At 59.3% G+C, this 258,546-nt stretch overlaps 16 protein-coding genes across 33 annotated transcripts; 11 read left to right on the top strand and 5 right to left on the bottom strand.

Moving 5' to 3' along the window:
- Positions 1–1,902: 1,902 nt before the first annotated feature.
- On the bottom strand, positions 1,903–7,615 carry CIMAP1D (CIMAP1 family member D). Its single transcript, XM_007176695.2, has 4 exons — positions 7,489–7,615; positions 6,477–6,584; positions 3,803–3,916; positions 1,903–2,387 (listed from the first exon to the last, which is right to left on the bottom strand). Exons 1-4 carry the CDS (start codon positions 7,613–7,615, stop codon positions 1,903–1,905), a joined length of 834 nt encoding a protein of 277 aa, XP_007176757.2.
- An 11,413-nt stretch (positions 7,616–19,028) lies between these two features.
- Positions 19,029–23,849, top strand: MADCAM1 (mucosal vascular addressin cell adhesion molecule 1). The gene is made up of 5 exons (XM_057541026.1): positions 19,029–19,151; positions 19,324–19,596; positions 19,955–20,275; positions 22,199–22,654; positions 23,523–23,849. Exons 1-5 carry the CDS (start codon positions 19,091–19,093, stop codon positions 23,630–23,632), a joined length of 1,221 nt encoding a protein of 406 aa, XP_057397009.1. The 5' UTR covers positions 19,029–19,090; the 3' UTR covers positions 23,633–23,849.
- A 990-nt stretch (positions 23,850–24,839) lies between these two features.
- TPGS1 (tubulin polyglutamylase complex subunit 1) lies at positions 24,840–31,717 on the top strand. The gene is made up of 2 exons (XM_007176655.2): positions 24,840–25,345; positions 30,948–31,717. The coding sequence occupies exons 1-2, from the start codon at positions 24,972–24,974 to the stop codon at positions 31,480–31,482; spliced, it is 909 nt and encodes a 302-aa protein (XP_007176717.2). The 5' UTR covers positions 24,840–24,971; the 3' UTR covers positions 31,483–31,717.
- A 4,908-nt stretch (positions 31,718–36,625) lies between these two features.
- On the top strand, positions 36,626–42,896 carry CDC34 (cell division cycle 34, ubiqiutin conjugating enzyme). Its single transcript, XM_007176654.2, has 5 exons — positions 36,626–37,010; positions 39,787–39,873; positions 39,970–40,067; positions 40,601–40,735; positions 42,390–42,896. Exons 1-5 carry the CDS (start codon positions 36,834–36,836, stop codon positions 42,601–42,603), a joined length of 711 nt encoding a protein of 236 aa, XP_007176716.1. The 5' UTR covers positions 36,626–36,833; the 3' UTR covers positions 42,604–42,896.
- Positions 42,897–43,723: 827 nt separating this feature from the next.
- GZMM (granzyme M) lies at positions 43,724–51,287 on the top strand. Of its 3 annotated transcripts, none has more exons than XM_007176650.2 (6): positions 43,724–43,828; positions 45,672–45,890; positions 48,812–48,971; positions 50,010–50,145; positions 50,341–50,604; positions 51,038–51,287. In XM_007176650.2, the coding sequence occupies exons 2-6, from the start codon at positions 45,830–45,832 to the stop codon at positions 51,188–51,190; spliced, it is 774 nt and encodes a 257-aa protein (XP_007176712.2). In that variant the 5' UTR covers positions 43,724–43,828; positions 45,672–45,829; the 3' UTR covers positions 51,191–51,287. The 3 variants fall into 3 exon arrangements, with proteins under 3 accessions (XP_007176712.2, XP_007176713.2, XP_007176714.2); XM_007176651.2 differs by lacking the exon at positions 43,724–43,828 and adding an exon at positions 46,003–46,084 and having other exon boundaries at positions 45,815–45,890; XM_007176652.2 differs by lacking the exons at positions 43,724–43,828; positions 45,672–45,890 and adding an exon at positions 45,902–46,084.
- Positions 51,288–62,409: 11,122 nt separating this feature from the next.
- Positions 62,410–69,996, top strand: BSG (basigin (Ok blood group)). 2 transcript variants are annotated; one of them, XM_007176649.3, is made up of 7 exons: positions 62,410–62,568; positions 67,284–67,440; positions 67,911–67,993; positions 68,106–68,519; positions 69,083–69,107; positions 69,195–69,261; positions 69,764–69,996. In XM_007176649.3, the coding sequence occupies exons 1-6, from the start codon at positions 62,502–62,504 to the stop codon at positions 69,256–69,258; spliced, it is 810 nt and encodes a 269-aa protein (XP_007176711.1). In that variant the 5' UTR covers positions 62,410–62,501; the 3' UTR covers positions 69,259–69,261; positions 69,764–69,996. The 2 variants fall into 2 exon arrangements, with proteins under 2 accessions (XP_007176711.1, XP_057397546.1); XM_057541563.1 differs by having other exon boundaries at positions 69,359–69,996.
- A 5,350-nt stretch (positions 69,997–75,346) lies between these two features.
- On the top strand, positions 75,347–96,508 carry HCN2 (hyperpolarization activated cyclic nucleotide gated potassium and sodium channel 2). Of its 2 annotated transcripts, none has more exons than XM_057540156.1 (8): positions 75,347–75,984; positions 84,967–85,390; positions 86,458–86,619; positions 87,680–87,856; positions 89,510–89,656; positions 93,179–93,419; positions 93,629–93,793; positions 95,145–96,508. In XM_057540156.1, the coding sequence occupies exons 1-8, from the start codon at positions 75,347–75,349 to the stop codon at positions 95,870–95,872; spliced, it is 2,682 nt and encodes an 893-aa protein (XP_057396139.1). In that variant the 3' UTR covers positions 95,873–96,508. The 2 variants fall into 2 exon arrangements, with proteins under 2 accessions (XP_057396139.1, XP_028020848.2); XM_028165047.2 differs by having other exon boundaries at positions 87,638–87,856.
- A 79-nt stretch (positions 96,509–96,587) lies between these two features.
- POLRMT (RNA polymerase mitochondrial) lies at positions 96,588–110,108 on the bottom strand. 6 transcript variants are annotated; one of them, XM_057540150.1, is made up of 21 exons: positions 109,976–110,108; positions 109,252–109,455; positions 106,617–107,236; positions 104,301–104,431; positions 104,008–104,200; positions 102,275–102,427; positions 101,909–102,073; positions 101,663–101,818; positions 101,212–101,436; positions 100,203–101,009; positions 99,731–99,853; positions 99,273–99,395; positions 98,849–99,028; positions 98,528–98,614; positions 98,330–98,443; positions 98,187–98,239; positions 97,971–98,069; positions 97,179–97,251; positions 96,931–97,022; positions 96,784–96,845; positions 96,588–96,690 (listed from the first exon to the last, which is right to left on the bottom strand). In XM_057540150.1, the coding sequence occupies exons 1-21, from the start codon at positions 110,061–110,063 to the stop codon at positions 96,641–96,643; spliced, it is 3,798 nt and encodes a 1,265-aa protein (XP_057396133.1). In that variant the 5' UTR covers positions 110,064–110,108; the 3' UTR covers positions 96,588–96,640. The 6 variants fall into 6 exon arrangements, 5 of the variants coding, with proteins under 5 accessions (XP_057396133.1, XP_057396134.1, XP_057396135.1 ...); XM_057540151.1 differs by having other exon boundaries at positions 102,275–102,424; XM_057540152.1 differs by having other exon boundaries at positions 109,357–109,455.
- A 4,771-nt stretch (positions 110,109–114,879) lies between these two features.
- Positions 114,880–119,387, top strand: FGF22 (fibroblast growth factor 22). Its single transcript, XM_057540481.1, is given in 6 exon segments — positions 114,880–114,904; positions 115,594–115,765; positions 116,606–116,901; positions 118,970–119,076; positions 119,176–119,304; positions 119,307–119,387. Coding segments are annotated over 6 exon segments (810 nt in total).
- Positions 119,388–120,821: 1,434 nt separating this feature from the next.
- On the bottom strand, positions 120,822–130,420 carry RNF126 (ring finger protein 126). Of its 4 annotated transcripts, none has more exons than XM_057541463.1 (9): positions 130,235–130,420; positions 123,775–123,833; positions 123,467–123,530; positions 123,220–123,383; positions 122,307–122,375; positions 122,163–122,232; positions 121,612–121,705; positions 121,370–121,485; positions 120,822–121,289 (listed from the first exon to the last, which is right to left on the bottom strand). In XM_057541463.1, exons 1-9 carry the CDS (start codon positions 130,307–130,309, stop codon positions 121,143–121,145), a joined length of 858 nt encoding a protein of 285 aa, XP_057397446.1. In that variant the 5' UTR covers positions 130,310–130,420; the 3' UTR covers positions 120,822–121,142. The 4 variants fall into 4 exon arrangements, with proteins under 4 accessions (XP_057397446.1, XP_057397445.1, XP_057397447.1 ...); XM_057541462.1 differs by having other exon boundaries at positions 123,139–123,350; positions 130,235–130,419; XM_057541464.1 differs by having other exon boundaries at positions 123,139–123,278; positions 130,235–130,419.
- Positions 130,421–139,031: 8,611 nt separating this feature from the next.
- On the top strand, positions 139,032–145,274 carry FSTL3 (follistatin like 3). Its single transcript, XM_057541572.1, has 5 exons — positions 139,032–139,243; positions 140,601–140,786; positions 142,967–143,182; positions 143,710–143,937; positions 144,028–145,274. The coding sequence occupies exons 1-5, from the start codon at positions 139,141–139,143 to the stop codon at positions 144,096–144,098; spliced, it is 804 nt and encodes a 267-aa protein (XP_057397555.1). The 5' UTR covers positions 139,032–139,140; the 3' UTR covers positions 144,099–145,274.
- Positions 145,275–146,098: 824 nt separating this feature from the next.
- PRSS57 (serine protease 57) lies at positions 146,099–150,630 on the bottom strand. The gene is made up of 5 exons (XM_007176689.3): positions 150,443–150,630; positions 149,955–150,108; positions 148,276–148,420; positions 147,632–147,886; positions 146,099–146,493 (listed from the first exon to the last, which is right to left on the bottom strand). The coding sequence occupies exons 1-5, from the start codon at positions 150,519–150,521 to the stop codon at positions 146,281–146,283; spliced, it is 846 nt and encodes a 281-aa protein (XP_007176751.3). The 5' UTR covers positions 150,522–150,630; the 3' UTR covers positions 146,099–146,280.
- A 7,271-nt stretch (positions 150,631–157,901) lies between these two features.
- On the top strand, positions 157,902–184,614 carry PALM (paralemmin). 2 transcript variants are annotated; one of them, XM_057541172.1, is made up of 9 exons: positions 157,902–158,284; positions 170,775–170,826; positions 171,298–171,378; positions 171,578–171,708; positions 173,268–173,436; positions 175,096–175,117; positions 176,547–176,606; positions 179,074–179,205; positions 182,504–184,614. In XM_057541172.1, the coding sequence occupies exons 1-9, from the start codon at positions 157,917–157,919 to the stop codon at positions 183,031–183,033; spliced, it is 1,545 nt and encodes a 514-aa protein (XP_057397155.1). In that variant the 5' UTR covers positions 157,902–157,916; the 3' UTR covers positions 183,034–184,614. The 2 variants fall into 2 exon arrangements, with proteins under 2 accessions (XP_057397155.1, XP_057397156.1); XM_057541173.1 differs by lacking the exon at positions 179,074–179,205.
- A 1,620-nt stretch (positions 184,615–186,234) lies between these two features.
- On the top strand, positions 186,235–194,302 carry MISP (mitotic spindle positioning). The gene is made up of 5 exons (XM_007176647.2): positions 186,235–186,248; positions 189,885–191,668; positions 192,228–192,358; positions 193,456–193,494; positions 194,066–194,302. Exons 2-5 carry the CDS (start codon positions 189,940–189,942, stop codon positions 194,153–194,155), a joined length of 1,989 nt encoding a protein of 662 aa, XP_007176709.2. The 5' UTR covers positions 186,235–186,248; positions 189,885–189,939; the 3' UTR covers positions 194,156–194,302.
- A 35,029-nt stretch (positions 194,303–229,331) lies between these two features.
- Positions 229,332–241,037, top strand: PTBP1 (polypyrimidine tract binding protein 1). 5 transcript variants are annotated; one of them, XM_007176645.3, is made up of 15 exons: positions 229,332–229,460; positions 231,770–231,800; positions 234,677–234,752; positions 234,991–235,163; positions 235,245–235,391; positions 235,476–235,646; positions 235,740–235,850; positions 235,924–236,098; positions 236,313–236,390; positions 237,076–237,224; positions 238,352–238,385; positions 238,780–238,872; positions 238,978–239,194; positions 239,461–239,538; positions 239,637–241,037. In XM_007176645.3, exons 1-15 carry the CDS (start codon positions 229,453–229,455, stop codon positions 239,767–239,769), a joined length of 1,674 nt encoding a protein of 557 aa, XP_007176707.2. In that variant the 5' UTR covers positions 229,332–229,452; the 3' UTR covers positions 239,770–241,037. The 5 variants fall into 5 exon arrangements, with proteins under 5 accessions (XP_007176707.2, XP_007176708.2, XP_057396703.1 ...); XM_057540719.1 differs by lacking the exon at positions 229,332–229,460 and adding an exon at positions 229,987–230,111; XM_057540721.1 differs by lacking the exon at positions 229,332–229,460 and adding an exon at positions 230,643–230,666.
- A 417-nt stretch (positions 241,038–241,454) lies between these two features.
- PLPPR3 (phospholipid phosphatase related 3) lies at positions 241,455–255,400 on the bottom strand. Its single transcript, XM_028165046.2, has 8 exons — positions 255,033–255,400; positions 254,587–254,707; positions 244,014–244,199; positions 243,795–243,936; positions 243,514–243,709; positions 243,364–243,421; positions 243,107–243,280; positions 241,455–242,822 (listed from the first exon to the last, which is right to left on the bottom strand). The coding sequence occupies exons 2-8, from the start codon at positions 254,659–254,661 to the stop codon at positions 241,455–241,457; spliced, it is 2,199 nt and encodes a 732-aa protein (XP_028020847.2). The 5' UTR covers positions 254,662–254,707; positions 255,033–255,400.
- Positions 255,401–258,546: the final 3,146 nt, after the last annotated feature.

Genomic DNA, 258,546 nt, shown 5'->3' with positions numbered 1-258,546 from the left:
CCGCCTCTGCACCGGGGAGCGGACTGTCTCGGTCACCCCAGGACCCAGCCTCCCTGCCCGGAGCTGGCCGATCCCCTCCCCTCCCCCTCCAACCCCGCCCCAGGCAGGGCCGGCTGCCGGGAAACAAAGGGAGGGGCCGGGGCCGGGGCAGGTGGGGATGGAAGGGAAGGAGGGGCGAGGCCGCTAGGGGCCGGATCGATAAATCAGAGCGGTGAGATCACCGCGCGGCCGCCTCCCGCGGGCCGGGGAGGAGGCGGCGATGGGGGCTGGCGAGAGGGGCGCGCGCGGCCGTGATTGGCCGGCGGGCTGGGCCGGGGGCTGTGATGCCCGAGGCCCGAGCCTCTCGCCTAGGGAGCCATTGTAAGGCTGCGGTCCGCGAGGAGAGGGCGCGGAGAGCGTGGCCATGTGTCGGGTGGGGGGGGGGACGTTTGGCGGGGTCTGGAGCCGCCACCTGGACTCTGTGCGCTCTGTGTCTCTGTTGTGGACTACAAACTTGTGGGCTGTGTGAGGGTTGGGTTGTGTGTATATTGTGTGCGGATGTGATTGTGTGTCCAGGTGTGGGGGACGGGGAGAGGGAGACAGAGGAGGGAGTCTGGGTTCCCGCCCAGGTGTGTGTTTAGGGCGTCCTGGTACGTGTCCACCTAGTTGGGTGAAGGGTGTGTGTTCAAGTGTGGCACCCCAGGCTGGGGGGAGAGGGACAGAGCAGGAGAGAGCTGACCCCCACCCCAGGAGCCCTATGGGTCCTGCCTACTATGCCTGCCGCCCCCCCCCCCCCCCCGTTCCGGGTCTTCTCCTCCAGGGAGTCGAGGTGCAGTCTGTCCCTCCCAAGCTCCTGGGTTAGGGTCTTTCTGGGCTGGGGTTTATAACGTGTCATCCCATGGAGGGCTCAGTTATAGGACTCCATCCACGTGTTTCCTTCCCGTCCCTGGGAGAGAGCGGCAGGAACAGAGCCCAAAGGGCAGGATTTACATCCTGGCATCAGAAGGACACACACTCTCAGTGCCCTCAGACAAGTGTCCAATCTCCCTGAAGCCCTGTTTCCCCTTGGTGAACATGACCTGCCTCCTGAGTCACTGTGAGATGATTTTATCAATATCTGGAACACGGTAGGAACCTACTGATGGCAAATGTTAGACTCCATCAAATTCCTATGCATCCTTCAAAGCCCAGCTTCAGTGTCCCTTCTTCCAAGAAGCCTACCTGGCTAGCTCCCCCCACTCAAAGCCCAGGCCCCACCTCTCGCTTCCTCTACCCCTGGATCCCGTCTCTGGTCCCATCCAGATCCCCAGGGGCTGCAGAGTTGGGGGTCTGGATCTCGAGAGCAGTGTTTGGGTTTCCCTCCTGTGACATGAACAGACAACGCGTGTGTGTTGCGGACAGCTCCTGGTGCCACGGGGATTTATTGGCAAGCAGCTAGAGGGTGGGGAAGGGCAGCAGGGCTGTTTCCAGCCTGATTCGGGGCTTGATTCAGTGCTTCCATGAGTAGCAGGAATGAGCCCAAGTTTGGCAGAAACCCAAGCTGTGCTGGGGACCCAGGCCCTAGCGGGCAGACGCTGAGTTCTAGGACACAGGAAGCCGTGCCTCCAGCCAGCAGCTCGAGAGGACCAGAGTGTCCCTTTTTCCACCTGGCCTGGCCTGGCCTGGCCTGGTGTGACCCGGAGAGAAGAAACTGGGACGCTGGAAGGAGGCTCTCCCTGTCGGGACCACGGGGTCACAGCCCCCGGGACTGGAGAAAGCAGGTGGCCTAGAAGGACCTCAGACAGTTCAGAGAACAGGAAGAAAGGAGGCACCTTCCCCCGACCCTGGCTTCTCCTAGGCACGCCCACCACCTGCCCACACCCCACTTCACAGCATGGGAAACTGAGGCTCAGCCCAGGCCAGGCGTCCTGTCCCCCAAGGGCATCAGGGTGCGGTGTCCGCGGCCATGGTGGTGGCCCGTTTGGAGTGGCGGATGCCCATGGTGAATGCCGGGGCCCTGGCCTTGGTCATGGTGACCTGCTCAGGGCTGTGGGTGCCGGGGCCAGGCGTCTCATCCGGGGGGCGTGGGGCTCGGGGCCGCCCCAGCATGGTGAAGGCCGGCCGGCGCTGACGGTAGGCGTTGGGGTCCGGGCTATCATACTGGCCTGGACCCGGTATCTCAGTGGGGTCCTGCGGGGGTCGGGCGGGGGGCGTGCGGCCTGCCGCTGTGTAGCTTGGGCTGCTGGGCTTAGTGAAGATCTGGGAGCCCCAGAGGGAAGGCAGGGTGTAGGTGTTGGGGGCAGGGGCTGAGGTGTCCAGGGGCCGCAGGCGGAAGCGGGAGCCCAGGGTGAAAGCTGGGGGGGTCCGCTGGTGCATGGGGGCCACCTTCTCTGGGCTGTAGGCCCCAGGGCCGGGCGTCACCTCCAGATCTGTGAGAATGGGGCAGGAAGGTTGGCAATGGACAGGGTCCTCACCTCCTCAAGGACCTGGCGTGGCCCCCCATGGCCACATGCGTCGTGGAGCTCACAGAGCCCAACCTCCCTCTGTTCTCTTTCAAGCCTCTGGCCTTTGCCCAAGCTCAGCCCTCTGCCAGGAATGCCTCCCATTCCCCATTCCCACCTCCCAGGAGCTGCTTTTCCTCCTTCAAGACAGTGCCAAAGGCCCCTTCTCCCTGTTGCCTTCCCCACACCCTCCTAAGCAGAGCCCTCACAGCCCTTCCTGAGATCCCCCTGGGGTGGGTCTCTCCGCCTCTCCAGACATGGCCACACTGAGGTGAGATGGTCCCCACCTGGATCTAACCACACCAGGCTGGGGTCTCACAAAAAGCAAGGACGTGTCAAATCTACTTCAGCTCTCAGCAATTGGCTTAGTACATGTTGGAGTGGATGGGTGAGTAGAAGGATGGGTAGCGAGTGGGTGGATGAGGAGTGAATGAGTAGATGATGGATTCAGGGAGTTGTAGATGGATTGACAGATTGTGGATGGATGGGTGTGTGGATGGATGGGTGGGTGGATGGGTGGGTGGGTGGATGGATGGGTGGGTGGGTGGGTGGGTAGATGGATGAGTGGATCATGCATGGATGGGTGGATGGGTGGGTGGGTGGATGAGTGGATCGTGGATGGGTGTGTGGGTGGATGGATGGATGGGTGGATGGGTGGGTGCATGGATGGGTGGGTGGGTGGATGGGTGGGTGTGTAGATGGATGAGTGGATCGTGGATGGATGGGTGGATGGGTGGGTGGATGGATGAGTGGATCGTGGATGGATGGGTGGGTGGATGGGTGGGTGGGTGGGTGCGTGGATGGGTGGGTGGGTGGATGAGTGGATCGTGGATGGATGGGCGGGTGGGTGGGTGGGTGCGTGGATGGGTGGGTGGATTAGATGATGAATAGGTGGATGGGTGGGTAGGTTGGTGAGTAGATAGATGGGCAAATGTATGAATGGATGGATTGACAAGTAGCTGTGTGGTAGGTCAAAGATGAAAGGGTGGTTGGATGGGAGATGCGCTCTAGGTGAGAGGGAGCTGTCTGGAGCCCGCGAAGGGGATGGCTGCATTTGCCACAGTCCCCACTGCACCCTATTGTCTCCTGATGCCGAGGATGAGCTCCAGCTGCCCTTGTGGCACCACATGTGCCCAGGATCACATCACCCTGGGCCACTTCACCCATTCAGGTTCTCTCAGGGCCCCTGACCCCTCTTCTGAGTCCACCGGATTTTGTCGTTCCAAAGACACTGAAGGTCTAAGAACTCGGGGGCGGGAGGGGAGATGAGTACGGAGGCACGAGATTCGCTGAGAGCCTGAAGGGGCAGGGTCCTGGTAGGGCAGCACAGGTCAGATACTCACCCCGAGACTTGCCCCGGCCCTGCATGGAGTAGGCAGGGGTGCAGCTGCGGCCAAAGCGGGTGACTTTCGGGTCCAGGAAGTAGACCGGCCCGGGGCTGGTCTCCTGTGGAGATGCTGGGGAGAGGAGCCCAGGGTCCTAAGGGCGCCGCCAATGGCCCCACCGCCTACTCGGTGCCCTGCTGAACCCTGAGGCACTCCCACCCCCCGAGGCCCCTGGCCCCATCCTGGAGGGTAGGGACTCAGCCCACCGACGTATGGTTACCCTGACCTGGGGGCCCTGGGTCTTGACCGTCTGTGTCCCTGCAATCAAAGCTGTCCCGTTTGCTGTGCCCCACCCCTGACCTGTCCTCTGCCAGGGGCTAGGGGACCAGCTCCTGGACCAGTAGAATTCTGTGTAGAGTGAGAGAACCAGGCCCGAGTAAGGGTCCGAGGAGAGCCCTTCCAGAGCCTGGGCTTGCCTGCAGGTGGCCAGCCTGAGGGAGGGGCTTGTGTCGGGCTCTGAGAGCCAGGTCCTGGGGAAGCTCTCCGCCCAGGTCAGCCTCCTCTTCGCACTAGCAGGATGTGAAGATGGACGTTGAGATGATCCACGGAAGGGGGTGGTCCAGTGCCTGGCACTTAATAATTGGCACGGGACTTCCGTGGTCGTCCAGTGGCTAAGACTCCACGCTCCCAATGCAGGGGGCCCGGGTTCCATCCTTGGTCAGGGAACTAGATCCCGCACGCCACAACTAAAGGATCCCGCATGCCACAACAGAGATCCCAAGTGCTGCAACTAAGACCCGGCACAGACAAATAAGTAATAAATAAATAAATAAATAAATAGATTTTTAAAAAAAGAAAGTGGAAAACATGCACCGATTTAAAAAAAAAAATTGGGACTTCCCTGGTGGTGCAGTGGTTAAGAATCCACCTGCCAATGCAGGGGACATGGATTCAATCCCTGGTCTGGGAAGATCCCACATGCCACAGAGCAACTAAGCCCATGTGCCACAACTACTCAGCCTGCGCTCTAGAGCTTGCGAGCCACAACTACTGAGCCCTCGTGCCACAACTACTGAAGCCTGTGCACCTAGATCACGTGCTCTGCAACAAGAGGAGCCACTGCAGTGAGAAGCCTGCACACTGCAATGAAGAGTAGCCCCCTCTCGCTGCAACTAGAGAAAGCCCACGCACAGCAACGAAGACCCAACGCGTTCAAAAAAAAAAGAAATTGGGGCCAGTTACTATGATTGCCATTGTTACTGTCTATAAGCCCACTCCAGGATAAATGACATGCATCTAAGTGTAGTAGGTCTGACAAGGATCAACTGGTTTAAGTACTATGCGTATGTGTGCACACATGACATGGTACACACACATGAAGCATGCTCATGACAAATGAGCACAGTCCAACTCATGGCATTTCCCACCTCGCCACCTTTGCCTATGCTGCAAGCTCTGCCTGGAGTCCCCTTTTTCTCCAGGGGACTCCACCAAACTCCTACTCATCCTACAAAGCCCAGATCCCATGCCTCCACCTCCAAGAAGTCTTCCCTGGGCACTCAGCAAAGTCTACAGTAACCACCACTACCCCCGACTCCCCAGTCTATTTGTCCCTGTGTCCCAGGATGGGTCCTGTGACTGGGATTAGAACCTGGCAACCCTGGTTGCTCTGGGCCATAGGCTCAGTTCTTGATCCTTCCTAGTGACAGATGTGGTGCTGACTCCCTCGTTTGCCTTCTGGGGCCACTCGCAGCTTCCTGAGTTTTCTCTCACTTTGGTTTGGGATTGTTGCTGATTCTGAAGGCTGAGAAGAGGCTGCTGGCGCCGCACCTCCCAACAAGCCTCTGTCCACACGAAGCAAAGTCCCCACAGAGCAAGGACCCTTCCAGCCCCCAGCCCAGCCCACTTGGGACCCCGAGCGCTCTAGAAAGTGGGTGAAGGAGCGTGTGGGCAACGCCATGAAGGCACAGGCTTGCGGGTACACGGCAGTGACACCATCCACACAATGGGCCGCTGGCTGTGGCTGGGGCCCCGTGTCCGCCCCATCACTGCATCCAATGCTCACTCACACCCTGTTGCACCCCTTCTGGCCAGGAGGAAAGTGGACATCACAGAGGCGGGGTCGCCCATGGACCAGGCCAGCCCCACAGCCTGCTGTCTCGCCAACATTTCCTGTCCAAACACGAAGGATTCTCCTTCCACCCTCCACACGCCCCGTGGGACATCACGGCCCAGGAGCCCCCATCCCGCTGACCAAGGACCTGAGGCGGCACTCACACCCACAGCCCTTCTTTGTGGAGCTCTGACTGGAGACCAGGCACTGCTGTAGCCACTTTGAAGGCATCCAATCCTCACTTAATGAACATCTCCAGACATCCAAGGTGTATTTAATCCTGACCGCAACTCAGTAAGGACTGTACCCTCATTGTTTACAGAGGGGGAAACAGACACAGCTTGCCCAAGTCAAGCAGCAAGGAATTTGCAAATGCCCTGCAAAACCACACACTACTCCCCTTCCATAAGGAAACAAGGGACCAGAGAGGCACAGCAGCTTCCCTAAGGTCACACAGCGGGGGTTACTTTGCACACTGTCCCGGCTTCCTGCCTGACTGAATGAGAGCTTGGATCTAAGGGGGTGAGGAAATACTCTGGGTGGGAGATTGGACGCCCACCTCTCCCACACCGGCCTTACCCTCGCTGGGCCTCCGGAAGAGCGAGTAGGCGGGACCAGCCACCCTGGTGCAGTCGTGGTTGATGTAGCCGACGGTGGACGGCAGGGCGTACAAGCCTGGCCCGGAGCCTGCGACCAAAGCCTGAGGGTCACGGCCTGGGGCCATGCACCCTGAGAGATGAGGGGAGACAGGGGACCAGCCCCTGAGCCCCCACCTGGCCTTCCAGCCAGTCTCCACGTCAGGGGTGCGGGAGTAGGAGCTGCCGGGGGTGGTGGGGGGAGTGGCAGGGGCTTTGTGAGTCACAGGAGTTACAGGAGGGAGGGGCTGCAGGGCTGGGGCACCCTGGGACCACTGAGGCCCAAACGCAGATACACAATCACAGGTGAGGAAACTGAGGCCCAGAGGCAGAGATACACAGTCACAGGTGGGAAACTGAGGCCCAGACGCAGAGATACACTGTCGCAGGTGGGAAACTGACACCTGGACACAGAGATACACTGTCACAGTTGCAACGTTTGGTGGCCTCTGCAAGAATGTCAGTGCTACATAGGCCACGGAATCTGACTCCAGCAACTTTGCTACAGATGGAGAAACTGTGGCAGGGCCGAGGCGGAGCCGAGATTCCAGGGTCAGTGTCAGAGTCAGGGAGGCTCAGCTACCCCACGGACCGCTGCACAGGCTCCCAGGTTCTGCTGCTCTCTCTGAGACAGTTACCGCCAGTGAATACACTGCAAAGGCTTCTTGCTTGTTTCTCCTCGTGTCCGTCCCCCCACAGGACCTCTGCTGCTCTCTTGACCACTGTACCCTCAGCGCCGGGAAAGGTGCCTGGCCTTTAAGACACTCAACTCACGGGCCCACAGGAACGCCACGTTCACACCCATACTGCGGGAAGGAAAACTGAGGTTTGGGGAAGCGCAGGGGCTTAGAGACTCCCTCTTCCAGCCAGGCTCCCACACTTTCCAGACACCCCAGCGGGGCGGGGGCATTGGAGCAGGGAAGGGTCCCACCACCACGGCCCCCTCGCCCACCTACCATTCTCCAAGGGGACTACCCCGCAGGACCTCCTCAGACCAGTCTCTGGGATCTGGCACTCGGTGGCCCGCCGGCCCAGGGCCACCGGGGTCAGCCGTGGAGCAGGGTCACAGGGGAGGGTCCCCATGGTGGGCAGGGGCCGGTCCGGGGCTCCTGGTGTCAGCTCCTTGGCCACGCAGCTCTGGGCTACAGGTGCCGGCACCTTCCCCGATCCTGGCGGCTTCTGCGGGGTTCGCAGAGCCCCGGGCAACCACACCCTCCAGACGGCACAGACGGCCCCTTGTCTGTCGGCAGGGAGTCTGGGGCCCTGGCCCGAGCAGGCTGGCCAGCGGTCACTGGCCTGGAAGTGGGGCCAGGATCGAGTGTCGGCCAGGCAGCTGGATGGTCCAGGAAAGAATCCGGTGTCAGCAGAGCCAGTCCCCCGGGAGCCAGCTGAGCTGGGCAGCCCAGGCCAGAGCAGGCCCTGGGGAGCCGGAGCTGCAAACAGGACACCCACAGCCTGGTGGCAGGAGGGACAGGTGAGGTCATGGGCGGCCTGGCCCCATTTCTACAGCTAGGGAAACTGAGGCACAGTCCAAGGTCGCCACTCTGGGAGCTGCTTCCTCCCCTCCTTCCTTCATCCAGGAAGGACTTATTGGGCACCTACTGTGTACTAGTTTCTATTTGGGTTGGTGGGACATGATGGGAACAGGCAGACGAGGAGTTGATGTTTTCGGGAGGGGAGAGAGGAAAGAAGCAATAAATGTATAAATGAGCACACCATATGTTAGAAGGTTAAATGTTCTGCAAACATACAGCAGAGCAGGGAGTCGGGGACAGCGGTGCAGGGGCAGGATGAGAGGTCACTGCAGTGAGAAGGTGAGGGAACATCATTTCAGGATAGGGAAGGGCTGTGCCGAGGCCCCGGGCAGGAGCTAGGACGGCAAGGAGGCGGCAGTGGTCCTCCAGGACAGGCCGCTGCCTTCCAGAAGCCAACAGGGATTTACTCCATCCCAATGCAGAGTTTATTTCCTTGACTGCACCGAAGGCTGCCACGGTGTCAGGCTCGAAGAAACCTGGCTGAACAGAATTCACATTCCTGTCTCTTCCTGGCATCCTGGTTTGTTGTTGTGTTGTCAGCCCCTTTTGCACTGCAATGTGTTACCAGTTGTATTGAGTTACAATTCACATACCATACAATTCATTCCACAATGTATTTTTCATGTATTCTGTAATTTTTTAACTTTTTAATCAAAAAGTCATAGTCTGTGTCAAAGGTCATAAAACTTATATTAGAAAAGAAGATCTTAAAATCAGTGACCTAGAAAACTGTAGAAAGAATTAACAAAGCCCCCCCCACCACCAAAAAAGCTGGCTCTTTAAAAGCATCAACAAATTTGATAAGGCTCCAGCTGGACTGATCAAGAAACCAGTGAGGTGAACCAGTCACAACATTGGGAACAGAGGACAGGCAGCAGTGCAGACCCGCAGGCTCAAGGGGTAACGCGGTCTGTGTGAAGCCAGAAAAAGACTTTTTGCTGAGCAGGAGCTGAGGCGCTTTCTGCGCCGGCATCATCGTGTTTAATTAACCCAGCATCTCGTAAGAGGTACTTATGCTGACCCCTCTGTGGTCACAGGTGGGGAGATGAGGCTCGGGGAGGGAGAGTGACAGGCACAGGACTCTTGACTCAGGTTTTAGAGCAAAGCTTAGGGTCAAGGGCTTCTCCCGGGTTCTAATTCTCGCTCAGCTTTCTGGGAGTGCTGAAATCCTCTGGATTCCCGTCGCCCTAAGGACAAAATCCAAGCCCTCCCTGTCACACAAGGCCCCGCACGGTCTCACCCCCACTTCCACCTGCCCCGGACTCCTACTCCTCAGCCCTGGTCCACACCCCTGCGGCCACATCAGCCGGCTTCCTGCTCCTTGGGTGGGAACCTCGGGGCCTTTACCTGCCCACCCTCCTCCTGGGATGCACGTTCTGCAGATCGGCCCACAGCCAGCTCCATCCTCATTCACCTGTGGGCCCCAACACTGGACAAGCTACGTGCTTCTTTCCAGAAGCGCACAAACTCCAGAGCCATGGACAGAAGTGGGCACTGAGGAGGGAGATGGGGGATAAATACCCCACCTCCCTCTCCTTCTGCCTGTTAGCGCCTCCCACTGACCCACACCGGCCAGACTTGCAGGAGCCCAGGGACACCCCACTGAGGTCAGCCTCCGGGGCCCAGGGCAGGCAGAGGAAGGACCCCAGCCCTCCCCATGCCTGGGGCCCCCAGCCCAGGCTCCATCAGCCAGCCCTGGAGTGAAGACAGCTAGAGACACTGGTTCCAGTTAGGATTCGGCCCCCACTGTTTCCTCTCTGTGTTACAGCCCCAGAGATGAGACCGTACATTCAGACTCCATTTCCCCTCTGTGCCCTAGGAAAGAACCAAGGGCTAACATGGAGTGCGGGGTGGGAAGGACAGACTAAACCAGCAGCCTGAGCTGGGAAGGGTGCTCTGGGGACCTCCAGGCCCAGCCCCCTCCCCGCTTGAACTCAGCACCCCCCAGCCTGCCGGCCCCCCCACTACTGGCTCACTTGTCTCTGCAACTCCAGCCCAGAAATCTTCACTCCACCAGGTGAGCTGAGATGCCAATTAGCTCAAAGCAGATGCAAACAGCCATGTTTTAATCCGAACTGACACAGGGGCAGCAGAGGGCAAATCAAAGAACTAGTAAAAGGAAGCCTAGCTGGGCGTGAGAGCAGGGCACAGGCCCAGCCACGAGGCCGAGGTGCGGGCAGTGTCTGGGGGAGACTGCAGAGCCGAGCCAATGCCTGGATACGCCGGTGCTCCACAAATTTCAGCCCTTATCACAGTTACTACTTCAACCAGGATTCAGCTGTGCATCAGGCACTTTCAGGTACTGGGGAAACAGGGGTGAACAAAACCCATAAACTCCTTTCCTCCTCTTTTTATGGAGAGAGGCAGGCAAGTGAGTCTGCAGGTGTTAAAGGCAAGTAGCAAGGAGGGGCCGGAGGTGTGGGGAGTGCAGCTGGGGAAGCCTCACTGAGCAGGTGTCACTGGAGGAGAGACCAGAGGGAGGTGAGGAGAGAGCGGGGGAGACCTGGGGAGAGGGCGCACCTGGCAGGGGCACCGCCGGAACAAAGGCCCCGGGACAGCATTGCGCCCGGTGTGTGGGAGGGTCCGCGCGGAGACCCGTGGCGGTTGGAGCGGAATGAGCGAGGGGGAGAGAGAGGAGGTGAGGGCAGGAGGGGACGGGGTGGGTTGGGTGGTGCAGGACCCGGGGTCGCAGAGGGCTCGGCTCTCACCCAGAGGGACGCGGGACCCCCCCCCCCCCCCCAGGGCGGCGGGCAGAGCAGGGACACGCTCGCTCACAGGCGCCCTCTGGCGGCTTCGGGGAGAACAGGCCGTGGGCGGAGGGGACAGCGGGGGTCTGGGAGGGGTAGGGTGGGGCAGATGCGGGGGAGGGATGGGGGGTGTCAGGGAGGATAGTGGGGAATTGCGGGCCGAGGAACTGTGGGGCCAGCTTAGCTGGGATGGAGCAGGAGGGAGCGAGAAGCAGGTGAGTTCTGGGTCTACTTTTTTTTTCTTTTTTTTTTCGTGGCCGCATTGGGTCCTCGCTGCTGCACCAGGGCTTTCTCTGGTTGCAGCGAGTGGAGGCTACTCTTTGTTGCGGTGCGCGGGCTTCTCATTGCGGTGGCTTCTCTTGTTGCAGAGCACAGGTTCTAGGCGCGAGGGCTTCAATAGTTGTGGTGCACGGGCTTAGTTGCTCCACAGCATGTGGGATCTTCCTGGACCAGGGCTCGAACCCGTGTCCCCTGCATTGGCAGGCAGATTCTTAACCACTGTGCCACCAGGGAAGCCCTGGGTCTACTTTAAAACTAGAACCAACAGGGTTTGCAGGCAGATTTGATGTAGGCAGGGAGGGAGCTACGAGCCTCCAGGATTTGGTCTGCTCACCTCAAAGAATGGAGCTGCAGGTAACGGGGAGGTAGCAGAGGCGGGAGGGGCAGCCTTTAGAAGATCATGAGTTCAGTCTTGGGACTGTGGGCTTGGGACTCCGTGGGACATGCACCTGGTCAGCCAGCTGTACAGGGTGGGTTGTTGGTTATCTATGGGCCCTGTGGGTTCAGAGACACCTTGGCTTTTACCCCGAGGGAGGTGGGAGCCCTGGAGGGTTTGAAGCAGAGGAGGCGAGTGGTCAGTATTAAGAGAAAGGGAGGTGTCAAGAATGGCTTTGATCTGAGTCTCCTGAAGGAAGTTGACCTCAACTGAGAAGAGGGGCCCAGTTGCTTTCCTTAGTTCTTTACTGTCCGATTCTGCCCTGCTCCTTCCTGACACACACACGCAGAGGAAGAGGCGGAGGCTGTGCGTGTCCTGTCCTGGGGTCCAGCACATCACCAGTCTAAAGCAGGTGCACAAATACCCTAAAAAGAAAGGGGTGAGGGGTTGTTGACACTGCTGCGCTGAGCCGAGGTCCCCCACCCGTCTCTAAAACCATCTGGGAGCTAAAAGTGAGTTTGCACCCCAGGAAGCTGGGTTACTGGATGGCCTGCTGTTCTGTCCCTGGCATGGGGGCACCGCAGGCCAGGTGTTTGCGGGGACACCACCCCATGCGGTGCCAGCTTTCCCCCTGCCCTCCTGGCCTGAGATCTGTCACCTCCCACCTCCCAGGGCCCTCGCAATTGTCCCTTATTCGGGCCTGACTCAGACTCACGTGCCTCGGTGGCCGCCTGCCCCTTTGTTCCGGGGGCGGGGACTAACAAGGAAGACTTGTTCTTCCAGGGATCAGGACTCAGAGAACCTGCCAGCTTCCCTCCTGCCTCCATCCGGGAAACAGCCGGCGGCGACTCTCCACGTGGGACCAAGCCAAGCAGGGAGGCAACAGCTCTCCTGTTCTGCTGGGTACCCCGCTGCATGCCCGCCGAGTCCCCATTATGAGGATGAGCACACGAGGTCCAGAGGAAGGAAGGGCTCAAATTGGGGGGGGGGGGGCTGGAGAGCGTCTCAGCAGCCTTTCCTGGAGCCCACAAAGTCCTACCCGACCACGACCAGGTCCTTTCTCCCCTCTCTGGCTTTATCCATCCCTCCAGGGCCGCCCCTCTGGCCTCCCAGATGCAGGGCCTTTGCACTCACTGTACCTTCTACCCGGTACACTCCTTCCCACATAGATGCTTCCTAATTCTCTTCACTTCCCCCAAATCTTTGCTCAAACCTCTGCCATCTGCCCAACTAACTTCATCCTACAACTTGCCCGATGTCCACACTGCCAATCCCCCGTCCATCTTTTTTTTTTTCCCCCACAGCATTTATCACCCACTAATATAGTATAGCATTTGTCTCCAGCACAGTGATGGGCTGGAGCTCATGAGAGCTGACTTAGCAAGTTGATGTCATGCTGGCAGCTCCCATCAGCCACGGTGGGAGTATTTACACCCAGGAATCAGCATTAAAAAAGCTACAGAGCACGGCTTTTGGCCCTAAAGTGCCAGCTGTTCAACATTTATAGGCACACTGCTGCCTGTTTATTATACTTAATGTTTACACCTCCTGGTTCCCGCCCCCGCCCCGCCTCCATAAGAATGGAAGCCCCTCGGGGCAGGGTCGGCCCACTTTGCTCTCTGCTGTCACCCGGGCACCTAGAACAGTATTTGGCAACGGGTGGGCGCTCAATAACTATTTGTGTCTTAATGAGTGACCTTCATCAGGGCCCTTGAGACAAAACCACCCTCAGCATGAGCCTGGTCATCCTCCAGCGCTAGAGAACACACTCAGGGCCCCAGCACCGTGACCCTGGGCCGGGCAACAGGACTCTGGCCGCCTGGCACGGACTCCATCACAACACACGACCCTCGTCACGACCCCACCCCAGCCGCTGAGACGCCCCCGCAGCCCCGACGCCACGGCCCAGCCGCGGCGGTGCAGGGGCGGCTCCAGGCCCGGCCACGCCCCTCTGTGCGTTCCTCGGGGCCGGCGCCCTCCGGTCGGGGTGGAGGACCCCCGGCCTCGCCGCTTCCCCGAACCCACCCCAAACCGCCTCAGGGGCTTCCGCCCCGTACCTCCCCGTCCAGGTCCCGGGAGATGCCAGCGCAGCAGGAGCACTGGGGGCGGGACGTTTAAGAGGCAAAACGCCGCTGTCATTCGCCCTAAGATACGCGCAGACGGACACCCCCTCCCCAGCCGTCGAGTCGGGCACGAGGGCCACGCCACCTCGTTGGCCAGTCGGGGCTAGAGAGCCCCTGCGCTGCGCGCGGCCTTGTGGGAAACGCGCCCCGGACCGCCACCCCGGCGCCCGGGGCATGCCCGGACTTGTAGTCCGGCAGCGCGTGGCGGCCGCAGAAGACGCCGGTACGCGCGGGTGGCGAGAGCCGGGACCCGGGCGCTCCTGCCTTAGTGGCTGAAGGATGCGGCGCCTCCCGGGGCCGAGCCGAGCTGAACCGCCGCGTCCTGCTGGCCGAGGAACTCGTCATCAAGGACGGCGGCGCAGTGGGTGCACCAGTCCGGCCCTACACTGACCCTTAACCCCGGCCCGACCCTGACCTTCAGCCCTGACCCGTAACCTTCGGCCCCGGCAGGACTACTCTGATCCTCAGCCCCGGAAGGACCCTGACCTTCAGCCCCGACCCCTGACCCTCAGCCCCGGCAGGACCCTGACCCCCGGCCCCAGCAGGACCTTGATCTCAGCCCTCACACTGACCCTCACCCTGCTGGGCACCCAGCTTACCTGGATCAGTCTCAGCCTTGGACGTTGGACCTTGGCCCCATTCCCTACCCAGCACCCACAGAGCCCTGCCCCAGACACCCGGGCGCAGCCCTGCCACCCCAGTTTCCCACCCTCCCTGCAGAACCACCCCCAGCCCCACCTTGACTGGGCTCTGAACTTGCACCACCCCCCCCCATCATCCAGACCTCAATGCCAGGCTCAGCCCCACCTTGACTGGGCTCTGAACTTGCACCACCCCCCCCATCATCCAGACCTCGCTGCGAGGCTCGGATCCTCCTGGTCCCACTCATGTCACAGGTACAGACCCTGCACTTGAAACAGGCCCCTTGGGCAGAGAACTTTCCTGAGGGGTCTGCTCTGGGCGCTGACGGTGACCCCAGCCCAACCCCTCTCCCTCTCCAGGCAGGGCGCCCCGAGGCTCCCACGTCGTCCACCAGCAGCCTCCCACCCAGGGTTTCCCAACCTCTGAGGTTCCCAGCACCGCTGGCACTGGGGCGCAATTGTTCTCCCGGCGCTGTGGGGGGTGGAGTGGCTCCCTGGCCCCAGCCCCTCAATGCGGGGAGCCTCCACAGTGTGACAACCACTGACCTAACCCCTCAGCACAGCGGGGGTCCCAGGGCTCAGCCTGGGGTCCGGTGGAGGACCCCAACATTTCCATTCTGTGCCCACAGACACAAAGCCAATGCAAGCCCCCCCACTGGAGAGAGTCCCAATGGCCACACAGAAAAAACGGAAAGAGAAACTGGTGCCATGAGTAAACAGAAAATCAGTTTTTAAAAGGTGCTTTAGGGCTTCCCTGGTGGCGCAGTGGTTAAGAATCCACCTGCCAATGCAGGGGACACGGGTTCGAGCCCTGGTCCGGGAGGATCCCACATGCCGCGGAGCAACTAAGCCCGTGCGCCACAGCTACTGAGTCTGCGCTCTAGAGCCCGCGAGCCACAACGACTGAGCCCACGTGCCACAACTACTGAAGCCCACGAGCCTGGAGCCCGTGCTCCACAACAAGAGAAGCCACGTCAATGAGAAGCCTGCGCACCGCAACGAAGAGTAGCCCCCACTCACGGCAACTAGAGAAAGCCCACGCGCAGCAACGAAGACCAAACACAGCCAAAAATCAATAAATTAAAAAAAAAAAAAAAAGGTGCTTTATTTAACCAGGCGTATCCAAAATATTATCATTTCAACATGAAATACTCAATAAATATTGAGATTTTTACATTCTTCACTCATAATAAATTCTCTAAGTCCAGGGTGTATTTTACTCTTACCTATATTTTCTGCTTAATTTTCGTTGGAAGTATTTCATCTGTATATAAGCTTTCCTAAAACTGTAGATGAGGGAATCCCCTGGCGTCCAGTAGTTACGACTCTGCGCTTACACTGCAGGGAGCACAGTTTCGATCCCTGGTCAGGGAACTAAGATCCTGCAAGCCACGCGGCACAGCCCAAAAAAATAAAAAATAATAAAATCGTAGATGAAAAAGGAGATTCATAAACCCAAATTGTTCCAAACATACTTAAAAGTTTTCCAATAAGTGGATCAAACGTCTGTTTTTAGGTTGATATTTAAATTAAAAATTACATTTCAGGTGGTGAGTAGCCGTGCCTGGCTGGCAGCTCTGCCCAGGCCTGAGTTTGTCCTGTGCCCCAACCTTGTCACCTCCCCAGCTGGGCCCTGGGATGGATCAGCTAGGCTACAGCCAGCTGGCCTAGGCAAGGTTGGAATTTCACACAGCTGGCCCAGCGCTGGCCCTGGTGACCCACAGTTCCTTGTCAACTGTTTGAATTCTCTGCAGCACTTCTGCCCTGGGGGTGGCCCTCCCGCTCCTCAGGGAACACCCACACCGCCATCACAGCACTGGGTCTGCTTCCTTGGTCAGGCAGAGCAGTGCCTTCCTCCTCAGACACAGCTGGTCCCCACACCAGGGCTGCCAAAGTGGATGCGTGGGGTGGTGTAGAGGGGGGAGGGTGTTCAGTTGGGGGTGGATGGGTACATGGTTGGGTGGACAGCTGCCTGACAAGTAGCCAGAGGGACAGGTGGGTGGGTGTTGGGCGAGCAGACCTCTGATCTGAGCTCCACCCTGGTCTGCCCACACCTGCTAAAGTCAGTCTGGGCCTGTCCTGAGGGGTCTGCTCTGGGCGCTGATGGTGACCCCAGCCCAACCCCTCCCCCTCTACAGGCAGGGCGCCCCGAGGCTCCCAAGTCGTCCACCAGTCAGCCATCCTCACCCCCTCAGCCCAGCTCTGCCAGGGGACTTCAGGGGCCAGCAGGGACGTCAAAGGCCTGATGCAACAGCTCCTGTCCAGCTCTAGAGCTGGCTAGGTAACAGGCGACTCCTCACAGCCTCCATCTCCTCCCCCAGCCTCCCTGAGACCACCGAGGCAGGGAGCCACCCAGGGAGGGGGCTCAGGCTAAAGTCTGGGGTGCTTCAGCACCAGATCTGGGTGGGGCACCTGACAGGGGCCGCAAATGACCCAGCCCTGCCCTCAGGGCTCCAGCTCACCCCAAAGAAAATCCGTGACGCTCCCAAGTGACCAGTGATGTTAGTGAGGGGAGCTGGCCAGCCGGGGTGCAGGGGTCCTGGGGGAACGGGAATCGCCCAAGGCTGGGGTGCTGGCCTCTCTGGACACCCTCCTTGGCCCCGAGTGCCCTGCAGAGCCCCGATGCCATCCTGGGAAGGTTGGGCTTGGGTGGGGGCCGGGACCTCCATGGGAAGGAGGCTTCCTACAGAGGCCACTGAGGACTTCCTCCGGGTGGGGCGGGGGGGCGATGCTGGGAAGGGGGGACAAAGAGCAGGAAGCCCAGGCTGGGGGGATACAGCCAGGACCTCAGCCCCCACCCAGGCGGCTCCCGTGGGCTCAGTCACCTAGGACAAGAGCAGATGTCCCTGGGGCAGGTGGGAAGTGCAGTTCAGTCCCCCCCCCGCACCCCCCCCCCCGCTGTTGCTGGCCCTACCCCTCCTGGGGTCCATCCAGACCCCCTCCAGTCACCTGCCCTGTCCCTCTCTTCTCCCCCCACCCCTCCGTCTGTCTGTCTGTCTCTGTCTCCCCACCCGCCTGCCCGGAATCTTCTTCCTCTGTTGAGCCCGCCTGTCCCTTCCTCAGGGTGGCCTCTGCTGATGCCGCGGTCATCGTGGTCCCCTTAGCGCTGTCCTCTTAAGCCGCGGGTGTCATTAACCCTCCTCGTTCACGCAAGCAGAGGCTTGGAGCTGGAGGGGCCAGCAATGGCGGGGGAGGGGCAAGTCCACACCCTGCAAGGGCCTCGGCTGCCAGGGTGCCAGGAAGCCGGGTCAGGGTCTCGGAAGAGACCCATTCACCAGGCCTGCTGACCCCCACCCGGGTTAAGGGCCCAGCTTCCCGAGAAGGGCCCACACCTCCGGCCTGGGGAGGGGCGGCACCTTGGAGCTGCCTTCCTGTGCGGCCTTTCCTGGCACCGAGGTAGGAGGGGGATGGGACCAAGGAAGTTAGACTCTGGGTTCGCACACTTGGGGCCCCCTGAGTCTCCGCTCCCCTCCCTTGCCCCCAGCAGCACCACACACCCCCGCTCAGCTCCCCTCCCCTGCCCACTGGCCCCTGCTCTTAGGCCCCAGTTTCTACCTCTGACAATTAAGATGTTGAGAAGACAGACGGGCAGGGCTGGTGGTGCTTAGAAACAACATGGCCTGGCGACTCCTCTCTTACACTGAAGTCAGGGAAACTGAGGCAGAAGTCACACCCTGAAGTCAGGCGGGGTTGGGGGGGGCAACCAGGACTCTCCATCTTTTTCCTCCTGCGTGCCTGCTGCACAGGGGGTCTGGGGTCACAGCGGACGAGATCCCCCCATTCCCAGTACAAGGGGGATGTGACATCAGCCACTTGACCTCGTTAAGGACTGCGAGGAAGTCAGGGGGCGGGGGGAAGCTGGCTGGGGAGCTTCCCACTCAGGAGGCGGCATCTGGGCAGAGACGGAGCAGGGGAGGCTCAGGCTAAGGTCCTGAGGCTGCCTGGTCCGGAGGCTGCCCAGTCTCATAGGCTCCAGCCACGGCCAGGAGTTGGGATTTTTCCCTCTGCCAGGGGAAGCCGTGGGGTGTCCACGTGCTGAGAGGGTGTTTCTAAATCCACTCTGGGTGCTGGGTGGTGAACGGCTGTGAAGGAAACTGGGGCCAGGCTGAGGGGCCCAGAGGAAAGAGTGGATGGATTCTAGCGTTGGGATGATGAGGTTCTCGGGCCTCGCCGATGCCTGCTGGGGGTCCCCTCCCCCAGGCTTCTCGTGGGGAGCCCAGACCCCAGTCGCTGTGTGGAACAGAGCACTGAGGCCCCGTGCCCGGTGTCCCAGGCTCCCATCACGCCTGCCCGTTTGGCGGACGGGAGACAGGCTCAGAGGCGGGTGGGCCTCGGCTCCACACCCTACACCGTCCTCATCCCTGACGGGACCCATCTTCCAAGCGGATTCCTCCTGCAGCGCGGCCGCCCAAGCTCGGGGAGGGCTGCTCCCCACCGCCCCCGCGCGGCCGCTCCGGGCAGCGAGGGCTGAGACTCCCGCGACTGGGCGAGCCCGGCGCCAGCCCTGGGCCTGGCTCCGATTTCCATTCAATTGACCTCGACAGTCAGCCCTCTCCCGCCTCCATCTTCCGATCTTCAGTCTCTAAAATTGAAACCTGGAATCGGCCCAGACCCTCCGCCCGCGGGTTCTGACTTCGGCCTCCCCCGCCCCCATCTCTGGCCCCCAGTCCCTGCCTCTCTGTCGCCTCCAGGGTCGGGGGTCAGGGTGGGAAACCCCCTCGGGAAACCCCCGGGGAGCAGCTGGAGGAGGGGGAGGGGAAGCGGGGTCGCGGGGCGGGGGGGTGGGGAGAAGGAGCCCGGGGCGCCAGTATTTAAGCCACCTCCCCCGCGGGCAGTGGACAGAGCCGGGGACCGAGCATGGAGCAGGGCCTCGCCCTCCTGCTTCCCCTCTTTCTGGGGCTGCTGCAGCTGGGCCGCGGTGAGCGGGGCAGGGGTCTCCGAGCCGAGAAGGGGTTGGGAGAGAGGAGGGGCTCGGAGAGGGGCAGTGCGGAGGTTTGGGGAGGCGAGGGAGGATCCCACATTGGAGGGCCTCGGAGGAGGGGGCTGGGGCTGGGGGCGCGGGGCGGGGCTGAGAGCGCCGTCGCCCGCAGGTGGGCCGCTGGAGGTGGAGCCCCCCGAGCCCGAGGTGGCGGTGGCCGTGGGCGAGTCGCTACAGTTCACCTGCCGCCTGGCCTGCGAGGACGGCAGGACGGCCTCGGTGCAGTGGCGGGGCCTGGACACCAGCCTGGGCGCCGTGCAGTCGGGCGCGGGTAGCAGCGTCCTCTCCGTGCTCAACGCCTCGCTGTCGGCTGCGGGGCCCCGCGTGTGCGTGGGCTCCTGCGGGGACGTCGCCTTCCAGCACATCGTGCGGCTCCTGGTGTTCGGTGAGCCCCCGCCCCTCCCGCCGCCGTGGCACACGCGGGGCCCAGCCAGCGGCCCTGCTTTCCCTCTATCCTTGTGCCACCTCTGCCTGGGAGGCTTCCGGGATTGCCCAGCCCGCCCCAGCTCAAAGCCGGCCTCGCAGGTCCTCCTGAGTCGATCTGCAGTCCGCTCCCTCCTCCCCGCATCCCCTCTCCCCCAATCCACCCCCAAACCTCCTGTACCTGACCCCCTTGCCCTTTCTGCGGGTGCGGCACTGGGTCTTCCCTGTCCCCGGGCACCAGCAGTCCCCACGCCCCCTCCTCAGGGCCCAGCCCTGACCCTCGGAGCTCTGCCCACCCCCTTCCTCCACTCCCTCCACAGCCTTCCCGGACCAACTGACTGTGGCCCCAGAGGCCCTGGTGGCCGGGCCGGACCAGGAGGTGGCCTGCACAGCCCACAACGTCACGCCTGCTGGCCCTGACACCCTCTCCATGTCCCTGCTCCTGGGAGATCAGGAACTGGAGGGGGCGGAGGCCCTCCGGGATGCGATGGAGGAGCCCCAGGAGGGCGAGGACCCGCTGTTCCAAGTGACACAGCGCTGGCTGCTGCCCTCCTTGGGGACACCCACCCCACCCTCCCTCCACTGCCAGGCGACCATGAGGCTGCCCGGCTTGGAGCTGAGCCACCGCCGGCCCATTCCAGGTGAGCCTGTGCCTCAGTGTCCCCCAGGAAGTGGGTGAGGTCACACCACCCAGCGCCTGTGAGCCTTGATGAGCGGTGCCCAGTGGTTCTTATGGAATCCTGGTTAAGCCCCTCCCCTGCTGTGTCGCCACCTGGGCAGGTCACAGTACCACAGCCGAGGAAAAATTGCATTCGATCTTTATTTTATTTTATTTTTTAATTAATTAATTTATTATTTATTTCTGGCTGTGTTAGGCCCTTGTTGCTGTGCGCGGGCTTTCTTTAGTTGCAGCGAGCGGGGGCTACTCCCGTTGTGGTGCGCAGGCTTCTCATTGCGGTGGCTTCTCTTCTTGAGGAGCACGGGTTCTAGGCGAGCGGGCTCAGTGGTTGTGGCGCACGGGCTTAGTTGCTCCGCGGCGTGTGGGATCCTCCTGGACCAGGGCTCGAACCCGTGTTCCCTGTGTTGGCAGGCAGATTCTTAACCTCTGCGCCACCAGGGAAGTCCCTGCATTCAATCTTTAGTCTGTCACTTCGTGGCAGCCAGGGGCTACTTCTCACTCGTTCATTCATTCAGCAGATTCGCTGAGCACCTACCCTGAGCCAGGCCCCATGAGGTGCTGCCCTTCCTCTGCCCACAGCCCTCCAGGGCTCCCACCCCCCTTTGGGTGAAAGCCCAAGCTCCCCGCGCCCACGGAGCCCTGCAGAGCCTGACCTGCTTGCCCCGTCTCCCACCCCCACCCCCTGCCTCACTTCCTCCCTCTCTCCCCCTCACTCAGTCTGCTGTTCCTCCGACACCCTAGGTGCAGTCCTGCCCCAGGGCCTTTGCACTGCTGTGCCCTCCACCGGGAATGCTCTTCCCCACATCTCCCTCACCTCCCTCGGGTCTCCTTCCCAGTGAGGCTTGTCCTGACCTCCCTGTCCAAGGGGTCAAACCCCACTCCCACCCCCCACCACACACACACACACATACACACACACACTCAGGCCCTTTCTCTTCTGTTGAATGTTTGTTGACACCTTTTATCAACATCTGACTCCTGTGTGCTCTCTTTATTTTTTTTCCCATTATCTGTCTCCCCTGCCATTGGTTTCATCGAGATAGGAATGTGTCACCCTCGTTCATGGCTGTCCCTCCAGTGGCTAAAACAGTGCTCAGCGCACAGTAGGTGTCCAATAGATACATCCTGAATGAATTAATCAATAACTGTTATCACGGAGCCTGGCGCATAGTAGGTGCACAAGAAATGCTTGCTGAATGAACTAACGATTGACAACATTTAACGTGGGGGCTGGCACACAGTAGGTGCTCAGTTCATGTCAGATGTTATTAATTTGTCTCATCTGAGACAGGCCCTGACCGCACCACCAAGCTTCTGGCAGCCTCTCACTAAGGAAGCACAGATTCGTTCTCTGAGAGGGCACCCCGATACTCATGTTAATGGCTGAGGCCTGGGGGCCGGGAAAGGTTTGGCTCAAGTGGAAGCAGGGGTGGTGGGGGAGGCAGGGGTGTGCTGGGAGGGTGTGCACAGAGTCCTCCGGATTTGAGAGCCGTCACACAGCGGAACGGACAGATCCCCTCTCGGGGCCTCAGTCTCTCATCTGCACCGCAAGGGGGAGGGGCACCCCCTTCCCTCTCCCCACCCCTCAGCCCCATAATAATAAGATCCAACATCTGTGTCACTCTCCACGCCAGCCCCTGGGGTGGGACCTCTCACCCAGCTTTCCAGTTGAGGAAAGTGAGACACGGAGATTTGGATGCTCGCTGGGGGAGGGGCATGACAGACCCCGAGCCGGCTCCTGCCCACTGGGATACCCTGCGATTCACGCAAGTGAATGGACGGGGCTTGGAGCGGTTCTGGTCCAACCACGTGGTCCCGGTGGAGAGAGGGAGGGAGGAGAAGGGGCTGGGCAGCAGCAAGAACAGATGGCTGCCGTGTTTTCCAGTCCTGCAGGGCCTGACCTCCCTGGAGCCCCCCGTCATGACCCCCCCAGAGCCCAGCACTACAGAGTCCCCAGAGCCCCCCGTCACGACATCCCTGAAGCCGCCCGTCACCACCTCCCCCGAGGCCACCCCAGAGCAGGCCTCCACCCACAGCCCCAGGAGTCCTGGCCCCGTGCCCCGGAACAGCTCCACCAGGCCCTGCCGCCCGGAGATCCGCCAGTTGTCAGCAGCAGGGGGCCTGGAGCTGCTGTGTGAGGTGGTCTGCGGCCCAGGTGTGGCCGTGCGCTGGACCCAGGCCCCCGGCGGGCTGGCAGCCTACGAGACGCGGGAGGTGGGGGCCCAGGCTTGGCTGAGCGGCGGGAGCGTGCTGTGGGCCAGATGCCACAGTGAGGGCTGGTTCCAGTGTTGCCTGGACCCAGGGGGCCAGACGGCCAACCTGTACGTGGCCTCAGAAATCTGTGAGTTCAGGGGCTGGGGCGGGCACTGGGGGAGCCTGAGAGGGAGGGGAACCTTGTGTCTGGCCTTAGACAAGGGGGGCCCTGCCAGCCTGTGTCCCCAGCTGTCCAGTGGACTTCTGTGACCCTATAAGATCACAACTGCCTGCATGGCGATAACTAAGTTTCAGGGACTGTGTAGGTGTCACAACACTTTGTAAACTCTAAACTCTATGGACTGAGACAGCCTGTGGAATAGAGACAGAAATAGAAGGGACTTCCATGGTGGTCCAGCAGTTAAGACTCCGTGCTTGCACTGCAGGGGGCGCAGGTTTGATCCCTGGTCTGGAAACTAAGATCTGTGTGGCGTGGCCAAAAAAGAAAAAAAAAAAAAAAAAATAGAATACAGCCACTTTGGTAATTTCCGTTTTTCTGGTAGCCACATTCAGGAATAAAAAGGTAAAAATAAGTTTGACAATATATTTCATCGACCCCAATATATCTCAAACGTTATCATTTCAACATGTAATCTATAAAGAAGCATGAATGAGATTTTTTTTTTCCAAACTAAGTCTTCAAAATGCAATGTGTGTTTTACAAAGACAGTGCTGTCCACTCAGACTGATCACATTTCAAATGCAGCTGTGGTGAGTGGTCCCTCAGTGGACAGCTCACTTCTGACTACAAGGTCCTATGTACCTTTCAAAAGACTCACTCTAAAGGACTTTGGATAGTCCAGCGATTTTTATACATTTCAGAAGGCGTTTTAAACCGTGAAGTCCTTTGTAAAATTTCAGGGAACTCGGTCAATCCGGGAGCCCTTAGCCGACTCTGCTGGGCTGCTCCCCAAACCTGCAGAGAGGTGCAAGACTCCGTATGCCTCTCTCTCCAGGCTCCCCGCTAATGTCTGCATCCCTGTGGACGGGCAGCTTGGTGCTGGGGCTGCTTCTCCTGGTGTTCCTGACCTACCGCCTGTGGAAACGCTGCCGGCCCACCAGATGATGACCTGGGCCCCCTGCCCCGCCTGGACCACACGGAGGGGGATTTTCCTTCCACTCAGTTGTGACTAGAGGATGTTTGCAGGGTTCTGGACAGCAGGGGGGCTGACCGTGGACCCCTTATCCTGATGGCCAGCACATCCAGGCTCCCCAGCTGGCTGGGCTTCCCCTCAGTGGGGACCCTGGGGAGCCGCCACCCCCCCCCCCCCCACGGTGCAGAGCTGGAGAATAAAGAGCATCTGGTCTGACCTCGGTGGTTCCTGTCGTGGTCTGAGGACACGGGGAATCCCCGGCACAGCTCCAACCATCCTCTGCTCTAGGTGACTCTCCAGAGAGACAAGGAAGGACAGGACACCCCAGCCCCACGTGGCCAGGGGTGGGGGGAAGAGGCGTGTGCTCTGTCTGGTGCCTTTCCCTGCATATGGGGACACTGGCGCTTAATGAGTAACTAGGAGTCCTCAAAAGAAGCGGAGAAAAGTATTTGTTGGAGGGAAGCACGGGCAAAGACACAGAAGAGAGGTGGCTTGATAAGGGAAATTGCATCTCTTTTGGGGTGGCTGGAGGCTAAAGCGTGGGGAGAGGCGAGAGAGAGGCTGGAAATGACACCGGCAGATGAAGGGCTGTAGATGCCAGGGTCGTCAGCCTTCTGGAACCGAGGAGCTATGGGAGAGTTTAGCGCGATAGAGGATGCGGTGTGAGAAAGTTCCCTCTAGTGGTAAGGAAAGGTAACAGCCTGGGACGGGGAACTGGGGACCGTGGGTGGTCCACTCGCTCTGTGAACCCGTACAGCGGACTAGGAGCCGCGGAAGCGCAGACCAGACCCCTAACCCAGCCTGGTGGGGAGACGGGGCCTTTCCCCACGAGGTGAGCTACAAACTCGCACGGAGATTGGGTTAGGCTGAAGGCCAGGCTGAGCACAAAGGCTCCGAGTTGAAAATCAGAAAAGGGGGCGGGAGCGGCGCTCAGTCCCGGAGTTGGGGTGGAACCATCCCGCCCACTCTCAGCAGGGCTTCCCTGGTAACCAATGACACCGGTTGCTAGGGGACCATGCTAATAAAGGACTCGCCCACTACCAAGATGGCAAGCAATCCGGCTTCATACCAGAAACCAAGCCCTTCCTAGGGATCCATTTCGGAGTCTGGCAAAATTTAAGTTCCGGGCCTAAGCCAGGAAAGCCAACCAGCACACCTAAAGAGGAAAACGGAGAGAGAGTGAGTGCCAATGAGAACCTAGAGAAAAGGGTGGCCTGCGCTGGTTATTTCCCAGAGTCTCCCCGCGGGATCCGGGCGCCCTCTGCCCTCAACCAAAATGGCCACCCCCGAGGTGACAGCGCACTGTGAAATATGGACGTCCTTCCGGTCCCGCTGCCCTCAGCAAAGATGGCGGCAGTGGAGAAGCGGCGGCTGGCTGTGGCCCAGGCGGCCAATTTCACAGGCAGCGGCCGGCCCGGGGTGTCCCGAGCAGCGGCGACGGCCGAGAGTGAGGAGGACTTCCTGCGGCAGGTCGGCGTGACGGAGATGCTGCGCGCGGCCCTGCTGAAGGTGCTGGAGGCGCGACCCGAGGAGCCCATCGCCTTCTTGGCGCACTACTTCGAGAACATGGGCCTGCGGTCTCCTGCAAACGGCGGCGCCGGGGAGCCCCCGGGCCAGCTCCTCCTGCAGCAGCAGCGCCTGGGCCGCGCGCTGTGGCACCTTCGCCTGGCTCACCACTCCCAGAGGTGCGGGGCTGGGCCGGGCCTGGGCGGGTAGGGGCCGTGGCCGGACTTCAACTCCCAGCGGGCTTCGCGCGGCTCCCCGCCCCCAGCGCCGGCTCTCGAGCGCGGGGCGTGGTGGGAACTGTAGTCCGCTCTGCCTGGAGCGGGAGGGGCGCGGATGGCGCCGGGCTGCAGGGCCCCGGAGGGGCCACCAGAGTGCTGGCGCCGGTAGCTCTGGCCGACTTGGGCTTGGTGATGCCTATTTGCAGGTGTTGAGGTCCCTCTTGCAGCCTACCTCACTTTTGAAAATCATGGAGCCCAGACAGGACTTGCCCAAGGTTGCAGAGCAAGTCCTCCGAGCCAGGTCTCTCCTAGCTGCCTCGTTCCCAGCGTGGTAGCATCCCCGTCCATTCAGCCAGAAAATGGATATTTACAGGGCTGGGCCGTGGAGATAGAGAGCAATCCAGGTCCCCTGCGGGCAGGAGAGACGTCCAGGAAGGGGCCTGCATGACACACAGGGAAAGGTGTTGCAGGCACGAGGCCACCGGGTGCACTGGCCTGGAGGCTGTGGGGCTGCAGTGTGCGACCCACGGGGGAGGGGAAGGCCGGGAGCCTTCGCAGGGCTGAAGCATGGAGGGGTGGAGGGGGTGGCGCCTGCCCCCCCCCACCCCTAGAAGCGGGTGAGGGAATGGTCCGTGTCAGGTGGATGGGGAGAAGCTGTTTGACTCGCAGCATCAGCCAGACAGGGTGGGCACTGGATGTGGGTGGGGTGGGTCTTGGATGGGGGTAGTCCCCAGAGAACCCAGGAAGGCGGAGGAAGCGAAGCAAGGGAGCGTTTCAGCCTGGCCCCAGCACCCGCCTCCCTGGGGGCAGCCCTCCCGAGAGAGTCAAGGTGTGGACCCCAAGCAAGGGAGCACAGAGAGGCTGGGAGGGAGCCGGATGTGGGAAGGGATGTGGAGAATGGGCATCCCATTCGGAGCACCCGGTCTCCACCACAGGGGAAGGGCAAGCGGGTTGTCCAAAGTGACAGCCAGAAAAGGGAATGGCCAGGGCCACCCCTGAGATGGGGACCTGGCGGGGAGCGGGCTGATGGGCATCCATGGGTTCTGCTGGGTCTGCAGGGGGTTGTTCAGGAACAGCCCCAGGTGGTCCATGAGATGGGAGGTCACTGGTTTGGGGGAAGTTTCCAGAGTGGCTTGGGGACCGTTAAGTTGGGAGCTGGGAAAACCTCGAAGCAGGAAGGGGGACAGTTGGGTCGGCAGCTGAGACGTGTGACGGGGCCGGGTGGTTGTCACCTGGTGGCGGGGGGGTGGTTGTGAAGGCTTAGGGGAGCTGAGAAGAGCCCAGGACCCGATTCTGAGGAGCTACAGCCTCAGCGAACCCACAGGAAAGCGTGAGAAGGCAGAACAGACATGAAGGAGGAAACCAGAAGACAGGGAACCAGGACATCTTCCAAGGCGGAGAAGAGTCAGCGGCAGGGTCACCACGTGCAGTCGTTCAGGTCAAGCACTGCACAAGCCGTTCACTCCATAGACGTCACAGACGAGGACCTTTATGTGAAGGCTTTTTGCAGAGCTTTGCCTAATTTATGCAAAGGCACCTTGTGGGCTGGCGGCGGCCCTGCGTCCAATGGCCCTAGAGATGAGGGCTGAGAAGCGTCTCTTGGATTTAGAACCAAGGGGGCCATTTGAGTGTCCTGGGGCTGCTGTAACCAATTACCACAAACTTGGTGACTTAAAGCAACAGAAATGTATTCTCCCACGGTTCTGGAGGCCAAAGTCCGAAGTCCGGGGGCAGCAGGGCTGTGCTGTCTCTGGAGGCTATAGAGGAAGGTCCTTCCTGCCTCTTCCAGCTTCTGGAAGCTCCAAGCATCCTTGGCTTGTGGCCACATCCTCGCAGCCTCTGCCTTGTCTTCCCATGGCTTCTCTTCTGTGTCACTCTCTCAAAAGGACACTTGGCATTGGATTTAAGGCTACCTCACCCCATCTCCAGATCCTGAACTAATTACATCTTTCAAAGACCCTATTTCCAAATCAGGTCACACTCACAGGTTCTGGGCGGAAGTGCACTTGGGGGGGCCCTATTCACCATACTGAAGGGGTGTTGGAGCGGTTCTCAGGAGGAGCAGAGGGAGAAGAGTGAGCAGGGTGAGCGGCCGGTGCTGGTGGTGCACCTGGTCTCCCCGAGGCGGGGCTGCTGCTGAACTCAGAGATCCGTTCCCAGTGAGGAGCCCCATAACCTCGGCTGCCGGGTCAGAAGCAGAAGCCAGGCCAGGCGGGTCCCCCCGAGGCTGGGCAGCCTCGTCCCTATGCTGAGGGGTGGGCCGGGGAATCCCGGGGCTGCTCTTGCCAGCGACCTGAGCACAAAAGATCTGGGGAGAACTCAACGAAAATCCCCTCTGCTGTTGTCTCGAAATCACACGTGCTGGCTGCTAGGACTGGTGACGGCGGCACTGAGATTCCACCGGCGCTCAGAGCACAAACACAGCAGACCCGGCATGGTGGCCCAGGGCCGCCTTCTAAGCTGCCACGTGCTAATAGGAACAGCAAGAGTGCCAACCGCTGCAGGTCCCCGTGGCCCCAGAGAACATGCAAAAGCACCAAAGGGTCTGAGCCAGTCTCCTCAGCTCCGAGCATGCTCTGTGGGGTGTGGAGCAGCCTCCCTGCCCCCACCCACTCGATACCAGGAGCCCTCCCCATTGTGACAAGCACAGACATCCTCAGACATCACCCAGTGTCCCCTAGGGGCAGAATCTCCTCAGACAAGACCCCCCAGATTATGGGATTCCACGGACCCCCCAGGAGACTACGTCCCATGACCATCTGACCTCTGAGGTCCTGGAATGCTGCACACATTTAAATACACACCTGAGTGGGAGGGAGGGGAGGTGACCCACAGACGCTGGGGGCCACCCTGGTTTACACCGCCTGATTCAGTGGGGATGTATGCAGGCATCTGGTGTGAGCAGGGAGAGGACCCAATTTCTTTCCAAACAATTAACCAGAGTCACTCCTCCTCAGCACTGCTAACACTGTGGGGGGGCGGGGGCGCGGTCACTATGTGCGGGGCCGTCCTGGGCCCTGCAAGTGTTGGGCAGCCTCCTGGGTCTCCACCCACCCAGTGGTGGCAACCATAACTGTCACCAGTGTCCCCTGGGGGCAGAGTCACCCCGTTGAGAGCCCCCGGTCTACCTCGGAAAGTCTCCATGTCTCTGTGACAAGACCCATAAATAGGTTCTTTTTTAACAAATGCCCACGTGCTTTGCAAACTGCTCCGTGTGGGAGCTGACACAGGCGGAGCCTGAGGACCAGAGCCCAGGACGGCAGACGGTGTGGGTGCTCCCTCATGGCTGGGAGCCCCCGGGAGGGCGGCCTCGAGATGGGGTGTGGCCTTCCTCTGGCTTCTTGCCTGACGCTCTCATCTCTCTGGACCGGAACTGCCCCCCTGTGCATCTTCCTGCCCGCGACGCCCATGGTACACAGAACCTGGACAGCGCTGAGTGGCAGCTGGTGACAGCTAATGACAGGCGCACGCGGGCCCCTGCCACACGCCAGGCACAAAATCTACCCTCTGTCCTCCCAAGAATCCTGAGACGCAAGGACTAGAACCCTTATTCTCCAGAGGAGGGAAGCAGAGCGCAGTGGCTAGATCCGGTGCAGGTCTGGGCCAGCCAGGAACAGCGCTGAGCGCACAGGGTGCTCAGGGGTCCCCGCACGCCGCCGCCTCCAGGGGGAGTGATTCAGCTCAAGACAACTAGTGGGTCGACCAGGTTCCTTGGGGAGGCATCAGGCAGAGCTGGGCGGATGGTGGACGCTCAGGCCCCATCAGGACGAGCCATCAGGCCACAGGGACACACCCGAAACCTCAGTGGCCTCACACGGCTGCTGCTGCTGGGTTAGCAGGGGCTCTGCTCACTCAGGCTTGCGGGGAGTGGACCCTCCACGGGAAGTGGGCCATGTTCTCGTGGGGGTGGGGCGGCCTGCCTTCAAGACGCCCCCGAGATGCACTCACCCCCCCCCCGTATTCACACCCTTGGGCAGCTGCCTGCGTTGCCACCCTGCTGGTCACTTGCTCCAGGGTCCAGCGCCGTGACCTTAGCACACTCACACTGCCCCGTGGGGAGAGGCCTCCGCAGGGAGCCTTCAGGGGACAGCAGCCCTGCCAGGGTCCTGGTTGCAGACTGAGCCGGGACCACCCAGCCAAGCTGCTCCCAGTTCCTGACTCAGGCTGCAACGTGATCTAGGTGTGGCGGTAACTGCCACGCGGCCACAGAGTTGACACGGGCATCATCACTGCCAGGTCCCCCGGACCCACTCGTCGTGGTGAAAGGAGTTGACAACAAAAGCTCCTGCAAGGGGTTATTGTGAGGCGGCAGCAGCTAACACGGTGCCAGTCCTGGGAACGGGAGCATGGCGCTGCGTCTGGTACCCCCAGCGCTTCACGGAGTGATCTCACTGACCCTAAAGCGCCAGCACATCCTAAGGACCCAAGAAGTGAGAAGTGAATCCCAGATAGGCAAGACCCCAGGTCCTCCCCCCTCCCCTCTGGCCCTCGGTTCCTCCTCTGTAAAGGGCCTTGACCCACGGAGCTCACTGGGTGAGCATGTCCATCCCTGGGCCCTGCCCTGGGCACCTGCCATGCTCCGGCCCAGCGTGGACCGGGCTCGCACCCACGCTGACCCGTACAGGTCCCACAGGTAAGAGTGGAGCTGGGCTCCCAGGAAAGGCCAATGTGAGCCCTGGGGTGCCCCTTCCTCTGTGGGACCCTTGGCCTGGCCGCTGCCCTGAGCCCCACTTCCCCTTTGCTTTAGTGGAGATGGAACTAGGCCTCGGCCGGCCGCCGGCTGTTGAGAGGAGGATGGGAATGAGACCCGGGTTATCTAGATGCCCAGGCTCACCCCAGCCCACTCACTTAACCACTTGTGAGGCTCCAGTGTGGCCAGGGCGCGTGGCGGGACCTCAGGGTCCTCATGGGGCAGGCGGTAAGTAGTGTCAGCGCCGTGGCTGGTCCCTGACGTGACCGTCGGGTCTGCTGTTGCAGCAGAAGGGCAGCATGTCTGGGTTGACGTGGCCACCTGTGGATAAATCTTTACCCACGAAGACAGGCGGCAGCGGGTTTGAGCCACAGTGTGGGTTACTGCCTCTGGGCCTGCAGGGGTGAAAAGAGGCAACCCAGGTTAAAAGGTAGGGATGTGTCCTGCCACAGTGACACCCCGTGGGCACACACATCATCGATGGGATGGAGAGTCCGTGGGCGGATGCCCATCGTCGGAGTCAGCAGACGTTTCTGGGGCTCCTGGGCAGTGTTCTGGGCGCTGGGGCTGTAACAGTGACCAACAGATAAACTCCCTGACATAGGCCCCTGGGCTGAGCTGGTGGGAGGGAGGGAACTCGTGAGGACACCACAAAGAGAAGTACAGGAAGGGGTTAGGGGGTCAAGGAGGGTCCCCCCCCATAAGGTGACATTGAGCAAAGCCTCAAAGCTGTGGGGAGATCTGGGGGAGGGCGCTCCAGGTCAGGGCGCAGCTGGTGCAAAGGCCCTGAGGCTGGACGGGCCGGCGCGTTGGAGGAGGGGCCGGGGGCAGGGGCGGGGCTCTGGCGCGGCCCGACGGCCCCTCCGCCCGCAGGACCGCCTTCAACAACAACGTCGGCGTGGCCTACGAGTGCCTGAGCGCCAGCGGGCGCAAGAAGAAGCCGGGGCTGGACGGGCGCACGTACAGCGAGCTGCTGAAGCGCATCTGCCGGGACGGGGAGGCCCCCGAGGAGGTGGTGGCGCCGCTGTTGCGCAAGATCCAGTGCCGGGACCACGAGGCAGTGCCGCTGGCCGTGTTCCGTGCGGGGATGCTCACCTGCTTCGTGCTGCTGGAGTTCGTGGCGCGCGCCGGCGCCCTTTACCGGCTGTTGGAGGACCCGGGCCTGGCCGTGGCTGACCGCCACGTGGGCCAGGCCGTGCTGGACACGCTGGAGGGGGCCCTGCAGGCCAGCGACGACACCGCGCCCGCACGCTACCTGGAGGCCAGCTCGCGCCTGGGGCCCGACAGCCTGGCGCTGGCCATGGACCGCGCGCTGGTGGCCCGGCGGCCCAGCGCCCCCATGACCCGGGAGGAGTTCCTGGAGAAGGCGGCCGCCCTCTTCATCGCCAAGGTCAAGCCCGTGGGCTGAGCCCCTCCCTCGGCCGCCGCTTCCTCCACCCGGATACCTGGGGCCCTCGGGGTCCGGCTCACCGGGGCCAGGACTGGGGTGTCCCTGCATGCCAGGGGTGCAGGGAGCCCCCCTCACCCAGCTTCCCACCTGGAATGATGCCCGAGCCCCCTTCGGGGGGAGGCCAAGGGTCCCTTCCCGCCCGCCTGCCAAGGCCCCTCTCCTCAGCAGAAATAAAATCTGTTCCCCAGGCTGACCCGGTGTGTGTGTGTGTGTGCGCCCGTGTCCAGCCCCCAGCACGCTTCCCTGGAAACGCTCTCCACTCGGGCGCACTCTGGCCAGCCCCAGCGGGTCCCACCACTGCCCAGAAACCCCAGGGAGCCCCTGGACTCAGCTTTATGAGAGCAGAGGGCATTGGGGCCTGGACGCACAGCCCTGAGACCTGGGAGGCATGGCTGGCCCCCAGCCTGCCCTCCACGAGCGCCCCGCCCCAGCAGTTCCTCCCTGGACCTCAGCTTCCCCAACCACCAAAGGGAGAGGTCAGCTGGGCAGGTAGTCATGATGGTGACGACAGAAACAGCTAACACGTCTGAGACCTGACAATGTCTTGACTCACCGCCGCCCTATACGTAAGGTAATCCACTGCCCGCATTTGGCAGATGGGGAAACCAAGCCTGGAGGCGTGAAGGTCGCAGCACCAGCAAGGGGCCAGCAGGGATCCGAACCCGGGCCCGCGCTCTGTAACCCAGAGCCACAGCGCCTTCACCACCGCCACGAGGCCCGTCCGGGATCCAGGCACACCCGTGAGAGTCACCAAGCACCCTGGGTGTCCCCCTTTCCGCCAGCAGGAGCACGTCCTGGACGGAGGATTCCGCCGGAAGCAGATTCCCAGCCCAGGACAGTTGCAGGCAGGTGACTTCACTCTCTTGGCCTCAGTTTCCTCCTCTGTTAAATGGGACCCAGGGCACCCCTATTTTGATTGAGGGAGATCACACGGGGACAGAATCTAAAGCCTTTTTCGAGCTACCAAAGGCAGGGGCCTCCCTAGCCTCCCATTTCCCAGCACCTGCCCTTGGCCAGTAATTGATACACCAGTGAGTTGCGTTGTGTTTTCCAAAAGCAGCCACGGCTTCCTTTCTGTTCCCATTTGCTCTTCCTGAATCTCCCACCCCGCCACTAAGGGGCAGGTAAGAGGTGGGATCTGCATCCCCTCTCCTTGCACTTGGTGGCTTTTGTGACAGTACTTGGCTTGCACGTCAGGGTCACAAAAGGCGGGTGCCGGCGGGGGACGCGGTGGCCTGAGGAAGCACAGGCCACACAGAGGTTCCCGACTAGAGACTCCTGCTTTGCAGGTAAATGAATGAATGTTACTATTTCAAGCCACGAAGTTTGGGGGTCATTTGTTACATAACCAGAAGCTTCACAAAGGTGCCCCCTCCGTCAGCATTAGCTGTTACTGACACCGCACACAGGAAATGGGCCGGCGTGTCAGCGGGCTGAGGCCCTTAGGGGGCTGGACGGCCTCGGGGAGCAAGCTGTGCTGAGGGCCCTGCGGCACGGAGCTCGCGGCCGGGCAGGGCATCCGCATGAAATGCGCAGTGCAGGTAGACTCATGGGCCCCAGCAGCCTCCGGTCAGCTCTGTGGTCCCCTGGGCTAGACGCTGTGTAGCAGGTGTCACTGGTGCCACCAGATCCCCTTCCCATCTGCCGAGGCTCACAGCTGCCCCACCAGAGACCAAGCCATGTGGCCCAGGAGGCCTCATCCCCCCATCTGGGGCAGGAGTGGCCAGTGACCACCAGGGGTCGTGGCCACTGAGTGACCACAGGGGGATCCAAGAGCTGGCCACTTGCCTCAGGGGACGCTAACTCACATTCCAGGGTCCCCCCCGGATCAGGCTGAGGCCAACTCCATCTGGGGTCACCTGCCCTGCCCCGCCACCTTCCCTCACTGCCACCCCTGAGTCACCATCACGCCTGGTCTTGGGTCCTGAAGTCCTGGTTTGACCTTTACAGGCACAGCGCGGGGAAGCTAAACTGTTCTGCTTATCTGACCTCACAGCAGTGTGGACACTCGGACTCCCTGCCTTCCAAACCCCCCGCCCCCATAGTGTTCACTCCACAGCAACCCGAAGGCTCCTCCTCTTCCCCAGCTTCTCTGGGGGAAGGCGTCCTCCTACTGTGTCAGGGATCTCTCCTCTCCTCTCCTCATGCTTCCTCCTCACTTGGCATCTCATCCTGGCCATGGCTTCCATTACTGCCTGGTCACCAAGGAGTCTCAAATTCACGTCTCAGGCCCAGCCCTGCGCTGCTCCAGCCCTGGAGAGCCAACCACTTGCTGGACGTCTCCTCAGGGACATCCCAAGGACATCCCAGGCCTGCCACATCCAGGACGGAGCCTCCGGTCAGCCCCCCTGACCCTGGGGCTCCTCTGGAGTCTGTGGTCTCCGAGGAAGCCCCCAGTCCACCCAGGACCAGGGCTCAGCCTGGATGCCTCCCCTGTCCCCTCAGCTGGCCCTTCTCTGCATCCTGTAGGTTGCACATCATAGCTTCATCCTGCCCGCGCCTCCCCACACTGGTCCAGCCCTCATCCTCACTGCCCTGGGTGACCCCACCAGCCAGTAGGAGTGCTCCAGGCAACCTGGCCTCAGTGCTTGGTTCAGGAACAGCATGTGACTCCCAGCTGGCCAATGAGATGCAGCCCTGGGACTTTTTCTGGGGTGGCTGAGCTGGGAGGACCTGGGCCTGGATCCTGGAGCCATCTGGTCACCACAAGGCCTGTGAACAAAGTGAGCACTCAGGAAAGCTGAGCAGAGAGACTCCCCAGCTTCTTTCCTTGACTCTGTCCCCTCACTATGCCCCAGGCACACCTCAGGCCTTTGCACGCGCTGTTCTCTTTCCCTGTAACACTGTTCCTCCAGACCCAAGGGGCTCACCCCATTCTGGTCCCCACTCAAATGTCACCTCCTGAGAGGCGCCTCCCCTGAGCCCCTATCCAAGATAACTCTCCTGCTCCACCCCCGTTGCTAATGCCTCACTATCCTTTATTTTTCTTCATGGCAATTATTGCTATCAGAAGTTGCTTACTTATTCAATAGCTTGCTTATGTCCTTTCTCCCTGTCTCCCCAAGGGGAGGGATTTTTACATATTTTATTCACTGCTGTACCCCCGGCACCTAGATTTGTCTGTGGAAGTCCATGAATTAATTAATCAATTTTCCAGAGGAAGACTCTGACGCTCATAGAAGCGAGGGTATTCAGTTCCTGTGGCTGTCATAACAAACCACCGCAAAAACAAAACAACACAAAACAAACAAACAAAAAAACCAAAAACCTCAGAAAACCCCATGACAACACAAGTTCATTATCTTACAATTCTACATTTGAGGACCATTTCCAAGTTCATGACAGACCTAGATTTGAATTGAGGGCTCTTCTGTTGCATGTGATGGAAGGCTCAACTCAAACTGGCTTAATAAGAAAAGAAGTAATTTATTGACTTGCACCATTGCAAGGGGAGGCCAGGCATGGCTGGATCCAGGAGCACAAACAGGGTCTTCAGCACTTTCTCATCAGTTGGCTCAGCTTTCCTGAGCACCAACTTTCTTCACAGGCCTCGTGGTGACGAGACGGTCCTATAGCTCCAGGTCCAGTTTCTCCCAGCTCAGACGTCTCAGCAGCATCGTGTCCCCAGAAAAAGGCCAACTCACATGCTGTTCCTGAACCAACCACTGCAGCCAGGGGGCCTAGGGTACTCTGATTGGAGGACCCATCCCTGCAGCCAGGGCTTGAGGATCAGTCCAACTGGAACCTTGCAGACTAAGAGTGGGAGACCCCATGGGAAAATGGAGGTGCTGTGGCCAGAAAATGGGCAGGTAGAAACCCCAGATGTCCACCACCTCAGGATATTTCAGAGCCTGAGGTGCAGGCTTTCCTGGGGGACAAGGCCTCATGTGGGACCAGCTGGAGGGGCCATAAACCTGGTACCTCTCTTTACATTTCCAGGGCCGCCCCCACTCACCCAATAACTCCTGCAATAACTCCTGTGGGGTGTACGCAGGGAGACATCTTGGGAAACGTCTCTGGAAGAATCATTATTAATTCTAATTATTATTCATCAACAAGCTGCCACATGCCGAGGCTATGACACTGGTGCTATGGGCAGAGAATGAGGGGCAGAGAATGAGGGACAGAGAACGCTTGGAACAGTGGACAAACAGGGGCGTGCAGCCCACTTTACAGATGACGGGCCCCTCCAGGTCCCTTGGGGTGCAGGGCAGAGCCCCCTTACTGATGAAGCTGCTGCTTTGCCCAAGGCTTTCTCAGACTCCTTCCATCCCCACAGATGACATCTTGTTTTCCTTCCCCAGACGGGTTTACCTGCCTGTCCTCAGCGGGGACCAGCACAGGGCCAGGGCCAGGTGTCGGGGCAGCCAGGGGAGGAAATTAGCTCAGCTCAGCCCGAGGTGTTGGTGCAACTGTTGGCTGCCCGGGTCACCTGCCAGCAAGGCCACCACAGGCCTCGAGTGCCACGCCCACCCTCGTGGGGCGCTGTCACCTACGGACGTGCAGGGATGGAGGCCAGGCCCCATCCCAACTCTCCGACCCAGAGCTGTGTGGGTGTCCGGGCCCGGGGCACAGCCAGGTCAGCGCTCTGGCAGGGTCGGGGTAAAGCCCAGGGTGGGGTCAAAGGTCGGCCTGAGACTAGGGCACAGCCAGGGAGGGTCAGGGCTCTGGTCTGGGGTTCGGCCCGGACGGGTGCCAAGTCCACGCTGCAGAGGTGTGCCAAGTGGGGAGGGGGCTGCAAGCGGCGGGACCCTCCCGGCTCCAGCGTCCGGGGGTGGGGGGCCCCGGCCCGGTCACAGGTGGGGAAACTGAGGCTCGGGACGGCTCCGCCCTGGCCCCGCCCTGCAACGGGACGTCACAAAAAGGCCCCAAAAGCGCGGCGGGCCGAGCCAGGCGGCGCAGCTCAGCCCTGCCCGCAGCCCCGCGCACAGGGGACCCGGGCACTCGTCCGAGCTAGGGCGGCAGCGGCGGCCTCCCCGGGTGTCGGAAGCGGCAAAGCGCCTGCGCGCGCGGCCCCCGGGTCTCGGCGGCGCGCTCGGCGGCAGTGGTAGGGGTCGCTTCCCGGCGTGCCCCGCGGGCGGGCGCGCAGGCGCGGTCAGGGCGGGCGCAGCGCAGGCGCGGGCGGCGGGGGCGGGGCGCGGAGGCTGAGGTGGGCGCCGGGCGGTGGTGCAGAGCTACTGGAGCGCCCGGCGGCTCCGGGTGGCGGTGGCGGCGCAGACGAAGAAGGCGGCCCCGGCCCCGGCCCGTCCCGCGCCCCCACGGCCCCGCGTCCCCAAGCGCCCCCGGCCCCGGGCCCGTCCGCCGCCGCCATGGCCCGGCCGCTGGTGCCCAGCTCGCAGAAGGCGCTACTTCTGGAGCTCAAGGGGCTGCAGGAGGAGCCGGTGGAGGGCTTCCGGGTGACCCTGGTGGACGAGGGCGACCTGTACAACTGGGAGGTGGCCATCTTCGGGCCCCCCAACACCTACTACGAGGGCGGCTACTTCAAGGTGAGCGGCGGGGTCAGGGGGCGGCGACCCCCTCTTCCGGCTCCTCGGGGCCCCTCCCCCGCCTCTGCCCCCTGCCCCTGCTCGCTCCCTTGGCGGGACCCGTTCTCACTGTCTCTCCTCCTCACGGGGTTCCTTCTCTCTCCCTCTCCTCATCGCGGGGCCCCCATCTTCTGTCCCTCCTCCTCTCGGGGCCCCCTCTCTCTACCCCGCTGCCTGACCGCCTCTGGCGAGCTACGGGCCCTCGGTCAACCCCTCTGGCCCTAGGAGTCCCCGAGAAGCGCCTGTTCCCTCTAAGGCCGCTTCATGTCCCCAGAGGGGAGGCCCGGGACCCTCCCTGTTTCTATGGGTGCGGGGCCCTTGCTTCCCCCAGCCCCTGGTGCCCGTCCCCCTCCTCCCGGCCCTGCCCGCTGCCCGGAGCGGACAAAGAGGCCTCCCCAGAACCAGCCAGCACTGTTGGGAGGGAGGGAGGCCCGCCGCCTGGGGGCTGGCTCGGCCACTGGCTCGGGTTCCAGCAAAGGCCCGGATGGGGTTGGCAGCTGGGACCTGCTTGGAAAGCGGCCACCCTGGCCGATAGCAGGGGGCCCGGCCCGCTGGGCTTTATCCTGAGCTTTACGTAACCTGTTCTCTCCGGCCGTCGCTCCCACCCTCCGCCCCTGTCCCCGGGAGCCACGCCACAGAGCCCACCCAGGTCCGGCCTCAGAAGCTTAGGCTCTTCTGCGCCCCGGCTGGCCTTTCTCAGGTTCCTCTGAGCAGGCGGCTTCTTGGGCCCCATGTCGCCCGCCCTGGGTCGCTTGTGGGCGCTCTGTGAGCGGGGAGGTCAGGGCTGTCCCCAGGACCGGGTGTGTTTCTGACAAGTGTGACGAGGGCTCAGGCCAGAACCTGGACAGGATATGAGTCCACATGTGGCCTTGGAAGGACCCTTCCCAGATCAAAGGACTTTGCTCCTCGAGCCAGACGGACAAGGCAGGGGGTCTCCTTGTGAGAGAAGCGGAGCCTGGGCCCTCAGCTGGAACACCCCCATTGCCGCCTGCCAAGAGCCCAGCAGCCAGGCTGGGAGGCCCGGGCGGGGGCGGGGTGGAGCTGGCACTGCCAGATGTCTGTGTTTGCACTTTTGGCTAACATTTTAGCCACGCCTGGTCAGTGGCCTGGACGGGGCAGGCTGGCCTGCTGGGGTGATTCTTGAGTTGAGATTCCCTCGTTACTAGGGTGGGATGGGGGGATGAGCACGGACAGTCCTGGGCTGAGTTCTGATGTGGAATCCGTCTTCCCCGTGCAGGACATGGGTTGGGGGCTGGTGACCAAATGGTTTAACCAGCCCTCCTCCCCCAGCCTCTTTTGTCTGCATCTGGGAGCAGCTGGCTGTGAGGATAAGGGCCCCACTCAGAGCTGGAGTAGCATGAGTCCCACCCTGAGGCCACGCCAGGGCTCTGAGCAAGGGTGCTGGACTGGAAAGAAAGGAAAAGACCTGGGTTTCTGGCTATTGCCCACTGTTTGCAAGGGATTGTGGGTAGGACCTTCCAGGCTGGCTTTGGGGGGGATGATCCTGTTATTCTAGAAACCTGGGCTAGGGAGGGGCGCTGCAAATCTGATCGCGTTCGTCGCGAGGGTCTGTCCTTGAGGAAGGCAGCGTGGGACCCACAGTGGTTCTGCCACCCTCAGATCCTCCTGTTCTCAGGTGGTTGGCTGGGGAGTGGGGGAAAGATGTGGAAATACAGGGGCTGGAAGTGTCCGGGGGGCACCATCGCTTTCCAGCACCTTCCTCTCAGCCCGCCCGGCCTCACCCACTCCTCCTAACAAGCCAGAGGGGCTCCGGGCAGCGTGTGCTGAGGAGTGCCCCAGAGACCTGGGTTGGGGAGCCCCTCCACAGCTGCATTCTGTGTGCCCTCAGGCAAGGCACTCTTCTTCTCTGAGCCTCAGTTGGCACAGCGGTAAAGGCATCTCTGGGACTTGATGGGTGTTCGGTGAGGGGAGGCCTGTCCCCCTACTCTGCTAAGGAGGCCGCAGCTGGTCTCTGCCTTCACTTAGAAACGCAGCCCTGGGCTTAGCGGGACCAAGGGGCAGGGTCTGAGGCCCGAGTTCCAGACTGACTTCAGGCCTCAGCACGTTCACTCCAGAACAGAGGGCCTTCCCCCGAGTGCCCCCAGCACCCCCTGCCCAAGAGGACGATTCTCTAAAGATGGGGGGGGCCTGCAGCAGAGGTGTCCCACGTTGGCCCCGAGAGCCTGAAGCACCATCAGGATCCCAGGACTGGGGCTTAAACAGGCGAGGCCGGGGCATAGCTCTCCCTCGCAGCCCCCCCCCCCCATCTGCCCGTGACCTTCCCGTTTGCCTTCCTGACCCCCCAGGGCTGATACCTGCGGGCAAAGAGCCTGTCCGCCTGGTGCTGACTCATCTCCGCCCCCGGCGCCTGCCCAGTGAACACCCGTCTATTTTAATCCTCCCCACAGGCTGGAGACTGAGGCTGGGAGCCCAGCGCGGTGCTTGGGCACCCGGCTCCTGGGGCTGGGCCCACCACGCTCCCTGGGGCCAGGGCTCTGGTCCCCCCAGAGGCCTGGGCTGGGACAGGCCTGGAGCTGCTCCCCGGCGAGTGCCCACCCCCCCACCCCCCGCCACCGACAGCAGGGCAGGGATCGGGGTCGTCAGCTCAGCTCGGTGACCCCGAAAAGCCCTCGGCCCGTGAAGGGCGCCGGAGGCAGACGAGTCCCAGGCTGACCGCTGTGTGTGGTCTTGGGCGGCCTGACCCGGCCCTGGCTGAGCCTCTGTTCTCCCCAACCAGGCGCGCCTCAAGTTCCCCATTGACTACCCCTACTCTCCGCCGGCCTTTCGCTTCCTGACCAAGATGTGGCACCCCAACATCTACGAGGTGAGCCTGCTCCTCCGGGGGGTGGGCTGGGGCGGGGGGCGTGTGGACGGGATCCTCGTGGGTGCTGACCGCCCCCCCCCCCCCCGTGCCGCGCAGACTGGGGACGTGTGCATCTCCATCCTCCACCCCCCCGTCGATGACCCCCAGAGCGGGGAGCTGCCCTCGGAGCGGTGGAACCCCACGCAGAACGTCAGGTGAGGCGGTCGGCGTCGGGCAGGCCAGCCCTGTGGATGTGGACACGGGAGGACGCAGCTCCCTGCTGGGTGGCAGCGTCTGTGGGAGCCACCTCCCGCCAGAGCCCCCATCCCTGCCGGCCTCTCCCCCATTTCCTGCCATCCCTGCCCCACCCACCTTCAGGAACGGTTTCTGGGACTCCTGTGGCCGTGTCTGCGTGCCCCTGGGGTCCCCCCTCCTTCCTCGAGCCCCAGGGAGCGCAGCCCTTCCATCCCCCGGTGCTGTGCTCACCCTGAGCGGTCCGGGCACTCTCCTCCTCTCCAGGCTGGAGTGAGAATGAGTGGCACAGGGGACCCACTCCAGGCAGGATGCCCCAGGGAGGGGACAGGCCTGCTCCAGCGGAGGGAAGATGGTCCTGGCCTTGGCTGTCCACCCACGTCCCGTCCCAGGAGCCCGGCACGCAGCAGAGGGCAGGTGGAGGGTGGCGGACCGGGTCGGGACATGAGGCTCCCGGGTGGACCGCCCCCACGCCGACTCCTGCTGCCTCCCCTAGGACCATCCTCCTGAGCGTCATCTCCCTCCTCAACGAACCCAACACCTTCTCACCGGCCAACGTGGACGCTTCCGTGATGTACAGGAAGTGGAAAGAAAGCAAAGGCAAGGACCGCGAATACACGGACATTATCCGGTGAGTGGGCCTGGGGCCTGGGGAGGCAGGGCGGCCCCTCCTGAGCCCTCCTCCTCTTGCCGGAAAAGCTGGGGTCTTTCTCTCGTGAAGCCTGTGGTCCACATGTGTACTGTCGTGTATGGACGTGCCGTGTGTGTGTGCATGTCTCAGTGTGCGTGGCGTGTGGGTGCATGCACCTCACACAGAGATAAACACCCTGGTGCCCGCCAGGATCTAGCAGGGTCTTGCCACATCCTTCTGCTTTGACGCTGAAAGGGCAGAGATCCCGCCGGTACCCCCCATCCCCCGTGTACGTGGACCCTGCGTGCTGGGCCGTGCGCGCGTGTGCGTGGCCACGTGCTTTTCCCCACGCGGTCTCCTCCGGGACCATGCTGTGCGGGGTGTTCCATCTTTTCACCTAACGGGAGTGAATTTCGCAATTTTGAAACTTGGAGTTATTCTCTAAAGGCAGCAAAGCCGTGTGGTATGAGCACGTTTAGGAAATAACTTCTTTTATGAAAAGTCAGTTTCTCTTGGTTATAAAAGCAGCGCATCACTTAGGAGTTTGCCAGGGTGAACTTCTCTCATTTCCGTTGTTTTCTGTTTTTCCCCGTGAACAGGCAGGTGCCCGGCCTCGCAGGGGAGTCTGTGCGAAACATTCCCCAAGGGCCTGCGCTCTCTGCTCTGTTCTGTTCGTTGTGTCCCATGAGCTGCTCTAGGAACCCCTGGGGTTTGTGACTTGTTTCATGACAAACTAAACACTTCACTAAGTCTCCTCCAAAGAGGTTTTTAGTCTGTCATTTGCCTCTTAGAAAAGGGAGTAGGTCAGACACGTGTCTCCATGACGACCCAGCCCCCCCCAGGCCCAGCGTTCACCCAGGGAAACAGGTCCTCGTCCTCACCCGCCTCCGGGCGCATGCTCACCCACCGTGTCCGCGCAGCTGTGGGGACCTGTGCCCGTGGGCCGGCCGCGCGACCCCATGGCGGGAGCTCCAGAAAGCCCACCGGCACTGTCGGGTGGTGGGACCCCAGGCGCAGCAGGTGCGGTCAGAGCTCCCGCCGGCTACCATCAGTTGGATAAAGCTCCGGACGGAAAGCACGTGCTGGAGACACGGTGCTGGTGACAGGAAGACGCTCAAGTACAGAGAGGAGAGGACCCGGGACCCCTGCCTGGTGGGGATGTGCCGAGCGTCCCGCCATGGGTGCCTCCCAGTGGCTGGCCCTTCCCCTGGGGCTGCTGAGCAGCCCCGCCCGCCCCACCCGCCACCCTGCACCCTCCACCCTGCCCCTCACCCACTGACCCAGCCCAGCGCCGTGGCTGCTCCCACTTCGCCTGACCTCAGCGGCCAGGGCCGACCTGCGCTTCTCTTCCTGATGAGCTGACACCCTCCCTGTGTCTGCACAGCCCTCGTCCTGGTTCGGAGCCCGCGTTCCACCCCCTCCCGCATGCGTGTGCTCGTGTCTGTGCGCGCGTGTGAGCAGAGGCCCGTGCACGCGCGGGGGCCGTGAGTGGTTGGGCCCGTCTGCTCTGCCCCGCCCCCCCGCCCCGGCCATCCTGTCGCTGGCCCCCGTAGCCCGGCCGTCGCCCCGGTTGTCCTACTCTGTTTCACGGGAGCGAGCGCGGGGGCCCCGGGGCTGCCGGCCGCAATGAGGCAGACCCCGCTTCTCCCCGCAGGAAGCAGGTCCTGGGGACCAAGGTGGACGCGGAGCGGGATGGCGTGAAGGTGCCCACCACGCTGGCTGAGTACTGCGTGAAGACCAAGGCCCCAGCGCCCGACGAGGGCTCAGACCTCTTCTACGACGACTACTACGAGGACGCCGAGGTCGAGGCCGAGGCCGACAGCTGCTTCGGGGACGACGAGGATGACTCGGGCACCGAGGAGTGCTGACACCGCGTCTCCGCAAATAAACTTACAGATTTTACCTCAGCCGCCCACTCTCTGCCGCCGCCACTACCTCCGGACACTGCGTCCGCCCTGTCCCCTCCGCCTCCGGGGAGGCCGCTGCGCTCGCGGCCCCGCGTGGGCCGGACGCCGCTTGGGGACCCTGGCCCACCTGCCCCACCCACCAGCTGGAGCCAGAGACTCGGGGTCCCGGCTTGAGAGCGGACAGATTGACTCGGGGTCACCTCTTCTCTCTGCTTGCGGTTGTTTGGAATCTAAATAAAGCGACTTTATGAGAAGCCCGAGGACCAACCTCTCCTTGGCCGTGAGGCCAACGGGGCCCAGGCGGGGACGCAGGCCCTGATGCCATGCATGTGACCCGAGACTGGCAGGCGGCAGCCGCCCCTCCGAGCCTGGAAGCTCCCCAGGGGTCTCCTGTCAGGTTTGTGGATTTGGGGGGAGGGGCCGCAGAGACCGGGGTCTGGCCAGGCGGGGGCCTGGGGTGCGTTCTTGGGGCTGAGGGGTGGCCCCGGGGGTCCGAAGCCCCAGCTCCTGGGCAAAAATAAAGTTTTATTGGAACAAAGCCACACCCATTTCTTCCCCTACATTTGGCTGCTTCTGAGCAGCAGCTTTAGAACTGAGTGATTGCAACCTAGCGTCTGGGCCGAAAGCCAGAAATACCGTCTGGGCGTTTACGGGAAAGTTTACCCCACCTGCCACCACCCTTGGGCCTGTTGGTCCAGCCCCTCTGCTCCCCTGGGACCCCTTCTCCCCGTCCCCAGGCTGCTGTAACAAACAGATCCAGACTCGGTGTTCACCCTTCCTCATGCTCGACTTGTGTGGGTCGGGGTCACATCGGTGTGGGGAGGGAGGGGTGCGTGTCCCTGCCCCACCGCCTAGATGACTGGAGCCTCAGGGCCGGGAGGATGAGGGCCCAGGAGCCAGGCCAGTGCCCACCAGCCTCAGGGTCACGCGGTGCCACTTGCCGTGCACAGGACAGATGGGAACAGGCGTGAGCCCCCAGACCCAAGGGGAGGGGTTGAGGACCCACCCTCTAGGGAGCGTCTGAGGCTGGAAGCCGGGGTGTAAATGCCCAGCTCTTGTCCCCAGATCCAAAGGAGCTTGTGCACACAGTTGCCACGCACCGGGGCCTCGGGATCCTGTACTCCCACCCGGGGGCCTCAGCATTGGGTTTGCCCAACGTTGGGTTTGGGTTCAACGTGGATTTCAGGTAAACAAATTGTTTTTACTCTAAGATCATCCCATGTAACGTTGGGGACGTAATCATACCAAAAAGTTACTTGTTGTGTATCTGAAATTCGTCTCTTCTTAGTTGCCAAAATATGACGCCCTCCCCTGCCCCCCAATACCAATGAAACCTACTTCCTGGGGTTATTAGAAAGATTAAACAAGGTAGGACACGTGAACACCCTATAAATACTCATTTTTCTTAAACTGAACCCTGGCCTCACAAGCCCTCCTGGGTGAAGACAGCTCTAGCCTCACGTGCCAGACGCAGTCAGAGGAGAGGTGGACAGTTTGCATCTGGCCTCAGAGCCCCAGCATCGGGGCGCTCTCATCCACCTCTGTGACCCAGTTTTCAGCCAAGTCTTCTTTATTTATCACAACCCTTTCAGTATCAGAGGGAAAAACGCTTGACTCATCACACTGACGAAAGCGCAGGAGAATTTCACTGTCTTCCGTGACTGACAGGGCGGGGGTTTCAGGCACAGCTGGAGCCAGGTGCGGGCTGTGCCCTGACTCTGTCTCCCCCTACCTGTGGTCAGCAGAATAACAGCTCTTGAAAACATCCATGCCCTAATCCCAGCATCTCTGTCACTAGATGCTGGAAAAGGCAGGAAATAATTCTCCCCTAGAGCCCCAGAGGAACCAGTCCAGCCCACACCTGGATTTTTGCCCCATGAAGCCCATTTCTTGCTTGCAGCCTCCAGAACTGTGAGAGAGTAAGTTTGTGTGGTTTCAGGCACTGAGCGTGTGATCAGCTTCCTCTGTGTGGGCCTCATTCTCATGTGGACGCCTCTCACCTTGGGCCCACCCATACCCAGGGTGACATCTTTCCAAGTCCAGCAGAGAGTGAGGGCTGTCTGAAAAGTTCCAGAAGAAATGCGGGCCACAGTCTTCACTGAGCTGGTTTAGGGCTTAGGGTGGCCCTCTGCCCTGAACCAAACCCTGTGGCCAGGGGTGTGCTCTGATTGGCTGGTCGGGGTCACGTGGTGTCGGGGAGCAGCCAGGAGAGGGGTGGAGTGAAGGAGGGAGGACCTAGCTGAGCCCGGCTAGGACCCTCGGATTTGCAGGAGCCCCCCAGGTACTCATAGCACACGAGTGTTCATACCATCTTTCTTCAAAATTGCCAAAATCTAGAAGACCCCAGATATCCATGGACAGATGATGGATAAACACAATGTGGTCCAGGGAATTCCCTGGCGGTCCAGTGGTTAGGACACTGAGCTTTCACTGCTGAGGGCCTGGGTTCAATCCCTGGTCAGGGAACTACGGTCCCGCAAGCCCCGTGGCATGGCCAAAAAAAACACAAAAAACAAAAAAACTAAACAATGTGGTCTAGCCAGACAGTGGAATATTATTGAGCCTTAAAAAGGAAGGAGATTCTGACACCTGCTACCACAGGGATGAACCTTGAGGACATGATGCTCAGTGAGAGAAGCCAGACACAGAAGGACAAGTGCTGTCTGATTCCACTCACGGAGGGTCCCTGGGGGAGTCAGATCCACAGAGACAGGAAGTAGATTGGGGGGGGGGGCAGGGGCTGGGGGAGGGGCTGGGGAGTCAGGGTTTCATGGGGACAGTTTCAGTTTGGGAAGTTGAGAAAGTTCTAGAGATGATGGTGGGGATGGCTGCACGACAGTGTGAAGGTGCTTAGTGCTGCTGAGCTGTGCACTTAAAAATGGTTAAGATGGTGAATGATGGTGTGTGTATTTTGCCACAATAAGACAACAGGGCAAGGAGATAATCCCACTAAAACCACAAAACACCATGTGTGAGATGGGAGCTTGAACATGATGGGACAGTAGATGCTAATGAGGGTTTCTTGTCAGTTTTTCAGGTGTGATCATGGTGACGGGGTTCTGTCTTCAGAGAGTCTGTATCTTTCAGAAGCACTTCGGAGTGAGGTGGAACCAGCCAGAGCTGTGAATGTCACCTCCCCCACAGGAAGGGTGGGTGTGGGTGGCACTGGGGGCCTGGGGCCAGCATCATGGAGGCCCCGCGATCCCCAATGCTGCCGCTGCTGGCGGTCCTGGGAGCCCTGTGGGCAGGTGAGCGCGGTGGGGAAACTGAGGCCCAGAGCTGTGGCACCCAGGGTCTGGGGGCGGGAGACAGGGCACGGGGCATCAGAACAGAGACTGGAAACGACTCCCCCGTCCTCAGAAGGGACCCCACTGAAGACATGTTGGCTGCCCAAAAGCACAAGACGGCTTTCCTTGAAACAGCCTTGAAAAGAGATTGTGGGGTAAGCAAAGAGCAAAAGGCCGAGGATGCCCGCCGTCCTGGGGGTTTCTTTTCTGACAGCATGTGAGAATCCATTCCCTTTTGCTGGAATATTTCTGGAAGGAGGCTCCAGAGCTGGGAGGCATGGAGGGAGGGAAGGAGTTTCACTTTCCCCCAACAGTTTTGTGCGGGGCACGTGGATGACCTAGTGAGAAGATGATAAAAAAAATTTTTTAAATGGGAGGGATGTGGGACTTCCCTGGCGGTCCACTGGTTCGGACTTGGCGCTGTCACTGCCGGGGCCTGGGTTCAATGCCTGGTCGGGGAACTAAGATCCCACAAGCCTCAAGGCGTGGGGAAAAAAAAAAAAAGGGGGGGGGGCCATAAATTAGGAGTTTGGGATTAACAGATACACAGTACTATATATAAAAGAGATGAACAACAAGGTCCCACTGTTTAGCACAGGGAACTATATCCAATATCTTATAACAACCTAAAATCGGAAAAGAAACTGAAAAAGAATATATATCTATAACTGAATGACTTTGCTGTACACCTGAAACTAACACAACATTGTAAATCAACTATACTTTAATTTTTTAAAAAGTGAGACCAAAAAAAAGCATTTAAAAAAAAGTGTGAAGAGGGCTGCTAACGGCGCGGGGTCCCTTCCTGAGGTGATCATCTCACAGCTCAGTGCAGTGGAGGCTTTGCAAGTTTAGCAGGTGGATTGAGGGTCTGTGAGTTTTATCTGCAATAGCTGTTAGGACTTCTTCTAAGTGAAGCCTGAGGGCGAGGCGAGGCCTTGGGGCAGAGGAGAGGCCCCATCAGGACAGATAGTTTACATTCTTTTCCTTTTGACTTAATTCTGCTCTTACAGAGAAGGCGAGGGAATCATGCAGATAACTTCCATCTTCTCTTCCCTAAATTCCTCGTCCAGTTGCTTTATCATCCCCTCCGCTCACATCCCGCCCCTGGGTGTGTGTGTGTAAAATATAAATAGGTATGTTTATCATTCTTTCTCTGAGCCCTTTGAGAGTGGGCTGCAGATGTGCTGCCCCTCACCCCTAAGCGCTCCAGCAAGTGTTCTGAGAACAAAGACATCCCCTTATGTGACTGGTAGATTCTCAGCATCTATCCACTCATCTACAGACCTTATTCCAACTGTCGCCACGGGGTCCTCTGTGGGTCACTGCGTCGTCCTGCTGTCCTCGGTCCCTGCGCTCTGGAAGCGTCTCCATGTCCCCCAGGTCCTCTGGCCAGTGCGGGCCTGTCAGCTGCGTCCCCAGACTGGGCTCCGGTGGTGCAGTTTCCACAGGAACCACGGAGGGGGCTGTGTTCGCCCTGTCCTGGTGGATCCCCTCGGCCGCTTGGAGAAGCTGAGGTTCACCGGGCTTCTCCAAAGTGAAATCAAGCCTTTCCCCTTGTAGTTGTCTTGAGGGGAGACTTCGGGGCTCTGAGGCTAGAGCGTGCTCCTCACCTCACCCTCGAGCTGGATTCACAGGACGTGGGGCAGATGCAGGCTGTTTGCCCCCCAGCAGCACGCAGGAGGCAGGGTGTGCTACGTATGCTTATACACAACTCCAGCTTGCAGGGGCAGGAGACCACAGCCCAGAGAGTGAGGCAGCCTAGCCAGGACTGCCCAGCAGGGAGTGACGGAGCTGGAATTTGAGCCCCAGCTGCCTGCCTCCGCAAATCATGAATGCTTGGCCAGAACCGGCACCTGGCGGCGTGAGATGGAAGGACGGCGGTGGTGGGCATCCTACTCTTCTGGCCTGGCTGGATGACAATAGTTCTGTGATCAGTTGGTGACCTAGCAGGATAGGGACCCAACCATCCACCCGTATCCTTTCTCCCTCCCTTCTTTCCTTCCTTTGTTCTATCCATCCATCATCCATCATCCATCCATCCATCCATCATCCATCCATCATCCATCATCTTCAATCATCCATCCGTCATCCATCCATCCATCATTCATCCATCCATCACCCATCACCCATCATCCATCTATCCATCCACTCATGCTTCCTTATTTGCTGAGCATATATTGTATTAGACCTGTTGTAAACAAGACTGGCACAGAGCCTGTCCTTGCATCGCTCATAGGCTAGTGGGAATAGACAGGCAATGAGCAAGTGTGTGGGATACAACACCAGGGTGGGGTGAGTGCTTGGAAGAGAACAGAGCTGAGTAAGGGGAGGAGGTCTCTGAGGAGAAGACTTTTGAGCCGATACCAGTGAGACAGACAGACTTGGGAATGTCTGGGGGAAATGCACTCCAGGCTTCCAGAACAGTACATGCAAAGGCCCTGAGGTGGGAACAAGGGCAGTGCCCTGGAGGAACAGCAGGGAGACCCAAGTGCTGCAGTGGGTGAGGGCGAGTGTGAAGGAAGCAGGGTCAGCTGATGTGTGTCTCGTGGGTCATGAGGAGTTTAGATGTTTAAAGCATGATGGGGAATCCCAGGAAGATTTTGAGCTGATTCACATTAGAGCACTTTTTATCCTTTTAATTCATGATTGGTTTTAGAACAATTTTTATAGCAGCTTTATTGAGATGTCATTCACATACTGTACAATTTGCCCATTTAAAGGATACAATTCAGAGAATTTCAGCGCATTCAGAGTCGTGCAACCAACCCCATAGTCTAATTCCAGAACATTCCATCCAGGGCTGCAGAGCTGGAGTTGCAGGGTCATGGCAGGGGTGGGGCACCCAGCCCTAACCTGGCTTTTTCTCTCCCCATCCCCAGGAGGCAACACGTTTGAGACCCACATCATTGGGGGTCGAGAGGCTGCCCCCAACTCACACCCATACATGGTCTCGCTGCAGAAATCCGGCTCCCACCTGTGTGGAGGGGTCCTCGTGCACCGGCAGTGGGTGTTGACAGCTGCCCACTGCCTGACCCATCCGTGAGTGACCCTGCCCTGCCCCACCCCCATCCCCCAGGTGTCCCCAAATCTATCCTGTCGTCCCCACTCTCACCTGAGAGATTTAAGCCAATTGTAGCATTGTAAGGGGGTCCCCTTCCCCTCTGCAGTGATTGCTGAGGCCTGTGTATGTGACATTGACCTTAGGCGTGTGTATGTGACATTAGGCTGTGAGGATTCCTGGGGATGGTTTATCTGCTACAACAAAGCACCTTCCAAGTGGACAGAGTCAGGCCCCTTGTGACACCCAGGAGTGTGTCTACCACCTGTGGCCATGTGGACAGAGCTGGTCTATGAGGGTGGCAGGGGCAACACAGAGAGGAACCTGGGTCCCTGATGCCATTGTGAAGCCACCAAATAAACCCATCCCAGAGCTGCCCTACCTCTGGTCTGGCCAGTAACAAAGACCACAGATCAAACTGGGTGAAATAACCAAAAGGGATCTGTTGGTTCATGTAACTGAAAACGCTAAGAGGAGGCAGCCTTCAGGCATGGCTTGATCCAGGTGCTCCCATGAGGCGCTCAAAAGCCTGCCTGTCTCTCAACTCTGCTGTCTTGCCCCTTGGCCACATTATCAGGCAGGCTCTCTCCCATGGTGGCAAGGATGGGCCCCCTTAAGTCCTGTAAAAAGAGCTTCTTCCTCTCTAGTTTGGGCAAGTTTATGAGGATAGGTGCTGATGGGCCCAGCTAGGTCACTGCCAGCCTCTGAACGAATCACTGATGTTGAGGCATAACATAAGCGCTGTCTGGAGCCCCAGGCTGATGGTGGGGGCAGGGAGGGTCAGCATTCTTAAGACACACACAGCACAATCCCCTGGCCGGGCCGAGTCTGGGGAGGGGTGGGAGCAGAGAAGGCTTCCTGGAGGAGGTGGGGAGAAGAACGGACTGAGCAGGAGCAGGGGAAGGACCGCAGAGAGAGGCCGGGTGAGGGGGTGAGAGAGGCCGGGTGAGGGGGTGCGGGACACCAAGTGCCCCTGAGGCTGCAGGGCTGCTGCCCACACCCTGATCCTGTGCCCCCAGGACACAGCTGCTGAGGCTGGTGCTGGGGCTCCACGTGCTCGGAGACCCTGGCCTTACCTGCCGCATCAGGGAAGTGGTCCTGCATCCCGAATACAAGCCAGCCCCCCATCTGGAGAATGACCTCGCGCTGGTTAAGGTGCTGCCAGTGGGAGAAATGGTAGTTCCAGGTCCCCTCCCTCAGTGTGGTGTTCCCCTCCCCCAGGGTCCCCTCCCCACTGTCCCTCCCCCAGGATCCCCTACCTCATCGCCCCTCCTCCAGTGTTCCCCTCCCCCAAGGTCCCCTCCCCCAGGATCCCCTCCCCCACTCACCTGCCCCTTTCTGTCCCTGTAGCTGGATGGGAAGGTGAAGCCCAGCAAGACCATCCGGCCCCTGGCCTTGCCCCGAGGATGCCAGGCAGTGGCCGCAGGAGCGCGGTGCAGCGTGGCTGGCTGGGGTCTGACCCACCAGGGTGGGCAGCTGGCCAGGGCACTGCAGGAGCTGGACATGCATGTGCTGGACGCCAAGATGTGCAACAACAGTCGGTTTTGGCACGGTGGCATCAGCCCCCGCATGATCTGCCTGGCGGCCCACTCCAAGAACCAGGCCCCCTGCAAGGTGAGGGCGCTGGGGTGGGGGGGCGCCTCATCGGCCAGCAGCTGGGCACCCAGGCAAGCCCCAACTCTCCCCGGGCCCTGCTCCCTCCATTCCCTGGGGGTCCTGAAGGTTGGCACGAGCGTGAGCCCATTTTTCAAGTGCAGAAACTGAGGCACAGAGAGGTTGCCCATGGTCACATAGCCGGCGGCAGAGCTGGGGTTTGAACTCCAGCACCCAGGAAGATCAGGGCATAGGTAGAGCATGTGCAAAGGCCCTGCGGTGGGAAGAAGGCACAAAGAGAGTTAAAAGGAAAGGAAGGGAGGAGGGAATGAAGGAGGTGGGGGGAGGGAGGGCACAGGGAGATGGGGGCAGGGGTCTCTGCCCTGGAATCAGCCTCCCACCCCCACCCGCCGCAGCGGGCAGCGAGGTGACCGGTGCTCTGTTGCATTGGCAGGGGGACTCGGGAGGACCCGTAATGTGCAGCAGAGGCCAAGTGGCTGGAATCCTGTCCTTCAGCTCTGAGGTCTGCACCGACATCTTCAGACCCCCCGTGGCCACCGCCGTGGCCCCCTATACGTCCTGGATCAAGAAGATCATCGGCCACTAGCGGCCCACCTCCCTAACCCGACCCTCCAGAGATGGCCCGACTCCCCTCCTGTGCGCCAGCAGGATTGCAGGGAGGGGCGGCCGGTGGCCTGCATGTGTCCAGGGGACCAATAAACTGTAATAAGGAAATGGCATGCGCCGGCCTGGATTCTGCCTCATGCGGCGGGGGCCGGGGGGGATGAGGATTCCCCATTTGCAAAACAGAGGTTGCAAGTTTGAGGCTTCCCAGGCAGCCCAGCAGCTGGCGAGGGCCCCAAGGGCGCTGGCAGGGGGCAGCACTGGCCACCGGGGTTCCGAAGCCAGATTCCCTCAGGCAGGGGGTGGGCTGGGCACTGGGGAGCCAGAGGGAGACACTGAGAAAGCAGCCAGGGATCTTCTTCCCCCTCTCTTTTTTATTTTGGTACCGCCTTTATTGAGATATAATTCACATGCCATACAATTCACCCTTTTGAAAAGTGTGTAATGCAGTGGTTTTTGGTACATTACCAGGGTTGTGCAACCAGCCCCTCTGTCCAGTTCCAGAACATTCCATCACCCCGAAAGCAACCCCGTCCCCTCCCCCAGCCCCTGACAACCACCAACCCACTCTCTGTGGATTTGCCTGTTCTGGATGTTTCCCATCAACGGAATCACACCCTGTGTGTCCGCGTCTGGCTTCTCTCACGGAGCATCGTGTTCTCAAGGTCCGTCCACGTTGTAGCGAGTGTCAGGGCTACTGAGTGACGTTCCCGGGTGTGGAGGGACATGTGTGTGTATCTGCTCACCTGTCCGTGGACACCTGGGCTGTTTCCACCCTGGCTGCTGTGGCCGTGGGTGCACAGGCGCGTGTGTGGACGTGTGTTTTCAGTTCTCCCGGGCGTGCACCGATGAGGGAGAGCTTGCTGGGCCATGTGGTGACTCTCTGTTGAACAGTTTGTGGAACTGCTGTTTTCCAGCAGAATCTTTTACTTTTACTATGAAAACCTCAAACACACAGCCACGTTGAAATAACTGCACACTGAACACCTAGGTGCCCACCATGCAGGTTCTGCCAGGAGCAGGTGATGTGCCCGCTTCTTGGTCCACTGTCCGTCCGTCCGTCCGTCCGTCTGGCTTTGTTGCATCTCACAGCAGACAGACACTGCCCTGTGGGGACACGGCCGGGATCGCAGGGCTTATGTAGCGCCCTGTCTCTCCCTCCTACGCGGCGAAATGCACAAGTCTCACTCAAGGATTTGCTGCTCCGACAGCAAGGACAGATGTGAGCGACCCAAGCCCTGCAGCATTCACATCCCTGACCCCAGAAGATCGCTCAGCCCCTCCCAGGCTTGTCTTGAATGGAGCTTTTGCATAGTTACTACAGCACACGGGCGAGAAGTTAAAGGGACAAAAAGCCGCCAAGGGAAAAAAGTGCCCCACGTCATCCGTCGATACCCTTTTTCCCAGGAAGTAACTGCCTCTGGTGCCTTCCGTCCTCATCGGAGGGTTTTCTAAGCAGGAAAGGCCACTGCTCAGGCAGCCAGCCCGGCACTGCCTCAGCCCAGGCCAGGGAGCAGCTCCCGGCCCCCACCTGCCGCCCGGATCTGCTTGTCTGGGCTATGGGCCCAGAAGTAGAGTTTGCCCATCAGAAGGCAAGGGCTTTTCCCCTTTGGTGATGGCAGCAGAATTTCTTGTCTACTGAGCACAGACTGAGTTCCAGGCCTCCTGCAAAGTGTTAAGTTGCTTTAGGAAACCCTTGCCATCTTTATTTCAGAGCCAGAGAGAAGGAAGGATGAAAAGGAGGAGGAGGAAGACAGAGACCACCTCTCTCTCTTCTTTTCCAAACTGCTAAAGCTTCTTTATCTTTTTTTTTAAAATAGACTTTATTTTTCAGAACAGTTTTATATTTACAGAAAAGCAATGAAGATAGCACAGAGTCCCCGGGTGTCCCTTCCCCTTTGGTAGACATGGTTATTATCATGATACGTGTCACAATGAACCAATCTTGATACATTATTCTCAACCGAAGCCCATAATTTATTCACATCTCCTCGGGTTCCCCTGAAGTCCTCTAGGCTCCAGGACCCCTCAGGGTACCCTGAGATGTTCAGGCCTCTCTGGGACCCCTCTGGGCTGTGATGGTTTCTCAGACGTGCCTCGTTTGATGCCCTGGGCAGTTGGGGGTGGGGACACAGGTCAGGGGTTTTGGAGAGCAGCCCTCTCTGGAGATTTTTTTTCTCTGATGTTTTTCTTATGATTGGATAACCCATCCCAAGATTGATGGGTCTGGGAGGGGCAAGTGCCTCGTTAACATTTAACTGTTTATGGAGGTGTCACCTGTGTACAGAATGCACCCAGGTCACAACAGCCCAATGACTTTCCTTCCAGAAACCAAACTGCGATATCCACTTTTGGCCCTCATCCAGTCCCAGCAAAGAGCTCCTAAAACCCTCGTAATGAGCCCTTTTCAACCACACCTGAGTTTATGTCAATGAGCCCCTTTCAACCACACCTTTCAACCTGAGGGACGGGGCTAGAAGCCACTTCCAACCCCACCTGCCAGCCTAGGGTAGGGAGGCAGGGAAAGGAGGGGGTGGTAGACCCAGCCCCAGGAAAACTCTGGAACAAAGAGATGTGAGGAACCCAGGCCACATGTGGGCCGAGAGGGGGCGCACCCCCCCCCCCTTGGTACTCTCTGGACCCACCCTCTATGCTTTTTCATCTGCTCATCTGTATCCTTGGTCATGCCCTTTACTATGGAATAAACTGGAAAACAGGGGTAGGTGCTTCCCTGAGTTCCGTGAGCTGCTCTAGCAAATTTTTTTTTTTTAATTTTTATTTTATAGTGGAGTAGAGTTGATTTATAATGTCGTGTTAGTTTCAGGTGTACTGCAAAGTGACTCAGTTATACATATACACATATCCATTCTTTTCTAAATTCTTTTCCCATATAGGTTATTACAGAATATTGAGCAGAGTTCTCTGTGCTATACAGTAGGTCCTTGTTGATTACCTGTTTTATATATAGTAGTGTGTATCTGTTAATCCAAACTCCTAATTTATCCCCCCCCACCATGCCCCTTTGGTAACCATAAGTTTGTTTTCTATGTCTGTGAGTCTGTTTCTGTTTTGTAAATAAGTTCATTTTGTATCATCTTTTTAGAGCCCACATATAAGTGATATCATATGGTATTTGTCTTTCTCTGTCTGCCTTACTTCCCTTAGTATGATCATCTCTAGTTGCATCCAAGTTGCTGCAAATGGCATTATTTCATTCTTTTTATGGCTGAGTAATATTCCACTGTGTATATGTACCACATCTTCTTTACCCATGCCTCTGTCAATGGACATTTAGGCTGCTTCCATGTCTCGGCTATTGTAAACAGTGCTGCTATGAACATAGGGGTACATGTTTCTTTTCGAATTAGAGTTTTGTCTGGACATATGCCCAGGAGTGGGATTGCTGGATCATATGGCAACTCTATTTTTAGTTTTTTAAGGAACCTCCATACTGTTCTCCATAGTGGCTGCACCAATTTACATTCCCACCAGCAGTGCAAGAGGGTTCCCTTCTCTCCACACCCTCTCCAGCATTTACTACTTATACACTTTTTGATGATGGCCATTCTGACTGGTGTGAGGTGACACCTCATTGTAGTTTTGATTTGCATTTCTCTAATAATTAGCAATGTTGAGCATCTTTTCATGTGCTTGTTGGCCATTTGTATGTCTTCTTTGGAGAAATGTCTATTTAGATCTTCTGCCCATTTTTCGATTGGGTTGTTTGTTTTTTTTATATTGAGCCACATGAGCTGATTGTATATTTTGGAGATTAATCACTTGTGGGTCGCTTCGTTTGCAAATATTTTCTCCCGTTCTGTGGGCTGTCTTTTCGTTTTGTTGATGGTTTCCTTTGCTGTGCAAAAGCTTTTAAGTTTAATCAGGTCCCATTTGTTTGCTCTAGCAAGTTAATCAAACCCGAGGAGATGGGTGGCAGGAACCCCAATAGCTGGTCAGGCAGAAGCTCAGGGGACATGGTGGACTTGGGATGGGTGTGTGGGGTGGGGGCAGACCTGTGGGGCTGGCCTGTAACCTGGGGGTCTGCACCGACTCTGGGCAGAGAGGGTCAGAACTGAGTTAAATCTTCAGGATGGCGTCCTCTGGGCATAGGAGGATTGCTGGGTGCTTGACAAACACCCCAGGCAAACAGCCCTGTGTAACCAGCGCCTAGGTCGACAAACAGAGCAGGAGCCCCCCAAGCCCCCTCCCCAGCAAGGTTCCCACCGCCGGATTCCCATCCCCGAGATGGGTCCTGCCTGCTGTGTGTCCCCGAGGAGGCTGCTCTGTGCCCGGGTCCTTCCCTCAACACCAAGTGTGACAGTCCTCCCGCCTGGCCATCCACACCATTCCCACAGGGTGTTCCATCGAGCACCCCGCTCACATCTCCACGCTCCTGTAGACCAGGGGTCTCACCTGGGGCAATTCTGTCCCAGGGACACGGGGCCACAACTGGGGACGTCTGTGGTCCCTCGGACTTGGGGGCTCCAGCGTTGAGAACATGGGGCCAGAGAGGCCGCTCCACACCCCACGGTGCCCGGGATACCCCACAGATGGTGAGCCCCCCATGGCAGCATGCGGGGTTGGGGAGCCCCGATGGAGGGGCCTCGGCTTGTCTCTGAAGGTCTGGGGCCTCACAAAGCCAGCGCCGCACTCACTGCACTCCCAGCAAAGGGAGAGGGCTGAGCATCTGACCCCACTGGACGCACCCCAGCCTTTCCTGTGTGCATCTTCCAGCCTGCAGAAAAGCTGAAGACCCTGCAGAGAGCAGCGGTATCCCCCACCTCTAGAGCCGGCACGGTTGGCACTTTGCACGTTCCCTGCCTGTTCTGGACGTTTCCCGTCAATGGAATCACACCCTGTGTGTCCTTCTGTGTCTGGCTTCTCTCACTGAGCATCGTGTTCTAAGGGTCCGTCCACGTGGTGGCGAGTGTCAGGGCTTCTCTCCTTTTCAGGCTGAGTGACGTTCCCATGTGTGGAGGGACCACATGGCATTTGTCCATTTATCCGTCGAGGGACACGTGGGCTGTCCCGGCGCCCTTGGCTGCTGTGGGTGCGCGGCTGCCCTCTCTGGCCGCCGCCTTCCCGCAGTTCAGCTGCGGAAGGATTTCGGCACCACACCGCCACCAGGGCCACCGGACGCTGCAGTTTTCAGGGATCTGCGCCATCCTCCAGTAAGTCCCTGATTGGGAGGGGGGAGGGCCGGCGGCAGGGACCTGGGGTGACTCCAGCTGGACGGAGATCAGTGGAGGCCAGGCGGTGTTTGGGGGCCCGGCGCCCTGGAGGGGGAAGCTTATCTTCCTCCACAGCTGTTGCCTCTCGCCCAGCTGAGCCCCACCCCACGCCCAGGTGAACAGGAGCCTGAGCGCCTTAAAGGGACAGAGTGAGGCACTGGCAGCAGGACATGCTGGGGGACTCAAGGCAGCAGGGCACCACCACAGGGGGTCAAAGGGCACGAGCGAGTGGCAGGGCTGGGCGGGGTCTCTGGTCTCTGCCGGTTTCAGCTGACCGGCTGGGGGTTGGGGGATGGTGGGAGAGGAACCCTGCAGGGAATGCGTTTCCCAAAACCAACCCTACACCTGGCCGCTCACAGCAACTGTGTTGTGTCCTGGAATAAGGGCCAGGAAAGCAACAGGACAGCTCAATGCAGAGTCCCCAGGGCCTGGGGAAAAATTGCCATAAGGGCTGAGGTCGGGGCCTTCAGGGAGACTGGACCGCAGGGAAGATCCAACATTAATTTACAGGGAGACCTCAGACGGGTCTTCGGATCCCAGCCTTCGTGCCGCGTCTTAGGGTGAAGGCGGTGGTGTCCTCACGCGCAAATGGTTCTGGAAAATGTGAGAGGGAAACACAGAGACAGAGACGGAGAGACAGAGAGAGAGGGACAGAGAGAGACAGAGACAGAGGAAGGGGTTGGGGCACGCACGTGGCCAAGGCCCCTGGCTGAGAATCCAGGTGCAGGGGGCTGCTGTCCCCAGGGTGCCTCTGTAGGTTTGAGGACTTCTCAAAATAAACTGCTGAGGAACAGAGAACCCTCCCCTTGTTCCACCAGGACAAAGACATCAGCAAACAGGGTGAGGAAACCTTGAAACGCCAGAACACCTTAAAGCTCAGCCCCCACGAGGCGCAGGGAGGGCTTCCGTTGAAAGCAGCGCCCCAGGTGTTCAGGACATTGTGCATCACAACTGTGCAGGGAAAGAATCTCTGAATTCTCCGCCATCTCGGCGGGGGAGGCTGAGGGGAGGCTGGATCATCTCTCACTTTCAGATGCTTTGTTCTGTTTTGTTTTGTCTTGTTTTTACCTATCGGACTTGTTCGCTAGGAAAGATCACCAGCCCCCAGCCACGTTCATCTGGGGGAACCGCCTGTCACTTTTCCAGGGAGAGCAGTAGTTAAGGAGGAGAAGCCAAAGGAGGTCAGAGGGCAGCAGCTTCTGTAAATCCCTCCCGGGCGTGTCTGCCATTGAAGCCGGGGCTGGACTGGCCCCAGCCTGCAGGGAGGCTCCCTGGCTCCCAGCTTGGCGTCCGCCCTGCCCAGCCCGCCGGCCATGTCAGTCAACCCCAGCGCTAAAGGAACCGACCACCCAACCCTCTGTACCATCTCCTGGGGCCGCTGCAGCAGAGCGCCACAAGCTAGGCTGCTTACATAGCAGAAATTATGTTCTCACGGTTCTGAAGGCCACAAGTCTGAGACGGGGTGTGGGCAGGGCTGTGCTTGCTCCGGGGAGCGGGGGGTGGGGGGTCCTTCCCGCCCCTCCCAGCTCCTGGTGTGGCCCACGGTCCTTGGTGTCCTGGGCCTGTGGTCCCATCACCCCAGCCTCTGTCTCCATCTTCACGTGGCTTCTCCTCTGAGTCTGTCTCCGATTTTTTATTTTATTTTTATTTTTTAAAGATTTTTTTTTTTTTGATGTGTACCATTTTTAAAGTCTTTGTTGAATTTGTTACAGTATTGCTTCTGTTTGATGTTTTGGTTTTTTGGCCCCGAGGCATGTGGGATCTTAGTGCCCCGACCAGGGATCAAACCCACACCCCCTGCATTGGAAGGCAGAGTCTCCACCACTGGACCACCAGGGAAATCCCTGTGTCTGTCTCTTATAAGGTCATTGGATTCAGGGCCATCCTCATCCAGCATGAGCTCATGTCAAGACCCTTAATTTAGTTACATCTGCAAAGACGTTTTTTCCAAATAAGGAAGGCCCCATTCTCAGGTCTGGAAGCAACCACTGCACCATCCTGTACCCCCAGTTCCACGCCTTCCCTGCCCAGGACCCTCTCCCCCCAGCCCCGGACCCGTCTACAACACAAGGAAGATAGAAGACTAAGACCCTCCCTCGCTCGGATCCCTCCCAGGGCTCCTCAGCATAAAATCCACACCCTCACCACCAGTCACCACCTGGGGAAGGGCTGGATTTCAAACTCCACCCTCTCAGAAAAATGCACTGAAAACCTTAAGCTGGGGACTTCCCTGGTGGCGCAGTGGTTAAGAATCTGCCTGCCAATGCAGGGCACACGGGTTCGAGCTGGCGCCCTGGTCCGGGAAGATCCCACATGCCGCGGAGCAACTAAGCCGGTGCACCACATCTACTGAGCCTGCGCTCTAGAGCCCGCGAGCCACAACTACTGAGCCCGCGTGCCACAACTACTGAAGCCCGTGCTCTGCAACAAAGAGAAGCCACCACCATGAGAAGCCCGCGCACCACAAGGAAGAGTAGCCCCCGCTCGCCACAACTAGAGAAAGCTGGCAGGCAGCAACAAAGACCCAACACAGCCAAAAATAAATAAATAAATAAATACATTATTTTTTTAAAAAAACAGAAACCTTAAGCTGGAACATTTTAGCAATGGACAGACGGGTGTGACAGAGAATAAAACCCTCATGTTTTCTCTCCCCTTGTCTTTGCGTTCAAAACCTTTCATAGGAAGAAGTAGGAAGCAAACAAACCAAAGCAGACATCCAGGGACGGGACGGTGGCTGGTGTCCTGAGTCTGAGGCCCGGAGAAAGGACGGCTCGGGGGCAGCCAGGGCCAGGTGGGAAGGGCCAGGCGCAGACCCGGGAAGGCGTGCCGGGTGACAGGCACAGCCAGGCAAAGGCTCGGGCCAGGGACAGTGCCAGCAAGGCTGGAGCCAAGCGCGGGGGAGGTGAGGGCGCTGAGGCCCGAGGGTCGGCGGGGCCGGGCCCCAGGGAGGAGTTTGGCTCTTCCTTCTTCCTGCCTGGCTAGAGCCAGCGGTGGCCCGTCTGTGCCAACAGCAGAGCTGGGAGGCGCTTTCCTTGCCCTTCTGTTTGTGGATCTCTGGACCGCTCCCAAGGCGCCCGCAGGCCTCAGAGGCCAGTGGGGGAGACCCAGGGAGGATCCTGGCTCTCCCATGGCCGATTAGGGGTGCCCGCAAGCCCAGGCCTTGCCGACTGTGCGTGTCCCTGCGCGCACGCACAGCCGGCAAGGAGCACGGGGTGTGCACGGGGTGCACACAAGGACAGAGAGTTGGGGGGGCGAAGAGGAGAGTTAAGGGTGACCGGATCGGCTGCTTTCGACAGGCAGGGTCAGAGGTGCCCCGTGGAACACAGGGCTGCAGGACAACCAGTGACATCTGAATTTCAGATAGACAACAGATCGTTTTTAGTGTAAGTATACAGCAGATAGTGTGTGGGATATATTATACTAAATAATTAGTGATTTTTTGCAAATCTGAAATTCAAATGTAACTGGGTGTCGTGTGTTTTTATTTGCTGAATCTGGCCACCCTTGCCTGGGCTGATCCTGAAAGGCCTCTTCTTAGAAGCAGAAGGGGACATGGGACCCTCCTGACCCGGCTGGAGCCAGGACCCAGCTGAGGAGGGAGGGGGCAGGGAGGCACCACTGTGTTCTGGCAACCCCACGATTTCCCACGAGATCCGCCCTCAGCCCGGCTCTGGGCCGACGGGGGCACGGAGATCCGCCCAGGCCCGGAGGTGCTTTGAGGCCAGCTGGCTGCTTGCCCCCCTCCTCCCGCACGTCCCTCTCGGCCCCGCTCCGTGCAGCCTTGCTGAGCCTGCCAGTGAATCTCCAGGAGGAGAGGCCTCTGTCCTGGCCCCTCTGCCACACCCTTCCAGCCTTTTCCTCCAGGATCCCGGGCCCTGAGCCGGCTCTGTCCAGGCTCCTCCTCCAGCTGCCTCCCGCTGCCCCCGACAGGCTGCTCCCAGACTCACAGCTCAGCCCTCCAGGGGCTGCTGCCCCTCCTCATACACGTGTCACCTCCAATGTCGTCACCTCCAAGAGGCCACCTGGCCCCTCATCTAAAGCGGTGCCCCCTGATCGACATCACCCCATTTTTTAATTGAGATGATTCACATACCATACAATTCACCCATGAAAGCGTAAACAGTTCTGGTACATTCACAGAGTTGAGCACTCAGCATCACAATCAGTTTTAGAACATTTCATCACCCTAAAAAGCAACGCCGTCCCCGTGAGCAGTCACCCCCTCCCCCTCCCCAGCCCCGACAACCACGAACCCACTGTCTGTCCCTGTGGATCTGCCTGTTCTGGACATTTCCCATCAATGGAATCACACACATCGTGTGTCCTTCTGTGTCTGGCTTCTCTCACTGAGCATCGTGTTCTCAGGGTCCATCCACGTGGTAGCGAGTGTCAGGGCTTCACCCCTTTTCCTGGCTGAGTGACATTCCAGTGTGTGGAGGGACCACATTTTCTTTATTCATTCACCCATTGATGGGCATTCGGGCTGTTCCACTTTTTGGCTGTTGTGCTGCTGTGAACACTGCAGTGGAAGTTTCTGTATGGACGTGAGTTTTCAGTTCTCTGCGGCACACACCTAGGACTGGCATTGTTGGGTCAGGTGGTCACTCCGTTTAACCTTTTGAGGAGCAGCTGCACCATTTCACCTCCTCACCAGCCCTGCCCAGGGTTCCACTTCCTCATCTTGTTATTTTCTACCCTTCTGATGAGGGCCATCGTGGTGGGTGTGAAGTGGTGTCTCACTGTGGTTTCTGCCTGCCTTCCCCTGAGCAAGTTCTCATGTGCTAATGTTATTTGCATGTCTTCTTTGGAGAAATGTGTTTTCAGATCCTTTGTCCATTTTTTAATTGGGTTATTTGTCCTTTTTAAGAGTTAAGGGACTTCCCTGGTGGTCCAGTGGTTAAGACTCTATGCTCCCAATGCAGGGGGGCCGGGTTCCATCCCTCGTCAGGGAACTAGATCCTGCATGCCACGACTAAGAGCACACATGCGACAATGAAGAGCCCACAAGCCGCAATAAAAAAAAAAAAAAGATCCTGCTCGCCGCAACGAAGACGTCACGCGCGGCAACGAAGATCCCCCATGCAGGAGCCAAAAAAATAAAATTTTTTTTTTAACTTGAGTTAAAAAAAAAGAGTTGAGTTGTAAGTGTTCTTTATATATTCTAGATACAAGTCCCTTATCAGATACATGATTTACCAGTATTTTCTCCCATTCCTTGGGTTGTCTTTTCACTTTCTTCTCTGAAGCACAAGTTTTAAATTTTGATGAATTCCAATTTATCTGATTTTTTGTTGCTGTTGCTTGTGCTTCTGGTGACATATGTAAGATACCATTGCCTAATCCAAGGTCACAAAGACTGCATACCCTGGTTTTGTTTGAAAGTATTTTGTCATTTTTAGAAGTATTTGTTGTAAAACACGGGGACCTCAGCGTAGGTGTTCCAGCCAAATACAGGACGGCCAGTTACATTTGAATCAGGTAAATGGTGATACTTTCCTTGCAAAACTGTGTTCAAACACCGCACGGGACACTTACACTAAGAAATTACTCATTCTCTGCTTGAAACTCAAACTTAACTGCTGTCCAGCTATTTTTATTTGCTAAATCTGGCAGCCTCACCCCAGGGGACACATCCCACCTGTTCACAGGGATCCCCATCGCCTCCCTCGATCCTCTTTAAATTTTTTGCACTATGGCAAAGTACACATAAGTTGAGCAATTTACACTTTGAGCGTAAAGTTAAGATCTTAAACTTGGAAAGAGAGCTGGCCCCCGCCCGGTCTCGCAGGCCCCGCCCCGTTTCCTAGCAACGTAGCCTCGCCCCTGGCCGCAGCGCGTGGCCCACCTGGGTGGTCACGTGGTGCCGCCCATTCGGCTTCCGTAGCGCGAGTCGGCCGGGTCCGCGCGTGCGTACATGCGTCCGCGCGCGTGCGCAGGTGGTGGCCGACTCACCGTGCGCGCCCCGCCCCGCGACGCCGCCTGCGTGCGCGCGACCGGCGGCTGTCCGGTTCTTATAGCGCCGCGGGCGGCGGTTGCGCGGGGACGGCGGGACGGCGGGACATGGAGGCTGTGAGGCTCGTGGTGCTGGGGCTTGTGCTGCTGAGCGCTCAGGGCGACTTCGGGGCAGGTAAGGACCTTGGGGAGGGGGCGCGAAGCCTGCTGGTGGTCTGGCCTGGCTGGGGGTGGCCCGCCCTCTGCTCCAGGGGAGACCCCAGGCCGGGCGAGAGGGAGGAGAACCCGGCCGGTGGAGGGAGACCCCGCCTGGGGGATGGGGAGGGAGACTCCGAGCTGAAACCGATCTGCGCGAGGCAGCTTAGGAGGGACTTTCCTGCTCGGAGTGCTTGGGCGGGGGCCGCAGGGGAGCCCCCGGGCACCCAGGCCCTGGCTGTCATCCGGGAGGTGGGCTATTGTCCTCACGGGGGCGCGGGCACACAGGCACGTGACGGCCCCTGAGCCGGGTCGGCTTTCCGGCCGGAGGGATTGTCCTTCTTCCCGGGATTTAGGTCCCGTGTCTCGCTCTGGCTCTGCACTTGTCCTTGGAGTCGCCCGAACACTTAAACCCTTGTGGGGAGGCATACACTATGCTTCTTTCGTTTTTGTCTGATTTCGGGGCCCAGAAGAAGGTGGAGGCTGGTCCACCTTCCTGTTTTTACAGGGATGGAAACGGAGGCCCCGGCCGGGAGGGGAGGTGTTCTAAGGTCACCGTGAGCCCCCCGGCTCAGAGCAGGAGCTGTGGGGGGGACTGTTTTTACAGACTCTCAAACGGAGCTCCTCACGGGAAGCGCAGCCTGCTGGGTGGGCAGACGTGGTTTAGAGAATGCTCACAGCAAAATGGGTTAAGGCGTGCTTTCCTGGGAGAAAGCAGGGCAGCTTCTCTTTTGCCTGAAAGAGATTTTTTTTCCTGTATGGAGCGCGACTTCCCGTTTGGTTCTGGGTTAACGATTTATAGTGACCAGCGTGTAGAGAACAAAGTGCAGACCAGCAGGGTCTGGGGCTCTTCCCACAAGGGAAGCAGGAGCAGGTGGGCTCTGAAGGGGGTGGCAGCTGCCCTAGGGCATGGGAGGGGCTGCCCCTTAGAGAAGCTTCACCGGCTTACTGCTGACCTACTTTTAGATCTCAGTTCGCCTCTTTCTTTTGCCTCATAATCAAAACGGCCATTTATTGACCGCCTTGTGGACGAGGCCCCTGGCAGGCAAGGTGAGTGCCTGGCAGCCTGAGCCCTTTAGACGCAGCCCTCGCCAGCCAGCGGGGAAGGAGGGCCCTCGGTGTTCTGGTGGGGGCACAGCTCCTCCGATCCATCACCCTTGTCTGTGGGGTTGCTCTTACACACTCACACCACGTGAGTGTGTGCAGTGGGCGGTCCTGGTTTATTTACGCCATCTGAATCCCCCTGGGACTGTATCTGTGCCTTGTCCTCCTTTTTCACTTTCCACCTTTCCCAGGGACTCTGGGAAAGACCTGAAAGTCTGGGTCACGCGTCCTTTTTCTGCCTGGGGTGAGTGAGTTCGTGGCAGTGTTTGCCTTTCCTGGCCAGGTCAGCTCTCCAGAAACCTGCCTCAGGGGACTCTGCTGGAGCAGGTGTCTTCGGTGCCCCCATCGCCTGAGGCCCCAGGTTGGTCCTCCTGCTGGGAGAGCCCTGCTCTCCAGGCTGTGCAGGGCCCTGTGGTCCTGGCGCGGCTGGTGGGCAGGCACGGACTTGCTAACTGGGTCCCTCTCTGAGCCTTGGGTGAGGGGCCGGAGCCCCGAGCCCGCAGGATTGGAGGGGTGAGCAGCCCGGGGCTGGCCTCCCAGAGGCGGTCTCTCCTGGCCACCGCCTCGTTCCGATAGCTCCCTCCAGGATGTGTACCCAAGGCCTGCCTGGCCCTGCGCCCCGCCCAGCCCGGCTGCCGAGTGGGCACAGAGGAGGGGTGGCTGTTTTTAGATGAAGGTGACTTTACTTGAAAACATGGGTTGCAGTCACATGGTTGGGAAGGAGGGTCAGGCGCTCTCGGGTTCCCAGGGCTCTGGGAGGGCCTGCCTGTGCACGGCCGGGGCCCTTGTGAGTTTTTGGGGTGCTGCCCCGGGCCTCCTGGGCGCTGGGCGTGGCTGGGGGTTGTGGAGGGTGGGCTTTTCACCCTTTTTCCGTCACCGCCCCCTGAGGAGCATTTTGAGGCATTCTTTCTAATGGCCCTGTCCCAGTGACCTGTCAGTGTCACAGATGTTACATCCCCAGTGGCAGCAGTCTCTGGGGTGGCTCTGGGGGCCACAACCCGGTACCCACCTTGGAGTGACCCGGCCTGTTGAGGATGGGTGACCGGCCTGTGGCAGATGACTGGGGCGGATGGGCTGGCTCCCTCGCTGCGTGTGTCCCTCTGGCCAGGACCGGGGTGTTGGCCTGCGGCCTGCGGGGCCTCAGGCAGGGAGGGCCCTCCCGGGCGAGGCTGGCCAGCCCGTTGGCCTCTGCAGACCCCTGGGAGGGGTGGAGTTGGGGCCCACCTCTGCCCCTCTCTGAGAGCTGAGGCCCCGCCCTGCTGCCACCTGGAGGAGACCTGCGGGCACTCCTCTCTCCTCCAGGAGGCAGGGTGGGGCCTGGGTGAGACCTGCCTGAGCACCCCTGTCCGAGGCTCTAGGGTGCAGAGGCAGGCCCTGTCTGGGCGAAGCGCCACCTCTGGCCTCACTTCCTGCCCTGACTCACCTCCCAGCTCTGTACGGAGCTGCTGGTTCTGCAGTCTTGGGAAATCTTGACGGAGAAATGCGGGTTTCCGGAGGCCTTTGGTGAAAGTGACGCAGAGGTCCAGCCTCACGCCCCTGTCTGCCTGTAACCGCCTGGCCTGAGGCCTGAGTTGCCAGTGGGCGGACGTGAAGGTCGGCCTGTCCCCGGGGCCTTGTGGCCAGCCAGGTGTGCTCTCCTACACGGCCGGTGCACACGCATGTGCCGCGTGTGCCTCTGCACCTACGTGTCCATGCACACGTGCGGGCACTGCTGCGGGTGTGCCCCCAGGAGCGGGGAGCACCTGGAGCTGCAGAGGGGCCTCCTTTGCTTCAGTCCCTGCTGGCCCGGACTTCTGAGACATCCTGTCCCCTTTTGAAGAAAGAGCCAGCAGGTGGCCGGAGGCGGGGCGGTGAGGGCTGGCGACTCAGGAAGAGGCCCCGCCAGGCCCTGCACGTGTTCTGTGCACGCGCTGGCCTCGGGTCCCGCCTCTACCACCCGAAGGAGGCTGGCGTCCCCCGGACCAGAATGCAGCCGGGGCGCTGGGGCCTGCGTGCGGCCAGCCCACCCAGGACCTAACACACAGGCCCAGGCGCGATCTCAGATGCCCAAGGAGATGTGTGCTCTGCCCGCAGTCGTTCCAGAAAGCGGCCCAGCTGTGAAGTCTGTCCTGGGATTTGAGCTTTAATTTTCTTAGCGACTAAGGAGTCCATGAGGACGGGGGAGCTCGAGCAGGCTCTGCTGTCCTGTGCGGCCGGACACCATCTTCTCGTGCTGTCAGGACATCTTGCCTCTGGGTTGGACTATTGGGCGTCAGCCGGAGGGTTCCTGGTGCCAAGTCCAGCCGGGGGTCGTGACCTGCGATCATTCTGCTTAGCTTCATGTGCTTTGTCTGTGCTCACACAGTTGTGTCGTCAGAAGTCACCGTGTGACCCCAGTGAGGAAGCGGGAGTCCGGGGTGGCGGCCTGCCCGGTGGGTGTTGGGGCCCGCAGCCTGGCTGCTTTCCTACTGGCTGAACTGTTCCAGTGCAGTCCTGGATTCTGCTTTCACCTCATTTTATGCCAGAGGCCTCTGGGCCGGCTCCCTCTGTGCCCAAGTCCTGTGGGCGTGGCCTTCTCCAAGGGTCGCCTCGGGTGACGGTTCTGGAGAAACAGGCGCTACCTGGTAGACACCACTGTGCCTTGGACCCGGCTTTATAAAGTCCCCACTGTCCCCAAGGACAGCGCGGGCAGCCCTGTGCTGCCCCGGGATCCCGGGTGGCTTGACAGGAGTATCCCCAGGACACCTGCTCCCAGCCCTGGGATAGGGCTCTGGTGTGGACGTTCACTGAAGGTCAGCATCTGGAGGTGCGGCCTGACCCCCAGCAAAGGGGTCCTCATTCTGGTCTGCCGTCCTGGCCCCCTCCCTGAACGCCCAGAGGTCTGGGGTCTCCTGCCCCTGGTCCCTGGAGAGGAGCCCTCCCCAGCTCAAGCCCAGTCTCCTGGCTCCAGAACTGTCAGCGTGCTTCTCACTGTCTGGTTCTAACTGGCTTTACATTTTGGTTCGTAAAGAGAAGGTCGTATTGAATGGGGAGGCTTGCCTGGTTGGAAATTGAGGGGAAGGGCTGCTGGGAGTCGCCCCAGTGTCCCAGGCAGGAGGACAGACTGTCATTTGTATGGAGGTTTGTGGCACATGCGGCCTTCTGGGAAGCAGGCACCTCCAGGACGGGGCCGCTGCAGCCCCCTGGCCCCCGTGGCCTGAGCACACCTGTCCCACCCACCCCGGGTGGCCTTGCCTTGGTTGTGGGAGAGAGGGGGAACATGCAAGACTACCCAGAGCGGGGGTGGTGACCTGGGCGGTGATGGACTTCAACTTTCCGAAAAGGCCTTTTGGGGCTGCGGGGCTGGACCCAGCAGTCGCTGCCCTGGTCCTTGTTCTGGGACCAGGGTGGGCGCTGCTGCTGTTCCCACGCCCAAGGCCCAGCCAGTTAGGACAATTCCTGGCAGAATCCTGCCCCAGACCCCGAGGGGAGGGCCTTCCAGGAGCCCCATGCGGTTCTGGGCCCTGGGTACCAGCCCTGGCTTCTCTCCCTCTGGGGAGTTGGGATGGGAGAAGTGGCAGACTCTTTGGGTTCTCCCCTGACGCCATTCTCTTCTCTTCTTTGGCTGCCCAGGGAGCAGGATCTGGACTTCCATAGATGATGATGGCTCCAGAACCCGCCTCACATGCGCCTTGAATCACAGCGCCACCGAGATTGTGGGCCACCGCTGGGTGAAGGGGGGCAAGGTGCTGAAGGAGGATGCGCTGCCCGGCCTGAGGACGGAGTACGAGTGAGTGAGGCTGCCCCAGCAGGAAAGGGCGGGGCCTGCTTGGTCTCCAGGGGCCTCTGGTCAGCGAGTACGGAGGTTGTAGTCGGTGGGCTGGCTCTGGAAAGATGTTGGGAACGGGCTCAGATGGGGGTTTGGAGACGGCCGAGGCCCGGGATGCAGGGAGGGTCCAGTGGCTGCCAGACTTCACCACCTCCAAGACCCGTCCTTCCTTGCGGCGCACTGGGGACCCCGGTTCCTGGCTTGCTGGGTTCTGAGCACCGCCGGCGCCACTGCGGAGCCTTGTCTGGGGGGAGGAGCGGCTCTGGAAGCCCAGGGCTCCTGGATGTGGGTGTGGGGTAAGCCGCCTGCCGCCCCTGCACCTCCTGGTCCCTCCTCCCCCGGGAGACACCCCCCCCGCCCCCCGCCCCTGCCCGGCAGGGTTTGGACAGAAGCTTCTCGGCTCACACCCTGCTCACCGCGTCTGCCTGCAGCGTGGACTCGGACGACCGCTCGGGCCAGTACTCCTGCATCTTCCTCCCAGAGCATGCGGGCCGCACCGACCTGGAAGTGAAGGGTGGGCTCCTGGGGGCCCCGGGCCTGAGGGGCTGGGGTGGAGGCGGGCGGGGCGGCTCCATCTCCGGCCCCGCGGCCCCGGGTCAGACTCCAGCTCGCCCTCCTCCCCGCAGGGCCCCCCAGCGTCAAGGCGGTGAAGAAGTCGGAGCACGCCACCGAGGGGGAGACTGTGGTGCTGGCCTGCAAGTCGGACTCCTTCCCGCCTGTCGTCGACTGGCTGTGGTCCAAGATGACCGACTCTGGGGACCAGGCCATCGCTAACAGCTCCCAGAACAAGTTCTTCGTGGTCTCCTCGGAGACCAGGACGGAGCTGCATATCCCAGACCTGGACCTGAGCTCAGATCCCGGCAAGTATGTCTGCAACGGCACCAACTCAGAGGGCGCTGGCCAGGCGGTCATCACGCTGCGCGTACGCAACCGCTTCGCTGCCCTCTGGCCCTTCCTGGGCATTGTGGCCGAGGTGCTTGTGCTGGTCACCATCATCTTCATCTACGAGAAGCGGCGGAAGCCGGACGAGGTCCTAGATGGTGAGCCGGCCCCACACACCCTCTGCTCCCCTCCTGGTGGGGGGACCCCTGGGGCCGGGGCCGCTGTCCGGGAGTGTGGGGCTGAGGGTCAGCCCCCTTGGCCACCGTGTCCCAGGGCCTCCCCGGGGCACCCGCCCCCTTCCCTGGCTGGGGGTGTCTGTCGGCCCTTACGGCCTCACCTGCCCCTCTCTCCTCCTCACTGGGCTGCCAGCAGGCGTCCTCCGCGGTGAGTGCTCCTCCATTGGCTTGGTCTCCGCCTGTGGAGGCTGCTTTGGGCCCAGGGCTGTGGCACCAAGCGAGCCCCTGGCCTTGTGTGATGGGGCCACTGGGGCGCCTGCCCGTGGGCGGGGCTGGGGGCCAGGCAGGGCCCCCAGGTGCCCCTCACACTGAGACCCCAGACAGCTCACGTGAGGGTGCGTGGCCTGGGGCGGGCTGGCCCCCACATTGCAGCCGGGGAAGCTGAGGGCAGGGCCCCGCGGGATGGGGCCGCCTGGTGCGTGGCCTGGTGTGCAGACCCGCCGCTGACAGCCCGTTCTCCTCTCTTGCATGTGGCACCTGCACAGATGAGGACGCCGGCTCTGCGCCACTGTAAGTCCCTGCCTTGCTGGGGGCGGGCGGGTCGCTGGGCAGAGCTGGGAGGCATGAGGGGCAGCTGTCTGGTCCTCCCGTCACCAGGAAGAGCAGCGGGCACCACGTGAACGACAAAGACAAGAACGTTCGCCAGAGGAACTCCAGCTGAGAGGTGAGGGGGGAGGGGAGGGGAGGGCGGGGCGGCCGAGGCCGGGGCTCCTGCTCCTGAGGCTGGTCCGAGTGCCCCTTCCCCTTCCCCTTCCCCGCAGGACCAGGACGAGTCTGCAGGCTCCCATCCCAGCGTTTGCACAACCCCGTGCCCTTTCCTCTTACGGAAACCCACCTGGCAAAAGCAAACCATGTTGTGCATTCAAATCACGTTTTCTCACCTTTTTAAAGAAAAACTAAGCTAGGGTTTTCTGTGTGTAGAATTCTGCCCCTTAGGGGCTTTGCTTTTCTTTTTTAACCATCTCGTGAGCCCCCCAGGGGAGTCGTGAGGTTTGTTTGAGGCCCCTGCCGCCCCCACCACCCGTCCCCTCGCATCCCCTGGGCTGTTGGTCTCCTGGTCTGGGTGTGGAGGACAGACGGCCCTTTTTCTGAGGCTCCCGCCCCAGATCCATCTCCTGAGGCTGCTCGGTTGTGTGGGGCCAGAGCCAAGTCCCTGCCCTTTACAGAAGGTCCCAGGCGGAGCCGCAGTGCCAAGCATCCTGCCGCGAGAAGCCAGTGCTGTCGGGTCACTGCAGGTCTGAGCACGTGGCCACCCTGAGGGCGTCACCCTCACCGCTGCCCCATCCACACACCCAGGAAGAGGGTGTCTGCTGCTATTCTCAGAGCAGGAGCCACTGTGATGGGCCTCTCTCCCCACCCTACCTTCCTACTCCCCAATAAAGTGTGACCCCTCATCCTCTCCCGGCTCCTGTCTGCGCCGAGCCTGGGTCTCACCAAGAAAGCTCGTGGGGCGTTCAGCCGGTGAAGCGTAATGAGGTTAGGCTGCATGGGGGCTGGGTGGTGGGTAAAGCCAGGAGTGGTGGACGAACCACTGCAGCAGGACTGGCTCTCCAGTTCTTGTAAGCCTGCTTCTGCCCTTCAGAGGGTATCTGGACAAAACCAGGGCATCCTTCCCGCGGGCCCCCAGGTCGGGATGGGCAGCCATTAGCCACCGCTGCCAGGCACCCAGCCGTCCTGGTCAGAACGCTCCCGGTGCCTTCGGTGGTCTGAGGGGCAGGTGAGCAGCTGGGACCTCGCTCTGGAGCTGCGAGTCTGTCCGGAGGCACATTGGGGTGGGGGCGGGGTGCCCCTCTTGGGACTCTAGCTGGGGATGGGGGGCAGCCCAGAGAACCCCAGGAGCAGCTCTGCACCAGCCCCCGGGGGGAGAAGGGGGTTGCCTGCTTACCCAACCTGCATCCCGGTAGCTGGGCCGAATGGGGAAGCATAGGTGGGGTTGAAGGGGGTGAGGGAGCAGGAGGTCATAGGAGGTGGGGCGGAGCCCTGGGACTCTGGTAAGTACCACCTAGGCCTCCCACTGGGCACACCTGGGGAAACAGTGCCAGAGGGGAAAGGGCTTGTCCAGGGTGACCCTTTTCCCACACCCAGGGGCTGTAGTCACCCCATGTCCCCCTCTGGAGCCCTGCCAGACCTGCAGGTCTGGGTGAGGGTCTCAAGCCACCTACTGGTCGGGGGAGGCAGGGGTCTCAGAGTGTTGGGCCAGCTCTTCCCAAATCTCCAGAGAAGCGAGAAATCTGGGCTCACGTGTGAAGTCTGCATTTTTCAATGTTGGGAAAAACAAATCACAACATACCAACGCCTCAAAAATTGACGGACTTGGCCCCCGGCCACCGGTTTGAGGCCCAGTGGGTTCTGAGGTGGGACGGAGAGGGCCTCTGCCCAGCAAATCCCACAGCCCCGGGACGGGGGTGGGTGGGGGGCAAGGGGGGTGGTTTGGGCTGGACCAGGCTGCCCCCTGTCTGCTGACCAGGTGTGTCACAAGAGTCACCCGCAGGTCTGGTTTCCCTGAGCACCCACGGGGAGAGTAGGGGTTCCTTTACGGGGGCCTTGCACCGCACAGCCTGGAGGAGATGCCCCCCAGTTCACAGGAACTGAGCCCGCTGGTCCCCGAAGCCCTGGGGCTAGGGGCTGAGGCTGGCCAGCCGTTCCCTCCAGCCACCACCAGAGGGCACCACGTGCACACCCCTGAGGGCACTGGGGCCCAGGAAGTCAGGAGAGTCCCTGTCTACAGAGGTCTTGGGATGCCCTGCCTGTCCTGTGTGCCTCCCAGCTGGACACGCTGGGCCCTCGGTCCCGGGCACCCACCATCTAAACTTCTCTCGTCCAAAGGATGTACATCCCTGCTTGTTCACTGGGCCACGTGGTTGGCACTGACGGTGTACATGGGTCCGGGGGTTCTGCCAGCACAGGAGGTGACGATGAGGCTGGTTCCTCTCTGGGGATGCTGCTGAGGCTGGGCTCCATGTTGGAGGGCACGTGAGGTTGTCCCCGGCTCGGGGTCTGTGTGTGTCCTCACCGCACCCCAGCTGGGGCTCCGCCCACCTTCCTGCTGCACCCCTGGCGCCCACACGCTTGGGGCTCGGGAACGACTGCTGGTTTCATTGTCCAGACAGCAAGTGCGGGATTGTCCGCAGGCAGCGCCTTGGGGGACAGGAGAGGGTGGCATGTGCTGTGGAGAGGGGACCAGGCCCCCAGAGAGGGACGCCGCTCACACGTGCTTTTAGGAGAAGCCTGACCAGCAAACAGGGCCACGGGGCAGACGGCTCTGCATGTTTCCCTCACTGAGCATTTGATGAGCACTGGCAGTCTTTGGCCTCCTGTGCCACTGGGGGCTGTTCTTGGCTGCAGCCGCTGGAGCTGCCTCAGTTTCCCCAGGGGCGGGACAGGAAGTCACCGGATGCAGTGAGATCATCTTTGGCAAATGCCTGGAGGCTCAGGACCCGGGGTCTGTCTCGGGGTCCCAGTCGCTGAGGCAGAGGGGCAGGGCTGAGCGTGCCTTCCTTCTGGGGCACAGGCTGCCCACCCCTTCCCTGGGCCCACCGCCCTCTGGACTGGGAGCCCTTCGAGGATGGGGACGGGCCCTGCGCTGGAGGCATCGGGGGTGCCTCCCAAGCCCCAGCCTCGTTCCTCCCCCACTCTGGGGCCCTGACGAAGAGCACCTCTGTTGTACACGGGGGGCACCCCAAGGTCCCATGGCGGCTGGCAGCAAGAGAGGAATTTAGGGGTCTCGCCTGGCAGCAGGGGGCAGAGGTGAGAAGGAATGGGCCAGAGGTGTGGGGGGTCCCCGGGGGGAGTGAGGTCCGCAGGGAAAGGAAATCCCAGGTCAGCCGAGGACCCCACCCTCATCGCACAGATGCCAGGAGACTCAGGCCTGGGTGAGGGGCCCCCTACCTAAGGTCACTCTCCAGTCGGGGCTGGACGCCAGGGCGCTGCCTGGTACAATGGTGCTCGTGCGGGCAGCCCAGACTGGGAGATGCCATCCCCCTTCCGAAGTCAGCGGCACGTGTGGGCACTCAGGCCCGCCACACAAGGCTGAGGGGACAGTCAGTATTGCTCGAGTCTGGCGGTGAGTTTTCCAGGCATCCCTCGGAGCTTAAACTCTGAGACCCCTCCCTGGTCCGGGGCCTGCCAAGACCCTGGCCTGGCTTTGTCTCCCTGGTCTCTAACTATTTTGCACTCAGAGGGCCCCCAAACTGTGGGCTCCAGGGCTTCGGACCTGGACCTGCCCCAGCTGAGCAGGAAACACGGGCCATGTGCTGAGGTGCTGAGAGGCTGGGGAGGGGAGCTGCGGGCAGGACAGCAGGGCAAAGGCCTCGAGCCCCGGCCAGCTGGGCCTGCTGGAGGCCCCTGTGCCCAGAGCCCAGCGCTGGGGAGGAAGAGGTGGGGCAAACTGGGTGGGGAGGGACTGGGGCTTCCTTCCACGGGAAGTGGGAGTCCAGCAGCTTTGGGTAACAGACCACTCACTGTGAACTGACTTCGGGTTTTATTCCTGTTTGCCCAGGCTTGTCCCCAGCCCACCCCACCCCCACCACCTCTGGGTCCTCATCTCCTACAGCCCCCACCCACCAGGTCCTCAGTATCCCTTCTCCTCACACCAACCAGGCACCGTCCTGCCTGAGGACCTTTGCACAGGCCACGACACCTGCCGGCCGCTCGGGGCTCCGTCCTCCCCTCAGGTCCTGGCTCTGACACCACCCACTCTGCAAGGCTTCAGACAACCCCCCAGCACCTCCTCATCCCCTGTCCCCACTCAGGTTGAGCTCACCCCCTTCTAACGGACACTACAATGTCTGCTAAACATCACATCTGCTGTGTTGACTGTCACCCCACCAGGGTGGGGGCGGCCTGATAGATTCACTTCTGAATCCCAGCCCCCATCAGGTGACTCATAAGTATTTAATGAATGAATGAATGAATGAATGAATGAATGCTAAGAATGCTCTGGCCCAGGGCAAGTGGTGAGACGGGGTGGGAGGGACGGAGGCTGGTGGCAGCCTGGCCCAGGGTGGAGCCCGTGTGTTGGGGAGGAGTCTTCAGGAGAGGGGCTGGGACCCTCTCCTCCTCTGTGACTTGCAGGTCCAGGCCAGGTCCCTGGGGGAGGGGTGCCATTCTGCCTCTCCAGGCCTGGTGGGTCCTCGGGCTGGGCTGCGGGTCCACCTCCTCCCTGCTCTCAGCCGAGAGCCCTGGGGCTCTGGCGGCCTGCCTGGACTGACATCTTCCCAGGGCGAGCATGAAAGATCCCCCTTCAGCTGGAACACACATCTGCCTGGGCGGGCCACAGCCTGGCACTGCCGACTCAGCTGCTCGCCCAGCCTCTCTCTCTCGCAGACTCAGGGCAGACGGCGGCCCAGCCCGTCCACCCATCTGGCTGTGGGTCTGGCAGGGTCTGACTGAAGACACAGCAGAGGTGACCCCTGGGAGGCCCCCCAGGGCTCAGGACAGCCTGCAGGGGGACAGGAGATGGCCTGGCTCAGCCCACCCATTGTTCAGATGGGCCCATCCCTCAATGCCCTTGAGTCCCACCTACTGTGTGCAGGGACATGTCACATCTCCACCCTCATGGTCCTGACCTCCAGGTGGGTGAAGTCACCCAATATGATGTCAGGCCTGAAAACACTAAGAAGGCCAGAGGGTCCCTGGAGGCCAGCAGTGGTCTTCCACCCCTCTCCCTGTTTCTCCAGGCCTTTCCTTATCTCTGCTCCCCATCTCTCCTTTGCGCAGGACACTCTGGTTGAGCTGGGGTGGGGAGCGGAGGCTGGGAAGAATCCTGGGCTTGTGGCCTATGTCACCTGACGCCAGGAATCACTCCCCAGCCTGACTCTAGCCCCAGAAGCAGAGCCTTGAGTGTTCTCCCAGATCTGGGGGCCTAGGGGGCGGGGGCTGGCTGGAGCCTGAGCCCAAGGGGCAGAGAAATGGGGTAGCCCAACGGGGCTCACATGTGGGCATCCGGTGGGAAGGGGTGGCAGGCCCTCGGTCCCCCTGTGACCCTGGGCACTTCCCCACTTTAAAGCCCACCAGCCTTTTGGGAGAGCCCCCCCCCCACTGTACTTTAGGGCCTTGTTTGAAGGTGGGGATCCTCAGCACCCTTGGGTGGCTCTTCCTATTGGCCCAATTCGGCCTCAGTTTCCTCATATGCAGGAGGTGGGGGAGAGGGGGCCACGGTGGGACCTGGGGACTCCTGGCCTGACCCCACTTTGCCGCTCCCCACACAACACGTCTTTGTCCGGGGGCTCAAGTGACAAAGCAAGGGCTCGTGTGGCCTTTTATTATGGAAATTCTCAAACCTATAGAACGGATGGAGGCTAGTATGGGGGCGGCTCCACTTCTCCGAGCCCCAGCGTCAGTGGTTACCGCCCCGCTGTGTCTGGACAGAGGCGAACCGAAGCGCCAGGAGAAGGCCCCTCGTCAAGGTCGCACGCGGAGGCGATGACCTTGGTCGCGTCCTTCCTTTTCGCGGGCCTCAGTTTCCCCTTCTGGGACTAGTGTTGATCGGGTCTCCGAGGCCTCGAGCCGCGTGACCTTGGGCCGTCCCAGGGCCGGCGGCCTCAGTTTCCCGGGCGCGGGACCCGTGCGGGGCGCGCCGGGAGTGTGCGCGGGCAGAGGAGGGGCTCCCGCCCCCTCCCCTCCCCCGCGGCCGCGGCTCCGCCCCTCGCGGCTCCGCCCCGCCCTACCCCCGCCTCCCCCCCTCCCTCGGGCTCGGGCCGGCGGCGGCGGCGGCGGCTCCGCTCCGCACTGCCCGGCGCCGCCTCGCCATGGACGCGCGCGGGGGCGGCGGGCGGCCAGGGGAGAGCCCGGGCGCGACCCCCGCGCCGGGGCCGCCGCCGCCGCCGCCGCCGCCCGCGCCCCCGCAGCAGCAGCCGCCGCCGCCCGCGCCCCCTCCGGGCCCCGGGCCGGCGCCCCCTCAGCAGGCGCCCCGGACCGAGGCGGCGCCCCCGGAGGCGGCGGACGAGGGCGGCCAGCGGGCCCGACTCCGCAGCCGAGACAGCTCATGCGGCCGCCCGGGCACCCCGGGCGCGGCGAGCACGGCCAAGGGCAGCCCGAATGGCGAGTGCGGGCGCGGAGAGCCGCAGTGCAGCCCCGCGGGGTCTGAGGGCCCGGCGCGGGGGCCCAAGGTGTCATTCTCGTGTCGCGGGGCGGCCGCGGGGCCCTCGCCGGATCCGGGCGCGGGGTCCGGGCCGGCGGACGAGGCTGGCAGCGAGGAGGCGGGCCCGGCGGGGGAGTCGCGCGGCAGCCAGGCCAGCTTCATGCAGCGCCAGTTCGGCGCGCTCCTGCAGCCGGGTGTCAACAAGTTCTCGCTGCGGATGTTCGGCAGCCAGAAGGCCGTGGAGCGGGAGCAGGAGCGCGTCAAGTCGGCGGGGGCCTGGATCATCCACCCGTATAGCGACTTCAGGTACAGCCGCCCAGAGGGCCGGCCGGCCAGCGCGGAGGGGCACGGCGAGCGGACGCGCACAAGGGTCGTCCTGGGAGCGCTTTGGAGAGGGCGGGGCGGTGTGCCCCGCGGGTGACCTCGGGGCCCCTCGGTGACCTCCGGCGCGTCCGGGACCCGCCCCGGAATGACCTGGGCGCGCGAGGCGCCGCCCTTGGAGGGACACTGGGAGGCGCGCGCCCCCTCCCACGCAGCCTGACATTCCCCGCTCTTCGGGTGGGCGCACGTCACGGGCCGCAGGACCAGGGTCTGAGCGCGGAGGGGCGGAGAGGACGAATAGAGGGGAACGTGGGCGCCGGGGAGGCAGCGGAGCGGAAGGAAGGAGGAAAGAAGGGCACCCGCGAAGGACGCGCCCCGTAGAGGCTGGCGGAGAAAGGGTTAAGCGGACACGCCGAGTCCCAGGGCCTCCACCTGCGCCCCACGCCGCAGGGAGGCGCGTCCCGGGTCCCTGGGCCTCGGTATTGCGCAAGGAGGGGACACTGTTCGTGCTGGTGTCCCCCGGCTGTGTCTACTCTGAGCCGCATCAGCTCCAGCGGCTGGGTGGTGTGCCCAGGTGTCAGTGGTGGTGATGTTGATGTGAATTCAGCCGGCTGATCCGTGGAAAGGCTCAGAGCAAGGCCCGGAGCAGGCTCAGCCGCGTGTGTTTGTGGTGTGCCCAGGTGTCAGTGGTTGTGTAGATGCTGATGTAAATTAAGCCAGTTGGTGCGTGGAAAGCCTCAGAGCAAGGCTGGAGCAGGGTCACGCCGCCGCCTATGTTTGCAGTTCCGTTCCCGGGCGAGCGCTGTGTGGCCTGGGAGTGTGAACGATGCATATCATTGCAGGCCGTGTGTGTGATCACGAACATGTGACTGCGGCGGGCGGGGGCCGAGTGCTCTGGGGGGTGTGTCTGCATGGTGGATCACTGGTGTGTGTTGGGGAGAGAGGGGGTGTGTGTGCATCAGTGGGCAGTGGGTGTGAGGTGTGTGCATGGTGTGTGTGTGAGGTGATGTGTCCGTGACTGGGATGTGTGAGTTGGGGTGCAGAGGGTCTCCCCAGGCCGCCGGGCCATGATCTCAGGACGGGCACGGTTTCAGCACCACGGACAGCAGTCCAGCGGCCTCCGAATCCTATGACGCCGCGTGTCTCCCCTCCCTCAGGCCTGAGGTCGGATTCCTGGACCCCCAGAGCTGGGAAAGGGGAGCTGTGGGACTCTGCCTTTCCCTGGCCCCTCCATATCCCCTGTGCCTGACAACTGGGGAAACAGAGGCCCAGGGGCACACAACTCAGGAACGGAGGCTGGAAGAATGTCCAGGATTCCAGCTCCTCACCCCTCAGACCACCCTGGGAGGTGAATGCAGCCTTGACCGGTGGCTTTGGGAGAGGCCAGGGGGCCCAGATGGGGTGCCTCTGGATGGTCCCGACCTGCATGGGGGCTCAGCACCCCTCTGCAGATGGTTCCAGTCTGTGAAATGGGGATGAACTTGACTGACTTCCAGGGCTCCCTGGCCCACCTGGCCCCTCTGTGAATGGGGGCTAAAGCCAGCTGGCTGGAAAGGGACATGGGGGCCATGTGGGCAGGGGGAGGTGGCTGCAGAAAGTAGCCATTCCTCTGTCCCCTCCAGCACATCCGCCTGCAGCATCCCCAGGGCTGTGGGTGGCCCTGGGCTTCCTCTCAGCTGCAGAAGGGGTGGGGGCTGCGGGGAGAAGGAGCTGGGCGTCCCCAGCCTTGTGCACGTCCAGCACAGTTGCCCGTGGGTCCCTGGGCAGATACACTGTAAACTGGGGGTGAGCAACGGGGTGGGGGTGAGGGAGGGGTGAGTAGGGCCTCTAGCTGGGACTAGGTGAGCCAGTCAAAGTAAAAAACCTTAAGATCCTGCCAAGCTGGGGTGCTGCGGGGCCTCTACAAGCCCCCACGTTTTGGGAACCCTGCTAGACCCCTCGGATTCAATATGGAGACAGACCCCCAAGCACATGATCGGAGAAGTGCTTCCTGAGCCCCTCTTGGGCCACAGCACCTTAAGAATATAGATCCAATCCTCATGTCAGTTGTGAGGTGGCTCCCGCAGCTACCCCAAATTTACATGCGAGGAGAGGGGCTCACGGAGAGGTAAAGTCACTTGCCCGAAGCCACACAGCTAGTCCCCGGCAGAGCAGGGGTTCATGCCTGGGCAGGCTGGCCCCTGAGTCTCCACTTCTGGACTGTCAGGCAAGCTGGCCCCTGGCCGTGTCCTGTCCAGGCCAAGAAGAAATGGGAGGAGAAAGGCATCCTGGGGATTGTTCAAGATAAGGGGGTTGCCCAGGGGGAGCTGTGGGTCATCTCTGCGTCCTTGTGAGTGTTAGTTTTAGGACCCGTTCGTGGAGCAGTAGGGAGGGGCCTTTCTGGGTCTGCTTGTCCACACTTGGCTCCGTTTGTCCTCATGACCTGATGGTGCAGACACCATCCCCGCTGGTGCCCGGGTAAGCCCTGGACATGTTTTAAAAGGGAAACGGGGCCGTGAGACCGAGGCTTCCTCCCCAGCCCCAGGTCCTGCCCAGGGCCGCGGCATCTCCACTTTCTTGAGCTACAACTTTGTTTAAAGTGGCCTGGCACCCACCTGGCACGGAGAACAGAACAATTCATGTTTGGTGAACTGGAACAGCCCTGGTCACGCCTAGCTCCTCGGGCCACATGGGCTTCCAGGGAGGGCAGGCGTCTGCAGAGTCCTCGGAGAGGGGGGCTCTTGAGGAAGGTGACCGGACCGAGGCCGGAGGAGCAGGAGTGCATTGTCCGGGCCGGGCTGCAGAGGGGCTGGGGCAGTCTGCGGCGAGGCCTGTGCCCCCTGTGCGTGGCCTGGAGTCCTCTCCGGGCTTCCCTGCCTCGGTTTCCCCAAATGCGTGGTGCAACCCGTTCCTCTCAATCCGGTTGATGTCTGCACTGCCCATGCGTTCAGAAGCGGCCTTTTTCCTTGATACGCTTACCTGCCTCTCCCCCCACCTCCATGGCGTCCTGGGGCCTGACATGTCGGGGGGTGGGGCCCAGGATGGTTTTGGGAACCTGCCGAGGGGCACACATGGGTGCCAAGCAAGGCCAGTCAGGTCGTGAGCCCCGTTTCCTGGCAGCTTTGGAACAGCCCCAACCCTTTCTGAGACGTGTCTTCACTTCTTCTTGGGGCCATGAGTAACACTAGAGCTGGTGCCTGGACACAGATGTTCTAGGAGCTTCCATGGGGGTGGGGGAGGGGAGAAGCATGTTCGAGGGACAGCAGGAAGGATTCAGGTTCAGGAGGGTTGGTTTTCCTTCTTTGCACCCTGAGGTGCATTCCTGAGTCAGAACAAGCATGAAGACCACCCCAGAGCAAAGCAGGGAGAGCGGCCGAGGGGCCTGCATGGAGGGTCACAGCCTGGGCCACTGCCTCCCGGAGGTTCTGGGGCCCTGGCAGGATCTTCTGCCCCTGCCCCCAAAATGTATGAAGAAGAAATACAGTTAACTCCTTCACCTGGCCACCCCAGATTCTAGAGGCCAGAGAGAGGGGTTCACGGGAAGGAGGAGAGCTCAGAGGGGAGGGCGTGGGTGGTGGTGCCCCAGGCAGGTAGGGCCCGGCTGCAACTCCCCACCGCCCGTTCTGGACAGTCCGCTTTTTCTGCCACTTCCTCCACCTCCTTAGCTGGTTGTCACCTGGTGGTCAAGGCCGCTGTGGCCGTGTGGGAGCGTGGGCAGGTCTGGGGGGTAGAGGCTTCATCTCCCTAGAGAGAGTGTGGGCAAGTGGCTTCCCACGGCCTTTCATCCCGTTCCCGAGTCTGTATGTGCTTCTGAGGTCTGACCTGAGTCTCTCCTGCTGCTGCTGAATTTCAGTTCAATGTTCCTGAATTGTGTACCACCGGGAGGCCTGGTGTGTGGGGAAAAGATAAGTGGGTCCTTTTCCTGGCCCTCAGCGGAGTTTAGACAAAGCCAGGACAGGTGGATGCTGACCTGTATCTGTATGACATCCTGTGGGGTCCCTGAGGGCCTGGGGTGGTGGAGGGGCTGGCCTGAAGATCCAACATGGCTAGAGGACTTCTCCTGCCCCAGATGGCCCTACGGATTAGCAGGAGATCAGGATGAATCAGCTCATGAGAATAAACCCTGAATTATCCCCAACTGGGGCGGTGGTGAGGGGCGGAGGCCAGAGTCCCCGGTTCTGAATCCAGCATGAAGGCACTCAGAGTGGGGGGTTGGTGGACATGCCCATTACCCAGGTGGGAGGATTGAGGCCCAGGGCCCACCCGGCTGGGAGGAAGGACGCTCCATGGTCCCTGTGAGGGGTCAGGGGCCTGAGGTGGCCGAGGCCCCACTCCTCACTCCATTGGTTTCCTGCTAGAATTTGGAGTTTCTGGCCCCTGAATTCCCTGCTTTAAAAACGTCACATCCTCACACCCCCTGTTTCCACATCCATGACCTGGGGGTTCAGGGGGACACTGGGGGGCCCTCCTTAGCTACCCAGTTGCTCAGGACAGACCCTGCCTCGCTTCCCCCATCAGCAAGCCCAACCCAAATGCAAAGAGCACAGGCTACCCCACTTCCTCCCTGGACGCCGACCTCTGCCCCTTCCTTGCATTCCAGCTGCTGGCAGGGGCATCTCAAGATTCACGTTTGTCCTTCTCACTTAAAACCCGCCATGGCCTCCACAGCCCTGCAGAGCCCGGCTCCCACCCCCTCTCATCCCTTCTCACCTCCCTTCACACCCCTGCTCCAGTCACAGGCCTCCCGGCCGCCCCGAAAGGCAAACTCCATGCAGCCACGGGACCTTTGCACTTGCCATTTCATCCGCCCGGGGTGCAGTGCCCGCACTCTGCCTAGCGGCCCTTCTCCATTATCCACCCACATGTCACTTCCTCTGAGAAGCCCTCCCAGCCCACCCTGGCTAAAGTGGCCCCTCTGAAGCATCCCACTCATTTATCTGTCTGTGTGGAACGCCTGTCTCCCACCTGGGCTGGGGGCCCTGAGGGAGGGCTGGGTCTGTCTGGTCGCCACGTGTCCCCCAGGCCTGCAGACAGTCAGCCCCGCAGTCTGCCCTGTCTTGGGATCACTCAGGAATCTTCCCCCGCAGGAGTCTCCGTTTCCCAATCCCTGACACCTGCCTGGGATCTGTAACTCATATCCGAGGGCTCAGGCCCTAATAATCCATCCCTAGCTCATCCTTAATCCCTGACTGCCCCTCTTCCCCGGCCCCTAATCCCCTGGGATTTGCCCGATCCTATCCGTAATTCCTGGACTGCTTCCAGCCTGGTTCTTGGTTCTCTGACCGTGAAGGGAGGGAGCGGCTACCCTTGTTAACAGCGTCCCTGAGCAGCCACTTCAAGCTCCCAGGACACCCCTGCCCCTCGTCTGGCCCTGCCCTGCCTGGTCCTGGAAGAACAGGGCTGCTTATGAGCTTCTGGAATTGGAGGGGCCCCAAGCGCTAGAGACAGGAGGGTGACAGCATGGTCCTGAGCTCTGGCCCGGAGGCCTGGCCGCCTGGGTTCCGTCATTTCACCACTTCCCACCTGGGTTTCTCCATCTGCGCAGAGAGAAGGGTCGGGGCAGCTGCTGGAGCGGGAGCTGGGCCCACGGTGGGGGCCCCGCTGACATCAGAGCCATGTGGGTGTGGCGCCCGGGACAGGGTTCCAGGCTCTCCTGTCCACAGGGCGCTGGGGGTCGTTGCCGCTGAGCCCCCACTCCCCACCGGGAGCCCCGGCCTTGCTGGTCTCTCAGGGCCCAGTTCCTGTCCTGGCACAGGCAGGAAGCGGGATCTGAGTGTTTCCCGATGGGGGCCGTTGTTTGTTAGGAAGGACTTTTCAATACGAGGTTTAATTACTGTCCCTGAAGGCCCTGGGTAGCTGAGGGCTGACTCAGGCCCCTGCAGGCCCCGACCACATCCCAGGGGTCTCTGGGTCCCAGCGGTCTCTGGGGCAGCCTGATGCGGGAGGGGCTGCCGCGGTTGGGCAGAGGAAGCATTGTGGCTCAGAGAAGGAGAGTGATTTGCCCTGGGCTGCACAGCCCAAGGGGGCGGGCAGGGCGAGGAAAGGGGGTGCTGGGGAGAGGGACCTGGATCCTCTGCCCCAGGCCTCAGTTTCCCCTCCTCCTACCCAATTCCAGGAGGACCAAGGGCCACAGGCCTGGGGGTGGCAGGCTCGTTTTCAGGTCTTTGCACCCCTCCCTGGCTGGGCCACCTCTCTGGTCTGTCAGTGGGGAAGTGTGGTGCCTGCCCCCCACCCCCAGAACAAAAGGAGGGAACGTCTATGACGAGTCACCTGTGAAGGAGGAGGCCCTCCTCATCCTGGCCATTTACACTGTGACTACCCCCCCCAGTAGTTTCTAGGCCCCTGGATTTAGATTGTTTCTAACCCCCCCTCCTTGGTTTCTAGGCTCCTGCCCCTGGCCTTCAGTTACTTCTTCCTGCTTGCTTTGTCCTTGGGCGTGAGCCCTTCAGCCCCGAACTTGGGGATTAGGATCGACCACTGCCGTGGACGCTCTGGGGGTGGAGATGGGGAATAGGCAGGTGCGGCCCCTCAGTCAGGTTGGGGCTGAGTCCCTGGGGATCTTGAGGATGAGTAAATGCCCCAGATCAGAGGTCTGAGCCCAACACCTTGTCTGGATTTAGGCAAAGGAAGGTCTTGAATTTGGAGCAGTCATTTGGGTTTTGCCCTTAACACTCACCTCAGATCATGTCAACCCTTTCAGCTCTCAAGGGAGGGACTTGCCCAAGGTCACACCTACCAGTGGGCGGGAGCCCAGGTTTGGCTGCTGTCACCACGGTCTTAGACATTGGGTCCCTTCCAACCTTGGCTCTTGCAGACCAGGCTGCTGTGAACATCTTGTTACAAATCACTTATTAATTTTTTTCTCTTCCTCTTGGATGATTTCCTTGGGATCAATTCCCCAAAGTGGAAGGCCTGGATCACCCGGCAGGCGCGGTGCTGTAGCTCTTCCCTCGGGGGGCTGCTCAGAACAGAGCCAATTCACAGTGAGTCCCAAAATAGGGAGCCCAGTGCGGCCATGCCAGCGCTGGGGTTTACGGCTTTCTGCTCATTTGGGAGAGTCCCTCCAGCCCCTGGGAACCTCAGTCTCTTCTTCTATCCATCCAGGAGGAGCCCAGGGAGTGGCAGGCTTTGAGGGTCCCCCAGGCCTGTCCTGCCTACACATGCTAGAGCCTTCTCCAAGAGGACATGGGGACTCCGGCCATGATGGGGAGGGCGCCGGGCCTATGGGAGAGCCCTGGAAACCCACCGCGGGGTGGGTGTTTCTCCCTGCACTGTGATGGGCAAAATCAGACGAATGACTCTGTTCAGAATTTGAGACCCTCCTTTGTCCGAATCTAGACAGGGAGTGTGGGCTTAGACCCCGATCTGGGGCATCTACTCATCACTGAGACCCTGGGCCTCGGAGGTTTTCTCTTTATGTATATGTGTTAACAGAAATATAAGTTAGCCTTTAACCATTTAAAAGTGTACAGTCAAGTGACATTAAGTACATTCACAGTGTGGTGCAGCCATCCCCCTTATCACTCGCCAGAACTTTTTCATCTTCCCAAACAGAAACTCCCCGGCCCCTACAGTCACACACCCACTCTGTGTCTGTGGATCGGCCTGTCCTGGACGTTTCCCATCAGTGGAATCACACACCGTGGGTCCTTCTGTGTCTGGCTTCTCTCACTGAGCATCGTGGTCTCAGGGTCCATCGACGTGGTAGCGAGTGTCGGGTCTTCTCTCCTTTCCGTGGCTGTGTGACGCCCTGTGTGCGGAGGGACACGTGTGTTTGTCCATCCACTGGTGGACACTCGGGTTGCTCCCACACTCTGGCCATTGTGAATCGTGCTGCCGTGGACACTGGTGCACAAGTGTCTCTTTGAGTCCCTGCTTTTGAGTCCTTGGGTGAAGGCCCAGGAGTGGAATTGCGGGGCCACATGGTAACTCTAACTTCCTCAGGAACCAACAGGTTTCCCTTGGAGTGGTTTTGATTCCTATTTTATCAATTGCCGCAGGGCTGGGCATCTCTCCATGTGGCCTTTGCTGCATCTGTCTGTCCTCATGGGTAAACGCTGGACTCAGAACACTGTGCCCGGCTGTTAATAGTCCTCAAATGGACGGGCCTTTTTCTGGGAGCACAGAATTCCCGGGTGGAGTTTTGGAATTGACCTCCAGGACTTCTATGGGTCCTGGGCATATTTGGCCAGTCATCCCTTTTTCAGGAGTATTTATCACATAAAACATCCAAGCCGTGGCCAAGTCCCGTCCCTCAGTCTCTTCTGCCACACGGCCCTGCGCTCTGCCGGGCAGGCCTTGGCTTCTCCCTTTCTCCCAGACGGCCTGGCACCCTGGCCTCTGCCCGGTCCCCAGCCCCCCCAGGTGCTTCCTGAAATGGATGGACAGCAAGTGACCCCTGTTCAGCCTTCCGGTGCCCCACCGGGAAGTCCGGCCAGGGTGGGGGTCCTGCACCTGGATGTCAAACTGTGGGTGTCCGGTGCCCACCCGGCACCTGCAGCCCCCGGCCGCCCAGCCACTCAACCCTCCTGGCTGCAGTTCCCACCACCACCCCCCCCCCCCCGCCCCTCCAGCTCCTCCACTTGTCTCCCCCTCCTGGCTCGGCCCTAGTGCTTTTTGGACAGCAGCCTTGTGCCAGGCACGTTGGGCCTTCTTGGTCCTGGGAAACATTTAGTCAATTTTTGAGCAGCCTCTTGGACTCTTCCAGGTTTCCGGCTTCTTCAAGGAGAGAAGGTCAGGCTGGGCCAGCGAGAGGGACCTGGGCTGGGGGAGCCCAGCCGGCAGTGGAGTGCTGTCTGGGGCTTGGGAGGGCTTCCTGGAGGCGGGGTCCACACTAGCCGGGGCCAAAGTCTCAGCTTTGCCGGAGGAGGCGAGCGCTGGGCTGGTCCTCAAAGGCGCATGCGCGCGTGGTGGGGCAGGCAGGCTCCGCGGAGGGCCCCGCGCAAAGGTGGAGGTGTGACCGCGTGACCGGCTGCACCTCGCCCCCAGGTTCTACTGGGACTTCACCATGCTGCTCTTCATGGTGGGAAACCTCATCATCATCCCCGTGGGCATCACCTTCTTCAAGGACGAGACCACGGCCCCGTGGATTGTGTTCAACGTGGTCTCGGACACATTCTTCCTCATGGACCTGGTGCTGAACTTCCGCACGGGCATCGTGATCGAGGACAACACGGAGATCATCCTGGACCCCGAGAAGATCAAGAAGAAGTACCTGCGCACGTGGTTCGTGGTAGACTTCGTGTCCTCCATCCCCGTGGACTACATCTTCCTCATCGTAGAGAAGGGCATCGACTCCGAGGTCTACAAGACGGCGCGCGCCCTGCGCATCGTGCGCTTCACCAAGATCCTCAGCCTGCTGCGCCTGCTCCGCCTGTCGCGCCTCATCCGCTACATCCACCAATGGGAGGAGGTGAGCACGGCTGCACGTCGGCGCAGGGGCGGGGCCATGGGCGTGGGCAGGGTCGTGATGAGCGTGGAGGAGTGGTGACGCGCATGCAAGCGTGGGGTCTGTGGGGTCGTGATGGGCTGGAGCGGGGCTAGGATGTAGGGGCGCGGGGTTGTGATGGGCGAGGGAGTGGTGATGGGTGAGGATGCCGTGATGGGACCCGGCCATTGGCTACAGGAGGGGGCAAGGAGGCACCAGGAACGAAAAGGCGGGGCCGTGAAGGGAGACTCTGGGCGGGGCTACCGGGGTCCAGGGCCCTGGTCACAGTGAGAGGATAGGTGGGGATACAAGCAAACGAGCGGGGTCATTGGGTGGGCGGAGTTACAGGGACTGCAGTGAGGGGCCTAGGAACCTTAGGGGTGGAACCTGGGCCTCGGGGCGGTGGGGGGGCACGGGGCGTGGTCACAGGAGCTTGTACACGGTGGAGGGTCGGGGGGTCACAGGGAGCGCAGCATGGACCCTTGACGCATCCGCACCCCTTCCCTTCCTTGTACCCTGTAAGAGGCGGACTCCACAGCCCCGGTGGCAACGGGGAAACTGAGGCTTCGAGAAGCGAAATCACGCCCCTCTCCCCCAAGTTCAGACCCGCCTCTGGACTGAGTGTGACCTGATTCCTGAAGGCCGTGGCCACCACGCGGGCTCAGAGTCGCCGCCACTGTCCAGGACAGCAACTAGGCTCCGAGGCGGGGAGTGGGTGGGGACAAGGCTGCGGAAAGAGGCCGTGGTCCCGGGAGAGGGCAGTGGGCAGCCGGCCAGGCAGAGAGATTTGGGCGCCCGGGGCGGCAGGCCGGGCAGGGGGCCATGTGCTGTAGTCTAGGGTGCTGCATTACCTTGAAAGGCAACGGGTCTCACAGGAGCGGGGGCCCCACCGGCCGCGTGGGGGGCGTGGTGAGGTGGGGCTCCTCCCAAGGGGAGTGGGCCCTGCGGAGGGCTTCGTCCTCCCACTGCCCGGGTCGCAAGAGGCCGTGGGCGGAGGCCTCTCCCTCGCATACCGCCCGCGGGACTCTCACGGGCGCCGTCCCACCCCCCAGATCTTCCACATGACCTATGACCTGGCCAGCGCCGTCATGCGCATCTGCAACCTCATCAGCATGATGCTGCTCCTGTGCCACTGGGACGGCTGCCTGCAGTTCCTAGTGCCGATGCTGCAGGACTTCCCGCGCAACTGCTGGGTCTCCATCAACGGCATGGTGGTGAGCCCCGAGCCCCCCGCCCCACATCCTCTCCCGGAGCGCACGGCGCCTGAAACACTCCTCTGGGGGTGAGCGCCCCTCTGGGCTGCTATCCGACTTCGAGCCTTGCCTTGCAGACCCCGGGACCATGGAGATCTTTGACCGTTTGAGGGCTATAGGACAGTTTCTATCCCCCAGAGATCGCATCATCTGCTTACTGTGCTTTGCAATGCATTCCGCTTTTTAATTTGCATACATGTATTTAAAAGACAGTTTTATATCATAGTCCTCAAATGGAAAAGTGGTATCATGGGCCGTGAGAAATAAAAATTGGAGACTCACAAGCTCCTATTACTTCCTGGCTGAGATGCTGAGTGTTAAAAGCTTTCCTCCTGCACGTGGGGCACAGGGCAGGTGGGCGTTGACGGGCGGGAGCAGCGGAGGGAAAACCCGCGGGTGCCCAGCCCGGCGCCTGGCACAGCTGCCTGGCTGAGGCAGCTCATTGTCTGGCCGGACACCCAGGCATGTGGTCCTGTTTCCTGAACGGGGCCCGCTGCCCCCTCCCCTAGCCAGGTCAACTGAGGACTGGGAGGGGGCTCCTCCTGGTCCCGCCTGATGCCTCCCCCTTCTCTGCCCCTCTGATCAGATTTCAGTGTCCCCAGCTCACTGTCTCCGAGGTCCCCGGAACTTTCCCATTCTCTTGGCCTCACAGACACTCTCATCAGAGGCTGAAAAGTGCTGGGGGCTCGTGAGCCCCCAAGGCTAGACTCTGGCTCCTCTGAGCCTCAGTTTCCCAGGACTGAAGTGGGGAGGTGGCTTCAGACCCGCACCTGCTGCTGAGTTGCTGTGACGTGTGTGCACGTCATATCACCTGCCTGAGTCTCAGTTTCCCTTGGTTACCTCTGGAAGACACGGAGCTCACCACCTGGATGCCTGGGGGAGGACGGGCAGGCGGGGCCCTGGGGGGGGGGCGGTGTCAAGGGGCTCCCTGGGGGCCGCGAGCGCCCACCCACCCGCCCACCCACCCGTGGCCTTGCAGAACCACTCGTGGAGTGAGCTCTACTCCTTCGCGCTCTTCAAGGCCATGAGCCACATGCTGTGCATCGGGTACGGGCGGCAGGCACCGGAGAGCATGACGGACATCTGGCTGACGATGCTGAGCATGATCGTGGGCGCCACCTGCTACGCCATGTTCATCGGCCACGCCACCGCCCTCATCCAGTCGCTGGACTCCTCGCGGCGCCAGTACCAGGAGAAGGTGAGAGGGGGAGGCACCCCCGTGGGTCTGGGGGTCCACCCCACATCCCCCCAGCTCTGTGCGTTGTGCTCAGGACAGCGGCCAGGGGGGAGTTGGGGGGAAGCATGGGGACCCCAGAGGGGCCTGTGGCTGTCATTAGGAGTGGACCGCCCCCCCCTCGGCGGGGGAGTAGCTCCCGGAAGGACAGTGAGAAAGCTCAGGGCCCTGAGGAGGAAGGAAGTCTGGAGCCTGGAGGGGGGCAGGGCAGGAGGGGTTGAGGGAGACACAGGCCAAGGAAGGGGACAGGAGCCGGAGGGGTCCGAACAGGACAGAGCCAGTCCGAGGGGCATCAGGGGCCTCCGGGCGGGGGGGAAGGTCTCTGGGCCGTCTCGGGAGGGGCTGGGGTGCTGGGGTCGCTAAAGGACACGGGGGAAGTCTCTGGGGGAGCAAGGATGTCCTGGCACTTGGCCTTGGTGGGGGAGCCTCCGTGGAGCCAATCCGAGGGCTGTGGGCCGGGAAGGGCCGAGAGAGGGCGGGTGCGACCCCACAGGCCAGCCCTTCCTGGAGGTCAGCCTCAGGCTTCACTCTGCCTCAGTCTCCCCTCCGTAAGGCCAAGGGCGGCCTGGTCCCTGGGACATCGCCCCATTGGCCCTGCACTGCTATCCGATGGCTGGCCTTGGCCAGGCAGCTACAACCCCCCAAGCAGTGCCCAGCAGTCGGGTCGGCTGGGTCAGCTGGGCCTGGTGCCAGGCACCCCGGCTGTCCGGAAGCCACCGGCCTCCCACCCAAACATAAGCTGGTGCCGCCACCCGCCTGCCGTCACGGGTTCCGCTGAGCTCAGGGCAGCTGTGGCCAGGCGGGGCTGGGGCGGAGGCGGGGCCAGGGCTCCCCCGAGGGTGCCATCCTGTGGACAGCAGGGCCTGGCACCCCTTCCTGGTGCCCACACCCCTACCCTGCTCAGGAGGAGCTGGGCTGATTTCTAGAAAGATCACTGGGGAGGGGAACCAGGGCCACCAAAGGGTCTGGGACCTCTGGGGCGGGGGCCAGTCCAGCCCCCTCTAAGGGCTGGGGGTGGGGTGCTGGTGGGGGGAAGGGTTGCCAGATGAAATTCAGGACGGGACTTCCCAGTGGTCCAGGGGTTAAGACTCCACGCTGCTACTGTAGGGGACACGGGTTCCACCCCTGGTAGGGGAAGTTCTGCATGCCGTGTGGTATGGCCAAAAAAAAGGAAATTCAGGACATAGCAATAACTTTTTTTTTTTTAATTCATTCATTCATTATTGGCTGCATTGGGTCTTCGCTGCTACGCATGGGCTTTCTCTAGTTGCGGTGCATGGGCTTCTCATTGCAATGGCTTCTCTTGCTGCGGAGCGCGGGCTCTAGGCGCGCGGGCTCAGTAGTTGTGACGCACGGGCTTAGTTGCTCCGCGGCATGTGGGATCTTCCCAGACCAGGGCTCGAACCCATGTCCCCTGCACTGGCAGGTGGATTCTTGACCACTGCACCACCAGGGAAGTCCCCTGCCCAGGATATACTTATCTGGGGCATTTTGGTCGTTTATCTGAAGTTCAGATCGCCCTCGGCATCTTGTATTGTGTTATTGTTAAGTCGAGGCCCACTCGGGGCGGGGGCTCGGGAGCACGGCCGCTGACCCGGGCCCCCCGCCCTGTTACAGTACAAGCAGGTGGAGCAGTACATGTCCTTCCACAAGCTGCCTGCTGACTTCCGCCAGAAGATCCATGACTACTACGAGCACCGCTACCAGGGCAAGATGTTCGACGAGGACAGCATCCTGGGCGAGCTCAATGGGCCCCTGCGGGAGGTGAGGTGGGGGTCCGCATGCGGAGGAGGGCCCTGGGGGAGCCCCACGGGCCCCTGCAGGAGGTGAGGGGCGGGGTGCTCACTCCAGAGGCTCCGGGGAGGGTCCTTCCTGCCCCTCCCAGCTCCTGTTGTGGCCCATGGTTCTCGGTGTCCTTGGCTTGTGGACACATCACCCTGGCCTCTTCCTCCATCTTCACGTGGCCTGTTCCTGTGTCTCTGTGTCCCCTCCTCTGTAAGGACACCAGCCACTGGGTTCAGCACGACCTCATCTTAACCAATCACACCTGCAAAGACCCTACTTCCACATCTGGCCCCGTTCACACATACCAGGGCTCAGGACTTCAGCGTATGATGGTGGTGGGCAGACAGTTCAACCCGTGACCCTCAGCAAGCAGTTACTGGGCGCCAGCTGTGTGCCCTGCCCTGTTTCCAGGGATGTGGTGCCAGAGGGGAAGCTCTGGGAGGGACGGAGTGGGGAGGGGCTTGGGGCGACTCACAGAGGCAGGTGTGAGCCTGCGTGGCCCTGAGCAGGGAGAGGAACGGGCACTAGGATTTCTTCTGAGGGTGGAGGTGCCTCCCAGCAGGCAAGCACTGTGGCTACCTGCGCTGAAAATATTCGCTTGGTGATTATTCTCATTCATTCGCTCGTTTACAGACAAACACCTCACAGACCACAAAACGCATGAAATGCCATGTCGAGTGTATTCAGAGTGGTGATCCCACGGCCTGGCCTTCCCGGCCGTTTAGGACACCCGGCCCTCACTCCCCATTCCCCTCCCGCCAGCCTCTGGCGACCTGTGTTTGATCATTACTTAGGTGTTTACATAAAGTCAAATTTACAAAACCAGATATATTCAGAAAACGCCCGTCTTCTGTCCTGTCCCTCCGCCCGGTTCCCTCCTGCTCTCTCCATCCATTTTCTGCCTTTTTAACACAAAACAAAGGCGGGCAGGCTTCCGGGGTTTCCGTGCCTGGCGCTCCCTCTCTGGGTCCTGTTTGCTTTGCGGGAGGAGCTCGCGGCACAGGGCAGAGGCAAGGGTGGGATCGGGGCCCTGCCGGTCTGTCCAGATTCCCCTCCAAGGGCGCCACGAGGGACACCCTGGATACGGTCCCAAAACGCCCAGGTGAGAGGTGTACCCCTCAGTGCGATTCTCTTATTTTCCTGCCATCAGGGGCTTATTTGCATTTCTCTTTCTGTAAACTGTTCATAACTTTTGCTTGTTTTCCTACAGAACTTTTGGTCTTTTTGTTGTTTTTATTTATTTTTTATTTATTTATTTATTTATAAAAGATTGGGAGCGTTTTATTTATTTATTTATTTTTGGCTGCGTTGGGTCTTCGATGCTGCGTGCAGACTTTCTCTAGTTGCGGCTAGCGGGGGCTACTCTTCGTTGCGGTGCGCGGGCTTCATCATTGCGGTGGCTTCTCTTGTTGCAGAGCACAGGCTCTAGGCGTGCGGGCTTCAGCAGTTGTGGCTCTCGGGCTTAGCTGCTCCGTGGCCTGTGGGATCTTGCCGGACCAGGGCTTGAACCCGTGTCCCCTGCATTGGCAGGCAGATTCTTAACGACTGCACCACCAGGGAAGTCCCTGGCCATTTGTCTTTAAAACTTGCTTACTGTGGTTTGTTGCCCCCACGTGTGGAATTTTTATGCCCTGTACATCAGGTGCGGCATGTATGCTTGCTGTACACAGTAAGTGTTCAATGTGTGCTTGTGTAACAGAGCAAGTGTAGTGTTCAGTGTTTGCCTTCTGTACACAGCAGGTGCTCAACACCTGACTGCTGTACATAGTAGGTTCTCAATATCTACTCTCTGCGGACATCAGGCACACAATACATGCTCGCCTTATACAGCAGGTGCACAATACCTGCTTGCTGTACACACCCAGGCTTTAGAGGAATTTGCCCACGTTTTCTTCTAATACTTGTAGAGTTTCATTATTGGCATGTAGACCCCCTATGCCTGTGGAATCTGGCGTGAGGAAGGGATCCAGGCTCATCTGCTGTGGGGCTGGACCATCTGGCTCTGCCCCGAGACTTGGTGGGGGAGGGGCACCTTAAGCTGAAGTTCCCTCCTGCTTGGGTCTATTTCTGGACTTTTCATGTGTCCCATCAGCCTGTCTGCTCTGTGTGTGCCAAACCCACTCTGCATCGCAGAGGTCTGCAGTGTGCCTTGGTGTCTTAGAGGGTGAGTTCCCCCTCCCTGATCTTCTTTCTCACAGGCTTCCTGCTACTTCTGCTCATTTGTTCTAAATGAACTTGACTAGCCCTGGTTATCGAGAAGCGAGCCGAGCGGCATTTCCACAGGGCTCTGTGACCTGTATCCCTGCCCGGGGAGAATGGGTGTCTTCCATCTCGAAGATGGTGAGCAGTGCTCTCTAAGGACACAATGTGTTCAAGGCTCTTCTGTGCCTCTGGGAGGGTGTTCAGAGTTTCCTCATATAGATTTGGCCATGTCTTCGTAAACTCGTGCCATGCCATCTTACTTAGCTCTTTATGTGGGTGGAAATGGGGTCTTCTCATCCATTACGTCTTCTTCGGAGTGGCTTTTGTTTGCATGTACAAAAGCTGTGGATTTTTTTTTTAATTTATTTATTTTTGGCTGTGTTGGGTCTCTGTTGCTGCGCGCAGACTTTCTCTAGTTGAGGCGAGCGGGGTCTACTCTTCGTTACAGTGCACAGGCTTCTCATTGCGGTGGCTTCTCTTGTTGCAGAGCATGGGCTCTAGGCGTGCGGGCTTCAGGAGTTGTGGCATGCAGGCTCAGTAGTTGTGGCTCGCGGGCTCTAGAGCGCAGGCTCAGTAGTTGTGGCGCACGGGCTTAGTTGCTCCGCGGCATGTGGGATCTTCCCGGACCAGGACTCGAACCCGTGTCCCCTGCATTGGCAAGCGGACTCTTAACCACTGCGCCACCAGGGAAGCCCGATTTTCTTTTTAAGATAAGCAAAGTGCCCCATCATCAGGGCACACCCGATGGATGTTCCATCAAGTGAAATCCCCACATGACCCCCACCCAGATCAAATATGGAGCATTTCCATCCCACAGAAGCTTCTTTGCCAAGGATAACCGTCATCCTGACTTCTACCACCGTGGATTCATTTTAAGGCTCTTGGTTTTCATGTTGGTTTTTTTAATCACTTGCTATTTTGACTAATTTCCCTTGTTACAGTTTTCCATTGACTCTTTTGGGTTTTTCAGGCAATCCCATTAATACAGATAGTAAAGAGATAGTTTCACTTTTTCCTTTCCAATTCTTACGTTTCCGAATGCTCTTCCATGTCTAACTGCATCGGCCAGTATTGCCAACACAGAGTTCAACAGTAGAGGATCTTGGGAATCTTTTCTTGATCCTGTGTCTTTGGTGGCAAAACCTCCAGTGTTTGCCTATTAAGATGCTGGCTTTCAGCCTAACGTGTTAAATCCCTTTCACAAACTGAAGGTCTGAGAGGTGCGACAGTCCCAAAGGTAGGGTGAGATGGAGGAGCGGGTGTGTGCCCTGGCGTCACCCCCGCCTCCCACCCCTACAGGAGATTGTCAACTTCAACTGCCGGAAGCTGGTGGCCTCGATGCCACTGTTTGCCAACGCCGATCCCAACTTCGTCACGGCCATGCTGACCAAGCTCAAGTTCGAGGTCTTCCAGCCGGGTGACTACATCATCCGTGAGGGCACCGTTGGCAAGAAGATGTACTTCATCCAGCATGGGGTGGTCAGTGTGCTCACCAAGGGCAACAAGGAGATGAAGCTGTCCGACGGCTCCTACTTCGGGGGTGAGTGTCTGTGGGCAGGGGTGCCAGCGGCAGACGGAGGTCAGTGTGGGGAACCCAGGGGCAGGGGCGTGGCTGGCACGCGCAGCAGGAAGGCCCTGGGGCGGGGGGGAGGCTGGACTGCTCCGCTGGCCGGGAGGGCCCTGGGGACAGCTGGCTGGGGCCGTTGGGTGTGGCCCAGCAGTGAGGACGCTGCCCCTGACTGCACGCAGAGATCTGCCTGCTGACGCGGGGTCGGCGCACGGCAAGCGTGCGGGCTGACACCTACTGCCGCCTCTACTCGCTGAGCGTGGACAACTTCAACGAGGTGCTGGAGGAGTACCCCATGATGCGGCGGGCCTTCGAGACGGTCGCCATCGACCGCCTGGACCGCATCGGTGAGTGGGCCCAGCGGTCAGCCCCAGTGGCTGTCGGGGGGCAGCCTGAGCAGCGGGGTGGCATGGCCCAGCTGACCCTCAGGGCCCCTTCTGACCCCCCGGACCAGATTCCACTTTCTCCCTTGGCCAAACACGGCCCCGGTTTCCCAAGAATGGGGAAATGGGTGTTTCTGCTCCCTAGGCAAATGTTTGAGCACCTACTGTGTGCTGGGAGGTGTAGATGTGGCCCACGAGGCTGACGTGGTGGCCACCCTCAGACTTGTCATGGAGGAGGGGATGTTGGGGGGACTTCCTTGTGACTCCAAGTGGAGACCCAGATGGGTAGGCGTTGCCGGTAGAAAGACAGAGGCACGTCCTGGGAGTGGAGACAGCATGTGCCAAGGCCCTGAGGTGGGAGAGGCCTGGGGTCCAGGGACTCAGGGAAGCTGGGAGGGAGGCGGGCACCAGGCACATGAGGCCACGGGGCTGTAGAGGAAGGGGTTTGGGCTGTAGGTCAGAAGCACTGGGGAGCCATGGATGATCCTAGCCAGGGGAGGACCTGATCAGATGTGCACTTTACGAGGGTGGGCGTATGGAGGAATCTGGTGGCCTGGCCTGTGTGTGGGGGGCTGGCTTTGGGTAAAGGGAGAGGTGGGCGGGGGGAACCTCAGAAATGGCTAAGGACTTGCTGAAGACTAGAGCAGGATTCAGAGAGGTAGAGGCCCTTGGTGCTATGTGTGGGAATAAAGACAGCGAATGGCTGGAAAAGCAAAATGGGGTGTGGTAGGGAAGAGTTGTTAAGACTTCCCACTACACAGAAAGCACTCAACATGTTTATATTACAAGAGGCGCTTAAAATTTTGCTCTGTACAGTATTCACTTAGATGTGTTTCCTGTATACATACAGTAGGCACTCAACCCATGCTTGCTCCGTACACGGTAGGCATTCAGCATGCCGGCCGTGTACAGGCAGGAGTCTACGTGTGCTGCTGTGCACAGTAAGTGTCTGATACCTGCGTGGTGTACACAGCAGGTACACAATACATGCTTACTGTATACAGGAAGTGCTCCATGCATGCTGGCAGGATTCGGGTGTCTCATACTTGCTTTGTGTGTGAAGCAGGTGCTTGATGTGTTTGCTACACACAAAGGTGCTTGATTCATGCTTGCTGTATACGGTAGGTGTACAAGTTCAGCTTCCTATACACAGCAGACACTTGGCATGTTTGCTGTATGCAGGAGGGGCTCCATTCGTGCTGGCTGTACAGAGCAGGCACTCAGATGCAGGCCTACTGCACGCAGAAGGTGCTCCACGCATGCGTGCAGTGCACGGCAGCAGGCACCTCTGACGCGCCCCCCTCCCCTAAACCAGGCAAGAAGAACTCGATCCTGCTGCACAAGGTGCAGCATGACCTCAACTCGGGCGTGTTCAACAACCAGGAGAACGCCATCATCCAGGAGATCGTCAAGTACGACCGCGAGATGGTGCAGCAGGCCGAGCTGGGCCAGCGCGTCGGCCTCCTCCCGCCGCCCCCGCCGCCCCCGCCACCACCGCCGCCGCAGGGCACCTCGGCCATCGCCACGCTGCAGCAGGCTGTGGCCATGAGCTTCTGCCCGCAGGTGGCGCGCCCGCTCGTCGGGCCCCTGGCGCTCGGTTCGCCGCGCCTTGTGCGCCGCTTGCCCCCCGGGGCCGCGCCCACCGCCGCCTCGCCCGGCCCCGCGCCCGCTGCCAGCCCCCCGGGCGTGCCCTCCAGCCCCCGGGCACCGCGGACCTCGCCCTATGGCGGCGCGCCTGGCTCCCCCGCTGCGCCCCGCGCCGGGCCCGCACTGCCCGCGCGCCGCCTGAGCCGCGCCTCGCGCCCGCTGTCAGCCTCGCAGCCCTCGCTGCCCCACGGCGCACCCGGCCCCGGCCCCGGCCCCGGAGCCTCGGTGCGCCCGGCCAGCAGCTCCACACCGCGCCTGGGGCCTGCGCCCACCGCCCGGACCGCGGCGCCCAGCCCGGACCGCAGGGACTCGGCCTCGCCCTCACCCTTGCCCAGCGCCACCGGCGGACCCGACCCGCTGGACTCCGCGCGCTCACGCCTCTCGTCCAACTTGTGACCCTCGCGCGCCGCCCTGTGGCCCAGCCAGGCCGGGGCGGGGCTGTCACTCAGACCAAAGCCATGCCATTGCGCAGCCCGGGCCGCCCGCCCCAGAAGCCATAGAGGAGACGTAGGTAGTTGTAGTCGGACGGGCGACCCGGGCCGGCGGGACACCCCCGCCAAGCCACCCATCGCCCTGCGCCCACCCACATCGCCCCTGCCCCTGGCGGCCGCGCGGGCGAGGGGGCTCCCTTCACCTCGGTGCCTCAGTTCCCCCAACTGTGAAGCGGGGACAGGCCGGCCGGGGCCGAGGGGAGAGGGCCGTGGAGCCCCGCCCGCGCCCGCCCTCGCCCTCGCCCTCGCCCTCCAATGAGGATCTGTTTTTAAGTGCAATACTTAGCCCGCCGGCTTCCCGCTGCCCCCATCGCGCTCACGCAATAACCAGCCCGGTCCCTGTCCACGCGCGTCCGCGGTGACCGCCCCGGAGTGGGCACACACCACTCCCTCCAGCGCCCCAGCGTGGGGGCGAGGCCGGGGGGGGGGGGTCCCCGCCGTCGTGGTGAATGTACTGACGAGCCGAGGCAGCAGCGCCCACCGCGCCCCCCACGCCCCACTAAGCCCCACGCCCCCATTCCGCGCAATAAACGACAGCATTGGCGCCCAGCCTGACGCGTCTGATCGCTCTGCCCGGACCCAGCGCGCAGCCCGCCCCTCCCCGAGGCAAGCAGCCCCCACGTGGTGACAGACCGTTTATTCACACTAAAGTACAGGGAGGCAGCACTGGCCGTCAGCTGAAGAAGTACGTGGAGTGCTTCACCTGCTCCAGGTTGAAGGTCCCTGCGGAGCGGAGCAGAGCAGAAGGCTGGGGGCGGGCCCTGGGGAAGGCCCTGCCCCCAGCCCTGTGAGGGGCCGTCCAGCCCTGGGCCTCACCTGCCTTGGGCACAGACAGCAGCGTGTCCATCAGCCTGGAGACCCAGATGCTCTTGGAGGTCCTGAAGGCAAAGGCAGGGTGGGGGTAAGGCCGGGGCGGCCTGGGGAGGGAGCGGCCACTGTGGTGCTGGGCTGGGGGGGCCTCACCTGGGGTCGGAGCAGAACCGCTTGATCAGGAACCTGGACAGGTTGTGGAGAATGGGCTGGCTGTGCAGACGGACGAACTGCTCACGGCAGACCTGCGGCGGGGGGGTGGGGGGGTGGGGGGGTGGGGGGCGTCAGCAGCCAGGAACCAGGCCCAAGGGGCAGGGGGACCGGGCTTCCCAGGTCAGGAGGGGTTGAGGTTGGGGGCGCGAGAGCCGGGGGTGTCCGCCCTAGTGGGGGTGGGCCTGCACCTGGTTCATGACCGCAACGTCAGCGGCGTGGGTCCAGAAGCAGTCGTGCACCGAGACGAAGGTCAGGCCCTTCCTGCAGCAGCAGTGAGGGGCCCCCGTGGAGACACCACGCCTTGAGGTCTCCTCCCTCACAATCCACACCCCCTCGCCGCCCAGCACTGGCCCAGCTCTCATCTCAAGCCCCTCCCCACCGCTCAGCCGGGGGGGCCCACTGTCCAGTGACGCCCACTCTCCTCTCGCCCCTCACCCCCGCGCACTCCAGCAGCTACACGTGCCCCTCAGCAGGCAAGTGACAAGTTCTCCTCTTAGGAAGAAGCCTCTTTGCCACCCTACCCTCAACTGCCACCCAACTGATTCTCAGCTTCCCGTAGGGGGTGGCTGAGGCTGGGCCCCCTTCCACCACAGGGCTCCATCCCAGGGGTCCCCAAGCCACCCCAGGGGGGCACAGAACACAGAACCCCCACAGCAGTCTGGCTCAGTGCGGCCACACACCCCCCACAGGAGCAGCCGTTTCTAACAGAACCGTGAGAGACTAGACACCTCTGCCTGCCCCGGCAGGTCCACACACATCAAGAGCAGGCCACACAGCAGGCCGGGCCCGGGGACCCTCCGAGGGCCAGCTTCACACTTGGAGCCCCTCCCCCGCCCAGTCAGCCGCATCCCAACCCCTCCCTGCCTCGCGGCCTGTCGCCTCCGGGGCACCAGGTCCCCCAGGCCCCCACGGCTTCGGTCCTCGCCTGACCCCATCTCCAGCGGGTGGCACCCACCGCGGGGTCCCCAGCCCCGGTGCACCTGTAGCAGTGCAGGGCCGTGAGCATCATGTGCGAGGAGTCCAGCGAGTGGATGAAGTTGGGCGGGAAGCCGTTCTTCTGCTTCAGCGTGTTGGGCTTCCTGGGGGCGGGGTGCAAGGTGGGGGACTCTGGAGCCTCAGCCCGGCCTGGCCCGACCCCAGTGGCCTCCTGGCCCAGGCGCCCTGGCCCCCCCCCCCCCCCCCCCCCGTGCACTCACTGGCTGGTGTCCACGCTGCTGCTGAAGGTGAGGCTCTGGAGCCCGCCTTTGATCTGCAGGGTAGGGGCGGTAGGGGCAGGGGGCGCTGAGTCCTGCCTGGCGCAGTGGGGGCAGGGGCGGGGCAAGGGCGGGGCTGCACATACCATGACCTTGGAGTCACGGTGGTAGGGCTGGATGACGGGGATGCCCAGGGGCGTGACCCACTCCACGGCTGAGCCCGTGTGGGAGATGAGCCGGGCGCTCTCGGTCAGCCAGCGCTGCAGGGATGGACACCGGGCTCAGGGGGGCCGGGTCTGGGGAGCCACGGCCGAGGCGGGGGCAGGGGGAAGATGAGGCCTCACCTGGATGGACCGGGTACCCGAGAACATCTCCTGCAGGCTGTTGAACACCTGGCGCACGAGGTAGTGAGAAGCCTCCCACACGAAGTCCTGGGGAGAGGGCGAGGGGAGGGCGTGGGCGGGGCCCAGGTTCCCGCCACGACGCCTGATGGCCCTGGGCCAGTGACCTCGCACACTCTGAGGGGGTGGGCTCGCTCCCATGGACCCCGCTGGAGGACCCCACGGTGGGCAGAGACAAGACCCTGTGTCAGGACCGCCTGCTGCCCAGCGGCCACCTGCTACCGGACAGTGGCCGGCAGGATCTGGAGTCTCGGCCCCGCGCACCTGGGGGAAGTCGTGGATCTCCCGGAGGCGCTTCTCGATCTGCAGGCGGCCCCCGTAGCGGGTGACCCCGTACACGACGGTCATCACCGTCTGCTTGACCACCTTGCGGCTGATGAAACCCTCCAGCACCTGGGCCACCCGCACACCCTGTTCGGCGTCCTGCCTGCGGAACACCTCCACCTGGAGGAGCGGGGGTCAGTGGGCAGGGCCCTGCCCACCCCGAAGCCACCCACCCCGAGGCGCCTTCTCTTCCCGTGGACCTCACCATCGCCCCCCGACACGTCCCCCAGGAACCCTGCCTGACTGCCGGGTCACGTGACAGTTGGCGGCCGTGGCAGTGGGGTCCACAGCACCCAGATGTTCGGAAGACAGACCCGGGTGGGTCTGGGGGATAAGAACAAGCGGGGGCGGGGTGGGTGCGCACCTGTGCAGCCACCTCACTGTACACGTCCTGCGGCAGGTCCAAGGGCAACAGGTTGACGGAGGCGGCCCCCACGCTGTCCCGGCCCAGGGCGGCGTAGTGCTGCAGGCCGTTACAGGAGCCGTCCTGGGCGACGGGTGGAGGGTGAGGAGCAGGGAGCGAGGGGCGGGGCAAGGCGAGCTCCAGGCTTCCCCAGCTCGGCTCACGGGGTGCTCCCTGGACCACCCACAATGACAGGCGGGCATCAGCCCCCACAAAGCGGAACCGAGGCACAGAAAGGGCGGGGGGGTGGGGGGGCGTGTCTGCACAAGCTGCTCACCGTGGGAACACCAGCCTGTCAGAGTGGGATGGGCAGGTGCCGGGCACCCGTGCCATCCCTCGGCACCTCAACCCGAGCGAGCCACCTTTGGCAGGCGCCCACAAGGGCCGGGCACGCTCCACACCGGAGTCCCCCAGCTCACCTGGTGAACCGGGAAGTGGGAGACATAGACGGTGGGGTCGGGGGCACGCACCGCCTGGGCGACCTCCATGCAGCACGCCAAGGTTTGCCAGGGCTCGTCTGCCTCCATCCACCACTTGCGGCCCTGCAGGAAGCAGCGGGCTGGGTGAGGCCAGGCCCGGTGGGGTCAGAGCCAGCCTGGGGGCACTTCCTGGGCGGGCCCAGGTGGCGTGGGGACACCGGGAGGCCCTGAATGGTGTGGAGAGAGGACAGGAGTGATAGACCAGGGAGGGGTCAGCCTGGAGGGAGGCCTATTGTGGCATGGGAGGCTGCCGATGGCCCAGGACAGAGGGAAAGACAAGCAGAAGGGTGCCTGGGAAGAAGCAGGGGGTGGGGAGTGCCTGCATGGGTCTGAGGTGGGCGCCACGGCGGCCAGGAGAGCGGTCAGGGGTCAGGGGTCAGGGCCCAGCCGCTGTCCTCCCCACGCCACCCACCGTCATGGGCCGGTCCGCCGAGTCTAGGATGTCCTCCATCAGCTCGTCCGCATAGTCCCGGCGTGCCTGCAGCGACTCGCGCTTCTTGAGCCCTGTGAGGTTGACCAGGTGTATCTTGAGCCAGTCGAGGCCGTGGGGGCCGAGTGGGCGGCCCTGGGCGAACTCCAGCAGTGCGCGGGCCAGGTCACTGCCCAGGTGGTTGAAATGCGGTGAGCAGGGATAGGTCCGGCCGCGGAAGTCCATGTTGTGCGGCAGCCAAAAGACGCGGTGCCGCAGGTGCTGGGCCAGCGACAGGCGGTACAGTGCGTCGGCGCGCAGGCTCTGCATCTCCCGTGCCACCTTCAGGCGCCGGGCCAGCTCCCGCCGCATCTCAGCCTTTTCGGCAGGCGAGACCTCGGGCAGCAAGCAGCCCTTGGGAGCCTGACGGCCCTCGGGTGGCCGGGGGGCCTCGGAGGGCGGGGCGGGCACACCCAGGCGAGGGCAGCCCTTGTCAGTGAAGAGCTCCAGCACCAGGTCCAGTATGCGCCCGTTGACCCGCCAGGCACAGTTGCCCAGCTGGGTGAGGGCATCCAGGGCACCGTGCAGCTCGGCAGGCGGGCAGCGCTCCAGCAGGAGCTGGTGCTGCTGGCTGCCCTCCACAGAGCGCATCATCTTGGTGGGGCTCAGCAGGAAGGCACCCGAGTGGGGCGACGTCCAGGGCAGTGGCGGGCACAGCATGGGCACGTCCGTCGACTCAAAGGTCAGTGTGCGCTCTGCCGCCGTCTCCAGCAGCTGCGTGAAGGCCGGGTGAGGCTTCAGGATCCCGATCTGGGGGCGGGGCAGGCGGAGAAGGTTCGGGGGCTGCCCCAAAGGCAGTGGAGGAGGGCCCTGGGGTCCCCTCAGATGCCCCGACCCTGAGACCAGGTCCAGGGCCACAGCAGAATTCTGGCAGGATCCCACCACGGCCCAGGGGCCCTGCACCACCAGGAGCCCGCGGCCTCCTCGCAGGCCCGTCCCCACAGTGGCCCACCTGGCGGAAGCTGCGGAAGGAGTACACGTGGTAGAGCACAGGGATGAGCGTGCCTGGGCTCCGGGGCGCTGCCAGGCTGCTGGGCATCTGCGCGGCCCGCACCAGCACCTCCGCCAGCTGCTTTCCCAGCTGCACCACCACTGACATGGGCCAGGGCTGCTCGTGGGGGGCCTCAGGCACCCCCAGTGCCTCCCAATGCTGCCGTGGTAGGCATGGTTCCGCCACCTGCAAGCGGGAGGGTGGCTCATGGGGATGAGGGTCTGGGTGCAGAGCTGGAGACCTCCGCCCACCCCCAGGGAGGGGTGAGCTGACTGCTATCCCAGGGCTAGGTGAGGAAAATGAGGTGGAGTCTGGGGGCAAATCTGGTCGCCTCAGGAAAGGGGAGAGGAGAGAGGGGAGGGGACCTCCGCTCAACGCCTGGGTTTCCCCACCCAGGCTTCCTGGGCCTCACCTGGGTGTCGGAGGCCAGCAGGTGCAGGTACTTGGAGTAGCGCTGCTCCAGTTCCTGCACCTCGTTTCTGAGCTGCTTCCTCTTGAAGACACGCAGACCCAGCTCGTGCGCCAGGAAGAGAAGTGACTCTCCTTGCGCGGGCAGCGCCTGCAGGGTCTGGAGGGCAGCGAGCGCCATGAGCCCCGCGCTCCATGTGGACCCCACAGGCACACCCCCAGCAGCCCCTCCCCCCGGCCCCGTGCGCACCTGCAGCAGCATCCCCACAATCTCCTTCTCGCTGAGCAGGCACAGGTACGGGAAGAGTGAGAGGCGGCCTTCTCGAGCAGCGTGGGCCTCGCTCTCCTTGGTCTCTTGCAGCTCCCGGTACAGCGCCGTCCTCCATCGGGTGCGCAAGCCTGCCAGGGTCTTCCGCTGGGGGGAGGGGGTACACAAGGAGTCATCACCGTGCCCACCCAACCCTGCAGCCCGCGAGGCCCCAGCCCTACGCCTGGCAGTGCCTGGCTCAGTGGGGGTGCGGTGGGGGGGTGCCGTGCAGCCGGCCTCCCCCACGCGACCCTGCCCAGGCAGGGGACGCCCAGCTCGGCCGGAGCGGACCACCCCCCAGCCCCTTACCGCATGCAGGACCTCCTTGGTCAGCAGTGGAACCTTCTCCACGGACTCCATGGTGACAGTGGTGGCCATCTCCACGCGAAGCTGCTGTCGGAAGAGGCCCTGCAGCTCCTTCAGGGACAAGTGCAGCCTCGGGTAGGACACAGTGGGGTCCTGCTGGTGGCAACAGGCTGGTGGTGAGGTCCCGGTGCCTGACCTCTCGACCTGAGTCCCCCAGGGTTCCATCCACACCCGAGGTCAAGAAGAGCAGCTGCCCACCCTACACGTGCCAGGACCCCCACCCGCCCCCATGGCAGAATCACAGTCATTTTCCCAAGTCTCCTGAAAATCATCCATCCTTAACGCTGGGGGGAGAGCAGGGCCCAGGATAGTGAGACAACGATGCTGGTGTAACCGCATCTGCTGGCCTTGCCAGGCGGGCAGGACGCCCAGGAAGACAGTGCAAGTCCCCGGATGCTGCTGTTTTCTCTTTAAGCTTGCAACTGTGTGAACGTGTGACCCTTCCAAAAATAGATAAATTAAAAATAGCAAAACCCAACACACTGAGAATCCAAAATATACATCTACACAAAGACCTGTCCACAGCCACAGCAGCACAGTTCACGATGCTTAAAAACTAGAAACGACCGAAGTGTCCATCAACAGATGATAGATAAACACAATGTGGTCCCTCCACACACGGGAACATCACTCAACCCTGAGAAGGGGTGAAGCCCTGACACTCGCTATAGCGTGGATGGACCCTGAGAACACGATGCTCAGTGAGAGAAGCCAGACACAGAAGGACACACAGGGTGTGATTCCACTGATGGGAAACGTCCAGAACAGGCAGATCCGCAGACACCAAGAGTGGGTTCCTGGTTGTCAGGGGCTGGTGCGGGGGGGGTGGGGGGGGGATGGGGACTGACTGCTGATGGGGATGGGCTTCCTTTTGGGATAATGGAATGTTCTGGAATTACATAGAGATCAATGTACTAAAAAAAAAAAAATACTGAATTACACTTTAAAAGGTGAACTGTAGAATAAGAGAATTATGTCCCAGTAAAAAGAAAAAACCGGGCTTCCCTGGTGGCGCAGTGGTTGAGAATCTGCCTGCCAATGCAGGGGACACGGGTTCGAGCCCTGGTCTGGGAAGATCCCACATGCCGCGGAGCAGCTGGGCCCGTGAGCCACAATTGCTGAGCCTGCGCGTCTGGAGCCTGTGCCCCGCGACGGGAGGGGCCGCGATAGAGAAAGGCCCGCGCACCGCGATGAAGAGCGGTCCCCGCACCGCGATGAAGAGTGGCTCCCGCTTGCCGCAACTGGAGAAAGCCCTCGCACGAACCGAGGACCCAACACAGTCAAAAATAAATAAATAAATAAATAAATAAATAAATAAGAAAATCCTTTAAAAAAAAAAGAAAAAACCCAGTGCCTCAAGGTGTCATGCTCTACTCCACCCTGGGAGGCGATGCGGCCTCGCCCGCTGCCTGCCGCCTGCGGAGTTAGCTGTCCAGTCTTAGGGAGGGCACACAGGCCCTGCGACACCCCGACGCTCGGCCCACGGCTGCATTGCCACGTGGAAACCGAGGACGGTGCAGCGTGGGCCCCCCACAACAGCCTCCCTCCCGCCAGCATGGGGTTGGGTGGGGCCGACCCCGCCAAGAGAGACGGGGAGGGGCCGAGGCGCCCGGAGACAACACCTCCCCCCCGGCCCCCCGCTCCCGGCAGGTGCCAGGCCACAGGCCCCAGCTCACCTTGGCGTAGATCTCCCGGAGCAGCGGCGAGGTGTTGACCTGGGGCGGGGGCACGGGCGGCCGCGGGGGGGTGAAGGCGGGCTTGGCCTTGCGCACGGCCCGCAGGAGCTCAGCCCGCTCCTCGGCGCTCAGCGGCACAGCCGTGAGGAGCCCCTGCAGCTGCAGCCCGTCCTGCGCCATCTGCTTCAGGCACCTGCAGGGCACACGCACCCGGCTCACAGCGCCGGTGCCCGCGGAGCCCCAGGGATCCCAGCCCCCAGCTCAGCCAGGCCACCCCACGCCGACCCACCCACCTTCGGGCGGCGCCAGCAGCCTGGTCCAGGCGCCCCACGCACAGCAGGGCAGCCGCGTAGGACCGCAGGTCCGGGGCGAGGCCGGCATCTTTCAGCATGAAGAACACGTACGTCAGCTCTTTGAAGGAGCCCTGGGGGAACCAAGCGGGGTGAGGGCCCGCGGGGGCGCCGGGTGTGGGCGGAAGGGAGGCCCCAGCTCGGCCCACAGTGCTCCCTGCTGCCCACCTGCTCCTCTACCCAGGTTCCCGACGACCGGGCCTCCTTCCTCCACACAGGCCTCCCCGCTACCTTCCCCCGCGGTTTTTCCTCCAGCCCACTGGTGGCTCAGGAGAGATGCCACAGACCCTTCCAGAGAGAGGCATTCCCAGCACCCCGCCATGTGTCCTGCACCCTGTCTGAGAGGTGCTGCCACCCCAGACCACGTGCCAGCAACTGGGTCCTAGGTGCTTGTCTGCACGGCCCGGGGTGCGGGGGGAAGGGGGGGCGATCAGTCCGGTAGTCACCAACCATACCGGCCACTTAGCTTAGTTTAAATTAAATACTCGGTTCAGCAGCAACAGGAGGCTGGAGCAGATGAAGAACACTGGCAACGTCACAGAAAGGTCTACTGGACGCTGCTGGTCTAGATTCAGCCCATCTATCCTACCTCTAAAAACTCACAGTAGGAGTACTTCCCTGGTGGCGCAGTGGTTAAGAACCCGCCTGCCAATGCAGGGGACACGGGTTCAAGCCCTGGTCCAGGAAGATCCCACATGCCACGGAGCAACTAAGCCCGTGCGCCACAACTACCGAGCCTGCGCTCTAGATCCCGCGAGCCACAACTAAGACCTGATGCAGCCAAATAAATAAAAAGTGGAAACAACTTTTATTAAAAGAAAGAAAAAAAACAAAACTCAACAGTAATGTCACCACCACCATGAAAACATGCATTCGAACCTTCACAGTGTTAAACACACACACACATGAGGTTGGAGCCCTGGATTACAGCCCTCACTCCTCCCAAGATGGGAAACCCGAGGCGCAGAGGGAAGGGAGGGGTGTGGCCATGGGGAGCACACGGCAGAACGGGACTAAACTCAGGTCTGGGTGGCAGCCAGGCCTGCTCGACATAGGCTGGCTGCCTAGGGCCCCCAAAACTCACATCCACCTGGAACCTCAGAAAAGGGCCTTATTTGGAAACAGGGTCCCTGCAGGTGCAGTTAGGATGAGGTCACACTGGAGGAGGCCGTGTGACCACTGAGGCAGAGATCAGAGGGACGCGGCCACAGCCCAAGGGACATCGCAGACCCAGGAGCTGGCAGAGGCGCGAAGCACCCTCCCCTGGAGCCTCCAGAGGGAGTGGGGCCCTGCCACACCCTGACCTCGGACGTCTGGCCGCTGGGACTAAAAGAAAACAAACTTCTGCTGCTTTAAGCCTCCCGGTTTGTGTTCATTTGTTCAGCAGCCCCAGGAAGCTCATCTAATCAGAAATATGCTGCCGTAACAGGACCCTTTGTGGGGGGGACGCCGGAAGCCAGAGACCTGGGAAGGCAGACTAACTCCTGGGAACTGAGTGCCCTCCTGCAAAGACAATGCAGGCAAGAAGCTCCCTGTGACTGTCGCTGTGGAGCCCCTGGAAGCCTCCCAGCGCTATCAGGCGGCTCTGGGCCGCGTTCTGTGCGTGAGTCAGCACAGCCAAGTCCCTGCCGCCAACCTGCCTTAGCGAGTTGCACCTGTGTCTTCACACAGCTGTTTCCCTTGTTTGCCCGGCACTAACGCTTTCCCTGCTGCTCCTCAAATGAGGCCACAGACCCACGGGAGGGAGGGTGTTGGCGGAAGTTTTCACCGCAAGGGCACTTAAGCAACTCTCCTAAGCAGCCACGGGTCAGAGGAGAAATCGCAGGAGAAAACAGAAAACGTGGGAGAGGGAAGCAGCTAAAGCTGTTCCCAGAGGGAAATTCACAGCTGTGAATGTCTGCATTAAAAAGAAGGATCCCACCTAGGAAACTCGAGACAAGAACAAGCTAGATGGAAAGCACTGAGGTCGCAGCCCCAAGAAGGGTCTGCAGCGCCCCTCACACCAGAGCCGTGGTCAAGTAACCAGAAGGAAATGCTCTGAACCAGAGCACAGCTTCTTCCTGCTCTTTTGGTCATTTTCCCACTTTGCTTTGAAGGCCACGTGTGACTCATAATCGACAAGCCTAAAGAATTATTAAAACAATAAAAGACAAAGGCCTGAGCCCTGGGGCTAAAAGACAAGGGTTCGAATCTAAGTGCCCCCAAGTTGGCTTCCGCCTCCGGCCCCGGGGCACTCGCTCCCGGGGCCCAGCCACTCACCTGGCGAGCCCAGCCGAGCATGACCATGTTGTACATGGAGAGTGTGAGCAGCCGCTGCTGCTGGGACTTGCTGTGGTGGGTGACCAGCACGTGGTGGGCCAGGGGCAGGTTGCCCGTGAGCAGGCAGCACTCAAAGAAGGACAGGAGCCTCTGCCGCTGGCCCTCCAGCCGCGACTCGGGGCCTCTGTCCGCCGGGGCCGCCGCCGCCTCGCCGCTCCGCCCCTGCGGGGCCTCCTGCAGCAGCTGCGCCAGCTGCTCCTCCCACGGGCTCCGGGGCGCCCCCTGCTCCCAGTGCTGCAGCTGGCTCGCCAGCTTCCTGCTCAGCAGCCGGGGCTCCGAGCGCAGCTGCTTTTGCCAGGCCACCTTCTCCACGTGCTTCTGCAGCTTCCCCTCCAGCCGCTGCTTGCGCCTCTCCATCAGCCGCTGATCGTCGTCCAGTTTCTGCGCCCAGCGGCTGCTGAGCATGGGGGCGGCCCCCTCGGCCCCTGCCTGGGCCTGCCTGGGTGGCTGGGCGCCGCCAGCCTCTGGGGCTCGAGCCACGGCCACCCTCTTGGCCACCCTCTTCACCGTCACCTCTGCCACGCCCTCGGCCTGCAGCTGCCGCACCCGCGCCTTGAGCACTGTGGGGCAGAGGGCGGGACGTCAGGGGACCCCGCTGCCCAGGAGGCGAGAGACCTCAGCCCTGTGCGTCTGCTGACCACCGCAAACGTCCCTAGACTTACCTCGTCGGCCACGCACGCCCCGCCCACCCAACCAGCACCCATCCACCCGAGCCACTCGAACCCAACGTCCCGAACAGGCTCCCGGTGTTGCCCACAACCTGCCTCTCTGCGTCTTCCCCCACCTCCCCAAGCAAGCTCTGTCCTTCCCAGCCCGACCAAAAGTCACAGGTCGTCTGCGACTCTCCCCCTCTACATGCAGCCCGTGAGCGCCTCCTCAGGGCTCTGCCTTCAAAATCCACCCGGGTGCCGGCGCCTCCCTGCACCTCCCACCCCCACTCCATCTGTAATGGCCTCAGGGCCTTTGCACGTGCCATTATCCCCCCCCCCACACAGACAATTCACAGCCCGCCGCTGCCCTGTGCCACTTCACCGACAGTCAGCTCTCAGGACCTGGGGCAGTTCTGTTCTACAGAGTTTCAGGCCACTGAGCTGGTGAACAGGGAACCACCACTCCCAGGCAAACACGGGGCTCCTGAGAGCCCATGGTCCCATTTCCACCAACAGGTCCACACATAACCCTGTTTTGTGAGTTCTCACCTGAGATATCTTATTTCCTGTGTACTGCTGATTCACTAACATTGAACTCACAGCCAGTACTTCTACAACTCATTCCTCAACAAAGCTCGTCCAACACGCAGATTTTCTACGAAAGGCACGTCACAGCCCCCTTGAGCTGAGGAAACTAGGCAGCACCCCAGCACCACGCCTGGGGCCATTTTAAACTGCAGAACCACCAACAAACAGCACAAAATGCAAAAACGTGGCACCAGATACACCCTGAAAAGGACGCCTGTCGACAGGGAGTCGCCCAGCTCCTCCTCAGCTGGGAAGGCATGCATTGGCTTTGGGGTTACAAGTTCAGCTCGTAGGAGACTTTGCAAACACAGAATCCACGAACGTGAGGACCAAGGGTATCCATCTCCTGCCTGCGCCTGTCTCACTACAACATCGGCCCCAGAGAGAGCTGGCCCAGAGTAGAAACACAGGTGCGGCCCTGGCCCCAGTGACCGGAGACTCAGCAGACCCTTTCTGCATGTGCGGGAGACTGTCCGGCGGCAAAGCGTGGGGCAGGACACGAGGCAGAAGCAGGATGTGGGCACAGGTTTCCCTCGGAGGCGGCCGCATCTGAGCCACCTGGGGGGTGACCCGGGACAAACAGGTGCAAAGCTCCTGATGCCAGAAGCCGAGGAGGTAGGCAAAGGCCCGGAGGTCTATGGCCCTCAGTGGGGGTCTGGAGATTATTCTGTGAGAGAGGAAAACAGTTGGACGGTTCAAGGCTGAGGAGTGAGATGAAGTGATTCAGATTTCCAGACCCTGGGCTTAGCTTTAAAATAACGAGATGGGTGAGAAACGAAAAAAGGTTGCTCTTGAAGCGCGTGGGACCTGTGGCTTCACTTCTGTGTGTTTGGGGTTTTCTGAAATTAGGTGTTTTTCAAAGCCTCCCCCACCCCACTCCTGGCTGGGGGACACACACCGGACGAGGGACAGGAGGGGAAGCAGGAGGCACTGGACGTCTGGGAAGGAGAGGACAGTGAGGTGGCGAGAAGGACAGATGCCCCCCACTTGCTACAGAGGCCACCAGGACCTGGCTGTCCGTCCCAGGTGACAATGACCACGACTAGACCCCATCATGCACCCAAGCCCAGGAAGCTGAGCCAGGACCACTGAGCTTGGTCAAGTCACAGCTCAAAGCCCAGCTCTGCACGTGCAGCGGTGTGTGGCCTTGAGCCAGTCTCTCCAGCCACAGATCTGGGCCTCGACTGTCTAATCTGGAAAGGGTGAGCCCCTGCTCGGACGAGGGAACTACAAGAGCTCGCTGTGTACAGCACTCGCTTCACTGTGGGGGCCCTCGGACCACCAGAGAGCGGGACCCCATGAGTCACCCCACCTTACAGACTGACATCCCTTCTCACCGGGGTCACTGTGGGGAACCAGGGAGGCGGCTCCCAGCAGCGCTGCCGACGTGGGGGACAGTGAGGAAGGGGCTTCAGGCCCCAGACCTCGGGGGTCAGGCTCACCCTCCAGCAGCTCGGCATGGCCCCAGTCCTTCCGGCGGTCCTGCTCACAAGGGCTGGCAGTCGAGCTCCTCTTACGGCCCCAGACGCCACCAAGGGCCCCTGCAGGAGAGACCAGGGAGGCTGAAGGAGGCGGGCATCAGGGGTGGGGGAGGGAGGGCCCTCACAGGGTCAGGAATCGCAGGATCCGGGGCAAAGGAACCCTAAAGGCAGTGGGAACTGTCAGTGGTCACCGGTCTCACACTGGAAAGAAACTAACAGGACAAAAGTGAAGGGGACACCACGGGCAAAGGAAAAAAGAAAACTGGGGCGTGGGGTGGAGGATAAAATGTTCGTCGAACTAAGGCACAGACAATTCAAAGGTTAAAAACCCTAAACCGTAAGTAGTGGGTCATGGGGCTCCAAAAGAAATCAAGGGTCGAAGATCAAAGTGCCCCGCCGACTCCTGTCCGGAGAGTGGACCAAGGACGAGTGAAAGCTGCGTCGAGTCACTGGGTTCCCCAGAACTCCCAAGGGCAAAGGGCAAAGGTCGGAGGGAGCTGGATCCCGAGGGTCGAGAAGCCAAAGGTCACGGCCGCGGGTGGGGGGGCAGGGCAGCGGTCCCGGGACTCCCCTTCATTACCTTCCTCGGCCAGGAGGCCGGGGGGGCCCGCCGGCCACAGGGCCCTCCCGAACCCCGCCGCGCCGCGGCCCCAGCGCACGGCAGACATGCCGCCAGCACGCGGGACCACCGCGTCGCCCGCGCCCGCCGGGAGTTGTAGTCCTAAGGCCTACGGCGGCCGCGAAGGGACAACGCGCCTGGAGAGCGCCGACAGAACCACAATTCCCAGGGGGCAGCGGGGCGCCGGAGGCGGGGGGCATGCGCCGGTGGCGCCCTCTGATTGGCTGTTCGCTGTCGTGGCGGGGCGGGACAGAGCCGTTGCTTGGGCAACACTGCGAGAATCTAAGCCATCTTTGGGAGAACCCGGAACCTGGGTTTTGTTGTTGCTGTTGTTTAAGGAATAGTCGCCAAATAATTAGGACAGCGTTCTGCAATTTAGAGATTCCTATCCGCGATCTTCATTGATCCAAAGATAGCTCTCGGGAGGGAACTATTACTATCTCCGGTTTATTGTGGAGGAAGCTAAAGTTCAGAGAGGTCAATCAAGTTCCCCAAAGACACACAGCACAAATGTTAGAGAGACTGGAATGAAGGCCCACATCCGTCTGACTCAAAGTCGCAGAGCCAACGGTCAGCTGGGTCATCGTGTTTCCTGGACATTTCCCTCATTCACTCTTTGTGGCCTCAGTTTACCCACTAGTTCCCAAGGCCAGGGACGGAGTGGGGCAGAGAGCGCAGACTCACCTCTAACTAAGTTGATTTGATGACAAGTGGAATAAAATAATCCCTGGAGCCTGAAGCATCTCAGCCCTGGTCTCCAGGGAGATCCCACTCAGGAGTAAGCAGGGCCAGAACTTTAGAATCAGACCTGGAAGGCATGCCTCACCTTATCATTCAGTTGGGGAAACTGAGGTCAGGGGAGGGAGGGTCTGCTCTGGGATTGGCTGGTATGTGAAGGATGAGAATAGGCACACATGGTGTAACTGCTCTCCAGGCAACAATCAAAGCGAGTGCAAAGGCCCTGAGAGGCAGGAATAACTGTGGAAAGTTGGAATTCGAGCAGTGTTTGGGAGAGAGGAAGCAGAGGCAAAGGTGGAAGGGTGCTCAGGGGCCAGACCACGGTGGGCCTTAGGGGCCTCAGCTCAAGCTGCCACCTGTCCCCAGTTGCTCGGACTTCAGTCTCCCCACTACCCGGAGTGGAGGCCGGACCTGTACTCTGGAAGGGCCAGACTCCTAGGTCTGGACGCCTCTCGACAGCACATTCCAGACGCAGCTGCCCACGCGGGCCTGTGCACTGTGATGCCACCAGCTGGGAATGTTTTCAACAGACAGCAGCATCCTCCCGAACCCGCCCCAATCCACCCCAAGATGCCCTGGGGGGCCGTGACCTCAGACCTGGCTCACACCTAGGGTTTCCTTCCTGGCCTGGTGGGGGAGGGGGTCACTGAATCAGCTGGCCCTGGCCTCCCCAAGACCTAGAGACATCCCCTCGTATCCCCGCAGTCTGGCAGAGCCAGGAACCTGGGCTGGAAGCCAAGACTTCTGAATTCTTTTGCCTCAGTTTCCTCTTCTACTCTCTGGGACATCAGATTCCCTAAACTAGTATCTCCCCAAGAGCTGGATCCTGGATCTTGGCGGTGAGGAAGCCATTCTCCTTTCAGTCCCTGCTCAAACACGGGCGGTCTCGCTTGGTGCCACCTGCGTGTTACCCCTGTCTCAGCTCCCGGGCTGGGGTCCTGCCAATCGGAGACTTTTGTCACATGGTCTCTTCTCTTTGTATTTCTTCTTACAGCTTATTGTCAATGTGTCAACGTATGGCACTGGTTTTCCACTCCTGATGGGGATATCAAATTTCCTTGTAAAACTTAAGCATGAAAATATGAATAACACATGAGACAAGTGGAGACAGATGTCCTTAAGAGGGGGTCATGGCGTCGAGACGTTGGGGTTTGGGCAAGACTGTGTTTCAGAAGCTGTTCACGTGTGCTGGGTGCTTCCCCAAAACTTTTCACCCAAATTGAACCAAGAGACGTTCAGATGAACTTAGGCTGTGGGACATTCTGTGAGACTTCAAAAGTGTTGGGGGGTGGGGAGGGATAAACTGGGAGATTGGGATGGACATACACACACTACCGTATATAAAACAGATAACTAGTAAGGACCTACCGTGTAGCACAGGGAACTCTACTCAGTACTCTGTAATGACCTATACGGGAAAAGAATCTAGAAAAGAGTGGATATATGTATATGCATAGCTGATTCAGTTTGCTCTACACCTGAAACTAACACAGCATTGTAAATCAATTATACTCCAATAAAAAATTAATAAAAAAAAAAGAAGACGTGTTGAGGAAGGCAAGGAATGCTCTCTAGATGGAAAGACATGGCATCAGATTCCTGGGGCCACCGTAACAAACGACCACAAACTTGGTGCCCTAACAACAGAAATTAATTCTCTCATATTTCTGGAGACAAGACATCCAAAACTAGTATCACTGGGATGAAATCAGGGTGTGGACAGAGCCGTGCCCCATCCGGAGGCTCCCAGGGAGGGTCCTTACTGCCTCTTTCAGCTTCTGGGGCTCCAGGCATCCTGGGCTTGTGGCCGTGTCCCTCCCGTCTCTGCCTTCGCCTTCACGTGGCCTCTCCTCCGTGTCTGTGTCTCTCATAAGGGTACTTGTGACTGCATTTAGGGCGCCTAGGATGATCTCATTTGAAAATCTTAATGTAATGGCAGCTGCCAAGACTCTTTATCCAAATAAGGTCAGATTCACAGGTTCTGGGGATTAGAATGTGGACACATCTTTGTGGGCCTTTATTCAGCCAATCACAGAGACAGAGAACAGAAGGTACTGCGTGTGCCCTACCCAGGTTTGGGATGAGAAAAAAAGGTATTCAAGGACATAACGGTGAAAAGAGGGGGCATTTGAGCGTGGATGAGGGATGAGGTTGCCACTTGGCTATGACGGAGCACCTTGCCATTAGAAGACTCGTCCGGGAATTCCCTGGCGGACCAGCGGTTAAGACTCCGCGATTTCACTGCCAAGGGTCCGGGTTCGATCCCTGGTCGGTGAAATGTGATCCCCAGCCGCGTAGCACAGCCACAAAAAAAAAATACTCGTCCGACCATTTCTGAGGCTGCCTCTCAAATACTCACGTACATAAAAAGACCACACGTGTGTATTTTTCAGGTAGAACATGAACAGTGCACACATCAAGAATACAGTTCACGGGACTTCCCTGGTGGTCCAGTGGTTAAGACTCTGCACATCCAATGCAGGGGGCGTGGTTCCATCCCTGCTCAGGGAACTAAGATCCCACAGGCCGTGTGGGCGCGGCCAAAAAAAAAAGAAAGAATACAGTTCAATTAATTTTCCAGGACACAGGGGTGTTCCAAAGAACACCCAGCCCCTGAAACCCCCTCACGTCCCCTATCATTGCCCCTGAGGGCTACACCCATCGGACAGTTCACACATGGGTTGGTTTTCCAGAATGTCCCATAGATGGACCTCTATTGTGTCTGACTGCTTCTCCTCATTCTGTCTGAGAATCATCCACGTTGTTGTGTATTCAGTGGGTTACTCTTTTTCGTGGCTGCATAGTACTCCCCCGTGAGTTTGCTGCAGTGTATTTACCCATCCTCCAGCTGATGGAAATCAAAAATAATATGTAGGGGGCTTCCCTGGTGGCGCAGTGGTTGAGAATCTGCCTGCCAATGCAGGGGACACGGGTTCGAGCCCTGGTCTGGGAAGATCCCACATGCCACGGAGCAGCTGGGCCCGTGAGCCACAGTTACTGAGCCTGCGCGTCTGGAGCCTGTGCTCCACAACAAGAGAGGCCATGATAGTGAGAGGCCCACGCACTGCGATGAAGAGTGGCCCCCGCTTGCCACAACTAGAGAAAGCCCCCGCACAGAAACGAAGACCCAACACGGCCATAAATAAATAAATAAATAAATAGTAAAATAATAATAATAATAATAATATGTAGAATTGGGGACTCCCGGAACAAGGCGTTCATTGTGCTGTTCTCACAACTTGTCTGTAGGCTTGACGTCTTCCAGAAAACCACAGCGAGATACCGCTGTACCCAACTAGGATGGCTGCAATCAGAACGATGGCCAATCACAGCTGCTGGTGAAGAGGTGGGAACACTGGAGCCCTCGTGCATGGCTGGTGAGAATGTGAGATGGGGCAGCCGCTGTGGAAGACGTTCTGGCAGCTCCTCAAAAAGCCAACCATAGAATCACCATGTGACCCAGCAGTTCCGCTCCTGGGTATATACATGAGAGAAATGGCGACTTATGTTCACACTTAAACTCGTACACGCACGTCCACAGTAGCATGATTCACGACAGCCAAAAGGCAGCAACAACCACGTGTCCATCAATGGATGATGGATAAACAGAATATGGTCCCTCCACACACGGGAGCATCACTCAACCATGCGAAGTGGTGAAGCATTGACATTTGATACAATATGGATGGAAGTTGAACACAATGCTCAGTGAGAGAAGCCAAACACAGAAGGACACAAAGGGTGTGAGTCCATTGATGCGAAACGTCCAGAACAGGCAAATCCACAGAGACAGAGAGTAGATTCGTGGTTGTCAGGGGCTGGGGAGGGGATGAGGGCAACTGCTGATGGGGACGGGGCTTCTCTTTGGGGTGATGGAATGTTCTGGAACTAGACAGAGGTAAGCGTTGACAACTCTGTACTGAAAGCACTAATTGCACAGTTTCCTGGGTGAAGTGGGTGGCATGTGAATTATATTTCAGTGAAGCTGTTGTGAAAAGCACCTGGGGCACAGCTGTTTTCCCAGGCGTGGGTCCCCTCCAGTCATACAGGGCCCTGGATCTTGTCCTCCTGGCAGGTGGGGTGGGGACAGTCTAGGAAGGGAAGACCAAGTTTCTAGCTGGCGGGACATGGAGGTGTTATTCCGAGCACCCAGTGAGGTCGTGGATTATCTCATTCCATCCTTCCAGCCTTCCCTCTCCAGGCCTATTTTCCACAGGAGGAGGCAAGGCTTGGGGAGGTGATGCCTGCAGGCCAGTCCCCTGGGTGCTGGCCTCAGGGCTCTGAGTGTGGGGAGACAGTCCGGGCTGGACTCCCATCTCAGTCCTGGGGTCCTGGGCTTGGATGTCTGCCACACCCCCTGCGTGGCCCTCCTGGGGCCAGGAAGAGGGATCAGGGAATCTCTGGAGCCACCAGGAAGGCATCCCGGCGACACCATCCGGCTGGACCGGTTGGCCCCCCAGCAGTCCATCAGGGCAGGGTTGTCACCTTGTCCTCACCCCGGTGCTATTTAAAGGTGTCGCCTGCATCCATGGCTGTAGAACTGAGCCGCCAGGAGCCAAAACGCAGGGAGCCCTGGGATGTGTCCTGTGTGGGGCCTTGGGGAAATCCCTGCCCCTCTTGGGCCTTGGCTTCCCCACCTGTCAATGATGTCGCTTGGCTCTGAGTCTGTGAAGGTTTACTGCATTCACCTCGCAGGGCCCTGGGCACTGGGTGGGTGTGTCTGTAAATGATGAGCAGGTGTGGGTGTAAACAGTGCGGCCCCATTCCTACCACCTTGGACATGCAGAGACGGATGCTGGGGACGGGGTGCTGGCCTTGGTCATCATCCCGGTCCCCATCAGCTGGCCGCGGACATGCCCAGCTGTCCATCCTCCCATCGGCCACCTTCCTGCCCAACACCTGTGTGCACAGCGTGCTCCAACAGTTCACCTGCTCCTCCACCCACACTGTCCCACCCCTCAGCGAAGCCGCATGCCCCCTGGGCCTGGCTCTCAGGAAGCGCCAGTTGGACGGGTAGACAAGCCCCCCGGGGCATTCCCTGCCCAGGGGCCTGACTGGCAGGGACAGGCACTCGGGCCAGAACTTCCGTCCCAACCTCTGACCCCTGGGCAGCTCCGTCTCTCCCTGTCTCTCTGTCTCTCACACATCTGTCTGTCTCTGTCTCTGTCTCAGCCATCTCCGCCTGTGCAGTCTCATAGTCTCTGTCCCTCCATCTTAGTCTCTGTCTATCTCTGCCTCTCAGTCTCTTGTCTCTTTGTCTTTGTCTTTCTCTGTGTCTGGCTCTGTCTTTTTTTTTTTACCCTGTTAAAAAATTGATGTGTAGTTAATTTACAATGTTGTGTTAGCTTCAGGCGTACCGCAAAATGATTCAGTTATACATATATATCTATTCTTTTTTGGATTCTTTTCCATCATAGGTTATTACAAGACCTGTGCTGTACACCTGGCTCTGTCTTTATATCTCGCTGTCTCTGGCTCTGTCTCTCCCTCTCTCTGGCTCTGACTCCCGCCGTTTCTCTGTGGCCCGCCTCTCTCACACTCACACCCCCGCAGCCCCTGCAGGCCAATCTGGCTACTCACGGAGAAGCACCGCCCTCCCCGCCCCGCAAGACAAATAAACACGCGTGGAGGCCGGAGTGTTTTCCCGAATGGGCCCCGCCCTTGTACTGGCCCCGCCCCCGTGGGGAGTCATCCCGCCCCCTGCGGCTCTGGTCCCGCCCCCCAGGAGCCGCATTGGCCTGTCCCAGACTTTGCAGGGCGGTCAGGCCGCCCTGACCACGGCCCCGCCCCGCATCCCGGCCCACCCACTGTGGCTCTGGCCCCGCCCCCGAGGCCCCCATTGGCCCCGTCAAGCACTCCGCCCCCCATCTCGCAATGGCAGAGCCGCGGACGCGCGCGGGGAGACAAGAGCAGGCGGCGGCGAGCAGGGCGCGGGGCTATACGCGGCCGCCTGTGGCTGGGCCTGGCGTGGCTACTGCTGGCACGGGCGCCCGGCGCCGCGGGGACCCCGAACAGTCCGCGGAGACCGCGCAGCTACACGCATCTGGAGGGCGACGTGCGCTGGCGGCGCCTCTTCTCCACCCACTTCTTCCTGTGTGTGGATCCCAGCGGCCGCGTGCAGGGCACCCGCTGGCGCGACAGCCCTGACAGTGAGTAGCCGGGGGCGCTGCGCGGGGGCAGGGGTACAGGGCAGATAGGCGGACAATAACAGCAAAGGCAGCAGTAGTAGCAGCAGTGAGCTGGGATCCTCTCTCACTTGAGGGAGGGTCCGGAGGCTTCTCTGGCTGCGTGGCGTCAGCCAAGTCATTTTCTGACTGGGGCCTCAGTTTCCTCAACTGTAAAATGGGGTCCAACCCACTTGGAAGGAGGGTTGGACAGTTGGGGTGAAGGTCACAGGGGAAGCTCCCAGCTCCGGGCCTGGCTCAGCAGAAGGGTCTTTGTGAGATAGTTGAGGTTGGGGTCACGGGGCCCATTTACAGAGGGGAAGCTGAGGCTCCTGGAAGGGCCCCCGTGGGCCCAGTACATAATGAGATGGGGGCAGAGCTGGGTCTGAACTCTGAACTCCCCACCCTGCAAAACAAAACTCAGGACCTGCCGGAGTTGGGGACCCCTCTATGTCTTCCTAGACACCCATTTGGCAGATAAGGAAACTGAGGCACAGAGAGGGCAAATGACCTGCCTGAGGTGGGAGGTGGGGGCATGGAGCTGGGGCTCCAAAGTGCCCAGAACCTCATCGAATTGGAGTCATATCCCTGCTGCCCTGCCCAGCAAACGGTAGGTGCTCAATATGTGTTTGTGGAATGTATGAGGCAAGAGGAGATGAAGGGACAAAGAAAGAGAAGGAGGAGGTTGGTGATAAGTGGGAGACCAGGGTGGTCGGTGACCCCAGGCCTGTCTCAGTCTCCCCACATTTTTGAGGCCGGGCAGGGGAGCGGGGGAGCCGAGCCATTGCCGGCCACTGCCTGAATCACCACCATTAGGGCAGATAATCACTCCTGCCCTTCCCACCTGCTTTCATCTGGGGCTCTCAAGGCCCTCATTAGGCTAACTGGACGAGGGCAAGACAGGGGGCTGGGCCAGTTGCTCAGTGGTGGGCCTGGCCAAGAAGGGTGGCCTCGGGCTGGGGGTGAGGTCTGGCTCTGCTGGGTGACCTGGGACAGTCACTGCTTCTCTCTGAGCCTCGGTTTCCGCATCTGGGCAGCGATAAGTGTGACAATGAGGAGGTGGGCTTGAGCTGAGCCTCATATAGAAAGAAGGAGCGGGCCGTGCACAAGAGGAGCTGAGTGCCTGACCCAGGAAATAGCAGGTGCAAATGTCCTATGGGACATGAGGTGAGCTGCCCGTTACCTGAGGCATCCAAGTCCAGACTGAACACCAGAGGGCAAGGCCTTGGCTCCAGATTAGGCCCCAGTGCCTGGGTGTGGCTCAGAGAGTGTGGGCTGGGGCTTGTCCCCCAGCTCTGCTTCACTGGACAGGAAACATCAGCTCAAATGGGGCAGGGCTCGCCCAGGGTCATCCATCCACAGACAGGGCCCGAGGAACTGGCTCTGCCACTTCTCAGGCCTCAGTTTTCCCCTGTGGGAAGTGGGCACGGTCCACACCTCCCTCCTGGGGCTGCTGTGTGGGCTTGGTGGGATACAATGCCTGGCATACAGTTGGCACTCAAGCAGTGTTAGCGGGTATCACTGATGTGAACACACTGTGCTTTAAACACCCTGTGTCCCACCCCCAGGCCGTTGCCTGGGCCGTCTGCCTGGAATTGTCTGGAATTGTCTCCCCCATAACCGGACACGGCCGCGGCTAGCCGAGCTGTCATGGTCACTGCCGGCGGTCTACATCTGATAGCAGCAGCTCACCTGGCAGGCACTCACCTCCTCTGGCTTGGTTTTCTCATCCCTGACTAACGGGGCCCTCCCCTGGGCTCCCCATTGCCCTCCAGAGAAAAGCCTGAGCCCTCCCCACTGACTTCCCCCGACCCATCCGGGCCAGTCCTGCCTCAGGCCTTCCCCCTGGCCTGGTGTCCTTCCTCCCCCGCCCCCGGCCTCGGGGCAGATGCGGGCAGGACCTGAGTGGTCCCTGGTGCGTCCCCACGCCCAGCACAGGGCCAGGAGCACGGTAGGTACTTGGGGAATGTTCCCCACACGAATGAATGAATGAAGAGCGGGGTGGGTGGGCGAGTGGGTGGTGGGCGGGCCCTGACCCAGCCCCTCCCCGCAGGCGTCTTCTTCGAGTTGCGCCCTATCCGCGTGAGCGTCGTGGCGCTGAAGGCCATGAACACCGGCTTTTACGTGGCCATGAACCGCCGCGGCCGCCTCTCCTGGTCGGTGAGTGCAAGTGCGCGGGGTGGGCTGGGGTGCGTGGGGCGCGCCCGGCGGGGGCGTGTCCAGGGGCGTGCCCAGGGCCGCTTACAGCCCGCCCCGCAGCGGGTCTGCGCTAGGTTCCGGGAGCGCATCGAGGAGAACGGCTACGACACCTACGCGTCCGTGCGCTGGCGCCACCGCGGCCGGCCCATGTTCCTGGCGTTGGACGCAGGGTTGGGGGGGCGGGGGGGTGCGGCGCGGGGGCCCGGAGGCGCGGGGTCCGCACGCAGCGACACCACCCGCCCACGCACTCCCTGCCCGTCCTGGTCTCCTGAGGCCCAGGATCCATGAGTGACGGCTGGACCGAGATTCCAGGAGGCGCGCGAGCCGGGCGGGCGGCTGAAGACCGAGGCCAGGGAAGGCCCGGTCCGGACGAGCCCGTGTCTGGTGACTCACTGGTTTCACATGCGTTGAGCGCCTGCTGTGCTGGGCACTGGGGACACCGCCGGACCCCACAGACGCGGCCGGCCCTCAGGGAGCCCCTGAGTCTAGGGGACAGTGAGCTGAGCAGGGGCCATAGGAGTCCAGTCACAAGCTGGGGGGCAGGGAGGCTTCGACAAAAGCACCTGCCAGTTTGGAGACGGGGACTCGGCCACGTGGGGGCCAGGTCTGGGAGGGCACTCCAGGCCGGGCACAGCCAAGCAAAGGCTCGGACCTGGGAACTCATTGGGGTGCCTGAGGCAGCGAGGAGGTGAGGGAGGCTGGGGGACACCGACCCGCCATAGACTGGCAGGGCCTGGTCCTGGGCCTCTGAGCACGTGTCACCTCACGGGGCAGAGGGGACTTCGCAGGTGGGATTGTTAAGGCCCCTGAGACAGGGACGACCCTGGATTCCCCGAGGGGCCCAGCGTCATCCCAGGGTCCTTATAAGAGGGAGGCGGGAGGGTCAGAGGCAGAGAGACGGGAGATGCTGTGCTGCTGGCTGTGAGGATGCAGGAGGGGCCGCGAGCCAGGGATGCAGCGCCTCTAGAAGCTGGAAAAGGTGGGAACCGCTGCTCCCTTGGAGCCTCCGGAAGGACCCGCCCTGCCCACGCCTGCATTTAGCCCCTAAGATGCAAATTGTGACCCCAGGACTGAGATGATAAGCGTGTTGTTTTAAGCCACCAAGTTTTGGTGACTTGTCACAGCTGCCCTTGGAGACGCGAACACAGAGCCCCTCAGATCCAGCAGGGTGTACAGGCTGGGGTGGGGGTGGGGCACGATCAGCCTCCTGGGGGTTGATCTTCCTCTGAGGGGCAGGGGTGGAGCCAAGAGGGTGCAGGGGAGGCTCCCATCCCTCCCAGCAGCCACCTTCCACTGCAGAGACGGAAGACCAATATGGGGGGCACTTCCCAGGGCGCAGGCTGGACACTCACCGGCCAAGGCAGCCGTGTGACCCGGATGGGGGACAGCCTGTGGATGACACGCCAGCTGCGGGGGCTCGGCCGGCTCACCTCCCTGACCCGGGGCTGCGCCCCCCGACGCACACAAGTAACACGCCAACCACCTGCTTTTCTTTCTAAGTAGATGTATTTTTAAATAGCTTTCAAGATACACATATTTTCTCCTTTAAAAAACGTCTGTCAGAGCAGTTTCGTCCTTGTTTTGCTGGTCATCCTGGTGGTCCCGGGCCCCGAGCTTGGGGTGGGGTGCAGCGGCCTGTCCACGCGGTTGGGACCCCAGCCAAGCGACTCCACCCTGTCTCTCCACAGATCATGCAGGGCCGCGAGTGAGCTCAAACGTCCATTTATTTCAAAGCAGTAATAATTTAAAATTATAAAAACCTTTCTGCCGCCGAACACGTAGAGGGTGAGGTCAGAGACAAACAGGAAGGGAGTCAGACGCCCTGGGCGGCATGTGCCCAGCCCGGCCCGGCCCATCCCTGGGGAGGCCGGGCTCCCTCTGCAGCCGGGAGGGGCGGGTCCTCCAAGCCTGTGCCGCGGTGGGCCCGGCGGCACCACAGTCTGTGAGCGCGAGGGGTGCAGGGGGGCCGCGGCGTCCGCAGTCCCGGCCCTTGGCCCGGTGCTCGCCCTGGGGGCCGGCCGGGATGCTCAGGAGCTGCTGGCTGGGTTCTCGTTACCGGGCGAGCTGGAGGAGGAGGACGAGGAGGAGGAGAAGCTCACGCCCGCCAGGCCTGGGGGGTCGGTGGCCGTGTTCTGTCCTGTGAGGCTTTTTCGGCAGACGGGGCAGCTGTCGTGCTTTGCGGGGACAGAGGGGAGAGGGGAGCCGTTCAGAGGCGGGCGGGGCAGGGAGGGTCCCGGGCTGGCCCGCTGCTCACCTGCTCCAGCCAGGGCACGATGCAGCCGTCGTGGAAGAGGTGGTTGCAGGGCAGCTGCCGCACGCGCTCGCCCAACCCGTAGTCGTCCTTGCACACGGGGCACTCCAGCCCGGAGCCTGTGGGAGCGGGCGGGCCGCGGGGCTCTCAGGGGGGCTTCTCTGCAGCCCCCACCAAAGGTGTCCCAGGGGATGGAGGGCACACTGGCCTCAGGACCACCGAGAAGGCTGGGCGTGGGCGCGTACCTACGTGCTCCTCGGTCACGGGGATGGTGGGGAGGGCCTGGATTTTCTCTTTGTCTGCGGGCGGGGGACCCGTGTTTTCAAACTGATTGAGGAGCTGAAAGACAAGAGGCCAGAGTGCTGGGAGCTTGTTGGCGGGCGGGCAGGGCCCTCGCCCCACGGGGCTCTGAAATGCAACGCTGGGTTACCTGCAAAAGCACCGAGGCCCCGTTTGTCCTGGCCCGACCCCCTCAGGGGTCAGAGGTCAGCTGCCCCCAGGAGGCCCAGCCCCGGGCTTCTGCCCACTCTTCTGCTCATCTAGTGAGCGTCACTTCACAGCCGGGGCCGGCGGGCACCTCCCAGGGCCGAGGCACCTCCCCGAATCCTCGCGCGGCTACAACCAGGGGGCCGGGCGCCAGTGACAAAATACTCAGTGGAAGGCCCCAAGGTGGTCACGTCCCCACCTCACAAGTGCCACCAGGGACGTGGACGTGGGAGACGACACCCCATCCTCCAGGGAGCACGGGCCTGTCAAGTCGTCGTGCCCAGTACCAGCCCCAGGGAGGCCCCTGTACCTGCGTGATGATCGCATCCAGGCCGTTGGCCCCCCAGGCGTAGTCCATTGGGTTTGAATGCAGGACGCCCCTGGGCAAAGAAGTCTGGGGTTCAAGTGGCAGAGGAGCCGGACAGGGCGCAGGGGGACCCCCCCACCTACTCACCAGGGGCCCAGGCCCAGGTTGGGGATGGTGGCCGGGGTGATGATGCCGTTGACCAGCTGCTGGATGATCCTGGAACAGAACAGCCAGGCCCAAGGTTAGCGCCCTCCCAGGGAGGGGCCAGCGTCAAGGGGTTGGCTTTTCAACTGGTAATAATAAGAACCAAACATGAAAGGCGCCCCAAGGCAGGGTCGCCTTGAGGCCTGCATGGCGCCTGTCAATGCACGACTACATCCAACTCTCATTTTGCAACCTGGGGAAAGCACCGTGGGTGAGCCCAGGGGCTTAAGGAACTGTGGGGTCAGCCCTGAAACGTGCCGGCTGAGGTCACAGTGAGCCAGGCTGTGTCCTGAGCTGGACAGGCCTCGGCCTACCTGCAGTCAAGTTCCATCTACAAAGACCCACGAAAGCTCAGCCCCATCTCCTGCAGAGCTGGGACGGGCCTACTAGGTCCTCCTGTCCTCACGACCCCGCACACGGGAGGGAGCAGGGACACCGGACACCGCACACCGCTGCTCGCCTGCACCCGGGACGGCTCGTCTGGGCGTGGACCAGCACATCTCAGCAGATGAAGATGCCCACGGGGCGGAGGCCCCCCTGAGAAGGACGATGGGGGGGCGTGGGGGGGGGCAGGCAGGCGGTGGGCACACAGCTCCTCGGGCCAGCCGGACCCACCGGGGAACCGCCCTGCCCAGAGGACGGCCCCTGAGCCAGCACCCACACCTCCGTGCCCACAGAACCTCCTGGAAGGATAGCTGGCTGCTCTGCCTGAGCGGGGTGGGGCGGGCTCGAAGCCCCGAGCGTCCCGCCCGCGGCCGCCCCCGGGCCCCCTCACCCTTCCAGCGTGGGGACGCCTTCGTGCCGGCCGGTGGTCCGCCTCGCGGTGAGGCGGGCGCGGGGCTGCCGGGCGCCGTACCGGTGCCGGGAGTGCTGCTCTCTCTCCCGCCGGCTCTCGGGGTCCCTGCCGTCGTCGGCCTGCGCCCCAGGGGGGAAGGTGGGAATCTCGAAGCTGTCGTCAAAGATGCCGAAAGCAAAGTGCCCGTAGCCCTGCGGCAGCGTGAACAGGGGCTGGTCCACGTTCTGCAGAGAGGAGGGCCGTGACCGCGTGGATGGGGACGCGGAGGGGGCGGGGGCGGGGAGGGAGGCCACCGCTCACCGCTCACCTCGAACGGCTGCCGGCTCTGGTCCGCGGGGGCTGTGGAGGGGGCCGAGCCGTTCTCTGCACTCCTGGGAGGACAGGCGCCGTCAGCAGCGGGGCAAAGGCGGGACCCCCGTACCCATGGGCCTCAGGCCGCCTTCCGCAGCCCCTGCCCAGGGCCCGAGGCAGGAGGCTGAGGAGCCTAAGGGCGGAGGTCCAGCCCACCCCCCACCCAGGTCCAGCGGCCGGCCCTCGTCACGGCCCCCCCATCCCCGCTACCAGGTTCGGCTAGCGCACCCTCGGGCCGAGGGTCTGTACTGGGGCCAGCCTTACCTGGTCTCTTCCGGAAGCTCCTCGATAAAGCCAGACTCGCATCTTGGGCAGATGTAATCCTGCGGGAGGAGAGGGCAGCGAGCATGATCTCTGGGCTGCGGTAGGGCCAGGATGGCGTCATCTCAAGGCCCTGGGTATGAACCCGCCAGGTCTGGTCGGGCCGCCCCGGGCAGGGCTGGCGCACAGACGCCCTTGCCCGTGGCTACAGCCTCCGATGCTCCCCTCGCAGGTGGGCTCCGAGCTCCCCAGTGGCCTCCTCGACCTCCCATGTCCCCGAGTCCATCAGCCTGTGTTCCCCACAGTGACACAAGTCACAGTTTCGGGGCCTCCAGTCAGCCGCATCCGTCAACAGGCTAGTTGACATGGGTTCAGCGAACTCTCCCAACTTGGGAGACACGAGAATGTTCTGTGACACCCTCGCCCACACACGCACATAAAGGAGGGCTGGGAGAGTGACTAGCGGGGCTCCAGGACTATCTGGGCCTCGGAGCAGATCCGCTCCCAGGAAGGTGGCCGCCGAGGGTGGGAGGCACCACCCAGGCAGAGGGACCGGCCTGCGGAACATTTTGGCAGCCCCAGCACGCAGCCCATGACACCAGGCTGGAGCTCAACTCCATCCACACCGGCCACCTGCCCTCCCAGCCCTCACTTTCCCCAGGCCGGACAGCCAGCGGGCAGAGACCATGATGTTCCAAGGGAGCGGAGAGGGGGACCCGCCCCAGGGACGGCAAGACGTCTGAGCACCAAAGCCACCACTCAGGCCCAGAACCGGGCCCAGGCCCCACGTGTCCCTAAGCCATGCAAACAGGGAGCTGAGCCGCGAGCGGGAGGTGCTTCCACCCGTAGGCCACCCGCGTACCCACGGGGAGAGGCGCGGTTCCCGGGAGCAGAGGGCACCGCTGGCCTTGCCACCCTCTGCAGGGAGCGACGCCAGGGTGTGGCGGGCACGGCCCACCCTGCGGACGGCGGGACCACCACGGTGCATACTGTGTCCCCCCACCTGCCCCGCTCCAGAAAGCAAAGCGAGGTCGAGGATCAGAGGACACTGTCTGAGCCACGGGGAGGGCGGCTGGAGCTGCACAGGTGATGGGGACTTGTATCCAGAATACCTACAGAACTCTCACAATTCAACAACAAAAAGACAAACACCCTGGTTAAAAAACGGCCAGAGAGAATGGTAGTGTGATGAATTGGAAGATTGGGGTTGACATACATACACTAATATGTATAAAATGGATAACTAGTAAGAACCTGCTACATAAAAAAAATAAAATTCAAAACTTAAAAAAAAAAAAAAAAAAAAAAGGACAGAGGATCAGAACAGACGTTTCTCCCTAGATAGACAAGTGGCAACAAGCCAAGAACAGACACACAACACAGGCAACAGGGAAACGCAACCCGAAACCAGCGGGACACACTTCACACCCGCCCGGATGGCTGGACCCACAAAGCCAGCAGAGACCAGTGTGGGGAGGAGGTGGAGAAATCGGAACCCCTACACGGCCGGTGGGGGCGTGAAACCGGGCAGCGTCCTCGAAAAAACAGTCACAGTCACCCCACGACCCTGATTCCACTGCCAGGCGTCCACCAGGGGCAATGGAGACACACGTCCACAGCAGCCAAAGGTGGACACAACCTAAGTGTCCAGCAGCGGATGATGGATAAACACGACATGGTCCCTCCACACATGGGAACATCACTCAGCCACGTAAAGGGGTGAAACCTCGACGCTCACTACAATGTGGATGGACCCTGAGAACACGATGCTCAATGAGAGAAGCAAGACGCAGAAGGACTCACAGGGTGTGATTCCATTGATGGGAAACGTCCAGAACAGGCCAATCCACAAACACAGAGAGTGGACTAGTGGTTATCAGGGGCTGGGGTGACAGCTGATGGGCACAGGGCTTCTGTTTGGGGTGACGGAATATTCTGGACTTGGACAGAGGTGACTGCTGGCTTCAGGACCCTGAGTGGACTGAACACACCAACGTGTACGCTTTAAGTGGGCGGAGTGTATCGCAATAACGCTGAGCCAGAAACGACAGGGATGGCAGTGCTCTGCCCTCCTGAGCAGGGGCGAGGGGCCCAGGAGGCTCCCCTACACAGTGAGTGGCCATGCCAGTTGTCACTGGCGTGGGATTTCCAGGGCCGGCGGGGGCATCACTCAGGGGCTCCTCCTAAGGCCCCCCAGCCAGCCCTCAACCTGTTGTTTATTTCAACGTTTCACAGGGTGCAAAACGTGGCCACAGGAGGCTTTGTGATGGGTGACCCGGTGACCAGGGTTCTCACCCACTCCGGGAGCCCCCGGGGGGAGGGCAATGGACACGGGCAAACGTGGCTGCAGGTGAGTCTGTGGTGACCGAGCCTAGGAAGCTGGGAACCAGACGGCTCCTGAACACAAGCTCACAGGCAAGCTGGGACTCTGGCCTGCCCACACCACCAGGGTCTGAGCCGGGTCAGCAGGCAGGTCCAGAACCTCACTGGAGCCTGGCAGAACCCCTGTGAGAAGCGTCTCTCTCCCTCCTGGGGACCCTGCCTGCCCCAGGCCCGCACCCTGCCCCGGGGTGAGCCTGGAAGAGCCAGGGCGGGGCTGGCACCACACCCTCCTGGAGACTGGGCACCCCCTCTTCCACTCTTGAGGCTCGCCACTGCTCCTGGGTGCCTGAGAGCCTGTCTCCTCGCCATTCTCTGGGGTCCCTGTGTCTCCCTGAGCCCAAGTGCTCCCCACCTCACCTTGCAGCCCCAGAACAACCCAGCCCGGCCACGCCCACTCCCAGCTCCGCCCATCTCTGGGCCTCTGCCATCCCCTGTCCCCTGTGTCCCCTCGATCCGAGCAGATATCTACCTGGCTTGCTCCCTGTCGGAAGCTGGGTCTGCTCAAACATCACCTCCCGGCTGCAAGCCTCGGTCTCCCCATCTGCAAATGGAGGGTGGCCTCAACCCCAAGCTCTGGAATCCGGCAGCCGCGGCCGTCCTGCGGCTCAGTGCTGGCTGTGGTCAGGCCCTGCTCTGCGCCCTCCGTCCTCGGAGAGCCCCATGCCCTGAGACTGAGTGGCCTGGCTGAGCAGTGCTCGCTCCACACCCAGGGATTCAGGCAGGGCCCCGGGCTCTGCTCGAAGGCGGTGGGGGAAGGCCCAGATCCTGGTCTTCCAATGCTCTCCTCCAAGGGCGTGTCCCTGAGATTTTTATTACATCACTGTGTAATAAAAGCGGTGGAAACCCTGGGATGGAGTGCTAGCCGCCCACAGGGCAGGGCCTGTCTCCCTCGGCAGGACCCCAGCTCGTGAGCACCTGTTCCTAGCCGAAGACTCCTCATCTTGAGGAGATGGCCGGCAAGGGGGCCATCCTGTCATCACCACCACAGCAACAGCGGCCGACAGGCAGACGGCGAGAGAGCAAGCGCTACATTTACTGAGCGTTTGCTCCCTGTGCTCGGCCAGCTGGGGCCCTCAGAGACAGGCCTCACCCTTCACGCGCCCCTTCACACCACGTGCAGACCCAGGCTCCCCGGCCAGGCACGTGTGGTGAAGCCGAGGACACTGAGGTGGGAGCTGGAGAGACGCTGGCCTCGGCAGGCCCAGGCCCCCCAGAAAGGGTTGGGGCGCAGAGCTGCCAGGGGTATGTGAGCTCAGGTCCAGACACAGACGTGACGAGACTCCCCACGCCCCTGCAGCCCCTCGTGCTCCCAGCCTGGGCTCACCAGCCCACAGACCCCAGGGGCAACCCTCCTCAGATGTCACTGGGCCCAGGGGCCCACCCAGACCCCGTGGGCAAGTGCCCCCACCCCGCAGCACTCTCTTCTGCGTCTTAGCAGCTGCCCTGCAAAGCGCATTCACGCCCCTCTGTCCCCCCCCCCCCAGTGTCTGTGAGCCCCACGCATGCCGGGGTGCAGCACCGTCCCAGGGCCTCGCGTCACCTGGGGCCCGCTGAGTGCCGGCAATCTCCCATTGTCGTGACACGTGGGCCCACCCTGCCGGGGGTGCGCCTCACTTCAGCCTCCAACGGCGCCGGGAGGCTCGGAGATGCAGCCGGGGAGCCCCACGGTGTGGCTCTGTCTGGTGCCCCTCGTCCAACCACCCTTCCGGGGCTCAGCCCCCTGCTGTCCCCCCAGACTCCCGCCCTGCGCCGCACCAGCTGTCTCTGGAGCAGCCGTCGGGTCGGCCCCGTGGGGCAGCCCTCATCTCTGGGCCCCTGGGTCTCAACTCCAGGCACGGGGCTGAGCCTCCCTGGGCCTCGGCAGCAGCAGGGGAAATGGGTGCCCTCGGCAGCTGCACAGCACGCCGCCGGGCGGGCGGGGGCCCAGCCTGCTCCCCAGCGGCTCTGTGTGGAGGACAAGGTGCGGGTGTGTAAGCCTGGGAACACACAAGGGCCTTCTCTCCTCACCCTGATGGCCCTCTGAGGCAGCCGCCAGGTCCTGTCCTCGTCCTCCGACCCTGCTCAGGGACACTTCTGAGAGCAAGGCAGGGGCCATCCACAGGACAGCAGGCCTCAACAAGGCCACCCGTGGTGGTGGGCCGAACCCCAAATGCCACCTGGTCCGCCCACCCGCGGGCCCCGCCCGCGGACGCCCCACATCCACCTCGTCCCCGGTGCTCCCGTTTCCTGGGGGAATCGAGTCTGGGCCTGCGCACCTGCGCAGAGGCCTCCGGGTCGGCCAGCCGGTCTGGTTCCTGCTCCCACACGCCCGCTCCAGGCAGGCACCGGCCCCTCCCCGGCTTCCCGGGCCTCCCCTGCCCACGCGCGCCCGTCAAGCACAGGGGTGCCCTCGCCAACCCGTCTGACAGGCGAGGAGACCGAGGCCCAGGGCGTCTGGGCTGCTGGGAAGAAGCTTGCGGGCAGAATGCCGCGACAGCAAGTCAGGAGGAGCAGCTCAACACCAGCCGGCGTCTCACTGCACACCAACCTCGGGGCCAGTTTCCCGTGAACAGAAGTCCGTGCTGGCGGGGGGCGGGGGGGGGCTAGCGGGGGGCTGGCGGGGAGCGCAAGTGCTGGCGGGGACCTCCCACTGTCACCACGTTAAGAGCCCACCTTCCTGCCCCCGAGAACACCAAGTGCGCCCCTTACTCATAAACAGACACCCACTCTACTGGGCCTCATTGAATCCCGTCCCAAACCCCACGCCGGTCCCCTCCCTGCCATTATTTGCGCTTAACAGAATTTACCAACATTCCCAATCAAATATTTGCCAATCGCTTGTTCAGCGTTGGCTCCCTATAAACTAGGAGGGCAAAGGTCATGGCTACCTTGTCACCACTGGATCCTGTGACTAGGAGGGACCTCGCTAGACCAGTGACAGTCGGAAAAGGTCAGGGTCCTTCTGGGCCAGGACCCGGGCCCCAGGCTGGCCCCGGAAGGGAGGCCAGAACAGCTAGCAACACAGACTGCTCGACCCCAGGCTTCCCGATGGCTCTGGACAGGCCACTCTGGGGTGAGCCTGAGACCCAGGGCCTGTCTGTGGCTCACAACAGTTGCGAGGGGCTGCGTGCAGCTCCTCCAGGCTGGGGGCTGTCCTGCGACCAGCCCCTTCCTGCCAGTCGAGAAAACCAGACCCATTGCTGGGGCGCGCAGGAAACCGGAAGAGGCAGGAGGACTTCTTCCGGGACGCTGGAGTGGGGGAGTGGGGCAAGTCTCAGCTCCTCAAGTCTGCTCATGCACCCAGGGTTTCGATTTATGCCCCCCCGCCAAGCCCCTTGCCTCTGGAAGTCACACCACCTCTACCCTTTCCCTCCTCCTGGGCCCAGGCACTCCTCTCCGCTCCAAACCCTGACTCTGGCTCACTCTCCTCTGAAGCTGGGATAATGTCCACCAGCTCCTTCTCCTGCCTCCCCCAGGAAAGCCCACAGCTACAAAGGCAGGACTAAGAGTCTGGCTCTATAATCAACCAGGTGACCAAGGAGAGCTGGTGCCCTATCAATCGTTGCCACCTGCAGCTCCTTCCCCTGGTCAACCGCACCGCCCGCTTCTTGCTCCCCGGGAGCTAGCCGAGCGGCAAATGCCGGGAGCGGGGCCGCCCTGGGGCGCCGTGCCTTCAGTCTTCCACCCGTGCAGCGGGGGAGGGTCGGCCGGGAGCGGGGGCACTGATCCCATCCTAGACCTACCGACTCGGAACTTCCGGGCTGACGGGTCTGGAAACCGAGCCTTTCACGAGCAGCCCTCCCGCGGCCTCCACCCGGGCGAGGGCGCAGGGCCCACCTGGGTGCAGGCCCCCACCCCCGGGAGGCAGAAGAACGCAGGCTCGGGCCGCCGTCGGGCCCGAGAGAGCGGCGACTCCCTCCCACGAGGCGCCCGCGGCGCCGACCGCGCTCGGGGCCGGCCCCGTTCCCTCCCGGCCGCCGGCCCCGCTGCGCCACCAGGGCCGCCCGCTTCCAGGCTCTCCGCGAGGACCTCAGTTTCCCCGTCCGAGCCAGCTAGCCTCAGCCTGAGGTAAAGGCCCCCGCCCGCCCGGCCTGGGCCTCACCGGCAGGCGCGGCACGATCTCGACCGAGCAGCAGTGGCAGAAGTACCGTCCGGGCTGCGGTGACGCCTCGGCCATGGCCACCGCCGCCTCCTCCGCGCCGCCCGCCCCCCGCGCGGCACCCGCCGCCCGCCGCCGGCCGTTTGCAGCTCCCTCGCCGGCCGACGCTCCCGCGCACGCTCACGCAAGGCACGCAGGGCACGCACGGCGTGGGACAGGGAAGGGCGGCGGAAGCGGGGCAGGCGGCGCACGAGGCGGGCGGTGGCTCGGGCGACGGTGGCTGCCGAGGGGCAAACTAGAAGCGGGCGCAGTGCCGGGGCGGGGCCAGGCCGTGGGGATGGCAGAGGGGGGCGGGTCCTGAGGGGGCGAGGCCGAGTACCCTTGGCAAACCTGGATCAGGGCCCGGGGTGGGGTTGGGGGCGGGGCCGAAGGCTGTGGGGAAGCCCGAAGGCTGCGGGGAAGGCCGAAGGCGGGTCTTGGGCGGGGCCGAGCCCCTCCTCTTATACAAATCTACAAAGGTCCCCGCTTCCCTCGTTATTGCTCTTATTGCCAAGTCCCACCTTTCTCTTACCTTTCTGTCCTCACTGTTCCTGGGACGCTCCTGAGCGCTCATCACCTCCGGGCCTTTGCACTGGCTCTGCCCCTACCCGGTGCACCGTTCCCAAGACACCTGCGTGGCTTCCTAACCCACGCGTTTCAAGTCTTTGCTCTAATGTCCATCTATTGAGGCGCCCTCCGCAATAGCACTTATTTCCGCCTGATAAACTGTAGGGTCAGCTCCACAACAGAAAGGATTTTTGTATTTTGTTCCCGGCTGGACTCAGAACAGTGCCTGGCACACAGGCAATCCATAAACATTCGTTGAATGCATACAGACAGGAGACCCATTTCTGGATCAGGGAGGGCTGCCCTCCCATGCCTCAGTGTGGCACATGGGATAAGAGAGTCTGAGGCCTGCCAGGTGTGGCCTTGTTTCCATGATGCCTTCGGGTGAGAAGAGGGCAGAAAACCTAAACCCCCCAAAAAATTAATCAGCAGGCCAGGGTCATTTCTGAAGTTAGTTCCAGGCCAATCATGCACTTATTTCTTTATCCACTCGACAAACTTTCATTGAGCTCCTGTAGTATGCCAGACCCTTTGCTGGGTGCAAGGACACAGCAGGGGCAATCACAGACTCAACAGGCAATAAAAGTGGTTTTCTGAAGTACTCCATGTCTGGAGGAGACAGAGCTGGTTGCAGATACCCCCCAGCCCCGTGAGGTTGAGCCGGAGGATGAGTCCCTAGGGTAGCCTTGGTTCAGCCTGGGGAGACAGACTGGACTTCCCAGGGGAGAGGACATTGGAGCCAGGGCTTTGAAGAGCGAATAGGAGTTGGTTGGAGTTGCGCGCTTCCTGCTGAAGGGAGCATTGGAGCACGAGTGTCAAGGAATTACAGGTTGGAGCCTGTGTATAAAGGATCTTGAATGTCAAGAGACTAGGAACAGGGACTTGTCTGCCAGCCACCATTTTGTACCCCTCAAGGCTCAGTGATTTCAAGCCATTCCTGCTCTGACCACCAGAGAGCGCCCCAACCCTGTTGCTGGGAAACCAGGCAACACCCACCCACCCCCGCCCCGCCCCCCAGGATGGACCTTTTGCCTCAGGCCGTTAATGCCTAGCCCTGGGCTTGTTTCACACCAAAGACATATATTCATTCATTCATCCTGCAGAAGTTTGTTTCTGTTTTTTTGGTGTAGGTTTTTTTGTTTGTTTGTGTTTGTTTTGCCGCGCAGCTTGTGGGGTCTTAACTCCCCAACCAGGGATTGAACCCTGGGCCCTCGGCAGTGAGAGCACATAGTCCTAACCACTAGACTGCCAGGGAATTCCCCATCCTGCAGAAGTTTATGAGGTACTGCCCAAGAGGCCTTGGAGTCAGCGGGCATGCGTTCAAATCCCACCAAGTCACACTGGCTCTGTGGCCCTGGGCAACTCGCTTAACCTCTCTGGGCAGGTGGCAGAAACTGCCTCTCAGGGTTGTGAGATTGGATTAGGCTTGGGGCACCTGTGGGTACCCAAAACACCTCCTCACTGGGCCCTGCTGCCTGCCCTGAGTTTATCTGCCCCTCTCCCACCCCTCCCCAGCCCAGTCTCATTGGACCCCATGGATGGGCCAATCTGTATCCCACCTCAGGGCATTTGCCTGGTCATGCCCTCTGCTGGGAGTGCCATTCCTACCTTCCCTTCTCTCTCCCTGCTTCTCAGGAGGCTGCCCCGACCTTGTCCTGGGGGAGCCCACATCTCCTGCTGCACCCGGCTGCCCAGTGCCTTCTTCCCTCTCTCCCCGCCACGGGCACCCCTGGATCCAGGAGTTATCAGTGGTGTCTCCCAATATGTGAAGCCAATACCCTGCATATAGTAGGTGCTCAATAGCACCTCAGCGCCAGGCCCGCGCAGGGTGCTGGGGATACAGTGGGAACAAGAATATGGGGTTTTGTATATTATAAAACTAAGAGCTCAGGATGTGCCAGGCCTGAAGTTTAATCCTCACACAAGCACCATGATGTGGGAAAAATGAAGACTCCCATTTTACAGATGAGGAGACTGAGGCTCAAACATGGTCATATAGCAGACTCCACCATTGGACTTCTGGGTCTGGGCTACTTGCCCCGCTGGTCACCCTGGGACTGGGGCATCTGAATTCAAGAACTCGGCTCACTGTCTGCATGTGATCCAGTGTTCCTGAGGTTCTAGGGCCTCAGGCATCCGTTTGTGACTGGTGGCCACCTTGCTGCTGTCACTGATGGGACAGACTTGTGAGGGGTGCCCTGGCCACCCCAGGGCTCTCTGATTGCGGGGTGCAGCGAGACACAGGTGCCTCCTGATGGGTTCTCAGCATTTTCTTGAAAAGTATTTGAAAGTGGATTATGAAGTAACCCCTCAGGACAGGACCATGTCACACACCCCCCCCCCAAGTCACTGACTTGGGTTCAAATCAAGCCTCTGGGAGGGACCTTTGGAGGCTTTGGAGCTGGAGAAAGCAGTGCTGTTACCCACCTTGCAGGCAGGCCACCGCCCCACCAGGCATTATTTCAACAGGTATGAGTACACTGCTATCTGCTCATGCATTTTTGGGTTTGCTTTTTATTCTTTTATTTAAATATTTTCTTATGTCCTTTTTTTTCTTTTTATTTATATTTGTTGGTTTGTGGTTTTTATTTCTATTTTCTCATTTGCTTTTTTAAAATTAATTTATTTATTTTTGGCTGCATTGGGTCTTCGTTGCTGCGCGCGGGCTTTCTCTAGTTGTGGCGAGCGGGGGTACTCTTTGTTGCGGTGCGCAGGCTTCTCATTGCGGTGGCTTCTCTTGTTGCAGAGCACAGGCTCTAGGTGCGTGGGCTTCAGTAGTTGTGGCACGTGGGCTCAGTAGTTGTGGCTCACAGGCTCTAGAGTGCAGGCTCAGTAGTTGTGGCGCACAGGCTTAGTTGGTCCGCGGCATGTGGGATCTTCCCAGACCAGGGCGCGAACCCGTGTTCCCTGCATTGGCAGGCGGATTCTTAACCACTGCGCCACCAGGGAAGCCCCATTTGCTTTTGTGTTTGTTTGTTTGTGATTTCTGTTGATACTTTTTGAGTTGTGCTTTTTCCTCTTTTTTTCACTTTTTAATTCATATGTTTTAGTTTGTGGAATGGGTTTGTTTTTTAACTTTTTTTTTGATTTGTTGGTTTGGAGATATAAACAGACACAGTAACTCCTCAGAGTTCTGTTCAAATGGCCTGACGTGGACCCCTGAGTCACCCATACCCAGACCAGGACCCAGGATCCTGCAGCCCCAGAACATCCGATATTCCCCAAGCTATTCCCCAGGAGGGTAGTCACCATCATGTTAGATCAAACTTCCTTCATTTCTACCTGCTCAAAGAATCTTTCAGGAATAAGCTGTCAGAACAGGGACGGGGAAGCCAGTGGGGGAGATGGATGCCTCCATTCTCTCTCTCCTGATGAATGTCCCTTGAGTGCTGCTCAAAAGCTGTTATTTTAAACAATTTCTAACTTGCAGAAAAGTTTCAAGAATAATACAAAGGGCCCCGCGCGTCCTTGACCCAGACGCCCCGGTGGTTAACATTTTTCGCTCTCTCTCTGTGTCTGTGTGGAATTTCAGGCAACGTTACTGCCCCCACGCCCCTTTATCCCAAACACGACCAGGCGTACTTCCAAAAGCAGGCCTCTCTCTTACCTGAACCAGTAGCACATTTAACAAATTGGGTAATCAGCTTTCAGGGCTTTACCAAGGCTGCCCCACCCCCACCCCCACCCCCGTAAAAGTGGGTGGGGTCCCTCCACCTCTCAGCCTGGCAGGGACAGAGACCACCATGCAATCCCTCAATCACAGATGCTGGTGGAGGATCGATTGTGTGCCAGGAGCAAGAACACAGCCGGGATGCAGCAACAAATGTCTGCGAAACGAGCCACGCACTCAACAATACTGAGCGCCGTGATGCGCAGAATAAAGGCTCCCAAATACGTCTGATTTCAGCCCAGTAAGACTCCTGTCGGACTCCTGATCTCCAGAAGTAATAAATGTGTGCTATTTTCAGCAGCTAAATTTACGGCACTTTGTTAAAGCAGCAAACAGGAAACTCATACGTCAAGCTATACTGGGTCACCTCCAGACACAGTCCGCCTGGGCATTTGTGAGTTTCCTTGAAGCCCCACCCCCAACAGGCCATTGGCCAGAGCTGGATCACATGGTTGTGCCTGACAGCTCGTCAACTCTGTTCAACCAATCAGAATTCACCTCTGGGCTGAGGGCGGGCCCTACCTTCTGCAGCAAACGTGGCCGCCGGATTCCTGCGTAAAATCCCGTTGTCTCCTGTAGGGAAGGGGATGGGGTGGGGACATTCGGGAGTAACGTGGTAAAGTAGCTGCGGGAAGGGGCATGAATTGAGCAGGCTCCGAAGCAAGTGCTTCAAACCCAGGCCGGCAAGCCTGGACTACATCCAGGGGCTATGGGGAGCCATGGGTGGCGTTTGGAGCAGGGACCGTACGTACGATGGGGGCGTTATAATGCCCAGCTCTGTTCAGAGATCTCCCATGCTATCTGCCATGACCGAATCTTCAGTGCTGCCTTGGTTATCATCATATGCCCCATTAGGGAACAAGCAAGGCCTTGCTTCCCACAGCCTGAAGCGTTTCACGTCTAGTCCAAGGGCTGCAGATGCTAAGTTCATGTGGAGTCTATCACAAGCATTCTTCTGGCTTGACTAATATGGGATCGGGCGACCCTGAGCGTTCCGGACCAGGCCATGACCTGCATCCTGGACGTAGTGGCACATCAGGGTGTGTGTGTGATTCCTACAGCCCCTGCAGAACCCGCTGCTCTGGATTCTAAAGGCTCCGCTTGAATAAAATGTAAACGGGCTTATTGTAAGCTGGTTTTGTCCGCAGCAAGTGACAGAAACGCCTCTTAAACCAGCTTTATCTTATTGGGGAGGCGGAGTTCAGGCACAGCTGGATCCAGGACCTCCAAAAACAACACGGGGCATTGCTGCTGCCTCTCTTGGCTCAGTGTCCCACTGTGCCGGCCTCTCCCTGGCCATTGGCAGGAGCCACCTGCAGCTCCAGGCTCACACCCCTCTAGCTCAGGCAAGAAGTGGGTGTCCCTTTCCCAGCAAAAGTCTCAGAGCTGACTCTTCCTGGTCTGCTGAATGTCCGATGATTCTAAGTGGTTGGGCCTTGGTTGGTGCCCACTCTTGGGGACATTTGAGCTGGGAGTGCAGGAGATGATCCCCCAAAGGAAAATCTGGTGCTGGAACCGGAGCAGGGATGCCAGCCACAATCTGTGGGCTCACCCTGATTGCTTGGGGCTCAGCACATGGGTCCTGGAACCTTGCTTACCTGGTACTGACTCCATTCCCGACCTTGCGGGGCTTTGTAATGCCCCCCCCGCCGAAAGTCTCTTTCCTTCCTCCAGCCTCAGTTTCCCCCTCTGTAAAATGGATGCCTGCCTCACAGCATTGTGGGGAATGGCAAAATACTTACCATTCTTAATTAATAAGAATCTCTGCACCATGTCATGTCCCTACCATGCACCAGGCACTGTCCCTGGTGTCCTGGCTGAAATCTGCAGTACTGGGATCTGTGCCCATTTTACAGATGAGAGAATGGAGGCATGGAGATGTCACATGTGGCTTGGCCAGGGTGGCACAGACTGGACTGGGCTTCCACCAGATGCCTCCTTCTCCCTCCAGGCCTCAGTCACCTCCTCGGAAACCTTCCTGCTCCTAGGGTCTCTGTCCTGCGACCGTTTTCCACCAGTGCTCACTCCCTCGTTTGTCTTCAGCCAGGCAGGGACCATATCACTGCGACACTGAACCCCTTTGTATTAGCTGCTGTCACAAATCGACACAAACTTGGGGCCTTAAAACAACACAAATTTTTCTCTTCTAGTTCTGGAGGTCAGAAGTCCAACATGGGTTTCTCTGAGCTAAAATCAAGGTACAGACAGAGCTGCATTCCTTTCTGGAGACTCCAGGGGAGAATCTGTTCCTTGCCTTTTCCAGCTTCTAGAGGCTGCCCACATTCCTTGGCCGGAGGCCCCCTCCTCCCTCGTTAAAGCCAAAAACGGCAGATCAAGTCCTTCTCATGTTGCATCTCTCCAACCACAGTGGGGAAGGTCTCCACTTTCAAGGATCCTGTGATGACACTGGGCCCAAATGGATAACCCAGGATCATCTCCCATCCAATGGGCCTCAACTTAATCCTATCTGCAAAGTCTTTTTGCCATGGGAGGTGACATATTCACAGGGTCCAGGGACCCACATGTCTCAGGGGGCTGTATTCAGGCTTTCTCTTACTTGTAGCACACACATCCCATGACTTCTTTTCCCATCCCCCCTTCCCTCCCCCACTGTTCAATCTAACAATGTAAATGTCCTTCTCTTCTGAGAAGTCTGCCTTGATCTCCCCAGGCGGGGTCAGGTACAGCATCCTCCATCACAGCTCTATTTATGTTGGACTGTCACTGTCGGTTTCCCTGGGGTGGTGAGCAGGGACCTTGGGGAGTCATGATGGGTATGGGCTAGGGAGGAGCCTTATGGCAGGCGTCTGGGGTAGGAAGCAGGCTGCAGGCTGGGTCGGGGTGGTGAGGAGGGCACAAATGGGAGATACTCAGAAGAGGGCTCCCCAAAGAGGGCCATGACTTGTTTGAGGTCACCCAGTGCAGAGCCTCTGGGTTGGGGAGACATGCCAGGCTGGGGAGCAGAAGGCCACTGGCCACTGGCCTCGGTTTCGAACCCACGCCAGGCCGACAATGGCCCTTTTATTTGCACAGCCCAGGACGGGGTGGCCGAGCCATGGCAGGGTCAGGTCTCGGCCAAGGTCACCCTGTCCAGCCCCCGCACACCCTTGCTGAGAACACAGGGTCTCATTCCTGCCCCATTTCCCAACCAGGGGAGAATCTCCTTGGACTGTCAGAGGCCAAGGCCAGGTCGAGACAGCTGGGTGCCCTCCCTCAGTGCTGCTAGGAAGTAATGTGGCCCTTGGCACTGGCTGGGGACACGGGTCAGGCTGGGCAGCTAAGGTGGAGTAAGTGGTCTGGGCATGGTGTCGGCCAGCAGCAGATCTCGTGCATGCAGAGGAAGGGCTGTGCCTTCAGGGATCCTGTTTCTACTCCCGGGGTGGGGGCGGATGCAGGGATGGGGGGCAATGAGGCATAAGTGGCCCTGGGAGATAACCAATTGCTCTCAATCATTTTTGTTTTTTCCTAAAAGCATTTTCCACTCTTTAAAGTTATATATTAGTTTGTTTTTCTATGTATTTTCTTGTTTATGACTCCGACAAACCATGAGCTCAGCAAGGACGGGACTGGGTCTGCCTTGGTCAACCTGAGGCTCCAGCACCCCCCAAAGTTCCCTGCTACCAGCAGATTGTCACTAATTATTTCCCAGAAGCACAAACACAGAGGTGCTGCACAGGACCCATGAGCCTGTTGGGGTGCCCTAACAATTTGGGAGGCCCCCAAGATCGAAGGGATCAGCTCCAAAATAGGAAAAGCATCCTGCTGCACTGAGGCCCCAGCGGACTCAGGGCTTCCCAGGCCCACGCTGATGTGGCCATCATAAATTGTGGGAAACCCAGGATTCCAGGGTGTCCCAGGACAGGGAGCACTGACCCTTAGAGGAGAGAAGCCAGCAGGTTGTTGATGTGGCCTGGGGGCACGGTTTGCAAAGGCCTGGGGTGTTTGGTGCAATCTCAGGTGTGAGGGACAAAGGCCAGGCACAGTGGGCACTGCGGAAATCTTGTGGTATGATTATTGCTGTCAGCGATGTTGTTGGGACCATCGTGTCTCTGGGGTCTCTCTCTGCCACACCTCTTTGCCTCTGTTTCCCACCCCGCCAGCCTCCCCATCCCCCCACGCGCTCACACCCAGCCGTGCCCACCGGCTCCAGCGGCCAAGTGGCCAGGCGGGTGGCCGGGGGGTGTGATTAGGGAAGTGGCTGGGGCTGAGGTCCCCGGGTGTGTGGGCGTGTAGGGACGGGGAGGACAGGCCAGGAGTCCAGAGCACACTGGGGCCACCCCAGCGACCACATGCAGACCACGACGCGCACGGATCCGCAGACGCGCTCCCCTTGGGTCACCGGCCAGTCCACCAAACGCACGGCGACACCTCGAATTCACAGCCACCAGCCCGGGTCCCGGGTCGTGCCCCCGCCCCCCACCAGCTGCCGCCCACATCGCGCGCGACACTGCCCCGCGCCCCGCCCCGGCCGGCCCGCCCCGCCCCGCCCCGCCCGCAGCCCGCGGGACCTTTATAGGGCGCGCCGGCCGCGCGCTGGAAGTGGTGCCGCCGCCGCCCTCCCTGCCGCCCGCCCGCCTGCCCGCCCGCCGCCCGCGCGTCCGACGCGGGGGCCGCCGCCGTGTCTGCGTCCGCCATGCGTCCCGGGGCGCCGGGGCCACTGTGGCCGCTGCCCTGGGGGGCCCTGGCGTGGGCCGTGGGCTTCGTTGGCTCTGTGGGCTCGGGGGACCCCGCGCCCGGTGAGTGGGGCGGCCGGAAGGGGCGGATGGGGCGGGCCACCCACGTGGGCCTGCCCGGAATGCGGGCCTGGGAGCGAGGTCGGGGGGCGCGGCGGCGGTGGCAGAGAGCGGTGACCCGTGGTGACCCGCGGTGACCCGTGGCCGCTGCAGGTTGAATCTGGGAGGGCTTGAGACTCCCCTCCCCCAGCCCCAAAAGGCCCAAAGGAGGGTCACCAGGAGGTCAGGAGAGAAGATGTGACTCCTTCACAATTTATTTATCAAGAATCTAGTCACAAGAGCTGCTGACAGTTATTGGGCGCCTAGCGTCTGCCTCTTCCGTCCTGGAATCCACGCAACAGCCCAGTAGTGTGGGCACTCTTCTGCCCGGTTTCCAGGTGGGGAAACTGAGGCACAGGGTCACACAGCTTGTAAGTGGCAAAGCGGGGATTTGAACCTGGACCATCCGGGTCCTGATGCCCCAGAAAGGCAGGGCTGGGTGGCTGGACTCAGGACCTCCAGCTGGGGTCTCAGATTTTCCCTGGGTCTGGTTCAGGCAGACAGGTCATTGGAATCTCACACCTGCCACTTGCGGAGGTGCTGGGGAAGTCACATCCCCACTCCTGGCCTCAGTTTCCCCTTTTATACGGGGTGCCAATGTGCTGGGCTCCCAGAGCTGGTCCCTGGGAGGCGCTCAGCACAGAGCCTGGGAGCTCCATGGAATGGGGGCCGTGGCCACCCCCGGCCCCACTTAACGGTACAGAAACCGAGGGCCATCTGCCCCCCACCCCACCCTGCAGCCCCACCCCAGCCCCGCAGTGAGGGGAGAGCCAAGCCCCCTCCCCGAAGGCCGCGTCCCCGGGGAGACAGTGAGCTCATGCGAGGGGAATGTTCCCGAGTTGGAGTGAGTAAGAGGCGGGCCAGGCGAGGGGGGGCTGCTGGGCGAGGGGGCTCCGCGTGCCCTCGGGCGCTGTCTAGACAGAGGGCAGAGGCGGGAGAGGCGGCTCCAGGGCCCACTGACCCTGACACGTCCAGCTCTGGGTGTTTGCCTGCTCGGGCAGGATGCCAGGCCCGGGCTGGGGGCCTGGACCCTGGGGGGAGAGGTTCCCAGGAGGGGTTGGGGTGGGTGCTGCAGCAGTGTTGGGGCTGGAGCCCAGAGAGGAAGGGTCCCCAAAGAATCTGCAGCCAGGGTGGGGACACCTGTGCGGTTCTCTGCCCCTCCTTCCCAGGTCAGGGGCAGATTATCCCCTCCATAATTACTGAGCACCGACTGTATGCATCACCATGGGCCGGCAGCTGGCTGGAAGGCCAAGGCCTGGGTGTGTGTGGAGGCACCGGAGGGCACCTCTGGCCACGTGGGAACTGGCCCGCTTGTCCGCAGGTGGTGTCTGCTGGCTCCAGCAGGGCCGAGAGGCCACCTGCAGCCTGGTGCTGAGGACGGACGTGAGCCAGGCTGAGTGCTGTGCGTCTGGTAACATCGACACCGCCTGGTCCAACTTCACGCACCCGGGGAACAAGATCAGCCTCCTGGGCTTCCTGGGCCTCGTCCACTGCCTCCCCTGCAAAGGTGAGACCCTGGGTGTCGGCCGCAGGCCAGGATCACTGTGGTCAGAGGCGGGACAGCCAGGAGTGAGCCCCCCGTCTTGGGGGCAGGCAGAAGCTTGAGGCTGCCGGCACGGGGATCCCAGGCTCAGAGAGGGGTTGTGGGCCTTCAGGCTCCCAGCTTAGGCTCCTGCAGGTGAGGATTCAGGAAGCTCCAAGGAGTCTCCAGTTTGGATTCCAGCCTCTAGGCCCTTGCTCACGAGGAGCCCTCTGCCAGGGTGGCCTTTCCCACCTGCACTGCACCTGGTGGATGTGCTCACACCTACCTCCTAGGAAGGTGGATTCTCCCTGACTGGCCAGTAGGGTTTGTGACCCCACACTCAGTGTTCCCAAACACTTATCTGCCCTTGACCCCGCAGATTCCAGGGTCTGGGGTTGGGCTTAGCTGTGGTTAAACAGCTGCATGTTTAACAAGCATGTGCCTCTGCACCATGCTCTGCGAAATGCTGCCTCCCCCATCAGACTAGGGGCTCTTTGAAGGCAGAATGAGTGAATGACTAAGTCAAGACATCGTCTCTGCCCTGGAGAAGGGGTTGGGGACCTTCCCAGCCCCCTGTGCAAGGCTGAACCTGCAAGGACCCAGAGGGCACAGGGGAGCATGACTTGAAGGAGGTGGGCTCTAGAGCCAGGGTGCTGGTGGATGATTAGGAGTTCGCCAGCTGGAGAAAGCATGGGGGAGAGCATCAGCAGAGACCGTGGCCTGGGATCAGACCCTGGTGGGTGGGGTCAGGACAGGGGCACAGGGAAGAGGCTGGAGCTGAGGGCTGCAGACCTGCAGGCCAAACTGAGGAGCCTGACTGGCCGCTGGGATGTGATTAATCCCAGATCAGCCTGGCTGGGTGGTCCTAGACTCAACTGCCATGTGCCCTGGCTCCCTCCAGAAGTCCCTCTGGCTTCTGGGAGGAGGACAGACTTCAAAAAGTGCCTGGCCTGGGCATGAGATGGTCCAGGACCCCCTCCCCCCCCACCGTGTCTGGCCTTGGGGACAGGAAGTCAGCCCTGCCACTTCTGTTCTTGCTTGCGTGAAGCCACCCCGGGGAGCGTTTCCAGATGTGCGTGTGGGCGGGCAGCATGGGAGGCGCCCAGGTGCAGCCCACATGCCCTGGCAGGGGGACATGGGGGGCGCCAGCTAGTCTCTTAGGAGCATCCATCATTTTCTGCTCACCCTGTAAGGTGGGTTTCCCCATCAGCCCCACTTTACACACAGGGAAACTGAGGCTGAAACGTCAACTCGAGCTCAGAGACGGCCCTCCAGACCCACAAGCCACAGAGCTGGGGGGTCCATCGGGTCCGGCCTGGAGTTCTCACGCCGAAGTGCCCTGGCTGTCTCCAACTCACAGCTGTAACCATTTGCCCCTTTTGTAAAATGACGACAAAACGGCACCACCTTGTGGGGGCAGATGGGAGGCTGCACTGGGCCTGGGAGGCCAGAAGCAGCCGTTAGCCGGGCCTGAGTGGGGGCGGGGATCTCAGCGAGAGACTTGTTTCCCTACCTGAGAAATGGGGCTGCGGGGGGCGGTAACCCCTGGTTCGGAGGGCTCGGGCTGTGGGAGGCCCCCTCCTCAGGAGATGAGCCTCAGACCAGGCCGACGCCCCGCCCTCCCTGACACCTCCTCCGGGGAGGTCCTGGCAGGCACGGGGAACAGACGCTGCCCGTCCTCCCCATACCCGCGCCTGGACGGGGTGGAGCCCCCCGCCCCCCCCCCGCCGCGGGCTGACGCAGCCGGTCCCCCGCCGGCCTTCCCAGAAACGCGTGTAAATCAGGGAACAGACGTCAGCCCGAGCGGGTGGCCCAGCTGCGGAGCGAGAGCTGGACCGGGGGCGGAAGCCCGTTCCTCCCGGACCCCCAGATTCCGGGCAGAGACTCCCCTCCCGCCCACACTGAGCCCCGCCCCCGACAGAAGCCCGCCCCAGGAGCAGCGTCGAATCCGGGTCCACCCGGGCCGTGGCTGAATCTCGCCCCTAACAGTCCCGCCCCCAGACCCCCAAATCAGTCCCCTCCCCCGTAGGCCCCGACTCCGGACCGCCCCTCACTCCGGCCCGGCCTCTATCCCTCGGAATAGGGGGCGAGGGCGCGGGGGGCTCTGAGGACCTCCGGCCTCGGCCACGCGCCCCAGCCCACACGTGTGTGTTCTCTGTCCACAGATTCGTGCGAGGGCGTGGAGTGCGGCCCAGGCAAGGCCTGCCGCATGCTGGGGGGCCGTCCGCGCTGCGAGTGCGCGCCCGACTGCTCGGGGCTTCCAGCGCGCCTTCAGGTCTGCGGCTCGGACGGCGCCACCTACCGCGACGAGTGCGAATTGCGCTCCGCGCGCTGCAGCGGCCACCCAGACCTGCGCGTCATGTACCAGGGCCGCTGCCGCAGTACGTAGGGGCGGGGCCTGAGGGAGGGGCGGGGCCACCGGGCCTGAGCATCCTGTAAGAGGCCGCTGCCGCAGCGCGTGGGGGCGGGGTCTGCAATCCAGGGTGTCCTATTATGTCTTACGGATTTGGGCGTGGCTTGTGCTAGGCGGGGCTTAGATGGGAGCTCGTGGGCGGGGCCTAGTGAAGGGAGTCTATTGTCCCGCGAGAGTGTCACTGGATTAGGTCTTTTGTGGGGTCATGAATGAGAAAGAGTTGGGTGCAGGTTTGGAAAGGGGGGTTCTGGGGCTCATATGCGGTGAGAGATACGAGTGTGTGAGTCAGAGAAGCATACTGGTGCAATCAAAGGGGGGAGGGATTGAGGGTGGATCTGGAGTGTGGGCGCGGTTCGTGGAAGGGGTGTGGCTTCTGGTGCAACAAGGGGGCCGCGTCTGAGGGTGGGACCCTGAGGGCGGACTCGCGGCGGGGGCGGGGCCCGTGGCCCAGGTTAGGAGGAGCGGCCCTGACCCTCCCCGACACCCGACCTGCAGAATCGTGCGCGCACGTTGTGTGCCTGCGGCCGCAGTCATGCGTGGTGGACCAGACCGGCAGCGCGCACTGCGTGGTGTGCCGCGCGGCGCCCTGCCCCGCGCCCTCCAGCCCCGGCCAGGAGCTCTGTGGCAACAACAACGTCACCTACATGTCCTCGTGCCACCTCCGCCAGGCTACCTGCTTCCTGGGCCGCTCCATCGGCGTGCGCCACCCGGGCAGTTGTGCAGGTGCGGCGAGGGGCGGGGAGCAGCGGCGGGGTCTAGCCCCCAGCCCCTCTCCGCGCCCGCATTTCTCTTTTGGTCCCTCCCGCTCTGCAGGCACCCCCGAGCCGTTAGATGCTGAGTCGGAGGAGGAGGAGGAGGAGGAGGAGGAGGAGAACTTTGTGTGAGCCTGAGGGACCGGCCTGGGCCTGGCGTTCAAGGCTTCCCCGTTTTATTTATTGCCACAGCAGAGTCTAATTTATGTCCCACGGACACTCCTCAGAGCCTGGACCGGGACCATTTTGGGAGCCCTGTTGCCCCCCGACGATATCTTGGAAGGACTGGGGGAAGGAGGCCTGGGAGCAGGGCTGGTGGGTGGGGTGCCACCCCAGGCCTAGGTACCCTACTGCCGAGGAGGACCCCACGCTTCCGCTTCCTCGGGGATAACTCTATTAATTGTTGCTGCCACGGAGAGGGTTGGGGATTTCCTGCCAGCGATTAATGAAGAGGCACCCTGGCCTCTATTGATAGAACAGGGACCAGGGGGTGAGAGGGGATCCACGGCCTGGGTGTGTATAGATGAGTCTCAGAACATGCCCAGACCCCAGACAGGCCAAGGAAGCAACCAGTGTCCCCCACCAGCCCCAGGGTAACCAAGGGGCTTACCTTCCCTCTCCCTCCAGCTTCCAGTGTGTTCTGTGAAGGCCCCTGAGAAAAGCCCGGCTTGTCCCCAGGGACAGGGTGCCATCTGGGCCTCTGGACACAGGACTTGGGCACGGAGAGGCCGTATCTGCCCAGAACAGGGCACCATGTCCAGTGGTGCCCAGTCCACTTAGGGTGGGACCTGCTGGGGTCCCTGCTCACCCACTGGCCCAGGATGGAGTATAGACACCAAGACCCACTGCACACCTGGCATCCTGGAGCCGTGTGTCTGAGGGGCACCCCAGTGCCTGCTGCCCCGTGCACAGGTGAGGTCCAGACCCGGGACCCTCTGTCCCCCGCATCCTGCCCTGGCCACGCCTCTAGGCCCAGTTCCCAGCTGAACCCTCCCTGCCTGCCAGCTGGGTTCCCTCCATCTTCCTGGGCTGTTGCTCTTTGTCACCTCCCTGTGCCTGTGTGTAGACTGGAGGTTCAGACCAGGGTGGGGGCCCAGCGGGGCAGGAGCCCAGCTCCCCGAGTTTGGAGCGAGGAGCACAGGGCAGTGGTGCTCGTCCGTGTCCTTCCCAGCCTCCAGGAAGTGCCTTACCTGTGACACCTGGAAAAGTGTCCTTGAGCAGTGGGTTCGCCCGAGCCCCCGACAAGGCAACCTCCCCCGCCCTGGGGTCCTGCCTCGCCTGCCAAAGAAATAAACACTGAAAAAGCCACTTTGGATGTCCAGGCCTTGGTTTGCCCACCACCTCTCTGAGCCTCTGTGCCTCCACTTTGGTAGGGGGTTACCAGCCTAGGTCCTGGGGTGCTGTGATGCTGGTGCATAGGGTGTTCTGGAAGCATCCAGAGCAGAGACACAGGTGTATGTCCTTGGGGCGGCCGCTGCCCGACTCGGGGCCTCAGTGTCCACCTTCAGGCAGTGGGCGGCAGCCGAGGTAGAACTGGGGCAGGTGGGGTGAGGGTGGGTGGGAGAGTCTTGGCCTTTATGGGGCAGGGGAGGGGAAGAGGGGGGTCAAGATGGCTTAGGGCAGCCCCAAGAGGCCACCTGGTTTAGGGTCCAGAAACGGAGGCCTGGCCTGGAAGGGTTGGAGGTACCATAGTGACACTAACACGATTAGTAAAAGTACCAGCTGGGACTCGCCCAGCCTTGCCGCCAGCCAGGCACCGTTCGCTCAAAGCGCTTTTCAGAGGGTGAGCCAGGCCACCCTGAGACCCCACCCTGAGGGCCAGAGACCCTACCCTCTCCCGGCCTCGGTTTCCCCATCTGTGGGTGGGGTTGGCTGGAGGGCAGAGGAGTGGCGGTTCAGGTAGGGGCCAAGGCGGGGAAGGCCATCCCAAGCTCGGGCTGTGAGGCGGGGTGGGAAACTCCAGAGGGGTCAGCACGATGAGGGTGTGGGAGGGTGGAGAGGGGCCCAGGTCCTATGGCTCAAGGTCCCTCCGGGAGGGAGTGGTGGAACTGGACCCCCCCACCACGCTGAGGCCAAGGAGAAGCTCAAAGACGTGGGTGGGCCCTGGAGGCAGACCATCGTGTCTGGTGAGCCAGTTAACACTTTATTGTGTTATTTTGCCCTTTTTGTTAGGAACTGATGCCCCCCTACCCCACCTGCCACCCCACACACACCAGGCTTCCTGGGGTTTGGGGGCCCATGGACCCTCTGCCCCAGCCATGGAATTTTCCAGGCCGGAGCTAACCTCATCTTGTGCACCCGGCGCTGCTGTGGTTCAGGCAACTCCTGCAGGGCTCCCAGTGGTCCTGGGTGGGGGGCTGGGCTGGGGGCCGTGCGGGCCCCGACGAACCACGTCCCAGATCCAAGTCACGAAGGCGGACACCAGTGTGTACACGTCGGGGGTCTTGGGGTCGCCACACCAGAGGCCAGAGAAGGAGACGAGGCCATGGGCCCGATTTCTGCAAACCAGGGGCCCCCCAGAGTCTGCCTGGAGGTGGAGGCAAAGGTGAGGCCAGGGGTCCCTCTCTGGGCCTCACTTTCCTTAAAGGAGCTCATACGGGTGAATCTGAGAAGGACCCTCCCTGCCTCAAAATCCTTCCATGGCTCCCTAGAGCTTTTACAGCAAAGACTAAGCTCCTCACCTCAGCCTTTAAGGCCTGGAGGATCCGGCCCCCACCCACCTGTCTGCCCTCCTCTCCCCCGACTCACTTGGTTCCAGCCATGCAAGCCTGCCCTGCTCTTCCTGCAGGAAACCAAGCTCCAACCTCTAGGCTTTTGCATATTCTTGAGACCCGTTACTGCCCCCTGCTGGACACTGCTTGTATAAATACACAAGTCTAACCTTGTGCAGTGCACGACTTGCGCAGCTGTACACAGCAGCCCTGTGACTGGTCTCTCTGCCTGGCATGCCTCCCCTCAGATCTTCTCAAGGTCCCTCCAACTCTCAAAAGTACTTTCCTCAGAGAGACCTCCCGGAATACTCACCCTAAAACTCCTGCTTCCTCCTCTCCCCTCACCTCCCCAGACCTATCACCCTAATTGTCACCTGGAATCAGCTCTGACCCTAAGAAGTAGGTCCTATTTGTGTGACAGTTTTACAGATGGAGAAAGTGAGGTCCGGAGAAGTGAGGTGACTTTTCCAAGACCACACATCTGGGAAGTGGCTCAGTCTGGACGTGGACCCAGGCAGTTGGGCTCCAGAATCTGAACCACTGCACTCTCATGGCTGGAACAAAAGACACCGCCCCCCCCCCCACACACACACACATGGGCTGAGTTTCTTCCTTGGTACCGGGCCAAATTTGCCATTAATCCATCATTCAAGGGCTTAGGAGCAGGAGCTTCTTCCTTGAGATCTGGACCCTGCTTTTTTTTTTTTTTTTTTTTTTGACACTGCTTTTAAAGACAAATCTGTAGCTCTTTGTGCAGTGCGCAACCTGCACAGCCATACATGGCAGCCCTGTGACCCTGGGCAACTCCGTGCCCTTCTAGGGCCTTAGGCGAGGCCCATGTGGGCAAAGGTGAGCTGGGACTTAGTTCCCAAGGCTCTGCCCGGCTCTGACCCTCTCTATGGGCCTCAGTTTCCCCACGTGGTAAGCAGGCAGGACAGAGACTGAGTGTCTCACCGAGCAGAAGCCACGTCGCTGGCGGTCCCCACTGTGGGTGCAGAGCATGGCAGGGCTCAGCAGCCCCCTCCAGGAGCTGTTGCAGACGTCCAGGCCCAGCACGCGGACCTCAGCCTCCATCAACACAGGCGGCAGCTCCCCGAAGTTGGACACAGACCCCCAGCCGGCCACCTTGCACCGTGCCCCGGCCCTGGGTGGCCTCCGTGGCAGCCCCAGCAGCCGCACTGCAGGACCCAGGATGGCAGAGCTGTTTAGCTGCAAGGGGAGCACTGAGGTTAGGCCCCCCCACCGCAGCCACCCACCACTGCTCCTGCCTGTTTACCTTTCTGAGTTTCTTCTTGGCCTCATGGAGAGAAGTCAGTGGCAGCCGTCATTAGGCTGTCAGAAGGCCCTGCCGTTTTCACCACCACGCGCCACCACCCATCAGGCCTCAACTGCCTCAGACCAGGACTCTGGTCTTCCCCAGCCTCCAGGCCTCCAGTCTCACCTCCTCAGCTGCCCAAAGGGTCTTTCAAACGAGCCTCTCCTTCCCTGCTCTGAGCACTGGTGCTCACAGGATCCCAACAGCTGATTTTAAACAAATCAGGCCATCGTGGGGGGCCGGGGACCCGCGTCTGGTCCTCGTCCCCCACGCAGCGTCTCACCTGCAGCAGACAGATGTCACTGGTGTGGGTGGCCGGATGGTAGTCGGGGTGCATGAAGATAGCCGAGATGCTGAACACCTGCTGCGTGGCCTCTGCGGTGTGCAGGTCGTGGGCCCCTAGCACCACCAGGCCCGTTCGGGGGTCTCTGCGGGTTGGGGAGGGCGGTTGTGAGCGAGGCTGGGGTGAGGGCCGCCCGGCACGGGGCTGGGTCTCTCCCCACCTGCCAAGCAAATCCATGTCATCCTCATGCCAGCCCGTGATAATAAGCGTCACGTTTATTACCGTTCCACCTCAATTATGGTATTAACTCCAATCGCAGCAATATTAATTTAATTTAATTTTTTTTTTTGGCCACGCCGCGTGACCTGCAGGATCCTAGTTCCCCGACCAGGGATTGAACTCACTCCCCCTGCAGAGAGAGCATGAAGTCCTAACGACTGGACCGCCAGGGAATTCCCGCTGCTGTACTTTTTTTTAAAAATTTATTTTTTAAATTTATTTATTTTTGGCTGCATTGGGTCTTCGTTGCTGCGCTCGGGCTTTCTCTAGTTTCGGCAAGCAGGGGCTACACTTCGTTGCGGTGCCCGCGGGCTTCTCATTGTGGTGGCTTCTCTTGTTGCAGAGCACGGGCTCTAGGCACGCGGGCTCAGTAATTGTGGCTCGAGGGCTCTAGAGCGCAGGCTCAGTTGTGGTGCACGGGCTTAGTTGCTCCGCGGCATGTGGGATCTTCCCGGACCAGGGCTTGAACCCGTGTCCCCTGCATTGGTGGGCGGATTCTTTTTTTTTTTTTTTTTTTTTCAAACGTCTTTATTGAAGTATAATTGCCTTACAATAGTGTGTTAGCATCTGCTTTATAACAAAGTGAATCAGTTATACATATACAATATGTTCCCATTTCTCTTCCCTCTTGCATCTCCCTCCCTCCCACCCTCCCCATCCCACCCCTCTAGGTGGTCACAAAGCACCGAGCTGATCTCCCTGTGCTATGCGGCTGCTTCCCACTAGCTATCTATTTTACATTTGGTAGTGTATATATGTCCATGACACTCTCTTACCCTGTCACATCTCACCCCACCCCCTCCCCATATCCTCAAGTCCATTCTCTAGTAGGTCTGTGTCTTTATTCCCGTCTTGCCACTAGGTTCTTCATGGCCTTTTTTTTTTTTTTTTCCCTTAGATTCCATATATATGTGTTAGCATACTGTATTTGTTTTTCTCTTTCTGACTTACTTCACTCTGTATGACAGACTCTAACTCCATCCACCTCATTACAAATACCTCCATTTCATTTCTTTTTATGGCTGAGTAATATTCCATTGTATATATGTGGGTGGGCGGATTCTTAACCACTGCGCCACCAGGGAAGCCCCTGCAATATTAATTTTAATACTTATTATAAAAATATACTTAGAATGAATATAATACTCATTATATTTATTCTAATTCCCACCTCGATTATAGTATTGCCTCCAATAATTTCAATATGAATGTTAGTAATCGTTATAACAATATACTCAGGACAAACATAACGGTTATAACATCGGCTTATGGTCACAGCTGCTGCTCCTTCCCTACTTCTCCTGCCGCCCCCCTTCCCTGGTAAACTCCCCCAGCTGAGAGGCCTGTCTGCACGAGCCCTCGCCCCGCCCACACAACGGCACCCCCTCATCCTGGCTCACCTGTCGCTGAAGCAGTGGGCGGCCGACACAACCCAGCGGGTCCGCAGCAGGAAGCCCCCACAGTGGTGCTGGCCCTGGAAACGCACGGACGCCATGTAGGGCCGGGAGTGGGGGGTCACCTTGTGGCCCCCGATGATGCGGGACGCCCAGGAGCCTGCAGGCAGGGTGGGCAGCGGGTCAGGGAGGGGGCAGGATGGGGTAGGGGTCAGGCTGGGCGGGGAAAGAGGGCAGAGATAGACAGAGAGACACAGAGATGCCCAGAGAAGGCCGTGGAGTTTGCCGGGAGAGGGGCCGGGTGCACTAAAACCTGGGCCGGGGCCTGGCCGAGACCCCAGCTGGGCCTCCTGCCCGCCTCCCAGCTGAGGCCCGAGAGGAACAGCCACGCAGGGGGCTGAGTAACTGACCACGTGGCACTACCTGGAGCTTCCTGGGTGGGGCCCCTGTATGGGGCTCTGATGGGCTTGGTTGGGCTACTCGGGGGTCCTCACCTGGGGGCCTCATGGGCAGCATCAGGACGGCGGTCACAGTCAGCAGCAGGCAGTCCCAGCTCCCCTCCCCGGGCCTCATGGCTGCTGCAGGTCGGCCTCTCCCTGGAGAGCTCTGCGGGCCGTGGTCCACCCACCGCCCAACGGCCCAGAAACGGGGAACTGGGCTGTGGCCTGTGGTCAGAGGCCCCGCCAGCCCCAGTTCTGAGCCAGTGCTTCGGAAAGCCTGATGATTCTCCTGCATCGGGGCTGTTGATGATAATCATAATGGCATGGGAAGCCAGGAGCCAGGGCAGTGGAGTGGGCACGGGGGCTCTGGGGAGCTCCTGGCTCTGCCAAGACACGTGACCCCAGAGGTCCCTTATGCGTGCCATGCCCTGGTTTACCCAGCATCTCCCAGGTACGCAGTCGGCAGCACGACAGCCCTCGCTGCCCCTCAGGGCCGGGGACCAGCTCTCCAGCTGAAGGGGGTCCGGGCCCAGCCCTGCCCGTCACTGCCTCAAACCTCAGTTTCCCCATCTGCAACCCCAGTCTCCGGAAAGCCTTGTGACTGCTGCTGCCTTTGTTACATGTATTGAGGTATTGAGTGCCTACGATATTACCAGCCTCCGGTAAGTGCTGGAGATGGAGCGCGATGTGACAAAGGCACCCACCCTCACGGTGCTGGCGTTTCTCAGGGTTGGGGGTATAGATGAGGTGATCTGGGTTCGTGGCTGAAGCACAGGCTCTGGTGCCCAGAGAACAGCGAGCTTGTCAGGTCAGTTCAGGGCCTTGAAGGCAGAGGCTTCTCCTGCGGGTACCGGGGAGCCATGGAGGCATCAGAGCAGGGAAGGGGCAGCAGGGCCTTGGTGAGGGGCCACACACAGGGGACACACAGGTCAGAGGCCCTGTGCTGCCTTGCGGAGGCTTTGCTGAGACCCCGCACCCGCCCGCCATCAGTCACTAAGGTGGAGACGCAGAGGGACATCTGGGAGGCAGGGGACCCCGCACAGCATGGAGGAGAGCGATTGGGGCTGGGGGTAGCCCTGCGCAGAGAGGGGGCCAGTGTCATGGGAGGGGGAACGGAGGTTCAGTGGCCGCTGCTCACAGTAGGCTCACCCCGCACACGCCTCAGAGGCACAGAGGGCCCCTCGCCAGAACGCAGTGCCCAGCCCGGAGGACCAGGGTGGCCTCCATCAGTGCCGGGCGGGGGGAGGGTGGTCCTCCCAGCCCGTCATTCAGCATTGCGACAAGGGTGTGAGGGCGTGGGGTGGACGGAGAGGGTGAGGTGGAGCTGGAGGTGGGAGAGACCCAGTGGCAGAGACACGGAAGAGAGACAGAGACAGAGAGATAGACACAGAGACAGAGGGAGACAGAGACATAGAGGCAGGACAGGACTCCATCATGGGTCTCATGGAGCTAAATCCAGGCCTGGGCAGGGCTGGTCCTTCCGGAGGCTCCAGAGGAGCATTGGTTCCCACCTTTTCCAGCTTCTAGAGGTGCCGCATCCCTGGCTCGCGGCCCCTCCTGCATCCTCACAGCCAGCAGCGCAGCATCTCCCGTCTCTCTCTGCCTCTGACCCTCCCGCCTCCCTCTTATAAGGACCCTGGGATGACGCTGGGCCCCTCGGGGAATCCAGGGTCGTCCCTGTCTCAGGGGCCTTAACAATCCCACCTGCGAAGTCCCTTCTGCCCCATCAGGTGACATGCCTACAGGTCCCAGGACCAGGACGGGGAGGTTGTGGGGCCGTATTTAGCCAACCTCAGTCCCCTGTGTTAATTAGTTTGCTGTGTTGTTATCACACCCATTTCACAGACAAGGAAACTGAGGCACAGCCTTGAAAGCGGCCGGGTGGGGGTAGAACCAGCTGGTTTGGAAGGAACCGGCCATGCTGGCATGCAGACTCCTAGATCTCAGCCCGGCGAGGCCCACTGATCAGGTAAGAGAACGTCATTCTAAGCCACTAAGTTTGCAGTGATGTATTACTGCAGCTGCAGGAAACCATCAGGCCCTGAACATGGAGGAAAGTGGGAAACGTCCATGCGAAAGTCGTTTCCGGGGTCTCGGCCAGAGCTGGACCCCGCATTTCCCTCAGAAGTCAATGCAGGCGGTAGCAGATGATTCTTTGGGAGACTTTGGTGGCTCCTGTCCACTCTGGCTCCCTGGGGCTGTCCTGTCTCGTCTGCGCCCCAAGGCCTCAGTCACTTCCCCCAGCCACATGCCCCTGGGGGTTGGTATTACCCAAAGCTGGAGATGTGTGGAACTCATGCAGTCCTAGAGCAAACCAAGGCTGTCGGTACTGTTTCTGTCCCCATATTACTCATGGGGAAACAGAGGCACAGAAAGTTTAAGTACCTTGACTAAGGCTGCACAGCGAGGGAGAAATGGGGCCTGGGTTGCAGCCTCAGGCCAGCTCCTGTTGCCTCTGCCGGGGGCCGATTCTTCCCACAGCCTGTTGCATTTCCTTCTTGTCTGGTGAGCAGTTGTGAAACCAGCAACTGTCCTTCATGGATCCAAATTACCAAGTGCTGAGGAACGGACTGTGTGGAGCTCAGTGTTTCCACTTCCAAACTGAAGCCCAGAGAGGGGAGCTTGGCTGGTCTGGGGCTGCACAGCAGATGGTCTTGAACCCAGAACTCTGGGACTGTCATCCTTGAAGGGTCTTTCTATGGAGGATTTGGGTAGCTTTCCAAGTCAGAGCAACTCAACAATAATAATGCTGCTGCTGCTGCTGCTGCTGATAATAATAGCTCCCTTTACTGAACTCTTACTTTTGTTATTGATTTGTTGGAGCTCTTTACATATTGAGGAGATTAGCTCACAGTTCCTGAGCATCTGAGTGGGGTATGCATGCAGTCGGTGTTCATCACCCAGCCCTGAGTGGGGCATGCAGTCGGCGCTCAGTAAGTGCACAGCCTTTTCCCTAGCCCAAAGCAGCAGCAGAGGTTCAAGAAGTCAGGAGAAAAAAAAAAAAAAAGAAGTCAGGAGAGGTATGGGGCTTGGTCAGGAGCCCCTGAGAATTTGAGCAAGGCTCAAAATCTTCCCAGGAAACCCCCCAGACTCAGTGTTAGAGCCCAGGGACCCCCCCCCCGCTTGGCCCCTGTGTGCCTCAGTTTCCTCATCTGTGAATAGGGTTGGTCCTTGGAATGGGGCACAGGCCCGGCAGGTGTCAGCTGGTGACACTTTCCCTTACACCCCACACTTTACTTTTTAACCTCGTTAGCTCACATTCCAAGGAAATCACTTCTTCTTTCTTTCTTTCTTTCTTTTATTTTTTATTTTTTATTATTTTTTGGCTGCGCTGCACAGCATGCGTGATCTTAGTTCCCCGACCAGGTATCAAACCTGTGCCCCCTGCAATGGAAGCACAGAGTCTTAACCACTGGACCGCCAGGGAAGTCCCAGCTTCTTATTTCTTGAGTGGATGGCACTGCCTTAAGAGTAAACAGTCCGGGACTTCCCTGGTGGCATAGTGGTTAAGAATCCGCCTGCCATACGTATAGCTGATTCACTTTGTTATACAGCAGAAACTAACACAACATTGTAAAGCAATTATACTCCAATAAAGATGTTAAAAAAAAAAAAAAAGAATCCACCTGCCAATGCAGGGAACACGGGTTTGATCCCTGGTGCAAGAAGATCCCACATGCCGCAGAGCAACTAAGCCCGTGCACCAGAACTACTGAGCCTGCGTGCCTAGAGCCCATGCTCTGCAACAAGAGAGGCCACTGCAATGGGAAACCCACGCACTGCAACAAAGAGTACCCCCGCTCACCACAACTAGAGAAAGCTCACATGCAGCAACGAAGACCCAATGCAGCCAAAAATTAAAAAAAAACAAAAAACAAACCAAAAAAAAAAAAAAAAAAACAAAGGAAGCAAATAAATCTCTCTAAAAAAAAAAAAAAGAATAAACAGCCCAATCCAACAGCATCCTGCATCCCAGCCAGGTTCCCTCTGGATGACAGCCCTGGCCAGTGTGGGGTGGTGACAGACACCACTGCCCTTCACAGACTTTCTCCTGGACCCGCACCCAAAGGCCTGGCAGAGAATGGAGGAAGAGACAAGTAGGTGTGAGTGGCTGGCACGTGGGGGCCCTGAGCAAGCCCATTCCACGGATGGGTGAACTGAGGTGGCGGGCAGAGTGTCACCACTGCTGTCCACCTCGTCTGCCCTTGCAGCCTCCAGGATTTCCGCAGGGGGAGGATGGGTGTGGGGATGTGGCTTGGCCACTGTTGTCTGGGCCTCAGTCTCCTCCTCTGGGAAACAGGTGACCCCAGAGCATCTCTGAGGGTGTGGCGAGAGCTCAGCGTGGGGCTGGGTGCCCTGGGCGCCCCTTGTCTGCAAACTGGACGCCAGTGCCACCCTTCCTGCGGGGAACGTCAAAGGAGATGGAGGGAGGTATGCAGCCCTTCATTCCATGAGTGTTTATTGAGTGCCTGCTGTGTGCGGGCACTGCATGCGTGCAGGGGGTGGGGGCAGGGGACACAGCAGCAGGAGGACACAGACAACTGCCCTGGCGGAGAGACAGTGAGTTGACATCGTCTGCAGCAGAATTAAGTGGGGAAAGAGTGACCGGAGTCAGCAAGAAGCATAGGGAGGTGGTAGGATTTTAGGGCAAGAAGGAAACCCAGGAACCCTGGGAGAGTGAGGAGGGGAATCCAGGAGGAGCGCCCAGCGGGTGGGTGCGGAGAAGGTGTCTGGACTGCCCAGCGGGGTGTGCGGCAGGGGCAGGGGAAGGAAGGGTGCTTCCAGTGTTCACCTGGGCCTCGAGAGCCAGACTGCAGAGCACTGGGGAGCCATAGAAGGTGCTTGAGCAGGGCAGGTGGGGGTGGATCCTCTGGTGAGAGTGGAGAGGAGAGAGGAGGTGGGGAGATGGGGAGGCTGTGGTTGAGCTGGGGTGGGGGACACAAGGCCTGAGCTAGAGTCAGGGCTGGGAGAGGTGAGGGGGTTTCCGACTCAGGGACAGGGGAGGAGTGGGCTCTTGGGGCTCACAGAGTCCAGTGTCAGACCCCCCTGGAGTCCAAGCACCCAGGCGATGTCCGGGAGCAGCCGGAGCTGCTGTAAATAAAGGATTTTTTTAAAAAAATAAAATTTATTAATTTGTTTTATATTTACTTTTTTTAAAAAAATATTTTTATTTATTAATTTGGTTGCACCGGGTCTTATTTATTTATTTATTTTTATTTTTATTTTTGGCTGTGTCGGGTCTTCGTTTCTGTGCGAGGGCTTTCTCCAGTTGCGGCAAGCAGGGGCCACTCATCATCGCGGTGCGCGGGCCCCTTCACTATCGCGGCCTCTCCTGTTGCGGAGCACAGGCTCCAGACGCGCAGGCTCAGTAGCTGTGGCTCACGGGCCCAGTTGCTCCGCGGCATGTGGGATCCTCCCAGACCAGGGCTCGAACCCGTGTCCGCTGCATTAGCAGGCAGATTCTCAACCACTGTGCCACGAGGGAAGCCCTTACATTTACTTTTGACTGCGTTGGGTCTTCGTTGCTGCGCGCGGGCGTTCTCTAGTTGCAGTGAGCAGGGGCTACTCTTCGTTGCGGTGCGCGGGCTTCTCATTGCGGTGGCTTCTCTTGTTGCAGAGCACGGGCTCTAGGCACGCGGGTTTCAGTGGTTGCAGCACGCGGGCTCAGTAGTTGTGGCTCGCGGGCTCTAGAGCGCAGGCTCAGTAGTTGTGGTGCACAGGCTTAGTTGCTCCACGGCATGTGGGATCTTCCTGCACCAGGGATCGAACCGGTGTCTCCTACATTGGCAGGCGGATTCTTAACCACTGCGCCACCAGGGAAGTCCCTATAACTAAAGTTTTATTGCACATGGCCACACGATGTGGCCACCTTCTGCCTCTGGCCGCTTTTGCGCTGCAATGGCAGAGCTGAGTCCTTGCCACAGAGAGCGGCCGGCCCGCGATGTTGAAAATATTTACTATCTGGCTCTTTAGAGAAAAAGTTTGCCAACCCCTGAGCGAGTGTGTGCTGGGCCCTGTTTCAAGTCCTTCGTGTATGTTCGCTCCATCAACCCTTCCAGCAGCCCTAGGAGGTAGGGAAGTGAGGCTCAGAGAGGTTAAGAAACAGACCCAGCGTCACACAGCACCTACAGAGCTGAGCTGGAACTGGAACCCAGGCCCCCTGATGTTTCTGAGTCTTTTTCTTTGTTCTGTTTGCTAATTTATCTCATCGTTTTCCTGCTAAATGGGTACATGTTCATTGTAAAAGGAGGGTGCAAAGGCCTGTGAGAGGAAAGGCAGACACGCCCTCCCCCCAGTCTGGGGTGCATCGTGCCCCATCTTTCTCCAGAGCTCATCCAAGCCTCTTTCCCTTTACACACCCATTTACTGAGCACCAGCTGAGCAGAACAGTTTTACAAGAACCCTAAGGGCTTTGGAAGAACCTCCCTCTCTGCACCCACCCCCCCCCCCCTTGGAGTAAGCGTGTTTGGGACCCGGTGGCTAGTGTCCTTCTAAGAACACATTGGTGGGGACAGATCCTGCCTCCCTCCTGCTCTGTGGGGTCTGCACAGATGAAGGATCCAAGATGGACTACAGGGAATCGAGGGGACGGCAGGCGAGCGAGTCGGCTCTTTCTGCTGCCTGCACCTGCTCCCCACCCTGGGGGGCCCCCCCCCTCTAGCCCAGGCTGGGCCTCACCCCAAACTCCAACCTGGGCATCCAGCTGCCCGACCAAGGCCCCCTTGTCATCTCCCAGGCCCCGTTCATGTCTGCATGTCCTTCTAGGAGCTCAGGCTGGAGAGGGGAACCCCGATGCCTGTCATCCCTCATCCCACCCCGTAGCAATCCTGCATCCTCCCCCTTCAAGATCCATGCAGAATCCACCTGGTTCTCACCCTGGTCCAGCCTCTGCCATGTCCCTGGGGGCCCCAGTTCAGCCTTTTCTGGCCCCCAAGCCCCCCGCCCCGGCCCCCTTAGCCCCTTTTCATCCACTCTCCACCTGGCAGTCCGAGCGGCCTTCACAAACATAAACCGGGGTGACCCCTCTCCTGCTCTAAACTCTGCTGTAGCTCCCCAGTGCCCTCAAGACAAAGTCTAAGTTCCCCCTGCCCCCTCTACGGACCCCTCTCACTCTCAGCACGCAGGCCTCTTTGCCCCGTGGGAGCAGATTCAATTCCTTAACCCTCATCCAACTGTAGGGCCATCCCCAGAGCCCAGCCAGTGCTCAGAAGACCAGCAATTGCTCTGTTATGATTATTTCTCCTCAAACGGGCCTGGCTCGGTCCCACCGCCGGCCTTTTGCGCTTGCAGTGCCCGCTACCCGGATGCTCTTCCCCAGATACTCCCGCAGACAGTCTGCGGGACCTTCCGCCCGCAGCAGGGCCGTGGTCCTCGGAGCTGCCTCCTGGACTTCCCCCGGGCTATTTGTCCCCATTCGCTCCCCCTCCGGACCAGGAGCCGGGGAGGGGTGGGATGGATTGCGGCCAGGCTGCGTCCCAGGCCGACTCGGACTGGCTCGGCCGGAGAATCAGTCCCGCGCCCAGATGGAATGAATGGGTCGGAGCGGCCGGAGGTTCCGGCGGGCCGGGCGGGATGGCGCCTGGCGACCGGGGCGCGGCGGCGGCGGCGGCCGGCAGGAGGCGCAGGCGGGCGGCGGCGGGAGGCGGGAGGCGGGAGCCGGCGGGAGGGGGCGCGAGCGAAACGCGGCGGCGGCGGCGCGCGCGCCCAGCCCGCCCCCCGCGCCCGCCGCCGCGCGGACAATAAACAGCAGCGCGCGGGGCGATGCCCGCGCCGGTGCCGCCGCCCCCGCGCCGTTCTGCACAGGCCGCCAGGCCTTAGCCCGCCGGCCCGCCGGCTCTCCCCGCGCGCCCCCGCCGCCCGGCCTCGCGGACCCACGGACCTCGGCGGGGAGATGGAGTGAGTAGCGCGCTCGGGCCGGGGGCGCCGGGGAGGCTGAGGCCCCCACTCCCGCCCCCACCGCGCGGGCAGGGAGGTGGCACGGGGCTTCCGGGATCCCCGCTCAGCCCGGGAGGGACTCGGACTGGGCCGTGCCCGCCCCAGGCCTCCCCACGATTCGGCCCCGGCGGCCCACGGGTTCCTGGGGACTCGGGCGGCAGCGGCTGGGGGCGGCCCGGGACGCGCGCGCGGGTGGGGAGGGGATGCGCTGTGTCTCCGCCCGCGCTCGGCCCGCGCCCCCGGGGCAGGCCCTCGTCCACTTGGGGCGATGGGGCGACCCCTCCCCACTGCCCCGGCCGGCCGTGAGCTCACTCCCCCCACCCCCAGCCTGAGCTCGCTGTGCCCTGCACCCTGGATGCGCACCGGCCGGTCCTCCCTCGCCTGGCTGCCCTCCCCAAGGGCCTCAAGTGCTGTCCGGAGCCCCTGCTAAGGCGGGGATCCACCCGCCCGAAGTCCCGGCTTGTAGGGGGCTTTTCTCCAGGTTTCCGGGTCTGGGATGTGTGTGAGACCAGAGGTCCAGGTGCTTTCCAACAGGGGAGCTTGGGTCTCATGTCTTCCTGGGGAAAGTGTCCCCCGAGGTGGGGCCCCAAATGATGTAGCCAAGAGCCCGCTGGCCCGGTTGCGAATGGGGTGGGCAGCCTGGGTCTGGGGGCTTGGGTGAGGAGCTGCCGGGCAGCCGGTCTTGCACCAGCAGGTGCCCAGTGAGTGTGCCTGGTCGCTTCCCACGCAGGTCCTCTCTTCCTGGCGTCAGGGCATCCCCCCACACCCCCACTCCCACAGGTGGATGCAGGGGGGTTGTGGGGTGCGTCTACGTGAGCAGGGGGCTGGGAAGGGGGTGTCTGGTGTCCCGCAGCCCACCTACACTGTCCCAGGGCCAGCAGCTGCCCCACTGTGGGCCAGGTCCCCACCCTGCCTGGGGCCGGACGTGGAGGTCCAGCCAGCCCACCCGGCCCGGCTCCTCTGCCCTTCCCACTGGGTGTGTTTTCTGAGCCTGCAACTTTCCTCCAGGGATTCACCCGTGACCCACCACACCCTCAGCTGGGTGGGAGCCGCCGCCTCCTGCCCGCCCCCCTCCCAGGAAGGCGACACCCTATGTCCTCTGCTTTTGAAAACCCAGACAAAGGCCCAGCCCGGCCCCGGGAGCCCAGCCAGGGGCTCAGGGGAGCCGGGGCCCAGACCAGTCTGCTGCGTTCCCCTCACTTGTTTATCTGCTCTTGGGGCCCAAGGGGAGCCTGTGGGCCTGCCCACAGCAGGCCCTAGGCAGGGTGTGGCCCTGGGGAGGGGGCTGCCTGGGGGAGGAGGGGTGGAGAGGGAGGAAACGCCCACTCAGAGCAGAGGAGTGAGATATTCCGGATGGACCCCATTGTTTCCTTTCCAGCCCCCCCTTTCATTCTCGATGAGGTTATGGAGGCCCAGAGAGGGGCAGCCCCTGGCCCACGGTCACACAGCACACGGAGGGCCCCCGGGTGCTTGCTGCCCTGCCCCCAGGCCTTCCTGGTCATGGGTCAGATATGGTGCTGTGGGTCCCCCAATAGGCGGAACACTGGCTTTTCTGGGTGCAGGCGTGGGACAGGACTTGGCGTTAACCGCCTAAATAGCCGTGCGAGATCGCCTGTCCCCAGCACTCGGGTGACGATGGGTGGGGAGAGGCTCCATCTGGTGCCGCCCTACGTGAACACCTGCCCAGGCTCCTCGTCCTTCTCCACGAGGGCAGAGCAGGCTCCAGGCACGGAGGCAGCAGCAGCCGCTAGGACGTAATTGTCCACCTCCTTCCGTTTCCATGGATTTTGCCATCACGGGAGATGGTGGCAGCTTATGGTGGTGCTGGAAAGTTTCTTTTAAAAAGACATTTACGACTTTGACAATTTTTCGTTAATTTAAGGATTAAACGAATTTTCATTCACTTAAGAATGAAAGGATTCTTGCGAGGCGGTGTGGGCGCTGGGTGGTGCTCTGAAGGTGGGACAAGGGTGGGGCCTGAGTGGGGGGATCCGGAGCTGGGTGCATCGCGTGCTATGGGGAGGATTTGCTGTGTGGCCCCAGGTTAGGGTGAGGTGCTGCTCCTCTGGGACCCTCAGGCCCCGGCTGGTAAAATAAAGATATTTTAGCTGGGAGCAGCCATCTCAGATGTCCAAACCCCTCTCCTGGGTGAGGGGAAGGCTCGGACCCCGGAGAGCAGAGTTGGGTCGGGACCTTCCCAGAGCCCTGCCCACCCTGAGGCCTGGACAGTTTCAAGCAGAACGTCTCAATTGGGTGCTAAGTGTGTTCTTAACGCTGCTTTCACACTTGTGAGTCTCCCTTTAACGAGCAGCAGAACCAGTTAAAAGGCAGAAGTATCCAGTGATAATTGAACTTAATAACAAGTTTTTATTTTCATCGTATGTTTTTTTTTTTTTTTTTTTTATGTTTTTACTCTGATGTGTGTGGCAGTGGCTTCTGGTTTTCTCAGTCTGGGTAACGATGTAACTTTGTTTCCTTTGAAAACAAAGGGGTTGGATGTAAACAGTGAGTGGATTTGAAGGGAAGGGACAAGCAGCTAACACTAGAGGTGGTGGCAGGAATGCGGGAAGGTGGTCTGAGAAGTGCAGCTGTGATTTATTTACTTAACAGTCATTGAGCGCTTGCTGTATACCAGGCCCTGTTCTGAGTGCTTTGTCCACGTGGACGCACTTGGTCCTTATAGCAGCCCTGTGAGGTGGGGAAACTGAGGCACAGAGAGGTGACACGACATGCCTGAGGCCACACAGCCGGAAAGGGGTGATGTTGGCATTTGCTTCTGGGCCATCCTCTTAGGTGCCAGGGAAGGCTGGGGAGGGGGGTCTTTGCACATTCCTGTATCGAGGGGCTGTGGGCTGGGGGGCTCCCGGGTATCCTGACATCGGCTTTTCAGCCTGGCTGGCTGGGCTACACAGAAGGTGACCTTTGTTGTGGTCTGGGCTCCTGGGGCCTCTGCCCGTGCATCCACCCCAGGGACCCCTTCTGTGACTGCTGACTTGGGAGTGGGGCATGGAGAGGGGGTTTCTCACCCCCCATGGGGCCTCGGTCCTACCACCCCCCTTCTCTGGGCCTCACTTTTCTCATCTGGTGAATGGAGACACGAGCCCACCCAGGCCCCTCCTGGGCGGGGTGCAGCTAGGGGAGGGTGGGTGCTGTAGGGATTGGGCCCTGTAAGGACCACTTACAGCTCTGTCCCAGCCCCATGGGGAGGGCCCATGTTAAAGGGCTTCAGGTTTTTTTGTTTTGTTTTGTTTTGTTTTAAAGGTCCCACATCAGGACCAAAGCCAGTATTTTTTTTAAAATTTTATTTATTTATTTTTATTTATTTATGGCTGTGTTGGGGCTTCGTTTCTGTGCGAGGGCTTTCTCTAGTTGTGGCAAGTGGGGGGCCTCTCTTCATCGCGGTGCGCGGGCCTCTCACTGTCGCGGCCTCTCTTGTTGCGGAGCACAGGCTCCAGACGCGCAGGCTCAGCAGTTGTGGCTCACGGGCTTAGTTGCTCCGCGGCATGTGGGATCTTCCCAGACCAGGGCTCGAACCCTTGTCCCCTGCATTGGCAGGCAGATTCTCAACCACTGCGCCACCAGGGAAGCCCCAAGGGCTTCAGGTTTTGATGCAGGAAAATGGGTTGATTTTCTTAAAGAGTATCACATCACCTTTTTCCAAGTCTGGGACCCTATTCTCTCCATCCTATCTCTACCCAGGAAGCCTGTCATCTGTTTTGGGTTTTTGTTTGTTCGTTTGGTTTTGGCCACAACGTGCAGCTTGCAGGATCTTAGTTCCTCGACCAGGGATCAAACCTGGGGCCCGGCAGTGAAAGGGCCGAGTCCTCACCACTGTCCCACAAGGGAATTTCCTCATCTGTTCATTTAAGAAACACTCCCTGCTGATCACCCTGGCCCTGTGCAGGATCAGAGGGGTCTGGGTCTGGAGGAGCCCATGGAGGGTCTTCTCTGAGGTGTGAGGAAAGTTTCCTGTCCATTCTGTCATGGACCTTTTCTGAAAAATATATTTAAGGGCTTACCCAGGCAGGCAGAAGGTTGTTCCTGGTGGAGAGACTGGTCTGTGCAAAGGACCAGAGGTGGGAACGTGCCTTGGGGGAAGGCAGTGTTCTTTGGTTTGTGCTCTTGGGGCTGGGTCCTCCTGGGCCTACAGTGCCCAGCTGGGGAGTCACAAGGAGCCATGGATGGTATCTGAGCAGGGGAGGAGAGAGGTTCTTACCCAGGCACCAGAAAGAGGCTCTGGCAGCAGAGGGGCCAGAGCAGGGAGAAGCAAGTCAGGACTCAGCCTGGACAGGGACAGTGGGAGCAGCTTGGGGAGAAAAGCCAGAGCTGGGGAGGGGGTGGCAGGACCTGATGTCTGGGTTGGCGTAGACTGGCTTCAGAACTTTGTGGTGGTCAGAGCTGCCTACAGGGACGGTGGCCTGGTCAGGGCAAGATGGCCCAGCCCCTGTATGTGCTGGGAGGCTAGAGTGCACCCTGGCCACGCTTCAGAGGGGTCTCCATGCAGCACGAGATGGCTGGGTGGAGGTCATGGTGTCTGAGGAGTGGAGAACTGGGCTGTGCTATCTGTTTCCTGCCTGACGGGTTTGAAGCAGAAACTCAGGGCAAGTCAGATTCCATCACTGGAACAGTCCGGACTGGGCCAGGTATTGGGAGGCAAAGCCCAAGCCAGGCCCCGTGGTGGGCAAGACACATGAGGACCAGAGTGAGGGCAGGCCTGGGAGCCCAGCCTGGGTGGTGGGGGGAGGGCAGCTGGCTTGGCGGGAGGCTTCTAGTAACACTTGTCAGGGAGCGGGCAGGTGATGACCAGGTCAGTTTGTGTTCAGATCCTTCTGACCCTGGAGAGCCTCAGGGTATGGCTGGCAGGGCCTTACAATGCCCCGTGGGGTGGGCAGGACCCCAGCTCTGGCCCCAGCAAGGCCCTTGGTGAGAGGGCCAGCATTTCTGCTGTATCTATGTATATTTTTATTCTTACCAGCTTTTTTGAGATATTCACACACCACACAATCCACCTATTTAAAGTGTACAATTCAGTGTTTTTCAGTACATTCACAGAGTTGTACAGCCATCACTTCTAATTCCAGAATGTTCCATCACCCCCAGAAAACCCCATCCCCATCAGCAGTCACTCCCCATCCCCTCCCCCAGCCCCTGACAACCACGAATCCACTCTGTGTCTGTGGATCTGCCTGTTCTGGACGTTTCCCATCAATGGAATCACACACTGTCTGTCCTTCTGTGTCTGGCTTCTCTCACTGAGCATCGTGTTCTCAAGGTCCATCACGTGTAGTGAGTGTCAGGGCTTCACCCGTTTTCAGGGCTGAGTGATGCTCCCATGTGTGGAGGGGCCACATTGTGTTTATCCATCATCCGTTGATGGGCATTTGAGTCGCTTTATATGTTAATTTGTAAGGCACGTCCGAGGTGGTTGGGGCTTGTCCTCTGTCCTTTCTTGGATGTGAGGCGCCCAGGTCCTGCTTTAGATAAATGTAAGATATGACAGTGAGTTTCTTTAAAAAAAGGAAGTGATCACAGGACAGATGGTCCCCGGGGGTGGCAGGAGTGTGACAAGGGTGGGGAACCCCTAGGTGGGGGCCTCCACTGGAAATGGAAGGACCCTAATTGATGCGCTGGCCCAGTGGACATTTATTGAGTACCTGTGTACCAACTGCTGGGGACACGGCAGGGACAAAAGAGACAGTCACTGTCATTGTGGAGAAATCAACAAAATAAGTTAAATGATTAGGTGTTTCCTGATGGTGAGGGCTGGGGGGCGGTGTTGGGAGGTGCTGGGGTTAATTAGGGTCAGAGGAGGCCTGTGAGGAGGTGACATCTGAAGACAGGCCCGAGGGAGTCAGTGAGCCCCTTGGAGACCTGGCAGAGAAGTGCCCCAGGCCCGGGGACACGGTCAGTGCAAAGGCCCTGAGGTGGGATTGCGCCTGGAATTTTTGAGGTGGTGGGAGCAGCGGAGTGAGGGTGGGAGGGACCTCGGGTCTTTGGGGCTGGTCTCTGCCGCTGGATTTGCCTGAAGCCAGAGAAGGGCCCGCATTCATTCCCTGCTGCCCCATCCTGTTGTGAGGGCCCAGGGCAGGGTCCAGCTCCCCCCTTCCCATCCCATCCCAGGTTAATAGGCAACAGATTTGCCCCCCTGGGTCTGGGACCTGCTCTGGCCTTGGTCTCCACCATGGGGGTGGAGATGTCTTTATGCCTTGAAGCTTCTAGAAAGACCATGCCTCATGGGCTGTTCACCTCACCAATGACAGCAGTGGTCCCGGGGGCCCACCTGTGCTGAGTGCCAAGGGGCTTCGAGAAGGGCAATTCCTTCCTGATGAGGGGAGAGACCTAGGAAGTCTTCCTGAAAGAGGCAGCTGTGTTTGAGCTGAGATTGGAGGTGGAGGAGAGAAAGGGGAATGCAGGGAACTTGGGGAAGGGTGAGGGACAAACACAGGGGCTTGAACTGCGTGCTGAGAGGCTGAGGTTCACTCAGGGTGACAGGACTGCGGGAGGGTCTGGAGCGAGGAAGGTGCTGGCCCTTAGGAGGAACCCAGGCTGGGGCTGGGAACCAGCCTCCCCCCACTCCATCCCCCACCCAATGGGGGAAGGGGCCGCTGGGTTCCCTCTCACCCCCCACCCCTGGCACCGCGTGACTCTGCCTCCCCCCCACCCCCCCACCTGTGGCCAAGGTCGTTGTCAGCTGTTTCCTTTCAATCAGCACAGGAATGTTCCAGCGCTGGGCTCCTCGCCTGCCTGGGCTGGGACCCCCTCATTCCCGCTGGAGCTGCCCAGGAGTGGGCTCTGGAAAGACAAGTGTGACCCACACACACACACACACACACACCGGCCTCCCACCTCCCGCCCAGGTCCCTCCTGCCCGCTGGGTGACCTTGAGCCGGTTGTGTAACCTCTCTGGGCCTTTAAAAAATAAACGCCCGCAAAGCTGAGGCCTCTGCCTGGCTCGCTGGGTTTGGGTCTCATTAGCTCATCTCCTGGAGCAGGATTATCTCACTCGCTCCCAGCCGACGCCCTCGCCGAGTCCTGAGCCGCCCACAACGCTGCTCGAGCCCAGAATTTTCTCCATGCGCCATAAAAATAATCGCGCAAGGACCAGACACCTGCGCGCGCTGATGGTGGGCGTCCTGACGGAGGGCATGTCCCTCCACCAGCAGCTGCGAGCTGTGGCCCATCGCCCAGAGGAGCCAGTGGAGGCTCAGAGACGCTCGTGACTTGCCCCGGGTCACACAGCCAGCGGAGGCAGCCGCCATGCTGCTCTAAACCCTCCACATGGCGTTTTAGCCAAAACTCAGCTTCTGCCCCCAGCTTGTAAAATCTTTTGTAATCTGGCCTCTGCTTCCCTCACTGAGCCCAAGTGAGCATCTCAACCATCCCACTGACCACCCCTACCGCCGCCAGACCTCAGGGAGACCCTGCAGTCCGTGTGCCCGACCCCGCCTGGGTCCAGGTCCCTACTTCACCATTTAGATGCTTTAGTCCATTCATTGATAAAACAGCCATAATTATCCCACGTGCCTCACAGGATCTTCAGGAGATGGGACGCTTAGCAAATGTGTACAGACCCTGCTCCTCCTCATACTCAGTTTCCCTTTCTGTAAAGTGGGGCTGAGACCCGCCCGTGGAAGATGGTCAGCGCTGGGGAAGGTGTTCCTATTGTATTGCTGTTTTATTAGGGTTCCATCGTCCTATTTTGTTTTATTTTTCGGATTTATAATGCTGAGGATTATCTTCGCTTGACCTTGGCTGCCTCATGCCGAGGGCGGGTTCAGACCCTTCCCGGGTAGAAGCCCCTCCCTGGGCAGATGCCCCTAAAATCAGAACGGGGAGCCCTCCCCCCTGCAGCAGGGGTTGGGTAGACCCTGTTACCCATCCAAGTCCCACCCTGTTTAGGCAGGCCCTGATGCCCAAGGCCAGAAGCCCCTCAGCCCTCCAGCGCTGGGCTGGGGACGGGAGATGCTTGGCGCCGGGCCCACCCCCGCGCGCCTGCAGGCCTCCGCGTTGCCATGGGGATGGCGCGGTTGCCAGGGCGACCGCCTCCCGTGGGCCCCGCCATCCATCACCCGAGGCGGCGGCCGCGCCCGGGGCGGCTCTGGCGCCCCCAGGCCTGGGGAAGGGCACCTGAGTGGGGCTCACAGCCTGCGTCCCTCGGGCTGTCTAGGCTGAGACAGCCAGGCGGATGGGGAGGGATAGAAATTCTCTGCCTGGTCCAGTGCCTCTTCTTAGTGTGCCCGCCTGACCTTCCCCTGCCCTGGCTTGGCCCGGCAGGGACTGGCCGCCCTAGCGAGGACACTGCCCGCCTTGTCTCCAGCCTGGAGAGCTGGCCTCACAGCCATCCCTGTGTCCCTGTGTCTGGCCTGAATGGCCACCTGCCTGTCAGGGTGGGGACCTGGCATTAGGCGGCTTGGTCCCTCTGCCCAACACGGCCCTGTTTGCACTGGGGTCTCAGCTGCTATGCCCCCTCCCCCAACTCTGCCTCCTGCTTGAGTGGGTCCCTGGAGGCCGCTCTGGGGCTAGGAAAGGGGAAGCCCTGTGGTGTGGCCTGGAGCTGGCAGTTGTATTTCGAATCCCAGCTCTCACTTCCTAGCTGTGTGACTTTGGGCAAGTGACTCGCCCTCTGTGGGCCTCAGTTTCCAGCTATGGGAAGAGTATAGCAGGCAGAGGGATCATCAAGTGCAAAGGCCCTGAGGTAGGGATGAACTTGGTGCAGGGCAGGCACAGCCAGCAGGTCCTGGTGGCTGGAACAGAGTGAGCAGGAGGGAGAGTGGAGGGCGCCAGGGCAGGGAAGTGGGTGCGGGCTGGGCCTTGTGGTGTTTTGCAAAGGGTGGTGGGAGCCTGGGGGAGTTGAGAGCAGGAGAGCTACTGGTTTGGATTCTCGTTTGGAGAAGCTGCCTCTGGCTGTGGGCTGTCAGGGGACAGGGCGGTGGCAGGTGATGGTGGAGGCCTGGGCTGGGGTGGGAAGTGTGGCCTCTGCAAGAATTGAGGAAACAGGCCTGTGTGGGGAGCTCAGGGGGTGGCACCCTGCCGGCGTCACACAGGGTGAAGAGGCAGACCCAGAAATCCAGCTGGTCTGGCCCTTCAGGAAGGGCATCTGAGCCAGATAGCTGGATCAAGCCTTTCTTGAACTCCACCCAGCTGAACCCAGCCTCCCTGAGGAAGGACGGGGAAGCTGCAGAGGGTGCAGCTGGTGCTGCTGGGCCCCTGGGAGGGGAGGAGGTGCCGCCTCGGGAGGGAGGCGCTGGGTGGGGTCACCTGGCTGGGGCGTGGGAGCCCGATGACTTCACCGGTCTCAGCAAGGCCAGGAAACCACCAAACCCCGAGTGGGGCGGGCAGCTGGGCACTGCAGCCCGGGATGGATGTCCACCGGGCAGCCACCTGGGGGGGCGGGGGCGGGGGCTTGGGTCGGGGTAGACCCCGAGCGCTCTGCGACTTGGGGCCTGTTTCCCTTCCGAGCCGCAGGGGGCGGGGGACATACAGGAGCGTCCGGAGCTGGGGTGTGCAGATGGAGAAACCGAGGCCCAGACCCACAGGGTCTGTGGAGGCTTCGGGGTGGCCCTGATACAAGGCCAAGGAGTGGGCGGGGCCCAAAGCACGGTCTGTAATTTCAGTGCCCATGAAGATAAGGGGCTCGGGGCAAATGGGGGGACAGGTGGGGGCTTGTGGCTCCCACTGCTCAGAACCCCTTCGTGCCCGCCAGGCCCTCCCCCATGAGACGGGGCCTCCCGTCGGTGCCTCCAAGAGTGGCCCTGTGGTCATTGGGGATTTGAGGCAGACGGTCCCAAAGCCCCCCGCTTGGGCTCGAGACCCTCCGCCCCCCGCCCCCTTTTGCATTGTCACAGCGGCCCTGGAAGCGTGAGGTTATTCTGAGGCCCGTTGCAGAGGATGTTCTGGGCTTCAGTGGTCCGAGCATTTCACTGCACCTACTGTGTGCAGCTTCCAGACCGGAGACTGGGAAGGGAGGTGTCAGGTTCTGAAAGCTCCTCTTCCCCCACCAGGTGGGGAGGGGGGATGCAGGACAGCAGGGAGGAGGGGCAGGGATGACTCATCCTCCAGGTCCTGGGCCTCCTGCTGGCCCCGTGCCCCCACAGAAGGCCCCAGATCCTCAACAGCATGAAGTCCTGTCCCTTTAAGAGTACCTGGCAACACTGACATTTATCCAGCTCCTACTGCATACCAGTTTAAGGCTACAACTGCACTGGGTGGGCTCTCAGAAAACATGGATGGGGCAATTCCCTGGTGGTCCGGTGGTTAGGACTCAGCACTTTCACTGCCAGGGTCCAGGTTCAGTTCATGGTCAGGGAACTAAGATCCCGCGAGCTGTGTGGTGCGGCAAAAAATCAAACAAACAAAACATGGATGGGATGAGAAGGGAGTCTGGGGTTGAACTTCAGCTTTGCTACTTTTTTTGCTGTGTGTTCTTGGGAGGCTCACAGCTCTCTCTGGGCCTTTGGGGTCCTGGGAGACTCCAGGCGAGGCGAGTGTGAGAAGCACCAGGAATCCCAGGACAGCTTCGAGGACTTTGCCAGCCAAGGGTTGTGGGGTGGGGCTCCAGGGTCCTTCCTCCCCCAAGTGTCCCTCCCAGGGTTGGAGAATGCTGAGGCTGAGGAGGGGGCGGTCTTGGTCAGGCTCTCCGTCTAGGCAGAAAGGTGATACAGCTTTTCCTGAGACACTCTTCTCCAGGCTTTGATTCCCAGGGAACTCGTATGCATCCTCAGAAGCCCAGCTTCAATGCCTTCTCCTTCTCAAGCCCTTCCTAGGTCTCTAGACTGGGCCTCACTCCTCCTGTCCCTTGGCCCTACCCCGAGGGGTGGCAGGAGGGTTTGTTGGGAGAATTAATGTGGGAATAAGCCTGCTTGGAGGGGACTTCCCTGGTGGTCCGGTGGTTGGGACTGCCTCTTCCAGTTGATAAGTGGAATATTTATAAATGGAATATTTCCTGCCATATCAATAAACAAAGGATGTCACAGTCATCAATGATTGCAACCCTCCAACGTGAGCCGGTGAGCCCTCAGGAAACTCAGGGCTAAAAAGAATACCTGCCATCTAGCAGCCATCAGACTGCAGCCATTCCCTGCAGTGAGCCCTGAGGAAACTCAGGATGTGTCAGGATACTGGCCCCAGATAGCTGAGGTGCATATCAAAGGCATGATTTCAGTGAGCCCAGACTCTTGCATCTTCCCATACATGGAAAAGCGCTAAATTCCTTAACTTGAGATATCTGGCTTTCTTTATTTTTTATTTTTTAAAGGTTATTTTATGACATATAGGGTTTTTTTTTAATTAATTTATTTTTGGCTGCGTTGGGTCTTCGTTGCTGCGCTCAGGCTTTCTCTAGTTGCGTGAGCGGGGGCTACTCTTCGTTGCGGTGCGCGGGCTTCTCATTGCGGTGCCTTCTCTTGTTGCGGAGGACGGGCTCTAGGTGCGCGGGCTCTGGAGCGCAGGCTCAGTAGTTGTGGTGCACAGGCTAGGTTGCTCCGCAGCATGTGGGATCTTCCCGGACCAGAGCTTGAACCCGTGACCCCTGCATTGGCAGGTTGGTTCTTTTTTTTTTTTTTTTTTAACTTCTTTTATTTAATTAATTAATTTATTTATGGCTGTGTTGGGTCTTCGTTTCTGTGCGAGGGCTTTCTCTAGTTGCGGCAAGCGGGGGCCTCTCACTATCGCGGCCTCTCCCGCTGCGGAGCGCAGGCTCCAGACGCGCAGGCTCCAGACGCGCAGGCTCCAGACGCGCAGGCTCCAGACGCGCAGCCTCAGTAATTGTGGCTCACGGAGCCTAGTTTCTCCGCGGCATGTGGGATCTTCCCAGACCAGGGCTCGAACCCGTGTTCCCTGCATTGGCAGGCAGATTCTCAACCACTGCGCCACCAGGGAAGCCCCCTGGCAGGTGGGTTCTTAACCACTATGTCAACAGGGAAGTCCTGGTTTTCTGTAATTAACTATAATCTTTTGACGTTCCCAACTACCTGCCCTTTGTTGCAAAACTCGTATATGTCCTGGCTCCCCCCTTGCCTCCTCGGAGCCGTTTCTCAGAGTTATCTGAAGTGCTGTCTCCCAGGCTGCAGTCCTTATTTTGCCCCAAATAAAACTTAAGTTGCAACTCTTACGTTGTGCATATATATATTTTTTAAGTCAACACGATGCAGGGGGTGAGGGTTCCATCCCTGGTTGGGGAACTAAGATCCCACATGCTTCCTGGCCAAAAAACCAAAACATAAAACAGAAGCATTATTGTAACAAATTCAATAAAGACTTAAAAAAAAAAAAAAAAAGGCTGCAGGGAGAGGAGGCTGGTGCGTCTGAGGGGGGTGGGGAATGGCCCCACGCGGTGGATGGGAAACTCTGGCTCACCCAGCAGGAAGACACAGGATGGGGATTGGAACTGGATCTGCCGAAAGCAGGGCTGGGGTGGACCCCCTCCCTCACTTGACCTTTTCTGTCCCCCCAGGGTCCTGGTGGCAGAGACCACGTCCCAGCAGGAGCGGCTCCAGGCCATTGCAGTGAGTTTTTCCTGGTCCCGAGGATGGTGTGTCCAGTGGGGGGAGGCTGGGAGGACCTGGGGTCTCAGGGGCTCCCCACACCAGGCAGAACCCCAGCATGGAGTGGGAAACTTGAGTGCCTGCTGGCACTTCCCCACAAAATGAAAATGTCGAGATCCCCTTAGTCCTCAGAATGTGGACTCTTAGGCCGAGAGCCCTCTCAGAGCCCCTGGGCAGCCCACCTGCAGGGGGGAGACCGAGCTGGCATGTGGTAGGACCTCAACCTTATGCCCAGGCCGGGGGGCAAGGTGGGGGGACAAGCTGGGGGGAGGTGGAGGGGGACAGGAGGGGGGCAGGTACAGGCTGGGGCATAGGTGGGGGGGCCAGTGGGGTGCCATTTACAGAAAAAGCGGGATCCGTGTGGGCAAAGCCTGGGCATTTGTGGGGTCTCCGCGCCCCACGCCCGTCCTGACCGCGTGGTCCGTCCGGCAGGAGAAGCGGCGGAGGCAGGCGGAGATCGAGAACAGGCGCCGGCAGCTGGAGGACGACCGGCGGCAGCTGCAGCACCTGAAGGTGCGGGCGGAGCCTCGGCCAGGGAGGGGGCGGCAGCGTCCAGGGACCCCGGCCTCGGCCGGAGCAGGGGGGGCAGGAAGGCTGAGGTGACCCCGACCCTGATCCCAGTCCTGACTCAGACCCTAACCTGACCCTGACCCCCACCTCCACCTGACCCCAGCCCCGACCCTGACTTTGACCTTGGTCCCCACTGTCCCAGTCCAAGGCGCTGCGGGAACGCTGGCTGCTGGCGGGGACGCCGTCCTCAGCCTCGGAGGGGGATGAGGACTTGAGGAGACAGATGCAGGAAGACGAGCAAAAGGCGCGGCTGCTGGAGGAATCCATCTCCAGGTGGGTGGGGCCGCGGCAGCCGCGGGGGGGCTAGGTGAGAGGCCCGAGGAGTGGGATCCACCCGCGGGACCCTGTGCCTGGGGGGAGGGGGCGCTGGGGGCGGAGCCTCCCGCCCAGGCTCGGGGAGGGGGGGGTGCTGCCCGTGTGACCCCTCCTCCTCCCCACCCCGCAGCGGGCAAGTGTGAGAGGCGTGCGGAGGCAGGGCGATGGTGCGTCTCTGAGCGTGGGAGATGCGGCCTCCCCGGGGGCTTCCTGGCGCCAGCCCAGCTGGCTCTTCCCGGCGCTGTTGGAGCCATGGAGGCACGGCAGCTGGGCCTGCAGGAAGCCGGGGGAGGGGGCAGGCCGGGGAAAGTGACCATCGCCCTGGGCTGGGACAAAAGGCCCGGAGGAGTTTCCGGGCAGGCGGGCGGGAGGCCCAGGCTCAGCTCCCGGGGCAGCGGGGTCAGGCGGAGGGAAGTGACGGCCAAAATTCCAGTGGCCAAAAATTCCAGTGTCCGCTGGGCCAGGGAAGGCCCTAGAGGCATGGGCCAGCCCGCCAGCCAGCAGACGCTGAGGCAGGCCCCACTGTGGGGACCTCGGGATCCTGTCTGGATGTGTTTGATTTGGAAGAAAGTGGGAGAGTATTGGCTGGGATTCCCCTCCCCAGGCCTCAGTTTTCCCACCTGTGACCTGTGTGCCCAGATGGAGGCGGGACTGAAATGGGCCCGGGAGAGATGGTAGGGACTGAGCAGGCCGAAGGCACTTGCGGGTGAGATGGAAGGTCGATGGGAATCACCAGCCACCGGGGGCTGGGCCAGGTGGGCTCCTGCTCCTCCCACCCTGCTGGGTACAGCCCTGTGCCAGGGCAGGGCCTCAGCCCCACTGTGTGGCTGGCTTTCGGGGGCCTTGGCTTTCTTCCTGCCAGGGCAACCCACTCCTCAGGTGGTTCCATCACCTGCATTTTGCCCGCTCAGTGTCCCCACTGGACACCTCCTCCCGGAAGCCCTCCAGGCTGACCCCAGCTGTGTCCAGCCTGCCAACCTGGACTCACTTTGTTAGGGGGCTGCAGACTCACCCGCGGTCTGTCCTGAGTCTTCAAGGAGAACGTGTCCCCGGGTGCTGAGTGCCTTTAACGTCTGCAGCCCAAAGGCTCAGGCAGGTGACTCTTCAGGCAGGATTGAATATGCCTGTCTTGTTTTTACTGGGTTTATGTGCACCATTATTTTCTAATACTTGGAAAGTGACATGGTTTTTCCAGTTTTCCTGGAGAGATGAAGATTCCTGTAAAAATAAATGTATTTGAGTGGAAAAAAGGAGAGTCTGTTGGAAGCAAAGAGAGGAGTAACCAGTGGCACGGGCGGTGCAGGGATCCGGGGACCGGCCGGCCCCTGGGTTCGGGTCCCCGCTCTGCGGCCTGCTGGCACTGCTCCAGGCCTCCATTTCCCCTCCTATGCGCGGGAAGAACACCTCTCAGGGTCGTTAGAAAACATCCAAGTTAAGGAAGCCCTTCTGGGCCATGCCGGGCCGTGCTGGGCACCGTAAGTGCCCGGCAGGGTGGTCACCTCGTGCACCCTCCCCAGGCTGGAGCAGGAGATCGAGGAGCTGGAGAATGCGGATGCGCTGCCGGCCGCTGCCAAGGAGAGCCCGGCAGCCCCGAGCCCTGCCCGCACCCCCGCCCCCGCCCCTGCCCCGGCCCCACGCCCTGCCCAGGAGGACCAGAGGGCCGAGGCTGTGCTGAATTCTCAGCAGGTAAGAGGTTCCCGGGGCGCCGCCCTGCTGGCCCAGATCCAGACGCCCTCACCACCTCCAGGGCTGTGGCCAGTGGCGTATCCAAATCCCAGCCTGGCCACTTCCCAGCTGTGTGACCTGCCTGCTTTGCTTTGCCTCCCTGGGCCTCGGTTTCCCCGCTGTGCAGGGGCATCATGGGGGGTCAGTGAGTCAGCGGAAAACCGGTGTTTCACGGGTAAAGGGTCTTTCCCTGCTTGTCATCCTTCTCACGTGCATGAGCCCAGCAGGCATCAGCTGTCTAATCCCCACAACAGCCCTTTCAGGTGCGAGCAGCGTCCCCATTAGATGGAAGACAAAGACTGAGGCCCAGGGAATTCCCTGGCGGTCCAGTGCAGCGCTTCCACTGCAGGGGGCACGGGTTCGATCCCTGGTCAGGGAACTAAAATCCCGCATGCCACGTGGTGCAGCCAAAAAAAAATAAAATAAAACAATAAAAGACTGAGGCCCAGAGGGGTTGAGAGACTGGCTCAAGGCCGCACAGCTGAGGAGTGGTCTTCACTGGGCTCAGCCATTGATTCTAGGGTGTGACGTCCAACCAGGTTCAGGTGAAACCAGACCCTGGAACTCTGGACCCCGAGCTCGTGGTTGCCACAGTATGTTAAGGCAAATGCAGAAGTCTCCCAACAACCTTTGTTGTCTTCAGGACTCAGGGGGCTGTGGGACACGCCTCCTCTCCCCCCATCCACCCTTGTTACCCCCACCCCAGATGAGCTGCAGCTGGGGAGACATCCCTGCTGTGTGCCCCAGTCCTTCTCCAGCTGCTGCTCTGATAACTTCCGTCTGGAGCCTACAGACCTGCCCTCACTGCTTCCCAAGGCTTGGTTGGGGCAGACCAAGAGGATGTAGACCCAGGCCCTGGCCTCCCTGAGCTGTTGCTGAGTGGGCAGATGGGCATGATCAGGCAACTGCAAACACAGGAAGGTGGTCGGACCTATTGTGGGGGAGCATGGAGTGCTGTGGAGTCCCCAGTGAGGTGTCTGATTCATGGGAGGGCTGGGCAGGCTTCCCAGAGATGGGTTTTGAAAGTTGAGTAGGAGTTCTCCAGGCTCGGACTCAAGTGGAGAGGGGGCTTTCCGTGAGGTTGATTGAGCACAGACTGCGTGCTGGAGTGGTCTCTGCCCTCACGATGCCCACCTCCTGGCTAGGTAAGTAACATGGTAACCTGAGGGACAGTCCAGGATGGGGGTGGGGCGCCACCTGTAGGTTGGGTGGTCAGGGGGCTGAGCGAGCAGCCAGCCAAGTGGAAATCTGGGAAGGGCCTTCGAAGCGGAGGGACACGGCTCATGGAACAGCGAGGAGGCCAGGGAGGCTGGCCAGGGATGGGAGGAGGCAGGAGAGGCCGGTGGGTAGGTCTCTGCCGGCACAAGCCCTGGGGCTCACCGGGAAGGGTTGGACTTTGTTCTGGGAGCTCTGGGAGCCCCAGGAGGCTTCTGAGCAGGCTGGGACCTTTCTGGCTGTCACAGGCTAGGGCAGGGTGGGGGATCGGTCCAGGGGGAGACAGCCCCTCTGATGGGGTCACCGCTCAGCCAGGCCCTCCGCAGGCTCTGGCCTCGGCGGGTGGGACCCTGGTCATGTGGGAGGGGGCGCCGGCACCCCTGACCTCTCCGTTCTTTCTTGCAGGCCCCGGTGGGCACGCCCAAAGGTACGTCTTCGGGAAGGGGCAGGCCGGGCCCCGGCGCCCTCTGCTGGCCAGATGCGGGATGGCAGGCAGGGGAGGGTGACTTTAAGGTGCTATTGTTGCTAAAAAGTAAAAATAATAGCACAGTGACTCGCATTGTCATTGTTCTCAGCGAGCCCCGACTTTGAGCCGGCCCGGTGCCCCTTAATATCATTTCATCGAATTTTCACAACATCCCTGGGTGGGGCTGCTGCAGCACCTGTGTTACAGGTGAGGAAGCTGGCTTTGCCGGGGCGTGTCTGGCTGAGGTCTTAGCCCTGTGGTGGGTCCATCCTGTCCCCACGGGGTGCCTGGCCTTGGCCGGCCCTGCCCCTGTTCCACACCCACTTGCTCTGGGCTCCAGGGCAGGTGGGCGGGCTTCACTTTTCGCATCTGTAGAACGGGATTGGTGGGGCTGAGACATCAAGGTCCTGGCTGTCCTGGAGATAGTGCACTACTTAAAAGGACAAGGGTCCTGGGACTTCCCTGGCGGTCCAGTGGTTAGAACTCGGCACTTTCACTGATGGAGCTCGGGTTCAGTCCCTGGTCAGGGAACTAAGATCCTGCAAGCTGCGTGGCACGGCCTTAAAAAAAATAAAATAAAATAAAACGTAAAATAAAATAAAAAGACAAGGGTCCCTCACACACAGATGCGGAAGACTGCCGTCCAGGAAACAAAGAAAAAAAGCCCAAAGTTTGAACTCTGGCACCCATTTTATGCCCCCCCCCCGATTTATTACAGGTATATAGTGTACACATTTACAAACACTTCACACGTACACATGACATTTAAATATATACAGTTAGCTGTAACAGTTTATTAACTATATTACTAAGTATATTAAATTTCTTTAACATGTTATATTTTAAAATATATATTGACTGTCTCTATTTCTGTGTGTAAAGCATGGAAAGAACGCCACCAGCCAGGATTGGAGGTGGTAGCCAGAAGTGTCTTTGGCCTGATTTGTCATGAGTTAATTATTCATGAGGAGAGAATGTCTCCTTGTCTTACTGTGGAATTAAAAATTAATAATTAAAAAAAAAATCCGTGCAGGCCTCTCAGGGATTTTGTGAAAATCATTTGGGTCAAGAGATGGGCAACGGACTGTGGGGCTGAAGTGTGTTTTCTTTTGGGGGAGCGATTCCATGTGTGTTCGGGGGTTCTGGGCACGCACACGTGTGCGGAGGGGTCCAGGTGCATGCACGTGTTAGGAGGAGGATCCAGGTATCTGGGCGAGTGTGTGGGAGGGCGGTCTAAGTGTCTGGGGGTGTCTCCACATGCCTGAGAGTGTCCACGTGCCTGGTGGGAGTCCATGTATCTGGGGGGTGTCCACATGTCTTGGGGGGGGGGAAATCTGTGTTTTCTCATCTGAATCTGTCTCTCTCTCTCTCCCCTTTGCCCCCCGAGCAGAGAAGCGAATCTCCAACACCCCCCTGAGGACGGTTGATGGCTCCACCATGATGAAGGCAGGTGGGTTGGCCCCAGGCTCAGACCCATGTCCAGCCACTGTCCTGGGCTGAGTATCAGCCCTGGGGGGCCTGGGGGGCCAGGTCAAGGGGCCAGCGTGGATGCAGACGCGCCCTCAGCAGTACCTGGTGGGGGCTGTGGTTATGGGGGGGCGGCTGGACCAAGGCCGCAGCTCTGAGCCTGGGTGGGGCCGGGCGCCCCCTCTGCTTTGGCACGTCCGTCACAAGCCAGCTCAGCTTCCCCGAGAAGATGGGCCCGCTCGCATGGCGTTTCTAACCTGATGCCCCTCCTGGCTTCCATCCCCCAACCTCGCCGCTCGCTCCTGGGGCCCGGGAGTGGGGAGGCGGGCACAGGCTCGCACGCTCACTGCAAACCTTCCCTCCTTCATCATCCTTGGGCCACCTTGGGAGAGGGAGTGAGCACCCTGTCCCTGGAAGTAACCAATCAGGGCAGAGTCAGAATTAGTGCTCAGTGCTCTACAAGGTCAGGTTCACATCCCTGCTTGATCACGTGACGGCTGGCACCGGGTTGCGGGGGGATTGTAGTGACCTCGTGCCCAGGACCCAGCACAAACCCAGTCCCAAGAGTGACCGGAAGTCACGATGAATGGCAGAACCTTGTTGCTGCTGTCCCCGAAGTTAGTTTGGAGGCACAGAACCAAGGGGCACAGTGAAGACCAGGGCGTGACGACACTGGGGGCGGCCGACAGAAGGGGGGGTGCCTTCAGGGCCCCCGTGCCAGTTAGAGCAGCCCTGCCCAAGCGCAAAGCCAGAGGCCCCCAGCCGGTGACCTTGAGCAGTGCACAACCTGCCCAACTGTATGTCTGATGGTGGGGTGTCAGGCTTCAGAGGGATGTGGGGTTACAGAGCATCCTTTACCCACTTACTCATTCTACAGTGCTCGCTGAGCACCTGCTGTGAGCCAGGCAGGAGAGACGCAGCCAGGAGAGCAGGGGTTCTGATGGGAGTGAGAGCCTGTATGGTTAACTTACAGAGAGGATACGGCAGAGCACGGGGAGCTGGAGAGGGGACAATTTGAATTAAAGGGCTCAGGGGAGGCCTAACTTAGGAGGTGACATTTGAACAAGGACTCGAAGTGAGGGGACGGGGCATGCAGGTGGGGCGGAGGTCACACCAGGAGGGGGCACCGCCAGTGCAAAGGCCCTGGGACCACTGCGCCTGGCGGGTGGGAGGGACTGCGGGGAGGCCAGTGCTGGTTGGAGCAGCATGAGTGAGGCGGGGAGGGAGAGGAGATGAGGGCGAGGAGGGGACGGGGCGGGTCAGGCCGTGCAGGGCCAGGGGTGGGGGTGGGGGGTGGCGTGGGAGCCCCCAGGGCGGCTGGCAGAGCAGGGACGCGCCCCGCTGGGTTCTCACAGGCGCCCCCTGGCGGCTTCGGGGAGAACAGGCCGCGGGCGGCGGCGGGAGACACGGAGGAGGGAGACACGGCGGAGGGGACGGCGGGGGTCCGGGCGGGGTTGGGGGGCGTAAATGGTGGAGGATGGCGGGTTATTGTGTGGGGGATGGGGGGATGATGGCGAGGGATGGTGGGGGGAAATGGTAGGGGTGGGGGGAGGGGGAAGGGTGGTGGGGGGGATGAAGGGGGAAATGGGGCAGACGGTCCAGAGGGACGGTGGGGGCATGCTGTGGGGGACAGTGGGGAGATGGGGTAGGGCTGGGGAATGGTGGGGTGGAGGTGGTGAGGAATAGTGCGGGCGGATGCAGCTCCCCGCCCCCCTCCGCCGGCAGGGGCTGCGGAGGCACGAGCAGTGGGCGGTTTCTGGGAGTCCTGAAGGCAGCACCTGGGAATTTGCAGATGGACCGAGGAGGGGGTGTGGGAGTGGTGAGAGAGGGAGGAGGGAGAACGGAGGTGTCCTAGTGAGAAATGGGAAGAACCGGGAGGAGCAGGTCGGGAGGGGTCTTGGCCGTGGTGATGTGGGACCCTCCATAGAGGAGGGCTGGGGACCCCAGGCAGACGATGTCTGCAGAACGGGGGCAGATGCTGGCTGTTGAGCGATGGCCTTAACGGGTTGTGACTGCATTCACTTCCAGAGGGAATCATCCCCTCCACACAGTGGAGCAGATGAGAATATCGATATATCAGTAGTCGACTTAGACGTGCAGCACAGAGAACGCGGCAGTCCAGAACACTGGGGGGGTGCGAGCTTGCTCACCCGCGTTCCAGTCCTGGCTGGAGTGGGCCAGGGACGCCTTTGAGTCACTGGGACAGTTCAAGGCTTTGCAGACGGGGCGGGGTGGCCGGGGTGGCCTCGAATCCCGAGCACAGGAATTCAGACCCCTCGTCCACGGGACTGGGGAGCTAGGGAAGGATGCTGAGCTGGGGGGGGGGGGCCGCGTCGAGGGCACCCGCTGCTTGGCTCTGCGCTGCCGGCTCCCCTCCCTGGCTTGGCTGCAGCCCGGCGGGGGGCACATGGGCAGGTGGGCCGCGGCATGACCCGTGCCTCTCGTGCCAGCCATGTACTCGGTGGAGATCACGGTGGAGAAGGACAAGGTGACGGGGGAGACCCGGGTGCTGTCCAGCACCACCGTGCTCCCCCGGGAGCGCCTCCCTCAGGGCATCAAGGTCTACGAGGACGAGACCAAAGGTACGCGCCCCTCCCCCGCCCCGCCACTGCCCCGCAGAGCCTGCGACCCAGTCCTCCCTCCATCCAAGAACCCACCTGGAGGCGTGGCCAGTGCCAGGCTGGACTGGGGAGGCGAATCCTGAGTGGCGCCTGCTGTCCTGGGCCAGCCAGAGGGCCCAGCCCTTCAACCGCGATTTCACAGATAACTCATTTAAATAATTACTAGTGTAATAAAGGCTACAAAAAAAACCCCAGAGATGCGGAGGGGGCCGAGTGAGGGTGCAGTAGTGCGGGGAGGGGGCAGAGGAGGTGAGAAGGTGCATAGTGGGCGTGGGGGAGCAGCGTGCCTGGTGAGGACACAGCATGTGCAAAGGCCCTGAGGTGGGCTGGAGTTTGCTGGGCTGGGGAATCGAGAGGAGCCCATGTGGCTGATGCGGAGTGTGTGGGGGATGGTGAGCCTTGGTGGAGGTGGCAGGGGCCACGGCGCTGAGATCTGGTTTGGTTTTTAGGGTTCCCTCTAGCGGCTGGGAGGGGAGCAGGCTGTGGGAAATACCCACAAGGAAGCTGGGAACGGCAGGAGAGGGCAGCCTTCCGCAAAAGCTCCTGAGTGCCTGCCTGCCTCTCTCTCTATATAATTGACAGAACGTAAAATTTACTTTTTTTTTTTTTTAACTAAGGAAAACTTCCCTTTAAACTGTGAAATCTGTCAGAATTTAGACAGCCGTCTCATAAACACCTTGGCATTTAAACTTTTGTTCATTTTCGGCATGACCTGACTGGGGAGGGGAAATTTGGGGCAACATTTGCTATGATGCCAGGAATAGAAGCAAACCTACCTTAGTAAAGATAACATTTTAAGAAGATGTTAAAAGTACATTTGAAGTCAAGGCAAACATTTGCTTTCTTCAGGACGTGGGGTCCCCAGAGCTGATCCCTTGAGTCAAGTATAAAATTAGCACAGCTCAGCCTCAGGGTCCATTAGCGAGTCTGTAAATGCTGCCCTCATGAGAATACGGAATTTGGAGACAGAGGATGCAGGACACCCATACGATTCAGTGTACCACTCAGTGGGTTTTGGAATATTCACCATGTTGTACACCCTCACTGGCTGATTCCAGAACATTTCTGTTCCCCAGATAGAAACCCCATCCCTGCCCCATCCCCACCATGGCAACCACAAATCCACTCTCCACCTATGGATTTGCCTGTTCTGGACGTTTCCCGTCTATGGAATCACACACTGTGTGGCCTTTTGTGTCCGGCTTCTCTTATTGAGCATCACGTTTTCAGGGTTCATCCATGTTTATATTTTATGACCGAGTAATATTCCAGCGTATGGATGGACCCCATTTTGTTTATCCAGTCATCAGTTGATGGACGTTTGGAATGTTTCCACCTTTTGGTTTTATGCTATACAAGTTTTTGTGTGGGCGTATGTTTTCACTTCTCTTGGGTGATACCTAGGCGTGGAATTGCTGGGTCGTGTGGGGACTCTAGGTTTAACCATTTGAGGAACTGCTGGGGTGTTTTCCACAGTGGCTGCACCATTTTACTTTCCCACCAGCCGTGCATTAGGGTTCCAGTTTCTCCACATCCTCAACAACCCTTATTATTGACCATTTTTCAATTGTTATTATTGCCATCCTCGTGGGTGTGAAGTGGTATCTCACTGTGGTTTTGATTCCCAAAGCCTCGTGTTCTTAGAGGTTCAGGCCTCTGGGACATCCAGGATGCTATTAAAGGGGTCTTGTCACAGCCCAGCTCTGCTGTAATTTGGGGGCATCGACCCAAGTGGAATCCCAGCTCCAGTTCTCACGAGCTTTGTGGTTCTGGGCATGTACCAGCTGCCCCATTTCCTGGACAAGGATGAGACCGCACAGGGCCAAGGGGCAGAGATGTCTGTGCTCACAGAAGGTCCTCACCTTGGCCACTGAGCCCTGCCTGGCCCAACCCCTGGGGATTCAGGACCCGCCAGACTGGACTCTGGTTGCTTAGCAATGGGAAGGTGATCCATTTCCATGGCAGCCAAGGGCTCGGATTCCTACCTTGGGGCAGTGGCCAGTGGGAAATACCTAGCTTGGGTCTGTGTGACCTGGGCACACCCCACCCTCTGCGCCTCCAGCCCAAAGTCACTGCAAGGCCTTGATGCATGGACGCCCCTCCCCAGGGATTTGGAAACTGAGAGTGGAAAGCACTTTCCTTCTGGCCAGAAGCCAGAAACTGGCCAACCCTGACCCTTGGCCCGGGAGGAGGCCCGGGAGGAGGTGAGTCCCTGGGGTATCCAGTGTGTCCCTCCCTCCATGCTAAGCAGCTGTGTTTCTAGAAGGGCTGTGATCTGGGGCTGGCGTCAGACCACAGCTGGGACTCCTCCCGGGTGCTGAAGTTCTTAGAGACTGTAACACAGGTTAGAAAATGACACATCAGAGGGACACGGATGACAAAAGCTTGAGAGATTGGAAAATACACTTAACAAGCTTGACTGCACATATAAGACTCTACCCAATGGAGAATACACATTCTTTTCAAACAAGGGTGGAGCATTTTCAGAAAGTGACCATGTCCTGTTACAAGGTTGTATCTTACACTCTGTTTTCCTGGACCACAGTCCCCCACTCCCCCAAATTTAAAAACACTCTTCTAAATAAATCTTGGCTTAAAGAGGCAATCAATCAAAATGGAAATTATAAGATATTTACACTTGAAACAGAATGACATAATGTAATCCATGAACTACAGCCGAAACAGAACTCAGAGGAAAATGTATAGCCTTTGGGGCATTTACTAGAAAACAAGAAAGATGGGTGAATGAACTAAACTTTAATTCAAGATCATCCACATGAGCTCAAGCAAGGAGGAAATCAGAATCCCTGCAAATCCTCATGAAAGGAATGCCTAGACTGGGAGAAAGAGCAGGGTCCAGCCACAGCCAGCTGTGTGACCTTGGGCTAGTTAACTTCCCTTCTCTGAACTCCATTTTCTCTGTCTTTGCAATGGAAAAAAACAGACCTACTTTGCAAGGTAATCACCTGGGAGTAAGTTGACTGGGGAATATGGAAATGCTTCAAACTGCGAGACAATAAAATCCCAATTCATTTATTCTTTCTTGGTTTCTAACACATGCTTTTGTGCCTATAAATTTTCCTCTGTGCACCAATTTGCCTGTGCCCACAGATTCCCATAGGAGCTTTAATTGTCAATTGGTTCTAAAGGTGTAATTTAGTTTATGATTACCCTTTAGCCTAGAGATGGCTCTTAGCCTTGCCAGGCCTCCCCTCCTGTCTGGGAACCAGCTCACTCTCTCTCTCTCCCCCCATGCCAGTGGTCCACGCCGTGGACGGCACGGCGGAGAATGGGATTCACCCGCTGAGCTCCTCTGAGGTGGACGAACTCATCCACAAGGCGGACGAGGTCACGCTGAGCGAGGCAGGGTCTGTGGCCGGGTCAGCAGAGCCCCGGGGGCCGTCGGAGGAGGCCGTCCGGACCACGCCGTCCAGGCGGGAGATCACTGGAGTTCAGGCCCAGCCCGGCGAGGCCACGTCAGGCCCTCCTGGCATCCAGCCGGGCCAGGAGCCCCCAGTCACCATGATCTTCATGGGCTACCAGAATGTGGAGGATGAGGCCGAGACCCAGAAGGTGCTGGGCTTGCAGGACACCATCACCGCAGAGCTGGTGGTCATCGAGGACGCGGCCGAGCCCAAGGAGCCTGCCCCGCCCAACGGCAGTGCGGCTGAGCCCCCTGCCACCGAGGGCTCCAGGGAAGAGAACCAGGTGGGGCTCGAGGCCCCTGCCAGCGACCCCCAGGACCTCGACGTGAAGAAGCAGCGCTGTAAATGCTGTTCCATCATGTGACCCACCCGGCCCCCCAGACCCCGGCCCCACCCTCCATACCAGACACCCACACGGCCCGGCCCTCCTGGCGCCCGTCCACCCTCCACCCACAATCACGGGGCCAGGACATGCCGTGTTTTCACACGTTCCTTCTGAGTTTTCTTTCACCGGAAAGAGAGGGACAGGGGTTCCCCCCTCCCGTCACCCCCCCACACACACCCTAAACCACTGAGCCGTGTACCCACGCCTGGTAGGAGAGACACGGACACACCTGCTTCTCCCCAAACGAGGGCCCCCCATGTCACGGCAGCTCCACAGATGCGGCTCTTGCCCACAGCGGTCCTGGCTGGTGTGACCTGGAGCCTCAAAGCAGCCCCAGGCCAGCCCACCTCCCTCTGGGCCTCCTGCCTGTGCCTTCCTGCCACCTCCAATGAGGTCCCTGAGGGGACACCCTGCCGGAGAGGGGTCCCGGGAGCCAGGGGTTCTGGGGGCCCGCTCTGTCTCCACTCAGCCTCTGGAAGGGGGGGTTCCCTGGCCAAGGCGCTGGGTCCAGACCTCGGGCAGTTAGGGTGAGGCTGTGCCTCTTTGGGGAGCCCAAGCTCGAGGTCTTGGAATGGAGTACGGGGCCCCGCGGGACACCCCAGCCTGATGTGCCCCTCCCCCCAATGCTCTATGTGGGCGCAGCCAGTGGACGATGCAACCTGGGGAGGGGGAGCCCTGAGGATATGCCACCCACTCAGGAGGGGCGTGACCGCTGTGCTGTCTTCTGGCCGGGCTGGGCCGGGGGTCTTCGAGCTGCCTCCTGCACAAGGCAGGGCCACGTGAGCCCCTGTATGTCCTGAGCTCCCAACCCCTCTGGGCCCTCCTTCCTCCTGGTGCTAATTCAGGGACCCTGGGGGACTGCCCCTGGCCTGGCCCTTTCTCCAGCCTGCTTGGACCAGGGTCCTGGGTCTCCACACCCATACCCCAGAGATCAGGCCCACCGCCAGCTCTGCTGGGCTTGGCTCATTCTGGGCAGTGGAGGGGGGCACACCACCTGGGACAGGGAGCTTCCCCTGGGTTGCAGCTGGAGACCCCCATTTGCTGCCCAGCCTGATGGGCGCTTGCCCCCCTCTCACTGGAAGGGGTGAGGGGTGAGGGGCTCCCCCCCTGGGGGCAGCTGACACCTAGGTGTACAGACACATTTCCCTGGTTGCAGCCACACTCGTCCCCAGAGGCACATTAGTGCACATGCTCACAGGCCCTCTCGTGTGGGCTGTGGATGACCAGACCCCATCTCGGCCCCTCCCCTAGGGGCCTGCAGCCTGGTGCCCAGGGCCCAGGCCACCCTCCACCTCAGCATGGTGGGTGCAGGGGCTGCCCTGGACCGCAGCCTGGGTCACCGTCTCGGCTCTGCCCCTGGGTGGCTGGGATGAGAGGCCCTCTCTGAGGTGACCCTGAGCAGTGGCCATGGAACCCCCCCCTTCCTCCTCGAGTCCACCTGAGTCCTCGAGCTGTGAGCCTCCGCTGAAGTGCCCTTGCTGCCCGCTCTGCTTTCGATGTGTGATGAGGCCCCAATGTTCTTGACTTTCCCAGAGACGCAAATAAACAGTGTGAACAGCCCCAGGGCCTGGAGTTCTTGGATTTCACCTGCGTGGGGAGGGTACGGCCAGGCCAGGGGGTGGGGCGCCACCGGTGTAAGGCTCACAGAGCCCAGGGAGCTGGTTTCTCCCGTCTGCAGCCCGCACAGCCCTCAGACTCACCCCAGTGCTGTGGGTGAGGGAGTTGGTGGGGTCCCCACCTGCACCTGTGGGCATCTGAGCTGCACCTGGGCAGGTAAGGCCTGGAGGTAAGGGGGCAGCTTCCGGTGGCAGGCCTTCCTTTCTGTTTCCTGTGGAGCCCTCGGGTTCCACACCTGGTCCACCCCATCCTTTGGCTGTGAGGCTGCCCCTTGCTGGGCTCACAGCCCCCAGGGGACAGACACCCCTAAGCTCTGCCAAGAAGTCAGTCCCCGGGAAATGGGTGGGGACACAGGGAGGAAGCATTTATGCGGGCTGCCACCCCTGCTTCTGTCTCACTATGTGATCTGGGTGGGAGGAGTGGCTGCTCCCTCTGGGCCTTGGTTTGCCCACCTGTATAGTGGGCTGTGTGAACCCTGAGGGGGAGGCCACCCCAGTCTGGGAGCAGGAGAGTGAGTCCTCACCTTCATAGTGCCCCCCAACATGCTGGATGACCCAGTCTCTGCCCTTTCCCCCCATGAGCAGCCCTGCCAGATTCGGAGCTGGGGGCCCACTGGATGGAAGAAGACACTGAGGTTCAGAGGGGGTCCCACAGTCAGCCAAGGGGCAGGTCAGGACAGAGCCCTAGCCCGGGGAACGGAAGCCCCATCCACTGTGTCCCCTCCCCCATAGACTGACCACTGTGCCCAGTGGCTTGACTTTCCCGCAGACACTGGGCTCCCATGGCTCTGGCAGGTCCTCTGCACCTCGACCAAGAATCAGTGAGGACAGCCGAGCACCTGGGACACCCACCACCCTTCTCGAGCCTCCGTGCCTCCCTCTGTCAGTGGGGCCCGGGCCCTGCCCATCCCAACGCTTTCTGGCGCCTTTATGTCCTCATTTGGCCCTTTATGTAGAAGTGGGCTGGGGGCATCTCCCAGCCCTGTGATGTCCCATTTCCCGGAGGAGGAAACAGAGGCTCAGAGTGGTTAAGGGGGATTTGAACCCAGGCCCAGCTGAACCACCCCCAGAGACTAGGAAGCTGGGCTGGTCCCAGAAAGGAGCTCTCTGGGGAAATGGCCCCAAAGGGTGGGTTAAGCCAGGTGGCACAGTGGGGGTTTGGACTTGAACCCCCCCCCCCCTCTGAGAAACAGCAGCTGGTTCGTGGACCAGTCATGTGACCCCGGGCAAGGGACAGCCCCTCTCTGAGCTATGCTGAGAGGTGATGGGAAAGCCAGACGGCAGCTGGAAGGTTTCTGGGTGAGTTCTGGCTGCAACTTTGTGGGCTGGGGTCCCTGGGGGCCGAGGGGCCGTGCACCGTGGGCGTGGTGCCTGCCCTCTACTCTGTGGTGTCGTCTTTCTCCTCCTCTGGACTTTGTTTCTTGAGCCCAGGTGGGGCCTGGGAGGAGGGGGTGCACCTGCTTCACAGGGCGGGGCTCTGTCCCCTGGCAACCTGGGGCAGGGCGGGGCTGGGAGGCCCCTGTGCCGTCCACAGAGTCAGAGCCAGGCTTGGAGGCTGCTGGGGCTGAGAGCCGAGAGGTGAGTCTGGGGAAATGGGGGGGCCGGATGGACGCAAGGCTTGGGCGGGCGGGGGTCCTGAGTGGGGTGGGCTCTGCTTTTGGCATGGGGGTTTGTGTGCCAGCGGCACCACCTGCTCACCGGCGGGGCCTTCAGGGTACAGGGAGGGAGCCCCCAGCCCCACCCTCAGCCCCCTCCGGACTCAGTGGGGTCCCAGGGGCTGGCGGGGGCCTCCCCTCGCTCTGTACCCGCTGGCTGGCTCTGAGGCCAGGTCTGTGCCCTTCCCATGCTGCACCCGCCCGGGAGAGCAGAGGCCCATCCCTGAACCTTGCCAGGTCCCCAGTCTCCACCCTGGGCTTCAGGACCCCAAATCCAAGGGGCCTTGAGCCCTGACCTTCTAAGTGAGGGGCCTGATCGGCACCCCCAGGGCCAGAGGCACAGGGCCCCCCACTGGTTCTGGGAATTCTGGAGGTTTCTGGGGAGACGCTTAGCACCAGCCAGAGCCCCGCTTGGGGAGGCCTTGAGCAGCCTACAACCCTCCCGTGGGATCGGAGGGCTCATAGGAGGGGGCTCATAGGACGGGGGTGGGGCAGTCAGCGTGGGGAGGTGTCCAGCCTCTGGGAGGGCAGCTGGGATCCTGTGGGGCCGGTTCAGAGACTTGGCCCAGTGTCCAGGTGTGTCCAGGGGTTGGGGCTCTGCCAGCCAGGGTCCCGGAGACTGTAGCCCCGAGTGACGGAAGAAGAAGTCCAGGAGGCCATCCCTGCTGTGTGGCCTGCCCTGTCTGAGCCCCAGGCCCCTCCAGCAGGCCTTTGCCCCAGGGCGGGAGGCCAGTTGCGGTGATGAGGAAGCAGGTGTGTGGTACCAGGGACCATAAACCCAGTTTCAGTTTTGGTATCAACAGGGTACAGAGTTGGGGCTGGGGAGGAGCCATCCAGGAGGGCTTCCTGGAGGGAAGTCGGTGGCGACGACCTGGCTTCAGAACCTGTTGCTCTGTCACTGCCTGGTGTGACCCCTCTCTGGGCCTCGGTTCCCTCTGCTATATGTTGGGGACAAGAATGGTCCCCTCGTCGCAGGCTCTTATGAGAGGCAAAAAAACTGCCGGTGTGAGATGCCCAATTACGAGGAGCCCCACCAGGAGCTGGGAGGCTCTGAGCTCTATTACTACTCATTTGCACAGAGTCCACGAGGCCTCCAAGAGGGCGTTACTCCCCGAGGGTTTCTCTGGGCCAGGCACCCACTCAGGCCTCCTTGCTCCTCCCCACACCCGGCGGTGGGGTCAGCAACATCGCACTTTACAGACAGGGAGACTGAGGCTTTTGGAGAGGGAATGCCTGCCCCAAGGTCACTTTGAGATCAGTGGTGGATCCAGGGTATAAATAATAACATCAGCCACTGCCGTGAAAGCATTTATCGAGCGCCTACTGTATACCAGGGACAGGGTGCCGAGTCTGCATGGCAGCCCTTCGCGGTGGCAGCTGTGCGCTCTGGACTCTACCTACTGCCCAGGCGTGGGCACTGAGGTCGGAAGGGAGACTTGCCCAAGGACGCAGGCGAGGGGGACCCCACCCCACTGACCTCAGTGAATCACCCAGAAGGAATGGGCTGAGGAAGGAGCAGTCCCCCACACTGCCCCACCCACCGGGAGACTTGACACCCTCTGGGCGTGTGGTTCTTTTTCCCGGAATGTGGCTTATAAATCCTGCTGGGTGAGCCTCTGGCCACGCACTGGGCAAATGGTTCTGCGTCAGTCCTGCCACCCCTGCCCTCCGAGGGGAGCTGCAGGGCGCGGGGACCAGACCTGCTGTCCAGGGTGGGCTGGGGCTGGAGGGGTGGGCTGGAGGGGTGGCCTTGAGGGATAGCCGGGTCTGGGCTAGAATGAGCCCAAACCCTGGGCCCTGAGCACCCAGAGTGAGAGTCAGCCGCCGTGTACCTGCTGTGTACCAGACTCCGGGCTGCGGGAGGATATGCTCACCTGGACCACTGGGAGGGAGAGAGGGTCCTGGCTGATGGCTTCAGGTGGGAGGTGACAGGCCTTAAATACAACCTTCTCCCTTCAAAGACATGTGCACCCCCAGCCACTTTCGTCATTGGGACAGAGGCTCAGCCCGCTTGGCTGGGATTTATTACCCAAGCCTGCTTGTTTTTTAATATTGTTTCCTTAATTATAGTTTCAATATTTGAAAGATGGCGTGATACTGCGTTAGGTGTAACATGGTTCCCCATGATCGATTTTATGTGCTTGATGCCCCTTTTCCAGTTCAGGGAGGGTCTGCATTTTTCTTTTTAAAACCATGTTTAGCTTTTACAAGCAAGTTGGTGTAAAAATGCGGCGATGGACCCAATAGCTCTGGTGGCACCAGGGGGCCAAGGCCGGGGACCATGGTTGCTTGAGGAGTTGAGGACAGCCTGTCTTCCTTTCCTCAGCTGTAAAAAGGTGGCGCCACACTGTGCCGGGCTGGGTACACAAAGGATGATCAGGCCACAGGTTCTGAGGGTGGGGACAATCTGGGGGGGCTCCCTGGAGGAGGTGTCCTGTAGGCTGTAGCTAAGGAGGCTGTGGCGGAGCAGAAATAAGGGTCCTTCTGGCAGAGAGAGGAGGAAGAGGGTCGACCTTGGGGTCTGGTGCCTGCAGAGTTTGGGGGTTTGGCCTGAGGCCGGATGGCGGTCTTGAGAGCCCTGGGAAGGGTGTGAGGATGCCAGGAGTCACAGAGGTGTGAGAGCAGGTGCCGGGCCTTCACGACGGCTCCTGGAGCTGTGCTCAGAGGGAGCTGGGACTCTTGGGAGGGGGGCTGGGCCCCCTGGAGCACTGGGTCAGGGTGTCGCCCAGCCCAGCAGGACAAGGTCCAAGGCGCTCCTTAGCCCAGCCTGGTTTTATGGTGCTGAGGAGGAGGATTGTCTGGGATGGGACAAGGTGTCCTGCTGGACAGGTGCAGGGGAGAGAACCAAGATGTGGGAGTCTGCCCATCACCACCTCTCTCTGGGTCTCAGTTTCCCCACTTGACATACCCCAGAGAGGGGCAGGCCCACTGGGCTCATCTGTAAATGTCAGATGGAAAAAAATCACAGAAGGAAGCTCAGGGTGTGTGTGCCCTGGGAGAGAGGCTGTCCAGGGGTGGCCCTGGGTCTGGAAACGGTGAACTGGGTGGGAGGCTCACCCGGCAGGGTGTGCAGTGTCCGGCAGAAGAGGTGGGAGGGGTGCCTGCAAATGTTAGACACACAGGGGCCGAGTTGTTGGGTCAGTACAGGGATTCAGGTGTGGCTGGATCCAGGAGCTCAATGTTTTTAGGATGCTGTGTTGGGATTGGGGGTGCTCTTAAGCAAGGTGCATACACAAGAGAACACATATGGTCCCCCAACAGCTCTCAGCCTCATCCAGCCAGCCTCATAAGCCCAGCAGGAAGAGGGTCCAATTTTCCACATTAATTGCAAAGTCCCAGGATTTCACATCATTGGCCAGGTTGGGTCACATGTCCATCCCTGAAGCAATCACAGAGGCCAAAGGGTGGAATGTTCTGATTGGCAGGGCTGGGTCACCTACCCTTCCCTGAACCGGTCACAGAGGCCACTTGGCCAGGACTTTGCCCTTGAAGGGAGAGGGATTGCACTTCCCCCCAAGTGCTCTGACCTGGTGACTGACATGTCTTTCTCTTCCCTCAGTGAGCCTAGATCGTCTATACCCTGGGATCCTCTGCTGGGCAGAGACCCCCAGAACATGGACCGAGTGACCAGATACCCCATCTTCAGCATCCCCCACTCACCCCGTGTGGCCGGCATGGCCTTGAAAGGCGACACCAGCTACACGTTTGAGCTGGTGGGCGTGGGGTCCGTGGCCAGCGACTGGGGCCAGGATGAGCCACTGGCATGGCCTGCTGACCACAAGGCCTCTCTGGAAACGGCGCAGACGGGGACATCCCTCAGCCTGCGTGTCTTCCCCGGCCAGCTGGCCCCACGGCTGCCCTGCCTGGAGGACGATGAGGAGGAGGAAGTGAAGGCCTACCATCTGGAGGCCAGGGACACCCCGCCCTGGTGGCCACGTGACCTGGAGTGGGAGCGCCGGGTGGTCATTCAGGACCAGGCAGTCAGGAAGAGCGGCACGGTGGCCATGCTCCACGGCACCCCTGACCACGGGGAGCCCGGGAGCCCCGGCCGGCCGCAGTCCACGCCCCTGGAGGAGAACATGATCGACACGGAGCAGATCGACTTCCTGGCAGCCAGGCGGCAGTTCATGAGCCTGGAGCAGACGAACCCTCCACCCGGGGTGGCCCACGCCCGTGCGGGAGTTCCTCGGGACCCCCCACCCGGGGTGACCCACGCCCGTGCGGGGGTTCCTCGGGACCCCTCACCTGGGGCCAGCCAGGCCTCCAAGGCCCTGAACGGGCCACCCCTGGTCAATGGGTATGTCGTCCCAGTCAAGCCTGAGGCGAAGGAAGTGGTCACGGAAGAGGAGAGGGTCCACGGTTTGCCCGCCAGGTCTGGTGCCCAAGCCTTGGACGACCCTGGTTCCTGGTGCCAGGAGGGGTCCCCGGAACCCGCCAAGGAGACGCCCATTGAGCGGGAGATCCGGCTAGCCCAGAAGCGGGAGGCAGAGCTCCGGGAGCAGAGGGGGCTGCGACGGGCGGCCAGCCACCAGGAGCTGCTGGAGATCCCGGCCAGGCCGCTGCTGAGCAAGGTGAGCCTGGCCGCAGCCCCGCGGCCGCACAGGGGGCGCCCATCGCTCTATGTGCAGCGGGACATTGCTCAGGAGTCGCAGCGTGAGGAGGACCACCGGCGGGAGGGCCTGCAGGTGGGCCGGGCGTCCATATCCGACTGGTTCTCCGAAGACCCCCGGCCCATTCTCAGGAGAGTCCACAGCTCAGACTCCATCCTCAGCCCGACCCCAGACGCCAGCGCAGCCAGCCCCACACCAGAGGTGAGGAAGGTGAACCGCATCCCACCTGATGCCTACCAGCCATACCTGAGCCCCCGGATGCCCCCGGGAGAACCCCCAGCCTCCCACACCTACCGCAAGCCCAGCGGTCTCTCCGCAGATGAGGCCAGGCCTGCGGGCTCTCCAAAGGCCACGGGGTCCCAGAGGCATCCCTCGGGATCCTCTGCAAAACCATCAAGCACAAAGCAGGAGCCTCCCCGGGGACCCCTGCGCGCCAACAGGGGTGTCGTGCGATGGGAGTACTTCCGCCTGCGTCCCCTGAGGTTCGGGGTCCCGGAAGAGCCTGAGAAAGCTGAGGCCCCCCGAGTTTGGGGCTGGGAGGTGGCTGGGGCCCCGGCACTGAGGCTACAGAAGTCCCAGTCATCAGAGCTGCTGGAAAGGGAGGTGGAGAGTGTCCTGCGGCGGGAGCGGGAGGTGGCTGAGGAGCGGCGGAGCGCTCTGTACCCCGAGGTCTTCTCCCCGCCGCCGGACGAGTGCTGTGACCAAGAATCCAGGAGCTCCTCCCGCGCATCTGGTGAGGCAGGGTCCTGGGAAGGGCTTCTTTGCTCAGAGTCTCAAAGGTTGGAGCAGAGGAGGGTGGCATGAGGGGTATGAGGATGCCAGGAGAGGCTAGGGGTGGGGGGACATCTGGGGGACTTTGTCTACTACCCCGGGTGGCTGGTCTGTCTGCTTAAGCAGTAGCTTTTGGAGAAATAACTTTGCCTTGGGTTCTTTGCTTTATGCGTTTGGACACTTTGTTGTTAGGTGCATAAAGGTTTACAGATGTCCTAGCCTCTTGGTCAATTGCTCCTTTTTGTCAATGCAAAATATCCCCCATGTGGCTTTTAATGTTTTTCTCCTTGTCTAGTCAGCTCATCTGTGGATCCAGTTTCTCCTGACTGGCTATTTTGGTCAATCTGTCTATCAGTTTTTGCAACCTGCTGTCTGCTCTGTCTGTCCATTCACGCATCTCCTTAACTGGTCCAGCCTCTTAGCCAGACTCTGTGTCTCTTGGGCTGGGGTCTGACAAATTTTCTGCCCTCAGGAGACTCTGGGCTCCTCCCTGATGCCCTTTCCTTCCTCCCCCACCCCAGGCATCACGGGCAGCTACTCGGTGTCTGAGTCACAGTTTTTCACCCCCATCCACCTGCACTCGGGCCTGGTGTGGACGGCAGAGGCCTCAGCTGAGGATGCTCCCAGGCAGAGAAAGAAGAATGAGCAGTGGGTGAGTCTCGAGCCCTGCCATGCACTTGGAGGCCTGGCCAAGGTCTGACACTCCCCATTAGGGCCAGGGAAGGTCAGGCAAGGCTCAGGTGTGACCTGGGTTTGACACCTGCCTCCCTTACTGCCCTGCCAGTGACTGTGCCCCTGTATCCCCCACACGTGTGGTGCACAATGGGTAAACTGGGCCTCTCTTCATGTCTGGGCCACATAAGCAGGGTCCCCACCATGAGGTTGTCCCCCTGAGCCAAAGGCTGAGAGCCAGCTCTGCTTGGAGGAGGAGAGCTGTGGCAATCTATCAAAATCATCCTTATTATTTTCATGCGTTTATTACCATCATTGTTATTTCTGATTATTATCCACGCCTCATGAGGGATGTCTCAGAGCTCTGCACGCACTGTGCTTTTAACACCCTGGAGGGATGTTTTGTGGCCCATTTTTTGGAGAAAGCTGTAGTCTCCTATGCCCAGGGTCATACAGTCTGAGCTCCCAAGCCAGGACTTGAACCCAAGCCTGACTCCAAACCCCACATTCATAACCATGAGGCCCTCTCATCCCTGGGCGGGTATTGTTGACACCATGGAGAATAATACCAACTCCAGCCTCGCCAATCTGGTGCTCACAGACTGGCCTGGAGGTTTGGGGCAGAGTAGAGCCCAGGGACCTGGGTTCAAGTCCCAGCCCTGCTGCTTGCCAGCTGTGTGATGGGCAAGACCCTACCCCTCTCTGACTCTCAGTCTCCTCCTCTGTAAAATGAGCATGATAATAAGAACAGCCCCCTTCCAACCTCAGAGCAGGGCCTGGCCACGGCAAGAGCTCCATAAATGTCAACTGTCTTTATTACGATGACGTTTACAAAGAGAAAACAGTTGCAAATGATGGACCAAGGCTTCACTGAGGAGAACAGCATGAGGGAAAGCATGGTGGATGGCTTTGAGTTTGGGGTGATTGAGGGGCACTTGGGGGGACGACAGTGGGCAGAGAAGACCTTCCCTTCTGCCCCAAGTGGTGACTGAGGGGGCTGTGCATTGAGTCCAGGGGTGGTCTGGGGTGGGCAGGGCTAGAGGGCCCTGGGGGCTGACATATGTTCCTTTCTTGTAGTATGCCGGCATCAACCCCTCGGACCATGTCAACTTGGAGGTGAGTGTGCTCCTGGGGGCGAGGACCTGAGCCTTTCCCTCCCACATTTGTGCCCCCTGCCCTATTGTATCAGGGCCGTCAGAAGCCTTTCTTCTGGGTGTGGGGACTTCCCTGGATATCTTCTTGATTGATAGTGTCTGCCTGAGGTGGATTTTTCTGTGAGCTGCTTTTGATGCCTGTCATGGGCACAGATTGTGGAAAGAGGTTCCATGTGCCGCCTCTTTACCATATGGTTTTGGGGCTGACTTGGCCCGAGACAGGGGCATTTTCTTTGAGGGAGGGGTTCATCTGAGATGTGTAGAAGGCCAGCTACCTCAGTGGATTTGTGGAATACATTTGTGACCCTCTTTGAGCTGAGTCCAAAATGCCAGACCCGGGCATTTCCCTACTGTGGAGCTCAGCATGTGTTAACACATTCCTTGGCACTATTACTAGGAGTAGAGGGTCTGGAACAGAGGAGGGGATGGTCCTGCTTTACCCCTGCTCTAGGCCTCTCCTATGGGTTAGCAGTGAGGGGAGCTGTTTTGGGGACGTCAGGACCCTGATGGGGACTTCGTGCCTCCTCTTGCAGGTCTTGGAGGCCACACGGGTAACCCGCCACAAGAACGCCATGGTGGAGCGCTGGGAGGCCCGGATCCACACCAGCGAGGATGAGGATTGAGCCTGGGGCCAGGCGCCCACCCCCTGCCCTGCCCTGCCGTGGCCCCGTGGGAACAGCGGACCGTCCTGAGCCCTCGCCTTAGGACATAGGTTCCTGTTTAAATCCAGATCCGAGAACCACAGATCTCATGCTGCCAAGCCCAAGGATGGATGCACTTTTGGGCTTGAGGGTTTTCTTTTCCGCTTTTATTTTCCTGCAGAGATCGTTGTGTTTTCTGGGTCTAAAGCTGGGGATGACTCCTTCTGTTCCTATGATGTTGCCAAACGCTCTTGGGTCCAGGGAGGAAGGAGACCAGCTCCCCCACCTCCAGATGTAATTGTTCCCGCTAGTCTGAGAGGGGAGACGCTCGGCTCCTTCCTCTGGGACATCCCAATCTAACAGGGGAGACCTGCCCTGCTCCAGCCCTGGGAAACCTCCAGTCTGAGGGCCAGCCCCGGGCAGAGAAAAGGGCTCGATTTGGGTTCTGAAGGGGGTCCTTCTGTCCCCCCATGACATAAAGCAGCTGCGGGCCCGCCCCCCGCCTGGTGTGGGTGGCCACCCTGAACCTCTCCCTCCCCCTCTGCCTGCTTCACTTCTCTGGGTGATGTCACTGCCCCCAGGGCTGCTGCTTCCTGCCTCTGCCCCTGCCCCACCCAGGCTGTCCCTCACATCCCTGAGTGTGGCATACAGAAGGTGCTCAAGCAGTGCTTGTTCAGTGAGCGAGTGACCGTCTCAGTTCTCCCACGTGGCCCCGTCAGTCATGCTCAGAGCACTTATTAAGCGCTTGCTGAGTCCCCAGCCCTTCTGGCTTCAGGGGCAGTTGGAGGGGTCTTTAGTTAGGCTCCGCGTGTGTACCAGGGGCACAACCCCCGCAGAGAAGATCATTCTGGACAAGGCCATAGGCAGCAGACTCAAACCTGGCTCTGCTGCCCCTCTGTGTGGCCAAGGGGCCCCTCCACCTGCCCTGCCTCTGTTTCCCCCCAACCCGTGGGGATGGTGATGGGACCCCTAGCCTTGACCCCAGAATGACCCTGACGGCAGCCCCCTCCTCCCACCAGCCTGGGCCTCCAGAGGCTAGGAGCAACTGGTGACACCCAGCCGGCAGGGCCTGTCCCCTCCTGCTGCCCCCGGCCCCTTCCCTCCTTACAGCTCCTTCCGCTGCAGCCGCCGCAGGGAAAACAGCCACAGCTATTCTAAGAGCTGCATCTTGAAAGCGGCCCACGCGGGCCAGGGAGGCTGTGTGGCCTGAAATAGCTGAGGCTGCGGGTCCCCAAGGGCGCCTGGGGCAGGGGTAGCTGAGGTCGAGGGGGGCTGCGTCGGGCAGAACAGGCCATCTGAGGAAGGAGGGCATCTGTCCTCAGGGGGAGCGCCTGGGCCCGGCGGTGTACCCCTTGGTGGCCAAGGTCAGCTCTTCTCTGGGGTTCCAGCAGTTCTGTTCCAGCCCCAGGAGCCAAATGTGGGCCCCTGCCCTTCAGGAAAGCAGTTTTGGGGCTTTAGATACAACCTGCCTGAGTCTCGCCGGGTCCGCCCCCACGTCCCACCACATCCTCACCCTGGTGTCCATGGGCCGGTCCCCCTGGTCCCCCTGCTCTGAGGATGTGAGTCTCCTGGGGTGACTGGAATAAGTCATCATGAACAGGGGGCTTAAACCAGCACAGATTGGTTCTCTGACAGTCCTGGAGGTCAGGAGTCTGACTCGGGTCTCACGGGGCTAAATCCAGGCGAGGGCAGGGCTGGTCCTTCCGGAGGCTCCAGCGGAGCATCGGTTCCCGCCTTCTCCAGCTTCTAGAGGCGCCGCATCCCTGGCTCGCGGCCCCTCCTGCATCCTCACAGCCAGCCGCGCAGCATCTCCCGTCTCTCTCTGCCTCTGACCCTCCCGCCTCCCTCTTATAAGGACCCTGGGATGACGCTGGGCCCCCGGGAATCCAGGGTCCTCCCCGTCTCAGGGGTCTTAACTCAATCCCACCTGCAAAGTCTCCTCTGCCCCATGACACGTCTGCAGTTTCCGGGACCAGGACGGGGACGTCATGGGGCCGTTATTCTGCTGACCAGACACAGAAGGACACACAGTGTGTGGTCCCACTCACAGGGGGGCCCTGGGGGAGTCAAATCCACAGAGACAGGAAGTAGATGGTGGGGGCCAGGGGCCGGGGGAGGGGTGGGGAGTCAGGGTTTCATGGGGACAGAGCTTCAGTTTGGGAAGATGAGAAAGTTCTGGAGATGATGGTGGGGATGGTTGCACAGCGTGAATGTGCTTAGTGCCACCGAGCTGTGCGCTTGAAAATGGTTAAGATGGTGAATTTTATGTTCTGTGTATTTTACCACAAGTTTTTGAAAAAAGAGAGAGAAAAGTATTCTTTTGCTTGAAGACCTCAGAAGGCCCTTGGGAACAATCCAGGAACTATCCACTTACTGGCTTAAAAACATGAGGAGTGTCCTGAAAAGTGCAGTGTCCTTGAAATTCTTGATTCCATGAGGCTGGTGGGAAGGTCTTGTTTTGATGATTCACTTTTCGTTTAATTCTTCTCACCGGCCTCTGCCCTTAAGGAACGAAGAGAGAATTCTATCCACCTGCCAGGCTGCCGTCCCACAAGGCTCTGGGCGAGAGGTTTAAATGAATTCTTAGCGCAATTCCCAAGGGAGGGAGGGTCTGTCAGGATGGGGGCCAAAGTGGAGACAGAGCCTGGGTCTGTGGGTCCCACGGCCGCTCAGTCTTTCCTGGTTTCCTCCCAGCTTGGGGTATATGATCCGGGGAGGGAGGGAGTTTTCTCGAAGGCCATTAGAAAGGCTGAAACACAAGCTGAGTTTCCAACTGAAAAGCCAGAACCCTTCCTCGCTCTCAGCGTTTTTCACCTTCTCTGGCAGCATCGCTCTTATTTAATTAACTCCTGCGGGACCACGTGGGGATCAGGATCCAAGAGCCGGGCTGCCACTCCGGGCTCTGGTGCTCACTCCCCGTGCGTATCCGTCAGCTTCTGCTGAGTGACAACCATCCCAGCCCTCACTGCTCCAACAGCAGCTGCTACAAGCTCACGATCCTGTGGTCAGCTATGGAGGTGCTGCCTGGTCTGAGGGAACACCGACCCACACGTCTATCAGCCAGGGTGGCAGGGGGAGGGATGGGAGATAACATTCAGACACCCAGTTCCATTTGAAAATCAGGCCAACGATGAATGACTTTTCCAGTATAAGTGTATCCCGTGCAATATTTGGGACATATTTATGCTAAATAAAAATCACTCATTGTCTCTCTGAAGGTCAAATGTAAGTGGACGTCCTGGGTTTGTATTTGCTGAATCTGGCCGCCCTGGAAAGGGCGCCACGGCCGGATCTCGCTCAGACTGGCGGGCTCATCCCCAAGGTGCTCACAGGAGCCCCGGGCACAGCAGGAGAGGCAGGTTCCAAAGCACCAGCATTAGCGTGATGCTTGTGTCACACTGGCCGCTGTCCCTCTGGCGATGCCAGGGGTGTGACCAGCCCTGAGTCAGGACAGATGGGGACTGCAAGGCTGGGGGGCAACGGGCACTCCCTCCACCTGGAGGGGCAGGTGGACCTTACGTCAGTCACGCTGCCCCTTGGAGGTGACGGGCTGTTTGTACTGGGCTGGAAGATGTGCAGACACCCACTCAGCGGCTACAGGGCCAGCTGTGACGCTTGGGGCCCCACCGGTGCTCCTGGACAAGCAGGCTCGTGTATGAGGGAGAAAGCAGCAGCGCCTCCATGCCTGACATCCAGAGGAAGTGTCCTCACAGAGTATGGGGCACCCAGTGCCCTCCCGGGAAAGAGGCAGGTCCTGCCCTAGCATAGGGGAAATCCATCTAAGGCCCTGATTGTTGAGGGGACAATGTCCAAGACAAAAGTCAGAGAATCCCACCTACTGTCTTAGGTCACAGATGTGCCCACGTTCATAAAGGCAGGTCAAAAATAGTACACGTGGACTTCTCTGGTGGCACAGTGGTTAAGAATCTGCCTGCCAATGCAGGGGACACGGGTTCAAGCCCTGGTTCAGGAATATCCCACATGCCACGGAGCAACTAAGCCCGTGCGTCACAACTACTGAGCCTGCGCTCTAGAGCCCGCGAGCCACAACTACTGAAGCCCGCGCGCCTAGAGCCTGTGCTCCACAACAAGAGAAGCCACCGCAATGAGAAGCCTGCTCACCGCAACGAAGAGTAGCCCCCGCTCACCGCAACTAGAGAAAGCCTGTGTGCAGCAATGAAGACCCAACACAGCCAAAAATAAAATAAATAATTTTTTTAAAAAAATAGAACTTAAAAAAAAAAAGCACATGTGAGTCAGCACAGCAGTGAGCTGGCATGCAGGGAAGGATGAAGGGGGCTCTTTGGCCTTGTGTGGAAATTTAATTTTCAATCACTAGGATGTGTGAGTGGGTAGCTTAGAGACTGGGTATTGATTACTGCAGAAAAGGAACTTTGGGCAGATTGGCTGTATTACTTAGCATTTGCTGTGGAACAAACGAACCAACTTAGCTGCTTTAAAAACAGTTATGGGGCTTCCCTGGTGGCGCAGTGGTTGAGAATCTGCCTGCTAATGCAGGGGACACGGGTTCGAGCCCTGGTCTGGGAAGATCCCACATGCCACGGAGCAACTGGGCCCGTGAGCCACAGCTACTGAGCCTGCGCGTCTGGAGCCTGTGCCCCGCGACGGGAGGGGCCGCGATAGTGAAAGGCCCGCGCACCGCGATGAAGAGCGGTCCCCGCACCGCGATGAAGAGTGGCCCCCACTTGCCGTAACCAGAGAAAGCCCTCGCACGAACCGAGGACCCAACACAGCCAAAAATAAATAAATAAATAAATAAAGTAGCTATAAAATTTAAAAAAAAAAAAAAAAAAAAAAAAAAAAAAAAAAAACAGTTATGTATTTCCCCACAGTTTCTGAGGGTCAGAAGGCCAGCACAGTGTGGCTGGGTCCTCTGCTCAGGGTCCCACCGGGCTGCGATGAAGGTGTTGGCTGGGTTACATTCTCATCTGTAGGCATCTGCTTCCAGGCCCCTTCGGGTGTTGGCAGAATTATTTTTCTACATTTGTAGGACTAAGGTCCAGTTTCCTTGCTGGCCACCCCAGGTCCCTGCCACACGGCCCCCTCCACCAGCAGTTCAGCACATGGCTGTTTGCTGCTCCGCAGACTTTTATGAAAGCCTCACCTGATTAGGCCAGGCCCACCCAGGAAGATCTCTCTTTCAATCAACTCAAAGTCAGCTGATTTGGAGACCTTAATTACATCTGAAAAAGCCCTTCACCTTTACCAAATAATGTCTCACCCACACTCAAGGGGGTTACGCACGGTGTGTACACGGGGACAACTCAGAGTTCTGGCCATTTTGCGGGGACCTAGCATGGGGTTTAGGGCACGGGCTCTGGTGGGAGAAGTTGGGTCCAAACCTCATCCCCAGCTCCTCATCTTTGCCCTTGACATCTCAGATGGGCGGCAGGGGGCTGGATTCAGAACACAGGTCTCTCTTGGCCATCAACATTAAAAATTTTTTTTCTCTTTTAAAGAATTTGCCAATATTTAAAAATCAGGAAATTTTAATAAAAATCTGGATTTCTTGCTTTTCTTGAGAAAGCTGTGCATGGCTGTGGATGGGCAGCTACAAGCAGATCCTGTGGGGAGAACCCCTCCCACCGTGTTTCACCACATCTCTCTTCCACAAGAGAAGAAACTATAATTGGATAAAAATTAGCGAGGGCCTTGCTGAGAGAAGTTTCTTTAAAAATAAATCTTCCTTTACATCTTTTTTAACTTTCTAGTCCCTGCCACGCTCCCCCACTCCATCTGCCTCTCACACAGGGCTATGCCTATACCCAGTGGCAAATTTCCAGGCAGTGCCTTCCAGCGGGACTGAATTTTGGGGTGAAAGCGGGGTCTGAGCTCTGAGGCTGTTTGCAGGGCCCCAGCACCCCACAAGGCAGTTGCTGTTGTGGGTTAAATAAGGTCCCCCCCAAAATTCATGTCCAATGAAAGCTCAGAATGTGACCTCACCTGGGGATTGGGTCGATTGACTAAGGGTCTTTGGATTGCAAGAAACAAAAAGGCTGAAGCAAAGTCAACTCAAATTGACTTTGGTAATACTGGGATCTACTGGTTCATGTAACTGAACAGTCAAAGTAGGACAGCTTCAGGCTCAGTTGGTTCCAGCCCCCAAACAGGGTATTTGGGTCCCTCTTCACTGGAGAGAGCCCCAGGTTCAAGTCCCAGCTCTGCCGGCCTCAGTTTCCTCACCTGTAAGGAGAGGTAGTCTCCGTGACCCCAAGGTGGGTGGTTATGAGGGTTACCAGGCTTCTGGCCCACAGTCAGGGCTGCATAAATGTTAGCTCTTGTTGCTATTGACCAAGCAAATAAAGGAATCCTCGCCAGATAATTAGGGACTCAGATGCAACTTCTTGTTATCAAGGCCGAGGGGAGCAAATGCACGCTGCCACCAGAGGGCGGAAAAACACCAGCAACGCAGCACCAGCTTTCACCCAGCACGAGAAACCTGCTTCCCACTCCTCTGTAATTGGCTGGCGTTTTCCCAGAACCCCCGAGGGCCCCAGACTGGAGAAAACGCAGCCCCCGACCCAGAGAACGCCCTAAGCTGGTGGAGGTAAGAAAGAGGGGCGTGGGCAAAGCAGCACGGAGCCCTATTAGAGGAAAACAGTTGCCTTCTGTATGTGTTTCTATGTATTTAAAAATCTTTTATTTATTTTTTTCCTGGAACACTAAAGTAGTTGAAAAAAGTCGAAAAACTGAAAAGTGGGTATATTGAAACGGCGTTATTTTAGGCTTAAATACGTACATTTTATTTATACTCCAAACAGAATTTATGCTTTTGTCCACAGTCCTGTCCCTGCAAATGGTGTTTCCTGCCTTGGTTTCCTGCTTGGGACCAGCTGAGTGTCTGGATAGAAAGTTCATCTGGCAAAGAGCCTCTGGCATCTCGAGAGAATTCTAGAGACGTCGAGGTAATATTTGGGGGGCTCGTTGGCCAGGTCCTCACTATGGGCACGTTGTCAGATGGGATTCGGAGCGAGGCAGGGTGGGGTGGGGCCCAGGGGCTTCTGAGAGAGACCCCATGCACTCCTCTCTCCCTCCACAACCTGCAGGGGCTCCACGTGGCCGAAGGCCAAAGTCCACAGACAGCACAGTCTCCAAGCCATTCGCTCGTTCATTCATTCAAGTCTCCAAGTGCTGGTCAGACCAGCGGCAGGAAATCACAGCAGCCCACCTTTGGATGCGCTTAGGGAAACCGTTCTAAATCATTGCGGGCTTTAGGCCTCGGAAACAGAACCCACCCACTGCTCGCCCTCCGCGACCCCCACCCAGGCTGGATTCCAGCACCCCTCCCCCATCCCCCACCATCCCCCACCCCACATCCTCCACCGTTTCCCCCACCTTCCCCCTGAAACCTTCCCTCTCCCCATCCCCCCATCCCCCCGCCATTCCTCCAACATATACCCCACCCCACGCACCCCTCCCGGACCCCCGCAGTACCCCCCCGCCGCCCCCGTCTCCCGGTGCCGCCCACGGCCTGTTCTCCCCGAAGCCGCCAGAGGGCGCCTGTGAGCAGCGAGCGGGGCGCGTCCCTGCTCTGCCCGCGCCCTGGGGGCTCCCGCGTCCCTCCGGGTGAGAGCCGAGCCATCCGCGCCCCCGGGTCCTGCACGGCCTGCCCTGAGCTCCAGCCGCGTGGGCCTCCTTGTGGGTGTGTGCCCAACACACCCATCCCGGCGCCTTTGCACATGCTGGGACCCCCAGGTACACGCGTCCTCAAATGCCCCTGCACGCGGTTCCTTCCCGCTGCGCGTCTTGCCCCCCGCCACGTGGTATTTGCTCAGTAACTACTGGGTGAACAACTGCGCCCACGGAGGCTGCACCCTGAGCCTGTGAGGCAGGAACAGACGAGGAGTCCCAGGCCCAGCGGGAAGCGCCGACAGGACCCGGTCACGCAGCCTGGCTGTCCGAGGCCCCTGGGGGGGCGCCAGGCGGCCACGGGCCGGGGACTGGGGTGGGGAGGGGAGGGCTCCTCTCTGGGCTCAGGTCCCCTCCTGCGCCGACCTCATGGGGCGAAATGAGGCCACCTGGTCAAGTGCCCAGGTCCCGGCACACAGTAGGTGCTGAGTAAATGTCTGCTGGCTGATGCCCGGAGGAGGGGGCTCCCTAGGGCTGCCACCTGCCTGGCCTGGGTCTCCCCCTCGTCTGTTTACGGGAGTCGGGTTTCCAGCCCGCAGCGGGGGGGCTGGGCAGCGGGGTCACCCCAGTGGCACAGGCCAGCGGTGGTGGGTTCTGATGTGGAGTCCAGGTGACACAGCGCTGGTCCCAGGGGCACACCAAGGGGAGGCCTGGAAGCCGCTGGGAAAGAGAGGCGCTGTCACACCCTGCCCCCAGGCTTGGGTTCCAGCCCAGACTCCCTCCTGCTAAGCTGGTCACTTTGGGCACCTTGCTCACCCCCTCTGTGCCTCAGTCTCCTCATCTGGAAAGTGGGCGGGTGGTCATGAAGTGACAGTGTGCCATGGGCTCCCAGAGCTTTGGTGCTGAAAATAACGCACGGGATGCTGGCAGATATGGGCCAGCCCGTGGGAAGGACTCACTGCGATCTGGGCACCGTGCTTCTCGGTGCACAAACCCCAGCTCTCGGGGTCCTCACAGTTATCAGCAAAGCGCTTTCACTGTCCCCATGGTTTAAACATTGAGGTAAAATTCACATGAAACTAACCACTCACCACCTTAAAGTATACAATTCAGTGTTTTTTTAGTGCATTCACAAGGTTGCATAACCACCACCTCTATCTAATTCCAGAACATTCCATCACCCCAAAAGGAGACCCCCGTCCCCATCAGCATTCACCCCCACCCCCTCCACCAGACCCTGACAACCCTGAACCCACTCTGTGTCTGGGGATTTGCCTGTTCTGGACGTTTCCCATCAGTGGAATCACACACTGTGTCCTTCTCCATCTGGTTTCTCTCACTGAGCATGGTGTTCTCAAGGTCCATCCACATTGTAGCGAGTGTCAGTGCTTCTCTCCTTTTCATGGCTGAGTGATGTTCCCGTGTGTGGAGGGACCACATTTGTGTATCCATCATCTGTTGATGGACATTTGGGTTGTTTCCATTCTGACTGTTATGAATCGTTCTCCTGTGAACATGCATGTAGTTTTGTGTGTGTGTGTGTGTGTGTGTATGTATGTATACATTTGGGCATATACCTAGGAGTGGAATTGCTGGATCATACAGTAATTTTATGTTTAACTTTTTGAGGAACCGCTGCCTATTTTCCACAGCTGTTGCACCATTTTACATCCCACCAGCCATGGACAAGTGTCTGATTTCTCCACTGGGAGCTTCTTCTTCTTTTTTTTAATAGATTTATTTATTTTTGGCCGCATTGGGTCTTTGTTGTTGCACGTGGGCTTTCTCCAGTTGTGGCGAGCGGGGGCTACTGTTTGTTGTGGTGTGCGGGCTTCTCGTTGCCGTGGCTTCTCTTTGTTGCAGAGCACGGGCTTCAGTAGTTGCAGCACACGGGCTCAGTAGTTGTGACGCATGGGTTTAGTTGCTCCGTGACATGTGGGATCTTCCCAGACCAGGGATCGAACCCGTGTCTCCTGCATTGGCTGACAGATTCTTAACCACTACGCCACCAGGGAAGCCCACAGGGAACTTCTTATAAAACGAAGCACCCGGCTGGGGAGGTGAGTGGCTCAAGAGGTGGCCTGGAGCTGGTGAGGACTCTTCCTGCCCCACAGGCTGACTGTGGGTCCCCAGGCCTGGTCTCTTCTCTCGCCCTCAGGCTCCACATATGGGCCACGCCATGAGCCTGCCCCATTGTCTAGTATCTCGTGGATGAGGCAGGAATTAGTATGGAGAGGAGGAGTCTGGGGTCCCAGGGTCACCCCGGCTGTGTGGCTTGTAGCTTAGCTTCTCTGAGCTGCAGTTTCCTCATCTGTAAAATGGGACAAGAGGAAAAGAGTCTCGACGTTCTTAAAAAAAATTACCATGTGATCCAGCACTTCCACTCTTGGGTACGTGCCCCAAAGAACTGGAACAGGTATGTAGACAAACCCTTGTACACACATGTTCACAGCAGCACGATGAACAACAGAGTGGACACAACTCAGATATCCATCAGCTGATGAATGGATACACACAATGTGGTCCATCTGTACAATGGAATATTATTTGGCCACTGAAAAATTGAAACACTGATTCTTGCTACAGTGTGGGTGAACCTTGAAAACATAATGTTGAGTGAAAGAAACGAGACACAGAAGGACAAATATTATGAGTCAATTTATATGAAGTCCCTAGAATAGGCAAATTCAGAGGAAGAAAGTAAATAGCGGTCACCAGGGGCTGCAGGAGAGGGGGTGGGGTGACTCCTAATGGGAACGGGGCTTCCTTCTGAGGTGATGAAAGTGCTCGAGACTCAGACCGTGGTGACGGTCACACAACTCTACAGAATGTACTACACATCCCTGGATGGTCCACTTTAAAATAATGAATTTTATGTTATGTGATTACATCTCAATTAAAAGAAGATGCTTCCAGAGGTTTTTTCAAGAGCGGCTGCCCCCTCTCACCTTCCTGTCGGAGGTATCAGGAAGTTCCTATTGCTCTTGGTCCTGGCCAACACTCAGCATTGTCCATATTTTTGGTTCCAGTGGTTCTCATGGAGTGAGATGGCCCCTCACTGAGGTCTTACGCTGCAGACAGGCCACATGGGGTTCAAACTCATTGGCCATTGGGGTGTCCTTCAGGACCTGACCTTTGAGGCCTTTGGCCCATTTTTCTTCAATTGGGTAGTTTGGTTTTTGTCATTGATTTGCGAGAGTTCTTTACATATTGTAGACCCTGGTCCTTTGCTGGATTATACACTGCAAGCATCTTCCCCCACTCTGCGCTTTGCCTTTTGACTCTCTTAATGGTGTATTTGGACAGACTCACTTGTTTAAAATAAAAGACTAAATGTTTTAATTAGAAATAAATTTTATAGGCAAGGAGGCTTAGCGCATGAGTCACCGGGGAGAGAGTTTACCAACAGTAGCATCAGCTTTTCCACGCGGAGGGAAGAGGGAATGAGATTGGCTTCATTCACAGATGAAGAGACGGAGGTTCCCAGAAGCACCCTGACTCGTCCTGGGTCACCTGGGGCAGCAGCCCCAGCTCTCCGCTCCTGCCCTTGCTTTGGGAGGGATGTTTCCAGAAGACACACCTCTTGGCTCACATGAGGGTATTTCTGAGCAGATTTGCAGGTTTGGCATGAAACCCTCAATTTCAAGTTACAAAACCTCATTTCCTGCCAAGGCAAATGGAAAAGGCTGGGGACGGAGGGGCCACTGTTTATGTCTCATCCACTCTGGCTGGCCACCCTCTTAGGTCAGTCATGTAACTACATGGTGTGGAGTGAGGACGTGGCCACCCGCAGGGGTTGCGGAGGACCTGGGTCACCTGGCCTGAGCTGGACGCTGCTGCTGCGGCTCATCCCCCTCATGGGGCCTCCATGTCCACCGCTGGGTCCTCTTTGCTCCTCCCTTGGCAGGGGGGGCTGTGCTGGGAGGAGCCAGAGTGGGCAACCAGGAGCCACTGAGTGATAGGTGCCCTGCCTTTCTGGGCATTAAACATTTGGGGTCTGGAAAGTCTGCTCCTGGATATATATACCCAAAATAATTTTTTTTTCTTAAATTTATCTATTTATTTATTTATTTTTGGCTGCGTTGGGTCCTCGTTGCTGTGCGCGGGCTTTCTCTAGTTGCGGCGAGTGGGGGCTACTCTTCTTTGCGGTGTGCGGGCTTCTCATTGCGGTGGCTTCTCTTGTTGCGGAGCACGGGCTCTAGGCGCGTGGGCTTCAGTAGTTGTGGCACGTGGGCTCAGTAGTTGTGGCTCGCGGGCTCTAGAGCGCAGGCTCAGTAGTTGTGGCACACGGGCTTAGTTGCTCCGCGGCATGTGGGATCTTCCCAGACCAGGGCTCGAACCCGTGTCCCCTGCATTGGCAGGCAGATTCTTAACCACTGCGCCACCAGGGAAGCCCTACCCAAAATAATTGAAAATAGGTATTCAAAGAAAAACTTGTACACATACGTTCACAGCAGCACCGTTCACAACAGCCAAAAGGTGGAAACAACCCAAATATCCATCCACAGGTGATGGATAAACACACTGTGGTCCTTCCACACATGGGAACATCACTCAGCCATGAAAAGGTGTGAAGCACTGGCACTCGCTGCCACGTGGGTGGACCCTGAGAACACGATGCTCAGTGAGAGAAGCCGGACACCAAAGGCCACATAGTGTGTGATTCCATTTATGTGAAATGTTCAGAACAGGCAAATCCACAGAGAGAGCGAGAGTGGGTTCATGGTTGTCAGGGGCTGGGGAGGGGGATGGGGAGTGACTGCTGATGAGGATGGGGCTTCTTTTTGGGGTGATGGAATGTTCTGGAATTAGAAGTGATGGTTGTACAACAGTGTGAATGCACTAAATGCCACTGAATAGTACACTTTAATGTACAATTTTATGTGAATTTTATCTCAATTAGTATTTTTTTAATTTTAATTTTAATTTTATATTGGAGTATAGTTGATTTACAAGGTTGTGTTAGTGTCAGGTCAACTCCACAGGCGTAGAAAGCCTGGGAGGGCGGTCCAGGCCCCACCCCAAGCCTCAGCCTCAGCCCAGGTGCTTCCCAGCCAGACACATCCCCACACCCCCGCAGGGCACCGGTTTTTCCTCCTTTTCTTTCCTTTCTCTCTCTCTCTTTTTTTTTTTTAATTATTAGCACCTTTAATTAATTAATTAATTAATTAATTATTTTTTGGGCTGTGTTGGGTCTTTGTTTCTATGTGAGGGCTTCCTCTAGCTGCGGCAAGCGGGGGCCACTCTTCATCGCGGTGCGCGGGCCTCTCACTATCTTGGCCTCTCTTGATGCGGAGCACAGGCTCCAGACGCACAGGCTCAGTAATTGTGGCTCACGGGCCCAGTTGCTCCGTGGCATGTGGGATCCTCCCAGACCAGGGCTCGAACCCGTGTCCCCTGCATTGGCAGGCAGATTCTCAACCACTGCACCACCAGGGAAGCCCCTCTCTCTTTTTTATTTGGAGTTCTTATATGTATTTTTAAGCTGCTGTGTCGGGTGTGAGTGACTTCAGCTGGGCGCCCACATTGGAAGCGGCCCTGCGATGTTCCCATGGGCCTGCCCGTGACATCGTGGTCACAACAGCAGAGCAGAATCAGGACTTTTTTTTCTTTTTTTTTGCAAGTTTAGTTGATTGACAATACTGTGTTAGCTTCAGGTGTACAGCAAAGTCATTCAGTTATATATATATATATTTTTTTTTTCAGATTACTTTGCATTTAGGTTATTGCAAGGTATTGAGTATAGGTCCCTGTGCTTAGAATCGGGATTTTGCAATGCGTCATAGGATAAAACTGCCACACACATGGCTTAACCAGCCCAGAATCTGCAGTGTCTCCCCCCCTCCCTCCCGCCTCGGGGCCCTCATCCCCAGGACCCACCGCGGACCTCGGGATCCTTCGAGAAGTAATTACGCATCGTACACACGCGAGGGTTTGGATGGATGTAACTATGGATGTGCAGCTATGACCTGCTTTGGTTCTGGTGGCTCCGCTGGCTGCCTTGGGGCTCAGAGCCCTGCTGAAACCGGACCTCCCCCTGCCCTTCCCGGGGACGCGCCGGGGAAACCGAGGAGGGGGAGCGGGCGCCTTAGGGCGCTGAATCCTCACGAGACTGTCCATGTAGGGAGGTGGGTGACAGTCTGGCCCCTTGGACGGTGGTAGAGTCACCGGTGGGCAAGAGTCGCCGCAGGACCTCGGTCCCCCTGGCCAGCGGCCACCGAGCGTTCAATGGGTCCCTGCGGGCGCCCCCGGCCTCGTGGCCTCAATGCCGCCCCCCACCCCCGAGCACGGGACATCCACTCCGCACCCCTGCCCTCTCCCCCCGGGCTGCCCAGTCGCCCCACAGACCCCGTGGCTGCTGCCTAAGAGTGTTGTGGAAAGGCCGGTCTCCCCGGGGGGGGGGCGTCCCCCAGCCTGCCTGACCCCTCCCCGCAGACGCAGCACCCCAGGAGCACCCCGCCCCCACCCCCCGTGGCCTCAGTGTGTCTGCCTGTGAAATGGATGGGGCGGAGCTGAGCTGGGGTCCCACCTCCGCTGCGGTGAGGAGGCAGGAGGGAAGGGACCAGGTGGGCACAGGGGAATGGGGGTAGAGTCTGACCTGAGAGAACAGACACTCTGACCGTGGTGGTGACCATCATGTTTGTGGGGGGGGGGGGGTCTCACCGTGGGCTCTGGTCTTTTTTTTTTTTTTTTTTTTTTACAAGAAAATTAGTTATTTATGAGATATACATTTTAAAGTAATAACTAGGATTATTACTTATAACATTATACCAGAACATATAAGATTTTTAGAAGTTTCCTGTAATGTCTGAAACATTTATATTAACATATTTCCATACAAATACAAATATAAGATTTTTAGAAATTTCATGTAATGTCTGAAACATTTATATTAACATATTTCCATACATGTTTCCATACAAATACAAATATAAGATTTTTAGAAATTTCATGTAATGTCTGAAACATTTATATTAACATATTTCCATACAAATAACCCAATGAAAGTTTAGTATTAGTTGTTTTGTTTGTTTTTTTATACTGCAGGTTCTTATTAGGCATCAGTTTTATACACATCAGTGTATACATGTCAATCCCAATCGCCCAATTCAGCACACCACCATCCCCACCTCACCGCAGTTTTCCCCCCTTGGTGTCCACATGTCCATTCTCTACATCTGTGTCTCAACTTCTGCCCTGCAAACTGGCTCATCTGTACCATTTTTCTGGGTTCCACATACATGCATTAATATACGATATTTGTTTTTCTCTTTCTGACTTACTTCACTCTGTATGACAGTCTCTAGATCCATCCACGTCTCAACAAATGACTCAATTTCGTTCCTTTTTATGGCTGAGTAATATTCCATTGTATATATGTACCACAACTTCTTTATCCATTCGTCTGTTGATGGGCATTTAGGTTGCTTCCATGACCTGGCTATTGTAAATAGTGCTGCAATGAACATTCGGGTGCATGTGTCTTTTTGAATTACGGTTTTCTCTGGGTATATGCCCAGCAGTGGGATTGCTGGGTCATATGGTAATTCTATTTTTAGTTTTTTAAGGAACCTCCATATTGTTCTCCATAGTGGCTGTATCAATTTACATTCCCATCAACAGTGCAAGAGGGTTCCCTTTTCTCCACACCCTCTCCAGCATTTGTTGTTTGTAGATTTTCTGATGATGCCCATTCTAACAGGAGTGAGGTGATACCTCATTGTAGTTTTGATTTGCATTTCTCTAATAATTAGTGATGTTGAGCATCTTTTCATGTGCTTCGTGGCCGTCTGTATGTCTTCTTTGGAGAAATGTCTATTTAGGTCTTCTGCCCATTTTTGGATTGGGGTGTTTGTTTCTTTGATATTGAGCTGAATGAGCTGTTTATATAACTTTTTATAACTTTTTTTTTTTAATTTTTTTAATTTATTTATTTTTAGCTGTGTTGGGTCTTCGTTTCTGTGCGAGGGCTTTCTCTAGTTCCGGCGAGCTGGGGCCACTCTTCATCGCGGTGCGCGGGCCTCTCACTATCGCGGCCTCTCTTGTTGCGGAGCACAGGCTCCAGACGCGCAGGCTCAGTAGTTGTGGCTCACGGGCCCAGTTGCTCTGCGGCATGTGGGATCCTCCCAGACCAGGGCTCGAACCCGTGTCCACCGCACCGGCAGGCAGACTCTCAACCACTGTGCCACCAGGGAAGCCCCGGCTCTGGTCTTTATAAACCTCCCTAGAAAGCAGACAGGACAGGTCCCCCAGGCCGGGAGGAGACCCAGGGGGACCCGGATGCCCGCAGCCCCCAGGGGGTCGGGGGCTGGGAGGGACAGGGCTGTGCTGGGGGCTCCGGTGAGGGACGCCCTGCCAGGATGGAGGCCCCGCCCTGAGCTTGGGGACGGATGGTTCAGGACAAGGAAAGTGGGAAGAGCAGGACGGCGAGGGGCCCGAAGGGGTGTGTGGGGGGGAGCAGGTGGGCAGCATCCCACAGGGCATCTGTCCAGAGGCCGGTGGCTGACCCCGGCCCCTCAGAGGGACTGGCGCTGGGGAGGCTGGGCGCTGGGGACCAAAGTGGCCCCGACCACACCCAGGCGGCTGGTCTGAGCGCGATGCCCGGTTCTGAGCCTCGGGAGAGGGCGGCCGGCCGGCACACCAGCCCTATTTATAATGGGAACCCATGGAAAGTTCTCCTGGCTTCACCGAGCTGCTCTCATCAATAAGTCGTTGCCAGGGTGAAGATTGCACCCCAGGGAGCAGCCAGGAGGCGCCGCCTCACCCCCTCCAAGCCCTGAACGGCCCTTGGACGTGAAAACTGCTGGCCAGCTGTTCCTCAAAAGGTCAAATGTGGAATTTCCATGTGACCTGGAAGTCTCCCTCCTGGGTGGAAATAAAGTGAAAACATGAGTCCACACAAATTCACCCAAATCCAGAGCAACATCATTCACTGCAGGAAGAGGTGGACGCACCCAGATGCCCATCCACCAACGAACGACAGGTGATTGCGACGTGGTCCCTCCACACCTGGGAACATCACTCAGCCGTGAAAAAGGGTGAAGCACTGACACTCGCTGCAACGTGGACGGACCCTGAGAACACGATGCTCAGTGAGAGAAGCCAGACACAGAAGGACACACAGGGTGTGATTCCACTGATGGGAAACGTCCAGAACAGGCAAATCCACAGACAGAGAGTGGGTTCCTGGTTGTCAGGGCCTGGGGAGGGGGATGGGGTGACTGCTGATGGGGATGGGGCTTCCTTTTAGGGTGATGGAATGTTCTGGAATTGGATAGAGGTGATGGTCACACAACTCTGAATATACAAGAAAGCATTGAATTGTATAATTAATTTTTCTGTGCATAATGTAAAAATATCTTTACTAGTTTTTTGCACAAATTAATTTATACAATACAGCAGGGCATAATTTTTTCTAAAAGCCTGTCCCAACTCATCATTTCACGTAATTCCATCAAGCCATTTCTCTAGGAGCAAACACTTTTTTCCCTCAGCTTCACTGAGGTGTGATTGGCAAATAAAAACTGTGTACATTTAAGGTGCAGCATGTGATGGTTTGATATATGTTTACATTGTGAAATGATGACCCCAATCAAGCTAATTAACACAGCCATCGCCTCAAGTGGTTACCGATGCTTTTGTGATGAGAACATTTTTACCATCTACTTTCTTAGCAACTGTCAAGTACACAATGCAATATTATTAACTATAATCACCGTGCTGCACTTTAGACCCCCAGGACCTATTCATCTTATAACTGAAAGCTTCTTCCCTTTGACGAGCATCTCCCCACTTCCCACCACCCACACCCCCCAGCCCCTGGTAACCACCGTTCCGCTCTCTGCATCTATGAGCTTGATTTTTTTTTAGAGTACACATTTAAGTGAGATCACGCAGTATGTCTTTCCCCATCTGACCTCTGTCTCCTAGTATAATGGCCTCTGTGTCCATCCACGTTGTCACAAATGGCAGGATTTCCTTCTTTTTTAAGGTTGAATAATATTTCATTTTATATATAGGTACCACATCTTCTTTATGCATTCAACCTAAGTGTCGACGGACACTTAGGTTGTTTGCATGTCTTGGCTATTGTAAATCATGCTGCAATGAACATGGGGGTGCAGATATCTTTTTGAATTAGTGTTTTTGTTTTCTTCAGATAAATACCCAGCAGTAGAATTGCAGGATGATATGATAATTCTATTTTTAATTTTTTGAGAAAACTCCATGCTGTTTTCCACAGTAGCTGCACCAGTTTACATTCCCACTGACAGTGCACAAGGGCTCCCTTTTTTCACATCCTCACCAACACTTATTATTTGTTGTCTTTTTCATGATGGCCATTCTGAGTGGTGTGAAGTGATATCTCACTGTGGTTTTGGTTTGCATTTATCTGATGATTAGCGATGTTGAGCATCTTTTCATGTACCTGTTGGAAAAATGTCTATTCAGATCCTCTGCCCATTTTTTTAAAAAACCAGGTTATTTGTTATTCTGTTGTCGCATCTGGACCTCCCTTGCCCTGCCCTTACAAGCATCCACCCCTTTTTAAAAAATAGATTTCAGTTTTTGAGCAGGTTTAGGTTTACAGAAAAATTGAGTAGAAATTGCAGAGAGTTCCTGCGTACACACCCTCACCCTCGTTTCCCTGCTGTTTCCTCCCTGGCCATGAACGTCTGGTGTTGGTGTGCTACAAGAGTTTCAATCCATGAGCAATATCAATACTTTATTATTAATTAAAGGCCGTAGTGACACTCAGGTTCACTCTTGGTGTTGGATGTTCTGTGGGTTTGGACAAATGTACACTGACCCGTATCCACCGTTACAGCATCACACAGCGTAGTTTCACTGCCCTAAACCCCTCTGGTCCCCTCCTATCCATCCCTCCTCCCCACAAGCCCCGTACCACTGATCCTTCTCCCGGCTCCAGAGTCCTGTCTTTTCCAGAATGTCCCAGAGTTGGAATCACAGTGTGTGTGTAGCCTTTTCAGACTGGCTTCTTCCACTTAGTCGTGTGCATTGAAGGTTCCTCCGAGTCTTTTCGTGGCTTCATAGCTCATTTCTTCTTAACGCCAAGTCACATTCCATTGTCTGGACGTCCAGCGTTTATCCATCCATCCACCTGCTGGACGGCATGTTGGTTGCTTTCTGTCTGGGCAGTTATGGATGAAGCTGCTATAAACACCGGTGTGCAAGTTTCTGTGTGGATGGCATCACCTGCTTTTACCTCTTCAGAGCTCAGGCCACGCGATGCAACGGTCTCGTTGAATTCTGGAGCTCTGGACCGATGTCCACCGTCACCAGCAACCGCGTGAGGGCAGGGACGATGGCCTACTGCTCCTGCTGGCCCCGGAGCTGAGCCTGGGGGCGGCTGGAGGCCGGGGCTAGGCAGACTCCGCTCCAAGTCCCACCGAGCTGAGTGACCTCAGAGACTGCCCTGAGCTTCATGAGGCCTGGAGGGAGGTCGCCAAGGGGGTTGCCGGCACGGGCCTCCCCTCCCCCCTCCCCCCTTCCCTGCCTCTCCCCTCTCCCCCTTCATCTTCCCCTGCTCCAGGCAGAAAATGCTAGGGAGCAGCCAGTGGGGCAGCCACGGTGGACAGCCAGTGCCCCCCGAATCCTTGCTTCTCGGAGACGGGAGCCTCCAGACTCGGGAAAGTGGGGCACCAAACGTCCCCAGCAGGTTTTTCTGGCCCACGGAGTCCAAGGTGGTAACTCACCGTCTGGCTGCCTGAACTTGTCCAAATTTCCCAATTTCCCTCCTGTGCACACAGCCCTCAAATGATGGAAACTCCCATGTGGTCTGACACGTACCTTCCCATGTCCTGACGCCACCCCAGCGCAGCCTCGGGGGCCACTGGGAGAAGCCAGAGTCTGCTGTTTTGAGCCCCGGGGCTCATGTTCTGTCCACAAGGTGAAGAATCCTGCTCACTGGTGGGAATGAAGTAAAGCGGGGCAGCCGCTGTGGAAAACAGCACTTCCTCAATAAGTCAGACAGAGTTACCATCCATTCCAGTAATGCCAGTCCTAGGCCTTTACCCCAAATAACTGAAAACAGGTGTTCCAACAAAGATGTGTTCACAACTGTTCACAGCAGCCCCAAAGTGGAAACAACCCAAGTGTCCATTGATGGATGAACAGGTACACAAATGTGGTCCCTCCACACATGGGAGCGTCCCTCAGCCATGTAAAGGGGTGAAGCCCTGACACCCTTTACCAAGTGGATGGACCTTGAGAACACGATGCTCAGTGAGAGAAGCCAGAGACAGGACACACAGAGTGTGATTCCATTGATGGGAAACGTCCAGAACAGGACAATCCACAGAGAGTGGGTTGGTGGTTGTCAGGGGCTGGGGAGGGGGTAGAGAGAGACTGCTGATGGGGACCAGGTTCCTTTTGGGGTGATGGAATGTTTTGGAATTAAATAGAGGTAATGATTGTACAGCATTGCAAATGTACTGCCACTGAATTGTGCACTTTAAAATGGTCAATTCTGGGGCTTCCCTGGTGGCACAGTGGTTGAGAGTCTGCCTGCCAATGCAGGGGACACGGGTTCGAGCCCTGGTCTGGGAGGATCCCACATGCCGCGGAGCAACTAGGCCCGTGAGCCACAATTACTGAGCATGCGCGTCTGGAGCCTGTGCTCCGCAACAGGAGAGGCCACGATAGTGAGAGGCCCGCGCGCCGCGATGAGGAGTGGCCCCCGCTTGCCGCAACTAGAGGAAGCCCTCGCATGGAAACGAAGACCCAACACAGCTATAAATAAATAAATAAATAAATAAATAAATAAATAGCGTTCCCTTTTAAAAAAAAAAGTCAATTCTGGGAATTCCCTGGCGGTCCAGTGGTTAGGACCGCCAGGTCCTGTGGTTAGGTTAGCTTTCACTGCCACGGCCTGGGTTTGATCCCTGGTCAGGGAACTAGGATCCTACAAGAAGCACGGAGTGGCAAAAAAAAAAAAAAAAGACTAAAAATGCTCAAAACAACTTTACTCCCAGATGGGATCTCCCTGATCATAAACTTGACCTTAAATCTAAAACAACCAGATATCTTAACAGCAAAACGGGTTTATTCGGGAACTGCAAACAGGTACAAGTCTGGATACCCGATCCAGGAAGCCACAGGCAAGTCTGGAGAAGAAAGCGGAGGAAACTTTTATAGAGAATAGGGAGTTGGGCGGGGCTGTTGTAAACAGAGAGCCCATTGGGGGAAACTCGGAGCTGGGAGTGTGGTGGCTTTTCATTGGCTGAGCTCTGATGGTCTCTCATTGGCTGGGCTGTGAAGTCTCTCATTGGCTGGGCTGTGGTGGTCTCTCATTGGCTGAGTTGTGATGGTCTCTCATTGGCTGGGGTGTGAAGTTTCTGGCTGGCTGGGCTGGGCTGTTGCCGTGCAGGGAGAAACGCTTCCTTCTGCTGGTGAGAAGCAATAACCTTCCTCATGTTTGGAGTCTGCAGGGGTGGGGGTGAGGGGCAGGGGTAGGGAAACCTCCATTGTAAATGAGGTTTCCTTTGTTCAGTGTCAGAGTTCCGTTGGCTGTGTGCCCGCCCTGTGCTGGGCAGAGGTGATAGGCTCGGGGCAATAATAAAGGCCCCAAGCATGAGCACCTGCTGTGTGCGTGAACCTGCCCAGAATTCTCCAATTTCCTGGAAACAATCCCATTTCTACTACAGCAGTCGCTGACTCTGCTGGTGTCCCACCTGAGTGCCGGAGGCCCCTGAGGCCTGACAGGTGTTATCCGGTTTGGTCTTACTGTTCCTTCCAAGAGGAGGTCAAGGTCACACAGGCGGGGTTTCTGCTCACTGCAGGGGCAGGAGTCTGCAGACAAGAGCACCGCAGCTCCACCAGGGGCAAACCTTGCCCCCGTTTTAGAGGTGACACCACTGAGGCTCAGGGCAGTGAAACAGCTTCCCAAACCGCCCGCCGGCCCCACGGCCCCACCGCCGTCAGCCTGGCCCTTTTTAGGTGCCCACTGGGTGCTGGGGACAGAGCCTGGACTCAGTGGAGGGGCTGCAGGGGCCGCCGGACTGAGGGTGGTAACCCCTGCTTCGGTTTTCTCGCAGGCAAGCTGGATGTCAGCTGACTACCTGGCGTCTGAAATTCTGCCCCCTCCCTGTGTCCAGGCCTCGGTGTCCTCCGTGACCCAGCCTGCTCTGCAAGCGGCAGAATCTCCTTTCCACCCTCCTCCCGCCCACAGCCACGTGGGGGGCGTAAAGGGGGGGGGGGCGGAGGTCCTGACGGGGAGGTCGGGGCGGGCGGGGGAGGCCGCTTGCTCCGTGGGCCTGAGGTCCTGCGGGCCCCCGCACACACTGAGATGCAGAATAACCCACAGCGTGGGTGTCTCTGGGGGGGGGTGGGCCTGGGAGGGTGCTGGAAGGTTCTGTGGCTCGGCCAGGCGGTGGTTCTAGGACAGCAGAATCCAAAAGGCAGAAGGAGTTCCTGGCGTCTAATTTAAAACAAACAAACAAACAATGTGGGAAGGAGAGAAGGAATGCTAGGAATGCGGCCATTCCCGCTCGCGGGTGGGGCCCTGGGCCTGCAGCCTTCAGTCCAGGACCCGCTGAGGGATGGAGGCCACCCCCGGCCCACCCCGGCTCCCCCCAGCCTCTGCGCTCCACGAGGCAACAAATACAATTATTAACAACCTTGGAAAAGCAATTAAAACTACCCCAAACCCTCCCCCTGGTTTTCTTTCATTCTTTGGCTTAATAACCTCATTCCTCAGCCGGAAGTAAAAAGGGGAAAATTATCAAAGACAGTGCTGGGGAACCAAAGGACTTTTCCTTCCTTGTCTGGGGTCAAGATCTCTGTGATCCTGCCGGCCTCCCTGTAAAGGGACCTGGGGGTCTGGGCGGGGAGTCCTTGGTGGTTTGAATTCTTCAAGGTCTGGGGCGTAGGAGAACCCCCGTGGAAGGTTCCAGAGACAAATTTTCACAGGGAGAAATAACCGTGAACTTCGCAGGTTGTCAGTGGCATACAGGGATTTAAAAGCTGTGTTTCTATTAGAGCCTTGGCCTGGTCTGTCCCGGCTGTGTCCCCGTGTCTCTGCCGGAACCCTATACAATATCTGGAAATGACACAAGAACATTCCGGAGCCCAGAGGCCGTGCTTTGGAGATAAATACAAGCCTCTCGGTACGTTTGTTTTTATTATTGGGACCTATTTTATCTTCAGCAAAAAGGAAATCGCCAAGAAAACAGGAGTGATGGAAGCTGGTGGGGCTTTCCTTGGCCCAACTGCTTCTAGAATGTTCCTCCTGGATAATGGGCGGGAATTTAAACCCTGTTGGCTCCACAGAGAAGCTTGGGGTGGGGGTGGGTTGCAAAATGTGAATTTCTTTAAAAAAAAAAAAAAAAGCTAAGAATGTTAGATCGTAGGGAAGGAAAGGTGATCACCCCAGGCTTTCTGGGTTTTTCTGGTTGTTTGTCCAGCTCTGATGCTCTGATAGGAAGGCCCAGGGGCAGCGGGCTGGCTGCAGGGTCCTGCTGAGGACCCCGGGGGAGGCAGCAGGTCCCAGGTCAGCAGGGCTGGGGCGGGGCTCCCGGACATCAGGCTGGGGGACTGGGGGGCACAGAGCCAGAGTGTGCAGACCTGGGTGCACCCACAAGTCCCGAGTGAGTTCAGGGTAACCAGCTCAGCCACCCACGTGAGGGGCCAGGGAAGGACGTGAGGGACGTGGCCTCGGCAGGGGCTCCCACATCGACGGCTGGCCAAGGTCGTGCGGCATCTCAACCATGATCCAGCTCTAGTTAAATATGATGTTTCCAGGGAATTCCCTGGCAGCCTAGTGGTTAGGATTCGGCACTTTCAGTGCCATGGCTTGGGTTCAATCCCCGGTCGGGGAACTGAGATCCTGCAAAGCCACAGGGTGCGGCAAAAAAAAAAAAAAGATGATGTTTCTGGAAAGTTCTAGGGATGGATGGTGGGGATGGCTCCCCAACAATGTGAATATGCTTAGTGCCACTGAACTGTGCGCTTAACGATGGTTAAGATGGTGAATTTCATGTTCTGTCGCATTTACCACCATTAAAACAACAACAAAAACGATGTTTCAGAAGAAATGTTAGTATCATCCGGAAAGTTTCAGGATATCAAATAAGTGGAAAGGAGAACGAAGGGGACCCATCTTAACAAGGAGACATATCTCTCTCCTTGGTTAACAGAATAAAACTACAAAGTAAGAATTTAAAAACCTGCTCCATGTAACAACAGTTAACAGTTTTACCTCCGGATTCCTGGGATACTTGTTTCCCTCTCTGCATCAACTCTATTTTTAAATGTTTTCCTGCCTAAGCTTGGGAGACCCCCTCCCCGAGCTGGTTTTTAAATGTATCAATGAAAAATGGATACAAAAGACTTGAGGACCATTTAAAGACCACAGGAGAGAAACTGCCTAAGAGCCAGGAACATGGTGGCACCTTATAAAATAGAAAAATGATCGTATGATTCCCCCAGATTCTGGGGTGTGGAAAATGCCTGGGAGTGAACAGCGTGAGCTTGGAGCAGCAGGAATCTGCCAGGACCAGGAGAGAAGAAGAGCTTTGCACGCTTATTTTTTATTCTTCCAGGGTTGTGTGAACTTGCTACAATGACACGTAGTAATTTTTAGGCAAGCTTTGGAAAATATTAGCGTGATCCCAATTTTATATATATATATATATATATATATATGCATATATATAAAAATATGTATACGATGTATATGTATTATATATATATATACATACATATGTACAGATATGTAAGTATATGCACATCTATGTTTACACACGTACACGTTTCCCGTACAGCATAAATAGATCCAGGAAGTATTCTGAAGGGAAAACCTCTGATTTTTTTTTTTTTTTTTAATTTTATTTATTTATTTATTTACTTATGGCTGTGTTGGGTCTTCGTTTCTGTGCGAGGGCTTTCTCCAGTTGCGGCAAGCGGGGGCCACTCTTCATCGCGGTGCGCGGGCCTCTCACCATCGCGGCCTCTCTTGTTGCGGAGCACAGGCTCCAGACGCGCAGGCTCAGTAGCTGTGGCTCACGGGCCTAGTTGCTCCGTGGCATGTGGGATCTTCCCGGACCAGGGCTCGAACCCGTGTTCCCTGCATTGACAGGCAGATTCTCAACCGCTGCGCCACCAGGGAAGCCCCAAACCTCTGATGTTAAAGGCGATTATTGCTGACTTGGGGGGGGTGGCGGGTATTACAGACGATTTTTAGTTTTCTTCTGTTTGGTTGTCTAATTGTGTAGAATGAGTATTTAACATACATAAATTTTAAAGTCAGTAAGAAAAAATACATACAAAATGCTCAGGAACAAAAAGAAGCCCCGTGCCCATCAGCAGTCACCACATCCCCTCGCCAGCCCCTGACAACCACTAACTCTTTGTCTCTGTGGACTTGCCTGTTCTGGACGTTTCCCATCAATGGAATCACACCCTGTGTGTCCTTCTGTGTCCGGCTTCTCTCACATGGTAGGGAGTGTCAGAGCTTCACCCCTTTTCGTGCATGGCTGAGTGATGTTCCCGTGTGTGGAGGGACACATCTGTCCCATGATGGACACTCGGGTTGGGTCCACCTTTTGTCTGCCGTTCATCTCGTTCCCGTGAACATTTGGGTACGGTATTTATGTGGACTTGTTTTCATTTTCCTGGAGTGGAACTCCTACGATGGGATTGCTGGCCATACAGTAACTCTATTTTTACCCTTTGGAGGAACGGCCACTGTCATCCACAGCAGCTGCACCATTTCACCTCCCACCAGCTGTGGACAAGGGTTCCAGCCTCCCCACACCCTGGCCCACACTTGTAACTGCCGTGGGGACATTGGCCGCCCTCGTGGGCCGGAGGGGACCGCCGTGTGGACAGTGGTCATCCTCGTGGGTGGGTGGTGATTGCCGTGTGGGTGGTGGCCACCCTCGTGGACGGGAGGTGCCGTGTTACTGTGGTCTGACTTGCGTTTCCCTCATGATGTTGAGCATCTTTTCATGTGCTTGTTGGTTGGTTGTCCGTCTTCTTTGCAGAAATGTCCATGCAGAGATGCAGAGGAATTTGGAGCCAGTGCTTTTGCTCCAACCCCTTTGGGTGAGCACCAAGCAGCCCCCACCCCGTGGCCTGTCAAAACGAGAACAAATTGGTGACATAACGTCTCCACTCCAGGAAGGGGAGGCTTCTTTGAAAACCATGGCACCAAACGCCTGCTAGTGTGTTCAGACTGAGAAGGGGCCCATCCTGTCCCCCGGGTGGGTCATCAGGGGCCTCCCTGGCAGGCGGCCCTGAGGCACCTGAGCCAGCTGGCCACAACACGGGATCAAGTGTCCGTTTCCCGCGATAAACTATTGATGCCAGTGATGTCACTCCCGCGAAGTTCGCAGGTCTCATGTGTTACCTACCGTGAAACCCGAGGGCTGCTGCTCCTCTGTCCTGGAGTCCCACGGCCTGCCTGGGGGGGCACAGTCCTTCCCCCCTCCTGGATCCTTCCAGAATTAACTTCTTACCAGAATACCCTCTGCCCCCAGGGAGCAGGACTGCAGAGACCCCAGAGCATTTCGTTTATCTGAGCTGACATCCCCCTGCAGGTCCCCGTTGTCCCAGAAAACATGCAAAAGCACCAAAGGGTGTGGGCCAGTCTCCTCGGCTCCGAGCATGCTCTGTGGGGTGTCCCGGGCTCTGTGGGGTGTCCCGGGCTCTGTGGGGTGTCCCGGGCTCTGTGGGGTGTGGAGCAGCCTCCCTGCCCCCACCCGCGCGATGCCAGGAGCCCCCCATGGTGATGACCACAGACGTCCCAAAGATGTGGCCCAGTGTCCCCTGGGGCAGAAGCTCCCCAGGTGAGAGCGGCCGCTTTCCTGTAGTTAATTCTGGACTTCAACTTGGTTTGGCCTTTTGAGCCGCCTCACACCTGCCCAGGGTCAGAGGCCAAGGTCTGGGCAAGGCGGGGACGGACTTTCCCAGAACAGGCTCCGGACGAGGCAGCCCCAGGGGTTGCCAGGCTGGGTCTGGGGTCTCTGGTCCTGGGTGAGCAAGGAGGTGGGTCTGCAGCTCCCCCTGTGCCCGCACCTGGCCGGGACCCCCCGGGAAGCCCTGACCCAGCCGGTGCCTTGCGGCTCCATGACCCCGAGGACAGGCGGGTAGCGGGTGAAGAGGTGGCCTCGGGATCGCTTACAGCCCGGCTCACGTTCCCTCTGTATCGAGACATCGCCCCTGTCATGAATTTTGCAAGCCCGTGGAAGCCAGCCGCCCTCCCTGCCCGCCCGGCCCCCACCTCCCTGAGGCAGAGTGAGTTTCCTGTGGCTGCCGCCACCAAGAGCCACAGCGGGTGACCTAAAACAACACACATTTCTTCTCTCGCAGTTTGGGGGCCGGAAGTCTGAGGTCAAGGTGCCGGCGGGCCGGATCCTTCTGCAGGCTCTGACGGACCATCTTCCTGCGGCAGCTGGCCACCTCGGTGACCACATCACCCCATCTCTGCCTCCATGTCACATGGCCTCGCCCCGTGTCTCTGTGTCCCCTCTTCTTAGAAGGGCACCAGCCCTTGCACGAGGGCCGCCCTACTCTGGGGTGACTCAGCAAATGACATCCGCAAAGACCCTGGTTCCAAATAAGGTCGTGTTCACGGGTACTGGCGGTCAGGATGTAGACAGCTTTTGGGGACCACGATTCAGCCTCTGATGGGGTCTCTGTGGGTCCCTCCTCCACACTTGGGCCCAGCCCTCATAGTACCGCCCTCCCTTCCCCCCCCCCCCCGTTAGATGTGGCCCCTGAGTGAAGTCCCAGCCCCTTCCTGCCCGCCCCCCACCCCCCACCCCGTTTCCTGCTGCTGCCCTCAGTCATGGGTTTGTCGTTCACCTTCCTGGAGGCCCGGGCTTTCGGCACACCTGGTGCCCAGCAGTGGTCCTTGGGCCTTTTGGGCTGTGGCTTGTGTCTCCACCACCAATCACTTGATAGACCCCGGGCCCACCCTGTGTGAGGGCTGCACACAGAGACACTTCCCAGGAGGACAGCATACAGGGGAAAGAACCCCCCCTCCCCTCCATAGAGCAGCCAGGAGGTCAGGTCAAGGTCGGCAGAAGGGACCCCTGGGGTGATGGATGAGAAGGGCACCTCCCTTCCGACGTCTCCCCGCCGGGAACCCCTGGCCCCGGTGCAACCACAAGAAAACACTGAACAAACCCAGACTAGGGACATCCTGCAGGACTCCCAGCCCGGGCTCCCCACGACTGCCCAGGGCCCCCCTCCAGGAGAGCTGGTGAGACCGGCACAGCCCGGGGGGTCCTGGTACCGCGGGGGTCCTGGGCAGAGACGACGTGGAGACAAACTGAGGAAATTCACCGATAAAGACAGACATGGCGAGAACGTGGGAAATCAGAGCCCTGGACACGTAGGCTGGGGCAGCCACTCTGGACAGTCTGATGCTTCCTCCAAAGGTTAAGTTCAGAATCATCATACATACGACCCAGCAACTCCACTCCGGGGGGTCTATAGTTGGCTGATTGTGTCATGCTCTCCACCCCCTCCCCCAAAATAAGATATCCTGGAGCCCTAACCTCCAGTACCTGTAAATGAGATCTTATTGGAAATAGGGTCTTTACAGAGGTGATTGAATTAAAATGAGATCATTAGGTTGGGTCCTAATCCAACATGATACCTAATTCCTGGTGTCCTTATAAAAAGGAGAGATTAGGGATGACCACATGAGGACACAGGGAGAGGATGGCCATTGACAGACCCAGGAGAGAGGCCTGGGGAACCAGCCCTGCTGACTCCTTGATCTTGGACTTCTGACCTCCAGAACTGCAGGGGGATAAACTTTGGTGGTTTCAGGCCCCCATTTGCATCATTCATTACGGCAGCTGCTGGAAACCAGTACAGATTTATCCAAGAGAAACGAAAACGTACGTCCATGCAAAAACCTGTACACACACGCTCACAACTGCAGAAAAGTGGGGGGAAAAATGACTCTCCATTGATGTATGAATAATAAATGTGGTATATACACATATGCACACACAGGAATATTACTCAACCCTGAAAAGGGGTGAAGCACTGACACTTGCTGCAACGTGGATAGACCTTGAGAACACGATGCTCAGTGAGAGAAGCCAGACACAGAAGGACACACAGGGTGTGATTCCATTGATGGAAAACATCCAGAACAGGCAAGTCCGAAGAGAACAGACAGTGGGCTCCTCGTTGTCAGGGGCTGGAGGAGGGGGTGGGGGTGACTGCTGATGGGGATGGGATTGTTTTTGGGGTGATGGAATGTTCTGGAATTAGATAGAGGTGATGGTTAGACAACAATGGCCATTCAGTGGCCACTCAATGCCACTGAATTGGACTCTTCAAATGTACAGTTTTATAGTATGAATTTTATCTCAATTAAAAAATTGTTTTAATGTTTGCGGTTTTCCTGGCTGCTCCGCAGAGGTAGAGAGCCTGGGAGGGTGGTCCAGGCCCCATCCCCACCTGTTAGTGCACTGGGGCAGTTTCAGTGCCTGGCGACCCCCGGGGACACTCCCTCGGTCAGGGGTGCACGGCGGGGACACAGGGTGGCTCCAGAGTTTTACTGTCTGTTGCCAAGTTGTCAATTCGTGTCTGGGTGTTTCACCCCTGCTGCGTGGCTGCCCACCCCGAATCCATGTGCAGCCCAGCCAGCCCCCGCCTCACCCTAAGACCCTCTGCTCCCTCAGTGCCATTCCCTCTGCTCGCCACATCTGACACACCTCCCCCAGGAAGCCCTCCCGGATCCCCCGCCGGTCCCCGCAGGGCCCTGCTCCATCCTCCACCGCCTCTCCCGACAGTCACATCCAGAAGCGGGGAGATGACCCGCAGCGTGGCTGGATCTCAGCTCTGTGCCCAGCGCCGGCCACAGCATGTGTGGGGCTCGAGAAGCCGCGAGGGGCATTTGGGAAGGGGGCGGGGGCTCTGGCCCTGCAAAGAGGTGCAGCAGAAAGAAGTGCCCAGAGACAGCTGTCCCCCAGGCTGGCCCACTGGCCCCCTCCTGTGACCACAGCGATGTCCTCTGGCCGGTGAGAAGGCGGGCACTAAAAGTTTTTACATGTAGTGCTTTTTGTGGGTGATTTTGGCCCCCGAGTGTCCCTGAGCACAAGAAGGCTGTAATGTGCCTTTTGGATAAAATACGAGCATTTGCCGTAAGTTGTTCTCCAGCCCTGCTGCCTACTGAGTCAGTACATGTTAAATAAGGAGTCTGCAAACAGAAACTCGCGGGACACAAGATACATGTGACGGGGTTGGTGACAGTGTTGTGACCAAAGGCTGGCAGGACTCTCACCCGCATTTCCCCCAGGAGCCGGGGTTCCGTGCTCCCCCGCCCAGCGTTTGCCGTGACTTCACAGACCCTGAGTGTGAGAATGATGAGACTCAACAGGATTGTCTAAGCAGACTTTCTACGGAGCTGCAATTTACATGCAGGAAAGCACCCCAATCACAAAGCATTCTGCGAACTGAACTCCCGTGAGTCCCCAGGTCCCCCCCGCCTGCCCTTCTCAGCCACTGACCCCCAAGAGCGCCCTATCCCAATTTCTGGCACTGTCGGTGCATTTTGCCTGCTGTTGGACTTCATTTGTGTACTTGGTACAGAGGTCTACCCGGCTGGTCTCTGTGCTTCTCCGTTGCCGCGTGGATTCCCCTGTGCTGCAGACCCTCCACACAGCACGTCTCCATCCTTTGCGCAGTGCTCACTTCCGTTCTTTCCAGTGTTTGTCTGTTCCGTACTTTTAAAAAAAGCTGCTATGGAGATTCTTGTCCAGGCTTTTGTTGACTATTTCTACATGTTTCTCTTGTGTAAACACGCAGGAGCGTGAGTGCCTGGCCTTAGGGGAGGCATACAGGCAACTTTTTAAGAAACTGCCAAGCTGTTTTGCAAAGCGGCTGCACGGCTTCCCCCTCCCCAGCGGCGTTTAGAGTTCCCCCTGCCCCATCCTTGCCAAAGCTGGCATTTCCGGTCTTCATCCTAATGATTTCTTAAAAACAGCTTTATTAGATATAATTCACATAACCACACTGCCCATCCAGTTTTTAAGTGCACAATTCAGTGGTTTTTCAGTTTATTCACAGAGTTGTGCAACCATCATCACGATCAATTTTAGAACATTTCATCACGGGGGTAGAAACGCCAGCCGTTGGCAACCACTTCCCAGCCCCTGACAACCAGGAATCCACTCTCTGTCCCTGTGGATCTGCCCGTTCTGGACGTTTCCCATCAATGGAATCACGCACTGTGTGTCCTGTGTCTGGCTTCTCTCACTGAGCATCGTGTTCTCAGGGTCTGTCCACGTTGCAGCGAGTGTCAGTGTTTCACCCCTTTGCGTGGCTGAGTGACTTTTCCATGTGTGGAGGGACACGTGGTGTTTATCCTTCATCTGTCGATGGTCACCTGGGTTGTTTCCACTTTTGGGCTGTTGTGAATCGTGCCGCTGTGGACGTGCATGTTCAGGTTTTGTGTGGACGTGTGTTTTCATTTCTGCTGGGCAGATACCAAGGAGGAGAATTGCTGGGTCAGGTGGTAACTCTACATTGACCATTTGAGGACCGGCCAGACTGTTGCCCACCCTCCTTGGTGCCCCCGTAAAGGCGGAGCAGCCTGGGTAAAGCACAGTGGGGGCCTCTTCCTGGCTGAGAGGCCCAGGCAGCTCACCCAGCCTCTCTGGGCTCTCTGGGAAAAGGAGACATAGTATTTCCTACTCAGAGGATCCAAGAGTTAAAACAGGAGCCTGGAGGGAGGTACCCAGCCCAGGCTGAGCTCCCAAGGGTGTGGACGGGCAAGGGGTGTGGAGGCGCTTAGGGCAGAGAGACAGCTCCCTCTCCGGGCAGGGCCTGGGGACACAGTGGGTCCTGGGGGGAGAGGCTGGCTTGCTGGTGTGGGCAGGTAAGGTTTGCACCTTGGCCTGAGGGCCTGGGGCTGGGGAGTCAGCTGCTGCCCAAGGACCCCGTCAGGGGGTGGGAGACAGATTCCGACGTGAATATTCCCAGGCCTGAGCCAACCGTTTCCGTTCTGTCCCTCAGCTGGGGACTGGGGTGGGGGGCTCCAGCTTGGAGGGGCTGCCGGGTGGCCTCTTTGGCACCCCCTACCCCCAGCTCAGTCCCACAGAAATCTGGAAAATGGGTCAGAGAGGCTAGGAGGCCTCTGAGGGGAGGGGAGATGTGGAACCCAGGCCCCCACCCACCCTGGACCCAGGCCCTACGGCTGTTGTAATCAAGGCAATGAATAAACAAACACAGGGAACAAATATTCCGAAACTATTAAGCCATTTTCATTTGAAACACTAGAGAAAGCCCATGGGAAGGAAGGGGGCACTGGCCTAACCTTGCCCCTTATTTTGACAAAGGGGTATACTGAGGCAGCCCCATCAGATCTGTAAAGAGAAATAAGACCCAGCGGCCTTCCCCCCCACCCGCCCCTGCCAGGGCCTGGGATGCTGGCCCTCCACCCCCACCTGGCTGCCACCCACCTCCCCTGCCCCTGCCACAGAAGATATCCTTTTCAAAATTCTCCGTTGCAAGGGGATCACACAGCCACGTTCACCCTAAATCATTGATGAGGGAGCCAGCTGGCCGGCAGGCAGAAGGGTTGAGCAGGGAGCAGACAGACAGGGGAGCCGGGTTGCTCCAATAAACCAGGGCATCCATCCAACTGAGATGCAGGGCCTGGGGGCTCCCTGAACCCCACCCCCACCCCCGCAGACATGGAAGGCCTGCCAGCAGTCTTTCATGGCTGGTCCAGGGTCCAGGTGGGGTCCTGGGCTGACGAGCAGCTCCCAAAACGGTGTGTCCACATCCTAATCCCCTAACCCGTGAGCAGGACTTTGGGAAAAGGGTGTTTGCAGGTGAGATTAAGGGCCTTGAGATGAGATTATCCCGGTGGTCTCTAAATCCAAGGACAAGGGTCCTTTTTAGAGACACACACAGGAGAGACAGAGAAACTGGGAGAAGAGAACCATGTGACAACAGAGGCAGGGACTGGAGGGACCTGTCTGCAGGCCAAGGACACCTGGGCCCCCAGAGCCGGAAGAGGCAGGAAGGACCCTCCCCCGGAGCCTCTGGAGGGAGCTCGGCCTTGTTGACACCTCAATTTCTGACTTCCGGCCTCCACAACCGAGCGAGAATAAATCTGTGTTGTTTCACGCCGCCTGGTTTGTGGCCCTTGTAAGGGTGGTAACAGCGTGGATTCCGATCCGGGCAGGGGCTGTCTTCTCTCCCTCGTGTTCCAGTGGAAGGCGAGAAAGAAATCCTCAACCGTTTTAAGGGAGAGGTCGGGGAGACTGTTCTGATGAGGGGGCCTCTTCGCGAAGGCCCCAGGGCAGGGAGTAAAGGAGGGAGTGGGTTTAGGGAGGAACCTTCCAGAAGGGAACAGCCTCGTAAAGGAGGCTTGTGTAAATGCGGTCAGAAACCAGAAAGGCGGCAGAGAGTGTGAGGTCTGTGGGGCCACGAGGTCGACTTGGGCTTTGACTCTGAGCAAAGCCCGGAGGGCGGTGAGCAGAAATGGCTTTTTTTTTTTTTTTTTTTAAATATTTTCTCATTTTCCCTTTTTTTTTTTTTTTTTTTTTAAAGGATTTTCTTATTTTATTTATTTATTTATTTATTTATTTTTGGCTGTGTTGGGTCTTCGGTTCGTGCGAGGGCTTTCTCCAGTTGCGGCAAGCGGGGGCCACTCTTCATCGCGGTGCGGGGACCGCTCTTCATCGCGGTGCGCGGGCCTTTCTCTATCGCGGCCCCTCCCGTCGCGGGGCACAGGCTCCAGACGCGCAGGCTCAGCAATTGTGGCTCACGGGCCCAGCTGCTCCGTGGCATGTGGGATCTTCCCAGACCAGGGCTCGAACCCGTGTCCCCTGCATTAGCAGGCAGATTCTCAACCACTGCGCCACCAGGGAAGCCCCAGAAATGGCTTTTAATAGATTGCGACCATTTAGATCCGTGCTAGGAAGCTGGTGGAGGGTCCACCAACGTCGCTGCCCCCTCCTCTCCCTCTGGGCTGCGACACTCCCATGTCTCCAACCATCCTCCCTGCTGTCAAGGGGGCCCATCCCTGGCACCAGTAACCGAGGCAACAAAGATGAGCAACTGCCCCTGGTGGTACCCAGAGCGGAGCGCGACGGGAGTCCTAGAGGGAGCAAATCCACAGGAATGCGTTGGGGATTCTCCTAAATCCACCAGGACACTCCTGATTAGCCATTCCTGGGCTTCAGATGGCCTTCGGCGAAAGAGAGGGCCAAGGACCGCAGGGCGGAGGCCTCCGTGAAAATCGGCAGCCGCCCCTAATCCGAGAAAACCCTCTGGCTCGGGAGCCCCGGTCTCTGGGCCCCGTCCAGGCCCGCGCGGCCCTAAAATGGACGCTGTTGCCATGACTCCGCCCAAGCTAAAACCGACCGGAGAGGCGGGAGCAAAGGCCTGACCTCGACTTAGGGAAACGACAAGTGTCATTCTCCCTCTCTAGGCTTGTGCCAATTAAAAATCCTTTTTTCTAAAAAAAAAAAAAAAAATCCTTTTTTCTGCACGAGACGTATAGCAAACAATATTCAGGATAATTTCTTCTATTTATTGAACGTCTGCTCCACGCTGGGAACTGCGCAAGCCCGGGATGCCCATCATCTCCCGGATGCTTCCAAAAGCCTGGGGTACCGGACTGCCGCGGCCTCCCTGACTCCGTCTGTCCCTACCCCCACTCGCCCCACCCAGCTGGCCCTGTTTTCCGGCACCTTTCCCGGGGTTCCCCTATCACCCACAACCCTGTTTAACTGTCTTTGGAATCAGCATTCTCCGGGATAAGTTTGGGGTGTTCTGCTGCTGGGATGGAGGCCCGTCCAGTCCTGAACGTCCTTTGACAGCGAAGTCCGCTCTGTGCGCCCCCGGGCCTCAGTTCCCCCCCATTGCAGGCAGGCAGGGCGGCGTCAGCCGTGCCCCCCGGGCTTCAGTTTTCCCATTCCTGCAATCAGGCAAGGAGACCGTGGTCGGGCTTCGCTGCTCTGGGGCAAACAAAGGACAGTCAGGGGCGACCCGTGGCCACATCGTACCACAGGCTTGGTGGCCAGCAGTGGAAACAGCCCCGGCGCCTCTGGGACGCCTTAGGCCGCCGCCACTGCTCCGCGTGCTAACCTAAGCGTATCGTCTGAGTTCGAAATGGACTTCGGCCAGGTGCCCACAAGCAAGGTGGCGCCCTGGAGGTTTCCTGCCCTACTTCAAGATGGCGACGCGCCTCCCTTTGCTCTCACGCCCGAGGTGGAGGTGGACTCTGCCCGTTTGCAAGATGGCGACAGCCAGGGGGAAGCACGCTTCCCACCGCCTGACCCGCCACGTACCCACTCCTAAGATGGCTTCTCCAGCAAAGCCCCACGCAGGAGGGCAGCTCGCTCACTGGCTCTGGCTCAATCACGTGGCCTCACCTCTTCGCCCCTTCCCCGACTCCACCGGTCGTTTCCGCCTCGAGCCCTGAAGGACGGCCATCTTCCCCAATGGCCGCCTGCCACTGTTTTTGGCCCCACCCCTCGAGCGACTTCCTATCCATTGGGAGGTGCTGGCGGGGTCCCGCAGCGCTCGCCCCGCCCATCTGCGCGGCAGGAGCCAATGGGCAGAGCGCGCGGGGGACGTGTTCGGGCGTCTCCGCCATTTTGTGAGTCTATAACTCAGAGCCGTTGGGTCGGTTCCTGCTATTCCGGCGCCTCCACTCCGTCCCCCGCGGGTCTCCTGTGTGTGCAATGGACGGGTGAGTAGTACTCATTCGCTCTACCCCCTGTCCTTCTCGCGCTCCGGTCTCTTTCTCGTCGCCGCCCCGGCCTCCTCGGGGCGACGGTCTTGGCGCGCCGCTCCTCCTCCACCCCGGGCCCCGGGGCGCCGCCCGGTTCCCTCCCTTCCCCCCGGCCTGGGGCGCGGGTGCGGCCCTGGAGGGGGCCGCTGGGGGCGCGAGGCGGCGGGGGTCTGGGGGAGGGGGCGGCCGGGCCGAGCCCTGCCCGTTTCCGGTGCCCACGAGGCCTGTCCCGTGCGCACGCGGCGGCCGCGCGGCCCTTCTCGCTTCCCGTCCGGGTTTTGCGCGCACGCGCCGCCCTTGGAGAGTCTTTTGGCCCTTCCGGCGCCCCGTATGGTCTCCGCGCGCCGTGTATGGTCTCCGCGCGCGTGCGCGGCCTCGCGCGCTCCTGGCGGTTTTGGCGCGCGTGCGCGGGCTTTCCCGCCGCGCGGACTGCCCCGGCCTGCCCCGCCCGCCGCGGGCCCGGGCGCGGCCGGAGACGCCGCCCTCCCGCCCGGAAGGGCGCGGGCCCTCCGCCGCCCCCTTTGTTCCAGCCCGGCGTCCCGGGGTGGCGCCCCTGGCGCGGTGGGGGCGGGGCGGCTCGGGACCCGATCCCGCTCCCAGCGTGCCGAGGTGTCGGGGTGGGGGGGACCGGGCCGCGCGGCGGCGGGGCCTAGGTTCTCGGGAAGGGGTGGAAGTCGGTGGAGCTGCGCTCTCCCGTCTGACACCCCGTGGGAAGCGTTCAGGGGCAGTTGCGGGAATTTTGTGGTGGGGAGCTTCGAACCAGCTCTCCTTTCTCTCTTGGCTTGACCAGGCGGGGCGGGCGGTTAAAAGTGCCCGGAGGGTCACGTGTCTTTGGTGTCTCGGGCTTGAAATGATAGGTTTCAACCTGAATTGAGGCCAACCTTTTAGAAAAATTGTTGCAGCAAGAGGAACTTGATCTCCTCCTGGTCTGCCTTCCGCTTTGGCTGGGGTGGACTTGCCCAGAGAACCCATTCCCGAGCCAGCGGGCCGTGTGCTCGGTTTTCTTGGCCGTCTGGTCAAGTTCTCGAGTTTTGTCTCCTCCATTGTCCCCCGTAATGTGGTTTGGGGGCGCATCTGCAGCTTCTCGTCGGTGGTGTGGTTACCTAGGCAGCCGGGCCTGGCCTCCGGGTGCAGCTCCTGTTTGGCCTGCCGTCTTTTTGGAAGGTCGGAAAACCTTTCCCAGAAAGGCCATTTTACGTAAAACACTTCCTGTGTCCGAAGCCCTCCCTGGGAGTAGGAAGCCGCCAGGCGGCCTGGGTTAGCAGTTGGGAAACTGCGTGCTTTTCATTATTTGTTTTTCTGGGAAGTTTTTTTTGACTCATTAAGAATTTTAAAAGTCGTTGTCGCTGGCCCGTGAGGTTTTTGCGGGGAAGAGGTGGGGGTTCCGCCGCAGAGGCGGTGGGTGAGGATGGGGCAGGGCCTGAGCCGAGGCTGTGGTGGGAGCCACCTCCCTGAGAGCCCGAGGGGGATCCTGCAGGCGGCGGCCCCGGTGCCCTCTGCCGGGCCCGAGGCTGGGCCGGGGGACATGTTGTGTGACATCATGAGAGGCTCTTGTCACGCGACCGCCAGGCCTTGGCGGCCAGGTGACCTTGTGAGGGGTGTTGCTGGCTGAGTTGCGTCCTGAACTGATATTTCGGGAGTCGTTAGTTTGTTGCCGGTTTCTGTTTATTACATAGATGCCCTCGGAGGGTTCTGTTTTCCCGGGGGGCTTGGGCTGCAGGACCCAGGAGTCCGGGGCAGCTGTGCTCTCCCCCGGCCCCGCCTTTCCTAGCGGGGCCTGCTCTGCGGGGCGGGGGGGGGGGGGGGAGAAAGTCCGCTCACGTGGAGCCCGGTTGATGAGTAACTCGTGTCAGCTCTATCTGATCCTTTCCACCGAGCTGCCCCCTTCTCGGCCCCGTAGGGCCGGAGCTCTAATCTCGGGCCCTTGAGTTGCCTTTTTATCGGCTTGCGTTCTGCTGGAAACGTCCCCCAAGCACTACCAGTTTCTAGAAAGCAAACAGCATCACCTGAACCTTAACCAGCATCAAATGTCTCTCCCAGGGCCTGTGGAGGGGGTGTCTTTGTGTTTGGACGGGTCGAGAGGCGGGGCCGGGGTCCTGCCGGGAGGGAGCCGGAGGACAATGATGGCTCCTTTTCAAGTGGCGATTAAAGGGCGGACGGCTTGCTTCCCTGCCCCAGCCTTCTAGCTGACGAAGGCCTCGAGCGGGGGCTCGTGCGCCGGGATGTGGCGGGCGCCCTGGCTGACGTCTCCTTTTTTCTCTCCGCAGCATCGTCCCAGACATAGCAGTTGGTACAAAGGTAGGCGCTTGTGACGTTGCTTTCTCCTTCCGCCAGCTCCCACCATGGGCTGCCCGGCTCGGTGCTCCTGGGGTGGACAGCCTGCCTCGGGCGGGGGGTGGGTGGCCCCTCAGCAGTCTGATTTCGGGACCCCCTGCCCTGCCCTCGAGCTCAAAACGGCTTGCGGTTGGAGGTGGGATGCATGGCGGGGTGACGGGATGTCTGTCCTCAGTTTCGTGTGGGTAAAGTTGAAGTTTGTCTGCAACTTAAGCAGCTTGTTGGGTGGGGGCGGGACCAGAGAATTCCTTGGGGCTCTGGGGTGGTTCCAGGCTGCTCCTGAGGCTGTCCTCGTTCAGATAATTTTTGCTCAGAGAAACGGGACGTCGGGGGCAGTGTCCCCCCTCGGGCCGTGTGTCCTGAGCCCCGCAGGTGGCCGGGTGTCCTGAGGAGCAGGCAACAGCTGGTTTCTGGTCTGGTGGCTGGTTTCGGTTTTCCCAGGTGGACTCGTCTTCGCACGCCGCCTGTCCCGATCTTCCTGCAGATAAAACCTGTTTGTTTGGTGGCGGGAGGAGGGAGAGGGACTTCATCCGGAGTGCTGTGACTGGCACGGGGACCCTCCCCCTGCTTCTCTGGGGGCCACTTCAGCCGGAGCACCTCTTCCAGGGGCTGTCTCCTCCATCCCGTGCCCGGGGGGTTTTGGCTGCTAGAATCAGCTGCACAGGACGGAGGCCCTGAACCTGTAGGGGGCGTGCACTGGGGGGCCCACTGGGAGGGCAGCCTGGTCCTCCCCCTCAGGTTCAGAATAAGCTGGGCCCCAAGTGAGGCATCAGGAGTGTTGGTGCGTAAGCTATCGATGAAGAAGCGAGGGGGGCTCTAGGCACTGTTTCTGGCAGCGAGCGCGCTTAGGTGGTCGTTTGCTGTCGGTGCTGAGTTGACTTTAGGGCAGGGGCCTGCGGCAGCAGCTGGGAAGAGCTCCCCCGCGGCGTGGACTGGCCCACGTCCCCCCAGGCTTCTACCCCGCAGAGTGGCTGTGCCCCAGTGGGCTGTCTCATGTGGAGCCATTGGTCACCACGTGCACCTGGGCCCCCCCCCCCGTGCTGGGGGAGGGGGCGGTGTCCGGGAGGGAGGCCTGGGGGAGATGGGCGGCCAAGTGGGCAGGGCTTGCCCCACAGACCCTGCAGATGTAGGCGTGCCAGGCCGTCTGCTGTGAGAACATGATTGGGGCCAAGGACGCCCCATTCCTGAGGGAATCCCGGCCCTGCTTGTCACCTGTCAAAGATGGGAGGCGAGGTGCTCTTTTTAAGGTTGTGCAGCCGGTGTGTGGGAGCCGCCCGGGTGCCCCGTTCCTGTCCAGCTCTGGACGGGGGGCCTTTGTGTGCCGGGGGTGCCGGTCAGGGCTCCAAGTCCACATTCCTACCACTTAGGTGGGGGGATTCCGTCCTCGGTGGCTCAGGGGCATTCTGCCTGGGTTCTCATGTGGCCCTTCGTTCACGGCTGGGGCTGGTCTACTGCTCTGAGCCTTGAAGCGCCCAGGTCCACTTGGGGAAAGTGAGCTGGGGCATGACGGGTCAGGTCAGCCTGGAGTGCTTGGGGTTTTTAACATTTTGCTTCATTATAACAAATTCCAGTCCGTAAGCGGTCTGTGGTTCTGGGTCCTTTTCTGGACTCTAAGACCAGGCAGGGGTCTGAGCCTTTGCAGTTTCTTCACGGGCTCAGGTGCTGGCCCTCTGCGCATCCATCTCAGCCCTGAGCCCTGGGGAGCCATGGGGTGGGGAGGCCCCTGCAGATGCCCGCCTGGTGTGGGGTCTGGGTTCAGGGTCATGCCCATAGCAGGTGGCCTAGCAGCCAGGGCGGCCCAGAGCATCCTGTTTGCGCCTAGCAGTGTTGGCATGTGCCCGATTCCTGTCCTGAGAGGCAGACCTTGAACCTCCTTGGCTTCCTTCAGCTTGTCTCGAGGGGCAGGGTGGGGTGTGAGTGTCCCGAAGGGGCTCTAGGGCACCTAGAGCTCTAGGGCTAGACCGCCGGAAGGTGGGGAGGCCCCTGGGTGTCCGGTGTGCTTGTTTGTGTAAGTGGCAGTTAAGCTGGTTTGAGAGAAGGGCAGAGATAAGATGTCCTTGAGGAGGGACGAGCTGGCGAAAATGACAGTTGGAGGGTCTGGCCGTGAGAACAGCTGGTGTTTGCTGTTCCTGCCGGGAGGCCGTGGGGCACCTGGGGCAGGGAAGCTCTTCTCAGGCCACCGGTTTCGTGTCCAGAAGTTGTTAGAGGGTAGCCTCCTGGTCCCAGTGGGGGCTCCCTGCTCCTCGGGTGGGGTTTTGTCCTCGCCCGGCAGGAGGGCTCCCTGTCTGCTTCTTCACCCTGGGTTCAATCTTACCTGGTTCTGGGAGTTGATTCAATTAGATTGAGATTAATGAGTCAACTAGTCGTTTTCTGGAAAGAGAATGGGTTGGGCACTTTGGGAGCTTCTTGCTTGTTTGTCACCAAGGTGCCCGCTGCCTGGAGAGGTGGCCTTTCTGGTCATCGGGCTCCGGTTTCCTCAGACTGGAAAGTAGGACAGAGTCCTGCGGCTGAGCGGGTGGCTGCAGTGTGTGTGACAAGGGGGCTTTGTCCTCGTGGGCCTTGAGTGGTTCTGCCGTGATTGAGAGCACGACGGCCGAGCCTCGGGGTAGCCAGCCTGAGCCCGTGCAGACCCCAGACACGGGGTGGGGGGGGGGGACGGGACACGCAGAGCCCCTGTAGGGAACAAGACGCTGGCCCTGCCTGGGGTAAGATCCCCAGGGGCTCCGCAGGTGGGGAAAGGAGCTGTGTCTTGGGTGCAGAACCACTGGGCCCCCGTAGGGAGGGTTGGGGGGCGCTGCAGCATAGACGCTGCTCGGTTCCAACCAGCCCCTCTCTTCCAGCGGGGATCTGACGAGCTCTTCTCTGCCTGTGTCACTAACGGACCCTTTATCATGAGCAGCAACTCGGCCTCCACAGGTAACCCTAACCGCGGCCCTACCTGGGAGCACTTTCTCTGTGGCTCTGAGGAGCGCACTTGGGGTTGGTTGGGCCTGGCCTTGGTGACCTTGAGCCTCACTTCCCTGGGAGCCAGGTGTGGAGATCTCCCCGTCCCAGCAGCCTCCCAGAGCTGGGAGGAAGCCGATGCCAGGAGAGGGATCCCTTGCTCTAGGGGAGCCGGGAAGTGCTCTGTGCCACACACACCATCCTTTTGCAGCAAATGGAAACGACAGCAAGAAATTCAAGGGGGACAACAGGAGCACAGGCGTGCCCTCCAGGGTGATCCACATCCGAAAGCTGCCCAGTGACGTCACTGAGGGGGAGGTCATCTCCTTGGGGCTGCCCTTCGGGAAGGTCACCAATCTCCTGATGCTGAAAGGGAAGAACCAGGTACAAGGCCTAGGCCTTCTCTGGGGTGGTCACTGGGCCTCCTGGGTCCGGGCCTGGCTCACACGCGACCCCCGCCCCCAGGCCTTCATCGAGATGAACACAGAGGAGGCTGCCAACACCATGGTGAACTACTATACGTCGGTGACGCCCGTACTGCGTGGCCAGCCCATCTACATCCAGTTCTCCAACCACAAGGAGCTCAAGACGGACAGCTCGCCCAACCAGGCGGTGCGTGTCCTGGGGTGTGGGCACGGGGTGGGGGGGCGGGTGGTGGCCTTGGAGCCTGTGGGACTCACGGCTCTGCCCCCACAGCGGGCCCAGGCGGCCCTGCAGGCGGTGAACTCAGTCCAGTCGGGAAACCTGGCCCTGGCCGCCTCAGCCGCGGCGGTGGACGCAGGGATGGCGATGGCCGGCCAGAGCCCGGTGCTCAGGATCATCGTGGAGAACCTCTTCTACCCGGTGACCCTGGACGTGCTTCACCAGGTGAGGCGGGGTGTGGCAGGGCAGTGCTGGCCTGCGGGTGGGGGCCGGTTCCCGGGCTGAGGCCAACCCCACCCGGCCGCCCTCCTCCTGTAGATCTTTTCCAAGTTCGGCACCGTCCTGAAGATCATCACTTTCACCAAGAACAATCAGTTCCAGGCGCTGCTGCAGTATGCCGACCCCGTGAGCGCCCAGCACGCCAAGCTGGTGAGTGGTCCCCGGGGCAGCTGCGCCGCCGGCCGCCAGGCCCCCACTCACAGCCCTCTCGCTGTCCCCGCAGTCGCTGGACGGCCAGAACATCTACAACGCCTGCTGCACCCTGCGCATCGACTTCTCCAAGCTCACCAGCCTCAACGTCAAGTACAACAACGACAAGAGCCGCGACTACACGCGCCCCGATCTGCCCTCCGGCGACAGTCAGCCCTCGCTGGACCAGACCATGGCTGCAGCCTTCGGTAAGATGCCCGGTGGCAGGACCGCGGCGGTGGGGCGGGGTGGGGTGGGGGGCAGGACACGTAGCTCAGTCCCAGGCGCCCGGCTCCACACCCGGGGAGGTCAGCACCTGTCTCCCGGATGCCCACACAGCACCAGCCCAGAACCCGCCGGGTGGGGCACTGGCAGCCGGCTCGCACCCATGGGTGCGATGATTAGTGTCTCATTTGTTTCTAGGTGCGCCTGGTATAATGTCAGCCTCTCCGTATGCAGGAGCTGGTTTCCCTCCCACCTTTGCAATTCCTCAAGCCGCAGGTATTCAAACACTCGTCCCTACCACCGACTCTGCATGCCCACACCTCTCCCGTAGCTCTGCTTCCACGGCAGCCAACGTGGCGCAGTCACGGGGGGAGCCCACCTTCCTGGGCGCAGGCCTCCAGGTTCCCCACGGAGCTTGGACAGGGCAGTCGTAGGGCAGGGCCGTGCAGAGAGCCCGCTAACCCCCCAGTCTCTGGTCTGGTTCTCTTCAAGCGCCCGGTGAGGACCAGCGCACGGTGGTTGGAGGGGTGGGTGTGCCCCTAGTAGATGCGTTCACGTGGCCTGGTGAGCGGAGCGGCGTGAGCTGGGCGGGCACACCGGAGCATCCCTCCCGGGGGCCAGGCGCCCACCTACGTGACAGTCCTGAGCCTGTTGTCCTGCCCGGCGTGCCACTTGCATGGTGACGGGCACCTGCATGCCAGCACGGCCGAGGCCGCTGGGCTCAATCCTGCATCCGAGGAGCCGGAGCTTTCTGTGCTGTTTGGCACATGTAGATGGTTAAGCCAGCACGGTCTGTGCCACGAGAAGCGTAGAGGAGCTGCAGGCGTGCTGCTGGGCCAGCCGCTTCCCCCCCCCACCCCCCCCACGTGTCTCCGTTTGCATGAGGATGGGCAGGACCCACATTTCTGTCTCGGTGGAGAAGGTGGGCGCCGCTGCTTATCTGACCGCCTCTTCCCTCCAGGCCTCTCCGTCCCTAACGTGCACGGGGCCCTGGCTCCTCTGGCCATCCCGTCGGCGGCAGCGGCAGCGGCAGCGGCAGGCCGGATCGCCATCCCGGGCCTGGCAGGGGCAGGAAACGCTGTCCTGCTGGTCAGCAACCTCAACCCCGAGGTACGTGGCTCTTCCAGGCTGTCTTTGCGGAAGTAGGAGTCGGGAGTTTGCTCTCAAGTCCTAGTGCAGACTGAGCCCCTCCCCCAGGCACTGGGGCCCCTGGAGCCGGGTCCCCTGGCCCGGCCAGTGCCTGCGGGTGTCATGCTGTCCTCCTCTCTGCACTGACGTCACTCACTGCTGCATCCTTTCCGCAGCGCTTGGAGTCCTCCTGTTTTCCTTAACATCTCAATGTACGTTCCTAATTCCATGATGCTGAGAGTTGAAGTATTGTGTCCACGAGAGCAGTCTTGCAATTTCGAGCCCAACCAACCTCGGTCTGCAGGGGCCTGCGGGGCACCTCTGGGGAGGGGGTGCAAGCCAAGGCCACCAGCCATGGTCCCTGAGGTGGCAGCCGGGCCTGCGCTTGTCTCGGTGGCCAAGTTCAGCTCAGGGAGCTGGGATGAAATGATAAAGGCTTGAGATATTTTGATTCTTGAGAGACGGGGTTCCTGTTTAACGAGCTGCTCTCTTGCCTGTCTGAGCACGTGTGACTCGCGGCCTCTCAAGCCCTGTCCCAGCTCCTCTAGCCAAGCTCTCCGCTAACAGCCACCCCAGCGAGCCTGACTGGAGGCCCTGCTGTGGGCCCCGGGGAGACAGTTCCTGGAGGGCCTGGTTGGGGGAGTGAGGGGTGGGGGCGGGCGCCGTCTCCTCCCCGCGGGGGGCGCTCCTGCTGTCCGCCCGGTGCGTGGCTCGTAGTGTGTGTGGTCTTGACTGATGGGACGCCGCGTGTTTTCTTATGTATTTACTGACCTGTGTTTTTGCTACTTTTTTTCTTTTCTCCCCTTCCCCTTTCCCAATTTTTTTTCTTGCCCTGATCCGGAATTTCTTTGCCAACTGACTGCACGGTACTTCTGCTTCCTGTTGTTGCTTGAAACAAAACAAAACCATAAATAAATAAAAACAAAATTTCCCCTCAAACCCTGCTCTCCGGAAACCAACCTGCCCTTGAATATTAACATCCTGACAACTTCATCATCCATCAACCTGCACGCCTGCGGGGCTGCCTCCTCGTGGTGGACGATTCCAACTCGCCCCCTGACCTCTCCCTTTCCCTGTCCCTCGCTGCCTTGCTCTGCTGTCCTCTAAAGAGAGTCACACCCCAAAGCCTCTTTATTCTTTTCGGTATGTTATCGTTCCCACTTTTATTATCTTGTTTTCGTGTAATTGAGGTGGTTGTCACGCTCTGAGATGTCCGAGCGTGCGGTCCGGGCTGCGCTTTGCGTACTGATTTGGACTCCAGAGCATGGTTTACGGCCCCGCATGCTATTGGCAGAGTAGATGTGTCGGTAGCAGCCGCAGGATGGTTCTTGGCAATTGGCCTTTCCTGGATTTCAGGGCTTCTTTGCTGAAGGTAGCCCTCCCGGTAACACTCCCTGTGACTAGACAGCTTCTCAGAGGCAGAATAAGCAGAGCTGCGGGGAGAGCCAGCCCTGTGCGGGAGTGCGGGTCGCGGGGCCGGCGGGGAGGCGGCCGCGGGGCCCGGGCGGCTCAGCAGTCTGTCCCTGTGCCCTTGAAGGCGTGTACGGCGACGTGCAGCGGGTGAAGATCCTGTTCAACAAGAAGGAGAACGCCCTGGTGCAGATGGCCGACGGGAGCCAGGCCCAGCTGGGTAAGGGCTGTGGGGCTGTGGGGCCGCTGGGCCGCGGGGGCTGCGGGGCCAGTGCCCAGGGGCCTTGGGTCACATGGGTCCTGTGTTGTCGTGTCTTCCCCCCAGCCATGAGCCACCTCAATGGGCACAAGCTGCACGGGAAGCCGGTGCGCATCACACTCTCCAAGCACCAGAACGTGCAGCTGCCCCGTGAGGGCCAGGAGGACCAGGGCCTGACCAAGGACTACGGCAACTCGCCCCTGCACCGCTTCAAGAAGCCCGGCTCCAAGAACTTCCAGAACATCTTCCCACCCTCGGCCACCCTGCACCTCTCCAATATCCCGTGAGTGCCTGTAAAGGTCTCCTGTGACGCTCCCATCTCCAGGGGCTTCCACAGGCCCTAGGGAGGCCTTGCTGGAGGCCCAGGGGAGTGAGTTCTCTGCTTCCAGCGCACCTTTCAGATGCTCACGGTCATTTTCTGATAACCTATTTCTGGGGCCTCTAAAAAGCTCCTGGAGACCCCACCCTTCCCTGGACACTCAGCTGCTGTATTGAGGGAATGGCCTTGACATTCCACAGACTGGCTCAGGTCCTCCTCTCCCCCTGCAGGCCCTCCATCTCCGAGGACGACCTCAAGATTCTCTTCTCCAGCAACGGCGGGATCGTGAAAGGGTTCAAGTTCTTCCAGTGAGCCCGGCCCCACCCCCTCGCCCCGCTGCCCCTGGGCCTACCCTGCCCCACCCGGCCCTTCACGGCTCCTTGTGTTCCTCCCGTTTTCCCTGCAGGAAGGACCGCAAAATGGCGCTGATCCAGATGGGCTCCGTGGAGGAGGCCATCCAGGCGCTCATCGACCTGCACAACCACGACCTGGGTGAGAACCACCACCTGCGGGTGTCCTTCTCCAAGTCCACCATCTAGGCCGCCACCAAGGACCAGCCTGCCGGGTACCCGGCGACAACTTCCATCATTCCAGAAAAAAAGCCACTTTAAAAAGCAGCTGAAGTGACCTTAAAAAAAGACCAGAGATTTTATTTTTTTAAAGAGAAATCAGTTTACCTGTTTTTAAAAGAAATTAAATCGAATTCACTTGCTCACCTGGGGGAGGTGGGGTGCCAACCTCAGGCTCTTGGTGACCGTGGAGGCCCAGCCCGGCCCCTCGCCCGTGCCTTCTGCAATCTGTGTGGCGGGCGCTCCCAAACCTCCACTTGGCTTTCTTGTGCCTTAAACCCGCTGCTCTGGCAGGGCCTTCTTGGGGTAGCAGACGTGTAGGGGTTTGGGGGCCTGGGGGGTCAGCCTCCCATGGGATCGTGTGCCTGCCGCGGTGGTAGACCATGGGTGGCTGGGTGTGGCCGCCCCCCAATCCTTGTATCATGTGTATGATTTGCCCCCCAGCCCCAGGGCCCCTCCCCGTCGCTTCTTCAGCTTTGTTTCCACCGTAATCTCTGTATTATGCTTCGATGCAGCTGCAGACACCTGTGCCTAGCAATATTTCCAGTTGACCAAATATTCTAATCTTTTTCATTTATATGCAAAAAATAGTTTTAAGTAACTTTTTATATAGCAAGATGATAAAAATGGTATGAGTGTAACCTAAATTTTCTCCTCGTGGTATGACTTTGTATACTGTACTTTTATTTTATTCCTTGTCATTGAGTCGCAGGGCAGGATCTAGTTTCCAGGGCAGACACAATGGGGCCGGCGCGTCTGCGACCTGCCGATGCCTTACTCACAACTGTCCTCTGTCCCGGAGGACAAGTGCTCTTAAACTTTCAGGGTTTCTTTTTTCCTGCAAATTTTGGACCAAAGTTTTCTGTTTTTTGTCTGCCTCTAATGCTGGGACCCCAGGAGGTGGGACAGCAGCCCTACCTTCCGGTCTTCACCGCCTTGTCCTGCACTCACGGGTCCAAGGGGCTCCCCGCGCAGGCCCTGTGCTGGCCGGCCCTCCTTAGGGCCTGGGCCTCAAGTTTCCATGTCGGGGTGGAACAAGGGTGTAAATATTTATAATTTTTTATACCTGTTGTAAGACGTGAGGGGCAGCAATTGCGGTTTTTTTATGGTGACACAGATGTATATTTTGATAACAGCAATTACAGGCTCAGTATTGTAAGGAGCATGGCAGGCCACTGCCCGCTGCCGGCTTGTAATGCGGAGAGAACTGAATTAAAGCAATTTTATAACAACTCCTACCTTTTCTGTAGGCTCTTTTTTCCTGTCCACATGTAGGAGGTGGTCTGGCCAGTCTGTACTGGACTCTGAATAAATTCTCTGTATCCTGCACTTGATTTCCCTCTTTATTGGGCCTGTTCGTTTCACTGCTGTTTCCTCCTCTGTGTAAACTCAGCCGTGTTGTTCCCCTCACTTCTGGCTTGGGGGTTTCGGGGCCTGGAGATGGGGCCCCACATCTGCATTCCACCAGACAGACCCCCACCCTCAGGCGCGCACGCATGGTCCCCGGAGGCCGGGTCTGCCTGCTGCGTCCTGTGACCGAAATGACTCACTCCAAAAAGCCGCACCCCGCTCCACGATCGCCTTTTATTGTCTGATGGGGCCCCACGTCTGCGTTCAGCCAGACGCTCCCCCGCCGCGCGGCCCCGCCCCCGCCCTCAGTCCTTGAACCTGCGGGCTGCCTGCATCTTGCGGTAGTAGCTCTCCGCCTCCGCCTCCGCAGCCTCCCGCTCGCCCAGCACCAGGCCGCCCGCTTTGCGCCGCAGCGTTGACTCCCGGCTGGCCGGCCCCAGGGCCCCGTCGGCCGCACCCAGTGGGGGCAGCCCCTCGCCTGTGGCCAGGTTGACGGTGGCCACGGCCCCGAACCGCGGCTCCTCCTGGTCCACGTCACTAACAGAGGAGCCTGGGGACACAGCCCGGGGCTTCGGTCCCCCACGGAAGCCGCGAGCCAGGTCCCCCAGCTCGTAGCCGCCCTCCCCCTCGGCCCCCTTGGCCCCGCCGCCCGCCGCCTTCCACTCCCAGGGCCCGTTACCCGCAGACAGGTGGACCACGGGGTGGTGGGGCGCATGCGCGTCAATGGTGACGATGCTGGCTGAGTCACGGTCTGACGGCGACCTGTACTGGGACGAGTCGGAGCTGGCGCTGGAGGATGAGGCTGTCTCAGCCGCCTTGGGGCCCGGCCCGCCTGGGGCCTTGGACATGGCGATGACCTGCAGCAGCCGCGGCGGGTTGGCCACGCGGGGCTGCGTGGAGGCCGCGGCCACCACGGCGCCGCTCTTCTCTGCCATCATGAGCCACTTGGCTCGCACGGCCGCGCTGCTCTTGGGGGACAGGCCTGCCGCCGCCTGGACCCCCTCCTCGGGGATGTGCACCAGCGGCTGTGGGCCAGCCCGCGGTGGGAGGATGACCCGTGGCCCAAGCCCCGGCCGCGCCTGGACTGTGGGGTACAGTGAAGGCGGGGCTGGACACCCTTCCTCCCCCTCCTCCTCCTCTTCGTCGTCGTCCTCCTCCTCCTCGTCCTCCTCCTCTTCCTCCTCGGCCATGGGCTCCGCTGGCGCCCGCAGGTGCGCAGGGCTGGCCTCGTCCGGCAGCCCCAGGCCGCGGCCCTCCAGAGACTTCTGCTTCCACTCGCTGATGAGCTGCTTGGATCGCGAGGCATCGAGGGGCACGTGGATGGTCATGTGGCGGCGGGCGGGGTCATCCAGCGAGGGCGTGCTGACGCGGGGCAGCGTGTGGCTGAAGGTCACCATGTTCTCCTTGCCCATGGGGCTGCGTGGGGCCAGCAGGTCCACGTCCACGCTGGCCCGCTTCAGGCTGCCCAGTGAGGTCTTGTCACGGGCCACAGGCCTGGGCACACCCTCCAGCCGCCCGGGGGGGCCCAGCTCGTCGGTGCTCACGGACTTATTCTGCTGGTACACCGAGTCGTGGCCCCGCTGGGTCAGCGCCCGCAGCGCATCTTTGGCAGGTGCCGGGGCCGCTGGTCTCTCTGCCGGCGGGGCCTGGAAGTTGCCCACAGCGTGGCAGGCCTACGGATGAGACACGGGCTGGGCGTGGGGCTGGCAGCCAGAGACCAGGGTCCCCACCAAGCCACAGACTTGCCATGGGGGTCCGAGAGGGGAAGTCCGCCTTTCTCCCAATGGGACAAATTCTGGCCTCAGGTCGCTCACTCTGCACATTTGGCAGGTCTGGGCCCATGAGATTCTGCCTCTAGCTACCAAGGGACAAAACTCAGCAGAGTCCCCCAGGGTGGGGCTGGCCTCCCCCCTCAGACCTCCCCCTGGCACCCGGGCCTCTCCCCTCAGCCCCTCACCAGGTAGGCAGCAATGCCAGCACCAATGAGGAAGCCGGCGTAGACGTCCACGGGGTGGCTGCGGTACTGCGTGATCTGGGTGAGGCCACAGACGCCCGCCGCGATGGCAAAGGAGAACACCAGAATGGGCTTCAGCAGCTTGGTGGCGTCCGAGATGACCGAGTTGAAGTACATCTGCAGCGGGGCAGGCCGGGCGGTCAGGGCAGCCGGTCCCAGTGGGGTGTCCAGGGCATGGGGCTGGGCCGGCCGGGACTCACCGACACGTAGACAGCAGCGAAGGCAGACAGAGTGGCGTGCTGGGATGGGAAGGTCTTCCTGCAAGAGGCACCCGGGTGAGCCCCGCCACCTCCGGGCCCCTGCCTCAGTTTCCCTGCATGCTCCATGGGACGGGGACTGGACACGCTCACCGTGCAGACAGGATGGCGTGGGTGTCGCGGCCGGAGCAGATGTCCTGCGTGATGTAGGGGTTGGTCTCACACGACGTGCCCAGCAGGGTGTAGTTGGGTTTGCAGACCGTCAGGAAGAAGGGTGCGTGGTAGCCCGTGGCCAGCTGGATGACGTCGGTCACCAGGGCTGTGGCACACAGGCCGAACACGTGGACGCCTGCGGGGTGGGAGGGTGAGGGCCGGGCGCGGGAGCTGGGGCCAGACCCGCCACCCTCGGCGTGCGGACGCCGTGGGGGACTCACCTACAAAGCGCACCGTCCGCCGAAGGAAGGAGTTGAAGTTGCAGCCGCCGGCGTGGATGCTGCCCTCGGGCCCGCCCGGGCCCCCGCTGCGGCCCCACAGCCGGGACTGCAAGCAGTACAGCAGGCCCTCGCCCACCATGATCTGCCAGACAGGGAGGCGCTCAGTCGGGCTCGCGGCCGCGGGGCCCACAGCCGGCCCCGCCCCGCACCAGGACTCACCGAGGCCGCGGGCGCAGCGAAGGCCAAGCTGAGGAGCATGAGCAGCGGGATGAGCTCCTCGCTGGTCTCCACGTAGGGCATGGAGAGCGTGCGGTCGTAGCACTGGAAGCCCACCTTGGCCGGCTTGAAGAGGTCGGTCAGCTCCAGAAAGTACAGAGACACGACGGAGGACGCCACTATGGGCAGCTGCAGAAACGGGACTGGCCAGGGTCACGCCACACTCGTTGACGGAGTCATCCGCCCGTGAATTCAGTCCCTTCACTGATTCATCCAGCTATCCACATGTCCGTGCTGCCGTTCACCCACGCATCAGCTCATTCAGCAATCCAGTGACCCACCACCCATCTGTGTAACATCCACAGATCCGTCCATCCAACAGAGCCATTCCTGCACCCATAACTCACTCATCAATCCGCTAATCACCCCATCCGTCAACATTCCTTCCATCCATCCATCCATCCGTCATCCATCTGTTCACGCGTGCTTCCTTCCTTCCTTCCATCTATCCATCCATCCACTTATCCATCCATCAATCAATCAACCCACACACCCATCCACCCACCCATCTATTCATCCATCAGTCCATCATCCGACCATCAACCCTACCCACCCATCCATCCATCCATCAATCCACCTCCATTCATCCACTTATGCTTCCTTCCTTCCATCTACCTATCCATCCATTTACTCACCCATCCATACATCTACCCACCCACCCATCCATCCATCTATCCATCCATTCATCAGCCCACCCATCCCCTCATCCATCCATCATTCATTTATCCAAACACCCATCCATCCATCCAACTTCCAACATCCATTCATCCATTTATTTATTATCCATCCATCTGACCACCCACCCACCCACCCATCCATCCACTCACCCACTCATGCTTCCTTCCTTCCTTCCATTCATCCATCCACTCACCCACCCACCCATCCATCCATAGGTATGTCCATCCACCTACATTTCCATCCTTCCTTCTTCCCTTCCACTCACCTACCCACCCATCCATCCATCATCCATCCATCAATCCACCATCAATCCAACCACCCATCTATCCATCCACCCACTCATCTATCCATCATCCAACCATCCACCCATGCTTCCTTCTGTCCATCCACCCACCCACCCATCCATCCATCTATTCATCATCCATCCATCAACCCATGCTTGCTTCCTTTTTTCCTTTCACCCATCCATCATCACACCTACCCATCAGGCATCCATCCATCAACCCAACCACCCAACCATCTATCCATCATCCACATCCCCATTCATCCATCATCCACTCATGCTTCCACCCAACCACTCACCCATCCACCCACACATTGATCCACCATTCCACCCTTCCTTCCTTCCAGCCAGCCATCCTACCCACCCACCAATCCATCCTCCCATCCATCCATCCATCCATCAACCCACCCATCCACTCATCAACCCACCCATCCACTCATCCATCAATCATCCATTCATCCAAACACCCATCCCTCCATCCATCAACTTCCAACATCCATCTATCCATTTATTCAGTTTCAATCCATCTGGCCACCCACCCACCTACCCACCCATCCTTCCATCCATCCACCAATCCTCCCATCCATCAATCCATCATCTTCAATTATCCATCCATCAATCCACCATCCATTCATCCATCCATTCATGCTTGCTTCACTCACCACCCATCCACCCACCCACCCATCCATCCATAATCCATCCACCCATTCATCCATCCATTATCCATCCATTCATCATCCATTCTTCAATTATCTTCCATCATCCATCCATCAATCCACCTCCATTCATCCATCCATTCATGTTTCCTTCCATCCATCCACCCACCCATCCATGCATCATCCATCCATCCACCCACACTTACTACCCTCCACTTACCAACCCACCCACCCCATCCATCCACTTACCCATCCATTCAACCCACATACCCATTCATCCTTCACCCCCCATCCATCATTCATCCATCCATCCCTCCCATCCATCATTCATCCGTCCATCCCTCCCATCCATCATCCATCCATCCATCCCTCCCATCCATCATTCATCCATCCACCCATCATGTAGCCATGAATTCACCATCCACTTATCCTTCCTTCCTTCTTCCATCTATCCATTAACCAATTCATCCATCCATCAATCCACCATCCACTCATCCATCTACTCATGCTTGTTTGCTTGCTTTCCTCCTTCCTTTCGTCTATCTATTCACACATCCATCAACCAACCCACCCATCCATCAACCACCCATCATCTTCCATCAATCCACCAACCATCCATCAACTCATCCTTCCTTCCATTCATCCATCCACCCATCATCCATACATCCAGCATCCACCCATCCATCCATTCATCATCTTCCATCACCTATTCCTAACCTAAATCCACCATCCATCCATCCATCCACTCATCCTTCCATCTAGCCATCCATCCATCAATTTACCGTCCATACATCTACCATTCATGCTTGCTTGCTTCCTTTCTTCCTTCCATCCATTTATTCATACATCCATCCACCTACTCACCCATCCATCCATCATCTTCCATCATCCATACATCAATCCACCATCCATACACCCATTCTTCCTTCCATCCATCCATCCATCATCTTCCAACATCAATTCATCAATCAACCATCCATTCATTCATCCACTTATGCTTCCTTCCTTCCTTCCATCCATCTATCCATCCATTTACTCACCCATCCATACATCTACCCACCAGTCCACCCAACCATCTATCCATCAACCCACTCATCCATCCATCAATCCACCCACCCACCCACCCATCCATCATCCATCCGTCCACCTCTATCCATCTATCCATCCACTCATGCTTCCTTCCTTTGATCCGCCCATCCATCCCTTCATCCTTCCTTGCATCCATCAATCTACCCACCCACACACCCATCAACCCGTCCACCCATCCATCCATCCACAAACACCTATCCATCAGCTTCCAACATCTATCCATTCATTTATTCATAATCCATCTATCTGAACACCCATCCACCCACCCATTCAGCCTCCCATCCATCATCCATCCATCTACCCATCCATCATCCATCCATCCATCTACACTTCCTTCCTTCCTTTCTTCCACCCACCTATCCATCCATTCAGCAACCCACCCACCCATCATCCCTCCATTCACCCATCATCTTCCAATATCTATCAATCCACCATCCATCCATCCACTTGTCCTTCCTTTCTCCCATCCATCCATCCATCCATCCATCCATCCATGCACATCCATCCATCAATCCACCATCCATTCATCCATCTACTCATGCTTCCTTCCTTCCTTCCATCGACGCATCCATCTATCCGTATATCCATCCACTTACCCATTCATCCATCAGCCCACCCTCCCACTCATCCATCCAACCACCACCTATCTACCCATTCAACAATCATCCTTTCATCCAAACACCCATCCCTCTGTCCATCAACTTCCAACATCTATCCATCCATTTATTCATTATACATCTGACCACCCATCTTTCCTCCCATCAATCATCCATCCACCCACTTACTCATCCATATTCCATCCACCCATCCAACCACACACCCACCCACCCTTCCACCCACCCATCCACCCACCCATCCATCCATCATCTTCCATCATCCATCCATCAATCCACCATCCATCCACTCATCCTTCCTTCCATCCATCCACCATCCCACTCATTCATCAATCATCCATTCATCCAAACACCTATCCTGTCCATCAACTTCCAACATCCATCTATCCAGTTATTCATTTTCCATCAGACCACCCTCCTACCCATCTGACCATCCATCCACCCATCCTCCCTTCCTTCCATCCATCCATCATACATCCAGCCTGCCATCAATCCACCCACCCACACACCCATCCATCCACCCACCCACACACCCATCAAACCATCCACCCATCCCTCCATCAGCCCACCCATCCATTTATCCATCCATCCACGCATCCATCCTCCCATCCATCATGCATCAATCCTACATCCATTCACCCACCCATTCATGCTGCTTGATTCCTTCCTTCCATCCATCCATACACTACCCATCCATCCACCTGTTCATCCATCTATTCATTTGTCATTCATCCGTCCTCTCCCATCATCCACCCATCAATCCACCATCCATCTATCTACTCATTCTTCCTCCAACCCACCCATCCACCTATGCATCCACCCACCCACCCATCTACCTATCCTTCCCTCCACCTACCCATCCATCATCTGTCCACCCACCTACACTTCCTTCCACCCTTCCCTTCTTCCTTTCTTCCACCCACCAATCTTTCCACCCATGCTTGCTTGCTTGCTTGCTTCCTTCCATCTATCTACCCACGCATCTATCATCTGTCCATCATCTTCCATCATCATCCATACATCAAACCACCATCCATCCATCCACTCATCCTTCCTTCCATCCATCCATTCATCCATCAATCATCTTCCATCATTCATTCATCAATCCACTGTCCATTCATTCACCTACTTATGCTTCCTTCCTTCCATCCATCCATCCACCCACTCATCCTTCCTTTCTTCCACCCACCAATCTTTCCACCCATGCTTGCTTGCTTGCTTGCTTCCTTCCATCTATCTACCCACGCATCTATCATCTGTCCATCATCTTCCATCATCATCCATACATCAAACCACCATCCATCCATCCACTCATCCTTCCTTCCATCCATCCATTCATCCATCAATCATCTTCCATCATTCATTCATCAATCCACTGTCCATTCATTCACCTACTTATGCTTCCTTCCTTCCATCCATCCATCCACCCACTCATCCTTCCTTCCTTCCATCCATCATTCCATCCTACCACCCACCCATCCATAGATACATCCATCCACCTACACCTCCTTCCTTCACTCCTTATTTCCTTCCTTTCACTCATTACCCAACCATTCATCTGTCATCCATCAATCCATCATCTTCCATCATCCATACATGAATCCACAATCTACCCACCCACCCATCCATCCATCTACCCAATTTTCTATCCAACATCCAACCATCCACCTATACTTGCTTCCTTTTTCCCCTTCATCCATCCATCAACCCATCCACAGATTCACCTACCCATTCATCGACCCACCCACCCACCCATCTGTCCATCACTCACCCACCCATTCATCCATCCATCATCCTTCCATCATCTTCCATCAGCTATCAATCCACCTCCATCCACTCACCCAACCATCCATCATCCATCCATCCATCCACACTTCCTACTTCCACTCACCCACCCACCCATCCACTTACCCATCCATCAATACACCCACCCATCCACCCACCCATTCATATATCAACCATCCAACTATCATCTTCCATCATCCATGCATCAAACTACCATCAACTCATCCATCCTTCCTTCTATCCATCCATCTGCCCACCCACCCATCTATCCATCCATCCACCCACCTACCCAACCATCCATCCACCTACACTTCCTTCCTCCCTTCCCTTCTTCCTTTCTTTCACCCACCCATCCATGAACCCTTGTTTGCTTGCTTCCATCCTTCTGTCCATCCATCTACCCACCCACCTGTCATCTATCCATCATCTTCCATCATCCATCCATCAATCCACCATCCATCCACCTTTCCTTCCTTCCTTCCATTTCATAATTCACCCATCCATCCATCATTTTCCATCATCCATCCATCAATCCACCATCCATTCATCCATCCACTCCTGCTTGCTTGCTTCCTTCCATCTATCTACCCATAAATCCATTCACTTACTCACCCATCCATCCATCAACCCACCCACCCACCCATCCACTCATCTATCTGTGCATCCATCTATCAACCTACCCATTCATCCATCCATTCATCAGCCCACCCATCCTCTCATCCATCCATCATCCATTCATCAACCCACTCATCCATTATCCATCCATAAGTCCACCATCCATCCACTTACTCGTCGGTCTATCCAGCCATCCACTCATCGATCAATCATCCATTCATCCAAACACCCATCCATCATCAATTGCAATATCCATCTATCCATTTATTCTTTTTCCATCCATCCAACCAACCACCCATCTGTCCACCCATCCACCCATCCTCCCATCATCCATCCACCCACCCACCCATCCATTCTCCCATCCATCTATCACCCATTGATCCATCATCTTCCATCATCCATCCATCAACCCACCCATCCATCAATCAACATCCATCCATCCATCTATTCACCTATCCTTCCTTCCTTTCATCCATTAATCCATCCACCCACACACCCATCGACCCATCCATCCATCCATCACCTATTCATCCAACCATCCATCCACTTATTCATCCATCCATCTACACTTCCTTCCTTTCCCCCTTCCTTTCTTCCACCCACCTATCCATCCATCAATCCACCATTCATGCATCCACTCATCCATCCTTCCTCCCAACCATCATCCATCCATAAATCCACCATCCATCCATCACCTATTCATCCACTCATCCATCAATCATCCATGCATCCAAATACCCATCCTTCCATCCATCAACTTCCAACATCTAACCATTTATTCATTTTACATCCATCTGACCACTCGCCCACCCACCCATCTGTTCATCCATCCACCCATGCATCATCCAACCCTCCATTAATTTCCATCATCCATCCATCAGTCCACCTCTATCCATCCATCATCTTCCGTCATCCATCCATCTATCCACCCATTCGTACTTCCTTCCTTCCTTCCTTCTATCCACTCACCCACCCATGCATCCATTCATCTTTCCGCCCAACCACTCATCCATCCACCCAGCCTTCCTTCCATCCACCCACCCATCCATCCATCCATAAATCAACTATCCATCCACTTACCCATCTATCAACCCAACCATCCACTCATCCATCAATCATCCATTCATTCAAACACCCATCCCTCTGTCCATCAACTTCCAATATGCTTCTATCCATTTATTCATTTCCCATCCAGCCAACCACCCAGCCAGCCAGCCGGCCATCATCCATACATAAATCCACCATCCATCCATCCACTTACTCATCCATCCATTAACCCACCCATCCACTCATCCATCAAGCATCCATTCATCCAATATCCACCCATCCATCTGTTCATCCACCCACCCTTCCTTCCATTCATCTAGCCATCCACCTATCCATCCTCCCATCCATCATCCATCCATCATCTGCCATCACCCGTCCACTCATACTTGCTTCACTTACCCATCCATCCATCAACCCACCCACCCTTCCACTCATCCATCAATCATCCATTCATCCATCCATCCATCAGTGCACCCACCCACCCACCCATCCATCTACCCACCCATCATCCATCCATCCACCTATACTTCCTTCCTTCCTTTCTTCCACCCACCCATCCATCCATCAACCCACCCATTTCCCCCATCCAACTATCATCCATCCATCCATCCTCCCTTCCTTCCATCCATCCATCCGAGCACCCATCCTCCATCCATCCTCCATACATCATCTTCCATCATCCATCTACCAATCCACCATCCATTCATCCACCCACTCATGCTTGCCTTCTTCCATCCATCCATCCATCCATCCATCCACCCATCATTCCACCCACCCATCCATCAGTCCATCCATCCACCCACTCACCACTTCATTCATCTCTCTCCTCCAGCTACCCGTGCTGTCTTGAACAACCTAGAAACAACAGACAGGTTCCTGCCTCTGGGCCTTTCCTCTCAGGGATAGAAGGATGCACTTAGACACTCCTCTGGGGTGTCTGGCCCTGCTCGGAGACCCCCTTCCTGGCAGCAGTCTCTCCGTCCCTTGCGCTGCTTTATTTCCTCTGCACCCTGTACCTCTATGTGCCAACTTCACACTCAGCCCTGAGAAGATGGGCATCTGGTCCATGGTAGGTGCTGAATAAATGAACGGATTCTTTGAATCACTCATCTGTGCAACTGTCCTTCTGCACACCCTGATCATGTGTCCTCAGGTGATAGGCACACAGCACACATGACGCTCCTCCTGCTCACAGCAGCCGTGATGAACGGGCAGGAGGCTGAGGTTGAGGAAAACTGAGCTGCGTTTGACCAAGTCGCAGACATGGCGCCCGAGGAGGGCAGGGGGCAGGATCTACACCTCACTCACTCACCCACTCGTGCTGCAAAGCTATTGAGCAGATTCCAGTGGAACCTTCTTATGCGAGCAGAACCTCCCGGTGTCCTCTGCCTCCCCTTCTGGTCCAAGGATCTCAAACTCAAACCCCCACCAGGCCCAGGTGGGGCCGGCACATCTGGGGACCAGAGAGTAGGCGGGCCCCTAACGGCGCCCAGCTGCCTTGGGAAGCCCCCACCTCCACTCGATTTGTACGGCGCCTTGAGAGGGGTCTCGGCCCTCCCTGCAGCCCTGGCCGGGGGCTCCCAGAGGGGAAGTGCCAAAGGTGAGATTGCAGGAGCTGGGCTGGTGTGCAAGGAGCGTTTATTGAGTGCCTGCTGCATGCAGGCATGAGGCCCAAGGCAGTTAAATGAAGCCACCTGCCTGGGCTTGCATCCTGGCTCCACCTCTTCCCGGTGCCTCAGTTTCCCCAGCTGAAAACAGGACCAATAAAGTGGCCACCACCCAGGGCTTCAATGCAGGACTGGATAAGCAAATACACTGAAAGCGCTTAGAGTCTGACGCACGTGGAGCCTGTAGCGGTATTAGCAGCAGTTAGCGGCTGCCTCCGTGATCGCACGGTCAGTGTCATCTGGCTCGGCGGGCAGACAGCGTCAGGCCACAAAGAGGGTTTAGGTGGGGACTGGGAAGCGTCTTAAAATCACCAAATCTTTCCGCGACAGGGTCGTGCTGAAGACCCCCCACGACTTTCCAAGCCCCAGGCGGTGCTGGCTATAACGCCTGGCCGGCTCCCCTGCTTCTCCTCCAGCCTCTGCCTGCATCTGCCCGCCGGACCAGACTGGAGGGAGAACCGGCGGCCCCTGGTGGCAGGTTGGAGGTCCCCCGTCGGAGCCTGCCACCACCTGAGGGTCTGTAAGTGCGGAATCCCACCACCGGCCTCTCACCGCTTCCTGAGACCCTCGGCTGAAAACCAGGAACCCCTCAGTGCATATCTCCGCACCAAAGGAAGATCACTCACACACACCCACGATGTCGAGCCAACTTGCTTGCTTTGGGGGCGTGTGCGTTTAAAAAAAAAAAGAAAAAAAAAATGAATGGAACACTGGCCGTAAAGGAAATGCAGACCGGTTCTGGGATATGGTTTTGTGCCCCCTGGCTGGGTCAAAATCCAGACGCCGCTAACGCTCGGGGCAGACGCAACTGCGGGAAAACAGGCACGCACGTGGGGGCCTCCGTGGGAGGACTTTGGGGTCTTTCCCGAGTGACCACACCCTGCTCCCCAGGGAGGTACCCTGCAGATAAGCTCTGCACACTTGTGCGGGGTGACACAGGCCAAAGGGCTTAAAGAGTCTCCTTCTAGGAATGTCTGTGAGACACAAAGGCTAGGAAGCACCCGAGTGCCCAACTCCCTGGGGCTGGGGCCCAGCGCTGGAGTACTACGTGGCAGTGAAAAAGGATGGGGCACCATTTCCTGGGACGATGGTAAGCAACGATCTCCGCTAGAAAAAAGCCAAGGGCAGGAACTTGTGCTTGCAAAGGTGGTGGGGGGAGGCTGCATATCTGGTGGACTTAAATGGGTGTGAAAGGTTTTCTGGGAGGGGACACAGGGGAGAGTAGTGGGAAGTGGAGGGGGGAAGGTGCCTGGGGAGGGGGGGAGTGCTGCCTCCGTGAGGCCTGGAGAACACTGAGAAGGTACAACCTACTGTAATGAGGATTCAAATGCAAATCTGAAGAATCATCAGATTTCCTGCCCGTTGGGGAGGTACCCACCAGCCTGGGTGACCCTGCACAGGGTGGCGGGGGATGCTGTTTGCTCAGGTCTGGTGGCTCCCCCTCTCCACCCACACCTTATCTGGGCCCCTCGCTGGAGCTGGGCTTCCCAGCACGGCAAGCAGGGTGCGCTGTGGGTAACCCAGGTGCTAACCATCTAAGTGTGGCTACACGTTGTCTGCACTCATTAGCGCTTAGTATGTGCCCGGTGGCTGCATTTACCATCTTTTACTTCTTAAACACTCACGAGGCCTTCACTATGTGCCCAGCCTGTCCTATCAGAGCTTGGCGAAGTGCAGGAGCCTCCACCATTAGCAGAGGAGGGATTTCAGTTCAGACCTTCAGGCCTCCGGCCCTCACGCTAAAGGAAGACACCGCATCCATACCCCGCGCCCCCCCACCCATGGCCCCCAGCACCTTGCTCCAGCCCCTTCATCTGAGCTGCTGACCCGTACCCCAGACTGAAGGTCCCGCCTCCCAGCATTTGCCCAGCTCCTGCAGAACATCCTTCTGCGTCTCTGCAACTCCTACTCGTCCTGCAGAGCCCAAGTGTTCTGACCCACCCCCACCCCCAGGCACCCTAGCTGTGCCTGGACCCGAGGCTGACGCGACCTGTGCCCGTCCCTCGGCGTGGGGGTCCCCGAGGGCCGGCGGAACTGAGGCCTCTGCCCCGCCCCCACCAGCGCGACCACCCCCCCACTCACCTCTACGAAGTAGAAGCAGGGCAGAAGCGTCATGCTGTCCTTCGGGCTTTTATTCTTCTCCTTGGTCGAGATCATGGTGCCGGGGGCGCCACACGCCGTGGTGGGAGGGGACAAAGCCGCGCTGGAGGAGGGAGGGGCGCAGACTGAGCCCTGGGGAAACGCGGTGCCCGGCGCCCGCAGAGGAGGGGCGGGCCAGGATGCGCAGGAACCGCCCAGGGAAACTGAGGCCGGGGAGGGGGGAGCCCGCGGCCTCCCCCCGCGCACTGCGGCCCTGCCCGACGCTCCGGCTGCCAATCCGGATGGGGGGCCGGGAGGGGGCTCGGCAGAGAGGGCGGGGACGGCCTGACCGAGGGGCCTCCGGGCCGGGGTCCGTCCCGCGCGTCAGGGCGGGGGCTTTCGGGACCGGAGGAGCGGTGGGGTCCTCGCTCAGCCCGCAGGCCCCTCACCTGGCGCGCCGGCGCTCTGAGTGCGCAGCTGGCGGCGGCGGGGGCTGCGGCGCGGCGAGCACAAAGCCAGCCCCTCCCCCGCGGGGGCGGAGGGGAGGCGGGGAGGGAGGGGCCCCGCCCGGCCCGAGACCCCGCGCCCGGAGGCCTAGAGGCGGTGCTAGGGGCGGGGGCTCTTTGTCTCGGCGCGTCGGGGGCGCTGCGCGCGTCCGTCGCCGTCCCCGCCCCCGCTGCTCCCGCGCCCTCCGACTCTGGGTCTCCGGGGTTTCGGTCTCCCGCGGGGGCGGGTATGGGCCAGGGTTTGCGGGCTCCTCCCCTCCCGGACCTCTCGGATGGGCCCGGGGAGCCCCATCGAGGCCGGGAGCGGGGAGAGTGTCCTGGTCTCCGGGTTTCTCGCGTCTCTGCCCCCCTCCCCGGCGCGCGTTTCCATGGCGAGCTCCCGGGCGCCCGGGCCTTCGGGAGACAAAAGAAGCTGGGGGGGCCGCCCTCATTCCCGGGACCCCGCACCGCGCACCGCCCACCTGCCCCCTGCGCCCCGCCGGGGTCCTCCCTCCGCTCGTCCAAACCCGGCCCCTCGCCGGGCCCACAGCATCCAGGACGCACGGCCCTGGATGCCCCGGGATGCGCGGGCGGCGGTAGGGCCCTCGTGGTGAATTCACGTGAGGCTCACTTAGGCAGCGCTTGCTCTTTGCAGGTGTTTCTTCTTTTCCACACACAGCCATGTGGGGTGGGGACCAGCTGACCGTCATTTGACAAGTGGGGAAACTGAGGGCCCCGGGAACTTAAATCTCTGTCCACGGTCTCCAGGCCCCAAACGGCAGGATTTTATTGGGTTCATTTTTTCACCGTCTCCTGAGCACCTCCTGTATACCTGGCCCTGTACAGTCACGGAGGAGCCGCTGACAACTGGGACAGACCCCAAAAATCAATCCCGCAGTTAAGCGTCCAGTTAAGGTCGGGGGTGAGGGCTGCACGAATGGATAACCCGGTGTGTGCAGCCACTGGGCTTTATTCGCACGCAGCCGTTCACACTCCAACCTGGTCCTGGCCGTGGCCCTTCTTGTTTTAAGAGACTCAGCTGCATGTGTCTTCAAAGATGGCTGTATGTGCGGTTAAGGGTGGGGCCCAGAGGGTTTGAATCCCACCGGGGCCTCCATTTGCTCACCTGGAAATGGGCATAACAAGGCCGTTTTGCGCATGCGGCACACCGGAGCTGTCTGTCCCGCCTCCCCAGGCCTGATGCCCACTGGGCCTCGGTTTCCCTGCCAGCCAGGGGTGGAGCCTGGGCTGGGCAGCCTTTGGGAATCCTGGTGTTGAAAGGTGACCGCAAACAGCCCTCAGGAGGTGGGAGGAGGGGAAAATGGGGCAATCGCTCTTGGGGGCCTCCTGGGGGGCAGGAGCAGGAAGGGGTGTCCTGGGGGACCCTCCTGACAGCTCAGGGCACCAGGAGAGGGTCTGGGGGAATATCAGGAGCAGGGGTGGGGGTCGTCTTCCTGTCGATCCCCAGTGGTGGAGGAGCCAGGCCCGGCTGTGATGGCACATGGCCCAGCAGTGGGGCCTGGACTTGCTTCTGGGGCACTAGGGAGCCATGGCAGAGTTTAGAGCAGGCAAGAGGGATTGAGCACGCCAGGTGCTGCTCAAAGACTCTTGCACATATTAACCCACTCGATGCTCACCACAGCTCTACTGGGGGTGGGGGGGAACTGTTCACGTCCTGGTACCCAGACAGGGAAACAGGGCCAGAGAGGGGCCCTTGAGGTCACCCAAGTAGGAAGGGATGGACCTGTGGGCTCTGGAGTCACCCATCTCTCCAGCTGTGCTCTGTGCAAGACAGCAGCCTGGTTCACAGGCAAGGACAGGGTGGGCGGCAAGTTGGGGCCTCAGGAGGGAGGATGCACAGGTGGAATCCAGGGAGAGTGGAGACGGGAGGCAAACTTGGGGGGACGCTGGTCTGAGGCAGAGGCCATGCAGGGGGCACGGCTGGGCGGTGGGACCGTGAGACTCGGCAGGGACCAGGCCTGAGCCCCAGGACCCCACCATTCGGGCTGGGTGGAGGACCGCAAGTCCACCCTGACCCCTGCTCCCGCCACCCTCCCCAGTCCTGCCCTGGAAGAGCCCCCCCAAGGCCCCAGACAGAAACTGGTGTCCTAGTGTCCTGAGACGTGGGGTCCACCACCAGCCCCAACCTCTTGGTGTCATCTTGGAAATAAATCCTATTTTTTTTAAATTGAGGTGTCAAAAATAAGTAAAAATAAAAATAAAAAACTGAGGTGAAATTCACATGACATAAGATCAGCCATCTTAAAGTATCACATCCGCTGTTTTTTGGAAGGAACATTCACGGAGTTGTGCAGCCAGCTAATTCTAGAACATTCTATCTCCCCCAAAGAAACCCCATTTCCTTCAGCTATTATTCCCCTAACCCCCTAACCCCCCAGGCCCTGACAACCAGGAACCCACTCACTGTCTCTGTGGATCTGCCTGTCCTGGACGTTTCCCATCAATGGAATCACACACTCTGGGTCCTTCTGCGTCTGGCTTCTCTCACTGAGCATCGTGTTCTCAAGGTCCACGCACGTGGTAGCGAGTGTCAGGGCTTCACCCCTTTTCACGGCTGAGTGATGCTCCCATGTGTGGAGGGACACGTCTGTCTGTTGAAGGGCATTTGTGTTGCGTCCACCATTTGGCCACTGTGAACACACGTGTGCAGGTTTCTGAGGCCCTGTCTTTGGTTCTCTTGGGCACGCACCTAGGAGTAGAACTGCTGAGTAATATGATAATTCGGTGATTAACGTTTTGAGGAGCTGCCAGACCTTCCCCAGCCGCGGCACTATTTTACATCCCTGCCAACCTGTCTGAGGTTCCAATTTCCCACCTCCTCGCCAACGCTGTATTTTTTCTGCCCTTTTCATTCCAGCCATCCTAGTGGGTGTGAAGTGGTGTCTCACTGTGGTTTTGATTTGTGCATTTCCCTGATGACTAATAATTTTGAGCATCTTTTCATGGCATGTTGGCCATTTGTGTATCTTGGGAGAAATGTCTATTCAAATCCTTTGTCCATTTTTAAGTGGATTGTTTGTCTTTTTGTTGTTGAGTTGTGAGAGTTCTTTATATATTCTGGATACTCAACCCTGTCTTTCTCTCCCCTTGGCCTCATCTCTTGCCCAGGTTCTGAGTGCCTGAAACCTCTGAAGACCCTGCTTTGAGGACAGGGAAGGGGAGACAACCTCTCCAGGACCACCTGGCTCTGGGGACTCCATGGCCGCACCTGCCCACTTTAGAGATGCACAGACTGAGGGCGGGCGAGTTACCCGGCCAGGTGCCCACAGATAAAAACCCCGCAAGTGAAAAGCTGGACACAGAAGACACACAGCGTGTGATTCCGTTGATGGGAAATGTCCAGAACAGGCAAATCCACAGATGGAGAGTGGGTTCATGATTGTCAGGGGCTGGGGGATGGGAGGGGGAGTGACTGCTGATGGGGACGGGGCTTCTTTTGAGGTGATGGAATGTTCTA

Source organism: Balaenoptera acutorostrata, chromosome 2 (genome assembly GCF_949987535.1).
Source record: "Balaenoptera acutorostrata chromosome 2, mBalAcu1.1, whole genome shotgun sequence".
NCBI lineage: Eukaryota > Metazoa > Chordata > Mammalia > Artiodactyla > Balaenopteridae > Balaenoptera > Balaenoptera acutorostrata.
Note: the sequence above shows the minus strand (reverse complement) of the source record. Positions and strands in the feature narration are given on the sequence as shown.

Coding starts and splice junctions, on each gene's coding strand:
- CIMAP1D (XM_007176695.2), bottom strand. CDS start 7,615: ATGGGGACCCTCCCCTGTGACCCTGCTCCACGGCTGACCCCGGTGGCC. Junction 3,917..6,476: donor CTTCCGGAGGCCCAGCGAGG/GTAAGGCCGGTG, acceptor TCCTCTCCCCAG/CATCTCCACAGGAGACCAGC. Junction 2,388..3,802: donor GGGCCGGGGCAAGTCTCGGG/GTGAGTATCTGA, acceptor CCATTCTCACAG/ATCTGGAGGTGACGCCCGGC.
- MADCAM1 (XM_057541026.1), top strand. CDS start 19,091: ATGGAGCAGGGCCTCGCCCTCCTGCTTCCCCTCTTTCTGGGGCTGCTG. Junction 19,597..19,954: donor CGTGCGGCTCCTGGTGTTCG/GTGAGCCCCCGC, acceptor CTCCCTCCACAG/CCTTCCCGGACCAACTGACT. Junction 20,276..22,198: donor CCACCGCCGGCCCATTCCAG/GTGAGCCTGTGC, acceptor CGTGTTTTCCAG/TCCTGCAGGGCCTGACCTCC.
- TPGS1 (XM_007176655.2), top strand. CDS start 24,972: ATGGACGTCCTTCCGGTCCCGCTGCCCTCAGCAAAGATGGCGGCAGTG. Junction 25,346..30,947: donor CTGGCTCACCACTCCCAGAG/GTGCGGGGCTGG, acceptor CTCCGCCCGCAG/GACCGCCTTCAACAACAACG.
- CDC34 (XM_007176654.2), top strand. CDS start 36,834: ATGGCCCGGCCGCTGGTGCCCAGCTCGCAGAAGGCGCTACTTCTGGAG. Junction 39,874..39,969: donor GGCACCCCAACATCTACGAG/GTGAGCCTGCTC, acceptor CGTGCCGCGCAG/ACTGGGGACGTGTGCATCTC. Junction 40,736..42,389: donor GAATACACGGACATTATCCG/GTGAGTGGGCCT, acceptor TTCTCCCCGCAG/GAAGCAGGTCCTGGGGACCA.
- GZMM (XM_007176650.2), top strand. CDS start 45,830: ATGGAGGCCCCGCGATCCCCAATGCTGCCGCTGCTGGCGGTCCTGGGA. Junction 45,891..48,811: donor CCTGGGAGCCCTGTGGGCAG/GTGAGCGCGGTG, acceptor CCCCATCCCCAG/GAGGCAACACGTTTGAGACC. Junction 48,972..50,009: donor GCCCACTGCCTGACCCATCC/GTGAGTGACCCT, acceptor CTGTGCCCCCAG/GACACAGCTGCTGAGGCTGG.
- BSG (XM_007176649.3), top strand. CDS start 62,502: ATGGAGGCTGTGAGGCTCGTGGTGCTGGGGCTTGTGCTGCTGAGCGCT. Junction 67,441..67,910: donor GGCCTGAGGACGGAGTACGA/GTGAGTGAGGCT, acceptor GTCTGCCTGCAG/CGTGGACTCGGACGACCGCT. Junction 67,994..68,105: donor CACCGACCTGGAAGTGAAGG/GTGGGCTCCTGG, acceptor TCCTCCCCGCAG/GGCCCCCCAGCGTCAAGGCG.
- HCN2 (XM_028165047.2), top strand. CDS start 75,347: ATGGACGCGCGCGGGGGCGGCGGGCGGCCAGGGGAGAGCCCGGGCGCG. Junction 86,620..87,637: donor TCTCCATCAACGGCATGGTG/GTGAGCCCCGAG, acceptor GTGGCCTTGCAG/AACCACTCGTGGAGTGAGCT. Junction 89,657..93,178: donor TCAATGGGCCCCTGCGGGAG/GTGAGGTGGGGG, acceptor CCACCCCTACAG/GAGATTGTCAACTTCAACTG.
- POLRMT (XM_057540150.1), bottom strand. CDS start 110,063: ATGTCTGCCGTGCGCTGGGGCCGCGGCGCGGCGGGGTTCGGGAGGGCC. Junction 102,428..104,007: donor TCCGGGAGATCTACGCCAAG/GTGAGCTGGGGC, acceptor TGTTGCCACCAG/CAGGACCCCACTGTGTCCTA. Junction 101,819..101,908: donor TTGTGGGGATGCTGCTGCAG/GTGCGCACGGGG, acceptor GCTGCCCTCCAG/ACCCTGCAGGCGCTGCCCGC.
- RNF126 (XM_057541461.1), bottom strand. CDS start 130,309: ATGGCCGAGGCGTCACCGCAGCCCGGACGGTACTTCTGCCACTGCTGC. Junction 123,531..123,774: donor GAGCTTCCGGAAGAGACCAG/GTAAGGCTGGCC, acceptor CTGTCCTCCCAG/GAGTGCAGAGAACGGCTCGG. Junction 122,233..122,306: donor AACCTGGGCCTGGGCCCCTG/GTGAGTAGGTGG, acceptor TTCTTTGCCCAG/GGGCGTCCTGCATTCAAACC.
- FSTL3 (XM_057541572.1), top strand. CDS start 139,141: ATGCGTCCCGGGGCGCCGGGGCCACTGTGGCCGCTGCCCTGGGGGGCC. Junction 140,787..142,966: donor CCACTGCCTCCCCTGCAAAG/GTGAGACCCTGG, acceptor CTCTGTCCACAG/ATTCGTGCGAGGGCGTGGAG. Junction 143,938..144,027: donor CCACCCGGGCAGTTGTGCAG/GTGCGGCGAGGG, acceptor CCCGCTCTGCAG/GCACCCCCGAGCCGTTAGAT.
- PRSS57 (XM_007176689.3), bottom strand. CDS start 150,521: ATGAGGCCCGGGGAGGGGAGCTGGGACTGCCTGCTGCTGACTGTGACC. Junction 148,421..149,954: donor GCCCACTGCTTCAGCGACAG/GTGAGCCAGGAT, acceptor CCCAACCCGCAG/AGACCCCCGAACGGGCCTGG. Junction 146,494..147,631: donor AGCGACGTGGCTTCTGCTCG/GTGAGACACTCA, acceptor CTCCACCTCCAG/GCAGACTCTGGGGGGCCCCT.
- PALM (XM_057541172.1), top strand. CDS start 157,917: ATGAATGGGTCGGAGCGGCCGGAGGTTCCGGCGGGCCGGGCGGGATGG. Junction 171,379..171,577: donor GGCAGCTGCAGCACCTGAAG/GTGCGGGCGGAG, acceptor CCACTGTCCCAG/TCCAAGGCGCTGCGGGAACG. Junction 176,607..179,073: donor CTCCACCATGATGAAGGCAG/GTGGGTTGGCCC, acceptor CTCTCGTGCCAG/CCATGTACTCGGTGGAGATC.
- MISP (XM_007176647.2), top strand. CDS start 189,940: ATGGACCGAGTGACCAGATACCCCATCTTCAGCATCCCCCACTCACCC. Junction 192,359..193,455: donor GAAAGAAGAATGAGCAGTGG/GTGAGTCTCGAG, acceptor CCTTTCTTGTAG/TATGCCGGCATCAACCCCTC. Junction 193,495..194,065: donor CGGACCATGTCAACTTGGAG/GTGAGTGTGCTC, acceptor CTCCTCTTGCAG/GTCTTGGAGGCCACACGGGT.
- PTBP1 (XM_007176645.3), top strand. Junction 235,392..235,475: donor ACAGCTCGCCCAACCAGGCG/GTGCGTGTCCTG, acceptor CTGCCCCCACAG/CGGGCCCAGGCGGCCCTGCA. Junction 236,099..236,312: donor GACCATGGCTGCAGCCTTCG/GTAAGATGCCCG, acceptor ATTTGTTTCTAG/GTGCGCCTGGTATAATGTCA.
- PLPPR3 (XM_028165046.2), bottom strand. CDS start 254,661: ATGATCTCGACCAAGGAGAAGAATAAAAGCCCGAAGGACAGCATGACG. Junction 244,200..254,586: donor CCTGCTTCTACTTCGTAGAG/GTGAGTGGGGGG, acceptor CCGTTTCTGCAG/CTGCCCATAGTGGCGTCCTC. Junction 243,710..243,794: donor GCGGACGGTGCGCTTTGTAG/GTGAGTCCCCCA, acceptor CCCACCCCGCAG/GCGTCCACGTGTTCGGCCTG.